This window comes from Microtus pennsylvanicus, chromosome 1 (assembly GCF_037038515.1).
Source record: "Microtus pennsylvanicus isolate mMicPen1 chromosome 1, mMicPen1.hap1, whole genome shotgun sequence".
In the NCBI taxonomy this organism is placed as follows: domain Eukaryota; kingdom Metazoa; phylum Chordata; class Mammalia; order Rodentia; family Cricetidae; genus Microtus; species Microtus pennsylvanicus.
The window spans coordinates 48,514,387-48,802,744 of NC_134579.1; the positions used below are offsets into that span (position 1 = coordinate 48,514,387).

The following is a 288,358-nucleotide window of genomic DNA, read 5'->3' on the forward strand; positions in this document are numbered from 1 at the left end:
GTTTGATCTGGAGTAGTAATAAAAATAACCGAGGAGAAAGAGTTAAAACTCACTTATGTCTAGTAGAAAGAAACAAGATAGTTAAAATATTTCTCTTTAAAAACACGTACAGATAATGTCATTCATTTCCTGAGTTATTTTGAAGATGTTCCCAAACATATCATATCAAAACTAACCAGAGGAATTACAATGCAATTGGAAAAATAATATAATTTTCCTGGGTTATTTATATCAGAGTCAAAACATAGTCCTTAAAATAAATTTGGTATTGAGGCTCAAAGGTCAGCATCAGGTAGGACACACTACCACAATAAAACACATGTTGTATAAAGGGATGTATGGGGGAAAGATTAATAACATTTTAAATGCTTTTGTTATGATACTAAATATGTTCAAAGCAAGGGAGAAATTATACATTGAGTATTATTAAAACTTAGGCAATATATATATATATATATATATATATATATATATATATATATATATATATGCAAAGACTGCAAAATGGATGCCAAAATGCTAGACAGGGTAGGCTTTGGGAGCAGCAGGCGATTGCCACTCTACAATTAGTATTTTTATTTTTTCAATGAAACAAAGAATATGGTCATACAGTGAGAAAAGCATTCTCGCATGACCAATAGAATAAGTATTTATAGAGATGTCAAACTATGATCAGGCTGCTGCCTGTTTTTTTACCATGAAGTAGTTGGGTGACCACTGTCACGTTGGAGACTCTTAGGTCAAATTCTGAGAATAAAATCCTAGGGGCATTTCACAGTGATCAAGTAGGATAATTTGAATCGGTGAAGAGATTTATTTTCCTTGAATGCTTCATACTTTGGTTGATGTAATTGTTTAAACATGTGTGACTTTAGATCAAGGTAGCCAAGTTTAGAGCACAAAGTTCAAACAACCACAAGCCATGGAGCTTGACCTTAAACAGAGTGTGGTGGTCATTTAGTGAGTATCCAGTTGTCACACAGCTCAAGTCACTCCTTCCACTAAGCATTTGCCAAATGCTACATGGTCCCCAGCACCTGGCACCAGACAACTGCAGGGGCAACTGGACCTTAGATATTTATGGCAATTGCTGTGATCTGAAAATACACTGATGTGGATTACTGACACACATCACAGGATTCTGTCTTCACCTTCCTCTTACTTCACCAGTTCAAATGCTGTATCGTGAGTAGTCTCGAGGCTCGATGGCTAACTCCATAAGGTCCCAGAACTTGCTTTATTGCTCTTATAATTAAGAGGTTCTACAAGGTAATTTTCTACTGTGCATGTTAGGAAACTTTTGGATTTCTTCATAGTCATCAAGCCAATAAACCAGTGCCTGTGGGCCCTGATTCCATGCTTCTAAGTTAATTAGACACCCGGGTTTTGGTTCTTTGGAACTGTGATCAACAAAAGAGATTTCCACACTCAATTATCTAAACTTTCAAAAGAGATAAAATAAATAAATTAAGAGATGAGTTTTTATTAAAATACTCAAAACGACCATATAAACACTTAAATATATTTATATCTACATAATTTTTATAAAGTACTACCAGAATATAAATAACACTGAGCCAATTAAATAGTTTACCCTGACTAAAAAAGCAAAAACCTGAGCTGTGACCTCACAGACATTCTTAAAATCCCCCGTCAGCAGAAGCTGAGAGAGCTAAGTCATCCACATGGGTGACACACTCACGGGTGTGTCCTGAGACTACAGTCTGTGATGAAGGAATAAGAGGATAAGTGGGACACCATGTCTTCCCAGAGCGTTAAGTACAAGCAGCCTGTTTCCATCAGATCAGTTCAAATGCTGCACCTCTCCGTCCTAGCATACCTAATACAAAGCCCCTTACACGCTGATGTGCCAGTGAGTGTACACACCCAGATCTCTGCAGGGAAAGTGCACACGGTCTGTATATGTGCAAACATTTATCGTGAATTTTACTGACGTGAGTGAATTGCATTGAGTAGTTAAAAATGGTAACTCTGTGTTCATTAGATATCAAATCAAACTCTTTTTGTATGTGCTTATGAAAGAGAGAGAGAGAGGGAGGGAGGGGAGAGAGAGATGGGGGGGAGAGAGAGAGAGAGAGAGAGAGAGAGAGAGAGAGAGAGAGAGAGAGAGAGAGAAGATTATTGCCTGGACTGACTGTTCAGGAAGCCCTAGAAACCTCCCAGTCTCTGTTTCCCCATACTAGGACTATAGATACATGCCTACAGACACTGGTCTAGTCTATGAATGCTGAGCGTCTGAACTCAGGTCTCCATTTTTGCAGAGCAAACACTTTACTGGCTAAGCATCTCCCCAAATCCACAGTAAACTCTTAATCATTGATTAGTTCCCAAAGAAGGTTTTTGCTGAATTTAAGTCTATTTTTGTAGCCATAGTCTGTTTGCAGTTGCAACTGAACAAGTATTGTTTGGACTTATAGATGTCATTGAGTGAGGAGCTGGAAAGAGATGTGCCTCAGCATGCCACCCTGTGGTATTTCTGTCCTGAAGGTGTAATCAGTGCCAGTATCCATAAGATCATGCTATAAAATGAAATGAGGTTTTATCATCTGTATCTATGTTTCCAATATGATCTATTTTAAATGTATTTGACTTAATTTTAAAATTATTTTCATGTGTGTTTATTTTGTGTGTGTATGTGGGTGCCTGTGCAACATGCCGCAATGCAGAACTAGTGCTCATAGGGCAACTTCCAAGAGTCAGTTACTGTCTTCTGCTAAGCAGGTCCCAGGGATTGAACTCAGGTCATCAGAGTCTTTTTCCCTGGATTTTTAAAAAACGGTTTTACTCAGCACCCAGCATCATAGATTTATTGACTGATTGATTATCTCTCCTATCAAAATGTTCTCTCTGTGAGTCCAGGCATTTTGTTCATGTTCCTCATTCCTGTTGCAGTAGACATGGGCACCTAAGACCAAAGTAAATCCTCTTGTCATTGTGTGTTCGAGAGCAGAGTATGGAGTGAAGGGCTTTGCTAAGAGGTGTTCTTTTCATTGGCCTCTGGAGAAGAGGGGAGAAGTGCTGGGAGGGGAAGATTTCAAAAACAACCGTAACCAAGACTATGGCTCACTCCATAGGGGTCCTGGAGCTGAATAGCCCTTTGCAGTTGCCCTAGGTTGACCAAAGTACAAACCTTTAAAGTGAGTCTCGCCTCAGCCATTAGGTCAGTGAGACTGACCCTCAGAGGTGTGACACTGAGTCCAACAACTCTCTTTAGCTAAGGCATTGCCTGCAGGGAGCCCCAAAATGTCTCGTAGCAGCTGAGGAACATGTCCCACACAGGGTTAGCTTCAGGGCTGAGTGCCAATGCCAGCAGGAATCTAAAGTGCAATTAGAAAATGAAGAATGGAGTCAGCCCCAGGGATGGCAGACAGGGAGCACAGCTGTTGAGGACTGGGAGGAAACCTGTAACTTGGAAGACTTTCAAGTTCCCAGGGCCTGCTCCAGGATTACTGGTTTCTAGTGTTGGGGAGCAACTGTAGAATAAGAAGGGGATTGCATTCCCCGCTTCTCTAATTCACCCAAGTACACTCCACAAACCCTCACAGAGACTCCAGCCCATTAGGATCCACCCAACATTTTACACAGCGCAGGCCAGTCAGCAATATTTATTGAATATCTATTACGTGTCAGATTCGGCTCTGTGTTCTGAAAACATGAAAGTGAATGAAACACGCGGCTCTTGTCCAAGAAGAGCATACATCAATTAGGTTCTTAACTCGTCAATAAGTTCAAATCACCTGCAGTGTTACTTTAGCGTGTTGGAAAGTCTCACACAATTGCCATCAAAGACTGTCCCAGAATCCATATTCCTAGGGGATTTCCACATTTTCTCAGGGCTGAGATTCCATGGATTAAGCCTCTGAATGAAAAGCTGTCAACAGGGACATATGGCTGATGCTAACTCCATGTTGAACTTACAAATGTATATCCTGGATATTAGAGAAATAAAAGACTAAACAATGACCCGATGGAAGTCAAAAACTTTAGTTTATCTTTCCCAAGTCAGTCTGAATCCACACTCATGACCAAATCATGTCGTTGACACCTTGTGTCAGAAATGGTGCTAAATCTTCACGCTGATCACCTGGGCTTACCCGCTGTATTCCTGTGTTCGGTTTGGTTGGTACCACTTTACCCACTGCGTTCCTGTGTTCTGTTTGGTGGTACCATTTTACCCGCTGCGTTCCTGTGTTCTGTTTGGTGGTACCACTTTACCCACTGCGTTCCTGTGTTCTGTTTGGTTGGTACCACTTTACCCGCTGCGTTCCTGTGTTCTGTTTGGTGGTACCATTTTACCCACTGCGTTCCTGTGTTCTGTTTGGTGGTACCATTTTACCCGCTGCGTTCCTGTGTTCTGTTTGGTGGTACCACTTTACCCGCTGCGTTCCTGTGTTCGGTTTGGTTGGTACCACTTTACCCACTGCGTTCCTGTGTTCTGTTTGGTGGTACCATTTTACCCGCTGCGTTCCTGTGTTCTGTTTGGTTGGTACCATTTTACCCGCTGCGTTTCTGTGTTCTGTTTGGTTGGTACCACTTTACCCACTGCGTTCCTGTGTTCTGTTTGGTGGCACCTCTAAAACAGCTTCACACATTAGTAGCTGTCAGGAAACCCCACACACTCTACATCCCCGAAGGCGAAAACTGGCAGAATTAGGGGCTTTCGGCTTCTGATAATGTTCCCTTCCTCTAAAAAGTCCCGACTGCCAGGTCCAGGCACAGCGTTTAATTACTGTTTCAATCATCATTTAAATATTTCCACATCAAGTTCAATAAAGATCAAGCAACTGAATTTTGGGACAAGTGATGGTATCATCAACAATGCCTCTAGAGACATCTTATTTGAAGGTTAACAATTCAAGCAGAGGGTCTTAGAAAGCTGTTAATTGCTGTAAATACTTCTGCAGCTGCGAAATCAGGCCTGTGAACAAGTGACTAGCTCCTTTGATCTTAATGAACTAAGACATTTCTCATGCACCACAGCAGCTGGCTGGGTCCTGAGCTGCAGTTAGCAGGAGCACAGAGGTCATCTCCTTCTAAACCATCTTTCACGCTGGCTAAGTTGTAATTACCCTGTACACAAATGGCTATAAACTCAACAATTAGAGCAGCTTCATGGCTTGGGATTTTTTTTTTAAAAAAATCATGCAAATAAAAAAAAAAAACCTGGGTGGAAATCTTATCGACCTTAATGTTACTCTCAAAAGATGCAGAAGACACTTGTGATCAACTTGCCTATGAATATTCACTCACTTCCTGCCTTTAATGGATAATCACACAGCCTCTGATCAATACAGAAGAAAAGGAAATGGGGGAAGGAGAAAAAAATTTAAAGACACACCTAACCCTAGAACTTCACCAAGATGCTAGGACATTAAATGCTATATAGACCAAGCACGTGTCAAGACATTAATGCATGTTGACTGAATGCAGCTGGATTTTCATTTAACTCTGAGTTCTCCTTCCAGACCATAATAGTTTTTATGGTTTGTTTTCAACTCAGGTTCTGTTTGGAGGAAGAGTCTTCAATAATCCATTACAAAATGAGGTGAAGGGTTTCAGAAAGCCCCACACCTCAGAACTAAGAACTATTACCAAGACATCTCTGAATGGAAGCTCTCTTGCTGTTTTGAAGAGCGTTGGGCTTTATCTTTCAAGTAGTCAGTTATTATGAAAGAGAAGAAACCATGTACAGTAAAGCATTTTAATCCTCATAGGTCTTTTCTGTTTTCATGTTGCTACAACATATAACATTTTAGAAATCTTTCCAGAACTAATCCAGGGCTCAAGTTGTTGCTGCTGGATCCCCCCCCCCTTCCCGCTAGAAGGAATTAGCTTGCTCTCTACTGTTGGCTTTCTGCAAGTTCGGGGATTTATCTTTAATCTTTTGTGCTGTGCCCCTATTCATACTCCACCACTCAACAGACAGAGCTCTAGAAGGTCTTGAAGTGGCAATCTTAACATTTTTCAAGGGGCTGAGGATGTAGCTCAGTGATAAAGTGCTCACTGAGCATGCGTAAGGTTGCTGCTTCCAATGTTTCCAAGCCTCAAAATCCTTTCAGTGGCGCTGAAGAGCCCTAGATTCAGAGCTCTCCACTCTGGCTTGATGGATCAGTACAAACACATGGTGGGAGGACCATGAGTTGCCTCTTTTTTCACATCTGTTAAAGTAGCAAGAAGAACAGCACTTTCCTGGAAATGTGATAGGGCCCAAAACGGTAACACATAGAAAGCATTTAACCAAATATCTTAGGCCATGATCTGCATAGCTTGGGAATGTGGCATTGAGAAATGGTATAAACCAGTCAATCATTTGTAAACACTTGTACTTGGACCAGTGGAAACATCATTTCCCTGATCCTGAACTAGGGAAGACTGCCATTCCTATGGGTCTGAGACATTTGGGTGTTAAAACACCTTGCCTCGGGACTTCATCTCTGTTCACACATTCACTCAGGGTTTCCTCCACTTTCCACAGTCTAACAAACTAACAACGAGTGTCAGAACCATGATGAGACCCAAAGATGGACTTTCAGTTCTGCATTTGTTCTGTTCTTTCTCAATGAACAGCTTTTTTCAGTTGTACAACTTCTTTATCATAAGGCCTTAATACTTTAGAAAGAAATACATTGTTTGTCATTGCTAGAACCTGGAAACAACCTAAATGCCCCTTGACTGAAAAATGGATAAGGAAAATGTGATACATTTACACAATGGAGTACTACAGAGCAGAAGAAATTACAACATCTTGAATTTTTCAGGAAAATGTATGGAACTAGAAAACATTATTTTGAGTGAGATAACCCAGACCCAGAAAGACAATTATCACATGTACCCACTCATAGGTGAGTTTTAAACATTAAGCAAAGAAAACCAGCCTACAAACCACAATCCCAGAGAATTTAGACAACAATGAGGACACTAAGAGAGACCTACATAGATCTAATCTACATGGGAAGTAGAAAAAGACAAGATCTCCTGAGTAAATTGGGAGCATGGGGAACTTAGGGGAGAGTGGAAGGGGAAGGGGAGAGGCAGGGAGGGGAGCAGAGAAAAATGTAGAGCTCAATAAAAAAAAAAGCTTTAAAAAATAAAAAAAAAGTAAATGACCATTCAAGGCAGTTTTTTGTCCCCAAATGTCTCAGCCAAAGCAAAGTGAAGTGGAGTGCCACGTTGGTGAAATGTTCCCCTCTGATTATTTGCCTAGATTCTTTCTCCCTACACAGAGCTCACATTTTATACCTCTGTCTCAGAAAGCATGTTTCACATCTTAATTATGTTCTTTGAAATGGCAACTGGTACCTAGGGTGAAGAATAGTAGAACATGAAGTAGAAGTGCAGGTCTTTCTGAGAAATGACATTGCCATTGCACAAGATTATTCTCAGGATCATTCATTTAGAAAATGCAACATCCTAATAATAAAGCAAGCAAAACGAATGCTAAGCCCACCACTAACCTTGATTATGTTGTTAGGAAGAATGCCTTTTGATGTGTGTCAAGCACAGAAAAGCAGTTGTGGTGAACATTTTCATTTTTCAACCCTGGTTTATTCCAAATGAGTTTTGTTTATTTCTTCCATATTGCTGTGACTGGGGTCTCACCTCCCAGTCACCAGTGTGATGGTGGGAAGGGGGTTCACAGACTGTCAGAGGCTCTGCTGTCACGAAGATGGCCAGGGACACCCAGTGGCTGTGTGACTAGGGAAAACTTCCCAGGAATCTGCTCCAACAGGGGATGCAGCAAAACCTCACAGCACACTATCAGTGCTCAAATACACAGACAGAAAATAAAAGAAAACTTACCTGGAAGGAAAAGGCAGTGCCATAAAATTTAGAGAATCATCACAATCTGAGGCCCTTTTTTTCTCATGATGTCCCCAATTTCCATTAAGTGAGTTTCCATGCTATAGCTTTTGAGGAGGATTCGAAATTAGCAGAAACTTTCCTGCGACGTAGACTCCACATGCTGTCTCCCACCTTGGGCTTCTCTCACAACGGTTCCCTCTTCTAGATGGTTATCCCATTCCTTCACCGTCTTTTTCCACATTCTTCAGATCTGTTGAATGTGGCTCTTACTTCTGCCACTGCTACCACAGGCACTAGTGTTGAACCTTCATACATTAGTTACTGGATGCTTGAATTTTTTGAAACCAGTTAGTCTAGGGCCCCAATCAGTTTGCACTGTGCTACAGGACTCACACATCCCTTGAATCAATGTTTCCATCATCTCCCTTGCTTCTGTAACTATGTAGTCATTCTTGTCCCTTTTGGGTTTTCATGCTTGGCTGACTTTGAATACACACAGGTCCAGATACATTGTCCAATCAAGTTTTCCTGACTTCCATTGGCCTCCTTCTTGTTTGTTCAGTTATCTGTAACTACTCAATAAAGTTTACTCTCCGTTCTCAGCTAATAGGATGCTTGCTTGAGGCCCTGGGTGCAGTCCCCAATACAGTATAAACGTGGGTGTGGTGGAGCAAACTGTAATTCAAGCAGTTGTGAAATGGATGTCACAGGATCAAGAATCCAAGGTCAACCTTAGTTGTATAGCATGTTCAAGGCCAGCCTAGGCTACATGAAACCGTCTCTCACATACAAACAAACAAAAATATTATAACTTTTCAAATACAATATTTCCTTTACGTCTAGATGTTCTTTCCATGGGAAATAAATTCAGATGTTTCAGTGTTCATCACTTCAGCCTTTTTCTTCACTTCTTAGAATGGTTTTCTTCCAAGGTTTTCATGTTTCTTCCATAGTTGTTAAACTGGGTGACACTATTCTTACTTCCAAAGACAGAATCCAAAGAGCCAAAGAGCTAGCATCCAAAAGAATGCATAGGCTGAAAAGTACAAAACATCATTACAGGGTAGAATTTCATTTATTTATATTTTACACATGAGTGTTCTGCATATATAGCTGTATGGCAGAAGAGGACATCAAATCCTATTATATATGGTTGTGAGCCAGCATGTTGTTGCTAGGAATTGAACTCAGGTCACCTGGGAGAGCAGCCAGTACTCCTAACCTCTGAGTCATCTCTCCAGCCATTTAAAATTATTTATCTATCTATTTATCTATCTATCTATTTATATTTTAAGGGTAGAATTTCAAAAAAAATTTCAATACAGAAATGGACAATGGGAATTTGTTGTCTAGGAAGGTCAAGCATCATTTGTTCTTTTCCTAGCTCAGAGATCTAGAACTCACTGCTCACATGTTCTGATATTCTTTAGAGGAAATTACCTGAACCCTAGGAATCAGAGAGTTCGGATCAGAGGTCACCCACATCTAGCCAGACCTCTAGGTAAAGGAAAAGTTGCCTTCACAGAGGGAAATGGTGAAGTACAAATTCAAATTGATACTAATAATAAAAACCCAGGATCAGATATTAGGTGGTAAAAGCTGAGAGATCCAAGAAGCAGTGCAGCCAGACACTAGAGAGAGACCTTTTCCCTTTACCAAATCCTCCGACCAAAGGGGCGATCCTGTCGTCAGACTGCCTCCTCAGACTGCCTCCTCAGACTGCATCCTCTGACTGCATCTGAGCTCCTGTCTCCTCCCAATTTATATTCTTCTCTCTTCCCAGTCATATTCCTTCCTGTCTCCACCTCCCTAGTGCTGGGATTAAAGATATGGAACCCCCAAGTATTAGAATTAAAAGTGTGAGCCATGACCACCTGGCTAGTGATTTTGCTCTGCAATCCTATCTTCAGGGAACAATGCACTCACTCATGAAGCATGAGAGTATGTGTGATAAGAGAAATATCAGAATTGAGAATTAGGTCTACAGACAATGAAGATACTCTGGCTATTATATACAGAATAGAATATGAATATGGTTGATTACATTTAAATACATCCATTTGAGGGTCTAGGCAGTTATGTGGCAACTGCATATTTGTAGTTCATATAAATATATGCATATTCATATACAGATGTGTATATACTTATTCTCTTTTTTCTTTTTAGGGGGTGTTTGGCTGTAGGTTTGTTTCTTCATTTTCTTATATGCATGAAAAGTGTCATTTCTTTTGTAGGACATGTAGGGGAAGCCCAATGGGGGGCATGTTTGCCTTGGACTAATGTTTATGTATAAATCTGGCGGGCGTGAGCTGTGCTGGTCCTTTTTTTTTTTATTTCCTGCCCATCGCTGGATCCCTGTTGTTGTAAGCTATCATTCCAGGTCTGTGTTTGTCGTAGGGTTCCTGTGGAGGATCTGTCCTTATTGAAATCAAGCTTTTCTGATGCTAGATACATAATTCTCTGCAGGATAATCTTAAAAATGCATTTTTATTTGAATAACATAAATGGCTTTATTTAAATTATAAGTGCTATTCATGGATTAAAATAGTAACCATTTTATTTTATTTTATTTTATTGGTTTTTCGAGACAGGGTTTCTCTGTGGTTTTGGAGCCTGTCCTGGAACTAGCTCTTGTAGACCAGGCTGGTCTCAAACTCACAGAGATCTGCAAATTTATGTATGAATTAATAGGTGCAGCAGTAGTCAGCATCTGATATGATTAGTCTGTGTTTCATGATATTGGGCACCTCATTTGAGAAAAATGCAAAGACTGGGTATCTTCAGGAATGGCTGGGTATGGAATATCCTAGAGACTCCTTCAAGAACACTTCTCAGGGGATGGCCAAGCTGAGTTCAGCTTTTTCTCTGCATGTGATTGGCCTTGCTCAGAGTATGGCAGCTCCAGAGACAACCCGGATCTCAGTGGTTGGAGGGTCAAAGAACTTAGCCAATTTTAAAATATACTATATTTCCCTGACTCTAAAATTCATTCCCCTCAACGTAGCCTATGCGAAATATTTATTTGCACTTTAATGATGTGTCTCTACTTAAGGTGTCTTCTCATTGGTTTAACAAAGAGCTAGCTGGCCAATAGCTAAGCAGGACTTAAAGGCAGAGAAAGAGAGAGAGACAGACACACACACACATACACACACACACACACACACAGAGAGAGAGAGAGAGATGGGAGGAGAAATTTAGGTGTGTGAAATTTTGCCAGCAGATTTGGAGCAAGTCAGAAGTGCTATACTAACAGACGTGGAAGAACATAAATTAAAAAATATAGGTTAATTAAGTTATAAGAGTTGGTTGGGATAAAGCCTATGCTTAAGTTCATGGTTAATAATAAGTCTCCATGTCATTGTTTGCAGGTTGACAGTCCAAAGATAGTCTGACAAGAAAACTTACAACATTTTGTGTGGCATGCAAATCCACATAGAGTCTAAAAAAGCTGAAAAAAATTGCAGGTAGGCCCAGTGCTTGCAGTGTATAGATTTGTGGCACTTTTTAAAAATTGATTTTTATTAAACTCTACATTTTTCTCTGTTCCCCTACCTGTATTTACTCTCCCTTCTTCAACTGTCCCCCAAGGTCCCCATGCTCCCAATTTACTCAGGAGATCTTGTCTTTTTCTATTTCCCATATAGATTAGATCTATGTAAGTCTCTCTTAGTGTCCTCATTGTTGCCTAAGTTATTTGGGGTTGTGATTTGTAGGCTGGTTTTCTTTGCTTTATGTTTAAAAAACACCTATGGTGGCGCATGCCTTTAATCCCAGCACTCGGGAGGCAGAGACAGGCGGATCTCTGTGAGTTCGAGACCAGCCTGGTCTACAGAGCTAGTTCCAGGACAGGCTCCAAAGCCACAGAGAAACCCTGTCTCGAAAAACCAAAAATAAATAAATAAATAAATAAAATAAAATAAAAAAACATCTATGAGTGAGTACATGTGATAATTGTCTTTCTGGGTCTGCTTTACCTCACTCAAAATAATGTTTTCTTGCTCCATCCATTTTCCTGCAAAATTCAAGATGTCGTCATTTTTTTCTGCTGTGTAGTTCTCCATTGTGTAAATGTACCACATTTTCCTAATCCATTCTTTGGTCGAGGGGCATTTAGGTTGTTTCCAGGTTCTGGCTATGACAAACAACGCTGCTATGAACATAGTTGAGCATATGTCCTTGTGGCACAATTGAGCATCCTTTGGATATATACCCAAAAGTGATATTACCGGGTCTTGAGGAAGGTTATTTCCTAGTTTTCTGAGAAATTGGGATGTGTGGCACTTTTAAGAGGCACTGCTACTGAGAACTTGAATAAGGTTTATGAGCAGCAGGTAGCATGCTATTCGGAGGTGGGAGACTAGAAAGAAGTGCCTACTGGAGCTGGGGCAGATACACCAGCCCCAGGTTGGGGCTCACAGGCATGAGGTTCTGTTCTTATCAGCCTTAATGATACAGAGCCAGCTGCCAGGCCATGTAAGAAGTGGAGCCACCTGGCGGAGGGCCTAGCCACCACTTACTCATTTAAAGTTTGGCTCTCTTAGTCAGAGAAGACCGCAAATGAGTAAAAAGTTAGGGTCAGACCAAGAAAACCTCTAAGCCAATATAGTATGCTTTAAAATGTGCTTAGATGCTGAAGAAAGAAAATCAGACAGGTATAGAGAATCATAAAAAAATAAATAGTTTAAAAATAGTGTAGTATTTAAAGAGAGTAAGGTAATATAAAAGGGAAAAGTCACATAAATATGGGGAAAACAGGGTATCTGGATCCTGTATGTGCTTTGTTGACTCAAATTTTTTAAATGCTAATGAACAAAAATAATAGCTTTTGAGAGACATTGAATTATGGAAACTGCTAAATTAAAAAGAAACTACAAGACAAGTATGCATATGCTGATCCTTCAACATGGGCACATCTCTGAGACTAGATAAGACATGATAAATCTTGTTGACCACAGAGTCCTCATGACTTGTTATTACATTCATCCTTTTATATGGCGTGGATAGAGATTCATATTACGGTTTTCTTAGACAGTCCAAACAGACTTATAAAGTTAACAGATTCCTTTCACCTGCTCAATCATAGAACAAAAATCATCCTTAGTTGAGTTTTGCATACCACACAATAAATACTTGTGTTAATACAGATATATATGTTACCTTCAAATTTTTTTGTTGTTTTCAGAAAAAAAAAAAAACGACCAGACATCAAAGTAGCCCAGATGATCCAACCTCTCAGAATTTTTTTTTTTTGCAGTTTCCTCAAAATTATGCATTTAGAAAAACTACAAAGCTGCTAGGTGAAATGGTCCAGCCTCACAGACTACTTCCGGCATGACTTCAGATAACACCTACACTTTTCCATTACACAGAAATCAAACAAACAATAAGACAGCTAGCTTTCCCAGGACTTGACCATTGTCCCAATTTTCTCAGGGTCCCTAGAGATGTTGTCAGCCCCAAATAATAGGAAGAAAACATGATGTCCACATCCCTGAGATGTCAGTTAGATTTTTTTTTCATTCAATGGATAATGAATATTTATCATCATTTTGGGTAGTTGATTACAAGTTGCTGTTAATCAGAGTCAAGGAAGAAACTAAGCAAAGGAGATTAGATTCAAGGATCTCATTCTGGAAAGAAAAGGTTGATAGGATGAAAGGGTAGATTACTCAATCTACCTTTAAACTAAAAGAGCAACTACTAGTCTTAAGTATTTGGAATTGGTATGGATTTTTTATATTAATACAAATTTAAGGTAATTTTTGTTATATTATATGGGATTGTACCTATGCAGCTCATTTAACAATGTAATATACATGAGGATGCCTATGCATTTGTCTTTGGATTCACCTTCTTATTTAGCTTCTCTAGGAACATGAATTATAAGCTCAATGTCCTTTATTTATGGCTAGAAACCAAATATGAGTGGGTACATCCCATGTTCCTCTTTTTGGGTCTGGCTTACCTCACTCAGGATAGTGTTTTCTATTTCCAACCATTTGCATGCAAAATTCAGGAAGTCCTTGTTTTTTACTGCTGAGTAATACTCTAATATGTATATATTCCATACTTTCTTCATCCATTCTTCCGTTGAAGGGCATCCAGGTTGTTTCCAGGTTCTGGCTATTACAAACAATGCTGCCATGAACATAGTTGAGCATATACTTTTGTTGTATGATAGGGCCTCTCTTGGGTATATTCCCAAGAGTGGTATTGCTGGATCCAGGGGTAGGTTGATCCCGAATTTCCTGAGAAACCGAAACACTGCTTTCCAGAGTGGTTGCACAAGTTTGCATTCCCACCAGCAATGGGTGAGTGTACCCCTTTCTCCACAACCTCTCCAGCAAAGGCTATCATTGGTGTTTTTTATTTTAGCCATTCTGACAGGTGTAAGATGGATATTAACCTTCATTAGGCAATGAAAGGAGACAGAGACAGAGACCCACATGGGAGCACCGGACAGAAATCTCAAGGTCCAAATCAGGAGCAGAATGAGACGGAGCACGAGCAAGAAACTCAGGACCACGAGGGGTGCACCCACACACTGAGACAATGAGGATGTTCTATCGGGAACTCACCAAGGCCAGCTGGCCTAGGTCTGAAAAAGCATGGGATAAACCCGGACTAGCTGAACATAGCAGACAATGAGGAATACTGAGATCTCAAGAACAATCGCAGTGGGTTTTTTGATCCTACTGCACGTACTGGCTTTGTGGGAGCCTAGGCAGTTTGGATGCTCACCTTAGGAGACCTGGATAGAGGTGGGCAGTCCTTGGGCTTCCCACAGGTCAGGGAACCCTGATTGCTCTTCGAGCAGATGAGGGAGGGGGACTTGATCGGGGGAGGGGGAGGGAAATGGGAAGCGGTTGCGGGGAGGAGGCAGAAATCCTTAATAAATAAATAAATTAAAAAAATAAAAATAAAATAAAATTCCGAAACTAAACAAAAAAAACAATGTAATATACATTTCCAGCTCTCAAAATCTATTATAAACTACTTAATATAATTAATAAATGCAGGTTAGTGATCATATAATTTGTAGTCAAACTTGTAATCATGTTAGGTATGATTTCAAGGTCAAACAGATATATTTTAGATAGATGGTCTTCAAACACTTCAGATATCTACAGAATATGTCATTTAAGATATCTTAATAACCTAAGGTTTTCCATGACATTGATACACACTTTTCTCTTGAGAGCACCAATTTACTTCAAAAAAGAATGGTAGACATTGAAACAACCATCATATAAAATTTGCTTTTATTGTGACAAAATTAGTCACTGGGTGAGAAACTGCCCCAGCCTTCACTGCTGACAGTATTCTGTCCAAATTGGACAAACAGGATACAAAAGAAGGAGGAGACTGTCAAACTTTGCTAATAGGTAGAACAGTCTTTCAGTCCTTCAAAATTCTTGCTTCATAGAAAAATCTGTTAGATATTCTAGGTCTGAAGGCTGAAGATGTATGCCTCAATATCCCACAGGAATCATCTGCTTCTGCCATCTCTGTAGTTTCAGATGTGTCTTGCTGTGCACTTCCTGTTTATTCGGGTAATATTGTATCTTCTTGGGTCTTTGATGGAACTAAGGACTAGATAGTTATAGTTATAGCTCTCCTTGTTATCAAAGAAACTAAGAAAAACTAAGAAAAGAAACTTAGACAAGAGATGTAAGATATATAAGGTTGAGAGATATAAAAGCTCGAGATGTTTATCTAATTAAACATCTATTTTTATGTCTAAAACATATTTTTAGGATTGTAATGCACGTTATAATAGAAAGTTGCTTAGGTATTAAATATTGGACTCAGTAGGATAGGATAGATAAAAGTAGTTTCTCTAACTTTGCCAAATGCAAATGGACTGGACACAATTAATGTAATTCTTACCAGATAATTGTTAATACTGTATATAACTTCACGATGTTAGAATTAAACCCCTTCCTTTTTATTTAGACAATACCTGATAATTTTTCTCACTGTATAAAGTTTCACTGTGTTAAAGTTAAAACATTTCCTTTTTTTATTAGACAAAAAGGGGAAACTTGTGGAAATTTATTTACACTGTGAAGATATGTCTCTGCCTAAAGTACTTTCTGATCATTTTAATAAAGAGCTGAATGGCCAATAGCTAGGCAAGAAAGAATAGCCAGGCCTTCCGAGCAGAGAGAGAAGCAGGGAGAAGGAATCAAGGCACACGATTTTGCCAGCAGGTGTGGAACAAGCCAGTTGTGCTGTCCTAAGAAGAGGTAACCAAGTCACAAGGCAGAATGTAGATTTAAAAAATATGGGTTAAGTTATAAGAGCAAGTTGGGGAAAAGCCTATGCTAAGGCCAAGCTTTCACAATTAGTAATAACTCTCCAGATCATTATTTGCAGGCTGGTGGTGGTCCAAAGGTAGTCTGACAAGAAAGCTTGCTACACTAAGTAAGCATGTAGTAGTAGGTTTATAAAAATAAAAGCAAAGCCTGTTTAGAGGTAGCTCTTCTTTTGTTTTGTTTGCATAATAAAGGCTAATCAATATCTGCAGTTTCCTTCATTCCTTCCTTCATATTCCCAGTATAGTATATTGTACGGTGCCATCCATATTTCACTGCCCTTGGGATATTCAACATGTGCTCCTATTTAGAAACAAGAAACTACAACATTGTGGTTGTAGTTCAAGATGCCTGCTCTAAACGAGTCCACACTTAGAGAGGCTTTGAATATAGTTCCTAATATCATATCTCAGCTATTCCACAGCAGCATCACTCCATGAATACATAGGAGAAAATGCAGGATCCCAAGCAGTGTGCTTTGTGTTATAATACAAAATTTTACTGACCCAACTCACCTCTGAGATGTTTGATTGGCATTATCTTGGGCAGAAGCAACAAGTGGGGCTGATGAAGACATAAAGCAAAAAGTCAGGTTGATAAAGATTTCATGGTAAATAAGTTCTAGTTAGTCTCCAAAGCAGGCATGAAGAGAGAATGAAGAAACAACTATGCTTACTTCTTGAACTGAGCCACTCAGCCCAGTTTTCCACAGTCTAAGAAGAGTTCTCTGGCTTTCAAGACGCTGAATGAGAGGAAAAAGTAGGCTGTTCAGAAAGACAAAGCTGAGTATAATGGACATTTCCATTAGAACTTTTCCTTAGAAGCTGAAGACTCGAGAAATAAATATAAATGGATGTAATTGGTCATGAATAATATACAAGTAAATCCTAAAACTGAAGGCAATTCACACTTTGACTTCTTAAGACTTTAAAAACTGCCAAAGGCTGGCTCCCCCTTTGTGGCTTCAAGGATGCTTTTAATCCTTTCTTCCAACTCCTTTGCATCTCCTCCCTCCCCACAAATGACTACCAAGTCCAGAATGTGGAAGATTTCTCACAGGGGCTCCTCCTCCCTGCTTTCACATCTCATTTCCATTTCTAATTCCCCAAGGCTTAAAAAAAAGAGATGCTGCAAGACAAGCTGAATTGAAAGAGTCAGAGAGGATAGTAATAAGAGGTTCAATTACAGCTCTTGCCTTTGCCTGTCTGGGTGACAAACACTCATATAATTTGAAGATCTTGCCCTCATTTTCTTGAAAGTGATTAGAAAACCACAGTCTGTTTTGAAAAAAACAACTTCCCAACTCTATTCTTCATAGATCTCATACTAAGCTACCCTAAATGGAGAGATTTTGTTTTAAAGGAAGATGGGAAAGAGCCTTTTTAAAAAGTCACCAAAGTTAAGACACAAAAGGTATAGGTGATAATCAGATATTTATAATACAGTCTTGCAGTTAGACGTTCTGTCCTATTCTTTTGTGCAAGTCATTTTCAGTGGATTGCAGTGAAAAGGAACACAGGTAATAAGGCCATTAAGTCTTCCTTTCTGAGACAGGAGTTCACTGGCAGAAGAGCATATGAGCTGTACTGTTCATCACGGGCTTCAAGTGAAGACAAGCAAAGTGACTGACTTGGGCAGCAGGCAGGTCAGCTCCTTCCAATGTTCTCAAAATTCTCAGCAAGCTACAGGAGTTAAGCCTTTCTGTTCCTGTATTTTGGGCTGCTTGACTTTGCATCAGGTCAAAGCAATGATCTGTATAATTGCAAACCTTTCTATTACCAAAGCTTGTCACTTCAGAAAGTGATATCTGGGCGTGAAGCCAGAATTTGCTTTCACCTTAGTTTCAGGATGCTCCATACTGATTAAAGGGAATACACTCTGTTGTGTAAAGGAAGATCAGAGGGAGCGGGTGGTGAGAGAGAGAAAAAACACAGGGGAGAAAGAAAGGGAGGGAGGGCAGAAGAGACGGAGGGACTGAAAGGGGAGGTTGAGTGAGATTGTAGGATCACTTTGGGAAACAACATACCCGTATTTACAGAATGGTTGCAACATGAGGAGGGATAGACAACGACTTCTTTTAAAGACTCACTATCTTACAGACAAACATGCTCGGTGTCTGACTTGGGATGAGATGCTACCTCAGCACAGGGAATTTCTAGGAAAAGCATGGGATTCTGGCTCTGGTGCTGACCCTACTGAAGGTAAAGGGACTTGGGGAAAAGGAGGTTCGTGAGGTAGTCCAATCACAAACCTGCTCCAGGCTCTTCAGAAGTCTATGAAGCATAAAAGATGTCTATATAGAACAGAGATAGAGATCAGCAAATATTGACTGAACACAGTAAGTTTAAAGAAAGTAAAACACATTCTTGGTGTAGTAATACATCATTTAATAATAAAACATTTGAATGAAACATAATTCTTTCTAGTTATTAGAATCAACTCTAGAGTTTCACACATGTTGGGCAAATGCTGTATTACTGAGCTATAGTCTCAGCTTGAAAATTAACTCATAATACAATAGCTTGTGGGGTTTTTCTAATTTCACAGAAACTCGTTTTAGGACCAAATCCCCTAACACACCTTTCTGAGTATCTATATTAAAAAATGTGTGTGAGAGAGAACGAGGGGGGGTTCCTGGATTATCATAGAACTTTCAGAGTTTATACCTTTGTGCAGTTCTTAAAGGTTAGCAATGAAGCAAAAGAGTTGAGATTCTGAGAACACAAAATAAAACACACCAACAAAGAAGCCGAGAGAAGGAAAATGGCATGAAAGGAACATCATTCTGCCAGTGTATTCCTGCTCTAGCTTTTCTTGTGGATAATTATCACCCTTATTCTTGAGATTTGCACTCAAAGAATAATTGTCATCATAAATCATGCAATCATGCATCATTCATTATTTAAGTCACAAAGCAAATGTGCAGAAAACATTGGAGCGTGGGAAGGTGCAATTCAACCTTAGTGGAGGGAGGGGACTTGAAATGAAAATGCGGTTGATGTGATCACAGATCTCCTAAGCCATTCTGTGAAATTTGGGGGGAGGGGAAGAAGTACTTATAAACCATGAAATAAAATCTTTGAAAAGTAGAAAAATAGTTTATTGTTCCTGGAAGTACAGATCTTCTCACCAGTTACTTCCTCCTTTTCCTTTTGTGGGATATTCACCTACCTTCCACTCTTCGGTCCCAAGGTACTAGTCAGTTCACAATGCAAGGTTGTCATAAAAGTTTAGGTGATCAATAGTAGATAATCATAAATAACAACAAATGTTCTCAAAAACATGGGACAAAGAGGAAGCAATAAGCCCAGCTGTTTTCTCACTAGCAAGTGGACCCTCAACAATCACTCACCAACACTCCTACCTTTTTTCCTCAGATGAGAACAGTACTGCACCTGGAGTAGACATGATCTCCCCTATAGCCTCTTCTAGATCTCCAGGTGCATGCCTTGAAGAGCTTAACAGTGATACCTTTTGTTCTTCATTAGCTCCTTTACATGACCCAACTGAACCCACGTACATACTTAACTGTCCTTCAAATCCTTTTGTTCAAGCGAAGAGAGCCTCAGATGAGAAGCAGCTCATGGAAGATGATGTGCTTAGTGTGGAGAGGAGATCTGGCCCACGAATCCAGTTTTGTTATTTTATATTTATGGCTAATGAGCCCCATTAGGCTGTTAGGAAAAAATCGGAGCAGCTGTTCTGGACAATGGGTGATGAAATACTAACTTCTTATCTAAGCAAAATAGGGAATGCAGCTGTGGAAAAGTCCCTTGTCTCTGGGTAGGAAGTCCAAACAGAGAATAGTGGGGGTGGGGGTTAGTATGAACATAAAAATTCTCTGCTTATTCAAAAGAACTCTGTGTTCTTATTTATAATTCAATGGAGGATACAGTTGATGTTGGGACACATTTCCTAATTTCCTAAATGAAATTAATTAGTGCATACTTTAGTGGAAGAGATTTCCTCAAAGCTGTAAATGATCTACTAGCATTTTGTACATTGTGCTCACACTAATTAAAGGTATGATTGTGAAATTTTCTTGATAAATGTGAAATAAGGCAACGATAACTTTGTAAGGTCTCTTCTAATGGACTGTGAAACTTAGGTAATGGATGGTTTTCAGTAAGAACAGATGAGCTCTTAATAGACTTAATCTTCCTATTCTCCTATAAAATAACCTCATCCCCATGCTGAACTTCCTACTCACTTGCTCTCACCTACTTCATCTTATTGCATATCATCCATGGTAATCCCATACCCCCTTTCATCACTGCTAATACTGTTTATTGAGAATGTGCCTAATCCCAAATGCATTAGACTCCAACAGTACCTTAGTAAGAGAAACATTGGAAGTCATTATTGTTGCCTCAAGGATGGGGAAAGATCTACATATTTTGCCTAACCTCTATTATTGAAAGTAGTGTACTGTTTTGTATTGTGTTTCATTATTTTCATCTGGAGGTGGCCATGCTTCTGGAACAAGAACAAAACAGATGGTGCTGTGACTCTGTCCATGGTGCTATTATAAATACCTACTGTTACTTCCAAGGCAGAAGAATTAATGCTCAAAGTTACAAATCTGGCTAGACTAAACACAAAGCAATCCTAGTTATACAGCATAAATACAACAGAGAGCCCAAGCCAGTTAGATATCATGCTGCAACTGAGGGGCCATTTCCTTCAGCAGGCACCTCAGCCATCTTGGCAGCATACCAAAACTTCCACTGTGTCCATAGATTTATTTTTTCTGGATGGTAAAGAAATGCATTAATTTGTTATCAGTGAAAATTCTAAGGATTATTAGATTTCTCTTCCAAGTTATATTCTCTCTGAAGTTTATTGCTGGTTACTTATTGTAGCACATTTAACACAGCAACAAAAGATGAGTCAGGGCAGAGACATGCTTCTATTTAAACACTAAGGCCTCTTTTGAATTTCTTAATGTGTTGACTGTTTGGTAGTCTGTGTTTGGGAGCTAATTCCTTCATTTCCACACTTTTTATTTCTTGAAGATTTGTCTCTGTCTGAAAGGAATGGTCTATGACCTATATGTGTATACATAAAGTTAAGATTTAAAAATGTCGGAAAGAAAGAAAAATTTTATCCAGAACCAAGATGAGACCACTATTTCACCAAGGTATTCCTTTTAGCTTGTAGCTGCCTACTGGCCCAGACACAAGTTAAACAAAACATTATAGAGTTGCTGCAAAGAATTCCATAATTTTACTTGCAGAATCATTTTAATTGTACCAAATTCCTGGACATTGTACCAAATTTGTGTGTGTATGTGTGTGTGTCTGAATTATGACAACCATGAGGGGTTTTCATCTAATATTTTGAGGGGTTTTCATTTAATATTTTTATTTATTCCTTGGGAATTTCATTAATGCGCACAACACATTTTAATTATATCCATTCCCAATTTCTGCCTCTAACTCCTCCTGGTTTCCCCCTCCCTATGTCTCCCTCCTAACTTCCTCTTTTTCTTTTCCTTCCTTTAATTTGTAACCCATTGAGTCCAATTAGGGATGCTTTGTGGGTCCAGGGCTCTCCACTACATCTCTCAGAATAATTGACAATCCTTCCCCTGTTGGAGGGAGACTGTTTGTTCATCCCAGTCACCCAGCTAGCTTAGCCCCGAAATAACCACACAGAAACTGTATTAATTAAATCACTGCTTAACCCATTAGCTCTAGTTTCTTATTGGCTAATTCTTACTTCTTTTTTTTTTAAATTATTTATTATGTATACATACATATATGCCAGAAGAGGGCACCAGACTTCATTACAGATGGTTATGAGCCATCATGTGGTTGCTGGGAATTGAACTCAGGACCTCTGAAAGAAAAGCCAGTGTTCTTAACCTCTGAGCCATCTCTCCAGCCCCTAATTCTTACTTCTTAATTTAACCCATTTCTATTAATCTGTGTATTGCCATGTGACAGTGGCTTACTGGGTAAAATTCCCAGTGTCTGATTCTGGCGGATCCATGGCGTCTCTCCCTAACTTTGCCTTCTTTCTCCCAGAATTCAGTTTTGTCTTCTCTACCTACCTAAGTTTTGCCCTATCAGGCCAAGGCAGTTTCTTTATTCATTAACCAATGAAAGCAACACAAAGACAGAAGGACCTCCTACACCATTCCCCCATGACAAACATTGCCATCAATAGCCTCAACAAGGTGTGGTGACCCATGTGTTAGCCTCCCGTCCATGATAGAATGTTGATTGACTGGATCTTGTTTGTTTCTTATGTATCCAGCACAGCTGCTGTAAGTAAATGGGCACAGTAGTTCCATCATGTTCAGAAAATACTTTCCCTCTCCAGTCGTCCCCCATCTTTGGCTTTTGCACTCTTCCTGTCCTCTCTTCTGTGATGTTCCTGAGCCTTGAGGGGAAGGGCTATGATATATTTGTTTCATTTATGGCTAAGCACTTCATAAACATGTGTTCTCTGTGCTTTGAGCAGTTGTGAATCTCTGCGTTAACCACCTTCCACTCTGCACGGAAGCTTTTCTGACGAGGGTGGAGAGCTGCAGTAACCTTCTGTCCTGCTGTATAATGTGCCTGTCTGGTTTTACCATTTTCACTTGAGTGGTGCAATCATATAATTATGGGGCTTTTCATAGCCTTTGTGCTTTTCTCCTACTCTTCTTGAGCTGTTACCTTTCTCTTGTGTTTTACAAGCCAGTTTCTAAAGAGTTAGTGTGATGCAAATCTGATTTCTCTTTCTTAAAAAATAAGATATCCTTGTTTGAAGAGAAGAGAATACATATACTAAGTTTTCAGATGGAGCATCTAAGTCACAAAATGAGATTCCAGGTGCCTTAAGGACACTGTTAGCCATAAACAACACTAGTAATTGAAATCCCCCAGCTGCGTTCCATTTTGTACAGACCAGTTTCCATAGCACACATATTTTAGATAGATATTTATAAGTACTGAGGACAAATAGTTGGTCTGAAGGGATTAGTCGAGACTCCAGGTAGCTTAGGCTAAAAAATATAAATACATACATAAAAAATAAGTGCACTCAGAGCATAAATCCTAACAAGAGGCTGGCCTGTGATTCAGGATAGGAAGCTGGTGTCATATGCTTGTTTTTCCTCATGTCAGAGTTTTTCTGAAAAATGAAAGAATGAAAATGATCTGAGAAATCCCTACTCTAAGAAAATTCGCAGAGGTCTGGGGGAGTTTGGAGATTGCCCATCAGACCACTCCTTCTTTCAGATGTGCTGGAATTATGGAAGGCTGATTGTGTTTATGTTGGAGGGACAGTGAAGGCCAATGAAGGGCAGAAAAAGTCATGATGGCTATGAGGGGAAGATATAAAAGGCATTTGAGAACCAGCGACCCAGAACAGGGCCTGTAATATTACTCAAAGGGGAGCTACTATTTCATAGCACACGATTTTATGCCATGAAATCCATATTCATTTTTAAGCTTCTCCTCCATTCCACTATGGTATTGCAATGTGTCAATCTGGACATATGTTGCCTTGTTTTGGACACGTATTATTCTGAAGACAATACATAATAAAGTGATCTCTCATTACTTTATATTCCTATTATACATTGGTAATTTAATTTTGCTTAAAATATTCATTTCGGGGATTGTAGACATATATTTTTGCCATCAAAGCCTCGAGGTACTCATGTATGAAATAAATTCATTAGAAAGCACAAATTTATCTCACAGATTTCTCCATACCTAAAGAAGATTTGTCTCATGGGAATTAGAGTAGGGAACAAGGATAGCAAAGACAGAAAACTCAGTTAAGTGATTTCTAGCAGGTACAGGAAAATTGGCATAAGTTACATTTAATTCAACCAAAGTGAAAAAGGCAGAGTGAAAAGAATTGTAGGAAGAATGGCTGTTCAGAATTTGGAAATTAAAATAACTGCTCCGTATAGAGCAGATATGATTCACAATTGAACAATGAGCCCGAATCCAGGAAGCTTTCAAAAATAAATAAAAAGTAATCACAGCGAAGGATAAAGATGAGTACAGCATCTCATTTACATGAGCGGACAGCAATTCTACAGCCTCTGGCTTATTAAAATGCATTGTTAACCAGACTGCAAAGGAGCACAATGAAATGGATCATAAAGTTGCTCATTTTAATGTTACTTCCTTTTGGTGAAAATACATTTTTAAATTGAGATATAATATACAAGCTGGAACCACAACATCTGAGAGAGCATAGAGCCAAAAAAGGTTTGAATCATCCAACAATCTATTGTTTGTGGCAATGTGAGCTTTTCTCCCAGTGGCCCCTCACTATAATTAATGGGTCTTCTAGAAGCTTCCTGTACATCTTTTCCTCATAGACAATCTCTAACTCTCTGTATGTTCTTAACTCTGTATGTTCCTACAGTCCCCATCACTGCAGAGTCTAGTCTGATCATCGGGTGTCTCATTTAGACACACAGGAGTCAAACACTGTCCTCAAGGAGTTTTCATATTTGTGAATCAAGTATCTTTTGTTATTTAACAAAATACTACAAAACTCAATGTGTTGAAATAACAACTTGGTGGCTCCTGATCTTCCAGTTAGGGTTGAACTCATTTGGGCACTTCTCTGATGGAGGTGGGTCTTGTATCTTATCTGTTGCTTTCATTGGTCAACTAATAAAGAAAACTGCTTGGTCTGATAGGACAGAAAATTAGGTAGGCAGAGTAAACAAAACAGAATGCTGGGAGAAAGAAGCCGATTCAGGCAGTTGCCATGATTCTCCCACTCCAGACAGAAGCAGGTTAAGATCTTTCCTGGTAAGCCACCTCGTGTGCTACACAGAATATTAGAAATGGGTTAGATTAATATGTAAGAGTTAGCCAATAAGAGGCTAGAACTAATGGGCCAAGCAGTGTTTAAAAGAATACAGTTTCCGTGCAATTATTTTGGGTAAAGCTAGCCGTGCGGGCGGCTGGGCGCCAGGAACGTAGCCTGCCGCTTCCATCACAACACTTCTCTTACTGATCTTGCCTGGAACAACTCATGGCAGATTGAGTAGAGAGTGAATGACCCAAGATACCTTACTTAACTAGATCTCCAATGGTGGGATGGGTGTGCCCTTCCACATGGCATTTCCGTGTTTCTTTTAGGTAGGCAGCAGATTCCCAGGGAAATGAAGCCAGGTACTTCAGAAAATATTAAGCTTCTGGTCATGTCATGGTTTCAGTTAGCAAGTGCCATATCAGAATAAGTGTAGGGGGAACCTGCTCAAGAACATGGACAACCAGAAGTCAAGACTCACTCAGGCCATTGCAGTGTCAATCAATAAAGAGTTCCTGAGTCAGACAAAAGACTAAAGCATAAGCTTCAATTCTGGCAACATAGTTCCGAAAGTGCGAGCACCAAGCTCCATCTCCTTTCCATGTCTCACTGAATCCTTCAGAACTCCCAGCAGAAGTCTACCATGTTTCACTTTAAAAATATTTCCCCTCTACTTCTTAAACTGTATTTTAAGTTAACACATAAAGTGAAGGATATTTTTGATATTTTCATACACATATGTGATTTTACTTTGTTCTTATTCATCCTCTCCCCCATCTCCTGTTTCCTACTGCTTGTCCCCTACTCACCCTCAAAGTCTCGGCTTATGTTTACGTTTCATATGTACCCCATTGTTTTTTATTTTTTCTTTCTGTGTCCCTTTGAGAACTCTTCTTCCTTTTCTTCCTTTTTTTTCTTCACAGCATATAAACACATACACACACACACACACACACACACTTGTATGCACACTTTATTCCAGACCAGCAGAGTTTTTTTCGGGGGGGGGGGATTGTCTGTTTGTTTTCTGTTTGTGTTTTGAGACAGGGTTTCTTTGTGTAGCTCTGGCTGTCCTGCAACTCTCTCTGTAGACCAGGCTTACTTTGAACTCATAGAGATAAACCTGCCTCTACATCCTGAGTGCTGGGATTAAAGGTGTGAGCCACAAATTCCCAGTTCAGGCCAGAGGTCACATAGGTCACAGAGGTCATATATCAGATATTTACACTGTGATTCATAACAGAAGCAAAACTACAGTTATGAAGTGGCAATGAAAATACGTTTGTGATGGGGGTTGCCATAACACGAGGAACTGTGTTAAAGGTTGCAGCATTGGGAATGTTGAGAACCACTGATCTCACATCTTGATTTAACCCATTTCTATTAATTTGTATATTTCCACGTGGCAGTGGCTTACTGGGAAAGATTCTTACTGATGGTGTTTGTCTCAGGCAGAAGATCCATGGCTTTTCTGACTCTGCGTTTCTTCCTCTCAACATTCAGTTCTGTTTTTCCCCTGCCTACCTAAGTTCTGCCTATCAAAAGGCCAAGGCAGTTTCTTTATTCATTAACCAATGAAAGCAACACATAAACAGAAGGACCTCCTACACCAGGTCCTGTGTCTATATATCCAGAAATTTTATAGTTCAATAGTATGGGAGTTTTAGATGCTGAGGGACCTTCCATTTTAAATATAATAGTGGCTGTGGCAGTTTGAAAAAGAGTGGTACCTTTAGGCTTGTATGTCTGAATACTTGAGCTGTTTGGGACAAATATAGAGGTATGACCGTGGAGGAGATGTGTCCCTGAGACTGGACTTTGAAGCTTCCAAAGCTCATGCCATTTCAATTTTCTCTCTTTGTCTTATTTTCATGGAAAGATGCAAGCTTTCAGAGACTGTTCTAGTGCCAGGTCTACCTGCCTGCTGCCATACGCCCCACCATTATGATCAATGGATTCATCTTCTGGAAACATAAGCCTTAAAGTTGCTTTCGTAGTGTTTTGGTCTTCACAGCAAAAGAAAAGTAACTAAGAGACATACATGAGAAAGGTCAGTTAGACTTGTAGATTCTTGACTTCCCTGTAACTTATGTTGGTGTTGATACTGTATTGGGTAGGTACCTGATGTCACGAGATGACCAATATTGGATGAGTACCTGACATCCGCCAGAGTTGTCTACTTTAGCAATTTCCATTTGTGTAGCAAGGGCCTTTGTGGCCATCTTAGCTTTGCAGTTTTGAGGTAGAATATCCCACACTCCCAAATTCCTTTATCATACCCCCTCCCCAAAGTGGCTAATGTTCTAGTTGGGGAAGAGTATTAGGAATGGGAGAAGCAACCACGGTACTGAGATTTGTACAGGTAAAGGACTGGTCTTCATAATTTCTACCTCCTGAAGTATTGATAAGCCTGTTCAAATGAGGCAGCTGCAAATGTCTATGGCACTTCGGTTTCTAGACCCTTCAATAGTGAACGACAGATGGTGACAATCCACTCACTGACTTGAGGCTCAATGCAATCCTACTGCAGGGTCAATAAGAATTGATGAGGTCTGTTTCCAGCCACCACGGGAGGATTTCCTTTCCCTGTGAAGGTCACTGTCCCAGATGAATATTTCAGCTTGCTAACTGCCGGCCCACTCACCTAGTCTCTGGTACTGCTTCCCACTGCTGTCTCTCATCTTGGGATTGTGGTAGGATAAAGTCATACTCGATGAGTTATGACCGTTTTCTGTTCTTGGATCACAAAGGTAACTTAACATCAAATAGCAGGTTCTCTCTCAAGGTGGTGCAAGGTTGCTGCCCTCCAAGCCACAAAGTGTGACAAGTTGGAATTCCTCCTCATTGCTGGTACTCCTGCCTGAGAAATGACCGTCCCATCGAAACCTGCAGCTTGATTTGAGTATGTGGGAGCTGTAGGCTTGTGCTGGTTCTGCTGGTCTGCTTGAATCAGGCTCACTTGGCTTACCTTTTCAATGAGGCTTCTGTTTCCCTTAGCTTCTTTTGAGAGACACGTGGCTTGAGGTATGTTTGTCTTAGTTCCTTTTGTGTGACCCCATTTTCTCCCTGAACTTTGCAGTGGCTCTGTCACTACCTTCATGACTTTTTTGAGTTCTTTTTTCATTTCTTTGGGGTTTGCAAAGGCAGCTTCTAGACTGTCATCTTGCCTTGGAGTCCTTGGAGGCAGATTTCCTCAAGATCAGTCTGAACATTTTTTTATTCCCTTTGGTTTGACCCCTACACTTGTAAGTATTATAGTTGTTTGTCAAAGTTTAGTTGCTTTTTTTTTTAATCATTGCCTTTCCAAGTACAACTAATGGAGTTTGTTTAGAAAAGAATTGTACCAGCAATCCTACAGAAAGGTTCTGGGGACATTTCAACATCTTTCTGAGAATATATCTTTTTCTAGCTAAAAGTTTTTTTTTTTTTAATTTCTCTCAAACGAGTTCAAAATCACTTTTCTCCTTAATAATTCTGGAGCAATATTGTTTCTCTGATTATATAAAAAGTTTGTTCACCTTGCTTTCTTTCTCCACAGCCTTTAGACAGACAATCTATGACAGTTCTCGTCTGTTCTCTATGGCACATTAAATAGAAAACAGTTTAGGCAGTCCTTTGAAAAATAACATTGGAACTGATACAGAAAGTCTTGGTTACATTTCTATTGTTATGATAGGACACGATGGCAAGGCAAGTTATAAAAGAAAGCATTTATTTGGTGCTTACAGTTCCAATGAGTTAGAATCCATGGGTGTTATGGTAGAGCATGGCAACAAGCTGGCAACATGGCACTGGAGTAGCTGCTGAGAATTTACATATGCATCCACAATCAGAAGGCAGAGAGGTCTGACTAGGAATGACCTGGGCTTTTCATACATCAAAGCCCATACCAAATAACACACCTCCTCTAACAAGCCCAGATATTCGAATCCTTCCCAAACAGTTCCACCAACTGGGGGGGGTGGGTGTCAAGTATTCAAATATACTTGAGGGGCAATGGGGACCCTTCCCACTCAAACCACTGCATAGAATCTTGAGTTAGCTCCTGATTAGACTATATTGTGCCAGCTGGGGGAAAAACAGTGATGAAGAGATGCAACAGATATTTTACCAGCATACATCGTTCTTTCTGGCGTTTCAGATGGATGCTATACATCTTAAGTCACTTCTAGAGTCCCCATGGAGGCACTGGTTTTCATAGTGTTTCTAAGTCTGTCATCTATGGAAGAAAGTGGGCCTGCACATTCTTATCACCACTTATGTGAAATCTGAAAAATGTTTATCTCATGTAGGCTTTCCCTACTGGCTGGCTTCTTCCACCCCAGCCTGTACTCTAAGAGTATTAGACAGGTGCTTTCTTATTTATCCTTTCAATCACCGTCTTTAGCCACCTGTTTAGTTTATGTTTCATTACATAAATTGTACATAAGTGGTCCAATAACATTTTCAACAAGAGTTGCTCTAAGAGTTAGGCATCCTTGGGCAAAAGTAAAAACAAAACTAAGAAAACCAAACAAATAAAATACTAAAAGTAGATAATAGACACAAATGCAGAAGATTAGTTCTAAGACCATTACAAAAACAATTTCAGGATGTAGCTTTTCCAAAGAGTGCTAACACTTTATATGAAAAGATTAAATAGACAAATGGAATCCCATCAAAACTGCAAACTTTTATTCAAAAAAGGCCTTGTAATGTTAAAAAAAGAAGCCCCAGATTGGTAGGAAGTATGTTCAAGCCATCTACTTAGAAAACAACTTATATCTGAAATATGTAAAGAACTCTCAGCACTCCATAGTAAAACGAACAATTCATTTAGAGTATTAGTATGAGATAGTGAGAGACACTTCACTGAAGGGAGTGTACATTTGCAAACACATGCACACACACGCACACACAATGTTAAACATCATAGACCAACAGGGAAATGTAAATATAAAAATGTAAAATAAAAATATGATATCCTTATCTATCACCAGAGTGACAAGAATGTAAAGAGTCACAAAGTGTAGTGTTTGCACTATTGGGAGCAGTAAAAAAGGTACATCAACTCTGGAAAAGAATTTGAGAATCTCTAAGGAAGCCAACCAAGCAATTATAATACAACAGTGCAATTGCACTCATGGGCACGTATTCCAGAGAAATAAAATTTATATTCACAAACACAAGAATAGCTGTAAATAAATATTCATAGCAGGATTGTTTTTACAGCTCTAAATCCAGAAACCTCCTAGATGTTCTTAAATGAGTAAATGGTTAAATCAACAATTATTACAGAAGTAGTAATAAAAAAATGGACAAATGAAAATCTGCACACTGAGCACAAAACCATCCTCTACAGATTACATATGGCATGGTTATATTTATGTAATGTTCTTGAAATGACAAAAATGAATAAATGTAAAAGAGGTTCATGTTTCTTAGACGTTAGAGAATGAGAGGGAGGAGTTTGGGTGGATATAAAAAGAAAGCCCTGGTTAAAGGAAGGATTCCCTTGTAACAGAATTGATGTTTATATCTTGATTTTGACATTATATTATGGTTTACAACATAACATATTAGTGTAGAATATGCACTAAGGAGATACAGAATTCCCTGCAATATTTCTTACAATTGCACATGAGTCTACCATTATTTTATTTATTTATTTTAAACTTTTTTATTTAAAATTCATACAATATGTTCAGATCATGGTTTTTCCTCCCCACATCTTTCAAAATCCTCCACACCTCCTCCTCTGTCCAATTCCATGCCTTCTTTACCTCTCTTTAGAAAACAAACAGGAAAATAAAGAGTAAACAAACCAAAATAAAAGTTATTTTAAGCTAAATTTTTAGTTTAAATATTTCTAGGGATGCAGGCACAGTAACTGAAAGTTATAATGGATTAAAAGCTTGCTTTTACCTCTGATTCAAATGTTTGAATGTTATTCCCAAAAAGATGACATTTAGAGATGGGGATTTGTAGAGGTGACACAGTCATGCCAATACTCTCATCAAGGGAATTAGTGACCATGTAAAGAGGACCCTGGAGAACTAATTTTTGCCTCATGGAGACAAAAGATAAAGATAGTGCCTGTGAACCAGGACTTGAGTCTTCACCAGACATTGAGTGTGCTGGTGCCTTGATCTTGGATGTCTCAGCATCCTGGCAGTATTTGTTAGAGTACCCAAACTGACTAAGACAGGAGCACAAAGAGTATGGAAATTTTCAAACAAAAGATCTGAATTCTGTTACTAATAGTTGTTTGATGTTAGACAGCCTCTCTGAACATTCAAGTGGAGTGAGGAATACATATATCCCATAGTAGTGGAGCAAGAACTCAGTGAATTAGGGCATAGGAAGCTCTATCATCTAATTACAGGTTTAGAGCAGCAGTCCTGATTCTGATTGCATATCTCTTCTCTCAGTGTGTTACCTTGTCAATAAACATCACTTTAGGGACACGTTGTAGGAATAGCAAGGTAGAAAAGTGGTATTGTTTGGTTTTATATTAAGGCTGTGCAAAGGTTTAGTGTGAACTATCTTAGATGCATAAGTTATAATGAGACACAAATGCTTTTATAATTAAACTAAGCAATTTTATGAAGTAGAAACAAAATCACTGCCCAGGTTTATGTACCTTTTTCCTAAGTGAAATAGAGAGCCAATTAAACAGCCGGAGCGGGAAGCCGAATGGGCACTAAATGGAAGCACAGGAGTGATAAAGATAATTCCTTGCTAGTTTTCCAAATTGTTAACAACAAGAAAATCAGTTAAAGTTCTCAGACCTAAGATGAACTTATCTCTTCTTTGGAAAGAAATTCCTGAAATGTTCACGTTTCTATGATTTCTAGGAGTTGTGCCTCCTTCTTCAAAGGAGAATTCTTTCTCAGACCAGAAGCTACTGTGAAGGCATATAAATTACCTTTTTCAGAATAGTCATAGGTGCTCTAACAGAGGCAATTGAAGTCCCCTGGAAACATAAACTTGCCTTAGCTATTATTTTTATCCCTTCCCCTTCCATGCGGCTAACTCACAGCTAAAGGGACTGTTGAGTGCCTTGCGTGTTTAATCCTCCCTGACCGTGGGTTGACAAAAAGAAGGAGAAACTATAGAGTAGAAAATCAGTGGAAACCATTGGTGGAATCTGAATTATCTTGCCAATATTGGTATTATGTGCCATTATGGGTTCAGTAATTTCACGAACAAAAGAAGTACAATATGAATCAGAGAATAAAAGAACCCTGACATAGAGAATATGATTTTCTTAATGAGATGTTATCACTTTTGAAAATTAATCTATTTTCCCTGTTAATACAGAAACAACATGGAAATTGAAATCAGACAAACTTGTTGTCACCTAAACTCCAGCACATCTTTGCCCTATGACTCCACAGCAGTTCTGAACTCCTTGGTCTTGACTGTCTTCCTTTTTAAAACAGAGGTTCAAGTAGCTGTCTTGGTGGTAGCTCTGTGATCAAATGACCACACGTAGACTGGGTGTGAGGGGCACTCAGTTAGATCTTTCCCTTCCCTGTTCGCATATGTTTTGTTTTCCTCATATTGTGAGGCAATGCTCAGCTTTAGTTTAGGACATGTTCCTCAAGGACTGAACCCTGAGTATACCTGGCAATGCTCACAGAACATATAATGTTGTCCACCTTAGCTTCTTCATTTCCCAGTTGTTAGCGACAAGTGAATCCTTCTGACTCAGTTGTGCACAGGCACCAAAACTGACGTGACATTACTTTTGGGGGGGTGTGGAAAGAGGAGAAATAGAGAGGGTGAAGTTGTAGAAAAGCTTATATCCACTGACAGTAGGTCATTCTTACATCCCACAATATTGTAAACCAAATGGTTTCATGTATAACCTTTAGCTGAGGAATATGACAAGTGAAGTTCTAATTTTAATCTATCTTACAGAATCAAAAATTTAGAATATTAATGGCACTGAAGAAGTTGTCTCTTTGACCAAGAGAAGGAAGGTGGATAAGACAGCCCAAGAATTACAAATTTGTGTTTAAGTCAAGGTCTTGAGACTCCCTATATACTAGCTTTTTAAAAAATTAAATTTTAAGTTAACATATAAAATGTTATATTATTTTTAAGCATCAACTTGCAACAACTTAAAGAAGAGAAGAGAGTCTCAAGTGAGTATTCCAATGGTGCTTATGCCTCCACGTGTCAGACTCTCTAGATCCAGAAGCAAACTGATCTTCCTGTTCTGATGCAGCTGGAGCTTGGGAAGAAGGAGGGAGGTCCCCAGAGGCCATTTACGAAGTCCTGAAGGGACAGCCACCTGAAGACTTTCTTTTTTTAATTTTAATTTTTTTAAAAAGAAAACAAACTGTCTGTTTTTCATTTTACATACCAATCCCAGTTCCCATTCCCTCCACTTTCCCCCCCTCCACCTACCATTCATTCCTCAGAGAGGTTAAGGCACATTGCTTTGAGGAAGGTCCAAGGCCCTCCCTACTATATCTAGGCTGAGCAAGATATTCATCCAAAGAGAACGGGTTCCAAAAAGCAGGTACATGCAGTAGGGATAAATCCTGGTGCCACTGCCAGAGGCACCACAGTCTGCTCCAGCCATACAGTTGTCACCCACATTCACAGGGACTAGCTTGGTCCTATGCTGGTTTATCCCTATCTAGCCAGAGTTGGTGAGCTCCTGTTAGCTCAGGTAGACTGTTTCAGTTGGTGTCCCCATCATGGTCTTGACCTCTTTGCCCCTATTTGATGTGGGAGTGTCATATATCAATCTGTTGATTTCATTGTTTAAGCAATAAAGAAACTGCTAGGCCCATTTGATAGGCCCACCCTTAGGTGGGTGGAGTAAACAGAAGGGAAGGCTGGGAGGAAGAGGAAGTGAGGTCAGACTCCACAGCTCCGCTCTCCGGAGCAGACGCAGGAGAGACGCCATGCTACCTGCTCCAGGGAAGACGCACACCATGCCCCAGCTCCGACCCAGGATAGACTTAGGCTAGAATCTTCCCGGTAAGCGCACCTAGGGGCGCTACACAGATGATTAGAAATGGGCTAGTCCAGGTGTGAGAATTAGCCTAGAAGAGAATGGGCCAAGCAGTGTTTAAATGAATACAGTTTGTGTGTAATTATTTCAGGGCATAAGCTAGCCGGGCAGAGCCGGCGGCTGTGGTGTTGGGGGACGCAGCCCCGTCGCTCCATATTACTACACCTATTCTCCTGCCTCTCATTCTTCGATTGGACTTTGGGAGCTCAACTTAGTGCTCTGCTGTGGGTCCCTGCCTCTGCTTCCATCAGCTGCTGGATGAAGGTTCTATGGTGACATTTAAGATAGGCATCAATCTGATTACAGGGCAAGGCCATTTTGGGCACCCTCTCTACTATTGCTCAGGGTCTTAACTGGGGTCATCCTTGTTCATTCTTGGGAATTTCTCTAGTGCCAGGTTTCTTGCTAGCCTCATAATGGCTATCTCAATCAAGATACCTTTTTCCTTGCTCTCCATGTGTCCTTTCCCCATCTCTACTATCGCGTTACTGAAGACATTCTATGAAGCTCTATAGTGGAGTGCAATTGTCTTTATCAGATCAATCTGTGGGAGAGTATCTTGATTTTTAATTGATGTAGGAAAACCCATTCCATGGAGACAGTACAACTCATTCCCTAGGCAGATGTTTCTGAATGATATAAGAGAGAAGAAACAGTGAACCTGTGTGCATTCTCTCTGTTCTTGACTGTGGATTTGAAGTGACTAGCTGCTTGAGTTCCTGCTTTGACTGTCCTGTAATAATGAACAGTAACTTAGAATTGTAACTTAAATAAATCCTTTCCTACCTTGTGTTGCTCTTTGTCAACGTGTTTTATCTCTTTTTTTCCTCCTCAAATATTTCTTCTTTCCTGTTTTCATGTCACATTTATTTTATTGCCATCCTCCCCATCGCTAGCACACATACAATAATTTTTTATGGTCCCCTTCCTAATCTTATTACACATACACACATACACACACACTTAAATACTTAAATATGTATTCCTCATATGAAATAAAATATGTGTGCCATAATCTGTGATTTGCACGGCAGGGAAATTAACCTAACTGGGGTGACAGGGAATGATATGTAATGACAGACACACATACAGATAAATAATGACAGACACACATACAGAAAAGTTGGGTTTGGGTGGTCCATGCACTCTAATGGAAATACACCAATAGCAACCTCGAATCTCAGTGTGTTTATATTTTTATATCTGAATTAAGGAGGTAGAGTTATTGTTTATAGCTAAATAAGGAGGTGGTTATTATATATATGCTGAAGAAGGCAGGTTTAGCTTGTCTTTGGAGGGGATGTCTATATGGGAACAGACTCAGGTATAAATATTTGAGGGGAGTAAGTTGGGATCCACATTTTCTGCACACAGAACAGGGAAAGGTCTTGTCATTCCTCTGAACCTGACCTGGGGAAGGCTTTGTATTTGTGTTTTAATAAATAAAGCTTGCTTGAAGAGCAGATGGCAAAGCTATGCCAATTAAGGCCAGGGAGTGGTGGCACACACATTTAATTCCAGGGTTTGGAAGACAGAAGCAGAGGAATCTCTGTTAGTTCAAGGCCACCCTGGGCTACGTGAATATGTCTGAAAGAAAAACAGAGCTCACACAAACATGTTCCCAGTTCTTGGGATCCTACGCCTTTAATTCTAGCACTAGGTAGGTGGAGACAGGAGTAATATGGCTGGGCATAGAGGGGAATATAAGGCAAGGGGAGACAGGAGCTCAATGCAGTCTGAGATTTGTTGGAGACAGTTACAGTAAGAGGATAACCGTTGTGGTCTGAGGATGCTGTCTGACGACAGGATCGCCCCTTCAGTCTGAGCGTTGGTAGAGGTGACAGGTCTCTGTAGTGGCTGGCCTACTGCTTCTCTCATCCTTCAGCTTTCATGCCTTCATATCTGACTCCAGGTTTTATTTGTTAAGACCAATTAGAATTTGTGCTACAGCTTTGCTATTCCCATGGGTCTGCAACATTGAAGTCCTTCACATGTCCACGCTCATGTCAACAACACACATTCACTAGCAGCTTCCTCCACTTCCCACACATGTGTTTTTGTCTGAGTCTGACTTACTTTATTTAACGTGATTGTGTTCAGCACCATGCATTGTCCTTCCTTGTCTGCCCTTGCTTTCGAATTGAAAATTTCTCCACTGAGTAGAATCTGTGGCGTTGCAGAAGGGCATATTTTGATATATGACCAAATTTTAATAATGTGGATGAAATGGTACAGACAGCTGAAATTTTTACAAATTTTTGATTGTCTTTGCTGGTACATACTAGAGACTTTTAAAATAATGGCTACCTGGGAATGGCCCTCCCCAGGTCCTTAAGTCTTTACAGTGCAATTTGTCACTCCCCCATCAAGAGGTAGAGTATTTTTCCATCAGTTGAATTTGGGATGACCTTATGACTTGCTTTGACAAAGAAAATGTGGTAAAATAATGTGAACAACTTCCAAATCTCAGTCTGAAACTGTGTGTGGCTTCTGCTTTTACCATTGGGAACATGTGTATCATCACAGAACAAAGCCAGGTCTGCTTTCTTAGAAGATGGGGGTCTCTTGGAAATAGGTATTGCTGGTAGATTTTGTTGAAGGAGGTAGGGGCATGAGACACCTTCTGGACCATAGACCTTTTGGGCCAGTCCCAGGAGGCATGGACACAGGCTCCACGTTGGGTGCCAGGTGTAAGTGACTATAATAAAGTAGTCCCACAATAGCTCGGAATGGAGTATAATAAAAGTCTCTTTATTTAAGGGTAGACTCACAGATCAGCAGTCCTCTGCATGAACAGGGAACAGGAACTGAATACAGCAGCCAAGGGACTTGCTTGTGATGTTACCTCTGCAAATCTAGTACCCAAGACCACACCTGAAGTGGGCCAGCATCTCAAAGGCCATTGGCTGGAGGAGTACCCACAACACCACCAGACATGTGAATGATCCGGGGCAAACCAGGTCAAAGCTGATCAATCAACTGTTTAGATCATGCAAACAAGCCCATCATCATCACTAAAACTCATAAATTTCATCAGTGAGACCAGCCCAATTATCCGACCTATAGGATTGTGTGTAACTACATAGTTTTAAGTCACTAAATTCTAGGATGGTTTCTTACCCAGCAGTAAACTACATACTGGGTAGAAGGACCTTGAAATATTTGACACAAAATAAAAGTGAAGCCTAGAAAATGTATGGTTCCCATCATACCATGGGTAGCTGCCTTGTTGACCATACCTTTTTTTCCTTAACATTTCTGCAAAACTGTGGCATTGTTTTACACTCTCTTTTTGCAACATTGCCCTTCATTTTTTTCACTGCTTCTTCCCATAATCCCTCTACTCGACAGTCTCCTTTTACTTGGTCACTTATTAGCTTATTTCCCCACTTTGCTTTCAGCGTACATGATCTCTATTTTTCTCTGCCTAAAGCCCTTTGTGGATTCTTTCACTCTTATGACTAGCTGAAGAATTTTCACCTTTATATAGATAACATAGAACTATTCACGTATAGCTTTGATCTCTATATATCACTGGTTTTCAGTAAATGAGTAGCTTTTTGGTTAAGAAATGAAATATGTGCACTGATTCATTCTCAGCATTGCTGACAAACTGAAAACATCTGGAAGTATTTTTTAACTTTCTTTTTATTATGTCTTTGAGTCCTTCATATCATACATTTCCATCCCATTTATTTTCCTGTCCCTTTGTAACCGCTCTCTGCTGCTGCAGCCTCCTCCCAAAATAAAATAAAAAAAAAAATTAAGAGAAGAAAAAAAAGAAGACAGAAACATAATGATAAAAAATTAATCTCGGAATCCCGAGGGCAACTTAGCAGGTGGGAGCTCCTTTGTTTCAATAGCCTGCCTGCAGCAAGCAAGGTAGGCGCTTTGTTTACGAACTACCCAACCAGCAAGGAGATCTGATCTCGGCATCAGGAGAAACATTACTGGAGCACCAGGAGAGCCATCACTGGGAAGGTACATCAGTAGGCAAGCAGACCTGATCCTGTAAAAGAAGATCCATAGGGAAGCATTCAGAGGAAGAGATGGGCAGGCGCCAATGCAAGAATTCACCCAACAATCTGAAAAACAACATGAAACCACCAGAACACAGCGACCTCACAACAGGAGGACATGAACACCTTAATGAAGAAGAAGTAGAAAAAATTGACTTTATGAAAATGATTGATGCCCTTAAACAGTATGTAAAAAATGCCCTTATACAAATGGATGAGAAGTATAACGGAAAGTTTGAAGAATTGAATAAATCAGTGAATGATACCCTAGGAAACCAAGGAAAAACAATCAAACAGATAATGGAAACAGTTCAAGACTTGAAAACTGAAATGGAGGCAAAGAAGAAAACATAAACAGAGGGCCGGCTGGACATGGAAAATCTAGGTAAACTAATAGAGACTACAGAAACAAGCATAACCAGCAGAATACAAGAGATAGAAGAAAGAATCTCAGATTCTGAAGAAAACATAGAGAAAATAAACGAACTGATCAAAGAAAACAGCAAGTCCAACAAACTCTCATCACAAAACATTCAGGAAATATGGGACACAATAAAAAGACCAAACCTAAGAATAATAGGAGCAGAAGAAGGAGAAGTGCAGCTCAATGGTCCAGAAAATATATTTACAAAATTATAGGAGAAAACTTTCCCAACCTAAAGAAAGATGTACCTATGAAGATTCAAGAAGCATACAGAAGACTGAATAGGCTGGATCAAAAAAAACAAAAACATCCCCTCGCCATATAATAATCAAAACACAAAGCATACAGAATAAAGAAAGAATATTAAGAGCTGCAAAGGAAAAAGGCCAAGTTACTTATAAAGGTAAACCTATCAGACTTACACATGACTTCTCTATGGAAACCATGAAAGCAAGAAGGTCCTGGATAGATGTACTGCAAAAACTAAGAGACCATGGATGCAAGCCCAGACTACTATACCCAGCCAAGCTTTCGTTCACTATAAATGGAGAAAACAAAATTTTCAAGGATAAAAACAAATTTAAACAATACGTAGCCACAAATTCTGCCTTACAGAAAGTAATAGAAGGAAAATCACTAACCAAGGAATCCAACAATGACCACAATAACTCAGACATCTAGAGACCCTTCACCAGCACAACTCAAAGAAGGAAAACACACAAACTCTACTACTAAAAAAGTGACCAGAGTTAACAACCACTGGCCATTAATATCACTTAATGTCAATGGACTCAACTCACTTATAAAAAGGCACAGGCTAAGAGATTGGATAAGAAAACAGGATCCAACATTCTGCTGTTTACAAGAAACACACCTCAACCACAAAGACAGGCACCTACTCAGAGTAAAGGGCTGGGAAAAGGCTTATCAAGCAAATGGACCTAAGAAATAAGCAGGTGTGGCCATACTAATTTCTAAGAAAGTTGACTTCAAACTTAAATCAATCAGAAGAGATGGAGAAGGACATTTTATACTCATAACAGGAACAATTCATCAGGATGAAGTCTCAATCCTGAATACCTATGCCCCTACTATAAAAGCACCCACGTACATAAAAGAAACATTACTAAAACTCAAGGCAGCCATCAAACCGCACACACTAATAGTAGGATACTTCAACATTCCTCTCTCACCAATGGACAGGTCAATCAGACAGAAACCTAACAGAGAAATTAGAGAATTAATGGAGGTAATGAATCAATTGGAATTAACAGACATCTATAGAATATTCCACCCAAATAGGAAAGAATATACCTTCTACTCTGCAGCTCATGCAACCTTCTCGAAAGTTGACCACATACTCGGTAACAAAGCAAACTTCCACAGTTACAAAAAAGTATTACTAACCACCTGTGTCTTATCAGATCACCATGGATTAAAGTTAGAATTCAACAACAATGCTACCCCCAGAAAGCCTACAAACTCATGGAAACTGAACAGCCAACTACTGAACCATACCTGGATTAAGGAAGAAATAAAGAAAGAAATTAAAGTCTTCCTTGAATTCAATGAAAATAAAGAAACAACATACTCAAACTTATGGAACACTATGAAATCAGTCCTAAGAGGAAAGTTCATAGCACTAAGTGACCACTTAAAGAAAACAGAGAAAGCACACATTGGAGACTAACAGCCCACCTGAAAGCTCTAGAAAAAAAAGAAGCAGACTCACCTAGGAGGAGTAGAAGACTGGAAATAATCAAACTGAGGGCTGAAATCAACAAAATAGAAGCACAGAAAACAATCCAAAGAATTAATAAAACAAAAAGCTGGTTCCTGGAGAAAATCAACAAGATTGACAAACCCCTATCCAAACTAATCAAACGGCAGAGAGAGAATATGCAAATTAATAAGATCAGAAATGAAAAGGGAGACATAACCACAGACACAGAGGAAATTCAGAGAATCATTAGATCTTACTACAAAAGCCTGTATGCCACAAAACTGGAAAATGTAAAATAAATGGACACTTTTTTAGATAAATACCATATACCAAAGTTAAACCAGGACCAGGTGAATAATCTAAATAGACCTGTTAGTCGCGAAGAATTAGAAGCTGTTATCAAAAACCTCCCTACCAAAAAAAATCCCAGGACCAGATGGTTTCAATGTGGAATTCTACCAGAAATTCCAAGAAGACCTAATACCTATACTCCTTAATGTATTTCACAATATAGAAACAGAAGAGTCATTGCCAAATTCCTTTTATGAAGCTACAGTTACTCTGATACCAAAACCACACAAAGACTCAACCAAGAAAGAGAATTACAGGCCAATCTCATTCGTGAACATCGACGCAAAAATCCTCAACAAAATACTGGCAAACCGAATCCAAGAACACATCCGAAAAATTATTCATTATGATCAAGTAGGCTTCATCCCAGAGATGCAGGGCTGGTTCAACATACGCAAATCTATCAAAGTAATCCATTATAAAAATAAACTGAAAGAAAAAAAACATATGATCATTTCATTAGATGCTGAAAGAGCATTTTCCAAAATTCAACATCCCTTTATGATAAAAGTATTGGAGAGATTAGGGATACAAGGGTCATACCTAAATATAATAAAAGCTATTTACAGCAAGCTGACAGCTAACATCAAATTAAATGGAGAAACTCAAAGCCATCCCACTAAAATCAGGAACACGACAAGGCTGTCCACTCTCTCCATACCTCTTCAATATAGTGCTTGAAGTTCTAGCAATAGCAATAAGACAATATAAGGGGATCACGGGGATTCGAATTGGGAAGGAAGAAGTTAAACTTTTGTTATTTGCAGATGATATGATAGTGTACATAAGCGACCCCCAAAACTCCACCAAAGAACTTTTACAGCTGATAAACAGCTTTAGTAATGTGGCAGGATACAAGATCAACTCCAAAAAATCAGTCACCCTCTTATACACAAAGGATATGGAAGCAGAGAGGAAAATCAGAGAAGCTTCACCTTTCATGATAGCCACAAACAGCATAAAATAACTTGGGGTAACTCTAACCAAGGAAGTGAAAGATCTATTTGACAAGAACTTTAAGGCATTGAAGAAAGAAACTGAAGAGGATACCAGAAAATGGAAGGACCTCTCTTGCTCTTGAATTGGGAGGATCAACATAGTAAAAATGGCAATTCTACCAAAGGCAATTTATAGATTCAATGCAATCCCCATCAAGGTCCCATCAAAATTCTTCACAGATCTTGAGAGGACAATAATCAACTTTATATGGAAAAACAAAAAAACCCAGGATAGCCAAAACAATCTTATACAATAAAGGATCTTCTGGAGGCATTACCATCCCTGACTTCAAACTCTATTACAGAGCTACCATAATGAAAACAGTGTGGTACTGGCATAAAAACAGAGAAGTCGACCAATGGAATCATACAGAAGACCAGGATTTTAACCCACAAATCTATGAACACCTCATTTTTGATAAAGGAGCTAAAAGTATACAATGGAAGAAAGAAAGCATCTTCAACAAATGGTGCTGGCACAACTGGATGTCAACCTGTAGAAGAATGAAAATAGACCCATATCTATCACCAAGCACAAAACTCAAGTCCAAATGAATCAAAGACCTCAATATCAGTCCGAACACACTGAACCTAATAGAAGAGAAAGTTGGAATTACCCTACAACAGATGGGCACAGGAGATCGCTTCCTATGTATAATCCCAGCAGCACAGACATTAAGGGCAACATTGAATAAATGGGACCTACTAAAACTGAGAAGCTTCTGTAAAGCAAAGGACACTGTCACTAAGACACAAAGGCAACCTACTGACTGGGAGAATATCTTCACCAACCCTGCAACAGATAAAGGTCTGGTCTCTAAAATATATAGAGAACTCAAGAAACTAGACTTTAAAATGCTAATTAACCCAATTAAAAAATAGGGCACTGAACTGAACAGAGAATTCTCAACAGAAGAAGTTCAAATGGCCAAAAGACACTTAAGGTCATGCTCAACCTCCTTAGCAATCAGGGAAATGCAAATCAAAACAACTTTGAGATATCATCTTACACCTGTCAGAATGGCTAAAATCAAAAACACCAATGATAGTCTTTGCTGGAGAGGTTGTGGAGGAAGGGGTACCCTCATCCATTGCTGGTGGGAATGCAAACTTGTGCAACCACTTTGGAAATCAGTTTCCTGGCAGTTTCTCAGGAAATTCGGGATCAACCTACCCCTCGACCCAGCAATACCACTCTTGGGAATATACCCAAGAGATGCCCTATCATATGACAAAATCATTTGTTCAACTATGTTCATAGCAGCATTTTTTGTAATAGCCAGAACCTGGAAACAACCTAGATGTCCTTCAATGGAAGAATGGATGAAGAAAGTGTGAAATATATACACATTAGAGTACTACGCTGTGGTAAAAAAACAATGACTTCTCGAATTTTGCATGCAAATGGATGGAAATAGAAAACACTATCCTGAGTGAGGTAACCCAGACCCAAATGATGAACATGGGATGTACTCACTCATAATTGGTTTCTAGCCATAAATAAAGGTCACGGAGTCTATATTTGGTGATCCTAAAGAAGCTAAATAAGAAGGTGAACCCAAAGAATAACATATAGTTATCCTCCTGGCTATGGGAAGTAGACAAAATTGCCGGGCAAAAAATTGGGATCTTGGGGGTGGGGTGGGCTGGGGGTAAGGGGAGATGGGGAGAGAAAAGTGAGAAGGGGAGGATGGGGGGAACTTGGGGAAACAGGATGATTGGGATAAAGGAAGGTTGGATAGGGGAGCAGGGAAGCACAAATCTTAGTTAAGGGAGCCACCTTAGGGTTGGCAAGAGACTTGAACCTTGAGTGGCTCCCAGGAGCCCAAGGCGATGTCCCCAGTTAGTTCCTTGGGCAGCTGAGGATAGGGAACCTGAAATGACCCTATCCTATAGCAATACTGACGAATATCTTGCATATCACCATAGAACCTTCATCTGGTGATGGATGGAGATAGAGACAGAGACCCACACTGGAGCACCAGACTGAGCACCCAAGGTCCCAATGAGGAGCAGAAGGAGGGAGAACATGAGCAAGGAAGTCAGGACCACGAGGGGTGCACCCACCCACGGAGACAGTGGGGCTGATCTATTGGGAGCTCACCAAGGCCAGCTGGACTGTGACTGAAAAAGCATGGGATAAAACCGGACTCTCTGAACATGGCAAACAATGAGGGCTGATTAGAAGCCAAGGACAATGGCAAGGGGTTTTGATCCTACTTCATGTTCTTGCTTTGTGGGAGCCTAGCCAGTTTGGATGTTCACCTTCCTAGACATAGACAGAGGGGGGAGGACCTTGGACTTTCCACAGGGGTGGGAACCCTGACTGCTCTTTGGACTGGAGAGGGGGGGGAGAGGAGTAGGAGGAGGGGGAGAAGGATGGGAGGAGGGGGAGGGAAATGGGAGGCTGGGAGGAGGCGGAAACTTTTTTTTCTTTTTCTCAATAAAAAATTTTAAAAAATTAATCTCATTCTGGAAGCTGTAATGCGACAGTGAGTCATGCAGTAACCCCCTTTGTCCATACATCTTTACTTGCAAGTGTTTCTTGCAGAGAGCCATTGGTCTGGATGGAGGCCTCTGATTTCTGCTACACTATTGGTGCTGGGCTGTCACTGGGACTCCTCTTGGATATTTTGTTATTGCCATGTGTCCTGGAGATCCTGCAGTTTTGGTTCTGCAGGATGTGTCCGTTCACATGCTCCAGGAGATCGCAGATTAGGTGGATGCTGGGATGAGCGCCGACTCTTAACCCTGGTTCTAGGCCTGGGTGGTTGCAGGTTTGGTCAGCTCTCCCTTGTCCTCATCGCCAGGGTGAGCTCTCCTGCATTGCCCTGGCTAGTTCATCCCTTGGCAGTGGTGAGCAAGGGGCAGAACTAGTTCTCCTGCTCTCAAGTCCTCAGGGTTGGTTCTCCCACACCTACACCTTCAGGGCCAGCTCTACTGGTGGCATGGGGGCCACCCTTCCAAGTGCTGCAGCTGATGAGGAGCAGGGTCAGATCTCCCCCTCTTATGAACTCAGCATCTGGTCTCCTACCTGCCTCAGGTTCTCTTACCTGCCTCAGGAATGTATGGGTGGTGGGTGGGGGTAGGGGGGCTGGGGAGTCGGTTGGTGTGGGGTGGACGGGACAAGGCATCTCTCTCCTGCCCATGTGGCCTCATGACAGATGAATAATGGGGACAGCAATGGGGACAGCTCTTTCGTGTATCCATGCTTACAACTTCGGGACTGGCTCATCAACAGGAATTGCTCTATTGTGCCTTCTAGACTAGGTACAGGGCCACTCTCCCGAGCTTTGCAGCCAAAGGGGCACAGAGGGAGCTCTCCTGCTCTTATGACTTTTGGGCCAGCTCTCCCACCTGCCTCAGGCGTTGATAGAAGGAGGGGGTAGGAAGGGGGGGAAAAGAGTCTCTTCTGGGCCCATGCCTCCATATGGCAGAGGAGGAGTGGGGTTAGGTCTCCCATGTTCAAGTTTACCTGCACCTCTATCAATAGGGGGAACTCTACTGCGCTGCCTGGAGAGGTTTAGGTTCCATTTTCCCCAGTGCTGCAGTTGGTGAAAGGTAACATCAGCTCCCCTCATCTACCGCAGGTGGCAGGGGTAACGGGTGGTGGGAGGGAGCATCTTTCCCTTGCCCTCCCCTCCACAGGGTAGACAAGGGGCGGTGAGGCCAGATAGCCCACTCTCACACCGCAGAGCTATCTTACCGCTCCTCTGCCAACAGGGTCAGCTCGGCTGTGCTGCCCAGGTGAGGAACAGAGCCCTCTTTCCTGCACAGCAGCTGGTAAAGGGAAGGACCAGCTCCCTCGTCTGTCACAGATGGTGATGAGGTGGGGGGAGGGAGGGCATCTCTTCCCCCACCTACACTGCCACATGAAAGTCTTGGCGGGGACAGTTCTACTCTCACAACTTTGGGGCTGCCTCACCCACAGCTTCCAAGGTGCACAACCTGCTCTCCTGAGTATTGCAGCTGGTGTGGTCAGGGGCAGCTCTCACAGTCTTGTGAACTCAGGGTCAGCTCTCCCACCTGTTTTAGGTGATGCTGGGGGGCATCTCTCCCCCCACCCATGCCACCATAATGCAAATGAGGGGTAATACCAGGTCTCCCCTGCTCACATTCCCAGGGCCGACTCACCCGTGCCCGGTCAACAGGGTCAGCTCTTTCTCCTGCCCAGATGAGGTGCAGGCCTGCTTTCGAAACCGAGTGTTGCTGCTGGTAGAGGGGAGGCAGTAGGAGCAAGGTGAGAGGGCATCTCTCCCTTGTCCCCACCACCACACCACAGACAAGGGAGGCGGTATCAGCTATACCTCTCTCACGCCCTCAGGGATAGCTCACCGAAGCCCCTGTCTACGGGGTCAGCTCTACAGTGCTGCCCAGGCGAGACACGGTCCTAGCTAGGTCCTACTAGGTAAGGCAAAGATTCTAGTTGCAGCTGGTGAGGGGCTGGATCGGATCTTCCACCTGCTGTAGGTGGCGAAGGGCGAGGAGAGGCATCTTTTCCTCACCACGTGACAGAATAGAGGGGTGTGACCTCTCCCATTTTCCTACCCTCAGAACCAGCTCACCCTTGCCCCTGTGAACAGGGTCAGCTCTATTGTGCTGCTGAGGTGTAGGACCCGCTCCTCTGAGTGCTTCAGCTGGCGAGGGGCAGGACCGGTTCTCCCTAATGTTGTAGCCAGTGAGGGGCAGGGCCAAGTCTGTACAGCCAGCCCTATTTTTCCAACCTTCAGTGACATCAGGAGCCTGGGACATCAAAACAGACCATGGCTGCATCAGGGCCATGAATCCAGACACGAGTCCCAGCCACAGCCCAGGCACAGACATCACCATGACCCTAAGTGGCAATCATGCCACCCACGTCAGCCTCCTCCCCTCGCCTCTTTCACAGGACATGGGCCATTCTCTCTCTCTGTCTCTGTCTCTGTCTCTGTCTCTGTCTCTCTCTCTCTCTCTCTCTCTCTCTCTCTCTCTCTCTCTCTCTCTCTCTTCTCCATCCCATTCTTTTCCTCTCTCTTCCTCCTCCACCTCCTCCCCATACTACACCATACCATTTGCTCACCCTAGTAGTGCCTGACTGCCTGGTGCCGAATGTGGGCTCACCTGCTTAGTCCTGCAGGGCGCTGAGCAGGACCCTGCCCACAAGAATTAATATGGTGCCCGACTGCCTGGACCCAGGGGCGCTCTGTGGGTTCCTGGGTGAACTTCCCAACTCCTGGGGAGGAGCTGTTAGAGGGACCTTGTTATCTAGAGATTCTTCCCCCCACCCTGACTGTGAAATTTGTGTACTAAATCCTGGTCACTGTATTTTAGTCCTTCACTGGGGAAAATGGGAAAAAAAGGAGTGTTGAATTCATTGGAAACCGAAAGACACAAGGTTAATAAAAGATTTGTGCATGAAATACTCATACTATTTAAAAACCTTTCGCAAGCTTCACTTAAGCATCCAAGAATGCCTCTGCCAGTTTCAAATACGAATCCACATGTAGCGCTGGGCTTCAAAGAATGAAATAAAACAATAATTTCAATTTTATAAGTCCTTGGAGTGAAAACGACTGAGACACAGCCTTTCTCTAGCAGTTGTGTATTCCAGTCCCTGCAGGCCAATTAAGTTCTTTCAAAGCCCCAGCAAGGGCTTGGAGGTTAATTAAAATGTGTGATTTAGGAAAAAAGAGAAAAAGCAAACTGAGGATAATATATAGTGCCCATATTCTACCAGCTGCCTTGGAATCAACATTTAATTAACCAGCAGCAGGCACAGCACTTGCTTTTTTCCTATTTCTGCACCAATACAGTGGATCCCCAGTGCCAAGACCCTGGTACTGGATGTTCTCAAAAACAGTGGATAAAATGGCTTTCTGTGCTCACTCCTACTCTATTCCCTGCCCATAGACAGGGCCCTGCTCCACTTTTGAGGATCTTTATTATCAGCCTATCCTAAACTTTCCAACCACAAGGAGTAGAGCCTCCTCTATCGACTTTTCTCTATAGCGCCAAAGAGAAAGTGTCCTCCAGTCTCTGAGCCCCTCCTCCCACATTCACCCAGCTTGCTCATCTGTTTCTGCTTTCCACAGCAGCAGCTACTTGGTTAATGATCGGTGACCTTTTAGTATGATAACCCTTTCCTGAAATATTTGCCTTTAACTGAGGGGCCCATGAGACAACTAGCTTCAAAGCCCTTCTGCCATTGGTCCTTCCCTTGTGGTATTTCCACTTTTGTAAAACCATTTCCTAGTTTGGGTGGGGTTGCTTCATCCCTGCAGCCAATAACCTACAACAGAAAGGATTGTATATTACTTCAGTCTCTGATTCTGTTTGGTTTTGTTGTTTCAATTCCATCTTGTTCTCACTGTGAGGAAAACTACTCTTAGAGGCCACATAGAGAACTGTCTACAGAGAGGGACTATGTTATCCAGTAAGTGACCTTGGAATTGTGTGCTGACCTAGAATTATTGAATTATTTCCACATTCCTAACCCACGGAAATGAGAAGATAAATACTTTGCTATTCCCAACCACTAAATCTGAGGCAATTCATTGTGCAAAAATAGATAACTAATCCAGAAAACCTAGGTCTTCTTTACATGACAGGATCATAATGACACACATTGGTGCCTTCCTCAGTAGAGTATGGTGGTCATACTCTTCTGGGTTATTCTAGACATAGAAAAGGAGAGTCAACACATACAGGAACTATGTGGAAGTGACCCTGGGTGGTCTTAGCTGGAGAAGGAACCAGTATCTATTAAAGAGCCTGGGGTTTTTCCTTGTTAGACTAGACTTTGAGGCCATCTTTCCTCCACTCTTTCTTTGTTGTTCAAGCCTTGGTAACTTGATGTGGGAGTGTCATATATCAATCTGTTGATTTCATTGGTTAAGCAATAAAGAAACTGCTTGGCCCTCATAGGTTAAAACATAGGTGGAAGGAGTAAACAGAACAGAATGCTGGGAGAAAGAAGCTGAGTCGAGGAGTCGCCATGATTCTCCCATTCCAGGCAGACGCAGGTTAAGATCATTCCTGGTAAGCCAGCTCGTGGGCTACAGCAGATTAATAGAAATGGGCTAGTCCAGGTGCGAGAGTTAGCCGAGAAAAGGCTAGATATAATGGGCCAAGCATTATTTAAAAGAATACAGTTTCTGTGTAATTATTTCGGGTAAAGCTAGCCGGGCGGGAGGCCGGGTGCCTGGGACACAGCCCGCTGCTCTTATTTCAACAGTAACTGATAGGCTCTAGACATGATACTGTCAGTCCATGAGACTGTTCATCATGTGTCATCTCTGTCGGGTATGGATCTTGTTTCTTTCTCTGAAGGTCTCCTGAAGAGATTAATAAGATAGTAAATAGTTGCTGTCCTTTTCTTGAACTTGGAGAAACCACAGTAAAGTCTTTGGTGTTTGTGATTGAGAAGCAATACGGCACAGTTGGAAAGGTGTGGTTTGGTACCTGATACCTCTAGGTTCCAATATAACCTCCGTTGCTTGTTGAGAATATTAGTAGGGATAGTTCTCCATGATATAAACCTCACTAGCATACCACGTCTATGAAGTGCGACACTATATATGTATTTCCACACACATTCCTGGCATCCAGAAAATACTCAGCAAATAATAGTCTGCTTTCTGTTCTCCCATCAGGGGTTTTCAGAACAGCTCCTGCAGCCCTGGTTCTTTAAAAAGAACCAATAATTTCTTGTGTGATTGAAAAGGGGGAAAACTATGGTATAATTCTGCTGACTGAGAAATTTCCTCCCCCCAAAAGACAAAGCAATTTGCATGCTATCTGATAGTATTCTAAATATACAAGATTCAAATAAAGCAATAAACCCAACCAAAGAATAACGAATCGGTAATTGTGTGTTGTTGTGAGGATGTACATGTGTGTATGGAAGCCAGAGATCAACCTCAGATATCATTCCTTGGGCCTTGTCCAACTGTTTATTTCCTTCCTGGGTTTCCCCTGGCCTGGAACTTGCAAACTAAAGCAGGCTGTTCTAGCCTGTGGAACCTTCTCACTGCTAAGATCACAAGCATGCCCCATCATGCCTGGCTCTTTTCAGGTGGGTTCTGTGCTGTGGAACAATCTTTTTGTACACTAAGAATATGTATTACCCTCATTTCTAATAAAAAAAGAAGGTAAGATTAGTCAATAGCTGGGCAGAAAGAGATTGAGTGTAAGAGCCAGAGTAGAAGAATTCTGAGAAGAGGAAGGGCAGAGTCAGAGAGTCGCCAGCAAACCCAGAGATGCAAGATTAGAATATTGTACTGAGAAAAGGTATCAAACCATGTGGCTAAACATAGATAAGAATCATGGGTTAAGTGTAAGAATTAGCTAGTAACAAGCCTGAGCTGTCAGCCGAGCAGTTAGAGGTATTATTCAGCCTCTGAGTTGGTTATTTGGGACTGGGCTGTTGGGAAAGATGCATCCATTTGCAGCTCTGAGATCAAACTCAGGTCCTCATGCCTGCCAGATGAGTACTTTCACAACTGAGCTATTTCCCCAGTGAAAATTAGTGAGTTTGTGGCTGTTCCTTATGTGATAAAGACTTAGACATGAAATGAGTTATAGTGAATCCAAGCTAAGTGCACCTCCCATGCTCTCACCCTGTCTTCCAGAGATAAGTGACACCAAAACAGCTGCATTCAAACCCCAGCTCTGCGCTAATTACCAGTATGACCCTGAGGAAAGTCTGGCTGAGCCTCATTCTCCTTATCTATAAAATGGGAATAATTACAGTATCTGCTTTAGGTAGTTGTAAGAATTAAATTTGAATGTTAAGTAAATGTTAATGTAAACCAGAGCCGGGAGATAACTGGATGAGTGGTTAACTCATTTTCCAACCTGCACTGGGCACCTACTCAAAGCTCCAGGTAACAAATTCAACGTCTTTAACAAAATAAGTCTTTCATTTTTAGACATTTTCATCTTTGTGCCCTGGGCAGAATAAAGCAAAGCAATGATATGTTTAGCCTGATATCCTGATTCTCAGGGAAGCTAGAGCCTCTCTGTGTACTGCTTCTATTGCCCAAGGGTTCTAACTCCTCCTTTACTTGGCTGTCCTGTCCTAACTGCTCCCAGTTTGTCAGTGGTTTGTCTTGTCTTAAGAGTGTCAAACATAGTGTTCCATATGGGAAGGAGTAATGTAGAGCTAGGATTTCCACCAATAAGTAAAACTCTGTATTGTGAGCAACAGAGCTTCTCATGTGTTGGATTTTAGGTGTGTTTGTGTGTATATGTATATATGTATGTGTTTATGTGTGTGTTTGAATGTGTGTGTGTGTGTGTGTGTGTGTGTGTGTGTGTGTGTGTGTGTGTATTAGAAGATCAAGTTTATTTCCTGGTATGGGACAGTTCTGTATTCTGTCAATTACATGTTAAAATAAAAACGCTGATTGGCCAGTAGCCAGGCAGGATGAATAGGTGGGACTAGACAGGAAGTAGAAGTAGGACAATGAGAACAGGAATATTCTGGGAAGAAGGAAGCTTTTTTCACAGTCCTTTCCAGACAGCAAAGAAGCAGGATGTGATCTGCCCCACTGAAAAAGGTACCAAGCCATGTGGCTAACATAGATAAGAATAATGGGTTAATGTAAGTTATAAGAGCTAATACAAAGCCTAATCTAATGGGCCAATCAGTTTATAACTTATGTAGACCTCTGTGTGATTTTCTTTGGGACTTGCCAGCTATGGGAACTAGGCAGGACAGAAACCCCAACAAAGTATGTTGTAACCTCATGCTACAATTTCCTACTAACTATAAGTCTTTATCTAATGGTCATTACTTATCAACTTCTAGCCTTCTGCAAGAAGACCTACTAATTACACTTTTAATTCAATTTTCTACACTTTTAAAAAGATTTATTCACTTTTATTTTATGTGTACAGATATGTATGTGGGTCTATTTCATGTGCATGAAATGCCCATAGAGGCCAGAAGAGGGCATTAGATCACCAAGGACTTGAGTTACAGATGCTGATTAGCTGCCTTGTAGAATGCTGGGAATTGAGCTGGAAGAGGAGGTAGTGTTCTTAATTGATGAACTGTCTTTTCAGTCCCATTTTCTCCACTTCTGTGTCAGCTACCAATCCAAGGCATATGGAAAGCAGCATTTTGTTAAATTGGCCAGATAGGAGGCATAGGTCTGTCTCAATACATTGAGAAAAATGGAGATGTTGGCTATCTTTGGAACCCCAACTGAACTATGAATGACATTAAGTCTTTACTGGTCTATGGTATAAATATTTATATTTTATAAACTTATTTAGTTCTCACGTGACACCATGAGCCAGATATTATAATTATTTCTATTTCAGAGGTAGAGACTGAGACACAGTTTGTTGTCCAAGATTGTAGTTGGAGTCTGCTAGTTTGTTCCCAGCTGCCCAGACTAATAAAGTTCCTGTGCATCTGTTTCTTTTGGTGGTAGCTATATGGCAGAGTGTCTCACTGACTCCACTCTCTTTCTCCCAGGATTCAATTTAGTTTTCCTGCCTAGCTCTAATCTGCCCTATCACAGTCCAAAGCAGCTTCTTTATTCACTAACCATTAAAAGCAACATATATACAGGAGGACTTCCCAAATCATCTCCCTTTTTCTGTCTAAAGAAAAAGTAAGGTTTTAACTTTAACATAGTAAAATTACATATAACAAACAGGTATCAAGCAAGAATGATAATTATAATATTTATATCTCCTTTATTTTTTATCATAACTAAGGAAAACTATGAGTATCTATTCTTCAACTCCATCAAAGACTCCAGAAGGATATAATATTACCTAAGTTAACAGGAAGTGAATTGTAAACAACTTCCAAAACTCTAGAATTGACAGAGACATCGTGTTGCCTAGACAGTCACTCAAAGTTCTTCTGTACCATTGGGGCATCCATCTTCAGCCTACAGGCCTATAGCTTCAGGCAGAGTTTTCCATGAAGCAGGAAATTTGAAAGACAGTTCTGTCTATATTGGCAGTTTATCAGTGTCTTTCTTCTGTGCCCTGCAGGATGCCTGGCAGACTCTTTCATGAAGCAGGAACCATGAAGGACTGTCTCACCTTTAGGTAAGTTCAGCAGTCATTTTTCTGTGGGTCCTACATGTTCAGTTCATATAGCATAACATCAAGAAGTCCAGGCAAGAGCAGTTTCTTCCCCCCTCCGTCCATGTCTAGGAAGGTGAACATCCAAACTGGCTAGGCTCCCACAAAGCCAGCACATTACGTAGGATCAAAACCCCGTGCCATTGTCCTTGGCTTCTCATCAGCCCTCATTGTTCACCATGTTCAGAGAGTCCGGTTTTATCCCATGCTTTTTCAGTCATAGTCCAGCTGGCCTTGGTGAGCTCCCAATAGATCAGCCCCACTGTCTCAGTGGGTGGGTGCACCCCTCGTGGTCCTGACTTCCTTGCTCATGTTCTCCCTCCTTCTGCTCCTCATTGGGACCTTGGGAGCTCAGTCCAGTGCTCCAGTGTGGGTCTCTGTCTCTATCTCCATCCATCACCAGATGAAGGTTCATAGGCAAGAGGATAACTATATGTTTTTCCTTGGGTTCACCTTCTTATTTAGCTTCTTTAGGTTCACCAATTGTAGACTCCGTGACCCTTATTTATGGCTAAAAACCAATTATGAGTGAGTACATCCCATGTTCATCTTTTTGGGTCTGGGGACTTTCCGTAGGGCAGGAAACCCTGACTGCTCTTTGGACTGGAGAGGGAGGGGGAGAGAAGTGGGGGGAGGGGGAGAAGGGTGGGAGGAGGGGGAGGAAAATGGAAGGCTGGGAGGAGGGGGAAACTTTTTTTTCCTTTTCTCAATAAAAAAAAATTTTAAAAAAAGATCATGATTGAGAAAAACACAGAGACAGCTGACCTGAGCTAGTGGTAGCTCATATACTCTGAACTGTCAGCTGGGGAACCTGCATGGGACCAAGCTAGGCTGCTGTGGGAACTACTTCAGTCAATAGCTTTTAAGTTACTGGCCCGCTTTGGGTGTGCTCTCATATACTATAAATGCAGACAAAAATCATGCAGGTATCTTGGCAGCTGGATTCGGTTCCAGTTTCTAATGCACACAGAGGTCTATGGATCTCTACCCTTTCTGTGAGTTTATCCACAAATAATAAACCTTTGCTATACTCCAAAAAAAAAAGAGCAGTTTCTTACCCAAATGGCTAACAAACTCCATAAGACTTCTCTTCAATGCCTATCTTCCTCTTGAAGTAGATGGGTGCTTCCAGGAGCCAATGTTTCTCATTGTCATGAAAAGTCCTAAATTTTTAAAACATTTTAAATGCATATTATGTAGGTCTTTGAAAGGTTTGAAGATTATCTGTCTAACTAAAATATATACCTACATATCTAGAAAACCTAACTAACATGACTACACCCTTGACTGTTATAGATGACTATCTATTAACCTGTATTTCTTAATTATACATTACATTTTTAAATGAGCTGCACAAACACAATGCCCTAATCAAGAGCAGAAAATACATATAACAAAATTAACCTTAAATTTGTATCAATAAACCAAGACCCATACCAATGCAAAGTATTCATCTCTATAGCATATCTCCCTTTAAATGTAAGCAAACATTTATAAGCAATATTTTTGGAAATTTGGACATAGTTTTCCCCAAACTACTTCCTGCTCCACAAACACAATGCCTTAATCATATAACATATATAACAAAATTAACCTTAAATTTGTATCAATAAACCATGATCCAAACCAATGCAAAGTATTCATCTCTATAGCATATCTCCCTTTAAATATAAGCAAACATTTACAAGCAATATTTTTGGAAATTTGGACATAGTTTTTTCCAAATTACTTCCTGCTCTTTATTAGGTAAAGAATTTCTAGGGTTTATGGAGACCTCTCAAGGGGTCTTGTTCCATCAAACCATGTTAGCCTGGAAGGAATTCACAGGTTCCCGTCTTCTGTGGAAACAAAAACAGAACTTCTTTTCCAAAGCAACATATCCTTAAACCCAAATTTTGAAGTCAAGACAACTTTAAAATATATATGTTGGTTTAGCTTAGCAGCCTGTACAATGAAATGTCTCTCCTTACTTAGCTCATTCATAGTCAAAAAATTCAAAGAAACCACAATAATATACATAATCCAGATTCTCTGTGTATATTCCATTTTTATGTGGCTTTTTTACCCCCTTAACATCTATGACTGTCTGTCTCTTTAAAGATTTTGCTTTATTTTTTAAAACTACTTACGTCCTTTTATAACTGTCTATATTCTCTATTTTTTCTCTCTCTCAAGCCTACTTACATTTATCCAACACTGTGACCCATTTAGAGGTCTTTTCCACAAATTTGTTTTTATTGCATATCTGTAATAATCTTCTGACCAGGACTGCTTCTTAAAATGATAGGACAAACTTTATGGTCCTGCCTGTTGGCTCTGCCCAGTCCAACATGGTGGAGGCATGTTCACTGCCTCTGAGACTGCCAGGTGGGAGCCATCCTCACCATCTCAACTCTGGTAACCAGTTGGCCAATGCTGCTACCAAGTAACTTTCAGCATGCTTCCCACAATCCCATTCAAGTTTTCAGCCTCCTGAAAGAGCCAGAGCTGTTTGTGAAACTAGCATGAATCAGGCAGCTGTCATTTTGAAACCACTTTTTTTTTTTTTTTTTTGCTGCTACTACTGAATGAGGAAGACTTAAAGGAGCCACGGGCAAATAGAACCCATCCCCCCACCCCACCCCCCAAAAATATATGGCTAAACTTTGTTTTTTTGTGTCGAGAATTCCTTTCCAACCTCTCTCAGGTTTTATGTGGATTTAGCTGGCACATGCTGCAACACCAATCTGTAGTTGGACTCTGCTTGTTCAATCCCAGCTGCTCAGACTGGTAAAGTTCCTGGGCATTGTCTCCTTTGGCTGTGGCAACATGGTGTCTCCCTAACTCTGTCCTCTTTCTCCCAGCATTCAGTTTAATTTTCCTACTTAGCTAATCTCTGCCCTATCACAGGCCAAAGAGGCTTCTTTATTCGTTAACCAATTAAAGCAACACATATACAGAAGGACTTTCCATATCAGAAGATCACAAAGGTAATCAGTGAATTAGCTGGGATTTGAATGTACATGCTCCAGTTCATTCCGTTTCTAAAAGATGTGCATTTAGCACACGATTATACTACTGCCTTCATCTCTAAACCAAGAAAAGCTGTTTGTCAATAACAAAATGAACCATGATTAAATTAAATTAAAAATAAATTTCCATGAAGATTCAATGAGAAATAACTTGCCAGGTGAAAATTCACAGAGAGCTAGAAAAACACAGTCAGATATATTAAAATGTGGAAATGTTTTATTGGAGGGAAAAAACCATATCCCTTAAAATGGTAAGAAAATGTCATGCAAAATAAAAAAAAACCTGAAAATATTCATTAGGAAACTCAGCTACTTACTGATTCATCAGGCTCTGTTGATACATGAAAGACTTCTTTTCTCAAAATTTTGGAGGAGCAAGGCTTTGGAAAAAAATCTCATCATACATAGAGACTTTTAGGTCACATGCCTTCCATACACAAAGACACCTGTGGCATATAAAATGAATAGATAATGTTCTTTCAGGAGTTTTTTGGTAATTAAAGAGAATTGAAGCATGGAAATAGAACGTAGAAAGATTAATAGCAGGAAGAGCTCTTGGAGACAAAAGGAAGGGGAAACAGGAAAGCAACTATTCAGCAGTGTGGAAAGTACCATCTCACTCATGATCAGTCTCCTTTGTCCCCTCCAAGATTCTCCAGTGTAAACCAACCATTTTTATACATGAGAAAAAGTGATATGAAATAAGTTTAACTCCGCAAAGCACACAGGTACAAAGCTGGATATGACTCATACCAAATGGTACATTTGTGTCCAAATCCTACCATCCCAACCCATTAGTGCAAAGCACTGTCTCCTGGGAAAAGTAGACACACAGAAATTGAATAGGAAAATTATCTCAGGAGGCACTTAACTGATAACACTGATTGCTATAACATGAATTATGGCAGTGGTTCTCAACCTGTGGGTCAAGACTCCTTTGGGAGTTGCATATCAGATTTCCTGCATATTAGATATTTATATTACAATTCATAACACTAGCAAAATGACAGTTTTGAAGTAGCAACAAAATAATTGTAGGGTTGGGGTCACAACAACACTGGGACCTGCACTAAAGAGTTACAGCATGAGGAAGGTTGAGAACCACTGGATTATGGCTAGAAAAACAAAGAAATCTAAAGCTATGAGAGAAGACAGCTTTTCAGAAAACCTGGTCATGGTTCCATCTTCCAAGAATGAGAATGCAGTTTAGGGGAGGGGAAAAGAAACCTGGGCCTGGTCTGGAGAGATGGCTCAGTGATTAAGAGCATTGCCTGCTGTTCCAAAGGCCCTGAGTTTAATTCCCAGCAACCACATGGTGGCTCACAACCATCTGTAGTAAGATCTGGTGCCCCCTTCTGGCCTGAAGAACAATGTATATCTAATGAATAAATAAATCTTTAAAAAAAAAGAAAGAAAGAAAAAGAAACCTGGGCCTGTATTAGGCTGGTAGAAGAACTATTTCACAAAGTTTGCTAAGATCTGATAGATTCATGCCACTGAGTGCAGAGGGCAGATAAGCAAATATGACAACTCCAGGCTGTAATGATGTCACCATGATAGATCAAGGAATAGAAAGAAAAGTTGGTTTTTTCTTTGTTTTTTTTTTTTTTTGGTGAAACATGGTAAATTATCTTTGGAATTGTTAATTCTAGAGCATGTTATGTAATCAAGAATTTTAGAAAAGGCAACACATAAAACCGATGAGAAAATAAAGCTTCTTAAGAGAGACCCTAGGGCCCTTCAAGACTAAGGTAGTAATCCAACTAAAGGATCTTATTGCTAAAGAGAATACAGCAAAACAGACAGTTACATCCAAGAATCTATAGTTTTTTCACTAGAAGATCCAGTGAAATGACACACACAAGTCTTGAAGGCTGAAGGATGGTTGGGTCTTGGGTATAGTGAACGAATGAATGCCTCAGGTCTCCACCACTTCCTGGGTCCACACTGCCACATGGTCTTATCAGTACTAGATATAGCTGTTTTGCCCCCAAATTTTAGGTTTATTCATGTGACTGGTTAGTTGGATATAAGGCATCACAGTGTGCCAGCTCAATGCTCAGGCTTTCCAAGGCTTTATGTATTTCAGTCTCTTCCATGTCCTTAATGGGAAGACTCTCCAACTTGCTTCCTGATAATCATAGAGAAGAGTCAGAGAGCTGTACTGAAGGAACTTCCAGACTAGCCTTAGAAACCTAACAAAATTGCCTCACCAATCACATCTTGAAGTAAAGAGTCAACCAGCAAATCTATCCTTTACCAGCAGAATTCCAAACACAAAAGGGGAAAGTGATAATGCAGATAAGATTTCCGCTTTATATCACTGGGTATTGGGTTGGTGTGTTAAGTAGTAGTTCCACTAAATATGAGAACAGCTGACTTCAGGAAGCATGTCAGAAAGAATGTGGAGAGAAGACTATTGAATTTAGACCATAGTCGCCACAGAGCTATAGAATAATGTTACTTCCAAAAAACAGCAAGTGTGAAAACTGGGTTTCAATGAATGAATCGTAACAAAAAGTTCCAAATATTCACAATAAGAGATCCCTAGAAGCCTGGGATTAGAGGAAGCAGGATAATGATACCATACCCATTGTAAACGACTTGGGCATATTTGGAAACACAGGGCAGGACTGACGGGTGGATGTGGAGGGCTTAGGAGGTAGATGACTGTATAGAGGGAAGGATTCTTAAAAGTTAGACAGGAATGAATACAGCACATAGCATAGATAATATTTTTTCAGTGAACAAAGAGACATAATAAATGAATTCCAAGTCAATGGGAGCCACTTCATGAATGAGGTTTTTTGTTTGCTTGTTTACAGTAATGTCCTAAGACCGAGTAGATCACAAGCAAGGAAATGTCAAAGGATACCATACGGTCTTCTCTGAACCTTTTTATCTCCTTATGTTTTGTAGGACTCTGAAGACTAATATTCTGAATTGATCGATGTATTTAAAAAGTGGTGGTATGGTTCTTGTGATAAAGGGAAGAATTAGAGAATCTCTGTAAACTTGAAGGGCATGTCTTTGACTGTTTCATGGTGTTTCTAGGTAAGAAATCACCATGCTGTGAGGAAGGTAATGGTTTCCCTATATGAAGTCTCATGCATTACTGCCTTACAGAAGCATAACACACTGATGTTATTTCCTATTGTGGGGTTACTCCAGATGAAGTAGAGGGGTGTTAGTTTACTGTGTCTGCTACCTAGAAGTTCATGAGTTTCCCCTTTTCTTAAATTGAATAACAATATTCAATCTAAGGTAAGTAGGTATCTAGCTGGAGAGGCTTTAAGGTGACTTAATCTGACTATGGGAAATGCTTAAAAGAAATCCATAGATGTGGCTGGCTTGATTTGTTTTGACACTGATTTGCTGTGATGCATTCCAATCTAGAAGAGATGAACACATCGGAAACACCTGAGCAAAATGGGCTAGTTGTCATCCTCCAAAGACGGTATCTTCACAGAGTTCCTCCTGTCCCACCAGGAGGCAGAGTGGGGCCAACACAGGCCATACCATCAACACAGTGTCTTTCTGACTCTGACCCCAGTGGAACACTACTCCTTCCTGCCCATGGATCTTATCCTGTATCTAAATTGTGAATGAGCAGCTAGACCCAGATGGATGGTGACATTAGCCCACTGGCTCCAGCATCACCTACAAGTCACTGAAGTTCTCTTGCTTCCCAGAGTATCTGTTAAAAAGGAACCACACTTATTATGAAGTGGGAAAAATCTCTTAGTTACCCAATGGGAGAAATAAAATGCATTATTTTATTCGAGGAGGCAATAATCCATCAGCCTCAAATTCGTCTAGGCATTCATTTCCATAAGGAAGATTCAAAGTACTATTTGAGGCAAGGATGAGAATTTAAGATGGATCACTGATATTCAAAAGGCTGTCACTATATCCCCTAGCTTGAAACTTAAGAATTCAACTTCATAGCATGCCAAGGTGTTAGTCAGTAGCGGATATGGACAGCATCAGTTCTAAAGTTATGGTAATCCCCACTTAATGGATGTGCAATCAGCATGTTACACTGTGTGTCACAAATGAGAACGTGTCCCTCTTTCTACCCTCTCCTCCGTCTTGAAGGATCGAGTCACTCACAGTTCCCACATTCCTTTCATGGCATCATTCATCAAGATCTAGCTAATGAGAAACACTTGTTTGAGATTTTTAGAACAGAAAAAAAGAGAGCCTTATTTCTCCACTAAGTGGCAGCTGTAGACCAGTGTGTACATATCAGCAGATGGCAGCCATGGCTGGCAGAAATTTCAATGGAAGCTTTCAGAGAGGCTGCTGAGAGTCACTCACTCTTTGCAGAAGTCAGCCAAGCCATTGGTGATGGCTTCCGACAGCCTGCTCTTCCAGGCTTCCTGGGAGCAGCCTTGCTTACCTTGGCTCCACGACCTTCCAACGTACACTCCAACGGTGCTAGACTCTGATTCCCTGCATTAAATCATTTCACACCCCAAATATCTAGACTAGCTCTTGTTTTACTGACCAAACTCTGTCTGACTGATGGACAATGAGTTGACTTCTGATTTTCAAATGTTTATAAATATTGAGATATTCTAGTTCCTGGCCCAGACTCAATGCCAGCAATCCAGTTCCCTATCTGGCTTGAAAAAGCAGAGTCTTTGCCAATGTGTACATAAACAATATGCCTGCCTCCATGCAAAGAAGATTCACCAAATCTTCTTAACGCCGGCACCGTATTCAAAGTGTCGGGAGGTTAAGTTGTAGTAAAGGATGCATCAGCCAGTAAAAGTGTGATGTATCCATGGCAATGGGTGCTGGGAATGGCAAACAGAGACCGTGTGCTATGAAGGATGTCTTTCACACACAGCTACGAAAAAAGGCTTTGTTAATCAGGGACGTCTGAGAAGGGAACTGTAAGATGTAAGGCTGTCTAAGAAGTATCCAGAAGAGGTTTCCCACCATGAACACTTGAAGCTGATATCTGAGCCTGTATAGGCTGAAAGAAGAGAAGTGACGGGGCTCCACATTATACACACAGTCTAGGGAGGCTGTGGGGAAGCTCCTGGCATTACTGAGTCAGATGGGCAACAGTTCTACTGGATTGTTGGAAGCACCTACTTCTTTTGTACAGAGGAGGAAAGAAAGAAAGCCTTATTTTGCTAGCAAGGTTTTTATTAATGCTTTGAGAATTTCATACAATGTAGTATTTAAAGGAGAAACTGAGAAAACGCAGACACTCCTTTCTACCTTCAAGTCCTGCCACATTTCCCACTGATCAACTAACCCTCATCAATGAGTGGGTTCCTTTTGTTGTTTATTCAAAAATTTCAGGTGTTGGCAATCTAACAGTTTGTCTCTTCCAATGATTGAAAAAAAAAGTCAACATTAGATCCTTTCCACAATTTTTCTGAAAATTGCAAAGCAAAAGCTGACATTTCTACATGATGTTACATTTAAAGAGATGCAAGAAACTAATAATGACAACAATCATAGGGATACCCACACTCTCTGCGATAACAGTATTCCAAAGAGACACATATGCCCCTCCCTTTGTCTATCATGCTATTAAAACAATAGATGCCAAGAAACTGGAATTTCCCCAGGAGTCTCAGGCTGGGAGAAAGACAAGACTGAGTTCCTTGTGCTGGTCACATTTGGGAGGTGTGGACTTGTTTCCAGGAAAGTGATTTCATATGGTACTGACTTTTCATACTACTCTTACAGCAGAGACTAGTGCCCAGTTATCAGTGATGGATGGGGTCACACTTTGACCATGGCTACTTAGCTAGTTTATTTTCTTTTTAAACCTAAACATCATGTTAGGACATCAAAGATGAATTTGGGATGTTACGGGTCTCTGTGTTCTCTTTCTCACCCAACATAACCATACTAAATACATCTCCTGTCTTTGCTTTTCACTGTTACTATCTAATGTGTCTATTGAATGGGTAGCTGTGATAATTTTGGTTGTCAGCTAGACACGCCTGGGGAAAGGCAACCTTAGTTAATGATTTGCCCCCATCACATTTGCCTGTGCACATGTCTGAGGGACATTTTCTCGGTTGCTGGATATGGGAGGGCCCAGCCCACTATGGGTGACAGTGTCAACCCTAGGTCAGTGGTCTTGAGCAATATAAAAAGCTATCAGAACATGAGTCTGTATGCAAGCCAGTAAGCAGCAGGGCTTTGTGGCCTCTGCTTCAGTTCCTGCTTCTAGCCACCTGCCTTAACTTACTGGCTTGGCTTCCTTCATGATGGACTGTGACCTGTGAGTCAAATGAATCATTTTCTCCCTCAAGCTGGATTTGCTCAGTGTATTATCAAAGCATCAAAAAGCAATAGGACAGTGATCGAGCTTAGGTTGTTAGGGTGCCTGGGCATGGACTCTGACTCTAACCGTTCCAGCGCGAAAGCGGCTCATAGAACTTGGCTGAGGTGGTTTCCCCCAGAAAGAAGGTCTACTTGATAGGAAACTACCAGAACTTAGAAAGCATTCCTTAATGTCCAGCATGGTGAACCAATGAGATTTCTCTTTTTGCATATGAACTGGGAGAGGGATTACTAGTAGAAGTGCCTAATAGAAACCACATCAGTACAACCTCAGCCTCTGGCATGCTCTAGCACCCTCCAAGACACCAGCTAGACCCAACTGCAGTCACGGTGGGGTCAGGGGAGATGTGGTAGCTACAGTCTCAGGTCTGATGACTCAGTCCCACAACAGACTGCTAATGGCCTGAGATTCACGTTCTAATAATCACAGATGACTGGAGGACAATTGGCAACTTTATTCAGATTGCCTTCATATAGGTATATATTTCAGGAAGCTTCTACTGTATTAAATTTCCATACTATCCCCCAAATGACCCCTCATTTTAGCTGTCTTTCCTCGTATTCTCTCCCTTGTTCCCCATACTATTCCCTTCCCCACTTGATCCTCCCGTTCCAGCCTTATCCATTCGTCCATAACTATTCTATTTCCCTTCCCTACAAAGATCTATCTGTAACCCCATCCTTACTCTACACCTAACACAGTCAGTCTTTCAAGTGTCACTATTATTCTTTGCTCTTTCCAGCTCAGAACGACAGTAAAGGTTTGCAGGGCTGGTCTGTGCTCTTGGATGTGATGCCTATGAATCCTTCCATGAAGAACACATGGAAGATAAGGAAGGGGCAAATCCAAATTAAAGAGGACCAAAGGGCTGGGATATATCTCAGTTGGTAAAGTGCTTGCCATGCAAGCAAGCGGACTTGGGTTCAACTCCTAGAGCTATGTAAAAAAGCTGGTATCATGGGATCATTTGAAATCTCAGCACTGGAGACAGAGAAAGGCGGACCCATGGGTTCCCCAGACAGCTACTGAATGAGAGACTGTCAAAAACAAGCAAGCGGCACAAGATAGATAGTTCCCAAGAAAAACAGTCAAAATTGTCTTTTAGCTTCTCCATTCATGTACGTGTGTGTACATGTGCATACATACATGTACACACACACAAAGAGTGTGGGTCAAGAAGAATCAGGTAAACAAGCTAGGCTATGACTTTCTCTCTAAGTTATTTTCCTTTGTAGACCCTGATTTCTCCATCCGGGAACTATGCAGCATCCTGGAATTGTTGCCTGTCTCGCAAGACAAAGTAGAGTCAGCAAATGTAGCTGGTTCTGGCCTGCAGTCTGCCCTGAGTAATGGTAGCTGTGTTTATCATCAGCGTGGTACTGTAGATGCCTGAGGCACCCTGTTAGGAGAGCCAGCAGACTGGCGCTGCTGCAGAACAGTCAGGCAGTGCATCTGGGAGGAAGTTGTTGGGAGGCTTGCAAAGAGAATGCCCCCCAGTGACTGCCAGCTATGCGGTGGCATTCTAGACACACTGTGTCTGAAGACTGGGAGGAGCGCTGCGCAGGCTGAGCAGTTTCTCCCAGCTTCACTGCCGTCCATGGGGCATCCCTCACCATCTGGGACTTCTGAAGGAGAAAAGTTTGGTTGACTGATTCAAACAGATACCTCTCGCCTTCCGAGATCACACCCTGAGTGCTCTGTGAGGCTGCGATGGCCATAATCTGAGTGAATTTTTGTGCATACTACTCTATCCTGATGGCCCTCAAATTGTGGGAAAGCCCCTGAGGTGGATGGTGGGAGAAGAAGTGGGAAGGCACAAAAGGAAACTGCAGAGACCGGACGGAGAGGGGTCATCTAGCAGGTGTAGAAAAATCCCATGAGAATTCACTGGGTAGAAGAAGGCTGGGAGACTACCCAGTCTGGTTTGCCCAGGGCTCAAGCGGTTTTCTGCAATGTCTAACTATTTAGAGTTTAGAGAAGTCCACAAGGTAGGTCTCACCGCCAAAAGAGTAGTGTAGTGATGCAGATAGATAGAAGACCCTACATCAGAGTAGGATACAGCAGTGCCTCTCAAATTTGAGTATGTGTATAGCTCCTCTACACAGAGCTTTATCTGTAGTGGGGACTTAAGATTCTGATGTTGAAGAAGCTACCAGGTGACATGGACACTGTCCAGTAGTAATGAGTCAAATTTGGAAAGACCTGGGCCAGTCTTCTGGCTGCACATTTACCTCATGTCCTTCTCATTTACCTCATTGGCTCTATCCCACTGTCCCTGGGGATAAAGCCTGTTAACCTGATTACTTAGAATCTGGCTGTTCACAGTTGTCTACATTGCTCATAATTCTGTCATCTGCTTGAATTTCCCGCTCCTTTTGTGGACTCGTTCTGTCAGCTCTGCCCCTTCTACATATTCAAATGTTGAGATTGTTCTGGGCCTGATCTAATTAATCTCATTAATTCCTTCTGCTTTTCAAAGGAAGGAAGGAAAAAAGGAAGGAAGGAAGGAAGGAAGGAAGGAAGGAAGGAAGGAAGGAAGGAAGGAAGGAAGGAAGGAAGGAAGGACTGGAGGGAGGGAGGTTAGTGCACTGTGTTTTTGCCTTGGGGCTTTTAAACATGCTTGTGCCTCTTCCTAAGCCACACCTCCTACAGATTGCTGGTGTGAGAGGTCCTTCTGTTTGTGTGTTGCTTTTCTTGGTTAATGAATAGAGAAACAACCTTGGCCTATTGATAGGGCAGAACTTAGGTAGGCGGGGAAGATGAAACTGAATTCTGGGAGGAAGAAGATGGAGTCAGAGAGATGCCAAGGATCCACCGCCAGAGATAGACATGCTGGAACTTTGCTGGTAGGCCATGACCTTGTGGTGATATACAGATTAATAGAAATGGGTTAAATTAAGATGTAAGAGTTAGCCAATAAGAAGCTAGAGCTCATGGGCCAAGCAGTGATTTAATTAATACGGTTTTTGTGTGATTATTTCGGGGTTAAGCTAGCTGGGCGGCCGGGATGAACAAGCGGCCCCTCCTCCTACAGATTGCTGCCTGGCTCTCTGAAATCCAAAACTCCTCCCACAAGGCACACATGATCACCCTTGCTTATAGCGTAGATCATATGCCTGTTTTGGCCAGGTCATTCTAACTACTCTTTGACAGCCACCCCTAGACTCTCCATTCTAAACTGACCCACATCTGTTAAAATAGCACCCTCTTGCACAGTTAGTCTCTTCCAGGTAGTTATTAGTGTCTAGCATAGTTAGTGGAAGGAGAAATACTGGTGGGGGTGACAGACATTTTGTTTACTGCTCTGGCTCCAAGACCAAATAGAGTATTTGACACACAGTAGGCCTGTAATACATAAGAGGAAAAAGACGAGTATTGCATGTCAGTACAGTACAGCCTTCCTTGTAAGAAGACAACCACAGAAAGCCACACTGATATTTATATTAATTATGAAAACAAAATGGAGTCTGACTTCTAGTCCCTTTGTAAATCCTTTCTATGATGCTTGAAAATGGTGTTTAAATGCTTATAAGTCTTCTATGCACACCTAAACACATACACAGAACTTAGAAAACGTTATACACACTGTGCCAACAGAGTATTTCTTGGGCACGACTGTATCTCTGTGAAGACTGACACATTGCCAGGAACCCTCTCTCCCTGAGCACAAAGTAGATCCTTATCTTGAAAGGGAACCATGCCTGCTTAAATGCCTGCCCAAGCGGTTCAGTTGAACTCACCCGTATAAATGGAGTCTCCCAGTAAAGAAAAAAGAACGCATTTGCGTCTAAAAGACTTCTCAACTGTTTCCTGATGGCCTTAATTTAGTGTTAATGGTTTAATTTCCAGGTTGCACACCCTCCCTCTTTAAATTGCACTTAGAGTAATTGATGCCAGGTTAATCACTGAGGCAGCCAAGAGGAGGCCACAGGGCAGGTGCCACATGCTGTTTTACCTGTGCTTAAGAAGGAAAATGTCACACATCTCAGAAGAAACAATACTGTTTGAAACACAGCCCAGAGCCTCAAGTGAGATCTTCCAGAAAAATAAAGCTGAAGGTACAAAATGGGGATCAGACATCTCACCAGCATCTTGGAATCAAAGTGAAGACTAAATTTGGTCCCTAATTTCTTTTTCTCATTTAAAAGGAGACACAATAAGAAGTGAAGGAACTGTGTGATTCTAAGGAGCCAGACTAATAGGTTAAAAGAGGGAATATTTCCAATGGTGGATTATTGCTGAATTCTCTCCTGTTTCAGTTCAGTCTGCTTTTCTCCTTCTCCCCCCTCCTTTTCTTCTTCTTCTTCTTCTTCTTCTTCTTCTTCTTCTTCTTCTTCTTCTTCTTCTTCTTCTTCTTCTTCTTCTTCTTCTTCTCCTTCTCCTTCTCCTCCTCCTCCTCCTCTTCCTCCTCCTCCTCCTCCTCCTTCTCCTCCTTCTTCTTCTTCTCCTCCTCCTCCTTCTTCTTCTCCTCTTTCTCCTCTCTCTCCCTCTTTCTCTTAATACTTAATACTGAGATTTTTTTGCAGAAATGACTTTTGAAAATTAAAATTGCTGGTTTTCTAAAACTCTCTACCTATATTTATAATAATTAAGCTTTGGGTTGTTTGCATTGGATTTATTTAAAAGAAGCTTCTCTTATTCCTGGCATCCTACTGACAAGGAAGAGATGTTTCTATTTGCGAGTAAGAAAGCAGTACTCCCTTTAAGTGTGCACTCTCCCTGTGAGCTCCCTGCTGCTGACTGAAGCAGGCCAGACACCCAGCTGCCTGGGCTGGACCTTGGAGAGCAGCCAGCACCACTGTCTTTGGCAGCAGAGGAAACAGTTCCAGAGAATAGAGTTTGTTCATGGGCAAACTGTGTTGATGGCATCTGAAGAAGCTCATTTTAGAATCCCAGCTAGAATCTGTGATTTTTCCTTCCCCTCTATTCTTGCTTCTTAGTCTTCTGACTCAGAAATAGAATTGCAAAGGAATTCCAGGCATTGCGCTTAGTTCAATAAATGAATGATGATACATTAACTTCAAAGTTTAAAATGCCAATCATTATTTTCTGTGGTGAAAAGGAAACTTGAGAAAAGAATATTGATTTCTTTTCTTCATCTTAATCAGAAATAAAGGAAAAGGAGAGACAAATCGATCTCAGAAGTAAGAGGGCTACCTAATGTAGCTGGTGTTGGCAGTTTCAAGGCCTGTCCCTAGAACGGCATCAATATGGCGGAGCATGGAAATGCATGACGCTCCTCTCTGCATATGTGTCCAAATAACTTGGATGAAATGTGAAGTGTCTCTGTCGACTCCTGGTGAGTGAAGACAGCCTGGTTCTGTGGCCACATGACATAGTAATTCAACAGCATAGTGCTCCATTTGGCAATATCCAGGGTAGAGAAGCACACACGAGCTCAGGAAGTGAGAGGAGCTGTTCTGTGATATTTTGTCTATGTTCTAACAAATAAAGCTTGCCTAAAATATCAGAGGGTGGGGCTAGCCACTAATTAACCATAGAGGTCTGGAAGCCTTTACAGACAGGACACAGGAAGTGATGAGGCTGGGTGGAGAGAGGAAATGATAATGAGGGGGCAGAGACAGGATTCAGAGGTCCTGGTGCTCTGGTTCTCTGATCTTTCAGCTTTTACCCCAATATTTGACTTTGGTTATTATTGATAAGACTAATTAGGATCACATTTCAAGGAGATTGAAAGGTACCTTGGAGAATGTAAAAGAACAGAACATTCATCTGACATCAGCAGTAGGAATGACATTAGAGAGAAGAGAATATTCCTGGATGCAGTGTGGTTCCTGTCAACAGTGTGCAGGGCTCCTGAGTGGCAGACTCAACATGATCTGCAGGCTTGCTTTTCTTTTTTTGCTCAATGGCTTCACTTTCTCTGAGAGGCACCATCATCCAGAGGACTTATTGGGTCACAGTTGGCTGAAGAGGTGCAATGATTCCTCCTCCAACAACGGGCTTCAAGGTCAGGCTTCCATTCTCCTACCCAGAGCCAACTTTTTCTAAAGAACTCAAGTTGTCCTTGTCAGACCACATTTCAACCTGTTTGTGACCCAGAGGAAATGTGGGGCAAACATGACAACCATGGTGCATCAGGCTTTCATTTATTGGGGTTTTTTTCAATACTAAGGTTAGGTCTTTAGTTTTCTTTAGTGGATGATGAAAAACAAGAGAATATTGTGTTTGTCAGTCCTGTGTACCATGCAGCAGGTGCAGTGGCCACGTGAGTTCAGTTCTCATGAATCCCCACATTACACATGCCTCTCTATTGGAAGATAGGAAGGTGCCTCTTTTTAGGCTGGGATTTCCCCCACTTATTTAATCCAGGAACTAGAGTTGTTCACTTAAAAAAAATGGCTCTCCATGCAGAGTCTCTAAGCTGAAAGCACAGGTTTTTCACTTTAAGGAAAAAGACTGAATGTGCCACAGAAATTGTTTACTATGCCCCTGCAAAATGCATAATAGTAGGCTCCCCAAAATGTCCATATCCAAATACATTAAAATTTGTGAGAATGTAATCAAGCAATGTAAAAATAAGGACCTTGCATATATGATTAAATTCAATGTGCAGTATGGAAATGGCCCCGTAAATTTTCTGGGTAAGTTTAGTGTCCATAAGGTCTTCACCAGTGGATGATGAAGGCAAGGCTGGAGTCAGGGAAGGTTTGGTTGTGTGATACTACTGGCCTGAAGTCAGAGAGCCAAGGTGTGCCAGAAGTAGGCAGAAGCCTGAAAGGGCAGAAAGTCTGATTTTACTAAAACCTGCAAACAAGTGTTTCCCTGCTGACATTCAAAATTTAGCTCAGTGAGACTCATTTCAGACTTGTGGCCTCTGGACCTGTAAAATTCTAAATCTGGGTTATTTTGAGCCAAGAAGTAAGAATTTGTTGCTCTGGGAATTGGAAGCGACTACACAACCCAACTAAAAAGAAATATTTAGTAATTACCTGATGAATTTATCCCTCAGTCTTTCCTTTAAGGAGATGATAAATAGATGGTAAAGCCAACCCCAAGACTCTATTTTGCCCTCTATTGTTGACTTCCAAGAAAACTGTGGCACAATGACCCCCAAGGGTGAGTGTACAGGTCCAAGCCACCCTCACTAGCCAACTTGCATTCCACCAAGCAACATGCAATCAGAACAATCATTTCCAAATCACAGAGCCTTTTCAATCTGAAAATTCGCTATTCAGCCTCTTTTTCTCCCTCGCCCTCCACCCCCCTGTTCCAGATTATAACAAATTCAAATACCTCAGTAGTGCATGAAACAATGACATGGCTTAGTATGTAATTTGGGAGGGAATTTAATGATACATCTGTCTGTTTTGACAAAGCATAGTCCTGAAGTGTCTATTTGAAATAAAATCAGCAGATTGGCAGCGATTAAAAAATGAAGGGCTATAAAAAGTTTGGAGGGGGGAGAAGGCATTAAAGTCTAATAGCTCTTGGTTTATGTGCCAGTGCTTGAGTAAATATTTCTAGCACCAAATTTCTTTCCTGAAATCTCAGCATCAGCTACTGCAAGAAAGTCTGCCATTAAACTCACACTAAATATCCATCTTTTATGAAGATTAAGCAGTGAGCCCGTATGGAGCCTGGTAAGACTAAGTGTCTATATTTCAGGCACTTATATTTTGCTGGACATTGCTGAGTATCCTCTTTCAAACCTTCAAGGTAGTCACCATATGCCATTACTTTGCTTAAATTGCCTTGAAACCTTTTTGATGCTATGTTAATGTTATTTTGCCTGAACAATTTATTAAAGGATTTGGGAAGATGGAGAGTTTAGAATGTTCGAAAGGATCTTTTGGAAAAATATTTTCCAGCCATATACTGTGCTTATATGCACTCTCAAAGCTCTGGTATAATTTATACCATAAGTACTTTGTAGAGAGGAAAGGCAGTTGCTACGGAGATGAGCTTTTAAGTAAAATTAGTGATGAAATGCGGCGATTGCCAGGAACTGACTAACACAGGTAGGTGTTTTAAGGCTTAAAGTATCTGTTGCTAATCCCACAGACTCATCCCTAATCCTCCTCCTTGTGCTAGTTTCAAAGACATAAATCATATCTCAGTGGTCACCTCAGGTCACCACCTAAGACTGATCTTTCTCTGCCTCTGGATCCAATCAGACTTTATGTCCCCATAGGTCCTCTGCTTTCTTCCCCAGGCTTAGCTTATTGAAGTTTTGTTTGTTTGTTTGCTTGTTTGTTTATTTTACTGGATGTGCACATGCTTATGTTTGTGAGTGTGGTCTAAGTATAATCCATATATATGTATATGGATTATATATATACATATATGTGTATATATATGATGTATCTCTACTAACAAAATCTTTTACATGAGTTTTCTAAAGCTTTTACTTAGTAAATCTCCTAAGAACTACTAATGCGGACTTTATGAGAGTCATATAGTTTTATAAAAATGATTTGTAGCATGGAAAATGTAGATCATCGGCATCTATAGAATCATAACTCCTCCAAATCTCCTTCCCAAGACAAAAAAAAAGTACAGAGAAAAAAATAAATAAGATGCATTTATACAGCATGCTGTACACTTGCTCCATGTCATGCATGTTCTGGGTGTTGGAAACATGGCCCTCTTCCTCATGGTCTGAAGTGACTGCTGGAGCATCACTCATTGTGATTTGTGCTTTCCAGACAACATTGTGCAGAGAAAAGTAAGAAAGGGATGTCTTTTGACTGAGGTTTCTTCCTGTCCGGTTCCCACAGTTGTTAAGTCCCAAAGAAATCACACAGCAGTCTTCATAACTGATTGGCCTAGTAACTCAGATTTCTTATTAATTCTTACAACTTATATTAGCCTATTATTCTTGTCTATGTTAGCCTCATGGCTCAGTACCTTATTTGGCAAGGCAGTCACATCTTGCCTCTTCTGTGGCTGGGTCACAACTTCAGACTAGGACTTCCTTCTTCCCAGAATTCTCCTGTGCTCATTGCCCTGCCTCTACTTCCTGTCCGGTTGTCCTGCCTATACTTCCTGCCTGGCTACTGGCCAATCAGTGTTTTATTAAAATACATTTAACAGGGTCCCAACCATTGTCCCACAGCAGATGTCTCTTCCTTTAAGGAGAGTAGTTGTCTTAACTGTTACTTAAAATAAAATTGTCCAAACTTATCACAGATTTACAATAAGTTGCAAGTGAGCAGGAAGAAATAGACTTTTAGCTGTGAAATCTGCATTCACTTCCAGCATGGTGTTATTGAGTGGATCTTGGAAATCAAATGGTATATTATGACACAGGGTGAGGTTGAAAACAAATGGCCCTCACAGGCTCATATATTTGAATGCATAGACATCAAGGAGTGGCACTATGTGAAAAGGATTAGGGGGTGTGGCCTGATGGAAGAAGGATATCACTGGGGGTGGGATTTGAGATTTCAGAAACCCAGACCCAGTGGCTTTTTCTCTCTTCTTGCAGATCCATTTGTAAAACTCTTTGCTGCTTCTCCAGCACCATGGCTGTCTGTGTGCTAACATGCTCCTTACCTTGCTGATAATGGACTAAACTTCTGGAGTTATAAGCAAGCCCCAGTTGCATGTTCTCTTTTATAAGTGTTATCATGGTCATGGTGCCTTTTCAGTGCAATTGAACACTAAGACACACAGTGTCTTTACTTGCCTTGTTTTCAATAGCATATAGCCTGTCCCCAAGCACAGAAAGCACTCTAGTTTGTATAATCATTGTGACAGTCTTTGGAACAGCTTTGTAATTTACAAATTGCTTCAGTAACATAAAGTATTGTTATTGAAAATTTGAAAATCTATTATATGGTAATTAAGAAAATTGGTACTTTCAGTAGAAGCTCTGGAAGGTGTACAGGAAAGGACCTCTCTGAATCCATAATGTCTTTTCTGCTAAATTACATTGTTTCCTTTTCTGATTTCTGTGGTTGTTAATTTTTGTGGAGTTATTTTTAACAGTAGATTATTTTCCTTTGTTAAGCATTGCTATTATAAAAAGCCTCTGACCTTGAGGATTTCTTTCTAGAATGTTTTTTATCTTATCATTAAAATGTGAATCACATATAAATTCATTCATGTATGTACTCAATACACATTCACTGAATGTCCATTGTATAAGAAGCTCTATTTTAAGATCCGTGATAATATAGCAATCAATATTTTACATGTGGAAGTATGTATTACATACTGCATTTGATATCTTCAGTATATAATGAAATATACACACATACACATTTAAAACAGTTTATAAAGCAGTCTTTCTCATTTTTAATTTGTATGTGTGATACAAAAACAAGGAAAGATACCACTAAGCAAAACACACTTAGTGGCTTTTACTTCTGAATCAATAATACAAGTATAATTTGATGGTAGCACAAAGACTTCACAGAAGGACTGTGAGTAAAAGTCCTTCAGTGCTCAAACCTGATGTCTTGAATTTCATCCTTAGATCCCATGCTGAAAGGAGAGCACCAGCTCTAGAATCAAAACTTTTCTCCACATCGTGCTGTGATGTGTAAAGACACACACACACACACACATACACACACACACACATACACACACACACACACACGTACACACACACACACTCACACACACACACACACATCATTTAAAAATGTACATCAAAAAAGAGAATAAGTTTTCAGAGCTGAATCAATTCACTGATAATAGGTGATCATAGGTGACATAAGGAAACAGTTCAAGAAGAAACAAGTTGATAAATACTAATGAAAGAAATAATAGCCAAGGGCTCCATCTCCCAGTGACAGTGTCGCATAGTGTTTTACTGATGTGGGTATGACACATAATGAAAGTGGCTCGAAGGATAGTGGCTTCTTTTGTCCTGTGATAACTTTTGATTGCAAAATCCATGAATCAAGTGAGCAGAGGTGAGGTTGCCCTACTGTGGAGAGATGCTGGCAACAACCACCATGATCAATGGAGTTCATTCATCCATCTCCTCACTGTGCTGCTAGAACCAGAAAGCAGTGACAGTCATCTCTTCCTCAGAGTTTTCAGTCTAGAAAGAGTGAACATGAACTGGAACAAAAGCACATTACACATGCAGAAGTCATACCTAGCGCTCAGAAAAATAGTAAAGATTGTGGTGAGTAGTTAGGTTTTGAGTTTCATTGAGGCAGAACAGGAACATTTGAGCACACATAAGAAAGATCAACAGTTTGCAGGCAAATGGATGGAGCTAAAAAATATCATTTTGAGTGAGGTAACCCAGACCCAGAACACAGAAAGACAATTATCACATGTACTCACTCATAAGTGATTTTTAAACATGAGGCAAAGAAAACTAGCCCACAAATCACAATCCCAGAGAACCTAGGCAACAATGAGGACCCTAAGAGAGACATACATGGATCTAATCTACATGGGAAACAGAAAAAGATAAGATCTCCTAAGTAAATTGGGAGTATGGGGACCTTGGGAGAGGGTTGAAGGGGAGCAGAGAAAAATGTAGTGTAATGGCGTAAATGAATTCAGACAAATTGTAATGATATATACAGCTTTAATGGGGGAAATAGGCTTACAGAACCACCAGTTCCCTCGGAGAACAGGGAAGCAGGGGCGGGGGGGGGGGGGCTCACACTTGCTAGATTTATAAATAAACATTAGCCCGAGGCGAACACGCCCCCTAATGGGCTGGGCTTATCCCTACAATGTAGAGCTCAATAAAAATCAATTAAAAATAGGCTTTTAAAAAAGAGTAAAAAAAAGATCAACAGGCATTAAGGGGCTAAAGAATCATTCACATCTGGACAAGCATTCAAGCATTTCAGCTTGTCAGTGAGAAGACAGATTTTTGGAGACAAGTCATTCAAAAACTCCCTGTGTCCATAAGCATATAATGACTTTTAATATTTCTATATTCTTTTTTTTAATTTATTTATTTATTAAAGATTTCTGTCTCTTCCCCGCCACCGCCTCCCATTTCCCTCCCCCTCCCCCAATTAAGTCTCCCCCCAGCCCGAAAAGCAATCAGGGTTCCCTGTCCTGTGGGAAGTCCAAGGAACCCCCACCTCCATCCAGGTCTAGTAAGTTGAGCATCCAACCTGCCTAGGCTCCCAACTTACCCTTGGACCCAGCAATACCACTCTTGGAATATACCCAAGAGAGGCCTTATCATACAACAAAAGTATATGCTCTACAATGTTCATAGCAGCATTGTTTGTGATAGCCAGAACCTGGAAACAACCTAGATGCCCTTCAATGGAAGAATGGATGAAGAAAGTATGGAATTTATACATATTAGAGTACTACTCAGCAATATATTCTTTTGAGCATTCTCTAGTATGTTGCAGGAGAGGGCCCACTTGTTTGTCCTTGCCGCCTAGCTAGCTTAGCCCTGAAATAACCACACAGAAACTGTATTAATTAAATCACTGCTTGGCCCATTAGCTCTAGTTTCTTATTGGGCTAATTCTTACATCTTAATTTAACCCATTTCTATTAATCTGTATATTGCCACATGGCATTGGCGTACCAGGTAAAATTCCCAGGGTCTGTTTCTGATGGATCCATGGCATCTCTCCACTCCACCCTTCTTTCTCCCAGCATTCAGTTAGGTCTCCCCACCTACCTAAGTTCAGCCCTATCAACAGGCCCAGAGCAGTTTCTTTATTAACCAATGAAAGCAACACAAAGATAGAAGGACCTCCTACACCAGCAGTACCTAAGCATTGGTTTGATTTTGTGCTGGGAACTGATTCCAGACCTACTAAACAGCATTACATAGTTCAGTACTCTATTCTCTGCCCACACAGGGGTTCATTGTGCCCTTAGAAGTAGTGTGCTGTAGCACTCGCTCATCTCAGCCCATTGTGGTCCCCCCCCAACTTTACATTCAAGTCACCCACATAGTTTCCAGGAGTCAGGGGTAATCAGAATATTTACATTAAGGAAACTGGCAAAGGCGACAAAGCAGGTTTTTAAACATTTACCAGCACGGTATCACTTTTATACCTACTAATGTGAAGATGGTTATGCAAGGTACATCTGGGACAAGGCAATTAAAAAAATTCTATTTAAATGTTGCCATAGTATTTTCGTTTTTTGCTGCTGGTTTAACGTATTTTATGGAGAAAACATTAAGGTTATTTTGAGAGCAAACCAGTACACAATATATAAGTATCTCAGGACTTAGGACATTTTTGAGTGAGTTGGAATGAGTTTTTACAAGAAATATTTAAATATTGAGAGTCTACCCACAAGAATAAATAAGTGGCTCTGAGAAGGGTAAACTTATATAAAAATGATGAGGGCAGAAAGACCTCACTGAGGACTTGAAGTAAGCTGAATTACGAAATGTGTACAGACTTATAAGTAGTATCTCATATTGCCAGAGGGCATGTAAAATTATGTACCACTCTGGGAAAGAGTACAGCAGTTAGCTACAGAATTAAATATGCACTTATTGGAAAATCCAGCAATTGTACTCTTGGGTCTTTATCCAAAAGAAAATTTGTGCTCAACTGTTCATGGAATCTTTATTAATAATAATCTTGGACTGGGAATAGGCCATGTCTTTTTAAACACACAGAGTGAAGAATTAGGTAAACTATAGGCCCGCAATTCTTTGGCACACAGCATAGATAGGTCTTCAGGGAATCATGCTCAATTAAAAAAAAGCTATAAAGATTATAGATTATATTCTCCATAATCACAGAGTACAAACTGCAACATGGTTCCATTTTTATAGCATTCTTGAAATAGTAAAAGATGGAGATGTAGAACAGATGAGAGGTTACCAAGGGTGCTGGGTGGGAGAGGAGGGCCATGGCTGTGGTTCTAAGGACAGCATGAGAAATCCTTCTGAGAAATTCTTTTGCACTTGACTGTGGTGGTAACGCAAATATATAAACATAGTAAAAATAATATCCCACTCAATGCAAATAAACTCAAATGAATGCAAATAAAACTCATCTTGACACGATGTACTGAAAGAGTTCATGAATCTTGTTGAGGTTAGCTTTTTGAAGTGACATCATATCACGTGCTTTTCAAGATGTCCCCAGTGGAGAATGTTAATGAAAGGCATGTGGGGAATCCTGTGTGTTGTTTTCTCTAATTGTAGGTCATTATCTCAAAATGAAATGTTTGCTAAAAATAATCATAACATGATGGTAAGCAAGAAAGTCGTCTCCATGAGGCCTGCCACTGTGCCACAACAATACTGTTCTTCCATTCCTACAGAAAATGGTTGGGTAAACCGGAGAGGTGGTTAGTAGAGGATTTTTTAAGAATATTTCAGGTAGTAACAAGTGTTTGGCTTTACTGAGATGGACATTTTAATCTTATCCTCTGAGAGAGTGAAATAGTGAAGTACAAGAAGACAATGCAGAGCTCTATGGTACTGATTTGGATTGCATTTTTATTCATCCTATTCCTGTTTTGATTAGTATTTGATCTTACCTGTATCATTCTTGCCTCCCCTGAGAAAAATAGTACTTATGTTGATAACTTCACCAGCAGTAACCACATAGAACAAATGCCTCTTTTCCTACCTCTTCTTAAGATTTATCCTTGAGCTGGAGAGATGGCTCAGAGGTTAAGAGCATTGCCTGCTCTTCCAAAGGTCCTGAGTTCAATTCCCAGCAACCACATGGTGGCTCACAACCATCTGTAATGAGGTCTGGTACCCTCTTCTGGCCTGCAGACATACACATAGACAGAATATTGTATACATAATAAATAAATAAATATTTAAAAAAGATTAAAAAAAAGATTTATCCTTAAGATCTATTGATGACCAGACATTTTAGAATAGAGCAAATTCCAAAGTACTGGTCTGTAGTGTTGGGTTTTTTTTTCCTAGGTGATATAAAAACCTGTTCATTAGTGAGTCTGGTTTGTTATAAATCAGAATTGTAAAGGTGGGCTTCACAAATAATAATGCCCCATGCAGATCCAAACCCTGTGTATCAGCAGTTTTTCTAATAACCAAATAAAGAAAAGTATGTAGACGTCACTGGTGAGATTGTGCCCTAAGTTTGACATTTGAATCCTCTCTCCAGGAGGGAGCCCCAGGTGACATCCAGAAGCCACAACTTAATTGGAGACCCAGAGTGAAGGCTTTATGGCCATGTTATTCAAACAAACACGTGTGCTGTGAAATATCATCCTGACCATGCCATCTGTCTATCTGGGAGATTTCATTCAGTTCACAGAGCCGATGGATAAGTCAGCTGGTTTTTGGCAGACCGGGCACCCACAGTGAAGCCAAAGTCTGCGATTCAGTTTTTTCTCATGGCAAGTGAAGCAACAAACCCCAATCAGAGGAATACCCAGTGACCTCAGGAGGCAGGCATCCCTGTCGGCTTCTGAAACCTCTTCTAAAGGCTCTTCAAGGTTGTACCGGATGCAAACCATTGTATTTGTGATGGCAGTGCTTAGAGTTACTTATAAAACCCAACTAGATATGTGGTTGAGGTGTTTCCTTAGCTATATCTTGCCATTTTCATGCCACCTTTTCAAAATGAAGTTGCTTGAAATTTCAGATCAAAAGGGAGTAGTGTTGACTAACCACTACCATGTTATTCCAAGACCATCTTCTACAATTATATTTCATAGGTTTTAAACAAAATCCAGAAAGAAACCCAATTCCGAGCTTTGTCACCTAAATGTCTTGATAGGGCAATGGGAAGAAAACAAATTTGAGGTCACAGAGACATCCTGAATCAGAGTTCTGTCCAAGAAAAAAATCCACACTCCTAGATGCCATGATTTCAAATGTTGATAAAGATAAAAACAAAACAAAACAAAAAACAAGAAACGAAACCTGAACTTTAAAATCCTTAAGTAGCAAATCTCAAAAAAATCACAAGCCTGAAAGATTAAAACCTTGAATATTGAAATTGGAAAGGCCAAAATCTCAGAAATCTTAATTCTGATTAAAAAGAAAGAAAAGTGAGGCTTTGCATGAAGGTCAGAAAACCCGTTTCTGGAGCAGGCATTAGCAATATTGGCAGGAACACAGATCAGCTACAAAATCCCCCACCACAGTAGAGTTTGTGCCTGCTTGCTCCGCATCCATTCATATCCGTCATATCCTGCTAAGTACATAGCAGGTTTTGAGCTCCTCAGTAACTTTGTTGGATTATTTAGACAAATATGACTTTAGTTTACAGAAAGCACATGGGATTTCATCTACTCTTAGGGGAAGATTAATGCATTCTTAGTATGTTAGAAGGTAAAAAAAAAACCTTCAAATGGGGGTGAAGCATATATATTGTTTTTCTTTATAGAAAACCCAACCCATGTATGCATTAATCAGTTTGGTTGGTTGTAAATCAGAATCATAAAGGATGGATGTTTATATAATGCTCTCTCCATATACATATTTCTAATATGTGTATACTCCACTGTCAATGGCTCATACTTGAATAGATACTCTTTTTATTGCTTTATGAAGTGACCAAGTTAATCATCTGAATCTTCCACCCAATGGACTTGACCAATAGGAACACTTTGTACTTCACTGATAGAAGTCTTGGCCTTACCTCATTACACATCTGCCATAGTTTGGGGATTCCAGTGAAATCTGTTTTGTTGTTGGTGGTGCTGTTTGATTTCTGTTGCTGTTGTGTTTTGTTCTTCCTGCAGCTCACCAGATCCTCAACGAAGCATTTATGCAATGTGTGCCATTTCCAGCTGTCACTACAAATGAGTGGGCAAGTTCTAGAATTTTCAAATCCCGTAGCTCACAAAACATACATATTTAACAGAGCAAAACAACAAGAGTCAGTGAAGACATATTTGAAAGTGTCATCCATCAGCTAAAGTGAAGTGTGTTGTTTTCTTTTGTCAGATTTAATAAAAAGAAGCCAATCTTGACAGCCTTGTGCCTATGCAAAGATGGCTTCCATTTCTCAGGGCTTCATAACAAGAGATGAGCCTCTGATGAGCAAGTGCCAGAAATCCCGAAGCCCCCAAGCTTCTGAGTCAGCAGACGTGTCTGAGATAGTAGAGTTCCTTTAATTATAGACTGGGTGTGCATCTGAAAGCAGGTATGGCAGCGTGTGTGAAGGGTGGAAGCTACAGAGGCCCTAGGGAGAAGAGAGCAAGGATCCTATGCCTGTTGAAATGTACTAATCCTTGTCCCAGACTTTGGCTTCCCCATTCTGAATAACCTTTAGGAATGGAAAGTAGGCTTTGGAGGATTTCACCCTTTGAGATTTTAATCTTCTGAGATTTGGATTTGAGTGGGGTTTTTTTTGGGGGGGGATTATGACCAAAGCCTTCAAACATCCCCCCATTCCTGTGTCTCTTTCCTCTTAGTTCTGTTTCTATAACTATATTTTGAAGTAAAATATAATTACATCCTGTATCCCCATTTTTGCTTCACTTTAACCCCTTCCGTATATACCTCCATTTCAAATTCATAGCTTCTTTTTCTTTGTTATTGAATATATATATATATATATGTATACATATACATATATACATGTGTAAATACAACCTTTTAAGTCCATTTAGTGTCAGTTGTGTGTATATGATTTCAGAGAAGACCACTTGGAATTGGACAGCCAATTAAGAGGCCTATTCCTAGGGAAGTCCAATTCTACTTCTCTCAGCAGTACTTAGCTGCCTGTAGTTCTTTGTTTTGGGATATTCAGTGAGATTTTCCCTTCCATAGACCCCACCTACTTACCATGTTTCTTGCTTGTTGTGAGAGTTTGTTTAGGCAGCTATACTTAACAAGTATCATGTGTGAAGCTACCCTGTCTTTTCTAGGAGACAAAATCTCACAGCAGACTTCCTGGTCCTTTGGTTCTGGGCTGGGCACTTCACGGTCAGTTAATCTCCACACTAAGACCAGATGAGTTGATAGGCATTTAAAGCTTCCAGAGCAGCACAAGATAAGGCAGCACTGACCAGGGTCAGCTCAGTATCATTATTGCTCTGTGTTACTTGAGGCCTTACTTATCACTGGGATACATCTATCACAAGTTGGTTACTTTGAAACATTGTATCTTCTTCATTTTCCCCACCAATCAGCTAACAAAATAACTTCTTTTTTTACTATCTACCTTTGATAACGCCTAGGTAATTCTGTGTCTCTCTTCTCGCTTCATCAGCTTCTTCCACTAACTGTTTTAGGTGAAGGGCACAGTGGGCTTGGTGTGTCCCTCCTAAGAAAGAGGAGCAGGCTGTCATGTGAGAGACATAAACAAATATCTAATCAGCACCAGACAGGGAACCAATGACAGAGCAAAAGTAAGGATGCTATGAAAGTCCAACTCAGAAAACCAATAAGTTTTATTGAAGTTATTTAAAGGAGTATAACATACAGGTAAACAGAAGCAGAAATACAGTCACATCACCAAAAGCCTACCCCAGCATGAACGTTTGTTCAGGAAAGCTGAAACCCAGAGCTTATGGCATAAGGTGCTGGCAGGCAAACAGACTGTAGAGTATCTTCTCTAGGTAGCTTAGGTGGCTCTACTTTTCTGAGAGTGGCTTCCAGCAGACCTTACGGCATGGATTTAAAATTTGAGGAGAGAAGGGCCTGGTAAATCCTATAAGTTTCAGAGACTTCCTGAAATTTGAGTTGCTTGCTTCCCCTGAACTTAACAAGCTTTTCTCCAGGATGGAATATTTTATTTCCGAGGAAATTGCTACATAGCACAGGCACAGAAGTTCCATGGGATGTCTGAAATACAGTTGTTCCTTTTTCCTGCTAAGGTCCTTCTTGTTCTCTAGGGGACTTTCTTCCTTGAAATTCTGTAGGGCAAGCTCTTCCCACTTCTGGAGCTGTAGAGCAGAAAAGAAACAGATTTATCTAGACCTTCCTGGGAAATGGAAGCAAGTGAAGATACTCCTACTTCTGTTTAATGATGAGTCCATTGCAATACTTTAAAGCAGTCTGTCTCAGTAGATCAAAAACACCAATCTTCCTTTTGAATTTCCATTTTATGAAACAGAACGTTTGATGATATTAAGGAGACACCTCTTAACCCCTGTGTGATCACAGTATCTGCCTTTGCAGAGGGGAAGGTAGCTTTGCTGCTTCCCCACACTGGGCTCAGTGCTCTTCCTAAGCCTTTCTAGGCAGAAAACACAAAATTTCTCACACTACCCAGGTCACATCATCACCCAGACACACACACACACACAAACACACATGAGCACACACACATGAGTGCAGACACACACACACACACACACAATTTACAGTGTCAAAGGCCGGACACATCATAGATGCCCAGTGATAACAAGTTACTTGAAAGGCCAGTCTGAAACGCCTTTCTCTCTAAGGAAAAGGCCTGCATTCTCACCCTGTTTAAGCTTTGGGGTCACACAAGAACATCCTCAAGGTATTTGAACTGAAGTGATATTCATGGTAAACAGAGATGAACTTCAGTCTGAGATCTCAGAGGTTACACTGTGATGGAGGAGGGTCATCTTTCTATCTGTTGTTTCATTGGTTAAATAAAGAAACTGCCTTGGCCCTTTAATAGGACATAAAATTAGGTAGGCGGAGTAAACAGAACAGAATGCTGGGAGAAAAAAGCTGAGTCAAGGAGTCGCCATGATTCTCCTACCGGACACAGACGCAAGTTAAGATCTTCCCTGGTAAGACACCTCATGGTGTTACAGGGATATTAGAAATGGGTTAGATCAATATGTAAGAGCTAGCCAATAAGAGGCTGGAACTAATGGGCCAGGCAGTGTTTAAAAGAATACAGTTTCCGTGTAATTATTTCGGGTATAAAGCTAGCCGTACAGGCGGCGGGGTGCCAAGAGTGTAGTCCGCCACTCCTATTACTACAACACTGATCTTACACTGAAAAGTGCCTGTCATACCCAGAGAGAGCATCTCAGACTGTGGGAAGACCCTCAAAGTTCCTCAGTCCCTGCTTACTCCTTGATTGGAACTGCTTCTGTCTTTGGCTGACCTTTGGAAAATATGAAACTTACACTGAAAACAGGAGAGAGAAGGCTGTACATTTTAAGTGCTCATCCAATACACAGAGTCTTTAAAAAGCTGAGATGACGAGGAGCAGCGTAGCACCCTTGGGAGGAGGCTCGGAGCTGGGAAGCTGCTGAGCTGTGGGCTCATAAGTGGCTAAGCGATTATGTGCTTGGTTCCCACTGGGAAGGAGCTGCAAAGGAAACATCTGCCAGGCAGGAAACGCTGCCAAGTTTAAGCTGGAATCACGAGAGTGGCTTGCAGGGGAATCCCAGGAAGCCCTGGCCGAATCTTCAGGGCATCGCAGGGATCTTCAGCCCAAGTACGGCGACCATGAAACCAGATGGACCACAAAGTCTTGACTTCACACAACTTTTCCCTTACTAAATATAACTAAATATGATCTAATTTTTAAATTGCAAAGACTTTTTGTTTTTGAGACAAATTGAGAGAAAGTGTCCTCCCACATGCTCTGGGGTTTGAGGTTAGGAAAATACAGCCTTAACAGTCAGGAATGCTTAAGTCAGAGCTAGGGCACTCGGTGCTGATGAGGAGGGAAGAGAAGCCAGCAAAGCCAGGCCAGAACATCCCTTGCCCACAAGGAGTCTATGGAAGGTTGGCAAGGACTAGGAAAGCTGTCCACACGCCTTCAGTGGGGAGGGTTCCTTGGAAGGGAGAATCCAGAGGCAATGGCTCACTGCACAGCTGCACTGCGGCTCTGAGAACCAAAACCACATGTGGTTCAGCCCAGGAAGGCGGCTGAGGTTTGCCTCTTTCTTTCTTGCCGGCCTGACTCCTTCACTCAGCCGTCATTCTCTCCCTCGCACAAAAGGCTTCGGGGCAACTTCTCTAGGAAGTTACTAAAAGCATGTAAAAACGATTTTGAAGCAGTCTGAAGACACTCCATGTTCTCAGAGTTCACAATTGCTCTGAAATTTCCGGCAAGCATTTCTAGTGTTCTTTGCAATCCCTCCAAAGAGAGGTGCCTCACTCTGCTCCCTTGAATGCACTTCTCAGGAGGCATGCGCAGTGGGCTTCACTGTTCACCTACCTATGGAACTACGACAGGAGGATGAGAGCTGGCCAGTCTGGTATTTCCGATAGTTTTGTTGTATGGGGTTTATCTCAACAAAGACGACTTACAGTATTATGATTGAGCATGAGGAAGTAAGACTGACGCTAACATGCCCGGAAGCCGGAAGGCGCTCTCTCCCAAGAGCGGGAGCCGTATAACAGGAAAGCTATGCGAAAGGCAGATATGCTTTTGTATTCAGTTCTCCCTCTCTTTCCTTCCCCCATCAGAGCCAGCATCTGAAAAACACTGAACTCCAGCCTATCTACTTTCAGGTTTTTAATGACATTTTTGAGACTATAAAAGCAATATATGCTTACCATGGAAAATATGAAAAAACACAGGAACAAAATACAATGAAAATCTATTATAGCTCCAAAATGCAGTTAGTGTTATTCATGTTTTAGCTGCTTTACCCTGCCCTTATTTACAAAGCACACACACACACACGGCAAACACATGAACACACCATGGCACAGGCACATAACATCACAGAATACAGTATTTTGAATTTTACTGTGTCCACTTAACAATGCATTATTTTCCCACATTAAAATATTTTTAAAAAGTATTTCAACCGCTCCCTGATGTGACACAGCAAATGTTATTATTATATATTAGCTTTCTGCTATTAGTGACATTTTGTCTTCCTGTGTTTGCTCTTTTAAATACAACTGGCCTTCCTCACTTATTGCTTACACACCACAGATTCAACCGACTACAGATCAAAACCATTTGGGGAAAACATATTTGTGCAGAACATGTCCAGACACTGTTTCCTTGTCATTATTCCATAGATTCTGCACCATAATAGCAATTGACCCAGCACTTATATTGTGTTAGATTTAAAATAATTCAGAGATGTTGGCAAGCATATGGGAAGATGTGATTGTATTATGCAAATGCAATTACAGGATATTTTACTGCCAGGGCTTGAGCATCTGGTAGATTTTGGTACCCACAGTTCTCAGGGAACCAGTCTCCCATAGTACAGAAGGGCACTGTAGAAAAGTTAAATATCTTCATCCATGTGTCCCTGTCTGATTATTTTACTATATCCATAAGGCATATTGTTAAATGGAACATTACTGGGTTACAAAGAATGAGCCTCCTTTAAACCTGGATGAGAATAAGTAGCTGGGAAGGTTATAGGCGCCAGCGGAGGAACTGCCACTATTTGTGTTAAATACATACACAATATCAAACTGTCTAATGAATACTTTCTTTAGATCCATAGACTAGCGTAGTTCTCAGCCTCTCCATAGAAGCTTCCTCCTGCAGCAGACAGTGGTTCACAGAGCCTCAAGACTGGTCTACGTGCAGAGAGTGGTGATGAGTACTCAGAACTGAACACTCAGGGGACATTACAGAAGATGGGGTGCAAAGAGTCTAAGAATCAGAAGCCAGAGAGGGCCGCTGCCAGCATGTGATCACTACTATGTCAGGGCGGTAACAGTCATAAGCGTCCAGCAGCTGTGGTGGCTGTCACAAGACCAGAATAAGATAAGCCTGCTAAAATTCCAGCATAACTGCAGAGAAGCTCAAGAGGCCTTAATTGAGGAGCTGTAGGAGATCAAAGATCTGTGAGGAGGAAGAGCCAGTTTTCTTCAGGAGTTTGGTCCACAGTAGGTTGCCCATACACATATGAGCAGTTCTAATTGGACTCCATGGGTTATTTTTAAAAAAATGAAGAAGACATAAATTTGAGAAGGGATGTGAGGGGCAGTCACAGGCAGTTAGGGAGGAATGAGGGGAGGGTATGAGCAAAATGTATCATATGAATATATGGAATTCTCAAGAACTAAATTAAAATTTTGTTGGAGGAGGCTACTTGTTGGTTCCTGGCTTCTTAGCCCCGAAATAATCACACAGAAATGATATTATTTAAATCACTGCTTGGCCCATTAGCTCTAACTTCTTATTGGCTAACTCTTATATCTTAATTTAACCCATATCCATTAATCTGTGTGTCACCACAAGGTTGTGGCCTACCAGCAAAGTTTCAACATGTCTGTCCTCTGTCTCCAGTGGTGGCTCCATGGCTTCTCTCTGACTCTGCTGTCCTTCTCCCAGCATTCAGTTTAGTTTTCCCCACCTACCTCTATTCCCCTATAGCTCTGCTATAGGCCCAATGTAGTTCCTTTATTAACCAATGGTATTCACAGCACACAGAGGGGAATCCCACATCAAAAATTAGCACAAAATTATGTTATGTACTTGCTTCCTACTTCTAAGAGCAGAATATGAAAGACTTGATTATCTTGTTTTTAAAGCTGAATATTGTAATTTAAAATGAAAAATCACTCTTAGTATTAAAATGATTGCTTTATTGCTCTTTAAAGATTCATATTTGCTAATGTTTATTTTTTGTAGAACAGACAGACAGTCTGTATACTGAGAGTATAGAATCTTCTAATCATCTCCAGAGGGTCTTTCTTATTATTTATTTATCTATTCGTTTTTCTAACATAATATTTTTATTGACTATTTGGTAATTCACATAATGACCATGATCATACTCAGTTCAGTTCTCAGCTCTCCCAGGTCCATCTGACTTCCCGTCCATAAAAAAAAAAAAAGGAGAAAAAAAGGCAAGTCCAATTTGTGTTGCTCATATACGTATTAAAGCTTGGTCACATTCCCAGTGGCCAGTCCCTTAAAGAAACCTGAGTCCTTCCCCACTCACAACCCTGCCAGAAGCCACCAGTTGTGGAGAGCTACACTTCAGCATCCTTATCACAATTTTTAAGAGTTCTCTTTGATGGCTTCCTGTCTAGACTGTTACTTCTTTTTGGGGAAGGGAGGGAGAGAAAGAGGTTGTCATGGAAGTCATCTATGTCTTTCTCAGCTGTGAGTCTGCAGTCAGTGAAACCACTTTAGAAGAAACGTCCTTGTCCTTTAGTGTCAGCTGGAGCACTGACCACAGGCATCTGTTGTGGAATATTAGCTTAACTATTTGAAGATGTGTTCCATGTGTTTAATTGTATAATGAGGTATTGCTGTTTTGCCTTGCCTGCCTAAGGTCTAATAGGGCACCTAAATGGCCAATAACTAGGCAGGAGGTATAGGTGGGACATCTGGACAGAAAGAGTAAGTAGGAAGAGGAATCTAGACACACAAAGAGAAAGGGGGATGCTGAGATAATGCCATGGACAGATAGACATAGAGGAAACAGGAAAGCAAGACATACAGGATGAAATAAAGGTAAAAAGCACTGAGACAAAACAGATTAATAGAAACAGGTTAAATTAAGTTATACAAATTAGTGGGACAAGTATAGGCTAAAAGCCAAGCTTTCATAATTAATAAGAAGTCTCCTTGTCATTATTTGGGAGATGGCTAGCAGGCCAGAGAAAGAGCTTGCCTACAGACATCCATATATCCTCTGGGGTCAGTACATGCCATGGACCTCAGCATGGTCTCTTGTAGCAATATAAACCATGGACATCAACACAGAAAGCTTTTCTTAACTCTCACGAACAGTGCCATATTATGGTAATAAAAATGGATGCAAGTTTCAGGAGAAATATAAGAAGCCTGGAGAGTGGCCTTTGCAGAATCAGCACACCAGAGTCCTGCTGCAAATAGGCAAAGAGGAAGGGGAGTTATCAAGACCAAACACCATGGCAGGAAACAGGCAAAGGTGAGAACAGTGTTTTGGCAGGGGGACTTGGGATACTGAGATGGCATTGACAGAACAGCATCTTAGGAGATGGATGAGATTCAGACAAACCCTATAACGTTTTGGTTTACTGAGGATGTTCTTTTCTTTTTTTTCGAGACAGGGTTTCTCTGTAGCTTTGGTGCCTGTCCCGGAACTAGCTCTTGTAGACAAGGCTGGCTTCGAACTCCCAGAGATCCGCCTAACTCTGCCTCCCTAGTGCTGGGATTAAAGGCGTGCGCCACCACCGCCCGGCTGAGGATGTTCTTAATGAAAGAAAGCAGGATAAATTGAACAGGAAAAAAAAAAGTAAAAGCCCTCCTATAACAGGTGTGTGAATGAGATGCTTGCTAGAAGAAAACAAGGTCAGACGCTCCATGGTGAGGCATCCTGTCGAGAAGCAGATGTGGACAGATGTTCAAGTAGGAAGGCAGAGTGAGCCATCCAGGGGACAGGGTGGCGCCACTTCTCCAAGTCTCCATTTGGCATGGAGAATTTCCTGGAGTGATCCTTGTTAGTTGTCTCTGGCCCTTAATTAGACACAAAGATCTAAGTACACTGTTGCACAAACACGAGGCTAGATCAGGGTCTCTATATGAAGAAGGTAGCCCTGAGCTCTTAGCTATGGACCAGGAAATAAATACACAACGGCAAAACTTGGAATATACTCAGGACTAGCACAAATTTTTGAATGAGGCCTTAGGCCCAAAGCATCTAAACATAAAGTCAGATACTGAAATTCATTTGTAGGGTCTAGGCTGGAAAATAATATTCTTAAGGCATGTGATGGTATGGGAGGTCCTTCTGTCTATGTGTTGCTTTTATTGGTTAATGAATAAAAAAAAAAAACCTGCCTTGGCCTGTTGATAGGGCAAAGCTTAGGTAGGTGGGGAAAACTGGACTGAATGCTGGGAGAAAGAAGGTGGAAAGAGAGATGTCATGGACCCACCACTGAAGATAGACATGCTGAAACTTTGCTAGTAGGCCATGACCATGTGGTGATACACAGATTAATAGAAATTGGTTAAATTAAGATTTAAGAGTGAGCCAATGAGAATTTAGAGCTAACGGGCCAAGCGGCAATTTAATTAATACAGTTTTTGTGTGGAGCTAAGCTAGCTGTGCGGCCGGGACAAACAAGCGGGCCCTCTTCCTACACTGTGACACCTCCCCCTCCACCAATGACACACATTCTTCTGGGAAGGCTTGTGATTGGTCATTGAACCTGCTCACAAGTGAGTGTGTGATAGTTAATCCATGGTACTGACCAATAAGGAGCCCAGAAAATTATCAGAGCAAACAGGAAGACAGATCTGAAGAACACCAACCCCAAATGAAATTCATAGCATTACATTTCCTTTTTCCTATTCAAGATCGTTAAGAACTAAACACTTGAAATGACAGATCACAAATTACATATAGATAAAGGTAAATTAAAAAATGTATGCCAAGAAGTCCAGTAGGAAATGAAAATAAATTGCATTCATTCAAGGAGGAAATGAAATGAGCCGCCAAATTTAAATGTGTTTTTGATATCATAAATAGACTAGGAAGCAGGGGAAAGGCTCGTAGGGACAGTTTCTTTTTAAGGCTGCTAGTAAAGCAAGAGCATGAGACTAAATATGGCTTTAAAATGGCTGAGGTACTGAAGTGATTTCCTTAATCTGTCTTTAATAAGAGAGATGGAACCAAGCAGTCATTTCAATTAGTTGGTAATGTAGAGCTTGCAAAAAGAAAAAAATGTCCACAGCCGGTAGGAAAAACCTAGAGCCTGTATAAATGTGCAGCTCAGAAAGTTTGAATGAGACCTGTCCTGAAAAGTGAGGATTGTAAATAATCCACAGAATGCAGGGGGAGGAGAAGAGGGCAGAGTGGGAGGGAGAGATGGTGGGTTGCATGAGAGATGGCAGCTGGTGCCTAAGGGGTGAATTTTGTGTGCTGGGGAAGATGGATTATATAGGTGAGGTGTGTGAGATACCATCATCACAGTTCTGGAAGCAGGCACACATGCTTGTGACCCCATCAGTAACTATGTTCCTGGGAGGGTAATCATGAATAAGGGGTTACAGATGTTGCTTGGCACCATCATGTTCACCAACCTGCCTTTTACCTGGTCAAGAGAGCTGGCCAGATCATCATGCAAAGACTAACTTAATGTATTAATTTTTATGTGAGCATACAAAATAGTTGGTTTTATCAAGGCATCTTCATGCATACTTGTAACACTATACTCTCATTTCCTTCATTTTCCCAAGTCAACCTTAAACACCCTTTTTAGACTCTGTCAGTCCAGCAAGTATTTGACAGACATACATTGTTTGCCTTCTCTGTGCTGGAGGGTTATAAGTTACAAAAGTAGGCTTTATTCCATCTGTCACTGTGGAGCTTATGGACTTAGTAACGCAGCAAAACATAAATTAGAAAATAAAACAAAATAGTGTAAAGTAACAAGTCAGTGGATGTGGTATGGGCTTTGAGAGAAAGGCAGAGGATAGTGGTGCTAAAATGAAAGTAAAGAAGAGAAAAGCATCAGTGAGGTGGAGCTTAATACAGACTGTAGGATGGGAAGGTCAGGCAGGGAGGAGAGTATGGACTCTTGTTGGAGAATGGGTGGCAGGTACTGTGTGTGCATCAAGGAAGATGGTCTCATAAACAGCTAGAATAAACAGCTTGGGCTGCAATCTCTCAGCTGGGATGATCATCGGCAACTAGACCCATCTGCGAGATCGGGAAGTAGGGATCCCTGAGAGGTCGCCCTCGGGAAGGCTGGCCAGCAGGTAAGAAATTGTGCGGCGAGGGTGTATTGGTTATGGGTGCAAGTTATTCTGTTCCTGTGTTAAAGGGCCGGTTAACAGGCCAGTTGTTAGGTCTTTTGGAAAATAAAGGCACCGGTATTAAAGTTGAGACAGCACAAGAGATCATTAAGACAGTTTTAGAGTTTAGTCCCTGGTTCCTACATGCAGGGGGTTTTAATATTACTGATTGGGAGCAGGTAAAGGCTGATCTTCAAAATGCACTGAAAGAGCGAGGGCCACAAGAATTCCCCGTGGCAATATTTTCACTATGGCGCTTGGTCAGAGATGCTCTTCTCAGTGATGATGTTAAAGTGAAAGAGCAATTAGAGAGTTTAAACAAAACCCTTGAGGAGATTCAGGAAATAGAGTCTGTGAGTTCTATTAAGAGTTTTGAGGAACAGGAAGTTTTAGAAACAGGAAGTAATAGAAAGGATATAGAAGAAGAAGAAGAAATTTTAGAAAAGGAGATCGCACTGATAAAAAAGAAGTTAGAAAAAGAGGAAAGGAAGGAAGCAAACGGAGATGTCTCCATGAGACCGCCTCCGCATAATCCTTGCACTACTGCTTCTGCCCCTATGGACTTAGAGGCAGAAATCCGAGAGATCCGGGACAGGTTAAATTATCTAAGTGGAGAGAAGCAGATTTATCCTGTTGTGAAAAAGATTGATCAACAGGGACAGAGGACCAGGCAACATAACCCTCTGGCTTTTAAGGATATTAAGCAGTTGAAAGAAGCAGTTGTAGACTATGGAGCTCATGCTCCTTTCACTGTAGCTTTATTGGAATCCCAGCAGAGCCTCCAATTGTAACACCCGATTTGGTGTTACACCCTCGGTACAGTTCGCGCGCCACTGTACCGAACGCGAGTCGGGCAAGGGCCTGGAGATTGAAAAGAAGACACAGAGAGACCAGGGTCATTCGAAAGGAGATCAGCCGAATGCCACTTTATTCAGCGTTGGGGGAGTTTTTATCTACCTGACTGCAGCACAAGGATCTCCGCCCAGGCAGGTAGGAAATTACCATATTATCAATGGAGTGAATGCCCTGCAGCTAACCACCAGGCGGGGCAGGCATAGCACAGAAACACACAGGAAGCTTAGTAAGTTGATCATAAACTGTCCCCACAAATGCACCACAGGAATAAGGGAGACCAGGGCCCTACAGGTTAGAGGACTGGAAAAAGAAAAAGACAAGGTTTAGTGAGGAGGGAGTGTTTATGATATGAGATTTCTCTCTGTGTTCTGTGAATACCATTGGTTAATAAAGAAGCTCATTTAGACCTATAGTAAGGCAGAACTTAGCTAGGCAGGGAAAACTAAACTGAATGCTGGGAGAAAGAGGGCAGAGTCAGGGAGAAGCCATGGAGCCACCACCGGAGACAAACATGCTGAAACTTCGCTGGTAGGCCATGACCTTGTGGTGGTGCACAGCTTAATGGAGATGAGTTAAATTTAGATGTAAGAGTTAGACAATAAGAAGTTAGAGCTAATGGGCCAAGCAGTGTTTTAATTAATATAATTTCTGTGTGATTATTTCAGAGCTGAGCAGTGGGAATCAACAAATGGCCCCTTACAACATGTTCACAAATTGAGTAAGAGAGTGGCCTAGGAGACCAGCTTTTGTCCAGTCACAAAGAACACAAACTGGATCAGAACATGGACAGTGTGCCTCTAAAATAATCTCAAATTTACCTGCTCTCACTATGATCTATAAGTTCTCAGGTAAATGTGTGAATTATTTCTCTCATTGGGTATTCTGCGGCTGTCTGTGACTCTGTGTGCCTTAAATTCCTTCTCAGGCATCATCTTTAACTGCTATATTCCTCACTCACGGCTACTCCTCAAATATGATTGGTACAGTCTTGACACAGGACTGCTAACCTATATACCTGCTTTTTGTGATTAGATAATTCTTCCCCTTAATGTGCGACCCTTTCTTTTTTCAGGTCTTCTTAAAGGTATTATTTTTTCAATGAGACTTACTATTCTTTTCTCACTACTGTGGCAAAATACCTGACAGAACGGATTCAAGGGGGCAAGGTTTATTTTGTCTCAAGGTCTTAGAGAGTATGGTTCAGTGGGGAAGGCAACTTGGAACAATTCCCGTGGCAGCAAAGCACAAGGCAGTGACTTGTTTACATCATAACCACAGACCAAGAAGCAGAGAGCAGAACGGGCAGCAGGTCCACTCCTAGTCTGCTGCTTCAGCCACCCAGGCAGGCCTCACGTCCTACATACTCACAGAGCTTGAAAGTCACAAGACACGCTGCAGACCAAAGACTCAAAATGGGAGCCTGTGGGGGACATCTCTGAGTCAAAACAAGGCATTCCACCCATGGATCCCAAAGGCCGGTGGCTAGTTCACAGGGAAAAATGCACCCGATCTAACTTCAGAAGTTCCCTTGGTCTAAAGACTCAGCATTGTTCAAAAGTTTAGACTCACTTATGAGGCCCAAGGCAAATTACTAGCTGTGAGCATGTAAAACACACACACACACACACACACACACACACACACACACACACACACACACAGCTAAGCTAAATAACTCCAATGCATAATTCCAGAATAAGCATTCCCATTCCAAAGGAAAGAATGAAGATACAGAAAGGGCAGATCAGACCAGATTATTTACAGTAGATCAGGGCCAAAATTTAAGTCTCAGAGATCCTTATCTGACATCCATCTCAGGAGGTAGCATGACGTGAGATCCAACAGGCTCAGGTTGGGGCAGCCCTGTCCCTATGGCTTTGCCTTTAGTAGTACATATACTTTCTTCTTTAGATTCGCTCCATTTGGCTCCTGATTTCCTTGGCGATGTGTTGTGGCCTCGCCAGCACCCTTGTGTCTCAACAGTAGCTTAGGTTTCAACTCCATCTCTTCAGACATTAAATTCTCACAGCTTCCCTGCAGCCAATGGGAGCCTATGAAGCACTGCTTGGCCTTACTGGCTTCTTCTGGAACCTAGGTGCAAGCATTCATGACCCTAAAGCTCTTGCATTCTGCATGGTTACAGAATCAGAATAACATGGATGATCTGTTGCTTGAAATGTGGCCAGGTTTCCTTGGCTACAGCATCTTCTGAGGACAAGGGTGACTGAATCCAGAAAATCATTTCCACAAACAGTCATTTTGGAGCAGAAAATCCCCTATGATTCTACCATTTTCATATACAATCTTTTTAAAGGAACATTTTCCATATAACTTAGTATTTTCACACCCTAGAGCATTCAGTGGGTCAGGGTCTTGCGTTCTAGACAGGTTTCCTGTTACCTCAGTGGAAAGTATACAGTAACGGGAATGCCTTTAGCAACTGCCATGGTTTTGTCTACAGTAGTTAACTTGTTAAAACTTTGAAGAAGTTTAAAGTTCCTTGACTCCCCACACTGCTTATTTCAGGCCACTGAGAGGGCTCAGCTGGTAAGAGTGCTTGCTTCCAAGGCTGCCGACTTAAGTTTGATTCCCAGGACCCAGTGGTAGAAGGAGAGAACTGCGTCTTCTAAGCAGTCCTCTGACTTCCACAAGCATGCTGTGTGCTGGGGTTTACATGCACCCACATGACATAGCCATCGCAGACACACACGCACACTAAAAGAAATAAAATGTTTAAAAACCATCCATTTCTCGTGTCATTCGGCTCAAAATTTTTCTCTGAATTTGCATTATAAACATGTTAAAATCAGCCAGATACAATCATGTCACAACCTGATTTCCTCTACCAAACCAATAGCAACTGCTTTTCTTCTCCCTGTCACGAAATAGCAGGCAGAAGTCAAGTAAGAGAGGAGCGGTTTATGCTGGCTTGGCATTTCAGTCAGTACCGTCGATCCTGAGCATGGGAAACATCCATGCAAGGGAGCCGAGAGGGGCTCTGACAGTAAGGCAATGGTTTGTTTACATCATGACCACAGGCCAGGCAGCAGAGCAGCACAGCAAAGGCAGAAGTGAGTATAACCTTCAAAGGCCCACCCAGTGGTCTACTTCAGCCAATCACAGATTTCAACCTGTGGGGCAAGATCCCTTTCACACAGGTCACTTGAGATTATCTGCACATCATATATTTACATTACATTTCATAACAACAGTGAATTATAGTTGTAAGGTAGCAAGATAATAATTTTATGGTTGGGGGTACCACAGCATGAGGAACGGAATTAAAGCAGTGATTCTTAACCTGTGGGTCATGAGTCCTTGGGATTGACCGTTTTGCAGTGGTTGCATCTTAGATAGCCTGCATATCAGATATTTATATTGCAATTCATAGAGTAGCAAAATTACTGTTATGAAATAGCAAAGAAAATAATTTGATGGTTGGGGGCCACCACAACTTGAGGAACTGTATTAAAGGGTCACAGCATTAGTAGTTGAGAATCACTGCTCTAAAGGCTTCGTAGACTTCAAAATCATACCACAAGTTGGAGGTCAAGCATTCAAACCATGAGTCTTTGGAAGACATTTCAGATTCAAGCCATAAGTTGCTTTTCCTGGTCACTTTTTTGAAGACATGAGTCTTCTACCCATCAACAATTTCTGCTCTCTTTCTTCTTCTTTTCCTTTGAAGTTCCTTGGAAAAATTCAATGAAATCTCATTTTTAATTGTTTTTTATTGCACTATATATTTTCTCCACTCCTCTCCAATTTTCCCCTTTCCCCTTCCACTCCCTCGTGTGACCCCCAAACTCCCAATTTATTCAGGATTTCTTGTCTTTTTCTTCTTCTTACGTAATAGATCCATGTATGTCTCTCTTAGGGTCCTCTTTGCTAGGTTCTCTGGGGTTGTGGACTATTGGCAAGTTTTTCTTTGCTTCATGTCTAAAAACTACTTAAAATGAGTACATATTATATTTGTCTTTCTTCCTGGGTTACCTCACTCAATATGTTTTTTTCTCGATCCATTTATTTTCTTGGATGTCATTATTTTTTACTACTGTGTAGTACTCCATTGTGAAAATGTACCTCATTTTCCTTATGTATTCTTTGGTTGAGGGGCATCTAGGTTGTTTCTAGGTTCTGGCTATTACGAATAATGGTGCTATGAACATAGTTGAACACATGTCCTTGTGGTATGATTGACATCCTTTGGGTATATACCCCAAAGTGGCATTGCTGGGTCTTGAGGTAGATTGTTTCCTAATTTTCTGAGAAATTGCCCTACTGACTTCCAAAGTGGCTGTGCAAGTTTGCACTCCTACCAGCAATGGAGGGTGTTCTCCTTACCCCAAATTCTCTCCAGCATAAGCTGTCATTGGTGGTTTTGATCTTGGCCATTCTGACAGATGGAATCTCAGGATTATTTTGATTTGTATTTCTCTGATGGCTAAGGATGCTGAGCATTTCATTCTTTCAGCCATTTGAGATTCCTCTGCTGAGAGTTCTCTGATTAAGTCTGTAACCCATATTTTTTATTGGATTTTCTTTTGATGTCAAGTTTCTTGAGTTCTTTATATATTTTGGAGATCAGTCCTCTGTCCAATATGGGGTTGGTAAAGATCTTTTCCCATTCTGCAGTTTTATCTTGTTGACTGTGCCCTTTGCTTTACAGAAGTTTCTCAGTTGGAGATCAAGGGATACAAATCAGAAAAGAAGTCAAACTCTCACTATTCTCTGATGATATGACAGTATACATAAGTGATCCCCAAAATTCTACAAGAGAACTCTTACAACACATAAACAGCTTTAGTAATGTAGCAGGATACAAGATAAACTAAAAAAAAATCAGTAGCCCTTCTCTTAATAGATGATGATAAATGGGCTGAGAAAGAAATCAGAGAAACATCACACTTCACAATAGCCACAAATAATATAAAATATCTTGGGGGTAACTCTAACCAAACAGGTGAAAGACCTGTATGACAAGAACTTTAAAACTCCGAAGAAAGAAACTGAAGAGGACACCAGAAAATGGAAAGATCTCCATGCTCTTGGGCAGGTTGAATTAGCAAAGTAAAAATAGCAACCTTTCTTCTTTTAGTGTTTATGCATTGGTATTATTCTAGCATACTAATACAATTATTTTAAATGTTCATTCTCATTTTCCCTCCAACTGTGCCCATGAGTGGGAACAATTATTTGCTCTATTTATTTGCATGTTCTCGAGAATCTGGAACAGAGCTTTGAAGAGAGTTCACTACATTCCTTCAACGACTGCATGGGTGAGCGAATATCACAAAAACATAGGAAGATGTGATAAAGACGACAGTGGAGAGAAGCTGGAAAGATGGAGAAAAGGGCAAAACCACAGAGAGATTGCTATTTACACTGGGACCTTTGGATGATTAGCTGGATGAACGGAAGAAAGTCAAAGCCTCTCAGCAAACCCCTGCAGTCATTTAACATGTCTTAAACACCAGCTGATGAGGTCATGGTTTTATGAAGAAGAATCATCTTGGAACTAAGTAAACATAAATCAGACTCATTAAATAGCCCTCTGCATGAATAAACCTCAACATCCTTTTCCTATTTATTTCCAATGAGGTTGAGAAATGCACGTTTTTCTCCTTCTATTTTTAATTATGTTTGATAATCACTGCAAGAGGGTTGTTTTAATTTAGCCAGAATTCTAACATCGGTATGCTACAGTCCTTCAAGAGCTCAGTTTTAAAGTGACATTTCGAAATTTATATGAGAAATACTGCAAACCATTGCTTTAAAGGAGAAATCCCAAGGAACTCATACAAAGCCATGTGAAGGAACACAATACAAGGCAAATGATGTGAAAGGAAAAGCAAATGAATGTGAGAAGAAAAGTCCTGTGGAGAAAGGAAAACAGTAATAGGGTGGGTTATTTTTCCTAAAGTGATGCTATAAATAACATGCTTGGAACAAGAAATGAGATCAGATTAATGAATGAAAAAGCAAACAGGATGGGTGTGGAGGAGGGTGTGCCTGCTCATGACCTCAGATGGATAACAAGGTGCAGGAAGACAGCTTTGAAGAAAATGCTTACCCTGCCATCAGCATCCATCTGGCGATAAGGGGTCCAGATGGCCTGAAGACACAAAAAGAAACAGTGTCCCTAGAGTTCCTGAGTGGGGAACGAAGGAGGTGCATGCTTTCAGACAAGCGACAGGTAGAACACACTTAGATATCAGCCCAGAGACGACATTAGAGCATCACTGTTGTCTTCCCATCTAAAGTCTTGCTGGGTTTCTTCCAGGTGAGCTAGATACCCACAGCTCTTCTTGAGCTGTCCTCTTCTGCTTACCTCTTTAATTTTAGAGTTGTGACAAAGGCGCAAAGTCTCACAAAGAACCAAGTGGGTATCATGTTCCTCAGACACCTGCAAAACCAGGCCCTGTGTTTCCACTTGTTCACCGCAGGGCTGCTTCAGGGATGGAAATATAAGGAACTTGGTAACTGCTCTATTACCTTCATGGTCTGTCTGTCTGTCTGTCTCTCTCTCTCTCTCTCTTTCTCTTCTTCCCTCTCTCTTTCTCTCTCTTTCCATATCTGTCTTATGACTTTTAAAAACTTTCATTCTGGGGTATCTTCTTTAGCTTGGACAGAATTCACTCCTATTCAAACTATTTTAGAACAACAGATTTAAATTCCAGGAAAAACTCCAGAAAGAAACAGAGCAAATTTCCCTTGAGATGAAGAAATATACATATGAGGTCTCTATCATTGAGTGGCAAAAATATATAGAGAAAACATAAATATTATGTTGTCATGTACAGAATGTTTTTAGCTTGTAAAGCAGTTGATAATCACAAGAATGCAAGCAACTCCAGATTCCTCCAGTTCCTATCTGGTTGTGGAAGATGAGAAAATACACTCCCATTCCCCTTTCAGGACAGGACCAACTTCCAGGTTCCATCCTCCCTGGCTGACCCATTGCAGAGAGTCACCTCTCCCAAGGATATGCCCTTCTCAGGGGTAGTATGCATGCAAAGACTGAGGGAAGCAGAGGTACGAAAGTCCAGCCGTGTCACTCCAATATTGGGATAGCTGAATGGACCAGACATTTTTTTTTTTAACTCCCCTTTTCCACAGATGTTCCACCCTGGTAGACATCATTCTAAATTCTACTCCACATGCTTTCTATAGAACCTATCTTGAAAGCTTGTTTAGGAATGATCCTAGAAAGCACCCAACTCATAAAAGATGGAACATTGAAAGTTGGGCATGGTAGCTCATGCCTGTGATTCTTGGCATTTGGGAAGCTGTGTAAGAGAACTGTTAGAAATTTAGGGACAGCTTGAGCTATTTAGGGAAATTGCAGGACAATCTGTATTACAGTAAAACCTATCTAAATCCCCAGCACCAAAGAGTTGATGGGACCAGGTACCTACTGGCACAAAGTGACGGTCTAATGATTGACATGGACTGTTGCAGCCATAGAAGGGAAGGAACCTGGTTAAGGTCAGGAACCCTGACAGAGACATCTGGAAAGACGTATCTGAAAAACCCAAATCTCAAATCTTTTTAATCCCAGAGTGTCTTGATAAACGTGTGTGGGCCTGTGTATGCATGTGCGTGCGTGCCCACACACACACACACACACACACACACACACACACACACGCATGCACACATGTATTCTAAAGACTAAATATATATCAAATTTACTCCACATGAATTTGTACTGTCCGACATTTTCTAAACAGGAAAGAATATAATACATGCTCAAATCAATAGTCACATGTACTATCCAGACCTGTAACCTAATTACCAGATCTAAAAGAGGTACCATCTTTAACAGTGACTGGAGTTGAGCCCATTACGTGGTTGAGTGTAAATCCTATTAGTTCTGGAAAATGTATGAAAGTCAATGAAGTCTTTCTCATGCCATGTCATCATACAACTCCATGTGCCAAGCCAAACCTGGTACTTCTGTTTTTCCTGGTGTGAGCCAGTATGTATTAGCTGGACTCACAAGTTCTTTGGCATAGAATTCTGCTACTCTCCTACCAAGATCAATATGTCTCTACTGATTATTCTTCAATCCTACCTATAGATCTAGAAGTCAGAATAAATGAGGGAAGTTATTAGTTATGTCTTTAGATAGAGATTTCAAGTTTTCAGACAAGAAGGAACTATGGGTTCTAATTAGGGAGAGGCGGGTCCCTGCTGCAGGCTCCTGGGTATTGCACAGTGGACAGTGGACTTGGTTTGTTACCAGGGTTTTAGTCCTGAAATATTAACATTCCAGGAAGCCCCATAGATGAATTCTATATGTATCCATGTGTGTATGTGTTTGTGAACATGTAGACCCAAAACATTTGGAACATGAACAGAGAATCGCATTTATCTAATATATCTTATGGAGCTGTCCAAGCAAGAAATGATTGGAAGTCTATAGACCTTGTCCAGTAATATGAATTCCAGAGATAAATTCTACAATAATTCAAAGAAGTGAAATTCCAAGCTCAGCCTGGTGTAGTAGCACAGCACACACCTTTAATCTCAGCACCCAGGAGGCAGAAGCGGACATATCTTTGTGAGTTCAAGGCCAGCCTGAGCTACATAGTGACTCTAGGACAGCCAGATGTACATAGAAAAATCCTGGCTTCCAAAACAAAAAAGAAGAAAGAAAAAGAAATTCCAAGTTTATTTTAAATGTCAGTAAATTGTTTAAAACTCTAGTTATTGAAAGTAGCTATATATCAGTTTTTTATTTATCTTCACCTTTTACCATGGAGAAATGGTAAAAGAAATGGTGAAGAAAAGGCCTGGGTCTTTTCTTCATGTTCTCCAGATAGAGTTTCCACACCTGGAGATGCTGCTGTGGTGCATATTTGTGCTCACAAGAAGGGTTTCATCTTCGAGTGAGAATCCTGGGAGGAAAATGATCTATATAACACACCCAGGCTAACCCCATGGTAGGAAAAATGCTTTGTGAACCTCACAGTAGGTTTAGTGTGGAAATCATAGCATAGGCACTGAAGGCCAGGACAAGGGTAAGACTTTTCCATTTATAACTACGACTTTAAAAAAGCTATTCCTAACATGCTACTTTGCTGGGTTCTCTGGCAGAAAGAGCAGGCATAGAGCCCGACCCGCCAGACTCTCCCTGGGGCTGAGTGGGATGGTGGGTGTCAAACAACCCAGCCCTCCCCTCTGGCCACTGGGGAGAAACACACCCACTGTGTTGGGAGTGTATTGAAACAGGATCTCGTTTAGTGGTATCAGGCAGGAACCCATACAGGGTTATAGTGCGGGTGGAGAAGCTTGGGATGGGCTGAGGTGGAGTAGGAATAAAAGACAATAATATTCTACCACCCTAGCAGTGGCTGGGTAGAGGCGGGTCTATGTCCTATAGCCAGAGGCAGGTCTTCAAGCTTGAGGCAGGCTTAGGAAGTTACACTAGGTCTCACCAAACTCAAGATAGGCTCAGGAAATTACACTGTGCCTCATGCCCAGGCCTCATGGTGCCCAACAGTACTTGGCTCTGCAGAGATGGCATAGCTCATCTGGGGACACCTGGCATAACAACCAGGCATTCTCATTGCATGCTCAGTCCTCTCAGAACTCACCAATGATGGCCAACAGGAGGCCATTTTCATGAGATAAGACATTGTGATCAAGGAGGAGCAGGACTTGAAGGCACACAGTCCATACTGCGCACAGCCCACACTTTTGTGCCACTGCTACACTTGTGCCTTTCTCTCAGATCAACGCTGTGGTCACATGGGGGGGGTTCTTTTACAACTGGTTACAACAGGAACTTAGTTTAGGGAGGTTCTATGAGCTGCACACCTGTCCCTCCATACCTCACACTGAAATTCAACGGGCAATGTAATAGTACGAAGAGGTGGGGCTGGACACGGTGAGTAGGTAGACTGTCTTACATAAAATTCCAGTCTGGCCCCTTCTAGCTCTCTCAAGCCATTGGTTTCATCTATAAGATGGTGCAATTGGCAGATGTTTGTCCTTTAGTCCTTGACTTTAGACTTCAGAATGTCTAACGAATAAATGACGGCTCTTTTTAACTTGCTCAGTCTCAGGTGTGTTACCACAGCATAAAATAGAGTCCAGCTTCAGGAGCTCTGCATGGTTAAATGCATAAATAGTGGTGCAATTGTACTTGTGCAAGAGAGGGGTAGGACTCATCGGAAGTAGTGAATGGCTGAAAGGGAAAAGAAATGGAACATTTAGGACAAGGGAGTCTCTCATGGGTGTATGTGAATGAGTCCAAAGGATGCGGATGTATTATCATGTAACATCCACTAGCAAGAACCCATCTAATTGAAGAAGCAGAATGCAATCACTTGGGTGGGATGATCGAGCAGGCTGAAGCACACCTGGTGGTCATTAACCAATTAGCCTTGAATAGGCACATGAAAGGATGGTCACAGGGGACAGGTGTCATGAATGTGGCTAGCAGTATGGACTCCTGCTTTCAGCACGACTTCCAAACTATTGCTGCCAGTCAATAGCCAACCTGCCAGCAGCAAAGCGCAAGTCTGCGTCACCAGCATGGCTTAAGAGATCAACTAGCTTTTTGGAGACACACAAAGCATCTTGGTACTGTCTATCTTCAATAGACACTTCCTGTGTATCGATTTAATTTTCCCTTTCGTAAGCCTTCAGCAAACACAACCTGAGTGCTGAGAGAGCATGTGGCCCTCTGGCATGGCCCCACGTGTGTCAGAATGTTGAGTCACACATAGGGGTTCTTTGATAGTGAAGAAAATGAAAGTAGGTCCAAAAGTACGAGATTCACTGGATATTTAACATAAGATGACATTTAGAAATTGTCTGAAAGCCAGCTGCAGAAATGTGGTCTCATCAAAACCATGAAGAAGCTGCCCTCAAGTAGATTCCCAAAATGAATGTCATTGTTAAGCACGTAAGGCAGACATGAAGCACCACAGGCCTCCTCCACCAAGGGAAGGCTTGCAAAGCTGGCCGCCAGCCTTGTGAGTGCTTCCGCAGTTGTAGACAACGGCTTTGCCTCTCAGAGTGACCCATATTCAATAGCTGATGGAGACAGAGACATATTGGACTATTTGGCTCAATTGTGATAAGCTATGCATGTTGCAGCTGCAGCAGTGATACATGCATTAGATTGGTTGCCTGATACTACTTCCTGTCTTAAGATGCACAGTTACAGATGCCTAATATTTACCCTACACCCCAGATCCTTTTATGTTGTTTGCAGTCTGCAAACACAACATGCATATTCTGAGAATATATAGAGAAGGTCTCCTGGAGCTGGCTTAGGAACCCCGCCTTTTCCTCCTCATATACTCCACTGCATACCACGTGCACTGGTGAGCAGCAGCCCAGCTGTTTCATTCCTGGCCTTTGATGAATGATATCTTGCTATCCTGTTCTGTAATCCTCTCTACACAGCAAAGCAGCACTGCCTTGCTCTCTTGATGACATCACACTGCCTTTTTAGAAATGGCAACTTCTTCTTCTCCTTCTTCCTCTTCTTCCTCTTCATATTTTGAGACAGGGTTTATCATCATCATCATCATCATCATCATCATCATCATCATCATCATCATCATCATCGTCATCACTGTTTTTTCTTCAAGACAGGGTTTCTCTGTAGTTTTGGAGCCTGTCCTGGAACTCACTCTGTAGACCAGGCTGGCCTTGAACTCAGATATTTGCCTGCATTTGCCTCCTGAGTGCTGGGATTAGAGATGTGCACCACCACTGCCTAGCAAGAGTGGGATGTTCTTTGTATTCACAGCAGAGAAGGGTACAGTGGCACCATTTCTCACATCTAACTGCAGCACACAGGAGATGCTGAAATGTGCGGAAGATGGGCTGACGCATGAGGCCATTTTCCTTCAGTCCCCATCTTCGCACTCCCATCTCAAGCCCTGATGGCTGGAGTAGGGCAGAGGGTGCAGACTCTGGGGGTTGAACCCACTGGAGTGGGGCCCGGTCTGAGAGGCTCCTATGGGGATAAGCAGCCTGATTTTGGAACAAAGGGCCATTCCTGGAAAATCCTGGAAGCCTGTTGGATCACAGCAGGGGACATCTGTGTCAGGACATTTTTTTGCATGTTAGTAAAGGCTCTGCTTTTCCTTTAGCCAGGAAAGAAGTCACAGAGCTGCTTCACAATTAGTCACAGCACGCTCAAGTCTCAGTCTCTATATGCCCGTGTGGGAAGTCTCCAATTGGTGATCTGGCAATGGGGAGCTGTCAATATCCATATGCCTTTCTGTAATTAAGAAGACCATCCGTGCCAACCTATACAAGGTAGGGAGGGAGCACAGCAGCATTGCTGCTTAGCAAAGCTGCTGCTTTCTTTGCTCTGCTTGGCGCAGACAGATGCATGGGCAAAGGAGGGAAACCCTCACTGAACTCTGGGCCTTACCACTAGCAGGAGGGAAAGGATTTCGAGAAGAGAGGCGCCCAGGACACCGTGGAGAAGAAAGCACAGATGTACTTAGATACACTACACAAAGCAACGCCAAGTGGGAAATGTTAGACCAGAATTGCAGAGGGCTATTTAAGGTTCAAGTTATGACTGCTTATTTTCTGGGTGATTCATCTAATTTCTCCAGAGCTTTTTCAAAAGATATAGAAGGGAATCCCCTGTCCCCTGACACAACCCCTTGTGTTTTGGTGGAAACAGAAATCTAAACTTGAGACTAAAATCCAGGCATTACTTGGAACCTCTAGAGTGAAGAAGAGAGAGGCCCAAACATTTGATCATGCATTGCATGCATGTCTAACCACTGAGACAGGTCATTTGAATTTTGTATTATCATTTCCTCTGCTTTAAATATGCACGAGTGATCCATGGGTGTGGAAAATGTCTGTGTCTTGGTTTGCATGGCTGTCTTTCACCCACGTAACCTCCAGCTAAATGCACTTTCAGGGAATTTTTCTGGGGTGGGTGTCAGAATGTGGTCCTCCTTGTTTTTTTTTTTTTTATTCTGAAGCACACTTTTGTTTGTTCTTACATTTTGAGCATTATAAATGTTCATGTGATTTAAAAAAAATATGTGACTACCTAGCTATGATTCTAAGGTACAAGAACTGACTGAGAAATAGTGAAAGACTGTCATGGTCTAGTGATACAATGAAAGGGGCAAACATTTGCCTTTCCTCTGGGCATTTGTAGAAGACCTAGAATAGCTGTGTAGATATTAGTTGTATTTACTGGCTACCATGGGTCATAGAGTGACATCAGGGATTTGTGGGAGGAGCTGGCTCCAGCTCAGAGAGTGCAGGGTGCAATCCTTCTAACGACCAGGCTCAGCAGTATCACCTCGGGAGCTTAAAATGGGCCGCAGTAACAGTACATACATGTGGGGCTCAGGCGGCAGTTATCATACATACATGAGGGAACCAGCAATTGACACAGACAAGTGTTTTGTTTTGTTTTTCCAGATAAGCCTATTTTTTTTTCTTTTTGAGCCAATGTCTTGTGTAGCCAAGGTTGGCCTTGAACTTGATATGTAGCTGATTATACCTTTGAAATCCTGATACTTCTGCCTCTATGGTCCAAGTGATAGGATTACAGGCGTGTACCACAAGCCCAGTATGTAGTGAGGTAACTTATTAACTCTCTTATATATTTTCTTTAATCTTCCACGTTGGTTAATGGCTCATGCTTTCCTCTGTGCTCTTCAGCATACGAAGGGTATGTGAGATGCTTGTTTCCATGCATTCGTCCCCTAAGTCTACACTTCCAGTGAGAAGTCTAATTCTGGCAGGCATATAGTCTGTAGACTTTCTATACTGTTCATGGACTAGGAATGGAATTTCTTCCTTAAAGAGTTGTAATAAATAAGGAAACATTGAGAGATAGCAGGAAAAGCCCTGCAACAAAAATACTAGGGTTCATATAATCACCAAGACTCAAAATAATTATAGTAGTGAGAATGGTACAACAGCACCGGAAAAGCCAACAATTAAACTACAGAGACCACGTGACCTGTAGGTCCACTCTTAGGTATGTATCCAAGGGAAGCCAAACCATTCCACATGGAAACTGTACACACATGTTCACAACAGTAGCATTCACAATTCATAATTACTTCCCAAAGGCAAATGCTCTAAATGTCCCATGCTAAAGAGTACAATCTGTTATGGTGACCCTGCTTTAGGAATGAGAGAAGTGTAGGAAGCAACAAGATTATCTTTGGAAGCATGAGGCAAATGAAAGATATGATCACCAAGGACCACCTATTGGATAATGCTGAACATATGTAATGCCCAGAATAAGCAGCTAACAGGGACAGGACAATGTGGTTTCCAAAAGGCCAAGTCAGGAGCTTCTTAGAAGGAAACTCTAATGTGTATAAGTTTACTCTGGAGAGCATGAACAAATTTGAAAATTTACTGTTGTAATGATGGTTCATAACCCTGTAAATATACTAAAGCCTATGGAAGTTATTACTTTTTATAAGGATGAATTATAGATCTCAATAAAAGGTTACTTTTAAAATGTGGTTCCTAGATTTTGAGATTTTGGAGACTAGCAAGGAAAATTCTAGAATTTACCATAGTTACCCACTTTGTTGATTTGTTTTTGATAAAGAGTACGCTAAATAATACCACTTAAGGACCACTAACAATGGCACTGATATAATTTACTAAGAAGAAAGTAATTTTAGTGATTAAAAGAATCAAGGAATGATGAACTATTTGCTAACTGGAATAAATGCCACTTCATTTAAAAAGTAATATGGAGCCTGAATGGATGGCTTAATGGTTAAAAGCACATAGTGCTTTTTCGGAGAACCTGAGTGTGGCGGATCTTAGCACTCCTATCAGGGCTGCTCCCAACTGCCTACAAGTCCAGGTCTAGGGGCATCTGGTGCCTCTTAGCCCCCAGGGTACCTGCACTCACATGCACATAACCACACTACATACATATACATATAAAATATCATGTGATTTTTTTATAAGTAACTACAACAATACTAAATTTTCCTTTTTATACTGTTTGAAGTATGCACCGCTCTTGTTATTACTTTGAAATTCTTCAAGGAAGGCCTCAAGCATAGAAATGTTTCAGATTGTTTGCAGTTTGTACATTCCATGGTCATGTTAGTGACTTCATATACATTTTGGTAATTTATTTATTGATAAATGAAAAAAATCTTAAATGATAAAAAAGACTTTATTTATATCTAAAAAGTCATATAATCCAAAACTACAAAAATAAAAGACAATTTCTGGAAACTTAAGGACTGTCTATAAACCACCACAGTAACACTTACTATGTAAAATATAATATCAAAGTCTAAGCAGATATTTATGCTTCTTTCTATATAGTTTACAACATCTGAGCTAGAATTTTCTTCCTGGAACTACACTGTTGACTTTCAGTTCTAATGCTTAAATTTACAACTTGGGTCTTTTCTCACAAGCAGGAACACATAGCATAAAACCCTTTCTACACAACGAAATAAAAATAATTAAAAAAGCAAGCAATGGATTTCTACTATAAGAAGACAGAAAGGTATGTTTCTTTCGCAAACACTGGGGGTAAAGGGATTCCAAATCCAGCTAGATCACACCGACTTGAGGGTTGTCTAGATTGCCCATTTGAAGAACAAGGTGTAAAATGCTTCCACCATTTATTAACCAGGAATCAATATCCAGATATGGGGAAGCAATACCTCAGTTTACATATGAGGAAGAGGGCTTGCTGTGAGGCCTAGACTGAGCCAAAGCGAGGCCTCACTGGCTTCCTGTAGGAAAAGCTAGAGATTTCTCTGCAGAAGACATCATTATTTTTTAATAGCAGTATAAGAGTTGGGGTTTCCACTGAGAGACTTAGTTTTGGGTCAGAGTGAGAAGTTCAGAGCACAGACAAGGTGGAGATTTCAGGGTGAGGGGGTTAACAGAGGGAAAGTTAAAACCAGGATAAAGCCTCTTTTCAGACAGAGATCACTTTGCAGAGGTAAAAATAGCAAAACAAGAATAGAAAAATATAATAGCTAGAGAGATTCTCATTTCTAAGCCCAGACGCTTTTGTAAAATCACTTTGAAAGAAGGCGCTCTCTTGAAGATAGTCCTTAGCCGTCTTATTCCCCGAGACCAGGGTCCAACCCCTGTGAGGTAGAGAGCACTGACTTGAAGGGACAAAGCTGAGAAGTAGGCATGGTGAGAGCGGAGGACCACGTGGAGGTGGTTTATTGCATAGCACTGGGTTAGAGGTAGAAACAGTGAAAAGGGGGGCAACAGGAACTTTTACTGATGGACAAGTGGAAAAGTCCAGGGATCTAGGAGCAACATCAGCTACTTATACTTTTACAGACAATTAGGGATTTCACGTATAAAGATGAGGGACACTGGTCTGGATACTGAAGCACTCAGGTCAAGGGCATCTTACAGTTGTATCGCAGGGGAGTGTGTGAGAGCCCAGGGGTACTGAGCAGTGGTGTGGGCTGGCATAAACTAGTGTGTGCACAACAGACTTGCTGCATGTAGTTAAAATATAGTGAACCCTGGGCTACGCATACCATTTCAGGGAGGAGTTTAGTTTGATCAATACACTAGGGTGGATTTAAAAATCCTGCCTGTTCTTGGAAAGGATATTGAAAACCAAAACAATGGTGTCCAGTCACTTGGAAAACTGTGTGCAACTCTGGGCTTCACAGATCTACTGTGTGTCATTAAGGGAAATTAACCTTGGAGGAAGACAAATAGCCCATCTCCTCATGGCTGTCAGACACATCTGTGGTAGGACAGGGCTCAGTTCTAAGTCACTGTAGCAAATATAATATTCTGGGTTTCCAGGGAGGATTTCCCTCTGGCTCGCCTCTAATCACCTTCCACAGCCAAATTCCATGTCGTGGAGATAAACCCAACCCAGGGTAGGTCACAAAACCGGCCATTGTGTTGAGCCTAGGAGATCTGATCCTAGAAACATTCTGGCAAAAGCCATAAAGGGGCAACTGGGTGGCCTCCCACCTTTAAAGTGGCAGAAGACTGAGCTAGCTCAGAAAGCCCCTTTGTTGACTCCGAATTGGTTAGAACGTTAAGACCAAGAGCAGCTCTTTTCCCATCCGAGTGACCTGCCTCCTATGAAACATTTTCTTGTAGCAACTGTGCCAAATCCACTGTAATTGGAAAGAGAGGACAGAAGCCTATCAGCTGCTGATCAATTTGCAGATAATTTGCTTTTTTCCATAAATCTTGATAGTGCTGACAGTCCATCCTAAAATACAGTTGTTACTATGGATAGATATCTGTACAACTCTCCAGCCCGTTCTTGACTTCAGTCAGTAAATAGTCCTATCCCATCCCAGGGTGAGGGCATGAAAACCTGAGAAATCTTACCTAATTCTGTTACACCAGACTTTAAATTTTTGAAGTTACTTTGAAGTATGCTGATTAGTTTTAGCTCTAGGGGTGGCTGGCTAATATCTGATACACCCTAACCAGGAGCACACGTCTTCCGTGTGCTGCCAGCAGCTCTGGTCCCTTCTAAGGCTGTTGCTACATGCTTTATTTTCAGTCTAACTTCAGACACTTTGTTAATCAAGCAAGTGAATATGTCTGTGGCCAACTTGGTGGTGATAATGAAAAGTGGATTGGCACACATTGTGTAGGGCTAGCCCTCCCATAGACAAGTCCGACAGACTGAGGAGAAGTCAAACACAACATGGTCTGGCTGACACAATTAGGAAGAATATTGCTGGATTTACTTCTGAAAGCTTTCAGATAGACACGAGATGGTGTTACATTGCCTGGAAGGGCAGACTATGGACTTTCTCAGCTTTATAGGAGACTGAGAAACTGTTCTGGAGCCTCCTGGCTTATTAACACACCTGACATAGTAGATTAAAGACTGATTTCAGTGTGAACCATTACCCGATGAGGTTGGGGAGGAGGCATATAGCCTTTACACATCTGTCTACCAAAGGCTACCAACATAGCCTAACAGCTGGCAAAGGCCAGATTATAATATTCTTGAATGGAAGAAATCCAGGAATTCATCAGCTATAAGAGGGTTACTGTTGTTGCACTCTATATTTGGCTAGGTTTGCAAACATTAGGTTTTGTTTTAACAAGGATAAAAGTCCTGGGTTCTTTTTAGAGTCTTCAGATGACCCAAGGAAGGAAAGGCCTTGCTGTTGAAGCACCAGAACAAGAAAAACACAAAGCCTAGAGGCACAGGTCATGACCCTGGCATCGTGATCTTTCACCTTTTTATGCTTCTCTGGCTTCGTTCCAGCTGTCCCCAGTATGAGTGTTAGAATCTAGGGAGTTGGATCTTGACTGGACAAAGACAACAAGAAGCATGTTAAATTAAGTCCAGGAAAGAATGTTAGACATTTGTGCCCAGTAAAGCCAAACCAACTGGATGGTCTGTGCTATTTGACTTGGCTTAGCCTTCGTAGCTTAACCTAATGTAAGTTAACCTAGTGGACAGAAGGGGAAAAAGTGAGCACATGTACTTGCTTTTACTTTAACGTTTCTTATAGTTTTATTCCATGTAGGCGCTTGGATTTCTGCTTTAGAAAGAAAACCAAGACAACTATACTGTCCAACAATCAAAGTGGGCATTAAAAAAGTAACAGCTGAATGATGATCTGCATAGCCTACAATGGTGTGATGGGAGAGGACACACCTTTCTGTTCCCATGCCAGCCCCTGAAAGAGGACACACCAGGGTGTGACCCTAGCAGGTGAGATGACTCATGTACAGTGCTGGCCCTAGAACTCGGTCCATACAATACACTCAGTAAAGCTCCTCATTCATAGTTACTTGAAAAAAAGAATCAATCATGGATTTGAAAGCATGCATTTTCAATCCTATCTAAAGCTGGACGGATGAGCCTTTATTTATTACTATCATTGCATGTGCATAAGGTGTGTGAGCTCAAGTGGTGGTGAGGGGACCAAGTTGTGGCCCTTACCGTTCCTTCTACTTTTTGTGAACTTCAAGGATTAAACTTAGGTCTCTAGGCTTGCATGGCCCAGATAGAAAACATTTATGGGATAAACTTTTATTATAATAGATGGAATGTCTGAACCTGCCATTGGTTATATTTAAATTAGATCAAATTGAAATTTTCACATGCTGAATGGTTCTCCTATGACATTCCAGTACTCTAAATACTGGCAAAGGCACTGGAGGTTGAAGTTCAATATGCAACAGTGGAGTCATAGGAAGTTCTGTTTGAGAGAACCCACCATTCCCTAGTGTAATTCTTACCACAGTTCTGAGAGGTTGACAGGGAAGGTCTCTATGTTATGGATGGGGACAGCTGATATGCTACATAGTTTCTTTTCCTTAGTTTTTAAAGTTACGGGTAAAGCTGAGTATTGACCTGTCCTGTTGACTCTGAAAACAACAGGGGATTCTCTAATTTCAAGGCAAGCTGTATATTATAGTAAGAATACCACCAGTGAATACAAGAAAAGAAGAGCAACAAACAAACTTTTTGAAATTTAGAATTCTACAAAAGACAACTTGGGGAGAAGGACTTGGTCTTCTTTCTCTGAGCAAATAGGACTTATAAAATAATAATGTTGAGAACTTGGTTACTTACTGGGGATTTATTTTGTCTCCTGTGTGTGTATGGGTGTGTGGGTGCACACATATTCATCTGTTATACAGATGGTTAGCATGGATAAGTTTCATATACTCCAAAGAGCATAGAAATGTCTTCAAATATAAAGCATAGAAAATGTCAGGCTGAAAGGAACTTTCATAAAAGACATAACAAATCACTGCTGTTTGCATTCTTACTTCATTAAGTCAGACTGTTCCTAGCTAGTATACATGCTTCACTGTGGTGCAAAAAATCTGGGTCTGCTACTGCAGCCACAATGCTGGCAGGTAAAATAGGCAATGGAGGCTGGGAGGAGAGTGAGCATGGACCCGTCTCCTTGGAATGCAGAGTGGCGGCAGTACATGGGAAATGCCATACAAATTTACTCCTGTTTCAGTGAACTTTGACAGAACAGTTATGGGCAGAGCATGAGCAGCTGTGAACTTGTCCCTCAACCTCACTTACTGACCTTTAGAGTCTAACTTCCAAATTTAAATGGTACCATCAAGTCTTCTAGGCTCCAAATTCAGAAGTTCAAAAATTAGCAGACTAATTTTGGGTGGCAATATTTGGTTGTTGAGGGGACTGGTTAATCAACCCCCTTTAAAGCTGTTCTGTATTTGGTTAACTTTTTAATAGCAGACAGGAGATACCAGAATAAGCTATTATGAAGCTTATGTGACTGTCTGGGGCCAACAACTATCAAACATAGCAGTATGCCTAAGAAATTTCATAGCTGACAGAAAGGCACAGATGATAGTGAACTAGCTGACTGCATGAGAATACCCACACCCTAAAATAGCCTTTTCATAACAATACTAAGATTCGTTGAAAGGGAGACGGTGGGTTCCTCGTGGGAGGATGCAAAGGAGAGGACAAGAGGCTTCCAGATCCTTTTCTCTGTCACAAAGGATGCCATCCCCTTCCCTCCCTCCGTGTCCACAACTAGCTTTTGTGAAGTGGACTCTATGACCTGCTTCCCAGCAGGACTCTAGCAACTCTCTCCTGTGTTAAGATATTTAAAGCCTTCTAAAGCAGGGGTGCTCCGCAATCTGGCCCCTAACATTGAGGTCTAATGAAATGTTCACTACCCAAGAAAACTATACCGTCTATCTAAGCAACCCCAAGGAATCTTGTAACTGGAGGTACACTGACTTAGTTAGTGAGTTAGTGGTGGCATCCTGAACAATGAAGTTGGCCATCGTCCTTGCCATAAAGGCAGTAAACTACACCCAGAACAGCACAGTGGTGGAGCAGAGAAGACCGGGGGGGAACTCAGGGTGCTTCGGAGCTGTCCCCGCTAAAGGCGCCAATCCTAAACAAAGAAGTAGGATGGAATTTGAGCATTCTTGCTCCTAGAACTGCTGATTAGGGGACGTGGTTTGGGTGGGTATACTACTACGGCAGAACCACCTTCATGGCTTATCTGAAAGCCTGACAAACAACAAAAAGAAACAAAGGGGAACCAAGGCCAGTGTGGCATGAATAAAGTATCTTTGGTATTTCACTATAAATCTGGGAATGTTCTTATTTCCTCTGTGGTTTAGGCTGGAAATGTATACTGTTTGTTCTGATGTTGATACCACTCTTTCTTGATATGTAACAAGTACATAGTGCTTTATTTTTAATTCCTGTGACATGCTCTGACCATCCAGGATACATAGTAAAGTGACATCCTCAAGATGTGCCCATGATCCTTTTGCCTTTAGGTTTCCTTCTGTGACCATTGTCAGTCTCAGTGATAGACAGTTGGCAGAGGGAGATGAGAGGATTCCAGGCAGACATGAGCAGGCATAACAGCATCACGGTGTAGCTGTTCACCCTGGCAGAGAGGCTACTGTATTATCCAATTTAGAGTATCTCTTTAGGCTTGTTGACCAGGTGATGTGGGGAGGAGGAATAGAGAACATGCAGACTGAGCAATATGTCATACTGAAGTAATATTACAAAAAATTGTTTTCAAATTTTTCTCCTGGCTTTTAAGAGTGGGAGTTATTTTATGGTGATTTCCAGTAGGCTTGCTGGTTTGTTTGTTGAGGTAGATAAGACAGGGAAGAAAAGTAAAGAATGCAGAAGAGTAGCTAGCTAAAGCCTGCGTGGAGGGAGACTGCCTTGAAATCAGTTTAAGAAGTGAAAGCTGAGCTTGACACGTTCAGAAAAAGAAGGGCAAAGCTAACGGGACTGCAGCCCATTTTGACAGGGATTTTAGGACTCAGTAAGTGGGAAAAAGGCTGACGCAACAAGGACAAAGTGGGAGACTTTACAGACACAGCTCGTCATGAGGGGACAGAGGGCATACGGCCCTGTGAAGAAGCCCTTGGAGCCTAATGGCCAGGAAGGACACTTAACATAAAACTGGTTCACAAGCACTCGGAGGCTTGAAGGTTCTCATTGCTTTTGTTGTTTGGAGAGAGGCAAGTCCCCCTCTTTCCTTGGCCTCTGTACAAAGGTATTGTAATCATACTGAAATGTTAGGGATATCTAAATCCCAGCTTAATAATTAGTGAACTGGATTTGGAGCTCCTTTTCCCACCTGTTTAAATTACAAACGAGCACTGCCTGAGACCCAAGCAGAGTGGCTGCCAGCAGCTGGGCCCTTTCCCTGCGGTCATCACAGGCAGCTGCCGTGATTTCAAATGAACATGCCATTGTAGGCCAATGTTAGTAGTTAAACACCAGAGTTACAGAGATGCAAAGCTACAGGCAAGTTCGCAAACACAGCTGGTGGCTAAGAAACCCTTAATGAAGTTAAGAAATCCACTAGTAGTTCAGAGCCATCTTCAAAGTTCCAACACATTCAGACTGAAACTGTTTAGATGCCTCAGTTTCTCTCTCAAGTCTAAGAATAGGCATTCGTTAAAACACACGTTACAACAAGAGGAAAATCACACATAATGTTCTCGTGGGTGGATGTAGGGTCTCTCAGGGCTGCTTGAGTGATGGTTGTGAGGGATCGGGTCTTGGTAGCACATCTGGTTGTAAAGGGGGTACATCTGCTGAGTTTCATCCTCTTGTACTGTGTTCTCATCTTCATAATCAAATCTGCTATTTAGTCCATTCTAAAAATTCAAACATTGCTTACATTAGCAGAGAAACTGTTTACATTCTTCTAGCACACTGACAAAAACAAGCAAAAGTTGAACTCATTAAAGTCCATGTCCCTGATTCACTATCCCACAAGGAGCTGGATGGCAAGGCAAAGTTCAACAGCTCATCATGTTCCAGGCATTTGGTGTCCACCATATTCGAATAAGAGGGTAACTACAAAGCTCCAACTAAGGGGACTGTGAGAAATTTTAGGTTTTGAAATTTGAAATTGGTACCAATCAGGGTCGGCTAGAGAAGGGCGTGGCTGTGACCTTCAGGAGCGTTTCAAACAGGGTCTCAGCTTGGAAGGAATATATGAGACAGTCAGAGAATTAAATCAAACAAAACAAAAACAAACATCAAGATTCAGCATTGGGGGATTAGGGAACGGACAGAGCAAAGTGAACTGCCATTTGACCATATGCTTGATCAAAGGGAGACTTAAAACTGCTGCCCCAACAGCTTCTCTCCACCTTCCTCTGACTGACCTAGAGCCGCAGCTCACACTTAGTCTCGAATGAACTCCCTCTCATGCTCTCTGGTATTTCTGAAATGGCCCCTTCTGCCTGGGCATTTCAATCATCTGCAGACGACTGAAATGCTTCTGGGATTACTTTGAAGTGTTCTTTAGATTACTTGCAAGAGTAAGAAAGTTCAAGGACTTTTTCAAGTCATGTACAGACATGTAAACAGGGAGCAATGGATAAAATTAACTCTTATGGATATCTGACCAGACTTTCAAATGCACTTTCAAATGCAACATGAGCTTTACTTACAGAGGACTGAAGACAACGAGCTCCCTTCTCTTTGAACTGAGTCTGCAACGGCAAGTGTTCAGCCTGGAAGACATTAAAAGATACACACTATAAAGTACCAACATATCAACCGATCAACACCTAGGAGACTCCTGTGTTAAAAAAGCTATCATGTCTTGTAAATGTTTACCAATGAAGCAAAATATTCTCAGGAGGATGAAAAAAAAAACACCTCAGCTACATATTCTCTTTTTTCCTCTCCCCTGGCTCCTGGCTTCTTCAGACAAAAATAACCAGAACATCTGACACACAACAGCTGGAGCAAACTGTATGACTTAAGAGTTTTAGGTATGCGGGTATTGTCTTTCCCCAGTTGAACAGTTTGGTATTTTGAATCAGGTAAGAAAGAGTGGGCTGAACTGGCAATGATAAGCCTTTATCTGTGGCCACCCATGTGGCCACTCTTTTCTCCCTGATTCCCATCTCATGGGTCATAAAGGGAGCCATCACTTTGAACATAACCTCAGCTGCAAAGGCTCTTCCTTGGCTCCCTCTGCCTGCTACATTAGGCCCCCATTCAAATGTCACAGCCTCTGTAAAGCCCTGTAACAACCCTCAGGTGGAGGCAGCCACCAGAGCATAGAATAGCAGGACCGTTTTCTCATCAGTCTCCTATCTGGGACTGAGAGTTCTGGAAGGAATCTTGTAAGCTTTCTCTTATCTAACCCTTATAAGTAATTCTATAAAGATGGTCCCATGGGAATTGAAGTTGTTGGGGTCAAGGAGATCACCACACTTATGTTAAAGTTACCATAAAGCCAACAACTGACTTCATGACCACAAGAGTTATCTTCGGCTTTCAGTCACGTTGGAAGCTATTCAGTGCTCACTCCTATTTGACTTAACATCCTGGTAGCTATAAAACCTGAAAAATGTATTCGTAGTTTCCCCTAACCCAGGGGCTAAGGACTGTCATCAAATAGTATCTGAAACCACATACATAGGGCACCCACCCAAACATCTGGCAAATACTTTGATCTACAACTTTCTTCTGTAACCAATAAAATCTCATGTTACTGCTTCCACATTAGAACACAGGGTCTGAACATAGAACACTATGTTCCCTCATGATCAGGCCATGATCACTCATAGTTGACTCCAGAACCAAGCATCTCTTATTCCCTTTGAAGCACAAACTATGTTTTTCAATCAATACTATTTTACATGTGACTAAATCTGGGGTCAGTGTGGTTAGGGTGCCTCATCTCACAGATGGTTAGTAGGCTGCTACTCAAGCATAATTTTGTCAGATTCTACAACATGATACTGAATTACTTCATTATTGGTTACTACCTCAATAAAAGAGGTTGCCTTTGGCTCACTGTCTTGTGAGTGTAAGAGAGGGGCTGCATGTAATGCTGGACTTCTCGCTGGCAGAGTCCTGAGGTAAACCAGGGAATCATATGGCAGGAGACAGGGAATGCACACAGGGGCATGTCTAGTTCCCCCTTCCTATGAAGCCACCTGTAAAGGATTTAGCTATGGGGATCATTTTTAATGGCCTTATCTAACCCTAATCACTTCTCAAAAGCCACCTCTTAACATGATAATTGCAGTAAGTTTCCACCCTCTTAATACAGTAAGGATTAAATTTCGACAAATAAAGCCTTAATAGATATTGAACATATATACAAAATACAAAAGAGACAAGACTTAGTCCTCCTTAGGGGTAAGGATAGGCTTCTAGAACAAACCCCCAAAATTGAACATAAGCCTCTGGAAGATGAAGTTGAGTTTTAAGTTACCTCTGACAGAAAATAACCCAATTCTTTCTAAGGAATGACATTAAAATTAAGTAAATTGATGAGACATTTACAATGTCCAGTGTCTAATATTTACTGACCATGAAAAAAGTAGAAAAAATAAGTCAACAGAAATTAACCTGAAAATGATAGATACAGTACAATTTGCTCGCCAATACTTTAATATATCTAACATAAGTCGGACATAGTAGCACACAGCTATAATTCCAGCACCTGAGATGCCAAAGCCAGAACAGTATTATTTCTATGGTAGCCATACTACATAGTGAAACTTATCTCAAAAATAAAACAAAATATGGCTATTATAAATATGTTTATGGCTACAAAGGAAATGGGATTATTAATAATGATGAAAAACAATTAAATAACTGTGAAAAAGTCTCCATGAGATTGTTGTGTAGGCAAACCTGTGGGATATTTTCTTAACTAGTGACTGATGTGGGAGGCCCCAGTCCATTGTGGACAGAGCCCATGGTGGTCCTGGGTGCTATAAGAAAGCAGGTTGAGCAAGCCATGAGGACCAAACCAGTGAGCAGCACCCCTCCATGGCCTGTGCTTCAGCTCCTGCCTCCAAGTTCCTGCTTATATTCCTGCTCCACCTTCCCTCTGTGGGTGTGACCTGAGAACAGTGAGCTGAAATATGCCTTTTCTGCCCCAAGTTGCTTTTAGTTACAGTGTTTATCACAGCAATAGACATCCTAACTAAAACAGTAAGTTAAAAATGAGTTTGCTGAGTGTTTGAGAAATCACATAAATAGTAAAAATAAAAAGTAATAATTCAACAGAGAAGTTAATACCAAAAGACTCACCTAGTTAGGGAGAAGGCAGGGAAAGGATGAGGGATAAAGAATAAAAGAATGAGAAACATAAGATGGTGAAGTTAGTCCTATTGTAGGTCTAAGAATGGAATACACATAGTAATAAAAGGCAGGAATTTATAGAGGGAGTACACTCAACAAACAGCACATGACTGATATAAAATTCATTCGAGGGACAAAGAGGTTAAAAACAAAAGGAAGCAGTGTGTGTGGGCTCATGCCTGCAATCCCAGCACTTGAGAAGCTAAGGTAGGATTGCTGCAAATTCAAGGCCAGCCTGGGGTACAAAGCAAGACCTTGCTTCAACCCTCTCTCACACCCACAAAATAAGAGGGGAGTCATACCAGGGAAACACAAGCCACTAGAAAAGCATTAGAAACGTTTAAAAACTGGAGTGATTATACTAATAGCAGGCCGAGTGATCTCAGGACAAGGAAGCTTACTAGCAATAAGAGAACTTCCATAGTTGCTGGCAGGATCAGCATTGCAGGGAATACTGCTTCTCTCAGAAGCTGTAGCATATTAAACAAGAAGCTGAGTGCCCATGTTACAATCTGTGAAGTCAGAGAGGCACAGAGTCCCTAAATCAATATGCATTATTGCCATTGCTGTTGGGTGTACATTAGAATTTGATGGTAGACCTTGCTGCTGAAGACACTACATACTTAGGTCACAGGATATAGGAAAATCAAGTTAGAACTGAGCTGGAAGCTTACTTTCCCCAGGGTTGCTTTCATAGTGGTAGAGGATTCCCTCCACAGCAGTGAATTCATACCTGGGACTGCAAACCTGGCTAAGAGCCTGGGGCTTGGGAGGTCACCCCCAAGAGAACCTTCTCTAAACTGTTTTGCAAGTGGACATAGTATCAAACTGCCTTCTAAATACTTTCTATTCTTAGATCAATACTTTCATCAGAGAAGTTTTTTGTTCTCTTTTGTTTCTGCAGTGGACAGTGGTTAATGAAAAACTCAAAGCCAGTCAAACAGCAGAGAACTTGTGACTGCAGTCATCAGCACTAAAGGGGACATTGGTGTCACGCCCGTCACCAGTCCCATGGCTCAAGGAACATCATGGAAAAGGGTGCAGAAAGAATCTAAGAGCCAGAGTTTGGGGAGATTGCTGCAAAACAATGTCTTCTGGAAAGGACATGGCTGATATGCATGAAACTTACTGTAGCTTTGGTTACCAGCCCAAGCTTAGGTGCCCTGCATTTCATATGGAAGCGGGGAAGACTCATGAGGCCTCACTCCCAGTAGAGGTAGGTAGGGTCTCCCTGAGTCCTATGACCTCCCCAGCCACAGGTTTACAGTACCAGGCAGGTATGAGTTCCCTCCTGTGGACTGAACCCTCTGGCAGTATAAAGGAAGCCAGTAAAGAGAAAAAGAGTAGCATTTATGAAGTCCCACTCCCTGTGGGACTATTGACAGGCAACAGTGTCTGGAGGATGGGGTGTCATTTTCTTAGTGGTTTAGTCAGTGATAAATTATGTGTGCCTCAGTAAAATACCTCCCACCCATGCTCAGGCAGGCAACCCTATTTAAACATAGTGAGTCACACAAACATCAAAGAGTCATGGAAGTAGGAGGAAGGCTTGTTGAGAAGTGTTTTAGCAGAAAAAGGAGTGAGGGTAAAAAGAGGGAGAGGGCGAAAGGACTGAAATTTATTATATGCATGTATGAAACTGTCAGGCAATATTAAAAAAGGAGCTTGGTAAAGAGAAGAGACAGCAAAGCAATGCTCAATGCATATGGACCCAACAGAAGAATTACAAAATACATGAATAACTGACAGAGCTAAAAGGAGACACAGGTAACACTTGCATACACAGCTGAGACAAATATTCCTTTCTTATCAACTGAGCATCTGTATGTGACTGAAAGACTTGACCAACTCTCCTAACTAAGTGACATTTGTAGACGACTACAGTCAACCACACATAATGATATCTGCTGGGTTTAAAGTCTCAACATTAAATTCAATAGTCATTTTGATAGCCATTAATTCTCACTGAATATATATGCATATATCTCTAGAAAAATAATGTCAGGCTAATAATAAAATACTTGAAAATTTTTATAATATCTATCGACTTAAAAACATACTTCTAGCCTGGTGGTGCATGTCTTTAATCCCAGAATTTGGGAAGTAGAGAAAGGTGAATTTCTGTGAGTCTGAGACCAGCCTGGTCTACAAAGTGAGTTCCAGGACAGCCAGCTAGTGCTATACAGAGAAACCCTGACTTGAAAAGCCAAAAAATAAAAAAAAACCAGAAAACAAAAACATAATTCATTGATTGAAGGATACAATAAGGGAGACCAGAAACTGCAATCTCTCTCTCTCTCCCTCTGTGTGTGCATTTACACACTTATTTGTTGAGGTGCATATTTGCAGGCTAGAAGACAACCTTGTGTATCATCCTTAGAGACACTGTCAACATTCTTTTTGACGAAGTTGCTACTGGGCTTGAAGTTCATCTATTAGGCCTGTGTGGCTGGTCAGGGAGTCTCAAGGAACCATCTGCCTCCCCATCCTCAGCACTGGGATTACAAGTGCATGCCAGTAGATGCAACATTTTTCTTTAGGAATCTGGAAATCAAACCTAGGTCTTCGCACTTGAAAAACTAATGACTGAACCAGTTCCCAGCCTCATACTCTGAATTTAATATAATAAAACTGTCAGTTTGAGATTTCAAAGAATTGCTAGTACTTTAAGTGTTTATACTAAAACATTTCTACTTTAAATGCTTATACTAGAAAACTCATATTAGAAAAAGAAAAACATCTTAATCATCTATAGTCTTTCTTTAAGGAAGAACAACAACAAAATATCAAATTAAGCCTAAGGAATGAAATAGTAAGAATGGAAAATTAGCAAGAATGAACAGAGAATTTATGAAACCATAAACTGCCTCTCTGAAAAATAAGAAAATCCTAGCAAACATAAAGAAATCTGGGAATGAAAACAAATGGTACTACTGCACTCATCCACATAAATTAATAGGATGAAAAGATACAAGACAGCAATTCTCAACCTGGAAGTGGCAAACCCCAAAGAGGTTGCATATCAGATATCCTGCATATCAGATATTTACAGTATGGTTCATAACAGCAGCAAAATTACAATTATGAAGTAGCAACAAAATAATTTTATAGTTGGGATCATAATAACATGAGGAATTGCATTAGAAGGTCATAGCATTAGGAAGGCTGAGAACCACTGTTATAAACAATTTGATGCCAATCAACAACCTAGATGAAACAGACAAATATCTTCAGTATACAAAATAAATCCTTTGCATAAGAAACTCCTATCTAGATGAACTCAATAATATCAGTCTGAACTACTTCAAGAAATGGGGAGAAAGAAGACACATCGAACCCTCTTGTGATATTGGCATCCTGTGGGTTCCATAGCCATCACAAGAAAATCAGCTAATGAACGTTATCCACAGTTATTCCCAAACCTTAAACTCCCAGATTTTAAAACAAAGCACTCCTCAACAATTAAGTAAATTTAGAAGTTTGTGAATCAGTAAGATATATAGTCATTCAATATGAACGAATCTTAAAAACATCATGTTGATCAAGAGTATCGAATATAAAAGAGCACAGACTCCTTTCATGTGTGGGTCTTGACAAAAGACATACCTAATGCACTGCAAGAGAAATCACATCAGCGCTTGTGGAGGGAGAAGGTGCATGTGTGAGAGGAGGTGGTGATGAAGGACACTATGTGAGAAATGCTTCAGGTCACTGAAATGGCCTTTGCTGGGGGAGGGGTACAAAATGCATACATCTGGCAATGTTTAGCAATGTTTACACTTAAAATGTAGCATTGCTATATAAGTTGTACTCAGTGAAGTTATTTATAAGCAAACTAGTCACCCACATGCAATTCTAAGATGCCCTCTACCCAGGAATCCTAACCATTTCTAGGGAACAAATCAAGAGGATTTGTGTGCCCAGAAACTAGTTCTGACAATCAATATACACCACACGTTTACATCAGAATGCTCTAAGATCTATGCTCTGAGTTGTTTTGCTCTTCATCCTCATATGCTAATCATATTCTTAATAAAGCATATGCCTCAAGCTATGTCAGAGATGGCTTATACAGAATGATGAAATTCTCTAACCTAAAATTAGAACTGACATCAGGTCCTCTCTGGAGATCATCAATTCATTAACATGAGCCTTACTAAACTTCACATATAACCTATGATCTAAGTGTGCATACCCATAGACCCGAGTCAACAAGCCGTACACTAAGACCAGATGTTGTTTCCTCATGGTTCCTGAGAGGAACCATGTGCTGGAAGTGAGCTCATGAGTTAACATGAGACGGCAGCAGTGACTTGCATGAGAATACATACAATGTGGTTCAGGAGAAAAGCGAATCAGGTGACACCAAGGAGAGGAATTCTAGGGGACATAAGCTGCTTAGTAACAACAGGAACAAGTCAAGCAGTTTTTCTTATCTTTGGCTCAACCTACAGCATTCATACTTGTTACATAGTGGCACTACTTTATTAGGTGTTATTATTGCTGAGGCAAGAAATCCTGCATGCCAAGAATAAATGACAGTTAAAAGCCTTTCCTTTTCATGCATACATAATTCATATGACCAAACAGTCAGAGTATTTCACTACTGGCTTCTAAGAGAGACTACACAGCAAATAAGATCATTCACTTAGTCTGAGACTAGTAAATGCCTTTGCAAGATGACACTCCATTACTTGAGAGGAAAGGACTCAGTCATTCTGTTAGGATATAAGCATTTCCATTATTTAACAGAGAACTTCTGAGCAACAAGTCAAGAATGCTTAGCAGAATACTCACCAGCAATTTAGTGCACCCCATTCCCTGCACAAACTAGAAAAGCCCTAGCCAGCAGATGACTCTTGGATAGTACTGACCACACCAGGAGGCCTCCTTTGACATTAGGGATCCTGAAGCAAAAATAGCCCAAACCTTAGTCCTATGCATATAGTACAAAAGACAAATGATGGGATGTTTATGGAATTGAGCTTGAGATAGGATATAAATGTTGGTTTTGTTATCTGTAAAATGAAAGCAATGAAAGGGAAGTAGCTTGAAAATTTATAGTTAATTGCCTACAAAGCCACACATTTGTAACACTCTACTAAGAGTGTTGAAAAGAACTCATGGGCCTGCGATCACCAGGAATTTATTAATCTGATTCATGTAGGTTTTTTTTTTAAATAGTTAACAAAGATATTGTGGAAGTAAGCAATATGCTATTGTTATGCTCCTTCTTTTCCTCATTTATCATAGTTCTCAGAACACAGTAAACCCATGATATCTAAAGCTATTAGGGCCAGATGTAATTGATAATTAGAAATATGTATATGTAACAATCGAATCAGTGCAATTAGTCTTTGTATTTAAATCTTCAAATGATTCAAACGTATAGTTATTTTTAGATATATACTACATTTTTACAAACTGTTGTTCCTCAGTTGTTCAGCAGGTGAGTAGAACTCATTCTTCTTACCAAACTTCATGTTGGGACTGTTCAACTTTTCTTTTCAACTACATTAACAGATCAACTGTTTTATAGACTACTTATGAGATTTTGTCTTTCTGTTCCTGGCTTATTTCTCTTAACACTGTATAAAATAATCCCTGAAGGAGGCTGACCAATATTAGCAAGGGCCCATTGGTGGGAGAGAGGAGCACTGGAAGCACTGGACTAGGTACAGTGGGCTCAGATCACACAGAGAAAGACTTTGAGACTCAAGCTCCCAGAATTACTCACATAGGGAGTTGGGGCAACAATCAGAGTAGGACCTGAGACTCTAGTCTGACTGATGTTGAAGATGATGGTGGTGCTAATGGTTGCAACAGAAATAATTAGGTTCCCATCATCCTTCACAATGCAAGATTTGATCACTAACAGCTGGGACTGGAGAAGGGAAATAAGAGTAAGGAAACAAAAAACACCAAAGAACCTCAACCAACCCATGCAAGCAGGAGCCAAAGGAATGCGGAAAAATACTCACAAATGCAAACCTTTTATTCTATTAAATAAAGGTTTGCAGGGTCAAAGTGTATATATCAGCGTATCAACATAACAGAACTAATACTACAGATAAACTTCAGAGTAAGCAGGGTCAAGTTCCATCAAGGAACACAAAGGGAGAATGCCAGGTCAGTTGGAAGAGGGCTTGTACTGTGGGGCACGGCTGCTGGGGAAATGACTAGTTCTCAGGAGGGGACAAAGGTGTGAAATCCCTGGGTTATGTTACAGGCACTGAAATAACTGTGAGGTTTAGAAGGAGGGGTAAAGGTCTAAGGCTGCCAGTCTCTGAAAGAAAGAGTCAAGGTTTTATGGGCCCCATAGGAAAATCCTAATGAGAAAGATCATGTATGATTATAAGTGAAAAAAAGATCCACAAGAGGTAAAAGCTGCCCACAGCCTGAAACATATCAGAATAGGTGAGGGACTATGTGTTATCACATGTGAAGAGTAGGGGCAGACACAGGTCCAGAAATAGACCTTCCTTGTTAATGGAGAAAGCATCGTGGACCAAAGAGTGATAGGTCTCTCCTTCCTAAGAGACCCACAGCGGGAAACACATCAAAGACAACATGCTCTACCTATGTACTGAGGGCATCAGCTCTGGCCAGTTGTTTCCCATTCTGCACCACTCACCACAGAATGTGGCATCTGTGGGCAAGCTGTTTGGAGCAGAGGAAGAAGAGGTCATATTCAATGTGAGAGGCTTTGAAAGCCACAAAAATTATCACCTTTCTCTCAAAATAGCTTTGAGCAGTTCACTGAAAACCAGCTTTGGGAGTTGGAGAACATATTACAAGGACTCAAAGAGTAGTATAGAATTTCACCCTGGAATGCAGAGAAAACAGGAAGCTACCAATGTGTACGCAGCAGGGCAGATCACCAGGACAGGAGAAAGTGAAAAACATCCCCGATGACTTGTGGGTGGAGAATTTTCTAATGAATATTATGGGACTATTCAGAATGAAGCCAAGTAATGTAAATAACTTTGTGTTAAATACAATTCAGGCTAACTTTCGACTCTTTTACTGTGTAAACATGAGAGGAAATAATTTTATTTTTGTACTTATTCTTCCTAATCCAAAATTTAAACATGTTCATGCTATCTCAATGTATTTTGATTTAGCAACATTTAAGATTCTGCATCACAGTAATGAGGAGCCTGATGTGGAAGTGCCCTCTGTGTGCTGTGATTACCATTAATGAATAAAGAAATTGCCTTTGCCTGTTGATAGGACAGAACTTAGGTAGGTGGGAAGACAGAACTGAATTCTGGGAGAAGAAAGCAGAGTCAGAGGGACGCCATGAGTCTGCTGCTGGAGATAGAGGGGCTGTAACTTTGCTGGTAGGCCACAACCTCGTGGTGATATACAGATTAATAAAGACAGATTAAATTAAGATGTAAGAGTTAGCCAATAAGAAGTTAGAGCTAATGGGCCAAGCAGTATTTTAATTAATACAGTTTCTTTGTGGTTATTTCAGGGCTAAACTAGCTGGGCGGCCACAGTTTAACACAGCTTCTTGCTGTTTGCTGGCAGCTTGCGGCAGTTCCTTTAAGAGAGATTTTCCTGATCCAGCCATAGCAGGAAAAAAGCTTGAGTCGTTTTAAAATTCTGGCTTTCTGACTATGCTGCCAGTGTGACCTCTGGAGCTTTTAGGAGACAGAGAATTTGAATGGGGTTTATGAGCAGAATGCTGCAGCTTGCTTAATGGCAGCATGTGCCTAGAGATGGGGCACTGTGCATGTCTCTCAGAGGCGGTGAGCAGCTCTGCCAGTCTGGACTGTGCTGAGCAAGCAGGCAGTACCTTATATATCATAGTAACAGTGCCGCTTAAGTTTTAGACTGGGCAGGCAAGCCAGAAATACTGTATATATCATAATAATGGTGCAGCTTAGGTTTTAAGAAGCACTTAGCATTTTAAAAGTGTTCCTAGACAGTAAATAATTACAGGTATGCAATAAAGACAAATCCAGATAAAAAAGGCCTATAAATGGGTCACAATGTTGGATAAATGTATGTAGGCTTGGTAGAGAGAATAAAATGAGTATAAAGAGTTATAAAAAGAAGTAAATGGTTTTAAAAAAGACAAAGTCTTTAAAGAGATAGACTACAGACAGTTATAGATTAAAAGGAGTAAAGAAAAATAAGCCATGTAAAAATGGAAAATTCAGAGTCTGGATTATGTATATTATTGTGTTGTCTTTGAATTTTTTGACTGTGAATAAGCTAAGTACAGAGACTTATGTCATCTTATGGGCTGCTAAGCTAAACCAGCATGTATATTATAAAGGTATCTTGATTCCAAAATTTGGAAAAGAGGTTCTTTTGTTTTTACAGAAGATGAGAACCTGTGGATTGCTTCCAGACCAACATAGTTTCATGGAAAAAGACCCCCTGAACAGTTGCTGTGAACCCCCAAAAGAATACCCTCAAAAATTACTTCACCCAATAAACAGCAGGAAGCAGTTTGGAGAGAAATAACTACGCCAATATTCCCAAGTATTGTCTATAAATGTTTGTTTACATTTAAAGGGTGATATGCTATAGAGATTTGCATTAGTATGGATCCTGGTTTACTGATACAAATATAAGGTCAATGTTTTGCTTAGCTATGATAAAAGAAAAAGTAGATATATAGTAACTGTAATTATTGCTTGACATCTGTTTTGTTATATGTAATTTTTCTATGTTAAAGTTATAACCTTCCTTTTTAATTAGACAAATAATGGGAGGTGATGTGGAAATCCCCTCTGTGTGCTCTAATTATTATTAATGAATAAAGAAACTGCCTTGGTCTGTTAATATGGCATAACCTAGGTAGGTGGGGATGATGGAACTGAATGCTGGGAGAAAGAAGGGTGGAGTCAGAGGATGCCATGGATTTGCATGGCAGATAGATGTGCTACAATTTTGCTGGTAGGCCACAACCTCGTGGTGATATACAGATTAACAGAGATGGGTTAAATTAAGATGTAAGAGTTAGCCAATAAGAAGTTAGAGCTACCCCAGAAGCACAGACATTAAGGGCAACATTGAATAAATAGGACCTCCTGAAACTGAGAAGCTTCTGTAAAGCAAAGGACACAGTCACTAAGACAAAAAGGCAACCTACTGACTGGGAGAAGATCTTCACCAACCCCGCAACAGACAAAGGTCTGATCTCCAAAATATATAGAGAACTCAAGAAACTAGACTTTAAAATGCTAATTAACCCAATTAAATAATGGGGCACTGAACTGAACAGAGAATTCTCAAAAGAAGAAGTTCAAATGGCCAAAAGACACTTAAGGTCATGCTCAACCTCCTTAGCAATCAGGGAAATGCAAATCAAAACAACTTTGAGATATCATCTTACACCTGTCAGAATGGCTAAAATCAAAAACACCAATGATAGCCTTTGCTTGAGAGGCTGTGGAGGAAGGGGTACCCTCATCCATTGCTGATGGGAATGCAATCTTGTGCAACCACTTTGGAAATCAGTGTTTCGGTTTCTCAAGAAATTCGGGATCAACCTACCCCTGGACCCAGCAATACCACTCCTGGGAATATACTCAAGAGATGCCCTATCACGTGACAAAAGCATTTGTTCAACTATGTTCATAGCAATATTATTTGTAATAGCCAGAACCTGGAAACAACCTAGATGCCCTTCAATGGAAGAATGGATGAAGAAAGTGTGGAATATATACACATTAGAGTACTATGCTGCGGTAAAAAACAATGACTTCTCGAATTTTGCATGCAAATGGATGGAAATAGAAAACACTATCCTGAGTGAGGTATCCCAGGCCCAAAAAGATGATCATGGGATGTACTCACTCATAATTGGTTTCTAGCCATAAATAAGGGTCACGGAGTCTACAACTGGTGAACCTAAAGAAGCTAAATAAGAAGGTGAACCCAAGGAAAAACATATAGCTATCCTCTTGGCTATGGGAAGTAGACAAAATTGCCGGGGAGAAAATTGGGATCTTGGGGGTGGGGTGGGATGGGGGTAAGGGGAGATGGGGAGAGAAAAGTGAGAAGGGGAGGATGGGGGAACTTAGGGAAACAGGATGATTGGGATAAATGAAGGTTGGATAGGAGAGCAGGGAAGCACAATTCTTAGTAAGGGAGCCACCTTAGGGTTGGCAAGAGACTTGAACTTTCCACAGGGCAGGGAACCCTGACTGCTCTTTGGACTGGAGAGGGAAGGGGAGAGGAATATTGGGAGGGGGAGAAGGTGGGAGGAGGGGGAGGGAAATGGGAGGCTGGGAGGAGGGGGAAACTTTTTTTCTTTTTTCTTCATTTTCTCAATAAAAAAAGAAAAAAAAAGAAGTTAGATCTAATGGGTCAAGCAGCGATTTAATTAATAAAGTTTCTGTGTGGTTATTTTGGGGCTAAGCTAGCTGGGTGGCTGGGAAGAACAAGCAGCTTCCTCCAACAGGAGCTTGCATGATGTTTAACATGTGTGTATGTGAGCAGCTCTGTGTGCTAAGCAGGAGGTCTAAGAGTAAGGGAGTATGGAGAGGAAGAAAGGAGATCATGGCAAGAAGCAGCTGCTATGTACACAAGGGAAAGAGTTTAGGATTTTTTTTTAATTTATTTATTAATTAAGGATTTCTGCCTCCTCCCCGCCACCGCCTTCCATTTCCCTCCCCCTCCTCCGATCAAGTCACCCTCCCTCACCAGCCCGAAGAGCAGTCCAGGTTCCCTGCCTTGTGGGAAGTCCAAGGGCCTCCCACCTCTATCCAGGTCTCGTAAGGTGAGCATCCAAATTGCCTAGGCTCCCCCAAAGCTAGTAAGTGTAGTAAGATCAAAAACCCACTGTGATTGTTCTTGAGTTCTCAGTATTCCTCATTGTCCGCTATGTTCAGCTAGTCCAAATTTATCCCATGCTTTTTCAGACCCAGGCCAGCTGGCCTTGGTGAGTTCCCGATAGAACATCCCCATTGTCTCAGTGTGTGGGTGCACCCCTCGCGGTCCTGAGTCCCTTGCTCGTGCTTTGTCTCCTTCTGCTCCTGATTTGGACCTTGAGATTTCTGTCCGGTGCTCGCTCGCTCCTTCTTTCTTTCTTTCTTTCTTTCTTTCTTTCTTTCTTTCTTTCTTTCTTTCTTTCTCTTTCTTTCTTTCTTTCTTCCTTCCTTCCTTCCTTCTTTCCTTCCTCCTCTTCCTCTTCCCCTCACCCCCTTCCTCCTCCTCCCCTCCTTCTCCTCCTCTTCCTCCTCCTCTTCTTCTTCTTCTCCTTCTCCAGATTTTAAATGCATGAGTATTCTGGTTCATGTATATATATATATGTATATACCATGCGTGAACATGCTTTGAGGACAGGAGAAACCACCTGGAACTGGAGCTACAGGCAACTGGAAGACTATGGATGTGGGTGCTAAAAATTCTTAATAGTTCAACCTTCCCTCCAGCTCTGTCATTTTAACTTTTAAATGTTATAGTTAACCTATATTCAATTCAAAGAGAAAGCATAAAACATTAAACGACTAAATCAGAAAATCCAGAAAAATGCCTAAATGTTTCCTAATTTTTTGAAATATATAAAAGAAATCACCTTAATTATTTCACTACAAATCTATATAACAGACCTTTACCAAGGCAAGGAGATGGCACAGACATGCATAGACACTTGCACTGAATGTGCATGTCCACATGCATACATGTCAGTGTTTTTTTAAGTTTTTTTTTTCCTTATGAGGGTCTATACATGCGAACATCCCTGAACAAAGAGCTTTCAGTGCCAACACACAGTTACATAGAGCTGTGTCCCACAAAGAAGCTAGCCATGTGATACACTGGGAAAGGACATGCATTAAGTTGCAGCAGTAGGATATATTCTGGGGAGAAACTCAGAAGGTGTGGATGCACAGCAGCAGAGGTTCACAGCATCCTCAGTTGATGAATCAGAAGGTGCTCTCTCACACTGACCTTTTCATCTTGGCAATTCTAAAATATCAGTGCGAGAACCGCAGGACTTGCCTAGAAATGCTCCCAAGAATTACCTAGAAACAAGCGCCCTTTCTTCTTGTACGAGGAAATGGAGTCCCTGAGAGATAAAAGCATTTTGCTCAGGGTTCACCTCTGCGAGACTAAACAATGAATCTAAATCCATATTCTTTGACTCCCAAGGCACTGGTTACAGCGTGGGCTCTCTCCAGGTGGCCGACACTGACGAGATGGTGTAACTCTAGGAGCTCACTCCTCTTACTAAAATGGTCTGTGCTACACAAGGTGGTTATGAGGATTATGAGTTAATACATTTAAAGCACTTAGAACAACGCCTTTCATTTTAAATTGCAACATAAGTAGATGCTATAATTAGGATTAACATATGTTCTCTCAGTTGGTAGGTAGTAAGGACAAAAAAACCTCAAGCTCAGGAACTATCTCTTAGAGATGACCTTGGAAAAACTAACCCAACAGATTTAGCTTGACTAACCTTAAGCCTACTTTCTGAATCTTAGCTTATGTTTCTTTGTACATGTCCAGTATAATCCAGTTCTTCCATCCTTGTTAAGATAATCAAGCAAAATTTCTCACCCACTAATGAAGTGGTCCTCAACCTGTGGGTCATGACCCTTTTGGCAAACTTCCATCTCCAGAAATATTCACATATGATTCATAACAGTATCAAAATTACAGTTATGAAGTTAAAACAAAATAATTTCATGGTCGGGGCCACCATAACATTAGGAACTGTATTAAAGGGTCGCAGCATTAGGAAGGTTGAGAACCACTGCTCTATTGTGTTAACTTGGATAGTCAGGTCCTCACCCTCCTTGTCTGGTTTTGTTTGATCCATCACCCATGCCTCACTTCAGCAAGAATCTCCTTGTGCCTGTTTTCTCACAGTAATTTCCCCCAGCCTCTTCTTTCCTGTTTCTCATCCTACTGTATTCATATTTATGCTAATTCTCTCCCCTGCACATCCAGTTGTAGTGGGACCTTCACATTCTGGTTGTGCTACCTAAACCTCTCTGTGCCACGCTTTAACATCTATTGCTGAATAGTTTTCTTTAACAATCCTCAGAGTCTCAATTTCCTTACTGATAGGAAGACAATAATTCTGAGCTGAGGATAAAATGAGACAGTTTATGTAAAACGCTAAAAAGGGTACCTGCTATCTAAGTAATACTAAGTAAACAATATTGCTTGCAATAAAGCAATTTGAGAAAAGCTTTTAGCTTTAAAATTTTTATTGCTTGAAAATTTTACCTAAATATATAATATGCTTTGGTCAGGTCTCTTCCCCCATTCTCTCTCCTCCGATTTCTCCCTTATCACCAACATCACTATTACATAACTTCAAGTGTTCTTAAAAAACAAAACATATTCTATTTCCATCCATTTGCATGCAAAATTCGAGAAGTCATTGTTTTTTACTGCTGAGTAGTACTCTAATATGTATATATTCCATACTTTCTTCATCCATTCTTCCATTGAAGGGCATCTAGGTTGTTTCCAGGTTCTGGCTATTACAAACAATGCTGCTATGAACATAGTAGAGCATATACTTTTGTTGTATGATAAGGCCTCTATTGGGTATATTCCCAAGAGTGGTATTGCTGGGTCCAGGGGTAGGTTGATCCCAAATTTCCTGAGAAACCGCCACAATGCTTTCCAAAGTGGTTGCACAGGTTTGCATTCCCACATAGCGGACAATGACGACTACTGAGAACTCAAGAACACTGACAATGGGTTTTTTGATCCTACTGCACGCACTGGCTTTGTGGGAGCCTAGGCAGTTTGGATGCTCACCTTACTAGACCTGGATGGTGGTGGGTGGTCCTTGGACTTCCCACAGGGCAGGGAACCCTGACTGCACTTTGGGCTGACAAGGGAGGGGGACTTGATTGGGGGAGAGGGAGGGAAATGGGAGGCGGCGGTGGGGAAGAGACAGAAATCTTTAATAAAAAAAAAACATATTGAGCCCATTAATGACACCAGTATGTGCATGAGTGTATAGGAGATGGAGGGAGGGTAGCAGAGTAATAACTAATGCTTTGTACTTTTTATCACCAATCCATCTTCAATCTACTTCCACCTTCCATTATTTCCCATGCCAAATAAAGAATATGATGTCTCGTGAGGCAGACGTTAATCTAGATGGGATCTCAGAAATTCTTAGATCACATAAGCATCAAGTAGTTACCAAAAACCCCAACAAGGTAGGCAATCACAAGGATGGCTCAGCGACTTTACTTGGTTTAGGTTATGCCTACATCTCTCTAAACAACAGAGCTGGCAACCCAGGGAACACACCTGCACCAAACTGCAGATGCATTCCACTTTAAATGATAGAATAAGTTACTTTTCCTGGCACCTTTGTAACTCCCATCTTGGTGGCCAGTTTCTACTCAAATGCATCCAGAACATATCAGGACACTGGAGGCAGGGAAGTGACCTGCTCTGAACTAGGTTTATATACATTCACAATAAGGCAAACTGTCCTCTGAGTGAATGTTTAAGAAAAAGCCCCATGCTAACCATCTTAAGCTTATGCACAATCAGGTATGCATATAATTAAAGTCAGATGCATCATGGGAAGGGACATGCTCAGTGAACAAAGTCTCACCTAATCAAGCCAGCCAATCAAAACAGATTCATCCACATACACTCCTTAGCAACTAACTCTTCCTGTTTCTGGATCCTTTAAAACAAAGCCCCAAATAACAACAGCTGAGGCCTTTGAGTGCATAGCTCATTTGTGGTATGTCTGACCTGAAATATCACTTGGCTTTTTAATAAACTTTACTTGCCAATTTGTAATGTGTGTGCTCCTTGGATAAAATATGAAAAACCTGAAAATTACCAACTCAGAGAGAAATCCCCAGCAATACAGGCACAATGTCAGCTGATTCCCTCAATTCCAGTTTTGGAAAGCAGCTGCAGTGAGTGGCCCAGTTCAAGCCAGATGAGATCTTTCTAAATTTTCTACAAAGAAAATGGGTTGATAACTTGTTTTGAGGTCAGTCTGGAGATAACTCGTTGGCGGGTTGTTCTTTTTGTTCTTCATGGGTCATATTATAAGAAAACGGGCAAGGATCAGAGAAGGAGCCCGACAGACATATATTCTTTGCTGATATGTGGGTCACTTCTTTTTCTGGGAACTTTTATTTCATTCTCTCATGTTCTTGAAGTTATGTGATAGGTATGCACCACACAAGCAGGTAAGGGGGAATGTACCTAAGGCTGCACTGAATCATGGGGCAAAGCTCCCTTCCAGCTCCTGGGTGGACTCCAGTGACTGCAGAATGTGTACTGTTGTGTAACGGAGCTGGTCAACAAACAGAGAAAGCTGCCTTGAGTCACCGCCAACAACTGCAGCAGACCCTGGGCACAGCAGGAAATGTTTGTCTTCTATCAGCTCCTAAAATCAGAGACTGCTGGTTCCCTGGAATAACCAAGCTTGTCCCTAATGCTGGAGGAGCCACATGCGGTAGCTCAGGAAGAGCTCCTTTGTAGGATGAGTTCAGGCTATGGTTTCTGAGTTACCAGTGGAATTCAATTAGCTGTATTTTATTGTCTTTTCACTATGGATAGCTAAGAGCTGGTTATTGTAGCAAGTGAATCAGGATCACTTATACAGTTTTATAACAATTATTTAAAAGTCTATATAAAATTATCTAATAATTATATTTTATTATAATATATACATTTGATATATGTAATTTTCTCTCAGAAGAGAGTTTAAAGTTAATTTAACACATTTGGCTGCAATTAAAACCTATTTCCCAATACTGTTCTAGAAAAATACAAAGTATCATTAATTTGTGATTCCATAACTAGAGTCTCCCATTATGCTTGTGCAAAGTAGCCTCATTAATTACCTCTCACACACGTAGAAAGCATCCAAGTTGACTTTAAGGGAGTTCCTTGACTCTCTGTGGCTGTCACATAAGAGAGGGTTAGGGATCACAGGAGACTGTTTTAAACATGGAGAGGCCAGTACAGATCCCGTTTGATAACGAGCCAACTAGGTCATATCGTCTCCTGTTTTTTGCTTTGAGTTGGTTTCATTGTATCTCATACTAGCAAAGGGTTTAAAATCAGGAAGAAATTTAGTCTTGAGTGTAAATGAAAACTTGGCAACATGCACTCATCTAAAATAAAGGTGACATTTGAGGGAGAAAAGATAATTAAATTAATAAAGTATGATGACAGAGTTTGAATGAAGAGATAAAATAAGGGTTGTAGCAGGTTGTAGCACACACACACACACACACACACACACACACACACACACACACACGTATACCCATACAAATGGAAGTAGGTCAATTAGCTAGAAGTACAGGGAGTAGGAAAGGGGAATATAACTAAGTTACTTTAGCTTTACCACACCATCCTTTTTTTTTTTCTTTTTGGTCTTTTGAGACAGGGTTTCTCTGTAGTTTTGGAGCCTGTCCTGAACTAGCTCTTGTAGACCAGGCTGGCCTCGAACTCACAGAGATCCACCTGCCTCCCGAGTGCTGGGATTAAAGGTGTGCACCACCACCACCTGGATCCACACCAATATTTTTCTAAACAAAATATAACATGACACATACGAAACCTATTTTGATAGTTGGTCCACAAAAGGAAGCTATGTTACATTATATAAGGAATGGGGAGGGTGGGGCAAAAGGAACATTTCAGGTTTTTTTTTTTTAAAAAAAAAAAACAACTGATAAAAGTCCACGTGGTGGTGGCACACACCTTTAGGCCCAGCACTAAGAGGTAGCAGCAGGCGGGTCTTTGTGAGTTTGAGGCCAGCCTAGTCTACAGAACAAGTTCAAAGACAGGCTTCAAAGCTAAGCTACAGAGAAATCCCATCTTGAAAAACCAATAAAATGCCAAAGGGAATATTATCACTTATAACAATGATAAGAGTGACTCCTGAAATTAGAAGGGGCTGGGAACGTAGCTCAGTTGGTAGAGCACTTGTCTAGCATGCAGGAAGCATTGAGTTTGGTCCCCAACACCAAAATCTAAATGTGGTGGTACAGGCCTTTAAGCCCAGCACTTGGAAGGTGGAGGCAGGAGGATCAGAAGTTCAAGGTCATCCTTAGGCTATTTAGACTCCATCTCAAAAAAATTAAAAAAAAAAACCTGAAAGAAAACTAGATTTCCAATTTTCTAGTAACTTTTATTCTATATGCATTGGTGTTCTGCCTTCATGTATGTCTTTGTACCATGAGGTTGCCTCATGCCTGCGGTAGTCAGGATAGGGTTTCAGATCCCTTGGAAGCCAAGTTATAGATAGCTGTGAAGCACCACATTGGTACTGAAAGAGCAGTCAGTGCTCTTAACCATTGAACTATCTCTCCACATTTTTGAGATGAATAATAGAACGGAAAGTCTTGGGAGGCAAAATATTACTTTGTGTTTTAATTAATGCATGATGACTAGCTTTTGAGATAGGGTAGTATTAGAGGAATTTTTACCTAGAGAGAAAAGACTGGGTTATGCAATCTCAAATGGTTTCTGACTTTAGAGCATGGTTCAGAATTGCCATGTTCTAAGTCCTTTGACAAACCTGCTAACAGTTCTATAACAGTTTTCGTTTTAAAAGAGTGGATTATCAGTAGCTAGCTAACTATAGGAAACTACCAGGAAGGACAGGTTTACTCAGTAATAAAGAATAGAGTCACTTTGTGAAGCCCCAAGCCTTGCCCATCTAGTTCTTTGGTGTAAGAACCATAATGGGAGAAGGGGTGAGGAAATCCCGTTTTAGTTACTTTACTCTATGACAATGGCAACCAAAGAAGTGTAGTGTCATTTGATTTGTATTTTAATAAATACAGCTTGCCTGACGATCAGAGAGTAAAACAGCCCCACTGGTCAGCCTTATAGACCAGAGAGTGGTAACACACACCTTTACCTCCAGTAACAACAATAGTTTGCCACCGAAACCATGTAGTGCATGCCTTAAATCCCAGACCCAGAGAGGATTATAAAATGGGAGGAGACAGCTCACAGTCACAGTCTGATTCTGAGATTCCTGGAGGCAGGACCACCATTTTGGACTGAGGTCGAGGTAAAAGCCAGTGGCTGGCTGCTTTGCGTTTTGAATCTTCAGGCTGAACCCCAATATCTGGCCCTGAACTTTTACTAATTGTGCTCCAAAGAAGCGTTTAGTTGGGCATGTGGTTTGAGGGGGATCAAGTCCTTAGTGGTGTGGAAACAGGAGCATGAGATGACATCAAGTTCACAGGAAAGAGACGTGGATGCTGGTGCTCACCGTTTTTATTCTGCCTGGGATGGTGCCAACCACATTCAGGGCAAGCTTGTCTATTCAGTTAAATCTTTCTGAAAATGTCTCACGGAAACATTAAGAGGTAAGGCTTCTAGATCAGTCTAAATCTAGCTAAGCTGATAACGAAAATTAGCCCCTATAAGCCCTAAGATCAATAATCTATGGCTTCCAAATATACGCAATTCTCTAAAATAGAATATAGAATAATGTACATACTTGCTTAATAATAATGGAGGAGATCAAGTATAAATTGTTTTATATAAACTAAATGAATAAAAGAGCAAACTTATAGCAAACTGAAAGCCCATGTGTTAGAGGACTGGTCCCTAGGATGGTGCTACAGAGAGGAGGCAGCCCAGTGGAAAGAAGTTAGCTAACTGGAGGTGTGATATGGAATTATGAGACCTCTCCCTCTCCTTTTCCCCTTTTGTTTCCTGTCCATGAGAAAAGAAATTCTCTTCTGCTACCCTCTCCATGCCACGGGAACCACCACCAATCAAGGATCCAAATCTCCACAGCAGTGAGACAAAATTCAGCTTTTGTCATTATACTTAATTTGGTTATTCAGGTACATGAGAAAATCTGTATTATTTCCTCATAGGAAACAAAGGTTCAAGTCAAGAAGGAGTCTTAAAAACTCAACTTTAGGGTTAGAGAGATGGCTTGGCAGTTGAGAACACTAGCTTCTCTTTCATATGACCTGATTTTGGTTCCCAGCAACCACATGAAGGCTAACAACTGTCTGTAACTCCAGTTCCAGGAGATCCACCAGCTTCTACTCACTTCTGCATGCATGTGACACAAATACCTTAAGGTAAAAAGATCTATATACAGACGTAAAAATAAGTGAATTAAAAATACTTTATTCTCATTAGAGAAGTGGCTTCTTTTACCTAGAGTTAGGGCTATAAACATTAACACCATCACCTCTTATGGGATCCACTTGCCCCTTCCTCTAATCACTAGAAAGTCTTCTTTAAAGCGTGTGCTCAAGGAATCTCTCCCTGCATCTTCACCTTCCGGTCTTAGCCCTGTGTTACGAGACAATACAACAATTATACTAAAAAAATCAAGAGAATACAAAACAAATGTCAGAGTTTGGCTCTATAGGATAAGACAGATAAGCAAGAATGTCATTCTTCCAAATGTTAAAAGACCCAAGCTGGGTTTCTTAGAAAGTTACAAAGTCGAGTTACAATGATTTCAGAGAAACTCTAAGTTATCGTTTCATTGCCATGGAAATCATTACAGGAGACGATTATGATGTAAATGTGTTACATATATATTTGATAATAACACAAAAGGAACAATGGTGGGTTATGACACTTTAAAAGACTTAACTCATCCAACAGTTTTGAAAATTATTTGTTAAGCAACACCAATGACTCAAACTAAAGAATCACTCTAGATCACTTTCCCCACCTCCAAGTAGTTGGTTTTATTAACTCATCAATGATAAAATGGTATTAGTCTGAATTATAAGATTAATTTTTAGGACCAGCAAGATAGCTCTGTGGGTGATACAATTTGCCATTAAGCCTGATGACGTAAGTTGGATCCCCAGATGGTGTTGAGAGCTAATTCCTCCAAGCTGGTCATGGCATATGACTCTTCATAAATAATAAAAATAAAATTAAAAAAGATTAATCCTTTAATCTGCCTGGTCACAGAAACACGTAAGTTACTTGTGGCCTAATCCTTAAAACAAGATTCAGAAGAAGAAAAATTGACTCACCGATAGGCTAACTGCTTGCTCGGAACATCTTCTGTTCAGCAAATGCTAGTAAGTCAGTAAACTACTGTGTGTGAGACTGGACTGTGTGTGTTTTGGTTTACCAATGACATAATGAAATAAATTTGGAACCATGTCACATTAAATGCAATCAGTGATGAGAAACACATTGCTGGGACCTAGTGTGATAACCTATGTCTACCACTATGCTTCAGAGCATGAAATTTGTACCATGCTAGCTTAGTAGCTATGGAAACTCATCTGACAGGTTGCCTAGGGGACAAGGTGGAAGACTCCCAAGCCCATATAAGAAAATAGAATAATCCAGTGTTTGTAGATGAATAACAAAGGACAATTTACCCACAGATACACTGGTCATGACCACTGTACCCTAAACAAATGTTTCCTAGTTTTTCTAGCTATTCGATTATCTTTAATTTTTCTTACATTTTGGTGTTTTAAAGATTTCTCAACCAATATATGTATTAAAATTAATTTAGTATAGCTAGTGTCCCTTTTCTGCAGACTCCACATTCACAGATTCAATCAACTAAGTCTGAAAATGTTAAAGTAATTTCAATAATACAAATTTTTATAAATGCCTACATACATTTATTTCTTCATATTGCTCCAAACACTACAGAATATTAGCTATTTATAAGCATTTATGTTGCACTAAGCAAACCAGAGATAGCTTTGTTTCTTAAATTAACTTTTTTACTTTTTTCTTCTCTCATATGTTACATCCTGACCACAGTTTCCCTTTTCTCCTCTCTTTCTAGTCCTTCCCTCCCAACTTCCTTCTGCCCCAGATCCACTCCTCTTCCATTTCCCTTCAGAAAAGAGCAGGCCACCAAAGGATATCAACCAAATATGGCATAACAAATCTAGGGACATATCAAGGTTCAACAAGGCAATCTAGCAGGAGGAAAAGGGTTCCCAAAGTAGTCAAAGGAGTCAGAGATAAACCCCACACTCACTGTTAGGAATCACACAAGGAAAACAAGCTACACAACCATAACAGATATGCAGAGGACATAGGTCAGATCTATACAGGCTCCCTGATTCTTGTTTCGGTGTCTATGAGCCCTGGTTAGTAGATTCTGTGGGCAATGTTCTTCTGGCTCTCCTCTGGCTCCTGCAATCCTTCCTTCCCCTCTTCCTAAGATTGCCTGAGCTCTCCCTTAATGTTTCGCTGTGGGTATCTGCATCTGCTTGCTCCCCTTGATATCTTAGCTGGTAAGGCAGAAGACTTTAGGGTTCATGTTTTGGCATTTAGACAGGATGCTGTTATCTAGAAATGTGTTGAGTGACAGACATCCAAAGCCATCCTAGCATGCACACAGTCTGTGGGTCACAGGTGAGACACAAATGAATTAAAGTATATGGAAGATCTGCAAAACCCTGTGTCTTAAATTTCATGTTAGGACTTTAAGCGTACCAGTATCTGTGAAGTCCTTGAATCAATCCTTTTCAGGCATTGACTGATATGTTGATTCTTATTTCTAACTTTTCCTTTGTTGATAATTATAGCCTTTGTTTTAACTGCTGGCATTTTTATACTTATTTATTTGTTGGGATGGGGCATGATAGTGTCATAGTATGTATGCAGAGGTCAGAGGACAACTTGTACTTGTCAGTTTACAAGAACCTCAATACAACAATTTGTCTACATTATACCAAGTCTAAATGACCACATTCAAGATAAAACTGATAATGTATGAACTTTCATTTATAATAAATCTATCTTTAAAAAGCAAGCAAAAAACATGAATCCCCCAAACTTAGTCACTCTTTCCTGAACATCTAAACCAGCCCAGCTCTGGGTTGGCAGGAAGGTTTAGTGGGTAAAAGTGTTGGTTGCCTAGCGCAGGGCCGGAGTTAGATCTTGGAGATCCATGTGAAAGAGAGCTGACTCCCTCATGCTGTCCTCTGTCCTCCACATACAGATTGCAGCACAGTCATGAGCTTGCAGGCACAACACACACACACACACACACACACACACACACACACACACACACACACACACACACACACACACACCAAATCAAAACAGTCCACTTCTGTGTTCAGATGTTTCTGAACCTGAAATAAAACTGTTCCCTTTAAAAAGGATCATGGGTGCTTCTTGGTAAGGAAAGGTGTTAGTCCTTTGATATCCAGGAAGAAATCTCAACTTACATAGCCTCCAGTATTTAACTTCAATCAGTTTCTTACTGCCTCTTACTTATGAGTCAACCAAGTCACCTCTAATTAAGACTTAAGTTCCCTAATGGTAGTGTTAACTTAACACAAGTCTAAAATACACCACAAGAATTTAATGCTCTGATTATATTTCAAGTAAAAATAATCTAAATTTAATTCTTTAAAAGTTAAAAACCACAGTCTTAGTAAATTATTGATTCAAATAATACCTTTCTATAAAAGTTTCTAAGTAGCATTGAGTCATTAAAATTTTTTTTTGCTTCCAAAGTTTTGGAATTGCATCTGTGTTAATTCAAGTTTTTACTATGGCTTATGCAATGTTTTAGAATATTTTTATGAGGCTGTGATGTGGCTTAGTTGATAGAATGCTTGCTTTTTATATATGGGCAGTGGGCTGGATACTATCTTTAGAATCTACCTGAGATGCATAAGACCAGGTGCTATGGTGCATATCTCTAACTCCAGCACTTTGAAGATAAAAGGCCTCAGATAAAAGGATCAGAAGATCAGGGTCTTCCTCAGTCATATAGCAATTATCAGATCAGTCTGGGATTCATGAGACACTGTCTTAAAAACATTCCCATCTTAAAAAAATTATTAGTAATATTAAAAAGCAGGTCAGTCTCTGCTTATTATGAGTTGACACTGTTAAAAGCTTTTAACTTGACATGACCTAGAAACTGGCACCTATTCCAAAAGTTACCACTTCTTTTTCAAAATCCATACACTATACAATTAAAAATCAGTTACACAGGGAGAAGTAAAAAGCGAAATGTAAATAGCTTTCCAAGCATCCCCTGCCTCCATCCCAAATCTTTATCACGTTCAGCTGGATTGGGTACTGATTTCTATGAAAAATGAACTTCACTATCACTGTAAGGCAGCACCTTTAGAGTAACCATGGTAAAGGGCAATTTAGTAGATATGAAAACACATGCTACAAATGAAGTAATAGTCACAGTTTCTTCTTGTAGAGCTGAATAAGAATACAGAGAACAAGGAAGGAAAATATCCAAATATAGGAGGACAAATAGTTAGCTTTTTTTTTTTTTTAAATCACCCTCTAACTCAGCTCTAAAACTCAAAAGGAAGGAGGAGGCTGGGGGATTATAATGTAGACAGAACCACATGGAGTTAGACTAAGGAATCTTAAGGAAAGGTAAATTAGATGTTCTCTTTGAGTTGTTCAGAACAGACATAAAAGGATGATTTCTATTGCTTTGCTTTTAACCATCTGCTTCATTCTGATATTGGATACTGGTGGCTAGAATGAAGTCAGTTTTTTTTCAATCATTAATTATACAAAAGTGTAATTTAACTATTGTTAGATATATTTCTGAAGGAATCATTACAAAGCCCAATGTTTACTTTACTTTCTTAAAATAGTGCTAATTAACCTCCCCCTTGGAAGCAATCCAGTTACAAGCCAGAAGTGATTATTGCAGTCAGATTTCAACTCCTGTACCTAGTGCTAAGGTATGTGCTCAGTCTACAAAAGGGTCCCTCGGTTAAAACTCCAGCACCAAACACAAAATCAAACTGATAAAAGCCACATATTTAGTGTGTCAATACTAACAATTTCCACATTACTAAGGATTCCACATTAATAAAATATTAAAAAATCAATGAATGTGGAATCTTTGCCTAGAAACCATCACTGTATAAATAAACTGAAAGAAAATAAACCATATGATCATCTCATAAGATGCTGAAAAAGTATTTGACAAAAATCCAACATTCCTTCATGATAAAGGTCTTGGAGAGATCAAGGATACAAGAAACATACCTAAACATAATAAAAGCAATAGACAGCAAGCCAACAGCCAACATCAAGTTAAATGGAGAAACGTAAAGCGATTCCACTAAAATCAGGAACAAGACAAGGCTGTCCACTCTTTCCATATCTATTCAACATAGTTCTTGAAATTCTAGCTAGAGCAATAAGACAACAAAAGGAGAGATCAAGGGGATATAAATTGGAAAGGAAGAAGTCAAACTTTTGTTATTCATAGATGATATGATAGTATACATAAGTGACCCCAAGAATTCTACCAGGGAACAACTACAACTGGTAAATACCTTCATTAATGTGGCAGGATACAAGATCAACTCAAAAAATCAGTAGCCCTCCTAAATACAAAAGATAAAGAAGCTGAGAAAGACATTAGAGAAACATCACCATTCACAATATCCACAAACAACAAAAAATATCTTGGGGTAACACTAACCAAACAAATGAAAAACATGTTCAACAAGAACTTTAAATTAATGAAGAAAGAGATTGAAGAAGATTCCAGAAAATGGAAAGATCTCCCATGTTCTTGGATAGGTAGGATCAATATAATAAAAAATGGCAGTCCTACCAAAAGCAATCTACAATGATTAAGGTAATCCAGACCCAGAAAGACAAATATAACAGGTATTCACTCATAAGTGGCTTTTAGACATAAAGCAAAGAAAAACCAGCCTACAATTCACAATCCTAGAGAACCTAGACAACAAAGAGGACCCTAAGAGAGACATACATGGACCTAATCTACATGGGAAGTATAAAAAGATAAGATCTTCTGAATAAATTGGGAGTGTGGGGATAATTGGAAAGAGCAGAAGGGGAGGGAGGAGGAAGGAAGGGGAACGGAGAAAAATATATAGCCCCATAAAAACAAGAGAAAAAAGAAAGAAAAACAAGAACAACAAAATCCCAAAACACCAAAAGACAAAAACCCAGTGGAAGGCAAAAAATAGTAAAAATAAAAGGAGAAATTAATGAAATAACAAAGAAGACTACACAAAGAATCAGTGAATCTAAGAGTTGTTTCTTTGAAAAGATAAACAAGATTGAAAGGACCAATTAATCAAAAGAAAGAGAGGACCACAAATTACAAGAATCAGAAATGAACAGAGAACTATCACAACAGACACCAGAGTATATTAAGGGAATACATTAAAAAACCTGTACTCCAGTATGCTGGAAAATCTAAAGGAAATGGATGAATTTTTTGATTCCTCCAAACTACCAAAGTTAAACTAAAGAGATTAACAACTGAAACAGACTCATAATAAAAGAGGGGATTTAAATAGCAATAATCATAGCAGAACTCTATTATATTTTCAAAGAATTACACCTAATACTTCTTAACTACTCAAAATTGTATATATATATGGATCATAGCCAAACCCGTCCTATGGACCCAGTCTCACTCTAATATCCAAAGCAGGTAATGACACATAAAAAACCAAAACTACAGCCAATGTCTCTGATGTTGTTCATAGATGCACAAATAGCCAATAAAACACTATCACAAAAACATAGGCACATACCAAGATCATCCACAATGAAAAAGTTGGCTTTATCACTAATATTCCAGGTTGGTTGATTCAATAAATGCAATAAACCATATATATGGATTTAAAGACAAAACTCACAAGATCATCTTAATATATGCAGAAAAAGTCTTGAACAAAATCCAACATGTTTTCATAATAAATGTCGTAAAGAAAGCTGGACTGAAGGGAACATACCACAACATAATAAAGGCTACATATAACAAACTCATTATCTTAACTGGTGAAAAATTGAAGCCATCTTATTATAATGAGGAATGATCCCAGGCTATCTGCCCACTATCCCCACCATTTTCAATATAGCACTAGAAATACTAGCCAGAGCAATAAAGAAAGAGAAATTAAAGGGATACAAACAGCAAAAAGAGAAGCCAAATCACACATAGTTGCAGATGAATATGATATTACATATAAATGACACCCAACAAGTTCAGCACAATAGCAATGTAGAAAATTAAGTTACAAAACACAATAGTTACATAAATGCTAGGTAGTTGTGAAGGTTCACCTGTAATTTGAGCCCTGAAAGGCAGAGACTAGATTCTGGAGTAAGATGACAGTGAAATCACCAAATTAGAGAGTTCCGAGCTTGACTAAGAAAGAATAATGTAGACGAGCCATTAGGAGAAGAGGATGCCCCACATTAATATTGGGCCTCTTCATCATGTGCACTCTCACACATGAAAACATCTACATATAAATGTGTGTGTGAACACATGAGTGAAAGAAAGAAAAAAATAATCAAGCCCAAAAAAGGACAACAAAATCAGGAAGAAAACTAGATATTCCTATTAGCTACAGTGTGTTTACTCTGTTGTAATATGCTCTTTAGTTGAAGAGCATGAAGGAAAATCAGTAGCACAGAGACATGCAGGGAAAGGAAAGCCTATTTCAATAATTACTTTAGGTAAACAGAAAAGCTCTGTAGTACTGCACCAAAACTGTGGATCTCGTTTCTTAAGGTTACTTGCTATACAGAATCTTTAGACTCATCAGTAAAATCCACATTCTGTTTCCTAAGTACAGAACATCTATACATATGCCCCTCCACACCCCAATCATAGAAAATGTTCTCTATAGTCAGTCTTACAATAGAAATACTACTCAAACATTATTTTCAGTACTGTTAAAAGTTTTGCATTTGCTAAAGTCATCTGACAGATGACAGCTTTACATGTATACTACAAGGACTAATATTAAAAAAAAATCCTATGTGGTTTTAGTATGAATCTTTGTACATGTTAGCAGCAACCCTCTAGAAGGAGCCATGGAGGTAGAGACAGGGAGCACCACTGGCGATCAAAATGCTTAATCTGTGTACAATAAACCTAAAGAGAAAACCAAACATGTGCTCCAGAGAGGAAATGTAATTTCTTTTCAGAAAGAAACACCAGCATGAAGGCCTCTGTGATTTCTTGAGTTGTGTTACCACACAGTTGTCAGTTCACATTAAAGTAATCCTTAACTTCAATACATGGTTTTATGAAGTCTGGGGAGTAACTTATAAAGTCAAAGGAAAAACTGACAAAGAAATTTGTTCCAGTAAATAGTAAATCATATCACCAACTCATGGTTTAGGAAGAGAACACAAAAATATAACATACTTAGACAAAATCTCAGAAATGTGAACGACTGCTCATCTCACTGGTTAGAACAGGTCTCTACTTGAAATCCCAAACACAAAATTTGCAGTTTTAAAGTAAAACATAAAACCCATCAGATATTTCTAAGATTTAAAAAATATACTCTGGCCAGGAGAGATAGAAAGGAAACTTGTTCAGACCAAAATACAACCTCCGAATAAATACAAGAAATTGATCTGGTTGCATAAATCCTACACAACACCATGAATTTAAAAAATAGGAAATGATGTAAGACAAAGGACCACATTTACATCAGAATTCCTAAAAAAAAAATCAATAAAAAACTCAAAACACAAAAATGGGGGGGGGGTGCAAATAGTAACTGGTAACTAGGTTCCACTTCACCCAAGAATCCACGGAATGTTTAGTTATAACGCCCACAGAACACCTCATGCTACAGGACAGAGAGGGAAACAGGTTTCATATGCTATATGTAAGAATATATACTGTGGCTGATAATATGACACCTTTTGTAAAAAATACAGTGATTCTACTTCATGGCATAATTCTCATGAATACACAAACACAACAAAATGCATAAAATATTTTCACTATAATTCTGTAACAAAAATAAGGATGTCATTGGATGAATTTTATGTATCAATGTAATGGAATATTTTGAAAGTCACCCTGAGTGGGACAGAGATATACAAACAGAACTTAGTCTTGAATTCCGTTAAAACACCTAGTTGGCACGGGCATGCTAACTGTTAACAATACAAAGTAATTGAAGCTGTGTTTGTGAATACTCATTGAATAACCCAGAGTATCTTGATAAAGCCAACTGCATTGGTCAGTCTGAAAAATACATTATCATGGAAGACATAATGAATAAGAGAAAGAAAATTTTCAAAGAAAATATGTACTTATAGCTCTACCTGTTTTAAAATAATCATTCACAGGTAAATATGAACATGTATGAAGTTAGGTTATGGAGACAAGTGTGGGAGAAGTTTAAATCTTCAGCAGCAGTGTTGTCTAAAGGAAAGGGACCGGGATCTTTGAGGATGGGGGGATGAAAAACAGATTTGCACAACTGATCTTTTAAATTTCTGTAAGATTGTAATTTATATTTTATATGATGAGTATCCTTGAGTATGGAATACAAGAAAAATAGACCATCATAAAATGGTAAGACACAGTTTAGTGTTGCAACCTTGTATGTTTCATAAATAAAGATCACTTCTGTCAGATGTTCATTTATGAAGGAGACAAGCTGGTATATTTAAGTGCTCTTTCCTTTCAGACAAAACATCTCTTCTGATTTCCTGAATATGTGCAAGGCCCCTCCAGACATCTTCTCTGTATGAGAACAGTTCCCACTCAAGAAAAGTGTCTCTTCACACTTCCATGGTTCATTTTCCTGAATAACTTATATCTGGAGGGAAAGCTCTCAGGGATTAATGCAGGCACTGCCACCGAAGTAACTACTACTCATCACAGCGAGCTAGCATACATGGGTAGGAATCATTTCTTTCCATAGTTTCTCAAGGAAAACCACCAATGAAAAGGTCAGCACAAACAAACTCTCAGAAAAAGTCGCACTCACTATAAAGATTCAACAACGCTGACTGATGGATCAGAATTTGATTGTTGGAACGCTCCAGATCTAAAGTCAATGGTTAATCCCCTTAACAGACATTCACTGCCACTTCAGTGATAGACCTAATGTTCTTGTGTTCACGCGGTCAAAGTTCTTATAACGCATTAACAGAACAGACAAGTAGCTTCCACCAACTGATCACATAGCACGGAGCGCCTACAGTAGTAGAGAAGCCTACACTCTGCTGGAGTCTATCTGCTTCATGATCCCACCAGTGTGTTTGAGATTGTGTCTCAATTTAAGATTTTCTTTTGTTCTAACCTCGTGTCTACACTGGCGCATGTCATTTGAGGCTACTCTGTTTCTGGGCTGTGGGCATCCATATTTGACTCAAGAATAAACTGTCTTTTATCTTCTTTGAGGAGAGAGTGGTTTTTAATGTTGACATCAGACTGTTCCTTAAAGTTAGGCTGGCCTTCAGGGAACATGAGACACATGTCATCAGGCTGGTTGTGAGAGCTAAGTAACGAATTCAAGTAGAAACTATTAAATTTAAAGTTGTTATTGTCTGAATAAGAGCATGGCCACCATAAACTCACAGATTCCATAGTAACCAAGAAACGTACATATGCTTTGCATTTCTTTTGTAAAATAAACTCAAACATATGCACACAAACAGTGGAAGACAGTATTTGTAATAGGAGTGTCACAATAATAAATTAATTTTTCCAGAGCTTTAACTCTATCTCTAGATGCACCTTTAAAAGAATATAGAATACGACTGATTTCATGTCCAACTCACGTTCTGATTCTCCTATATTTTATAGATTTGGCTTTAGATTTAGAAGAAAACATTGGTGACTAATGCTTTTCACGGCTCAATTTGAATGAGGAAAAAACTGCAATAATAACTGGTTGCTTACTTCCTAACAGCCGACACTGCTCATCTGTTTATAGGTGTTTTCCCATCAAGTTTGCTTTGACAAAAGGTATTGACTACATTTTAATGTCATCCTTCATCTGCTCAGGATTATTCCTGTTACTAAACTTACAACAATTGAATTAATTATTTTTTCCGAGTACTTTATCTTGTACCGTCCCAGCCGAGCCACCCTGGAAGCCCTCTGCTTCACTGTCAGTTCCAGTCATGCAAGATATTACACCTTCCTTTTGGTTTTATGCAGTGTCTTATAGTATACATGTAACAGTTATATTTTAACTAAAGCCCAATACATATGATCTGAACCAAATAATTTTTTTTTAACTCAAGCTTCTATAAAGTCATCTTGAAAATACAAATAGTAAGTTTCATACGAACTGATTTTCCTGACAACACTTAAATTATATTCAATTAAGCTTATTCTAAAGACTAATAATAATATCCTAAGAAAAATCAGCACAACAGACTCTGGACACGCACAGATTAACGTAGCATTTAGCAGTTCTGGTCAAGGTTTCCATAGGCATTTCATGCTATTTATCACTTTTATTTATTTGCTAAAGGCTGTACTTTGTGTGAAACAGAGCTCTGGAAAGATGACACATTCCATGTCCCGGAGGACGGCGAAGCAGGAGTCACCGCCACTGTTACATGGCAGGTGCTCCACACTCCTGCCTGCCTCACCATGCTGACAGCAGACTGACTGTATGGTGAGTGAGTGAAGAACAGAAGCAAAGATATCCTCACAGAACCATTTCTTTGCAGTTCCCCACCAAATTAAGTGCTGTGTGTATTCAGACAATATTCAGGGTGAAGATCCAGGGCATACCTTTTAAGGAAAACAGACTAATCGAGGCAAATCTCAGATACAAGGTGAGAACCCAATACACTGTCTAAACAACAGAGAAAATGGTAGCAAAATAAACTAAAACAGTAAACAAAGAACAAAAACACTGCAGTTGAGAATGAAAGAATTCAAGTATTTGTTTTAATCTTTCTAAAACATCAAGCAAAAATATTAGCCCAGGTGTTGACCCAAGATGACAAGTGTTGAACTTGCACATGGGCTACTGCACAGACTCCAGCAGAAATGCTGAAGTCACCACAAATGTAGCATGAGGATCCAATGCTCGTTTTCACTGTTTTAAACTGGAACATACACCACCTGTTTCTCAATGAGGGAATGCTAAAATTTAGACCTTTTCATATGAAAAGCAAGAGTAAACCGCGGGGCTCAAAGAAAAGCAGATGTCCACAACAATCTACCAAAGACACTCAGGGTCTTTACTTTTTATTCACATAAAAATGCCTATTGTTTACAATAGATCTGTGGGTCAATACACTGCATCCACAACCAGTCTCTTAACTGCAGCTTTTCGGAACGACCAGTACAGCAGTGACTTCCTGCCACATACTAGCTGTCTCGTTTCTCACTAACACACACACTAAGTCTGACTCATCGCTCACAGACTTCAGAGTACATGAACATGTTAAAAAGTATGCGCCATAACAAAATAGAAAATGATGCTTTGAAAAATTAATACAGATGGAATAGAGTTAAAAAAATTTATTCACTTCAATTTTCACAATGGGGTCTCCTGTAGGCCAGGCTGGCCTCGAACTCACTGTGTAGCCAAGGATGACTTTAACTTCCGGTCCTCTTGTTCCAGTCTCTCACGTGCATGGGTCACAGCTGTGCACTGCAACAGCAGGGCAGATTTTCAGAAGATAGTTCAGGTGATGTTAAGTGTCTTCACAAACACGTACCTGACACAGAAGGCCTTTTTGAGGCAGAGAAGAAACTCGTTCTTCATACACAGGGGGCGGCTTATGTGTAGGTGGAAGGTCAATTCTGTGTTCAAAATATTAAACAGAAGTGTGTGAGGGGGTTCCAGGGGGAAAAACAAAGAAAACAAGGTTCTCACAAATCTGAAGGATGTTTTTTTCTTCATACTATAATACATAACCATTCTACTCTGCATGCTGGGGGTTTTAAGTTATATTCTGTCAATGTGTCAGGAAATAAAAAGTTATCACTGCTTCCAATACTTCAACACCAAACTAACTTATTCACATTAAAGAAACAATTAAAATAGAAACACTGAAAATTTTATTATTAAACAAGTATCTTGTGCATGAGCCACCTGCTTAAGTTTGGTATATTTTCACCTCTGATTATAATGACAAACATTTTAAAGATAGTATTTTTTAAAGATCTTTATTTATGTACATGTGCATATGTCTATATATCTGTCACATGTATGTTGATGCCCACAGAGGACGAAAGAGGGGTCAGATCCATGCAGTCAAAATTACTGGTGGTTGTGAGCCTCCAGGAGTGGGTGCTTAGACCCAAAGTCAGAGCCTCTCCTGAAGCAACAACCACTCTTACATCATTAAGCCATCTCTCCAACCCCCAATGAGTGCATTATTATGTTTCTCCAAATGGTCATAGAAGTGACATGGAAAATTGACAAAAGCTTATAGTATGGAACTGCTTTCCAAGATAGATTTTCAAAAGAGCCACCTCGGGGCTGGAGAGACTACTCAGCACTTAGCACTGCTTGTTCTCCCAAAGAATCCATGATAAGTTTCCGGCACCCACATGATGATCACAATCACCTGAAAGCCTAGTTCCAAGGGATCTGATTTCTTGTCTGACCTCCATGTGCATCAGGGAGAGCATGGTATAGAGACATACATGTAGACAAAACAAACATGCACAGAAAACAAAAATCAATAAATCTTTTGAAAAGTTAAGTTTTTCAGGTACAATTCACAATAAATTATGCTATCTGAAATAGACAAAGGGCCATGGTTTGCTTAAAGAACATATTTTTGATGATCTTATCTGTAAAATTCCCTAATATTCACTCATTTGTTAAATGTCAGATATTTTAAAAACATTTATGAGTCTATAGATGTATGTTTCATAGAAAATAATTTGTCATATATTTCAATGATTTAAAGCCTAGAGCTGTGTTTCCAATACTTTTGATTAGCAAATAAAATAAAAAGTAATCTATATTAATAGATAAAATAAATGAAATCTTTAGATGCTAAATAATAAATGTGGCATATCAAATCATTTCTCAATATGGGAATAAAGTAGCATTTTCCATTGAAAATAATTCAATAAGTACATAAAACAGTTTACTATAAAAGAACTCCAATTTTATAATTATCAAATTAAAGCAGCATTTTACCATCTTTTACTCATAAGCAGTCACTTTTCTTTAATGAAATTGCAACAAACTTAGAGCAGCATTTCAGTAAGAAACCCAAAGCTATGCTCATGATGACTGTTAGCATTCAGGCATCATGCTGCCTGACCTGTCACCTGGCAGGATGCGCTTGCCAGTATTCAGGCAGGATTCTGACCTACACAGGCCGACAATGTCAGTAGCTACACTGCTACAGTTACATCATCTTTGACAGCAATGACTACATTATGACAGGGTCTATAGTCCCAAAAGACTAGCACAGCGACTGTCAGATTGAAGAAGTGGAGGTCTACCCCAAAGCACTTTAAAGGAATGTATAATTTGAACACCAGCCTCATGCCCTCACACAACAACAGATTGCACAGGAAGATCCATTACTCAGTTCAGGAAATAAAATCATTCTGTTCCCAACACAGCCATGTGAAATATGGAAAGTATCATACAGTTAGAGATAATGACAAGATTAAAATGAAAGGATATGTTAGTCATTACATTCTTCAACAAGATACAATACTTATAATCTAATTTCAGTGATTAGGCAAAAAAATTATTTAAATGAAAAGATGCTTATTTTATAACTAAATGAAACAAAACTTTTTTTCTTAAGAAAAAAGCTTTAAAATGAATGTCTTCAAAAATAATTCTTGGTAGCTTAGTTATATCTATATATAAGACAAACATATAATCAATTAAACCTAAGCTGTTTCTAATACTGAAATTAGCACTTAGTACAGGTCTGAATTCTATTCAGGTTGGACAACATAAGTTATCAATACAATGCATTTGGAAAGATGTCTAATGGTGTGGGACAATTCTGTATTCTGTCAATTATGTTTTAAATAAACACTGATTGGCCAGTAGCCAGGCAGAAAGTATAGGCAGGACAACCAGACAGGAAGTGTAGAGGCGGGGCAATGACAACAGAGAATTCTAGGAAGAAGGAAGCTCTTTCTCCAGTCCTGTCCAGACACCGAAGAAGCAGGATGTAACCTGCCCCACTGAAAAAGGTACTGAGTCATGTGGCAAATATAGATAAGAATAATGGGTTAATATACATTACAACAGTTAATAAGAAGCCTGAGCTAATGGGCCAATCAGTTTATAATTAATATAGACCTCTGTGTAATTTTCTTTGCTGCGGGAACTGAGAGGACAGAAACCCCAACAAGCAGGCCCTCATGTTACAGTCTAATGCCTGTGGAAGAGGAGCTGCCTAACACGTATGCTTTCAGCAGTCCTGTGACGACTCTCATTTACTAGGATACAGTGTAAGATGTTCTGATGAAATCAAGTCAACCTGGTCCAACACTATCCTTATTTCCATCTGTTGAACACTGAATATAAGTAACATAAATGTGGACATAAAGGCTAATGGATAATGGATGCTCACAGCTGAACACAAGTAAAAACTGCTACCTACACTTTGTCAAGATAGGAAGGTCTCTTCTTCCGCGGTGTTAGCAACACGGTCACAAAGACAGCGATGATGAAGAGGGCCAGGACAGCTCCAATCACAGCTCCAGCTACTGCTATGGATGAAGTCTGCTTAAGTGGGATGTCTGTTAAATAATAAAAAATTAGACTTTTCAAACAATTTTTAAAAGTTGCATGCTTTAACTTTTACAGTGCTCAATGGCCACTGGAACTATTTACCCAGCAATTAATTTAGAGGACCCCAAATTTTATCCATCCATTTTAGAAGCATCATGTTAATACCCTTATATTTTTCGTAAAGCTCCACAGCCTTGTTTAACTCAAACTATGGAAATAATATCTCCAATAAAGCATTACTGAATACATCTATTTTCTACAGTCAAATAATGTCTAAGGAAAAGATAAAAAAGATGAAGATAATGTTAAGTTCTCCTTCAAACAGGCAATAAAAAATCAGTTGACTAGTAATACACACACTTACCATTTTACTCTGTTAAAGTGAAAGAGAAACACTATTAAAAATAGGACTATATTCAATAACAAAAATCAAAAAATCATACCACAGATGTAGTATAAAAAGTTACAGTGCGAACTTTAAAAACTTTTAAAAATGTTTTAAAATAGAGAATTTCAAAAACAGTAAACATGCCAACAAAAGCAGTTCTTTCCTACGTGGTAAAGGCTACATTTCAATATATTTTTATACAACGTTTATATAAGTTCTGAGTACAAACTCATTTCTCAGGTTGAAGGACACATTTTGTTAAGAAGTTAATATAGCAGCATCTCATACAAAAATTTAAAAGACACTACCACTCATAAACTCACAAATGGAACCACTGCAATTCAAATGTAATGACTAATATTATGTTTAACTTTGTTAATTCTAGCCATATGAAATCCAACAGTCCAATTTTGTGAAGTGACTCATAAGTTATAAAGTTTTGTATTATTTTTTGTTTTGAGATTGTGTACCATGGCTTTTTTTTTTTCCAGGCTATTCTGGCAGTTGCTGTATAGCCAACGGTAACTATGAACTCATGATACTAAGTGTGAAGCCTTGTGAGTGGGGGTTGAAGGCATCTGCCATGATGCCCAGTTTGTGTTGCCAGGGAACCAAGCCAGTTTTGTGCCTGGTTAAGAATATACTCCACCAATGAACCACACCCTCAACCCATAAATTGATTTTGTTTCACTTTTCTAACCAATAATGTAGACAGTGGGAAATGCCACTTTGAAAATGATGACCAGACTCTAACTCAGCCTGCCCATAGTCACCCAGCTAATGAGCAGTAGAGGACAAAAGCCAAAGCCGGGGCAAAACCCAAGTCTCCAGCCAGTGCCTGTGCGCCGATCTGGGGGCTGGAGTGAGAGGCATCAGCTGATACAGCCTTGCCCTTTTGCTCCCTGTGGGAAATCAAAAACTGTTTTCATTTCAATGATTTAGTCGCATGTCTTATTCACAATTATTTCTCAGATCAGACCTAACAAACTGAAATGGAACTGAAGCACTAGAATGTTAAAATGTTTTACCTATCAAAGTATTTTTACATTTATTAAAATGTGGTTTGGAGCTGGGGGCAAGGTGGCATATACCTTTAATTTCAGCACTAGGGAGACAGAGGCAGATGTATGTCTATGAGTTCAATACAAATCAATACATAGGGTTTTACATGGCTGAAAAGGTTTTACTTTCTAAAGTTTTCTTTAGCAAATTATAATAAGACAGTTTATTAGTGGGTCATTTCATTAGCTTCATTTTAGACTCAAACTCTTACACTTTAGTGCAAGTCATTCACTTGAATAAACTGTCAACCAATAAATAAAATCTAGACAGTGTGGGCAAGTAATTACAGTCAAGCTACAACTTTCAATTTTAACACAACTGAGATTATCAGTCTAATAACTAGCACATTTGTCAGAGCAGTAAAGAGGATTTAGTGCTTGTAAATGTGAGAGAGAATAGAATCATTCCACAACCACTTTCTTCAACATATAAATTCTATTTTCAATCACTGCACCAAACTATGATGTGGTGGTTTAGTGCTAGGCCAACTGAAATTGGTCCTATTAATCAGGTCCATATTAAGGACCTGACCAAGCAAGGTCAACCACCTAACAACAGTGCCCAGTTGTCAAATTTGCTATTTATTACACAGTAGCTCTTTTAAATGTCTTTAACGCAATCTTTCATCTGATATGGATAAAATGTCCCTAGCATTCTGCCCAAGGACTTGGAATTTAAATTTGTGAGCTTTACAATGACGCTCACAGTATAGAGCAGTAGTACTTTTAAACTGTTTCTCAACAGCTCAGGTTACTCGAGTATGAATGCAAACTAAGATTTTCAACCCACAGAAACAGTTCACTTCACACAGGCAAGCTGATGCCACATGGGTATGTGATGTATCACATTTCCTTTCCTGATTCTTCTACCAATTATGGAAAAGAAAAGAACACAGCATATTTCAGGATAGTCCGGGGCTTTAAAGAGGTAAGTTGTTGAGTGTCAGAATGAAATACAAAGAAAGCTATAAAATCTTTTGCATTCAAATTGAAGTATTTTGATGGAAATTTGAAAATTTGCTCCAATAGTAATTCTGTTGTCTCAGACACACACACACACACACACACACACACACACACACACACACACACACACACACAAGCTACAAAAGCTCTTCATACTGCACAAGTACAAAAGTTCAGTGAGGAAGTGAAACCTGGCATTTAAAATCTAAGTCAGTGACTTGAAGGAAGATGAGATTACAGAGGGAGATGGTCTACAATGTTGAAAGTGACAGAGAGTAAGAAGCACTTTACCACGACAAGGTGGTATATGAATCTCTACGAACAACTGATTGCTGTCATCGCAGTACTTACGTCAATCACCTCACATACACTGGAAACTCACCCTCCCACCCAAAAAGAAAAATGACAATTCCCCATATGCCAAAAAATATCATCTGTAATTATAGATACCAAGTGTACATCTTCTAAGAAAAATACTCAAAAACAAGTTATCAGTCAACCAATGTATAAGGAACTTCCCAGCAAACATGCACATAGAAAATAGTATAGATAGCAAATACAATTAGTTTTGTTTTTATTACCAATACTTACTCTCATTCTACACAGAACAATCATTACCACTTTCCCTATAAATAATCCTTGCACATGACAAGCATGTGATCTACTTTGGAGCTACACTGCCACCCTTCTGTCTTCATTTTCAACAGCTCCTTTATGCTTTCAATTTGATACCTAAGCTTGTAGCCATGCAAAATTTATCTCACCTTTTTTTTCTCCTGTAAACACCATATTTAGCTCAGGTCATTTTCAGTTGTTCATTTAATAAATTACCAGGCATCTACGTGAACCACTTCACCACTGCTAGGAATACAAGGGTGAAACAGGCATAATCCTGATCCTCACAAGAAAGGGAAAGGGTCCCAATGTGAGGTTACAAATTCACACAATGCAAGCCAGCCACATTACAGAAATAGAACTTATATTTAAAATGTATTTAATAACTCAGCAGTAGAACTTATCTAGAATTATCAGCAAATTACCTTCTCCTCCAAGGAAAAGCTCAAATAAGCAACACCGGTTAAAAACAAATGGTAACTAGCATAAAATACATAAATTGCCACCGTCAGCCTATGATCCAAGAGTCCGCTGCTCACCCACCACTTGGGGCTGTACCTGGGAAGAACAGAGTGGAACACTCCCACAACAAATGTAAATTGAGGTACTTCTTCTAGTCCTTCGATTATGTGTTCCTTCTCATATAATCAACACCATGACACATGGAGTTTAGCCTACTGACCCAGTATTTATTTTTAACACTAATGGATCCTATATGTCAGGTGTGCACCCAACCAAATGAGGTTACCAAAACTCATGTGTGTACACACTAGATAAGCAATCATGCCTTGCATATGCTATCTTGCGAAAGAGGTGGCATCATGAAGGTATCACCCATTCATATAAAAGCAGTGCCAATATCTTACTCAACACGTGAACTTCCAACATTAGAGTATGAAAGTAAAACCATGATAACCTAGTGAGCTATGATATACATCAACCAAACATAATTCAAGTACATCAAGAGACCAATTAAAACACATTTATATTTTCTTAGTATCAATTACACTCATAATAAACCTACATAGGGTCAAAAGCAGAAAGTATGTGAATTTACTGCAATTTTGCAAGACACTGAAAAACAAACATCTTGTACATAAAGACAAGCTCTCAAACTAGAAGCTGTGACAAAGTTCTCAACAATGTTCTTTTCCAAGCCAATCAAGCTGTCTTTGAGAGCACCACATTAAGTACCAAAATATGTACTATAGAATGAATAAGGTCTTTTTAAATTATTGAATCAAAAAGTCTAAAAACCAAGATTTTTAAAATGAAGCACATTTAATCTTTTTTAAATACCAATTTGTGAGAAAAGAGATTAACTTTAAAAGTGAAGCACATTATGCATCCCAAATAGCGACAATGACATTGACATTTAAAAGCATTTATGTTATCAGAGTTAAAATGTCCACTTTGGACTAATTTAAAATACATACAATTGAGTTGCTCTAGTAGCACAAATATATACGGAATACACACTAATTTTTTTTTAGCTCATGTTACAATCAAGAGTTTTCACTGATCTACAAAAGACAGGCAAAAACAAGAATAAAATGTAAACATACAAGATGATAGAAAAGACCATGGTTGGCATTTTTTAATTCTGCTGAAGTATCATCAATCAGTCATTTCAGATACACTTACATGGACTGGCCTTCCAGTGTGGAAAAGGGGAAAAGGGGGAAGCATGGGTAGACTTATTCATGTTTCAGGCACACCACATATAAGCGCACATTTAATATATCTGGACATGAGTATGCCCTCTGTTACTGTGGCTCAGCATTGAGGACCAAATGGTTGCTAGTGTCAGAGCAGAAAAGCAAGTATTATGAACCTCATGGTGGAAGAATGCATCATTTTCTATGAAATAACCCTGTCACACAATGAAATTTGAATGAAGCAAGGCTTTAGACCTTACCAACAACTTATAAACATGCAGAAGATGCATTCGGGATGCAATGGGACAATCCACACAGGAAAACTGTAGGAAAGTGAAGTCATTTTTAGAAAACAAACAAAAGGAAGGAGGGAAGAAACTTCTGGCATGTGGGCCAGAACACATGAAAAGGTATTTCTAAAATTACAATATACAGATTATACTTGGCATCCTGATTAAACCTTCTAAAACATGAAGAAATGTGAATACTTACTGCTTGAAATTTGAGAAATATTTATTTTTGGTATAATAAACATACTATGAAAAGTTTTTAAAAAGATACCATAGCTGATTTTTAGAACTATTTTTATCTTTTAGAATGAATGACGATTTGCTGTCAATGAGGTAATGGCAGGAAGGCTGATGTGCTTAAATTGTGACATTAGTGACAATGAACAAGCAATAACCAAAGTAAGTGGATTCAAAATAAAAAATAAAAAAAAATTCTCCAAAGTAGGTTTTCCCTGAGACATTTCTGGTAATTGGAATGGTATAATTTCTGTACTAATGTATATCTATTGAAATAATATGCATGTAAAAATATGTCTTTGGATTGTTCTCAAGAGTTAAAGATTACTTCTGCTCTAATGTGACCACTCTCATGTGTGCAGCTAGTGAAATGCTACTCGCTTCCCACAAAGAAATATGCTTTCCTCTTCCAAAGTCAGACATAATCAGTACCAAGCTTCAATAAATGGCCCCTCCATAAAATAAATATAGTGTGATGTTTTGTAAAAGTAGCCTTAGTTTCACTACTCATCTTCATGTTCTAAAAATGTGGATGTAACATAACAGAAGAAAACAGCCATATGCAAACAGAGACGTTTAAAACTTTAGGGGTACTGTCGACATTATCTAAAGATGCTTTCATGAATCAATTTTTATTGGTATACCACGAGGTGAACAAAACAAATGCCACTTAAAGAAATGGCTACTTGTTCAAAAATAGTTTAGAAAAATATATGCCACTATTAGAAATAACAAGCAGTAAACAGGAAATTGATTATAAAGTGTGATTTCTACTCAAAACAGTTCATAAGCAGTAAGTAAACACCACTAAAAGACAAGTTAAGATTCTTTTAAAATGAGCTGATCTGAAAACAAAAACCAACTGGTATCTATACCAGGGTTCCAGGATCCCAAGATGCCAACATACAGCAATGTTCAGATCCCGAACATAATCTGTATAAATCCTCCTACGTACGACTCATCTTCAGATCCTTTAAAATGCCCACTAACTTGTAAATTCTGAGCAAGAGTTGTAAGGAGTGTTTAAGAAAAGGTGAGACAAACAGGCTGCACATGTTGGGTGAAGATGCAATTTTTTAAATATTCTGAATATCTTGATGATGAACACACAAGATAAACATGTTAAAAGCAAACTGTGTAATGGCTAGCTTGTCAATGTGGCTAACATGTCCACTTAGAGGCACTGTCAGAGTTTCCTTAACTCTATCTTTAACCTGATATTAGTAGTTTGGGAAGAGAAATAAAGTAGATCCTAATTCCTAAGATTATTAATTGCATTTTAATTGTTAATTGAAATGAAAATGGGTTATACATACATGAACATACAAACACAGTAGCCAATATGAAGAGCAAGAAAAAATACAGAATTTCATCTCACTTTAGAAATATACCACTGAAAAAGCTTCTTTTTTTGAAACTTTATGAGTTACTACATGGCAATGAGAGCTAACACCTAAAAACCTAACTTAATTTAAATAAGAAATGGGAGGGTTATTGATTAAAAACTAAAATTGGAAAGTGAAACCCAATCCCACAATGTCAAAACAAAAAAGCTGAGAAATAGAAATAAAATCTCACCCTTTTTTTCACAAGACATTTCCAATTAACAAGTGGGGGGATAAATCTCTACTTTAGACCCTGTAAGGTTAAAATCTCCCTCTGTGGACCATTCTTTCCTTTCCCGAATTGCATGTAAACTACTGCCATGTACAAATAACATGTTATATTTATATAGACTTTAACACTATCAAAATCACACTAACTTTTTTTCATATGAAATGACATTTTTGTCGAAGTTTGCACTTATTCTAATTCCTATAATAATGTAAAACGTGGAGCTTTAGCTTCTTTCTAGAACTTTCTCACATATGAATGACTATCAGAAGCAGTAGTTACTACTAAAAGAACCTTAACAATTTCTTTATATATAGCTTTGTATGTGTGTATGAGTGTGTGTGTGTGTGTGTGTGTGTGTGTGTGTGTGTGTGTGTGTGTGTGTGAAAGGGGATCGGCACAGCAACACACATCTCCTACCAGGCACATGGTTAAATACTAAATGTTCAAACACAGTCAAAAACTAGTCTATAGCTAACTTCTAGCTTATGGAAGCTTTTATATTTTAATAAAACTTACAGGAAAAAAACAATGTGTTATTGAAATATTTTAGCAGTAGAAAAGAAACCATGAGATAAATATAAAAATGGAAAAACAGTTCAAAACATATCTAAGTAACAAAAGTAAACATGGTCTCTATAGGGTAAAAATGATCTTTCAAATACTCCACAGAGATAGATTTATATATACCTGACAATCAGCTGTGCACATCACTAGTATTCACGTGAATACTCATGTTCACAGACAACTCCCTATGTACAGTGTACATACACAAAGCTTTATCAACAGTGCAATGCCCTCTAAAAGCCTTAAGCACCAGTCTAAGATTCCTAAAATCTGCCAAGCTCCCAGGATGCCATATAATCCAGATTATGAATACAGACTATATTAAATACGTCATAGATTTCCAGATTGCCTTATGCCCACAAAACCAAACTAAATGCCTAAAATTAGCCACATAATAGGCACAGCATGAGAGGGAGTTCATCATCAGTAGGTATCTGTACTTTAGAAACACAGTTCTTAAGCACTAATTTCTTTTAGGTTATATATTCAAGTCAAGACTTATATAGAATCCTAAATGTGATCACTCTGTTTGGAATCATACAGCATATCAAAAACTTCCTTCTCAAAATAAAATTTTGATCAAAAGAGCAATCAATTCTTATCTTTCATGGAAAGAAATCTTAGGCCTATCTTTCTTGTGGCTCATAGCACTACTCATACTTAAATGAACATCAAGTTAAGTTTGTCACAGTGTATTACTACTAAGGAAGTGACTTCCAATGACTCGAACTAATGCGTCTTACTATTTGTATATTAGATGATTAAATATATTAAAACATATTTTCAATGAGATATTGATGAACTAACCATCTTTCTTAATCTGATATTATTGCCTTATAATACATGTTAGGGTAGATTCTCTAATTTCTACAACAGTGCTAAAGAAAAATAGTATCTAATTATTCAGAATAAAGCTTTCACTACTTGTTATATTTTATGAGTATGCCACAATTCTGTCTTCTATATGAAATATATAGAATGGAATTTTATTATATATAATAAAATTCATGTATACATATACATATATATGTATATATGAATAAAAGATGATTGGGAGTAGGTGGCTGGTGAAGAGCACCTAATTTACATTTTTATTAAAAATAATTTATCTATTCTGATTCATTTCATAACATCTTCACTGTCCTTCCAAGACACTTGTTCTATACAGTCCTTTTTCATTATCAATAGAAAAACATTCTTTGGGCCTTAAAACATTTGCCATTATCACAATTTTCAGAACTCTACTGCAGCATTAAGTTACCATACAAAGATTAACATCTGAAGATTTATATAACATGTCTCAAAAGTTATATGATACTGGAAAGAATATAGTTAATGAGCTATGTGATACAAATGAACAAAATAAACCCAAAAATTCTTATGATATGTTTCCAGTTTTAATTTGAAAAAAAAAACAAAAATGAAAACAAAAAAGTTTGAAACATATACATACATTTAGGAGGACATGGAGAGAAAAGGGATGAATTACCAATAGTCATCGGCAAGTGTTATCAACAACTGGTTCTATAATTCAATTTCTCTAATTAAACCTCAAGCTTCAAAGTTTATTTTAATTGTTTTTTACAGTTACCCGTTTGAACAACACCAACATTAAATACTAGATCAAGATTATCTAGAAAATTCTTTGCGTAGATTCCTAGCTGAAACAGCTCATGTCTAAATCTGGCACACGAATATACTCAAATACTCTCTCTGTACTTATCTGTGTACCATACTTTCATCACTATTCATATACTTAGCAAATAAAGCATTAAAATAAGGCCAATGCTTCATATACCAAAACCATGTTCACAAAACAACTTAAGAACTTTCTTCCAGAGATGAAAAAAATTAATAATTATTGTGTTAGGAGGCATATATTTTATTACTCTTGCATGTATTGTGGACAAAAATATTGACCTGCTAATTATGCTCTTCCAAACATCATATTCACTGAGTTTATGGCCATGGTTTTAGTGCAACAAAATATCTTTGAAAAGCCACTCTACAGAAGTTATGGCAAGGCTCATTAAAATTCAGAGGTAAAGATTCTATTAATATAGAAACTTAGAAAACAATGTTTGAAAATGAAAGATACTCCATCAGAATGAATAATTTTAGTATACTAAAAATATATAAGCATTTCTGAATTAGATTTACTGTCAATTTTGATGGAGCACACCTAGGGGTGATACGCTCTGAGAGGTACCATGTTACATGACATTATACTTGAGATTCTAGTCTTAGGTAAACATTTAATACACAATGCCAAGGTAGTTTCATTTTTTTCTGTTTTTAATTTTTGTACCAAAAACGGCATACATTTAACGTTGACATCTCTTCTTACCTGTGTGCCTCAGCCCAATAAAGTACTCTGCATTAGAATTTAACTCTTGAGACAGTAGTACAGCAGTGAAAAACTGTAAAGCAGCTCAGATACATTGAACCCAGATCTTACATTTTCATTTGTCAGATCAGAATATAAAAAGTAAGCTTGAAATCAACTTGGAAAAGCTTATTCTTCCTCAAGAAAAAGTATGAACAATCTGAAAATGATCAACTAGTATGAATGAAACATTGTACATAGTGAAGTCACATTAGTGGTTGTTAAACATACCACTCCCTCCTGGAAATTACGGAACCATCTACATGGGAAACTAAATCATCTTCATTTTCATCGTAGCGTTCATCACTGACGAACTTCATTCCCAATTTTAGATCTTCGTAATAATCCATCGGTCTTTCAAACCTAGTGAGATTGTCTACATTATTCCACTGTGTTTTCTCAGGCTCCTCTAAGTAGTCTTTACGTATTAGATTGTTCACTGGATTCTTGTTCTCTTTTTTTACACTGTCTGGGTAAGAATCAAGCTCATCTTGTTGAAGAACATCGATTTGCGATTCTTTTTGCATGTCTGATGGTGGAATGTAGTTTTTGGCAAAGTAGTCTCCACGAAACGTCCGTCGTCTCCTATAGCAGAATATTCCAGCCAAAACACTCACAAGCACTATGAAGAGAGCCCCACCCACTACACTAGCAATGATGGTGCCAATAGTGTCATCCTTAATTGTTGCCAAAGTTGACAATGGAAAGGGTAATTTTTTAGGTTCTGTTGCTAGATCCTCGATGTCAGCAGTTGAGGGATGCCACTGAACTGTAGGCTGAAGGGTGGTGGTAGTAGGAGGATCTAATGGAAACAGTAAAGATAGACAAGACACAGAAAGGCAGAGAATGTCAATGAGGCTGATCCAAGAGCAGTGAACAGGCAGCACAGTTAATGAATACATATTCACAGTAACAATAGTTTTTCATTCTTAAGATTAGAAAGTAGTGTCACTTACAAATACTGAAAATCAAAACAAAACAAAAGAACTGACACTTAGTCAGCCGTCAATGAATGAGAAGAATGAAACCGACAGTGTAAGTCCAGGGTATTCAACCCACGTCTGAGTGAATACTGTGCTCTAAGAACGGCTATTGTCTCAATGTAGATGTAGATTATTACTTAAGGCATCTATACATGGCTGGCTTAAGAATGAACAGAAAAATTCAATTAAATTAAGTATTCTTAGCCAGTAGCAAAAGGAAATAAAAAGACAATAAAAATGAAATGTTTTCTTAATATGTATCTTTACTTAGTCTGTAAGATAAGAACTTATCTTTTAAAAGAATGAAAAACCATAGAATCTTGTTAAGTGAGCATACTATATAAGTCGTTGGTTTAATAATTCTCTCAAAAATATTTTAAAATAAAAGTACTATAACTTTTTATTAAATATATATAATAGTAAAGACTATTATTTGGTAATCTTAAAACTCAAAAAGCATATATTTAAAACTGTGTCAATCAAGTGAGCTACAATCAAATGAGACTAACACACAAATTTAATGTAATAATCGCCTCTAATAACCAATGAATAGTATATATGAACATTTGTAAAATGAAGGAATTTCAACTATATTTGCAAAATTCCATGCGATTGTTTTAAGATCGACTGTCAAAATGAAAATAGCTAATATTTTAGAGAGAACATCCTAATAATATTTAAATATTAGATGCAAATGGACTATTTATTGACATATTACAGAGTAGCCGTTAATATTAAGAAGCAACTAAACATAAATAGTAAAAATTAAAGAATGGTTAACTGCCCATTAAGTAGTATCTGTAGGCCAAGTTACATAAAGTTCTACATTTAAAAAAAAAAGATGAGTTTAAAAATGTTGAGTTTTTTCATAGATTAAAAAAAATGACCCAAATGGTAATCTCCTAAAATTAATTTTTATGTGAGTGGGTCTGACAGAGCTTTTTAAAATGATTGTTAGAAAAATACTAAATCTACATGGGGTAAGTTATTCTAACATCACAAGCTAAAGAAATGTACTTACTGAAACAGGTTTCATCACGGAATGCCATATGTATAGAATGTGGTAAAAATTTAGCAAGTACAATATTAAAAAAACAAAAAACAAACAAACAAAAACCCCAACAAACCACCAAATACCATAGAAGTCTTGTTCCTATGGTTTTAAGCTATTGCTGGGTGCTATCAAATGCTACATGTATGTGAATCTAGGTAGACTTTGTAAGAGTCTTCTCTAGCTGAGCAAGTTCATTCTGCAGAAAGCAATTGTAAGATTGATGGATTCTGTTCAGTGGAAAGCAGTAAAGCTTCATGTGGTCCAGCTTCGATGAGTTTAGATACTACAGAAGTAAGTCAAACATCTACACTCCTTTCTGAGACCAGTTATATGTTTAGGGGACTAACGGGTTGGCCAAATCACTGAATAGTACATAACACTGCAAAAAGAAATGTACCAGTACATTGAAATAAAAATATAAACTGCCTACATTAATTATTTAAATATATAATGTTAATATGTATTTATATAATATAATTACTTAAATATATATACATATATATATATTCGTCTGTATACATGGAGATTTCCAAGGCTTATGACAATTCCTGATGCCCTAGATTTCTCAGAGCAACGGATACATCTGTGCAACAACCAAGCAGAAAATATGAAACTAATGGTGTTACAATATATTGCTAAAAATTTGACATTTTTATTTCAACTTGCAAAGTTCTTTAAATGTACACAAATCTGTTTTTTTCTCATATTTAACAAAATAAAGATTTCAAAAAAACTAACAAAAATTTTTAAAACTTATTAGTGGCCTGAGAAAATTTTCAGTTTACTATTCTCAACTAGTGTTAAAGGTAACATAGCCATAATGTTATACACATAATGAGTTAACACTTCACTGTACATTTTAAGCAGTGAACATATGGAATATATATAGCAGACCTATCTTTTTATTTTAATCTAGAATGAATCAGAGTTCATGCATGGAGTCAAAGGTTCTAATAATCATCAACAGCTACTTATCAATAGTGATCAACATCCTTATTGTTTCAATCAGATATTTTTATATTCTTTGTTAAAAGTTGGACATATGAGAAGATGATAAAGATTTGCAGTTGATTCTGAGATTGCTACCAAAAGAAGGGCCTTTGAAGTCTGTTTCACCAACTAATTATAATTAGTTTTGCCAAGTAGTACAACATATAGTACATACAAGAATGTCCTTGTAGCCACAAGGTACAAGTCAGCCTAGTGGTAACAGTGTTAAAAATTACACATATTGTCTTTCATTTCTTTATACTATATATAGGTTGTTTAAATTTTAAAAAAAAAATCTTAAAGTCAGAAATTGTCATTTGTAGATCCTTGAATTTACGCCTGGATCCTAAAATCAGTAATATGACATTCACCTTTATAGAGGAGTAAGAATGCTAAGCATGGGGTGATGATCTGAAACGTCACAATGTGCGGTTCTACTTTCAGAGAAGTAATGAATCAGTTATGTGAAAGTACACACAAACAGCAACCCAGAAAAGTACCATTTCCAGCACTCGGCTAGCCTTACCCTAAGAAGTGCTTGAGAGCCAGGAGAGTGACACTATGCTAGAATACAGTGCAGCAACCTAAGCTGAGTACTGCAATCATGAGCCCATGGCCTTCTGTTCAAAACCTGATGGCCATTAATGTGAGAAAACATAAAGATATTAATAATAACTTCAAATTTTCAGAGTTGGTAACTCTATTTTTCTAAGCAAAACTTTGACTCTTGACATTAGATTACATATTTTTAGAAGTTCACTTAACGCTAAGATGAGATCTTACTACGTCACTTACAGCCTCTTATCCTGGTAAGAACCCAGGAGGCTAATGACAAAGCAGCTCTGTAAAAGCAGCAGCACATCTAGGATGCTAACACAGCACAAGCAACAACGGAGAAGGGAATGCGCCCGCACAGAAATCAGACCACAGACTCCGCAGAGAAAGGTAAAATCTAATTCTTGATTACTTGGTAAACATCAGCACTACTTTGAGGTAACTGAATTGACTTTTTATATTTACCTAAAGTTTTCACCCCAGTTTATAACACTTAATATATTTTAATTTTAAAACAGGATTCGTTATCAGTTCCCTAAACAACAAAAATAAGGTTGTTGTGTTACCAAATCTAATTTTTTTTCACTCATACAACAAAAATGTAATGAAAAGCTATTGTATGTCACAGATTATTGGGCATGGCAGCAATATAGTCATGATAAAAATGGATACAAGCCCATGCCCTCTTAAGAATTAACTTCTAGTGGGATAAAAAATAGATAAGCATATGGATAAAAATATACAGTACACCATACTAACAAGTACGAAAACAAGGATAAGGCAGAGGACAGGAGGTAGTAAAATGGTACGGAGAATCATAGAAAGAGGAGAGATTTTGTTGGGAAACATGACATTTTGGGAAAGCTGCAAAGATACCTGAGGGGAGCTACTCAGGCACAGAAATAGAAAAGGCCAACTCTCAGACAGAAGCATGCCTGTTATGTTCAGTGAAAATGGAGGCCCGTGTGATGAAACCATGAGCAAGGAACATAGATGATGACATGATGTCATAGAGTACACGCGGAGCCATTACTTACTGTGAAGATCTGGTTTTTTACCACAGGTAAGAAAAGTTGAGGCACGGTATTAAGGAGGAGTGATATAATATAAGGCACTCTTTAAAAGGATGACTGGCTGCTTATCTGATTAAGGGCTGAAGGGTGACCGGTCCAAAGAGGGAGATTAACAGCTTTCTAGGTAAAAAGTCCCGGTTGTTCTGGATCCTAACAGTAACAGCAGGAGAGATGTAGAATGGATAACACTACTTAGCTTCTAAGAGAGCTAAGACAGGTCTGTTGAGAGAACGAGTGAGCAAAGGACAAAGAGTGGAAAGAAGATTGTCAAAAGGGCTATTCTCTTGAGTGACCATGACAGAACTCACAAGCACTGAAAGGAGGGACAGACAAGATAAAAAGGTGTGGATTAAGGGACAGACCTTGGTTTTGAACAAGGTAAGTTATAAATGCCTGCTCAATTTCTGTATATATTTAATGATTCTAAAGAAGCAGCTGAAACAAAAGTGGAGAATTCTTAAATAAAAATAAATAAATAAATGAAGTCTAAGTTTAGCTATCACCAATGGACTCAGTATACATATGTAAAAGACCAATTTGAACCTGGTATGTAAAGAAGATAAAATGTAACATTTGGGCTAAGATCAAATGCCCCACAGAAAGCTGTGTAAAAGGAACAAAATGTAAATAAATACTCTCCAGGAAACTAAAATTTAAGTTTTTAATATAATTTAAATTTACACTGACTATGGCTTATCCTTGGGGGAAAAAGCAACTCATATACTTTAATTAACTTCCCACTGAAGTGCTGTTACTAAAGAGCTGTATGTGGATTTACACAGCATTATGTTCCTTGTGAGGATCATACAAAAAGAAAACGGGAGCCTGTTATATGCTAGAAACTAACCCATGTCCTGAGCACAGTTGAACATCGACAGAAGCATGCCACTAGCCTGCAGTGGTGCTGGGGACAAGCACAGGTTCATACTGTACTGAAAACATAAGCACAATGCTTTCTAAAATCCATAACTTATTCATACAGTTGGAGAGACTGAGCCATAACTATCCATTCCATAATACAAACCTTCATCTCAAAGTCCTCCTTTTGATCATCCTCATTTTCCATGTGTTAGATGTGAAGATTGCTATATCCTTCTGATCATTAAGAATTACTCAAATATTTAATGTATTTTTCCTACATTAATACTCCATGGGTAATTTATAGCTATTAATAAAAAATGTGGATTCTGTTCATATTCTGTGAATGCTCAAATTTATACTAAGCAAAATTAACAAAACTTTCATAGTGAAACAAATAGTATATGAAAAACAAATACTTTCAGGGCTGAAAATAATGACCAAAAATACCAAATTTTACATCATTAAAACACAGTAGCATTCTTACTTCACCTCTCATTAACCTAAAATGGCAGTCTCATTTCCAATGGCAAACAATGTTATTTCCGAAGCCAAACTAACAAAGTTAATATTCCATTTTATTTATTAGACAATTACATGCAGAGCAGCAAATAAAGAAAAAAAACAAAAATCAAAAACACTTTATTAATTAAACACCAAAGCATTTAGAAAGGCATGCCACCAGTCAAAGAAATGTGCAGAATTTGTTGTATACACATGTTGACATTTCTTTAAAAAACTGCTACTGTGTATACATATTTAAGATGCTATAACTTTCATGTGTCTTTTGTATTATCTTAAAACTATCAGTGAATCTAAGCTGTTGAGAATAAATGATTGCACAATATTACACTGTAATTATTATGATAGCACTACTTTAACTCATCTTGGAAGGAGGTAGGAGCTTACCTGAAATGTAGATGATCTTTTGATCACTTCTTTGACCAAGGGAATTTGTCACTTTACAGACATAAACACCAGAATAATTGAAATTCAGTGGATGGACAAAATGAAGAGTATTGTCAGAAGTCAATAAACCATCAGGCCACTGTCCATCCAACCTAGAAGTAAGAGGCATGATGTTATTTTAAATAGCTTAAAATAGCAAACACTGACAATTATTTAAATTGTCAAACTTTTAAGATGCCAATAAAACTACCTATGTGTTGGATATTAGTCATGGATGTATATAAATTTGATTCCAACTATTTCATCCTTAACTATCCAAGTCCATTAAGTATACCCACTTCTTTAGAAATTTATTCTATGTATGTTACGCAGGTCAACATAATGAGAAGATTTTCATAGCCTTTATTAAATTTCTTCCACAATTTCACCAATTAAATATATGTTGCACATATATTTGCTGGTAACTGTCATCCACAATATCTCTGAAGTTCCAAACCCCCTTTGCCTGACCCCTGAAGAGTTGTTTTTCCTATTCATGTCTTTTTGTGTCACACTGAGTTGACCAGGGTTATTGGTGTGACCATGGATTTAGAACTATTCCCTGGGACCTAGTGGGCTCATCTGTGGGTACCTAAATGAACACAACACATTTCATCCCTCTCCCCAGAACACAGGATATCCAACAGTTCAAAAAGCAGGGGTTGTGTCCTATGAGTCCCTTCATGAACAACGACTGGCTGGAGACAGGTCAAATCTAGTGCAGCGTCACTAGAGGCTGCCATAGCCTGCACTGATTGTGTCAGGGACAGAAGACAATACTTCGCAGCTCTTTCCCCATCTTCCTGCTTTTTGTTTCCTTCCCACTCTTCAAAATATTGCTCGAGCATTTGATGGGGTGGTATATGTCCCATCCAGGGTTGAGCACTCAACTATCATTTGATCTCAGAACCTTGAGCAGTCATGGAGCTCTGTATTCAACACCACTCATTGCAGAGGAAACTACATCTCTAGATGTCTCCTGGCACAAAAAACAACTCTAAATGGATGAAAGATCTCGGCATAAAACCATTATGTTAGAGCGAAAGGAAGCTGATGTGGTACAAGATGCAGCCATAGGCAAGGCCTTCTTAAACAGAATTTGAGTCTCTTAAAAAACAAAGCCAAGAACTAACAAATCAGACCTCATGAAATAGCTTGTGTACAGCAAAGAAAAGTCCATACAATGAATGAAAAAATCTTTGCCAGCTCCTTATCTACAGAGTTAATGTATACAATACACACACAAGAAAATAAAACATCAAGAAAAGAATCTAATTTAAAAATAGGCTATAGAGGGAGCTAAGTCCTAGTTTGCTTTAACTACCAGTCTGCTAAAGCGCCGAGTCCCATAAGAAAAGACTCACAACTGAAAGATTTCTCAGATCAGACTGGATTTATGGGCATGAATGGGGAGATGTTTTGGCATTTAATTGACTGTTAATTGATATAGGAAAACCCAGCCCACTGTGGGCACTACCATCCTTAGGTAGATGGACCTGGGCTGCACACAAAAGTTAGCTTTCTGCTTCAATTTCTGTCCCAACTTTTCTCAATGATGGACTGTGATCTATAGACGGGAATAAGCCATTTCTTCCCTTAATTTACTTTAGGTCAGTGTTTTACCATAGCAACAGAGATGACACTAACAATATAAACAGATAAATCTCAAAGGAAAAACAAAAGAAATACAAAGGGCTAAAAGACATTTTTAAAAGTTAGATATTGTTAGTGATTAGGGAAATTAAAACTACTTTGAAAGTCTATTTCACTGGAATGGTTATCATCAAGAAATCAAATGAAGGGCTCAGCAGTTAAAAGGATTTGTTGCTCTTGCAGAAGACTTGTGCTTGGTTCCTAGCACCCATATAGTCCCTCACAACTGTCTACTTGTCTATAGATCCAGAAGATTGTAATGCCCTTCACTGGCCTCCATGGGCTCCTATATGAAAATAATATACATATGCAAGCACACACACATAAAAACCAATAAATAAAATGTAAAAGAAATCAACTGACAACAAATATTGTCCAGGATGTCAGAAGAGGAGAGCACTTATTCACTGTAAGTGGAAGTGCAAAGCAATGAAGCCACTATGGAAATCAGTTCTTCAAAGGGCTAGGAGCAGAATTATCATATTACCCAGTTAGAAATATACTCAAAGGACTTATATCCTACTACAAAGATATCTATTCAACAATGTTAAATGATGTTCTATTCACAACAGCTAAGACAAGGAATATCGATAAATGGATAATAAAAATGTAGCAGACAGATACAATATAATTTTATTCAGCTGTGAAGGAAATAAGACTTACAAGTAAATGGAACTAGAAAAAATTATGAATGAGATAACCCAGGACCAGAAACAAAGAACTCCATGTTCTGTCTCATTTATAGACCCTAGTACTAAATCTTTAGATTTGTGTTTAATCTGGAGTATCTGCAGAAGCCAGTCAAAAAGGGCCACTGGGATGGGTGTGCCCAAGGGGTGTAGCAGAACATGAGTGATATGCAAGTAGACAGAAAGAATACTAGAGATGGAAAGTTGAAGGTTAGGGTAGAAGATGTAGGGAGGCAACAGGAAGGGAGTAATTTCAATGACAGGAATGGGTAATCTCAGTGAAGTATATATGAAAAGGCCATAGGGAGCCTCGCTAAATTTAAACGTAGGCCAGAAACAAGAGTGAGAGTTTGAAGGGTGCCATTCTGCAGGGCGTGGACAATGCTGCTCTTAAAAGCCAGGATCATTAAAAGCCACAATCCCAGCACGAGGTAGATGCCTCTTTATAAGCCACTACTTAGCTATGCACTAGAGGCCCCAAACTTCTTGCTAATTCCTGTTGCCTACCAGAATTAGATAAGACTAGATCTACTGCTGCAGATATCACATACCCTAATTATAGGGTACAGAGAAATCAAGTTAAAACTGGAGTAGAAGCTTCCTCTCTATGAGCTAGCTTTCATCAGATCTATGATAGCAAACAGAGGGAAAAAAGAAAAAAGTTAAGTCTCTAACATTGCTGCCAGTAAGGAACAGAAATGCTAGGACAGGGTGGTGAGAGATAGCAAGAGGGTAGAAAAAGACTGAGAAACCTTTTGCTTAATTTCTTCAGCTATTAATTTAATTACACAATACACTGATTAAAATTAATCTTAATGCATTCAAAATACCTTTCTCCTTTTAACAACTGGCTACTGTGCATTTAACTCTGTATTACCTGCTCCATACGGACTTGAAGGGTGGAGGATTTGCATCAGCATTACATTTGAGGTTAACACCTCTTCTTCCCACAAACCAATTTCCATCATATCCTGTAACTGAAACTTCAGGAGCATCTAGAAAATCAATGAATGCAAACATTATAATCCTTTGTTAGGAGTACATACACTATACAATGAAAAAACATTAATGCAAAGGTAAGCTTTAGAAGAATGGAATTTATTTTTCCTTATTTTCAACATAATCACCTGGGAAGACAATATCCAGTAAACAGTAGTTGACTAAGACAATGAATGGATAAATGAGTGGATGGATGGGTGGAATTCAATACCAGATAAAATCACCTATGGCTTTATTTAGCAAGAATGCTGAATGTAAGACTTCATAACTCCTATTATAAAAGAGTAGACTCATAAACAAAACAAACATTATATATTACTTAATTAAATATGGAGACGTGGCATGTAGGTACTGCCTTAGTACCAAGTTCCTTATATAACCATCTGGAAAAGGATGTTTAATCTGAGAGGAGTAAATTCATATTACAATTAAGTAATATTCATTGTAAATATAGAGGTGTGGCACATACTTTTTGAGACTATATACAAGTACAATAAATATCTAGAGCTTCAATGGCAACAAAACAAACTATTCACTACAGCCAAAAGGGTCTTTAGTATATGTACAGCATAATCAATTTTAATTGTAATGAGTAGTGTAATCTAAACCCCTAAGCATGGCATTTCACCAAAAAGTAAAAACAACAGAACTTCAAAACCCCAGCATAGATGACTTCAATCTGCATGTATGAAAATGATAGCAGACCTAAACACTTGCTGTTGTTATCTCCAATCTGCCTAATGTTAAGTCACTCTTGAAAGAAAGCAACAACCAATTTTAATCAAAAATTTAAAATTTCAAACAAATCACAATGCATCAAAACCAGAAACTAATGAAAAGTGAAATGTGGGTACGCATGAAAATATGAGAACTCCTCAGTACAAAGGAGGCAGCTAGGACTCTGGTATATAGTTTCTTACTATTCCAAATCATAGCTTTAAAATATTTTAACTACATAATAATTATAATATCAGTAAGATCAGCTTAGAACAATACTGAAGAAAGATTTTCAAACTAGCTAAAATGTACCTATAAAGTAAAAGATAATCCTTTGTTTTGTTTTTCAAGACCGGGTTTCTCTGTGTAGCCCTGGCTGTCCTGGAACTTGCTCTGTACATTGGGCTGACCTGGAACTCAGAGACCCCCTCCTGCCTCTGTTTACCCAGTTCTGGGATTAAAGGTATGCACCATTACTACCCAAGTAAAGGATTCTTACTGAAAACAGTAGGACCCAGGGGCAGGGTCAGCAGCCCAGTTATACACAATGTAGTTGTTGGTCTTTTAAGTAGTACACATCTGAGGTACAAGTTTCCATAGCTTCCTTAAGGTTAGCCTCCTTTAAAGCCTCAACTTTTAGTTGAGCATCACTGCATACTCAGTACTCAAACCAAAGGCGATTTGACGAAGAACTCTTGACTACAGGAGAAAATGCGGTGTGTAGCTTAAACTGAATGTAGACACTGGTGTAAACACCGGATGTCTAGTAAGCAGACCCTGGCGCGTACTTACATTGGATGTCTAGAATGAAAGAGTATCGGACATCCTTTTCTAAGGCTGGATGTTTGACAACACAAGTAATTCGCCTTCCTCTAGCAAATCTCGTGGGAAAGAGCTTGTACTGGCTGACAATCGTGGCTGTTTCATTGGGAAAGGAAGTTGTAGTAGATTCCATTTCACCAAGATCACCTTCCCAGTCAATACGTGCAACTGGTTTTCCAGTGGCTGCTATACAAATGGCTGCTACTGTTTCATTTCCTCCATCAATTAAAGAGTCTGGCCCTTTTATCAGGCTCACCGTAGGTTCAACTGTTAAAATGAAAAAAAATATGTACTTCAATTAATAAAGTATTTACAATTTGTTCTATCCACATCTAAAAATAATTATAGTCTTAGGGACAAATACAAATAAAATCATACAAGTATATTTTAAGTAATGCCAACATCAACTGGATACCTGGAATAAGAGGTTAAGTTTTATATTATCATCACAAAGATGGCTGTCCTGATAAAGTTTCACCTTTTGAGATGAGTGAAATATAATCAAATTAAAAGATTTCTATGACCTTGATCATAATTTTCTTTATATTAAAGTCATTACTTCTGAAATAAAAATAGCTTTATCATAGAACTTATTTACACAATAAGTCATTTATTTATACCAGAATTTATTACGGGTAGATGACACTAGGGTTTTTCTCTATTTTTATAACTCATTCATATACATATCTTGGTGTATTTATAAACAACTTCCTCTGATTTGTCCCCAAACTAAAACTGCTTGTATCCTGGTTATTTTCAATTTTACCCAAACTTACATGAGGTGCCAATTAACTTGCAATCTTCAAGATATGTATCCATATATTCACCAGCTAATGTTATTAAACTATTCAGTATTCCAACCTCACATATGTCACGATGCATCATTAAGATTTACATTTTTCAAGTTATGAATGATGGTGGAGGGTATCACATATGCTGTAGGGTCATTTTCAATTTCCTTTTCTGCCAAATGTATTTTGAGGTGAGGTGGGTTTTTTTTCCTTTTAACTGGTATGTAAAGGCTGGACATAAATCTTGGAAAATAGTTTCTTCTAAGTTAGATGTAGCACAGATTATTTTCTATCAGTCTCAAGCTTATCTTTCTTTTTTCTGCTTCGTGTCTTGTTTCGTTTGATATTGAAGTAATAAAAATGTTATAGCAGTTCAGTTTTTAAGAACAGGATTTCATTCTGTAGCCCCAGTTAACCTGGACTATATGGCAATAACCTGCCTGAGCCTCTCAAGAGCTGGAATTACTGGTGTGAGTCACCACGGCCAGCTGAAAATCACATCTGTTATTACAGTTCCACCTATTATGAAAAGAGCCAAAACTGTGTGGCATTACAGGCAGGTACACACAGGCTTTGCTTACATTAAGAGAGCCTAGAAACACAACATTAAGACAGAATTTGAGAATGTATATCTGAATGTTTTTAATTTAAATCATATTTATAGAAATCTTTATTTTATATGATTGAAAACATTCTCAATAGGATATCATAGTCTCAAACTCAACTCAAGCACACCTACCTAACACAGTCACAGTTGTAGAGGACTGGGCATTTCCAAGTGGGAACGTAACAGCTTTGCATATGTATTTTCCAGAGTCTGAGAAGCCTATGTTATGCAGAGTAATTGTTGCATCATTAAGTGAGTAGTTTTTAAACAAGACTCTTCCCTGATAATCTCCTTGAACAGAGAATCCATATTGAGGATGATGAACTGCAATAGTCTGTGTACTTTTGCCATGTATCTTCTCCCATGAAATCTGTGTTATAGTTTCATTCACTTCAATTAGACATTTCAACGAAACATTCTTTCCCCACACTGCTGTGACATGTGGCTCCACGATAATTGATCCAGCTAAGGCACCTATAAAGAAAACAAAAACATATATATATAATACAGTTTTGATAATGGAAAACGTATGCTAACATACAGTCACTCTCCCTCTTTCTTTACACACATACACATATCCAGCCACCCATCCCACGCGCGCACACACACACACACACACACACACACACACACACCTGATAAGAGCCTGAAAAGAGCTGGGATCCGGGCCAGCTGGAAGTCAGATACAAATGACCATCAAACCATTCAACAGTGAGCTCAGCAGAAAGGGAACTACACTGGAGGCAGATTCTCCCATATCAAGACTTCACATGAGATTTCAGACATAGCTGCCACCTTGACTGCAACTTTGTGAGAGTCTAAAGAAGGGTGCAGCTGAACCATGTCTAGATGCCCCTCCCCACTGAGCCAAAGAAGAGTAGATGTTATTTCATAGTTAACAATTTTTAGGTATTTTTAATGTAACAATAAATTCCTATGGAATGCTAAAATTCTCTATAAGAAAAACAATCTTTTGAGATAGACCAACTTCAAGAAAACACTGAAGAAATATTTACTATGAATACAAAATTGTCTTTTTTTCAGCAGAGTGAAAAACATTTCACAAGCAAGTTTAAAATGAAATGACACCAAACTTCTCCTAAATGCCAGAGAATCACGACTGTCCTGAAGGAGACCAATACTGATCACTGTATTGAAGACATTGCTCAGTAAATGCTTTAAAACATAAACAAACTGCCCTCAGAGAGCTCACCACACGTCACCTGACAAGGAAACAACAAAAACTATGAAGCCAAAGTAAGTCCTCAAAACATAAATTGCAAAAACATCTTTAAAATAATGTCATTTCTAACATTTTAAATGAATATACAAGTGCAGAAGGAATGAAAATAATTTTTAAATGCATTAAATTTTATTCAAACACTATTTTCTTTCTGTTTTGTTTTGACAAGGCCCGCTACATAGAAAAGCTGGCCTTTCGCCTGATGACTCATAGCCCACAGCTTTCTTCAATCAGGACTAGACAATGGTCTTAAACAATATTCTCTCTTTTCGGGGGGGGAAATATTGCAAAAAAGTCAATAAAATGGAAAAAGGACCTTCTAACAGATTACTATAGGAAGGGACTAATATTTATTATTTATAGGAGGAAACCGATCATTTATAACACTATCTTTAGCAACCACGAAAGAAAATGTTTTGGCGTTCTTTAAACCATTGCTCGTTATCAAGAACCCCTCAATTCATTATCACTCATTATTGACTCGAAATGTCGAAAATAACTAGCTCAAGATGTACAGTATTCTAAGGTATTTTAGTATGAAGTAGGGTAAAGTCAGGCACTAAGCCAGAAATTATGCAAACTCATGAAAAAGTATCATGAATATTGACTTGACTGGAAGACAGGAACAGGACTATCAAATGGGAAAGGAAGGGAACAAGTGGGTAAGGGAGGGACAGCTAAAACTAAGGGCCATTTGAGAAGTCATATGGAAGTCTAATATAGTAGAATCCTAAAATATATACATAATTGAAGGTCATCTAAATGGAATTGCTAACGGGGAGACAGAACCAACTGGATATCTCTCTCATTACCAAACGAAGCCTCCAGTTCTGGGAATGGGGTTACATCTAATCAGTTGTTGGCCAAACAACCCAAGCCACTCTTAGGGCTACTGGTTCCTATCCACAAACTGACAGTAAGGCTCCACAACTCTTCAAGAAAAAAGGAGAGCTGGCCCTTAATTTAGAGCCTTCACTCCTATGGACTAATGTTCACGGCACCAGAAGGGACCCTGTGTGCACAAAGGCAAAAAGGTAAACACCAACCCAATTACAAATCCTTCGATCTACAATGATGTTCCATCTGCAAGATTCTCAAATGTAATAGCGGAGCTAACCAACCAATAATATCTGATTGGACTTAAGGCCCACTCCATGAAATGGAACCCTTTCTTTCCCATCCTTTGGGTAGCCAAGCCAGGGACTAGGGGAATATCAAATACCACTGCTTTTCCAAGGAACATAGCAATAAAATGGTAGAACAAAATGTTCTACTATACTCATAGATCAGGGTTTTGCTCAGTCATCAGAAAGAGAGCCATCATCAGAAAAACCTCCTCCTGCAGGAAATGGAACACATACAGAGAGTCACACCTGGACAATAGAGAATACAGAGTAAGACACCTTGAATTAATCCTAAATGGATCTCCATCAATTCCTCCCCCTCCCCCCGGACTCAAGCAACCCTAAGAAAGAAGATGGAAAGATTCTGAGAGCCAGAGGAACATGAAGGACTCCAAGGTATCAAGCCCTCTAAATATGTATGTACATATGAACTCATAGAGACGGTGGCGGCATGCAAAGGGCCTTTATAAGTTTGGGTCTGATGGGGTCCCAACACTGAGAAGTGAATATAAACACTCATTCCTAATCCAGAAGCTAATTCCAATTGATAACCACTCACAAATGAAAAATATATATAGTTTTCTTCATTAGAGTCTCTCACTGAGGAAACAAACACTCTTAAGGCCAATCCCCATGCCCCATAGCACATGGCCAACACAGAACTAACTCAATGGCACCTTTGAAGGTTGTCTCATAATGTTTTGCCACTTATTTTTTCAATTGTTTTTGTTTTTTAACTTTTCTTTACAGGTCCTTTCCATACATATTACAGTTTTCAGTTTTGTATTTTTATGGAATACCTGTATGTGTACATGTGTCTCAGTGTCTACTGTGTTTCTTGAGCTTTTTGTTTGGCTCTTTTTCTTTGGAGTTTGTTTACTTTGTCCCATTCTGGTATGTTTTTAACCTAATTTCATTTTATTATTATTTGTTTTAAGATGATTGCTTGTATCTTAATTCTTAATGAGGGAAAGAAAGGGTAAGGATTTGAGTGGGTAGGTGGGTAGGTGGGGAGGAGCTAGGAGGAGCTGGGGAAGGTAAAATCATAATCAGAACTAAAATTTTTCAATAAAGGTTTTTTTTACAATAAATGCACATATCATGATACATTAAGCTCTATATTTTACACATAAAATATATGATATCCAGTTGAATTTTTCAAGAATATACTTTTTGACTAATAATAATGAAAGCTGACATAATTTTCTCATTTGATACCAAAAAAAGGAAATTTAGTAACAATGAACACTTATTGCCTGTCTTTTGTCAAAGAAAAAGCTAACTTCTAAGAAAACAAGACCTCTCAATAATAAAGTTCGCAAAACAGTCACCATCATCATTCGGGCTTGAGCACAGTATGGTGCATACACAAGTGTCTCCAAGCTGTGTAGAACCCTGCATAGCTAATTTAGCTTTTACTTATACAGACGGGGGAGGGGGGATTATGGCAAGCAGAAGAAGCATCCAAGGCCGCCACCACCTTGATCCTAGGCACACATGCTTAAGGTTCTAAAAGCTCTCCTGATTTAAAAAAAAAGAATTATAGACACACAATAAGAAGATATTCAGATATAAAAGAACTCTAAATTGGTCATACTGTATTTGATAAATGTACAGAGGCTTGGGAAAGAGAAAAGAAAGAGTACAGTCAAAGATTAATGGTTTTGTCAGGAGCCATTTTCCCCAAAAAATATTGCAGGGACCATTGTCCTCGGGAGTTTGCAGAGAGCCCCACACCCAACTATCTTGAGAACTAGGTGTGTCAACTCGTGACTTCCTGACCGAGGAATCATGACCTGACCGATGGTAACCTCCTGGCCGACGACCTCGTGACCGGCTCGAACCATTGCTGCAAGATTCCTTCCTGCCCATGCCCCTGCCCCCCATCCCAACCCAAATTCCTCATCCAGGGGCTATATAAGCTGCAACCATGACACTAATAAACAAAGGCTCTGACACACCTTGCTTGGCCTTCTTCCTCTCTCCCGCCCATGTCTTTTCAGATAGCGCCTCTCCGGGACCCTGGAATAACTGACCTGCCAGGCAGGTTACAACCCCTAGACTAACTGACCCACCAGGGTGGTCTACATGGTTTTAAAATCCTTAAAAAGGAATAGAATTTTATATGTATTAAGCCAGATAAAGATGGAAAATATACAGAGTCAGAATTAATATATATTATTGTATATTCTTAGAATTTTTTGACTGTTAATAAGTTAACTGCTTTGGTTATGGGAGGGCTACTGAGTTAAACCAACATATATATTTTAAAGGTATCTTGACTTCAAAATTTAAGTCTAAGGACATTTTGTTTCCACTAAAGATGAAAACCTGTGAATTCCTTCCAGGCTAGTATGGTTTGATTGAAAAAGAGACCCTGAAACACCTCTGTGAACCCTAAAGATACTTTATCCACAGACAGTAGGAGGAAGTTTGGAGAAAATAACATCTATATTCCCAAGAGTTGGGGGTGGGTGGGTATGGAGGGCCTTTGGTTATTTGGCAGATTAGGGGTGTTTGTTATATTTAGGGAAATATAAAAATAAGATAAAAAGAAAACCATTAATCTCAGATATTTTACAGTGACATGGACTTTTGGCACAATGATACAATTTAAAGTAATTTTGGTATACTGTATATATGTTTCTATTCTTGTTTATAAGATTTTTGTATATTGACACAAATTTAAGGTCAATTTTATTATACTACATGTATATTTCTACTCTTGTTTAAAGTATTATGCTTATGCAGTCCATTTAAAAATATACTAGTCATCTATAATAGTCAACCTTATAGACATGTTAGTTAGGTTTTCTAGATTTGCAGAGGTATATTTGAAATGGAAAGGTAAACTTCAAAACCTTCAAAGACCTACAGAATATGTCATTTAAGATATTTTAATAATTTAAATTTTTTTCAGTGTGAGACACTTGCTCCTGACAGTCCCTATTATTTCAAAGAGGATGATGAGCATTGAAGAAATTTGTTAGAGATTGCCTTCTGTGTGGCAAGGCTAGTCATTTGGGCAAGAGACTGCTCTTGCCTGGACAGCTTGACTATATGCTATATAAACTGGACATGCAGGACCCAGGGGAAAGTGACTGCTGAACTTGAAGATGGGACAGTCCTTCAGGATTCCTGCTTCATAGGAGATTCTTCCAGACATTCTATAGGACAGAGGAAAATAACTGACAAACTGTCAACATAGGCAAGACAGTTATAAATTTCCTGCCTCACTGTTGTAGGAGGCCTCTTGTTCATTCCCAGCCACTTAAGACCCAGAATAATCACAGAGAAACTATATTATTTAAATCACTACTTGGCACATCACTTAAGCTTATTTCTGGCTAATTATTATATCTTAAATTAACCTATCTGCATTAATCTGTACATCATCATGAGTTCATGGCCTCCTGGCAAAATTTCAGTAGGCATTTGTCTCTGGTGGGGCTACATGGTTCCCCTGACTCCACCTTCTTTCTCCCAGCATTCAGTTTAGTTTTCCCCACCTAGCTTTGTTCTGCCCTGCTATAGACCCAAAGCAGTTTCTTAATTAATCAACGGTAATCACAGCATACAGAGGGGAATCCTATATCACCTCATTGCAAAGTCTGCCAGACACTCTAGGCCTACAGGCTGAAAATGGATACCCCAACATTACAGAAAAACTTTGGGTGACTATCTAGACAGCAAGATAGCTCTGTCATTTCTAGAGGTTTAAAAGTTGCTTATAATACATGTCCAGTTTACTTAGGTAGTATTATATCCTTCTGTTGTCTTTGAAGAGCTGAAGACAAGATAGTTATAATTATAGGTTTCCTAGTTATGATAAAAGATAAATTAGATAGATATGAAACTTTAGGTTAATAATAAGATAGAGTATTTCCTTTAATTTTGTCAAATATAAACTAGGTATTCTACCTGTAATTCTTGCTTAATAACTGTTTTATTAAATGCAATATGTTAAAGTTAAAACTTTCTTTTAAATTAGATAAAAGAGGGAAGATGATATAGGATGTCCTTCTGTATGCTGTGAATATGTCTTTCTCACTGGTTGATGAATAAAGCTGCTTTAGCCAGTAACCAGGTAGAATAGAGCCAGGCAGAAAATCAACAAAAATATATGGAGAAAAAGAAGGCAAAATCAGGGAGACAACATGTAGGTGCCAAAGGAGTAACATGCCAGGGCATCACAGGTAAAACACAGCAATGTAGTGATGCAGACTAGTAGAAACGGGTTAATTTACAAGTGAGAGCTAGTCAGTAATATGCCTAGGATATTGGCCAAACAATTAAAATTAAGCTTAAGTCTTTGAGTGGTTATCTTATAAGTGGCTATGGGGACCAGCGGTGAGAGAAATCAGTCCAGTGGGTCTGGGTGAGATGGAGAAAAGTCTCCATTTACACAATAGTACTTAAAATAAAAACTCTCTGACAACAAAGATTAAAAAAGATCAAGAAAAAGTCTCATAGACTGATACACATGGTCAGAAAACGTAATCTCCAAGTACATGTAATGTTAAACTTCTACTTGTGTCTGTTCTATTAGTGGCTCGCTACCCCATATGGAGTCACAGGACAGACTAAATGCGGGAGAAAAAAATCATCTATCTTGATGAAATGGATAGCAGTACACATATAAAGATTAATTTTGGTGTTTCTTTGCTTAAAGTCTTAAACCTCTGAGCAGGCTCTGCACTACCCATCAAACAGTACCCTCTGGCTTTCCTTAAGGCTCTGTGAGGTTAAAAATTATAGTACTTTTGTTTGGGAATAGGGTTTTTGCTTCCTTCTAAGTAAGACTACTTTTAGACGTTTCCATTACTGGATTAAACCCACAGGTTATAAACTTCTGAATAAGATTTTCTCATTTGGAACCTAGAAACTGTAGAGGAACAGATTTTCTGTTCTAGTTCTTAAGCCAAACTCCTCTTTCCCCAGGAAAGAAGCACCCATTGCCACACAGTAAACCCACTCTCTGTCCCTGTTTTCTCACATGAAGCTAGATTTAACTAAAGAACAGAGGAGTCCTTGAAACACACAAAGGTTTATTAAGAAATACCTTAATTCTTAAAATTTATCATTATCTGTAAGTTTAGAATCTGAGTCTAAGGAACAGCAAACAATTTTCCTACCAAGAACGTAGGAGCAGATAATGAGAGAGCACAAGCAAGGAAAAAGCCTGGGATAAAACCAGACTCGCTGAACATAGAGGACAATGAAGACTACTGTGAACTCAAGAACAATGGCACTGGGTTTTTGATCCTACTGCAGTAGTACTGGCTTTGCGGGAGCCTAGGCAGTTTGGATGCTCACCTTACTAGACCTGGATGGAGGTGGGTGGTCCTTGGACTTCTCACAGGGCAGGGAACCCTGATTGCGCTTTGGGCTGATGAGGGAGGGGGACTTGACCTGGGGAGGGGGAGGGAAATGTGAGGCAGTGGTGGGGAGGAGGCAGAAATCATAGATAGATAGATAGATAGATAGATAGATAGATAGATAGATAGATAGATAGATAGATAGAAAAAAAAGAACGCTGGCTTGGTCATAGGTGTTTCTGGCAGGAAAACCATGCTAAAATACACGATTTCTGCTCTATAACTCTTCGTGATTTACAAGCTAAGCTGTGTACCATTAGCTAATTAATTAAGTTGAATGTACTATTATTTCAGACAGGAGAGTACCTGTTGACCCATGAAAGCACTACAACCACAAAAAAGTAACTTTTGTATATTTTTGTATGTTTGCAAAGTCAGTCAGTATTTCATGTCCAGATACAAGGCATCTGGAAACTTGCAGCTGAAGAGAAATTGAAATACCACATACCATAACTAGACTGGATTAGTTCTTCAAAAGCAAGCATCTGTGCATATGCACTGAGGATTATATTGCAGGGCCAGGGAAATATGAAGAAAGAAGTAGTGGTTCCTCACCAGCCTGCAGAAGTACAGAACTTCTCACAAATTTGGTCATATATTCTTTAATATTATCTGATATCACATCTCAATTTTTACCTCTCATCTATAACCAACTTACACATTTTAAGTCCCACTTTCTTTCAAATGTCAACATTTATAATGTAAGTATATGAAAATATTCATTAAATAAAAAGTTTATGGGGGGCTGGAGAGATGGCTCAGCAGTTAAGAGCATTGCCTGCTCTTCCAAAGTCCTGAGTTCAATTCCCAGCAACCACATGGTGGCTCACAACCATCTGTCTCAAAAAAAAACAAAAAAACAAAAAAAAACCAACCATCTGTAATGAGGTCTGGTGCCCTCTTCTGGCCTTCAGGCATACACACAGAAAGAATATTGTATACATAATAAATAAATATTTAAAAAGTTTATGTTCAAATTAAATAACTCTAAGGATCATTAAAGAAAAAAGTCTACCAAGAATGTCAAGAATTTAGAGTAATTTTAAGAGGTTTACTGAAAGAGGTTTGTGTATCTCATCAACTCCAGTAGGCTCCAAGAAACACATTCTGAATGAATAATCCAAATTATTTTAAAATGATATCATATCAATGTCAAACTTCTAATAAAAAAAAGGCTTCTCACAGAGATTCCCCCAATTACTTAAACAGAATATTGGAATAATAAAGTGAACTAAATCACTCTTTATATACTGCAAACTCAAATATTCTTCCAATGGGAAAAATGTCCTTTCCTCATTACTAGAAAAGATGAACTCTGAGGTTCTATTCTTAGGAGAAACTTGTGCCATATACAAACATTGAGAAAAACCAATCATTCTTGCATTCATCAATATGTATGAAACATATACTTTGGGCCTGGCACATTTCTAAGTACTGGGAACACTTCTGGAGCAGAGAAATCCTAGTTTTTAATGAGTTCTATATCCTGATTCAGAAGTAATATTAAGGAAGTAAAATCACACACATACATATGTTTTTTTTTTTTTGACAATGTGATTCACTCCACTTTATTCTGGATGCATATTACAAATAACAACTCACAACATTCCAGTGGACACGGAAAGCTAAGGCCATTCTGTGAGTTATTTTTAAAACTTGGTGTTCTCCACATAATGATCTTTTAAAAATGAGTTACCAAAACCAAGACTCTGAAATAAAAATTTAAAGTTCAAGACACCTGTAGAGTCATATTTAGTCTGAAGTTCATTGTATGGCCAAGCCATTTTCATCTTCTATCGTTAAGTTAGAACACTAGCCACTAGCTCAGCGTCCAGCTCTTTTCTCAAAGTTACAACATAGTGTTTTGTTTCTGTCAACCAATGACCAGTATTGAGACACCATTTTCTCCTCCTAATGAGTGACAAGGAGAGAAGTTAAGGACACGTTATAGAACTGTTAACTAGACCTTTGGAGGGAAATGAAGCATGGCAAGAAGGTTCACTTTAGGGCAGATGAGACAGAGGGTGATGGAAGACAGCTTTAAGATAACACTGTAGCAAAGCCTTTAAAAAGTGAGAGATGCAAAGAACAATTCATGTTAACTGAGTATAATGAGTCCAAGAAGTGCAATGAAGCCACCAAAGGAGCAGCGACCTGATCTGGATTATTTCTTGAGTGATATGGGAATTTCTAGGATGAATATACACAGTTCAAACTTAAATTTTATAACAAAGCAAAATTGAAACAAAGCAAACATCAGTCACACAAAAGTTAATACAGAAGGCGGGCTTAAACTACATTCTGATAAGCACTGTAGATAGCATGAGCAAGAGAGTTAAGAGGAAGCTGATATGGCAAAATTCCTCCATGGTTTCTAGTCAGCACATGTATAATGAGAGGAGATTACATCTATCAGACAGAACCAGAAGGTATAATTCTTTGAAGAACAAGAAGACAGTTCCAACGCACAGTTTTTAGACTTCTTGTATTTGTGATGTCTATTTTATAACTAGAGGGACACATTGGGAAAGCAGCTAGATCTATAACAGAATGCTGTTCTGGGTAAGTTGCCAGATTTCATGCAGATTCCTAGTATCAATTTACAAAGACCTAGGCTTATGAAGACATGAGAATGCTTAAAATCATTTAAAGTTAGTAAGAATAAAGAGGAAACATAAATGCCAGTATTGGTGGCCCAGTAAAGTCCAAGAAGATGTGAAAGAAGAGGAGAATTCTACAAAGATGATAGAAGAATTGACAGGGGAGATGGAAGAGTCAAACATTCTGTATATCAATTTAAAAGTAAGAACCAAAAATGAGTGCTAAATATTCAAATGCTGCTAATATATCAAAAGGAAGACCGAGAAGTAATTACTGTTTTAGCAACTGCGATGAGCATAAAACTCTCATTGGGATACCTTTAAAATAGAGTCGAAGACTTTTTTTTCATACAAAAAAAGTAACAATATTCACCCTCCTGTATGAAACCACCATTTCTGAGAGTAGTCAACAGTTAAAAGTATAATGGGCCTTTTGTCCACTTGTGGATTCTTTATCTGTGCAGAGAAATATTGAGAGAGGAAAAAAAATCCTTTAAAGGTCTCAAAAGCAAATATTGACCTTGTTGTGCACTGAACACCATGTTAAATCCATCAGTGAAGGATGTGTAGGATACTCTGTGCTATGGTTCTTCCTCCACTTCATAGGTTCTCACACACAATCTGTAGAGATAATCTGATTTTTAAAAAATATACTAAAACAAGCAAAACAGAGACTGTTTAACAAGGGCAATGGACATCTTTATGAAGAGTAAAGAACAGTGTACATAACTGACTGAATTTCTACAAAGTAACAATGAAAAGCCAAAAGATAAACATCTTAAATACTACTATCATTGGTAGCACCAAAAAAAGAAACGGTGATAAATATAGCCAAAAGCATCAAAAGCACTGCACCAGGTGAAACTAACAAGTATAAAGAGAAATGTAAAGATCTATGTAGAGCGATAGACTCTAGCCATGAGTCAGAAACTGTACAGTAAGATATATGTCTCTCTAAATTAATCTGTACACTCAAGCAATCAAAATCCCACTAGAATTTTAGAAAGAATTGACACGATGTTTGTAAAATTCACGTGGAAATATAAGAGTAATCTTGGTTAGGCAATAATCTCTCAGTTATGCAACTTGAAGAATATTGGTGAACACCATCAATAAAGTTCTGTTTGGTATGACACTCTTGGAGAAGCCTCCAAATAAAAGGTCTTACAAAAATATGTCTCTAAAAGAGATTATCTGAAAAGGGCCAAAATGCACAAAAGCGCAACAGTTACTCTCTAATTTGAAAGGCGACACTTTACAGGTGCAGATGGAGAGAAACAGCACCAAAGATAAATGCCAAGGTACAGAGTTGATTAGCATTACTAGAAAAATACAAGCTGAGGTCACAACAAGATGATCACTCTATACTCACTACTGTTACAAAAATTAAGAAGAATGACTACTTCAAATGCTGAAGAGACCGTGGACAAACAGAATCCCTCACACAATGCTGCCTGAGTATAGAATTATATGAACACACTGGAAGCATCAGATAGCTCCGTCCATGCACTATGGCTTCTACATAAATGTACACAGCAACTTAATCCAAACAGCCTCAAACTGGAAATAGCTCGTTGTTCAACAAATAAACAAGTTGTGATACATTACACAATGAAATATCACTCGGCAATGAAAGAGGAACCCCCAAATAAGAACAAGCAGCAGGAACTTCCTCAACTTGAGAAAGGACATCTACAAACCAAACAATATAAACTCAGAACCCACCAGTCAGAATCTGCAACACAACTTGGAGTGTTGCTCTGGAGTTTCACTGAAAATGTTATGTCGATTTGTGAAGAGTGAACACCCTGACACATCATGCCTTCCTATCCATGAACGTAGCGAATCCTTTCATTTACATAGTTCTTTACTTTTGATCAGGATTTTGATAGTTTTCCGCATTAGAGTTTTGTATATGAAACTTTGTTAGATTCTTATATGAACATTTTATTTTAGAGATGTTCATGTAAAAATATTTTCCCCAGTATATTCTAATTAGATTTCCCCTTCACCAATGCCAACTTCTCCCAGATCCTTTCCCCTCCTCCCATCCAATTCTATGCCTTATTTCTTTCTCTTCTTAGAAAACAGATTCCACATGTTCATTGTAATTCAGTTTTTAAAAAATGCAATTTTAACAAAAGCAGTTTGAAGGATAAAACTTCATGGCTTGATAATGCTACTCCTAGGAGCTGTGGGTTAATACTAAAAAATTCTAGTGCCAACTATAGCGTATCTCCAATATGACAACTGTGGATCAGAGAGGTCCTACGTACACCCAAAACAATGCACGATGGCATTTCCCTTGGTTTCCCACCAGAATTAGAGATAGGATCCTATTTCTGATGACACAACACACCTTGGATGAATGATACAAAGAAATTAACCAGGAACAGCATTGAATACTTCTTCCTTTCTGGCAGTTTTTATAATATTCAAGATGTTATACAGGCTGCTGGTGGGGAAGGAGCACCAATGATCATATCTGGCTATGAATCCAACAAATGTAATATGAACTACCCAGACTGGAGGAGCCTCCTTGTGCAGCAGTGGCATGACTAGGAATAGCCAACAACTCTGGATTTGACATCTGCTCCACAAAAGGAAATCCATGCATGGTACTATACACCTGGTCAAAAACTCATGAATGGGAAGTGAAAGGTACTTGGTGGGAACTTACTGCTATTGTTCATCTAAACTAGTACAACATCAAACTACCTTCTAAATGTTCATATCTACTACGACCCTTAAACAGATAGTCTCTCCGTCCAATGAATAGCAGAGAAAATCATGGATGCTCAATGTGTCAAAGTGAGTGGCAGCTGAGTATTCAGCCTTAATCAGAAAAATTGGCACTACTCCCTTGGATGTTTAGGTAACATTGATGAAAAGAGGGTGGAACAAGCCAAAACACAGTGAGAAGGGCTGAACGCTGCCATCTTCTGGGCAGTAACAGTCACTGTAACCCTAACTCCTGCATAAGAATTGGTCAGTGAACACTCAAGCATGAATAGGACCCTATTCACCTCACTGCTGAAAATTTGGTTCCTGACTGATGCTGGGAGAAGGAGTCATTGTCTTCAGTTGTGTGCCTAGCTGGATTGTTCTAGGCCCATGATCACACACAGACGCTAGTTAAACTCAACAACATGAATCTTGGAAAGAAACTAGTGTGGGTTTGATGAAAGGGATAAAAGGAAGGGAAGGGGGAAAGAGTAATCAAACTGCACTACTGTGTGTGTGTGTGTGTGTGTGTGTGTGTGTGTGTGTGTGTGTGTATGAAAGTGCCAGAGAACACATTTAATTAACAATAATAGAAAATTATTAATGACCACATAGAAAACTAAAATAGATGAAGGATAAAATAAATTCATAGCCTACTCATGAATATTACCAAAAGAAATAAAAAGATCACCAATGTGAAGGAGAAAGTTAAAACCACAGAAGAAAACTTCAGCACAGAAAGTGAGAGGCCGAGATAGAAAACAAATAATAAACAGTGAGTCATCAACATGCAAGATTAAGTATAAGAAAAAGAATGAAGCCAGACAGTATCAGTCATGTAAAAACAAAAATAATCTAGACCAAACCTAACAAGAGCCCAAACTTAAGAATATAAGAGTAGAAATGCTCATATAAAAAGTAGAGGGACAGAATCTATTCAATAAAATTACAGCAGAAAACTTTCCAAATCTGAAGAATTGACACCTCCCACAAGGTACTTAGAACCTCAAATAGACATGACCATAGAAGAACCACTCTATAACAGTGCAATGAAAATTTCCAAAAACATTTAAGAGAAAAATGTCAAATCACTTACAAAGGCAAATGGCCTTATTTTTTTTCTTTTTTTCTTTCTTTTTTCTTTTTTTTTTTTTTTTGGTTTTTTTCGAGACAGGGTTTCTCTGTGGCTTTGGAGCCTGTCCTGGAACTAGCTCTGTAGACCAGGCTGGTCTCGAACTCACAGAGATCCGCCTGCCTATGCCTCCCGAGTGCTGGGATTAAAGGCGTGCGCCACCACCGCCCGGCCAATGGCCTTATTAAAGATAGCTTCCAAACACATAAAATACCTAAAACATCTTAACAAAGGAATGAAGGATCTTCTACAATGAAATTTTCATAATATGGAATAAACTGGCTTAAAGATAGAAAGATTCCCATGAACATGGGTCAGCAGAATTAATATTGTAAAATGGCTATATTATAAAAAAAATCTTCAATGATATCTCTATTAAAATTCCAGGGATGGTCGTTATACACAACTACAAAAACAATCCTAAAATTCCCATGGAAAAACAAGAGACTCCAAAGAGGCAAAGAAATCCTAAGCAGTAAGAACAACTCTGGGGGCATCAGAATATCTGACATCCGACTCTCATAGACACACAGTAACAAAAACAGCATGAAGTGGGACAAAGGTAGACACTTAAACCAATGGGGTAAGACAAAATGACCTACAAATAAACTCAAACAGCTATAATCTTACACACACACTTGTGTGTGTGCACCAGGAAAGGATAAAGGAGACTGGAAGCTGACTGACTTATTGGAGAGGAAAAAACTCAAAGAGTCAGCAATGGGATACTTGTGAGATGAAAGAGAAGGGGGACAAACAGAGAAAGGACGAGGACCAGTCACACGGGAAAGGATGGCCAAAGAATGGAGCTGTATACAAATAAAATGTGAGATTTATGTATGAAATAATAAAATCAAATCTTTCCTATGCTAAATTTAAAAATAATTAGCAAAATAAAAGTATAAAGCCTTATTATTCACATACAATAAAACCTTGAGAGTTTGAATATCTTTAGCCATTATCTAACACTTAAAGCTTCCACTTCACTAATGCTAACAGGAAAATTGAAAAGTGATTCCAAATATATTTACAACTACTGAAATTAGTTTACCTTATTCCTCTGAACCACTGAACACTTTTTATTACCTCTGAGACCATTTCTGTATTTTCTTACTGCATAAATATTTGCTATCACAAAATTTGGACTAGACCATGAAAGGCCTAAATAAAATTCAGTTTCTAAAAAAAGTAAAATTTTCCAGAGAATATCATCTAACTTATTTTATAGGGTAGTAGGGTGTTCCTCCCATATGCCCAGTTCACAGCAACAACAGTCAGGAAGCAGCATTTTGGATCTGAAAAGACATTTTGCCACCCTCATCATGTTGTGCATAGTACGTATGAGAAAACTTGCAAAATTATGCAGAAAGAGAAACTCGATTACTTATCCAGTTTTCCCAAACTTTGATGACTTCCAAAACTAACGGCAGAGAAGGGTTGTGGCCCACAAGTAAGCGTTACTTCCACCACAGGCAAATGTGTAAGGATTTTCACAGTAATTACTAAGCCTCTGCCCTTCTGATTTCTAAGATGGTTAATAACTGTCAATTTGACAGGTCGTAGAATCACCATGGAATCAAGTCTATGGGCATAGATCATGTTAAGTGAAGGGGAAGAACCCACCCCTAAATGTCAGTGGTACCATTCCACTGAAGGGGCTGTGGGTCGAGACTGTGCATGAACTCTAGTTGAGAACATCATCTCTTCTGCTTCCTGACTCTGCAATGTGACCAGCTTCCCCAAGGTCCTGCTGCAACGACTTCCCTACCATGATAGGACTGACAGCCAAAATAATTTCTTTTTTCCTTAAATTGCTTGTGAAGATATTTTGTCTCAGTAATGTTATATTTTTAAATAATGAAATTAGTTATAACTTTCAAGTTTTACTCATAATAAAATGTATAACTCACAATACTTCACTGATCATAATTAACAACAGTAAACGATTTTCAACCAAATGAATTGTCTTTCAACCATACTTCAGAATTCACTTCTGACTTCTTTTGGTTCTGTATTTCTGATCTTAAATGTACGGCACGTTAAAGGAAAGCAGGAACTCATAAGCAGGCAACTGTCACCTCAGAGCACAAACACTATCTTTCAAGACACTAATCTACTCTCAAGTTTTATATATATCAATTAGCCTTCTATATAATTAAATGCAAAATTTTGTATACAAGTTAATACGAACAAATAATCTTAAAAACCTCACTTAGTGTTAAGGGCAGAATGCCCAAAGCAGTACTCAAAGCTTACAGCTCAGTGGTGTACTTTCCAGTTATCAAGCAGAGATATGAAACTACTGGTGCAGATCAGCAGGTAAGCCCGAATGGGAAACAGCACTTGCCACCAAGCCTAATGGCCTGAGCCGAACTTCTAGAGGCCACATGGTGGCGAAGAGAACCAACTCCCCAAATTGCACACGGGTGCCCTCACAATCCACACCCACATATAACACCCACTTTCTACATAAATAAATACAAAGATTTTAGAGTGTAGGCAAGTAAGAGGGTGGAAATAGAAAACCATAACTTTGAGCCAAACTTTGTATATTCAAGAACACAAAGATTCTCTAAATTATCACTAGTGACACTCAGGATATTTACGTTTACCTTGCTACTTAAAAGACGCCAAAGTTACCACCTAACTAGCAAAGTTTCAGCAAAATAAAAAACAAAAAGAGAACAGAACAAAACCAAAACCAAGCAAACAACAAGCAGAAGTACTAACTAAGCACTAGAAAGAATTAGCAGAAATTTTTTGAGGATCAGATTAAACTAGTTCGATTCTACAGTGCACCAACCCGTTTTCCTTCTGAACCTGGAATTTGGGCATCTCTGGTGCAAACAAGAGTCAATGGTTACTGACATTTTGTATTTGCCATCACAGCTTTTCCTGGGAGACTAGAGGAAAAAGTACTCTGGAAGTTTGTGCCTGGCTTTCCCCAGGCTGCCTTATGACTTGTTGCTTCTAATGCTTGTACTGTTTTGCTGTATGAAACTATGTTGAATCCCAAATTCCTGAGAAACTTTCTAACATAGAAAACAAACATCAGGGCTGGATGGCTCTGCAGTTAAGAGACTGGCTGCTCTTCCAAAGGTCCTGAGTTCAATTCCCAGCAACCACATGGTGGCTCACAACCACCCATAGTGGGAACACTTATAGTAAGATCTGATGCTTTTTTCTGGAATAAAGGTATACATACATAGAGCTCTCATTTATATAAAATAAGTCTTTCAAAAAAGAAAGCATCAGTTGGTGTGCTCTTCCCTGGGACCTGAAAACATATCCATACAAGTAACATTATACAGGCTGAACAGGTTGTATTTAGAAACATGCCCCCCCCCACACACACACCAAAAATGAAAAGGAAACCACGAATTTGAAAGACAGCAAGGAAAAAGGTACACAAGAGGTCATGGAGAGAGAAAAAGGGATAAGGGAAATGATGTAATTAAATTACATTATAATATCAAAACTAAGAAAAATTTAAAAACCATCAAGGAACTATTTAGAGCACTGAGATAAAAACATGATGTATAGAAACAAGTAACAAAAAAGATACAATGTGAAGAAGTATTAGGAAAACTTTAAACATTTCCAGCATGAACCTTGCTCTTCATAAATTCATAAGTTTTTACTTTCGTTATTCGCAGATGATATGATAGTGTACATAAGCGACCCCCAAAATTCCACCAAAGAACTTTTACAGCTGATAAACAGCTTTAGTAATGTGGCAGGATACAAGATCAACTCCAAAAAATCAGTCGCCCTCCTATACTCAAAGGATATGGAAGCAGAGAGGGAAATCAGAGAAGCTTCTCCATTCACGATAGCCACAAACAGCATAAAATATCTTGGGGTAAATCTAACCAAGGAAGTGAAAGATCTATTTGACAAGAACTTTAAGGCATTGAAGAAAGAAATTGAAGAGGATACCAAAAAATGGATGGACATCCCTTGCTCTTGGATTGGGAGGATCAACATAGTAAAAATGGCAATTCTACCAAAGGCAATTTATAGATTCAATGCAATCCCCATCAAGATCCCATCAAAATTCTTCACAGATCTGGAGAGGACAATAATCAACTTTATATGGAAAAACAAAAAACCCAGGATAGCCAAAACAATCCTATACAATAAAGGATCTTCTGGAGGCATTACCATCCCTGACTTCAAACTCTATTACCGAGCTACAGTAATGAAAACAGGGTGGTACTGGCATAAAAACAGAGAAGTCGACCAATGGAATCGTATAGAAGACCCGGACTTTATCTCACAAACCTATGAACACCTCATTTTCGATAAAGGAGCTAAAAGTTTACATTGGAAGAAAGAAAGCATCTTCAACAAATGGTGCTGGCACAACTGGATGTCAACCTGTAGAAGAATGAAAATAGACCCATATCTTTCACCGTGCACAAAACTCAAGTCCAAATGGATTAAAGACCTCAATATCAGCCCGAAAACACTGAATCTGATAGAAAAGAAAGTGGGCAATACCCTACAACAGATGGGCACAGGCGATCGCTTCTTAGGTATAACCCCAGAAGCACAGACATTAAGGGCAACATTGAATAAATGGGACCTACTAAAACTGAGAAGCTTCTGTAAAGCAAAGGACACTGTCACTAAGACACAAAGGCAACCTACTGACTGGGAGAAGATCTTCACCAACCCCGCAACAGACAAAGGTCTGATCTCCAAAATATATAGAGAACTCAAGAAACTAGACTTTAAAATGCTATTAACCCAATTAAAAAATGGGGCGCTGAACTGAACAGAGAATTCTCAACAGAAGAAGTTCAAATGGCCAAAAGACACTTAAGGTCATGCTCAACCTCCTTAGCGATCAGGGAAATGCAAATCAAAACAACTTTGAGATATCATCTTACACCTGTAAGATTGGCTAAAGTCAAAAACACCAAGGATAGCCTTTGCTGGAGAGGCTGTGGAGGAAGGGGTACCCTCATCCATTGCTGGTGGGAATGCAATCTTGTGCAACCACTGTGGAAGTCAGTGTTTCGGTTTCTCCGGAAATTCGGGATCAACCTACCCCTGGACCCAGCAATACCACCCTTGGGAATTTACCCAAGAGATGCTCTATCACATGTCATAAGTTTTTTAAGTATGTTTATGGGCAAGATATTCATAAATGTACAAGTCCACTAAGTTTAAGTCTGTCTGTCTGTCTGTATGTATGTATGCATGCATGCATGCACATTCTGTATGGTGTGTGTGTGTCAGATTCAGTGCAGATTTAGAGCTAACAAGAGCAAAATTGATGAGATCTTCACTTTAAGGTAACTAGCAGAAAAATATAAAGAATCTGGAAAAGTCTTATATGTCTGTTACATCAACTTCAGGAAGGTATTCGATAGCATTTGGAGGCAAAAACTTTGGGAAACAATGAGGTTCTACAGGTACTCAAAATCGTAAGAATTCTAGAAAATGCCTATAAAGATACCATTGCATCAGTTAAAGTCTGTGGAGAATTAAGTGTTCAGTTTAAGACAATTGTAGGATTATTACAGAGATGTATTCTCTCAATATATTCCTGGAATTAATAATAGCAACAACCCTGGAGGATGAGGAGATAGGCGTGCAGATAGGTGGTGTGTGAATCCATAACTTACATTTCACTGATGATCACAGCACTACTTGCTGAAAGTCCAAATGAGCTGCAGGCCATGGTAAACAGAGTGAAAACCTTGTTATGAAAGTAAACATCGAGAGACTGGGATACAATCATGGGAAGGGTGCACAAGGATTTTAACACTGTAGTATCGAATCAGAACCTCAAGCAAACAGTCAACTTCCATCTGAAAGGAAACCTCAGTTCAAAGGAGGAAACTATTTCAGGCATCAAGAGGTGGATAGGGAAAATGAAGGATGTATTTCAGGTTCTAGGAAAGGTTTGCTCAACAACAGACACAATGACAACAACAAAATTACTAGTATATGAGACACTTGTCTTGAGCTGCCTTTTTTACAACTCCGAAACCTGAAACACAAAACACTACTCAGACCAGCGGCTCAATGTGTTTGAAATGGCATGTCTCAGGAGGATTCTAGGCATCACAGAAAGATATAGAAATAGTCCGCACAATGATGACATTAAGAAACATTTCCACCTACAGAAGGAAGTAAACTATAGGATATGGCAACAGCGCTTAAGATACTTCGGTCATGTTATGAGAATTAATGATGACAGATACCCGAAGATAGCACTGCTTTGCAGAGTGCACTGGATAAGGTGAAGAGGAAGGCCCCCAAAACACTGGATAGACAGCATATAGGATAGACTTTGGAACCTTGGGTATGACAACAACACAAGCATCTCAGAGTGCACAGGATAGGAACAACTGGAGAACCGCCATAGACAGGCTGCCCAGGCACGCTGAAGCATTGCTAGCGCATAAATGATGATGATGATGTATGTATACTGATAATAAAATATTACCACTGTTTGTCTAATTAAATAAAGCAAAAAATAAGCTCCTACAGAGCAACTTGACTCTTCATACACAACAGGGCAATGGTGACAGTAGATAGTCAACAGAAAATAAAATATGGAAGCTAGTAAATATAACCGCAGAAGTAAATTCCATCTTTCTAAAGGCTAATCCTTTATGATACTATATCAATGAAAAACATTGATTTTGATGACCTGACCAAAAGTCAAAATTCCATTTGTGAAGACTTCATTAGTAGGTGAAAAGCACAGAAAACATTTGCAATACATAAAGCTAACAGAGAGTTCAAACCTAGCACACATAAAAGATTCCTACAATTCTAAACGAAGACAACCCAATATAATAAGAATAAAATGAACACATTTCACAAATAAGTATTCACATGGACCAAAATTCTGAGACCCAAGCCACTAGGGAAATATAAATTAAACTCATATTTTAATATTACACAACAATTAGAATAGCTAAAAGAAAACATGCTACTATAAAGGAAACTCTCATACTCTACTGGTAAAAGTATAAACTGTTAGAAGCCTTTTCAAAGCAAAGCATGCTTAAGTGTGCCCAGAAATTCTACTACCAAGACAGGTGATGCTAATGCTTATCGCGATACTATTCCTAAAAGTCTTAAAAGTGAAAACAACTCAAAGAAACATCAGAACCCTAATAACTTTTACACAGTCAGGACAAAGAAAAATACACAATGGTTTTAAAATAAACGGTACTATATAACAATGTGGGTCAACCCACTAGTAGCAGTAAAAAAGTATTTTGCAAGTTTAGATGCAATTTGGTGCTAACAGAATTGTGGTTGTCTAGAGACCTGCGACTGAAAACAAGTTAGAGGGACCTTTGGAATGCTGCCAATGCTTTATTTCTTGGCCAGAGTTGTACTTTTATGGCTACATTAACTCTATTATAGTCCATGCAAAGGCATGCTTCCATATTTAAGTTTTAACACCTCATTCATCTGTCTGAAAATTTGTCCAAGCCAACTCACATTTCGTATCTTCATAATATTGTGCTTATCTGGCACTTTGACTTGAATCAAACCCCAAATCTCAGTTCATAATACCCAACAAAAATCATCACACATTTGTTATGGATTCACCTGTGTCCTAGATAATGATATGCTGAAGACCTAAGCTCTAGTACCTGCAAATGTGACCTCATTTGGAAATAGAATTGTCTAAACATGTAACTTAAGATGTGGTCGTACTGAAGTAGGGTATATGCCTTTAGTATAACAGACTGTTGTCCAAAATTCCTATGACATATGTTCAGAGTTAAATGATCACAGAGGCAGTTATTCTAGTGGTGTAGTTGCAAACAACAAAGACTGATTGCAAGAAGGATTCTCCTTTGTCCTAGAACACGGCTTCTGACTTGCAGAGTCTAAAACCTAAGAGAATACATGCCTATGGTTCACATAACTGGGTTTGCAGTGCTTACTGTAGCATCCATAGGAAGCTAATGCACCGTCCCATATAATTTCTCATTCTCAGTTCAACCTCCCACTCACCAAATATCATACTACTCTATTATCCAATACAAAATCCAAGTCCACTTATTTCTTTGCATTTTTCATATCCTGAGATCATCAAGACATTTTTTTCTTCTAATAATCTCTTATTTTAAACCTTTCTCTTTCATTTCTCTTATTACCATCCTAATTCTAATATATTTCTAATATTTCCTTATATAAACCCTCTTTCTTAACTGTCAGAGATTGTTTTTTTTATATCATTTCTCTTGTCCTAAACTGTCAGACATTCCTTTCATAATAATCAAAGAACATGCAGTATTTGGGCACTATATCCTATTTCCTTCAAAAATAGAGTAAGCTCCACTGTGCCTATTTTTATTCCTTATTAGCTAGCTAATGTGTATATTTTCATAGTACCTAAAATAATCTCTGAGAGACTTGGTTAAATATTTGTATCTACCAAGATAAAACTATTATTACCACACCATCATTTATAATGTACAAGTTCAGGTTCTGTCAACTTGGGTCTTCAATGTTGATTCATAATTTATTCTTCATTATGTTTTACTCAAATTTCCTCCAGCTCTCACTAATACTGACTTATCCTCAAAATATATCATTAAAATCATTAAAGATCAATTTCTCCCTATAACTTTCCTCTCTCCCTGTGATTTATTCTTTTCTACTTAGAAGGTGCTTTCACTACTAAGGTCTCTTAAAGACTAGCCTTTCCCATTTTTCTTTTCCTGAACCTTGCTATACCCGATGTGCATCTCCCATGTCTTTCCTCCAAATTTATAAGTCATAAAAATTAACTGACGAGAAAGGGCTTTTCTTATCATTGTCTGTATACATGGACAACTGTGGGTAGTGTACTTTCCTGAGCTACAGCAAAAAACATCAAGGTCTGGGGACAGAGTTTAGTTGGTAGTAGCAACTGAACATACAGCCTTCTGCAGGCTACCCAAGTACTCTATGATCAAGTCCTATCTCTAGACTTTTTGTCGACTTTTTTCAAAGTCTAAGTTGTCCTAGAAGGCCTTGACATGAATGATCCTCCTGCCTTAGCCTCCCAAGTAGCTGGTTTTAAAGGTCTGCACCACTAAATATAACATCCAATTTCAACAAATTCAGTGTCAGAGGTAAAGCTAAATTTCAATGATTTTAAGAGGCAGCAAGTCTGAGGAGATTGTCTTCGTGATGGTATTGGCATATACTTCTAGATGCCCAAGTGGCCTCCTTCTGTTCTTCATTTCCATATCTGCACCACTCAGTATCCTTCCATCATTTACTTTAGCTAGAGTCATGTTCCTGGCAGTTCTTAACTGAGAATTCTTAATCTTAATGTCTTTGTCTTGGGCTGCTATCGCAAGGGTGCCAGCTTCATTCAGTCCTACTAACAGATGATTATTACTTTCCTGCCGTGCTACCCTTCCAACCTATCCAAACTCGACCATCTCCTGATGAACTCACCGCTAACAATATCACGGTGGGGATTAGAAGTCAACATGAGACACACATATATTCAGGTCCTAATGAAGTGACTCATTCTTTTTTCTCTCAATTTGATTTTTCCCAAAAGTGGGTCCTAGCCTACATCCTTACTAGATAATTCATTGGGATTTGGCATTTTCCCCCAACTGCTAGGGCTTAGAGAGAGGGCTCCAAGGTTAGGAGCACTCACTGCTCCTAAAGGTCCTGAGTTTGGTTCCTAGCACTCACGCTGAGCAGCTTATAGCCACCTGCAACTCCTGCTTCAGGATATCCGGGGGAGCCAATGCCCTTTCCTGCACTCCATGGCCATACGCATGCACACCTGCACACACACAAATAATCTATAAAATAAAATTGATTCTTTGATGCTTCAATGTCTTCTTCCTAATTAGTAAATCTACTTGTCTACTTTATTAAAAGCTTCTTTTATTCTTTCTTCCTCTCTGTCCACCAAGTCAGGATCTTACGTATTTCAAATTGGCCTCAAATAATGACTCTTGATCTTCTGATCCTCCTGCCTCCACCCTCCCATGTGCTAGGATTACAGGTGAGTCACAACATGGAGAGACTGCACAGGGTCCACGTATGCTGAGCAAGCATTCTAACAGCTGAACTATGTTTCCAGCTGTAGAAGAAAATGCAGGTAAGAGCAGGCAGTCAAGTCTCCCAGGCATACTGTGCTTCTAAAGAAGGGGCATGGCACACTATGCTCCTAAAGTCAGAACACTGAATTCTGAAGCAGTATATAGAACTGGGAGCTGGCTTGCTGAAGAGTCTGCATTCTCCACATCTCCTTTAATGTGCTTCTTCCTCATGGAGTCCCTGGTGGGAGTAGTGCTCACTATTCAATCTGAGGTGATATGCTGACAATCACAGCTGATGGGCTTCCACTATACAAGAGCTTGCTCACTTGCAACAAAACAGACACCGTTGCCTGAAACCATTTCCCAAGTGGTTTATCTCCACACCCTTTACTGTCCATGGGCACAGCTGTCCTGTCCTGTACGGGACATCCTAGTAAAGACAGCATATAGCCCCTCCCTATCATTGCAAGATGTCTCACTTCTTTGGCATCTCCAAAAACCCAGGCTTCACCTTCATAGCTTCCCAGGGCCTTCACTTGAGAAAATTAGCCCTGTCATACATTACTTGGACTCAATGGCTCTCTGAAACTGGAAGAATAATCCACTACCTTCTCTCAATCTTTAATCGTGCTTGTTTCTAAACACAGCAGGATGTGAAGACATGCCAAAGTCTGCTGCCAGCTTGGGATGGACCCTGCCCCACACGGATCACATTTACAGCAGTGTCTGTAAAATGAACAAAAATGTCCACAACATGCAAAGGTTTTCTAGGAACAAGAAACCCCTTGGATCTTTTTTTTTTTTTTTGAGAAAAAAAAATTTCCGCCTCCTCCCAGCCTCCCACTCCTCCCCCCCCCATCCTCTCTCCGTCCCCCCACTCCTCTCCCTCTCCCCCCACTCCTCTCCCCCTCCCTCTCAAGTCTGAAGAGCAGTCAGGGTTCCCTGCCCTATGGAAAGTCCAAAGTCCTCTCCCCTCCATCTTGGTATTTTGTATATCACCATAGAACCTTCATCTGGCGATGGATGGAGATAGAGACAGAGACCCACACTGGAGTACTGGACTGAGCTCCCAAAGTCCCAATGAGGAACAGAAGGAGGGAGAAGATGAGCAAGGAAGTCAGGACCAAGAGGGGTGCACCCACCCACGGAGACAGTGGGGCTGATCTATTGGGAGCTCACCAAGGCCAGCTGGACTGTGACTGAAAAAGCAGGGGATAAAACCGGACTCTCTGAATATGGCGGACAATGAGGGCTGCTGAGAAGCCAAGGACAATGGCACTGGGTTTTGATCCTACTTCATGTTCTGGCTTCGTGGGAGCCTAGCCAGTTTGGATGTTCACCTTGGATCTTTTTTTACACATTGGAGGCATAGCTGGGTGGGGTCCTGCCCCCAGGAAACCTTCTTATACAGAGAAGACTTCTCTTTCAGGCCCTACTCTCCTACAATTACTGCACTGTCTTTTTGGCCCACGACTCTACTGCAACCCTAAACTTCCCAGTGTTCTACTCTTTGTTTTTGTCCCACTTGCTTTTGTTGTCATTGCACAGTTGCCTAAGAGTAATAACCATGCCACAGACTCAACATCAAACATCAACTATCCTCAAATTTTCTCTGCCAATGAAATTAGTTTGTTACTTTTTTGATTTAGCTTCATACAAGTTCTCAGCATAAGGGTATAATGCAACCAGATTATTTGCCAAAATATCAAACAAATGGCCTACAGCCCAATTGCTAACAAGAGCCTCTATTCCTTCCCTGAAACCTCACAAGCCAGGCCTCCCCTGCCCACATTACTCCCAGCACTACTGCTTTGCAGATTCTCTTGAGCTCTGTTTTTGCCAGTCCAATTCCAGAGTTCTCTAAAGTCCTTCAAAAAACAATGTGGTCAATTTCTTCACACAACACTCATTTCCTTCTGGTACCAATCTTGTTAGTCATTTTTCTGTTGCTGTGAAAAAGTGCTGGCTAATTGCAATTTAAGGAAGAAATTCGTTTATTAGGGCTTATGGGTTCCAGGGGGATACAGTCCACACTGGCAGGGAAGAAAAAAGGTATGATGGCAGGAGCAGGAAGCAGACTGATGACGGCATCTCATCCATACACAGAAGGGAGGGACAGGAAACAGAAGGTGATGGATTTCCTCCAACAAGGCCATTAACGCCTAAAGTTGACATAACTTCCCCAAACATCTATTGGAGATCTGGTGTTCAAATACATGAGCCCATGGGGGACATTTCTAATTCAAACCACCATAGCTCCTAATTGTCTGCCACTCTAATCTCAGGCAAGACAAGAATCACTTGCCTTCATAAAGTTCATGTCTGAATGCCACAGTGATACTGATTCCTTCTGGGATCTTCACGCCAGTGGTCTTTTCAACCTACTATCTTCTGTCTTACTAGATTCCCATTACTAATAGTAAAAGGAAATGTAAATGTCTTTTTCACACTTCAGCTAAACTGTTAGGTCCTCCTCCAGTCTTCCTCTATCAGCAGTAAAAATATTCCTTCTATAACCCCACAAGCTTAACTTTCATTTATTTTTATGGCGCTGGAGACAGAAGCAGAAGCCGCCTGATAGTTACACATGTGCTCTACCACTGAGCGATATGCTCAAATCTCTTTTCACATTTTCCTTAGAGGCAAAGTCTCACTGTGCTGCTAGGTGGGTGGTCTTCAACTTGCCAACTGAAATCCTCCTGTCTCAGCCTCCTGAGTAGCTGAGATTGTAGACTGCACCACCAGGGCCTGTTGCACAGACTTTACACTGGTTTTGTGTAGACCTAGAGTGCGTTCTGACTTTCACAGCAATTGTGTGAATGAAGTATAATTTAGTCAATTTCGTAGATTTTAAAACAGGCATAAAGTAACTAGCACTCTCTCCTCTCTCTTCCCAGCCCCTCTGAAGATCTCCTGACACTTCAATTTCTTAGATGAAGGGTATACAGCTTAGTGGTTCACTGGGAGAATGTTTGTCTAGCATGTTCAAAGCCTAAAGTTTGAGCCCTAGCACTACACAAAGTAAAAAAACAAACTGTACATGTCTTAAGGGGAGTATTACAAAGGCATCTTCTATGTTCAACAAAAGGGAGGAAAAGTCTTTTTCCTATTTGAAATAACAGCTTTACCCTTTTAGACCTTACTGATCATATTTTAAGCTATAACTGGTATGTTTTTACAGATATCACATATTTGTGCATATATATGTATAAATTTTATTAGTCTTACTACTGAGCTTATAAGCCCAAGAGTAGCTATCATGAATCTACTATGGAACATGGATGATTTCTATTGTGGTTTGATTAATAGTCAGTGAACAGCCTACCTCCCACTCCTATTTCTAAGCTCTTCGAATTTTGCATAACAAGATCAAGTGTTATAATTACCTAAGCCTTATCAATAAAATATTTAATACATACATAATATTCAACCCACTCAAGAAACTTAAAGTTCACAAGTCAACAAGGATGTTCTCTAACCATGTCCCAGGAGAAACAGTTATGAATACAGACACAGTCACTGCTCCATAGGACGGTAGAGGGCAGCAGAGCAACAGGAGTGTCCTAAAGAAAATCTGCTTCTTAAAATACAACTTCAAAATTAAAGCTTCGGAGGACAAGAGACTGTTTGAATATTATTAAAAAAAATAGCAGATATTTATATATATATATAAACATTTCATATACATCCAGATCCATGTATGCGTGTTTATACATACACAATTACAATGCATGGCCTCAAAATAATTACAATAATAATTAATTACTTAGTTTTCTCATTAAAACTATGAAAATTATTTCTGAACTATCTTCTTAAATGCAGGAAAGAAACAGTTTAGCCAGACAGCTTTATTTTTCTAAGGAAGTTGTGTTCATTACGATAGCCAACCCTAGACTTGATAGACCTTTTAAATTTTAAAACCAGTCAACTACAGGGTCTACAGCAGTTTGACTAAAAAGGTGACCCTTTGACATCTACTAATGTACAACACACGGAAGAAAACTTGTGAGTGAACTGCAGCTCTACTGCCATTTCTATGTCAGATTTCCTTCCGTTTGAGTACTGCTTATGAGAATGGGGAAACTACTATGAAAATTGGTATCTAATACAAATGCATAACTCACATGTCTCTAGAGTCTTGTGCTTGGGATCTGTTTACCTCTTTCAGGTTTTACAAGAATTGCAGAGATCCAGAGTAGCTATGCCAGCCATTAACACATGTACAAGTTAGTGAAAAAATGCTGTTGAAGCATACTTGAACCAATGTTCAACTGTTCTGTGTGCATTATCCCCTACTCCACCCCTGAGACATAATCTCTTCAGAATTAAGCAAAAGGTATTAAGAAACATTTTTTTCTAAATAAGCATCCAACAGATTTCTAAACCAGCTGAACTCAGAACTATAAACAATCATCTCTAATTTAAATCAAATTGAACCACAATGGTAAGACCATTATGAAATGAATTTTTAACCTAACTCAGTGTAGCTATACCTAAGAAATGTTATTCTGCTTTCAATAACAATGGTCCAAAATATTTTTTAAAGATAGTCATTGCTATCACGCCCAGTTCACAGAAATAATTCATGTATAAAGTTGATCTTGTCACACTTTTCCAATACTGCATTCATTAATACTTTTTTTCTCTGAAGAATGAAGCTCATTCTTAATTGTAATTTTCTCAGTGACTGAGTTAAAGGGCTAGCTCCATAAACCTATTTTTATATTTTCACTTGATACTATCATGTCTTCTCAACAGCAGCTCTGGCATGATTCTATTGTAAGATAACATGCTTATCAACTATAAGTGCACTCACTTCAGGGCACATCATAAAAGTATGCCCCCACTGGAAGCTGCTTAAACTACATCCACACTAGCGAAATACACAGCTCATGTTACAATACCACTGAAGAAAATTTACATTTCTCCAAAAGGTTAATTTTGAACCTCTTCAAATTCAAAATAGGAATACCAATGAGAAATCAACACACAAAACAGAACAAACCACAACGCAAAAATCATCTCAATTAACAAAGCCAGGCCTATCAATCTTCCCTGTTTGTACCTCAAATTTAAAATACATCTCAACAGTTTCTTATCTCCCATAATGTGTTTTTATAGCATAACCTTTATAACATAATAATAAGCATTTCACAAAAAAAGAGTTATAATAGAATATCTCACAAAACAATTTCTTAGACCACTATAATTTAATGCACACTGTGACTTTTTGTGTGAGGAGTATTAATTATATAGTATAAACCGTTTCTCATTTCCAAATAGGTATTTTCTTCCAAAGAAGAATGTTCCATAGAGTACTCCTCTATCAACACTATTCTAAACATAAAACCTTTGGAAAAATGGATTTATACTCTCACTGTATGTGTAAGCAGTGGTGAGGGACACCTAAATGAGGAAAGCCATTCTTAGAGCAAGCACTTTAGGATTTAAGTTGGTAGAACAATATGATTCTAAACCCAAAGCACATAACCTACCCCAGAGACAGACAATTTATAGTTTAGGGCTTCACTGTCTGGAGTGGTGGCCATCAGCCACAATGCACCTAACTACTAAGTGCATCAAGTGTAGTATCCAAATTGAAATGCCCATGAGACTTCAAAAAACATAATATGTAGCAAAATACCAATAATTTTACTATCAATTATATGCTGAAATGGTATTTGGTTATGTTATGTCTACTTTTCAAACCCTCTAATGTAATATTAGGAAAACAAAATCATATGCTCACTTAAGACTAAACTTGATCTTGTTGCTAAACTTTTGAAGTTAAAAAAAAACAAAAAAAACCTTGAGTGTCCCTACATGACAAGCACACAAGAGTACAAAATAGTGAAGAAAACGGTAAGTGTATTTCTTTCACAAAGTATTCACATCCAGTCAAGTTGTAAACAAAGGCCGTAATGGTAAAAGTCGTCTGGGAGACAAATACGAAGATGTCTCTCAGAATACCTCAAGTTCTCCAAGCCTCCTGCAATCTGTTGACCTCATGTCCACAGCAGAGTCTAGTGCAGTGGGATTTACAGTTTCCCTGGTAACTGAGATTTGCAACCATCCATACACTCTACTCTCTGACCCTGACCATCTGAGGAATTATTCATACTGGCCTTCTCTCCTTAATTTAGCTATTCTATTTCTTCTGGGAAGAACCTAAATAGCTAATCTATTTAAAATGTTTTTTTTCCTGAAGCATTTTTTTTAGTTCCAAAATTTTTTTTATTAAAAATTTTTATTAAAAATTTCTGCCTCCTCCCCGCCTCCCTTTTCCCTCCCCCTCCCCCCACTCCCCACACCCCATTCTCCTCCCCCTCCCTCTCCAGTCCAAAGAACAGTCAGAGTTCCCTGCCCTGTGGGCAGTCCAAGGTCCTCCCCCCCTCCATCCAGGTCTAGGAAGGTGAACATCCAAACAGGCTAGGCTTCCACAAAGCCAGTACATGCAATAGGATCAAAACTCAGTGCCATTGTCCTTGGCTTCTCAGCAGCCCTCCATATTCACTGAGTCCGGTTTTATCCCATGCATTTTCAGTCACAGTCCAGCTGGCCTTGGTGAGCTCCCAATAGATCAGCCCCACTGTCTCAGTGAAGCATTTTTAAAGGAAACAAAACAACATTATAAAACTGCCATCTCTTTTTAATCTATAGAATCACATGCATAAATTATTTTAAGCCTACAGAATCACAAAATATTGAAACCTTTACTTCCATTTCTGAGCTATCCAATCCAATTACAAGCTGGTATATCTTGTACATGTCTCTTATTCCATTTTAGGATCTAATCACAACACAACAGCTCTTCCCTCATCCCCTGGTTAGTAGAATGATGGCAATCAATCAACAGGTATACAGGAAAAGTAACCTCCTTGCCACTATGCTAAACACATGAAATTCACAATATAAGCATAAATTATTATCCCTTCTAATGTGCAATACAGATGAACTAAGACAAATGTGAGGAACCTCTCACTAAAAGTTCAAGTTGATGGCTTCTAAGAGAGCCATTTAGGAAAAAACTTCAAATCCACCCTGAACAGGTTCCAAACAAACCTAAGTTTTTGTTTTTTTTTTATTTTATTAATTTATTTATTTATTAAAGATTTCTGTCTCTTCCCCGCCACCGCCTCCCATTTCCCTCCCCCTCCCCCAATTAATTCTCCCCCCAGCCCGAAAAGCAATCAGGGTTCCCTGTCCTGTGGGAAGTCCAAGGAACCCCCACCTCCATCCAGGTCTAGTAAGTTGAGCATCCAAACTGCCTAGGCTCCCACAAAGCCAGTGTGTGCAGTAGGAACAGAAACCCATTGCCATTGTTCTTGAGTTCTCAGTAGTCCTCATTGTCCGCTATGTTCAGCGAGTCCGGTTTTATCCCAGGCTTTTCCAGACCCAGGCCAGCTGGCCTTGCTGAGTTCCCAATAGAACATCCCCATTGTCTCAGTGTGTGGGTGCACCCCTCGCGGTCCTGAGTTCCATGCTCGTGCTCCGTCTCCTTCTGCTCCTGATTTGGACCTTGAGATTTCAGTCCTGTGCTCCAATTTGGGTCTCTGTCTCCTTTCATCGCTTGCTGAAGGTTAATATTCAGGAGGATGCCTATAATGTTTTTCTTTGGGTTCTCCTTATTTAGCTTCTCTAGGATCACTAATTATAAGCTCAATGTTCTTGGTTTATGGCTAGAAACCAAATATGAGTGAGTACATCCCATGTTCCTCTTTTTGGGTCTGGCTTACCTCACTCAGGATAGTGTTTTCTTAATGACTTAACTGTCAGAACGTACTAAAACTGAAAAATCATGCAGGGTTTGGGAGAAGGCTCAGTTGTTAAAGTGCTTGCATACAAGTAAGACAGAGAACTGGAGTTCAGATCCCCAGCACCCACATAAATGATGGGAGGAGAAGGCAAGCAGATCTCAGGCTAGCCAGACCTGGGCTCAAGTATGGGTTCAGGTGGGAGATCTCAATGAACAACAAACAACAGACCAAGACTGCCAATCTCTACCTCTGGCCTTCATATACACACCCATCTGAAATATCTCTGCATACACATGCATGCATACTGCATATACACAGACATGAAAAAATATACAAGCTGGGTGTGGTGACGTATGCCTTTAATCCCAGCACCTGTGAGGTAGAGGGGCATCGGAACTCTCTTGAGTTTGAGGCCAACCTGATCTATGCAATGAATTCCAAGTTCCTCACAGCTACACACTGAGACTGTGTCCAAAAACAAAGAAAATAAGTACTTTTAAAAAAGGAACATCACAAATTTAATGAAATTCAAGAAATTTTATGTGTTTAAAACTTAAAATTAAAAGGCAATTTTAAGCAAGTATATTTTAAAAAACCAAAAGTATGACAAATGGTGTTTGGACAGTTAATTTTCTGAATGCTTGGTATTAAGAATGTTTAAAATTCCATTATTGTCTTAATGTTACTTGATTTTACCCAATTTACATACTAATAATAATTATTAATTAAATGCCTTTTGAAAATTTATAGCCCTGTCAATTTTTAAGACATTAAAGTTAACACAACAATCTATAGAAATACACTTACTACTTTTAACAGATCAATTACAGAATGTCAAAATAATTTTTATTTAAAATAAGACTACCATAGATAGCTTCTCTTCAATTAGTTTTTAATGAATACCTGGAAAGTTTTAGTTCTCTAAGTATACAGATTAAAGATACATATCACAATTTGTAAGTTACTAATGCATGTGTATGTAAATGTATGAACCATTAGCTAAATCCATTAACCAAAAAGCTACAATTCAAATTGCTCCCCCAAAAAAGTTCTTTGCACATAATGCCTCAAGTCTAAATTCCCATACAATGCACAAACGACTGAAGACATATGAAGTTACTGTAAAGCCAAGGAGCATATGAAATTTGAGCACATTTCCCTTTTGGAAGCTCAGTCCCATCACGATGGTATCTACATCCACATCACCTACGGGTATAACCCAATACTGGACTCTCAGAGGCCAGAGAGACGGCTCAGTAGTGAAGAGCACGTGATGCTCCTGCAGGGGATCCAACATCAGTCCCCAGCACCCACAGGGAAGTTCACAGCTATCTTATCTCCAGTGCCGGGGGATGTGTCACCCTCTGCTGACCTCCATGAGCACCAGGCACACATGTGGTATTCATAAAGACAAGCAAGCAAATATTCATACACATGAGATAAAAACCTAATTTTCTTATCTTAAATCTGAAACATACCTGTTCTCAAGCATTTCAAGTAAGAGATCCTCCTAACATAAATACGGCATGCCAATAAATACACCTTATACTTGCACACGCATCCATCTCTATAGCTAGGCCCCTTTCTGACGCTATAGACAGAAGAGTTTAATTGATTTGCATCTAAAAGTGGTTAACACTCCAATAATTTATGTTTTATAATATAGACTCACATAGACCCTAACTTGATGGTATGGAGTCTACGGAAAGTAGAATCCAAATTGTGTCTCCCTTCCATTCTCGAGCCCTACATGTTCAACAGAATCACTGATTTTTCTAAGTTACATATGAAAAACTCCAAAATCTTAAGATATAGTCAACATTGCTGAGGAAGGATTTAAGTAGTTTCCACACTAATACACATTTAATTTGACTATATTCTAATATTTGGAACTAGCTACGTCTTTATAGAAAATATATCTAATAAATATTTCTGAACTACTGATTATATTACACAGTCATAAACATGCAATTGTCAATTAATTAGAAAATTCAACTATTCAGGATTAAGAGTCAACTAGGATTGACAGTTTATAATGTACAATGTAATAAAAGCTAGCATGCAGGAGCTAACCACACCCATGTACTCTAAGTGCTTTAGTTTATTCTTTCATTTAATATCGTAAGAACCCTATTAATAAGATGATATAAGTACACTACCAATGAGTGATTCACTTTTAGTAAGTGGCAGTCTTCATTCAGAATCAGACTGACTTTTTAGTGATTAAACCGTAAACTGCAGGAAAAGAGAAAAAATGAGAGACACAAATGTCTTAAATCACTAAACTGTCTAACCTCAAGAAGACTAACTCAATTGATTTTGAAGTTAATTTTAAAGTCAGGATTTTTAAAGTAAATCTATCTACTTGCTGAGAATATGCAACTCCCTGGATTTCATCCAGACAAATGTTCACACACCCGTAAACATATATCCATATACACAGACAACAGAACAATGAAGTGAATTTTTCCCTCATTTATGTCTTTTAACCTAATGAGTTGCATTCTCCTATCCCATATCATACACATTTCTACAGAAACACCAAACTGTCCTGGAATCATCTACTTCCTTTCTGTCTATCAGCACACTGCAAGCATGTTGCGGGCAAGACACTGCCAAGTGTGTTCCCAAGTGTTTATAAAGTACCTAAAAATAGTCAAACTGTTCTTACAGAATTGCATTATGTGATAGCTTATTTTCTACCATCTTCTAAACATTTATCAGAAGATAAAGTCTTGGTACAAAGGCACAGGCAGTGTGGCCGAATCCCAAAGACAAATGGGGCCCTAAAAGGGTCAAAATTTCTATCTTCTAATTCTTCAATATTCTCAACCTCTCAGGAAAATCGTAGGAAGAAAAAATGAGACACAATTGGCAATTATCGTCAAAAAGAATATGGAATTTCAAAATTAAATTATGCTTGCTGAGTCAAGTATCATATAAACTTGGTCCCTTTGACCTTCTAACTAGAAATGTCTTGGACTTTAAAAAAACTGGCAATTCTTAACCTCTGAAACTCTCATTCTAAAAACTCAGCTCTCAAATCAGAAATGGGTTTGCATCCTTAAAATTTAGGAGAGTGAAAGAATTAGATCAGGAATCTGAGGCCACTCTCAACTAGATTGTATGATCCTGGCTCCTCATCCTGGAGAGAAAAAGTTTAGTTCTTCAAATTCAAGTAAGATAGTACAGAGTCCCCAAAATAACAGTAACTCTGGTATACATATATATTCTAAAAAACAAGTTCTACCAGTAATGAGGGACATTTTTAACAGTCAAATTTACATGATGACATCAACCAAACTAGTTAATGCAATAATTTATAAAGAAAAAAACAAAACTACAAACGGGATAAAAACAAGCACCACACTATGATTAACAACCAGGTAGAGTCATTATCTTAAAGTCTAAAATCTTTTAACTCTAAAACTGAGTGTACTCAATCAAAGAGTGAGTATGAGCCAAGTCCTGTTAATACTATGGAATGCTAATATTACCATCATTCATAGATCAACAGGTTGGGGGGGGCACTTACATGAAGAAAATTCTGTTTCCTTACTCATTAGCATCCCTAAGTCAAGACAACTGTGCCCTATTCAAAGACTGTTTTCTAAAGTAGAGGCCGATTTTTTAAGAGTCATAAGGGTTCCTAAATTAGGATATTATAACACAAGTCCAAAAGGCAGCCCTTTAAATGAATAGCACATATTAACATAGCTACTGCCTATGTCTGTAACAGCAAGCAGAGCTGACTAAAAACTCCAATGTACACTTCCTCTAAATCACAGTACACTTCCCTACACTGCTTAGTTTACAGGGTTCTAAGATAAGCTATCATCCGCCTCCACTTGAACACTATACAAGCTCTCCTTCAAACCTATTTCCTTCTCCTATGTAAAAATTAATGTGTGTTCCTGAAACTAATCAACAACTCACTCTAATGCTACAATGAAATTCTCAAATGTAAACTATTTTGGAAATCGACGTTTACATAGCTTTCAGTCTCCTATTGGATTTGGTCTAGACAAAAAGCCCTCTAGACCTACAAATACTCCTTCGGTATTGAACATAAACTAAGTCATGGCAGTAAAATGCTACTATCACCCCCAGGATATCCAAGTATCCCGAAGTCATACGCACCACCCACCACCTACAATCCTCCTTAATGGCTTATAAGAACAACATACCAATTCAGTAGAGAATCTCCTATTAACAGAGGTAACCGGGCTAAGAACTGTCTTAGAACCAAATATTTGCAGAGTACGGATATGCAAACTATGGATTAGATAGCATAGCACCTATCACACTGCATTCCATGTAGATCAGAAACTTGCCTTCCAGCACTGGAAATGTACTGAAATTCTCAGTCTGTAAGTGGCACTCAATCTCAACATAATTTTGTCTCCCTCAGAACCAACTACCCTGACTCACCTACCAATTATAGGATTTTCTTTCTTCTGCATTACAGTACAGACATTTGAACGTATCTAAAGAAATTTGCACATATCTCTCCTTTTTAATAAATAATGGTAGAACATCAGCTTTATAAGAACCAGTGTCTGAGCAATCTAAGACTTATTCCTCAACCTTTCCCATCAGCAATCATTAAATGAACAACATCTTGCAGCATTTTGATATTACCCAGACATTTACTCTCCTAGACTGGTGGCTTTTCTTTTCTTTCTTTCCAAATCAGTGATTATCACGTCTGCTTCTCTTGCATGAAAAGTGAATTTATCATTTTTTTCATCCTCTTTAGAAAGTAGGAATCTAAACTAGTCTCATATCCAGGGAACAGAACTTACAAAGAAATTAGTAGCTCCTAAGCATGTCGTGAAAAAAGACACACTGGAGAAACCCGGGGCTACTTGTTTCAACAGCCAGGGGACAGCAGACGCAATACGTATTTCAAAGGTAAATCCTGGGTCCCGGAGAACAAGGTTTTCTAAAATAAGCAGGGGCAGCGTGAAGGACGTCCAACAACTGGAAGGCTGTGTGTGGATAGCATCTGGGCTCAACCCAAAGATCCAAAGGTTGTCTGGGCTCAAATGTGGCTGGAAGGGGATGCTGCCGCAGGGTGGGTTTTAAGATGGTGCCTTCTCCCGGAGGCCAGGAGGCGTGGACCCGAAGGCTTCAGGGCTCCAGGCTAGTGTCCGAAGGGTTTCCGGACTCGCGGCTCAAGTTTCAACGGAGAGAAAGGAGGAGGCGGCAACGTGCATCCCGGCATCCTAACCTCTCTCAGCCCACAAGTCCGCGCTCTCCGCTTCTTCGGCGCACCAGCTCGGAAGTAACGGTTCCCGGGGCGTGCGGGGCTCCGCGCACCGAGCTCCACCGCTGGCCCCGGGGGCCCAGCGCGAAGATCCGCGTGGCCTCGGGGGCGGGAAGCCAGCGGCCGGCGCCTCGTTCGCTCTCCCTGCCCTTCCCGGGCCTCGCCCGGGGCGCGGCGAAAAGTTTTCCAGGCAAAGTCCGCGGCGGCCGCTCGCGCAGTCAACCGCCCGCTACAACCGCCTCGCCTCGCCTGGCCGCCCGGATGAGCGGCCCGCGCCCGTCCGCCCCGCCGCGTCTCCCTCTGCCCCGCGCCCACCCGCTTCACTTACCACAGAGCCGGGAGAAGAGCAGCAGGGGGATGAGCAGCAGGAGCAGCGGCGGCGGCGTCGGGGCCGGCAGCAGCAGCAGCAGCCCGGCCGCGGAAGGAGAAGCCGAGGAAAGTTGTGTTTTGCCGCCTCCAGGACACAACGGGGCCGGGCCCGGGGTCCGCGCCATGCCCGCCCTGCCCCGGCCCACCCGCTCGCCCGCGCCCCGGCGCCTCTGGCTCTGGGTGGCGGCGGCGGCGGCGGCCGCGGCGTGGAAGGGCCAGCGCGCGTGTCCTCAACCCCCGGCTCCTGCGCCGTCGCCGCCCGCCGCCACTCGGCCGAGCGCTCGCGGCTGCCTCGACTCCGCCGTCGCCGACGCCACTGCCGAGGCTGAAGCGGGAGCCGCCCGCCGCCGCCGCCGCCACTCCCCTCCCCGCGGTCCCCGCCCGCCGCGAACTCCTGGGAACTCGGAACGCACCACCCCGCCCTGCGGGAGGGGGAGCCGCCGCCGACCCTCACCGCCCGGACGAGCCCGCCCTCCTTCCCTGCCGCCCGGCTGCCCGGACGCCCAGCCGCCCGCCGAGGCCCCTCCCACCGCCCTGCCCTCACGCTCCTCCCCTTTCAAAAAAAAAAGAAAAAAAAAAACTTCATCCACTTGGAAAACCGGGCTTTTCCCGAGGCAGAGCTATCTGGACCAGGGTAGGCGGCCCCGCCCCTCGGCCCCGCCTCGTCTCTCCCCTTCGCAGCGCTGGAGATGGTCTCTCCCACTCCGCCCCTCTCGGGGCCGTGGCGGCCGGGGCACACGGAGGCACAGCCGGGTGGAGGGCTGCGGGACTCCCAGTCGTGGCTCCCTCTTCTCCCGAGTGGTGCGGTTCCCCAGCCGGACCAGGGACGACAAGGGGTGGTGCGGGGAAGGCAGGATTCAGATACCCACTCTCCGGGGACCGGAGCGGGAGGTGCCTGTTTGGGAAGCTGGATGCCTGCCGCCCGCTGGACCAGCCAGCATTCTCCCTCTTCGCCCCGGCACGAGACTGAAGGGAGACACTCCAGTCCTTCCTCCTGCCCGGGGCATCCCGGCTCTCCGCTGTCCCGAGCCTGCGTTAGCCCAGGCATTTAGCCGGCTTCTTTCTCTGGGAGGGCGGTTTGGTGGAAGGGTCAGCGGAACTGGCGGAGGACACTAGGGGCCCCGAAAGGTTTGCTTTCTAGCTCTTGCTTCTCTCGGGCCGCCGGGTTGTCCACTTTCTGCGCCAGGCGACCGGCAACAGGAGGCCATGGATTTCTCCCTTCCGAAGGCTTCGAGTGCGGTCGTGTTTTTTCTTTGATCGTTTGCATGTTCGCACGTGTCATTTTATTTTCTTCTTTCTCTTTGAGCTATCCGCAGAAAAGTGAGCTCGGGAAGTATTAAACATTTACCCTTAAGAGGAGCTTTTTTGAGTCACCATAACCCTCCCTCAACCCCAAATGGTTGTCTGCCTGCCCTCATCTATCCACCACACACACACAGCCAGAGTGACTTGACCTTGAAGCCCCAGCCACCTTAGCGTCTTAGGAGGAAGGGGAAGGATGGAGGGTTTGTGCCCTCTGCGGGGGCAGTGGAAGCGGAGGACACCGTCCCAAGGCCTGACACCATTAATTTTCCTTAGGTCCTGAAATCTCCACCAGATGCGCTCTGATGAGAATAAGAGCAGCCACCAGAGATGAGCCTGTAGCAGCTAAACTAAAGCTTGCATTGTGCCCAAGAGAACACTGTGCTCAGACTTTGAATTACGGGATCTCTTCACCTTCACACACTGATTTATGATGTTTTACTCACCTCCAAGACCACACAGCATCCTACCCAGTCAGTCTCTCAGTCTCCCCTCCCCTTCCCCGCCCCCCCCCCCATCTTCCTCCTCACCTGTTTCCTATGTTGTCTCCCAGCACTGGGGCTACTTCTATTATTCATTATCACCACCCCTTCCCCCTTTTTCTCCTTCCATCAGCCCAGCCTTCCTGCAATCAGTCCTTTCTATCACCTATCCTCAAGGTTCGCTTATGAATAAACCTTACCCTGCATTGCTGGGGAGATCCCCTGATGATGCTCATAATTGACAAAATGTAGCTATTGTGACATTCCTCAGCTGTGCTGACACCACTGTTTCCCTTAAGAACATTTCTTTCCCCATTTTCACATTCCCTAAACCTAATTTCACTGCTAAATTTAGGCAGAGCCCACTGCTGCAACTACTAGCTAATTATCTGTTTAGATAGCACTTTAACACGTTGTTGCGATTCAGTTAAATGTTAAACAACCAAAATTTTAATATTGTTAGCCAATTTCATTTCCCCAGTCTTTCCCTGATGGGTCCAGATTCCAGGAAAAGTAATTTAGCTAACATTTTCAAAGGTGCCAAAGGCTTAATTCAGGGGCTATTGTGCAATTTGCTGCAAAAACCATAGGAAAGTAACAGGTTGAGGATATCTCAAAAGGATGATGTGGAACTTCTAAACCATTTCCTCCATATATGGAGACAGTGAATAGTTGCTTGCTGTGATCATATTCTCTCCCCTAAATTGAAACAAGAACATGAAAGAACAGTACTTATAGGTATGATATGAGTATAAAGAGCATTGTGCTGGTGTTTTGTGTGAATACATACTTTATGCTCTAATAATAATAATCTGTGTTGCTGTGGCATCTCCAGCCGGAGGTGTCAAAGCTCATGTTCATGTCACACGGAAGGTGGCAATTACTATTATCCCGACTTGACAGCTGGAAGAACCTAGGCGCAGAGGTTAAGTGTGCTCTGCAAACCTTGCCAGGCATGTGCCTGTTTTATTCTGCCAGACTGCCTCCCTGCCTTCCAGTGGTCAACCCTGAGCCCTCGGGATACTCTTTGAAGTAAAACTGTAATTAGGTGATATGATTTTCTGTCTTCTCGATGGCCAGTCTGAGGTGACATTCTCTTTACCAAGCTCTGTTTTTCCTGATGGAATTATTACTAGGCACACACACACAAAGATGCTACATTTCATAGTAAAACTTCCCCCCCCCAGACTAGAATTACTGATTTTTTAAAAACCTTTCACATGAGACCATTAATGGGCCTTATAAAAATTTTAGTTGTCTTTTCCAGGTAAAGTCACATTAAGAAAATGGTTGAAGAAATAAGCACAACTAATCCATTAAAGTTTTTGACACCATTGCATATTGAAATAAGTATCTGCATGTTAGGAAAATTATCTGAAGAAAAAGTAACCCTATTCTAATGCCAACAGCAGTTTCATTGTTTCACATTAAGTATTGATGGGGTTCAAGCCCACTTTTATTTTTAAAGACTGTTTGCCAAATATCAGAATTCATTCACTATTAACTTAAAATTAAAGACTGTTGTGTAAACAATGAAGTAATTCTGTGCAGTGCGGTAGATTTTAAATTGGTTCAGAAGTTTGAGACTAGTAAACTTCCGTGACAAAGTCAGCCATTTGTAGAGCAGGTTGGACAGCATATGCATTAATTGGCCCTATCATCCGCAAGCTTAACCCATGTAAAGAAGCATAACTTTTCCTTAATGGAGGAAATGAACAATGGTTAATGGAATGTTTGAATGTTAGTACCATATATGACACTGTAGGTGATGTTAGCCACTTGACTTCCAGGATTCTCAAAAAGAATTTTCAAGCTACAAACCCACAAAGGAGTCTACCTTTGAGAAGTCTTCTTTGAGAAGTTTCAACCTCATGTTATAGCAAATGCAATTCTTCTTATTAAAGAAATCGTTATTTTGTTTTCCCCCGCTTATTTCCTTTGGGTGTTTGCTCAGATTATCATTGAATTCTCCATGGACCACCTGTGTGAGAACTACCTCCATACCACTCTGTTTACTTAATTTACATTTATTTTCTCCAGACATGTCTATCGTCTTTCCCCCTTAGAGTGAAAGTTTATAAAGATGCACAGGTTCCTTCCTATTTTTTCACTACTAATAAGTTCTTAAAAGAGTACCATACAGATCCCAGATTGGATGGTTCGATGATCACTTTAACAACATGGCATAGTATGTTTCTGTGCACGCATTTCTTGCCCCTAACAGCGTCACCTTGGTGGGTATAGACTATCATTCTTGTCATTAGTATCCAGACTTTCAGTTTTATACTTTAAATATCAGACTTTTCATGACCTTCCAGAGATACCAGCTCTCGCCAAACTATTCCCATTCCTCAGAGGGCCAGTCCTGAGCTCCTCATTTCTCCTCTGGACTTCTGCGTTCTGATAACAACATTCCTCCTTGTTCCTAGAACTCTAAAGGTGATAATAACTTCCTTCCTAGCAGATAAGTACCCATCTTTAGGAGATTTCACACACACACACACACCTCTTTTTTTAATGTAGAGATTCCTTTAAACCCCTGTTCAATATTTTCCTCTATTAATTTATTGCATTTAAATAGTTTCTGCCTTCCTCATTAGACCTCAAGTGACTCAGGTTTTCTTGGATTATTTCTTTATATCTGAACTTATAACAGCTGTTTTTTCTCTACATAAAACTATTTGAATACTGCAGTGCCAACATTAATCCATCAATAAACCAATAGATGTAAATAAAAGTCACAAATCAAAAGGGTAAAACTGTTTTTACTTTCTTGGCAGTACACTACATTTTTCAGAGGTGGTCTTGAAAAGCATTATGTTGATACTATGATATACACGTAGGTCTTGGTTCTTTTTTTATTATCCAGATATGTTAAAAATCAAATACACACTTCTCAGCTCAGTAATTTATTTCCTTTATACATCTTGACTGCATTTATGATTCATTATTGAAATAATAAATTATTTGGAAAACATTTAGATTTATCAAGCCAACAATAACAGCGAACGTTCATTTCACACATCTGACTACTGGTAAACCATACTTATACTTTGCTACACTTCTGTAGTAATGCTAGCATTCCAAAAAATATAGCTGGAAAGGGGATATATTCGAGCAGAAAGAAGAGCTATGCCACAAGATTGATGTGTTAAATAATAAAGTAGGTTTGATTAACAGACATAGTTGAACTAGCCCTATTCTATTACTATTGATAGTTTTCACTTAAAGATGCATACTATAAAGAGAACAGAGAGGGAAGGCAAAGTTCTACCTTAAAAAGACTGGGAAAGCTTCACAGTAAAAATGTTTGTACAGTCTTAAAGCATGGTCAGGAGTTTGTCACAAAAAAATGAGAGAAAGAAGCTGGGTGGTGGTGGCTCATGCTTTTTATCCCAGCACTCAGGAGGCAGAGATGGGTGAATCTCTGTGAGTTCGAGCCTAGCCTGGTCTACAAGAGCTAGTTCCAGGACAGCTAGGACTGCTATACAAAGAAACCGGATCTCCAAAAACCAAGGGGGGGGGGTCTAGTAGTAGCAAAAAGATGGTTGACAGGGATGTTACAGACACATGGCATGTCATTACATGTTCTGAAAACACGAACATTTCTATGATGCTAGAGGGTGATGCATAAAGGATAGAAGACTGAAGATTAAAACGGACTGAGGTTGGCAGAGATTTCTGGTTGGGTTGGGCTCGGTTGGGATATTTGGATACCGAGTCTTATGCTGTAGCCCAGGCTGAACTCATAGTCTTGGCAATCCCGCCCAAAAGAGATGGCATGAGCCACCAGCCCTGACTAAGAGCTTTTAACTTCTGTAAAGAATATTGGATTTTGTATGAGCTCATGAAAACAATTTAAGAATTTTGAGTTGCCCTGTGGTGGTGGTGGACACCTTTAATCCCAGCACTCGGGAAGTGGAGGTAGGCAGATGTCTGTGAGTTGGAGGCCAGCCTGGTGTACAAGAGGTAGTTCCAGGACAGGCTCCAAAGCAACACAAAGAAACCCTGTCTTAAAAAACAAAAACAAAAAAAAATCTTTTTTAAGTAAGAGAATGACAAGATTTTATTTGCTAAGGAAGTGAGAGAAAAATGGGAAGGAGGTAAAGATGCATGGGGCATCAGGCCATCTGGGGGAAATTGCAGTTGGGAATTTGGCAAGGGAGATTTGAGGAGCAGCAAGAGAATACACTTCACCCAGATGAAGCAGAGCTGTTTAAATTAAGACAGGTGTGGATGAACAGGCCTTCAGTCCAACACTTTGGAGGCAGGTGGATCTCTGTAGATTTAAAGTTATCATGAGAGAGACAGAGAAAGAGAGAGAGACAGAGAGAGATAGACAGAGAGAGAGAGAACTGTCTCGAATAATTCAAGAAAACTTGAGTGTTGTAAAACAAAATTCTGGCTCTCCATAGAGGCTCGAGTAAGATATTAGTAGATAGGAAACAATACCATAGACGGTGGAGAGAAACAAGTGAAGGGACAAAGAAATGGGGTGGGGAGAACAAAAGGGAAAGCACTGAAAGCAAGTAAGAAAACGCGTGTAGAGGTGGGAGGTGGTTAATGATCAGAGAACCTGGAGAGGAAGAAACTACACAAACTAAAGCCACACAATGAATGGATGGTTTCATGCATTATTAGGCAGTTTTCGGGTAAATTTTATCACTTTTAAGTCTTAATTCGTTACCTTGCATATTGTACAATTTCTTCTCAATTGCCAATAGTCAATAGGTGTTTTCTCAACAGAATGGAAAAAGAGAGAGACTAGATCTGTTGGTGCTTTTGCAATTGTGTTTCAATCACACTGAACTAACAAAGCCCATGTCATATACATATAGGCTATGTAATGAAAAGTCACTTTGCTCTCCCTTAAGGTTTCACTAGTTCCTGCCTAAGCTCAAATATTGTTTCTAAATTGTCCTCTGATATCTAATTCATAATGATATTCATCAGTGACTCCATGTACACCAACCCCGAAAGATGCACATAAGGATATATAATTGTAATTGATGTTAAAAGCAATTGCTGCAAGGATTCAGTTCACAGTCTCCCAGTTTGTGATCTTTGGTAAGTTACCAATTCTCTAAGTTTCCTCAAGTAAAAGTAAGGAAAATGATTGTTCATTCCTCAGAGTAGTAAAGCTGCCTTAGTTTGTGTGGCACCTTAAGAACTGGTCTGACACAAAATCCAGGAGACATTAGTTCTGATTGAGGTTGAGTTGTTATTAGCCGCTGAGGTATTTCAAACATAAACTTGGGGATTTCTTGGTGATCCCAGCAAACTTAAAACAGTTCTTATCAGGTTCCTGTTCCCAGCAATGCCATTTGGATCTTGAAAACTGTTCTGATAAAGCTCTACCAGCTTTTATTAATAACAGTATGCATCTTTATCTTTACAATTTGCAAACCTCATCAGTTTACTTCAGGTAAAAATCTCCAATCACGTGACAATCTTCAAAACTTAGAAACACACCATCTTCTAAACCTAGAAACACAGAAGGTTACATGGCAAAGGTGAAAGATCTTTGGATGGAATTCAGGTTACCATTGGCTGACTTTACAAATGGTGAGGTGCCCCTGCGTTATCCAGGTGGGTACCGTGTAATCACATCGTCCTTAAAAGCCAAAGAAGACAGAAAACAAGAGACAGAATATCAAGCCTTAGAATGGTCAGAGAGAGGCTGTGTCGAAGATAGAGGAAAGAGAATATGCACCAAGAAATAGTGCACGACTAAAAAGTCAAAACAGGCATTACTCCTAGGGCCACCCCAAAGAAATCCAGCCCTACCACCTTGAGTTTAGCCACATAAGAACCACTGTTGAACTAACATGCAAAAGTATAATTTATTGTTAAAAGTTGTTGTATCAATGATAATGCTACTGGACCTTCCACCTTCTTTTATTCCTTTGAACAGCCTTCAAAGAGGCAGAAACTTCAGCTTGTTTCTAAGCACATCTACCTACCAGCATACTCGATGCCATCTTTGACTTTGATCCCTTTAGGACCATCACACCACTAGGAACAAACGTCCTCATGTCTTTGCCTTTACTATTCCTTCCTTTTAAAATGAAATGAAGCATGAATTAGTGTCTCAGAAATTTAAGAGATCCTCAAAGAAAGGTTCTGGTTTATTTTCCATTTCCTTCAACTCAGGCACCCTAGAATAGGGCTCAGTCTATTGAACAACCACACTGCTACTAGAATGCTGTGTAATTCTATTCTGCTTCTACGAAAACTACTTAGCTCTAGAGCTTCCATACCTTCTCACTGTGTGAACCTTTGGTCTTTAGTAAAAATTTCTGATTTAAGATCTAATTCCGACTTAGTTCTTCCTTTCTTGTCAGTCATCAATGCTGAATTGCTCTTTATCTTCTAGGGTTTGTCTTCTAATTTATCTCTATGTTCTTATCCACATTCTTGCTTGTCTGCTTGTTCATGGACATCATGGCAAATTTTTCAAAAATGCACTTAGCAATGTCTATATATTTCACTATCCCTCACTAATGGCATTCAGCATTCCTGACCTAGGTCAAGATGTTTGATAAAAATCTCAAGAGTATGCCAGGTTTAATTCCTGAGGTTTTGTGTTAGCAAACTTCCACTTCAGTTCGCAGAGCTATGCAATCTATTGTGAGCATAATTGAGACCTTTGCAGATCATCCCAGACTCTTTTTCTTCCTCCTCAACCCTGCATGTGCTATCCTGAGTTCATGTTTTTCCTCAAATTCCTTGGAAACATATCAAGATGCTTCTAGATGATCTAACTTTTGCCTTTTAATTTAACTTCAACCCTTTCTTCTCTGAAGTAACTGAAACACTCACTCCTGGGAACACCATTTCCCACCTCCCCTACAAGTCATAACCTATAGATAATCATTGCTTCTGCAGCTGAAGAGGGATGAAGAGTATCGGTGCAATTCACGTGTTAAAGACAGATTAACCATTTGAGTGCTAGAATTTTCAAAATATGTAAGAACCTGGAATCCAGACTCAAAGATAACAGATTGTTAGTAGTTTGGCTGCCCTAGGATCTTTCTCTTATAAAAATATAAAGCCCAAGTAGCTGGTTTCATGAATAGAACAAATTAGAGAGGTACCAGCCGGATTCTCAAAGCCATCACTGTTATTTGTTTCATGAACCAGTAACTTCATGTTTAACTGCTACCATTTTGTGGGGAAAATATTGTTTTGGCATGAAATATATGTAAATATTGCATGTATATGGATATATTTGTATATATGTAAATGAAAGATTTTGTCATTGCTGTGATCAATGGATATGTGGAAATCCCAGTGGTGTGGGAGGTCCTTCTGTCTATGTGTTGCTTTCATTAATGAATAAAGAAACTGCCTTGGCCTGTTGATAGGGCAGAACTTAGGTAGGAGGGGAAGATGGAACTGAATTCTGGGAGGAAGAAAGCAGAGAGAGCATGATGCCATGGATCCACAGCCAGAGTCAGACACAGAAACTTGCTGGTAAGCCACAACCATGTGGCAATACACAGATTACTAGAAATGGGTTAAATTAAGATGTAAGAGTTAGCCAACAAGAAGTTAGAGCTAAAGGGCCAAGCAGTGATTTAATGAATACAGTTTCTGTGTGGTTATTTCAGGGCTAAGCTACCTGGGTGGCCAGGAAGAACAAGCGACCCCCTTTCTACTACATCTCAGGATTTGTCTTTTGTTCTTGAATTTTCTTTGTTCCCTTTGGATGGGTCGCAGAAATGCTGTCTAACCCTTAAATTTGCCTCCACACTTCAATTCCATCTTCACAATGACTTAAATTATGGTGAAGCATATTAGGTTCTCAAAAAAATCCATAGATATTTTACTTTAAATTCACATACCCAGAAAAACTAAAAGTCCTTTCTGTCTCTGAATTAATAATGTGAGAGAAATCCTTGAGGACCTGACCTTTTTGCCTAATGAAGAGTAACTGTACTGAACTAATAAATGTTTTGCCCCTAGAAGAACCATTGACAATTAATGAGAGAACTACTCTTTCAAATTCTATGATAAAAGAGACACTTCATGTGTTTAACAATATTTAATATAGACTGAACATGCTTCATTTGGTAATCATGAATAAGACACATAGACCCTTCTCTTCAGTGACTTTCAGGTTAGCATGGGAGACAGATATTAAATGAATAATTATGTGATTCATTACTTGGCCTTAGTTTTCTTAAACTATAAAGAAAGACACAGGATGGCAGAGGGTATCTATTGATGAATCAAGATTAATGTGGGCCTAAAATGGCATTAATGATGAACTGTTATTTACCTTAACACCATTACAATACATTGGCGTTAACTCTTCATCAACAACATCTTGGTGTACATGTGCATATTATGAAAGGGTTGATGTAAAAGCCAGGAGTCTGACTAGTTTGAAAAGTTAAGAGTGGAAACATATGCCTGCCATCTCTGTTCCTGACTGTGCTCTCATCTCAATCGCATAGGCTGGAAGTCTGCAAATGGAAATTTGCAGATTCCTCTGTCAACACATTTTCTGTTGATATCTGACACTGGGCAGCACTGACAGAGGAATCAGAAAGTAAAAACACATTTAACCTTTCAGATTTCTAAGGAGCCTTTGGAGCTAAACAAGAAGTGTCGTGGTCAATAGAGGATTTTAGAAGCCTCTCTAGAAAGGCAACTCTGGGGAAGAGAGGGGAGAGCTATGAGTACCAGTCCAGGGAGAAAGTGGCTTTCTGGTCTGGATGGTGTCTTGGTTGGCCAAATATTTCTTTTATTGCTCTACAATGACAATACATCATAAAACAATGGCATAACTTATTATTTTTACTAATCTTTTCTTTGCAATTGTATACATGTATCTAAATCTACAATGGTGCACATTTTTGTTTGGGTCAGACTTCTTGCTCTCCTATCCTCCTCTTACCCCCACCAGTCTGCCCCTCCACAGTCCCTATCCTGTCTCATTATTTTACTTACTTGCTTTCACTTTGTGACTCACTGGGTTTAACCAGGGTCCCTCTCATGAGCATGAGCGTAAGAATCTGTTCAGTGGAGTATGAGTCACTCAACAGTGGCTCCATTAATGAAGAGCGTGACTTCCTTGGCTACAAAAGCCTTCCATTGCCATTTGCTCAGGAAGATGAAAGAGGGGGATGTGGATGGGGGTGGTTAATCACAGTATATTATATACAAGTATCATACTGCAGAGACAAAAAGTAATCAAAACAGTTTTTTAATGCAATGTTCTGAAAGACTAGCGAGGTAGAAAGGAACTAGGTAAACGAAATTCTTAAAGGTCAGGCTAAGCATTTTGGGTTTCAGCCATCAGTAATGGGAAGCAACCCTTAAAAGAACTCTCAGCTGAGAAAGAGCATCATCAATTTTCCATTATAACCTTTTATACCTGACTTCTATAGAGAGCATGAGCACCCAGGGTAGGAGTCCCCTCTGGGAATTGAATTAACTAGATCAGGGATCAGTTAAGTGAGTACATGAATTGAAGTAAGAAGTGATGGTAGATCACGTGATCACTCAGAAATTAGATCCAAAGTTACTCAAACAAATCTGAAAAGGATTGGTTGAACTTAGATGCTGGAAAGAAAGAAGTCCACTGCAGTTATTATAAAGTTCCAATCATATAAGTCTACGAGATCACTTATGAGCATGAGCATGCCACAGAAAGATAAAGTTTTACCTGCAGACATGGAAATATTTGAATTATTTGTGGAAAAAAAGCTTTATTAGTAAAAGAGACAAGGGTTTCCCCCCAAAAAATTAAATGTGGCATTATAAAATTTAAACATTTGAATGTTTTAAGAAAGAATGACCAATTAGAATGACTTGAAAACATTGGTAATCTCAAGAGCAACACCAAAAATGGCTTAATAAAAACAGACATTGAATGTAAAGAGTCACCCATGGGAGGAGTAACAAACCAGATTGCAGTCCAGCAGTCAAAGACAAGGCACCAAATCGAGCTGTGGAGGGAATCCAAAGGATACTATTCATGCAGACACTGGACATGAATTGCCACATCTGGCACGAAGAAAGCTTGGGCAGTACCTTAGTCATTGTCCCTTACACTGGTGCCACTGTGTCCTCTGCAACTTGGTCTCTTCCAGTGCAACTCATTTGCCAGTGGTGGGGCAAGAAGCTGGATGGAAAGCAACAGTGAATAGAAACAGAAAAGGAGAGTAGAGGAAGAAGAATAAGGTGGATAGCTTTGAGAGAGCAAGTAGTTGGGCTATGTATCTCAGAGCAGTAGATAGAAGATGTATGCTCCCTCAGAGGAGTAAATGATGGATATGTGCTCTCTCAGAGGAGTGGATGGAGGATGTGTGTTCTCAGAGGAGTGGATGGAGGATGTGTGCCATCTCAGAGGAGTAGATGGAGGATGTGTGTTATCTCAGAGGAGTGGATGGAAGATGTGTGTTCTCAGAGGAGTGGATGATGGAAGATGTGTGCTATCTCAAAGGGTTTTTGAAATTAGAAGGTGCTAGTGAATAGAAGGAAACTGATAATATTAAAAATTAGAAGACCACCTAAAATGTAAGACATCCCAAGTAAGAGGCATGAATGCCTACCAGTACATAATTGTCTAATTCTTTTCCCCTGAGGTCGTTAAATACAAAAGACAAAAAATAAAAAAGAATTTTCAGGTTTAAATATGAGTTAGGAAGAGGTTAAGTTGTTAGGACTTAGAGATAATACAATTGTACATGTGAAAATCCCAGGACAATTAATTAAGAACCCACCAGAGAATTCAGTGAATGACTTGAAGATTAATATACACAAATTAATAGATTTCACAAATTAAAGCAATAAGTTAATTGATCTAACAAAACAATATTCCCTTACAATACTAATAAAATGATAAAATATATAAAAACAATACAATAGGTAGTAATATATGTACATTCTGTATGTATAAATATGTATATTCTATATAAGCAAACTTTAAAACAAATTTTAAAAAAATGGAAAAAAAACATATGATTTTCTTTTATCATATTCATGTGGAATAAAGCAGAGTGAAAAAGTGGGTGCTTTCTAAATACATTACAAAAACCAGAATCCACAAACATGACACTTAATAAATCATACGAAAAGGTAATTTCTGCAGGGCCCACAAGTTGCAATACATATCACAGGAGCTATCCTTACATATGAAAGCTTCCAAAAATTAATCTTTAGAAACACACTAGTAGCATTTGGCAATGGTTGAAATCTGTGTAAAGAAAGAAAAGGAGAATATAAGAAAATAGGAGAAGCATAAGAACAAAGAGATCGCAGCAAAATCATCATAAACAATTCATAAATACTTGAGAATGTTCCATCTTGTAACAGGAATTACAAAGTTCTTGTTTTATAGACCATACAGGGGAGATGCAACATTAACTGACTGGGCTCAGGTTAAAGGCATTTTCTGTGAAAAGGGTTTTTTTGGGGGAGCATATGCTTTCTTCTGTTTTCTTTTCTTTCATTCATTCATTTATTCATTCATTTATTCATTCATTCATTCATTCATTCATTCATTTATTTATTTATTTATTTATTTATTTAAGATTTCTGTCTCCTCCCAGCCACAGCCTCCCATTTCCCTCTCCTTTCCCCAATCAACTCCCCCTCTCTCATCAGCCTGAAGAGCAGTAAGGTTCCCTGCCCTGTGGGGAGTCCAAGGACCTCCCACCTCCTTCCAGGTCTAGTAAGGTGAACATCCAAACTGCCTAGGCTCCCACAAAGCCAGTGCGTGCAGTAGGATCAAAACCCAGTGCCATTGTTCTTGAGTTCTCAGCAGTCCTCATTGTCCGCTATGTTCAGCGAGTTCGGTTTTATCCCATGCTTATTCAGACCCAGTCCAGCTGGCCTTGGTGAGTTGAAGAAAGTATGGAATATATACATATTAGAGTACTACTCAGCAGTAAAAAACAATGATTCCTTCTGTTTTCTTAAGGGAGGCTGCTATCAGAGGACTGCAGATAAACAGAGAATTTGGCTCTGGGAAGAACAGGTTGCAGAAATTGTGACTAAGGAAGAACTGATTGGTCTTAGGTACTTGATGTTGAGCAACCCTAACAGCTCAGCCCTCTTTCTCCATCAGCTCAGCTGGTTGGGATGAGACCAAACAATCAATGACAATGAAAGTCACGTGTTTAACCCGACTTTTTTTGTGTTATGAGGAAAACTGAGGACTAAATAAATGACCTCTATGAGTTATTAAAGATGATACCAAGGAAGGGGTGATTCAATCCCCCTGTGACAGGGGAAAGTGACCATTTCCTGGGTGGCCAACATCTGCCAGTGAGGAAAGAACAAGCCGATAGGGATTTGCTTCCACATAGGAAAGGCAAATCCTGGCTACTCTCTTAAGTTCTCTGAAGCTGTGTTTGCTACTCAGAGAAAGCTCAACTTCCATCTGAAAAGCTACAAACACAATGTCACCCTGGCCATATACTAAAACTCTTTTTAAAGTGTCACTTGTGGCAAATTTGACATACTACGTCTGTTTTAGGAGATCTTTAAAGAAACTTGGAAAAAACATAGTATACAAAATATTTTTTAATTAAGAATTCTACCATTTAAGCCAAATGTAAAAATAGACTATAACCCTTAATCATGCTATTTGCAATTATTAGAATATTCACAATAGAAAGATGATGTATATTGGTTATTCGTGATATATTTACTGTTAAAACTTGAAATATGGATATTAATGCATTCTCATTTTAAAGATTTTACATCAAGCATAATACTTACACTCTGCTCATTAGAAATACTTTATAAAATCCTAATTTTATTTTATTATTGTGATTATTTTGGTTATTTGAGACAGGATTTCTCTGTGAAGCAGTCCTGACTGTCCTGTGAATTCTAAATTTTAGGACTGAAAATGAAGGTGATTTCTGTGTCATTTAATATTTAAATATGGCTGTGGCCTTTCTAGTACTTTTAATGCAGAAAAGTGTATGTGAGGAGACACAGCAGATTATTTCTGTGATGACAACATAGACCCCTATTGAAAATGAAAGTAATAGTCATTTCCTAAAAGTCTGTTGCAAATCTACTTAAGAAGTGCTTTCAAAGGGCCCTGGTTCATGCTTATGACTTGGAAGTGGTGCATTGTCAGGGCCCAAGAATTGCTCCCCATAGGGATCTTTAAATAGTAACACTAAAGAGCTTTGTCTCAAGAATTGTCATTGGAAAGGTATTTTCCTCGTGCTTGGCTGAGAGTAAAGACTTGATTGACAGGTCTTTTGTAATTAAGTTTTAGTTCTCTTCAAATAGATATTCTTCAGTGATTGGACAATAGTTTTATATGCATTTTTATGGGAGAATTTAAGTCGTACATTGTTATAGAAAAAAAAATGACTTGGCTTTGTACAAAGGTAACAATGGAAAAAATCCCCATTGCATTGATGAGGGCTCACAACAAGGAACCGTGAAACACAAGTATTCTGTATTAAAAGTATATAACCATTTAAGTGATAAATAAATAAGAGCAAATATCTTTAAAATATATGTTGTTTTAGGTCCATGGACACTGCACAACTAACGATATTTATACAACTTAAAACACAAACTTGAAGCATGAAAGTGGCTTTCTTTCTTTCTGAATGCAATAAGAATCAGAGAATTTTTACATCTACAAGGGTTTAGTATTTTCCTACTGTATGCACAGAAAAATTCAGGTTTTTTTTTTTCACTCGTTGCTAAGTTTGTGGTTGAGGCTCTTACAACAAAAGACAGATTAAGAGAAAAATCTCATTAATGTATTTAGTATGAATTTTAGGTCACACAGGAGCCTTCATGGGAAATAAATACCGGAGAAATAGCTGATCTTGTGTGTGGTTGATGCTCAACTTGATGGAATGTGAAGAGTCATGCAGAAGAATGATTGGACAGAGGATATGATGAAATGGTAGCTAGCAGGGGAATTTGCAGAAATTGTCCAGATCATGATCTTTCCTAAGAATTTTGTCATTCTTAGACCCCTCCCAACCCACCCCACCACACCCCACCCCACCCCCGTTGTAAGTCTCATGACCAACCCTAGAGGAAGACCAGGTGCTCTTTTATGGCCTGCTTTGGGAAAAAAAGAGTGAAAGAAAGAGGGTTCTTCTTGGTTCTGCTCTTTTTGTAAATGCCAAGTTGTCACAATTTGGGGTGCTGTATCCTGAACCCTGTCACTTACAAGTTCTTACCTTCACAGGCCTCCTGTTTTCCTTTGCACTCTTCTTCCTGAAGGAGACTCACCACGGAAGTACTCTCCAAGAAGGCGAGCTCCCCTCAGACAAGTCTGCTGTTGCAGGAGCTAGTGACAAAGTGCAAGGAAACCTGGTTAAACATTAAGCTTTATCTTCCTTTTGACTCCAAAGGTGAGAATCTGTGCCTTCTTCAGAGTTTTAAAATCTGCTTTAGATTTTAAATCTGCAAGACAGTGTGGGCAAATCATACACCTGTGTTTTATGTCTCCCAAGCACTGCTTATAATAACAGCAGTGTGGTCAGAAGGTTTGAGCATGCTTACCAGAATATGCAGCTCCCCTCTCTCACTCACATTGCAATTTTCAATGTCTTTCCCAGAGCTAGGAGAAGATATATCTTCCTATTGATATCTTTTCTACTATGTCACTATAGTAAACCCTATTGACATCAAATAATAAAGTATTTACTTGGGTTCTTCTCTCATAATGCTAGCAGACATGAGTTTGCTGGATGACATTGGTTTTAACCCTAGAAATATTAAAATTTCTGTTGGCAAATGTTCACACTTATCTACTACAGTTATTTTGCATCTATGTAGATATATGCAGAGCTATTTTTAAAAAGAGAAAACTTGGCAGACCAGTGCACCCAGAATATTGTGACTAATATTCAATTTTTTTTAGATATTTATATTTTTTAATCCCTAGGAGAAGTCTTTCTGACCCTCATTTCTAAATTATGGAGTCTTGATTATTTCTTACCATAGCAACGTTTATTTGACTTAGAGGCTAATTCACAAGAGTATAGGTTTCCTTAAGAAATCTAATTTATTCTAACACATACAATATGTACACTATACAGTTACATACAGTACTTAGTAATACACAGTTGCATGCTGTGAATATTACTTAGATGAACAAACAGTAAGAAAAAACAGACATCTTGTCAATGAATATATTCTATATTTATTCATGTATTTTCCTCTTCCATGAAGCACAAGGGAGGAAAAGAGCAATTAAAGGCCAATTATGAAGGATTTCTACCCTAAGGTTTTCTTCTATTTTTCAAGTTTCAGATCCCAAACTTGAAAATCCAGCCTAGAGGAAGTGATGTAGCACTGTTCAAGAAAATCTGTTTTACCTGCCCAGTGTTTATGGGAAGATTGGAGGTGACTTTTTGGCCGATGGGTGCAAGATTCGCAGAGGGAAAAAAGGCAAAGAAGGCAAACCTGGAGGGGGTGCTGAAGCCAGCCAGGTCAAGTCTGCCCTCCTTTCCCTTCCCTCACAGATCAGGCCAGGCAATCTCAGCTTCTACTCTGCCCTGGTGAGGACAAGGGCACAATCTACCTCACATAAGTGCTCCCCAAAGAACACAGATGCTACTAACTGGGAAAATGATTGATACTTTTGTAGCTTCCTACTGCCTAGCCCTGTAGCCAGACTATTATCTTGAAATATGTGTGTATTTGAAGCACACTTCCTCTCTCTTCCTCTCTCTCTTCCCCCCCCCCCCCTCTCTCTCTCTCTCTCTCTCTCTCTCTCTCTCTCTCTCCACTTTTGCTTGTTTGTTGAGCATGGTGAATTAAAAAAGAATTCATATTTTTCAAAAGTTAGATATTTACTGATTAAAGCCATAACTTGGAGATACTCTTCTATGTTTTGTGAAATAAACAGTATCAGACATGTTGGTCATTAGTGGAATACTACTTAAAATGGTTTCTAAGTAGTCAAAGACTGCACCTCCAATTTTATTCTTCCATAGGCACTGGATTTTCTATTATACTCAGCAGTGCAAGCATTACTTTGGCATTTGAGAAATACCTTGTTAATAAGATTACTTTTTACGTTCTTTCCTGCAAAGAAAAACTAGAAATTAAATACATACAAAGACATTTTCATAGGGCCAGACAACCCACAGTGACTTACTCGGCCACTTTTTCCTTTGATTTAGAGGTACACAGAGAGGTTAGAACCAGATTCTAGAAATTGTCTGTGGGCCACAGGGCAGCAATTTGGCTACTGGCAGTTTGTTTTTGTCCAGATTGGAAATCTATTGAAAAGGAGTTTCTCTTAGATGATGAAGAATATAAGTCACAAAAGTTGAGGCAGGTACAAAAAAATAGATTACTAGACTTCTAAAACTTCTTTCCTACCAAAAGGAAGATGAGGTTCTATTATTCTAACTGAACAAGATAAGACAACTATAAAGCAGTGATTTCAACAGTACTAAGAAAATTACCCAAATTGCCTAAAAGCTACAGCCAAGCGAGGGAGTATCAGTCGAGATTCACGTACTACTGGAGTAAAACCACAAACAAGCAGAACTTGTAGACTGAGTATTCATAGCACATGTTTATTTGTGAACTGAAACGCCTGGAGAGTAGAGGGTGGGAGGTGGAAGAGTGAGCAGGTCTACCCGTAAGTCCTGAGACCCAATGACACACTGACATTCAGGCTGATTGTGAAAGTTTCCAGACAAGTGATAAACTGATTTCCATGGACAATTGAGGTCAGACAAATTCTGAGATTCTGTGAGAGCAGACTCAGAGGACCTGCAGGAGATTCGGATCATCCCCATCTTATATATAGCCTGTGTGAGTGTTTTGTTTTGTTCTAAACATGGGCCAAAGGTATATAGAACTACAACAGCTGGCCTAAGAAAGTAATATATGGCATGGAGGTTATATAGATTGGCAGAAGGGGATTCAAGTAAGTCTAGAACTTACCGTCAAAGACATTAAGCAAATCAACGAGAGTTAGTCTCTTTGGGGCTTTAATTTCTTCATCTTAAAATGAAGAGCTTTTATTGCTGCAGTGACTCTCCCAGATGGACTGAGTGGGTATGAGTTTCCCTGTTGATATGGTTAGAATGATGCTGAATCAACTCCTTGAAGTTCTAACTCTCCAGTATCCTAAAGGCATAGCGTACCAAGTCTATGTCTGAATCGTTCTCAGCCATGACCTTGTTATGCAGCAACACTGTTTCAAACAAAGACAAAGGAATGAGAGCAAGTGAGGAGGCTAAGTCCTAGAGTGTCAGGAAAGAGCAAAGACCAGGGACAAACAAATCTTCTTGTTTAGTGTGTGAAAATGTGATTACATTAAACTGAAAGGTCATTCTGCCCATGTTGATTGAATTACTCCTGCTCTAACAACCCAAGTAATCACTATCTAATCAGTATAGCGTTAGAGATCAGAATTTATTTCCCAAGAGCCTGGAACTTCTGGGTTGGTGATGATATGGCTGGTGTAAGTAGCCTTGCCACCAGAAGGCTCTGTAGGTTGGCTAAGTACTCTACTGTCAGCATGTTGAAATTCTTTGTAACTTATTAACAAAGAACTCCACATTTCTTCTGTAGGAGGACTCTGCCCATTACAGAGCTAACGTAATCTAAAACTACCTTTGTTTGCATGTGATTTTCTAGATGTTAAGTTGTTTATGTTTTATATAGGAATGCTGAACAAAATCAGGGCACATCTCATCCATTATTTCAAATTTACTCACTGTCATTGATTGCCTTTGGAAAAAAAAGAAAAAAATCCTTCAAAATTCTACCAGATCTAGTTCCACGACAGGCTCCAAAGCTACAGAGAAACCCTGTCTTGAACCAACCCCCTCCCCCCAAAAAAAAATTCTGGTTAGAAATGACTCCTTAATGTTGAATTCTAAACTTATACAAAGAATCAAACATGAGGGTAAAGAGAAGCAGTGGCTGCAAACCAGAGTAGACAGGAGTGGCCCAGGACAGCAGAGCAGCATCTGCAAAAGAATCGGAAACTTCCTGGGGTTGTGTGGAAGAGAGAGATGCGAATGTCTGATAGGAGTGACTTCAGCATAAAAAGTGGACTGGCTGGCTTTGTGTGTCAATTTGACACAAGCTAAAGTCATCAGAGAGGAAGGAGCCTCACTTGAGGAAATGCTTCCGTGAGATCCAGTTGTAAGGCATTTTCTCAATGATCACGGGGGGAGGGCCCAGTCCATTGTAGTGGTGCCATCCCTGGGCTGCTGGTCCAGGGTTCTATAAGAGAGAAGGCTATGCAACCCAGGGGATGCCAGCCAGTAAGCAGCATTCCTCATGCCCTCTACATCAGCTCTTGCCTTCAGATTCCAGCCCTGCTTAAGTTTCTGTTTTGAATTCTTGCAATGACTATGATCTGAAAGTATAAACCAAATAAACACTTTCCTCCTCAACTTGATTTTTGGTCATGTTGTTTCATTACAGCAATAGAATCCCTAACTAATATAATAAGTAATGATGATTAAATAAAGAAACTGGAAAAACGAAATAGTTAGAAAGTCTAAGAACAATACTATGCATATAAGAGAATCCATAGCCATAGAATAGCAATCTGATGAACTATTCAAACCACTTGACTCTTTTTTTTTAATTTTAGTACCATGGAGTTTATTGCTAAGATTTTTCAATTACTGTATTTTGTTTTTAATTGTTTTTGTTGAGCTATATATTTTTCTTCACTTCCCTCTCTTCCTTCCCCTTTTCTTCTACTCTTTTCCATGATCCCCATGCTCCCAATTTACTCAGGAGACCTTGTCTTTTTCTACTTCCAATGTAGAGTACATCCATGTATGTCTCTCTTAGAGTCCTCTTTGTTGTCTAGGTTCTCTGGGGTTGTAAATTGTAGCCTGGTTTTTCTTTGCTTTGTGTCTAAAAACCACTTATAAGTAAGTACATAAATATTTGTCTTTATGGGTCTGGATTACATCACATAATATGATGTTTTCCATATCCATCATTTTGCCCACAAATTTTAAGATGTCATTATTATTATTATTACTGCTGTGTAGTACTCCATTGTGTAAATGCCCCACATTTTCCTTATCCATTCTTTGAACAAGGGGCGTTTAGGTTGTTTCCAGGTTCTGGCTATGACAAACAATGCTGCTATGAACATAGTTAAATACATGTACTTGTGGTATGATTCAAATTCCTTAGGGTATATACCCAAAAGTGGTATTGCTATGCCTTGAGGTAGGTTGTTTCCTAATTTTCTGAGAAATAGCCATAGTATTATCCAAAGGGGTTGTATCAGCTTGCACTCCCGCCAGCAATGGAAAAGTGTCCCCTTACCCCACATCTTCTCTAGCATTGTTACCAGTGTTTTTGATCTTGGCCATTCTTGCAGGCATAAGATGAAATCTCAGAGTTGTTTTGATTTGCATTATTCTGATGGCTAAGGATGTTGAGCATTTCCTTAAGTGTCTTTCAGCCATTTTAGATTCCTCTGTTGAGAGTTCTTTAGGTCTGTACCCTATTTTTTTTTGGATTATTTGTTCTTTTGATGACCAATTTCTTGAGTTCTTTGTATATTTTGGAGATCAGTCCTATGTCTGATGTGGGTTTGGTGAAGGTCTTTCCCATTCTATAGGTTGCCATTTTTGTCTTGTTTACTATGTCCTTTGCTTTACAGAAACTTCTCAGTTTCAGGAGGTCCCGTGTTGTTGAAGACTGATCATTTGTTTCCCAGCCACTCATACCTGAAGTAAGTACACAGAAACTATATTATTTAAAATACTGCTTGGTCAATAGCTTAAGCATGTTTCTAGCTGGCTCTTATATCTTAAAGTAACCCATTTCCAATATTTTATATTCTACCACTAAGCTCATGGTTTACCAGTAAAGTTCCCAGGCATCTGTCTCCTTTGGTGGCGGCTACAAGGCATCCCATTTACTCTGCCTTCTTTTGCCCAGCATTCAGTTTAGTTTTCCCTACCTAGCTCTATTCTGCCGTACCACAGGCCAAAGCAGCTTCTTTATTAATAAACCAATAAAAGCCACACATATACAGAAGGACTTCCCACACCAGTCCCATTTATTAATTGTTTCTCTCAGTGTCTGTGTTGCTGGGTTTATATTTAGGAAGTAGTCTCTCTTGCCAATGTGTTTAAGTGTTTGTTCTTCCCACTTTCTCTTCTATGAGGTTCAGTGTGTTTGGTTTTATGTTGAGGTTTTTGATCCATTTGGACTTGAGTTTTGTGCATGCAATAGATATGGCTCTATTTTCATTCTTCATGTTGATATCCAGTTATGCCAGCACCATTTGTTGAATATGCTTTTTCTTTTCCATTTTATATTTTTTGCTTCTTGATCAAAAATCAGGCATTTGTAGGTATGTGGATTGATATCCAGGTCTTCAATTTGATTCCATTGGTCCTCCTGTCTGTTTTTATGCCAATACCAGGCTGTTTTTAGTATTGTATCTCAGTAATAGAGGCTAAAGTCAGGGATTGTAATGCCTCCAGAAGTTCCTCTGTAAATTGTTTTGGCTATCCTTGGTTTTTTGCTTTTTCCATATTAAGTTGAGTCTTGTTCTTCTGAGGTCTGTGAAGAATTTTGCTGGGCATTGCAGTGAATCTGTAAATTGCTTTTGGTAAGACTGCTATTTTTTTCTGTTAATTCTCCCTACCCTAGAGCATGGGAGATCTTTTCATTTTCTGGTGTCTTCTTCAATTTCTTTCCTCAGAGATTTAAAATACTTGTCATATAGGTCTTCCACTTGTTTGGTAAGAGTTACTCCAAGATATTTTATTTTATTTGTGACTATTGTGAAGGGTAATGTTTCTCTGATTTCTTTCTCAGACCATTTATCATCTGTGAAAAAAAGGGCTACTGATCTTTTTTGAGTTAATCTTGTATCCTACTACATTACTAAGGGTGTTTATGAGTTGTAGAAGTTCCTTGGTAGAATTTTTGTAGTCACTTATGTAAGCTATCATATCATCAGCAACTAAAGTTTGACTTCTTCTTTTCTGATTTGTATCTCCTTGATCTCCTTTTGTTGGCCTATTGTTGTAGCTAAAAGCTCAAGTACGATATTGAATAGATATGGAGAGAGTGGACAGCCTTGTCTTGTTCCTTATATTAAGTGGGATCACTTTGGGTTTCTCTCATTTAGCTTGATGTTGGCTTGCTGTATACTGTCTTTACTCTGTTTAGGTGTGTTCCTTGTATCCATCCCTGCTCTCTCCAAGACCTTTACCATGAAGAAATGTTGTATTTTGTTGAAGGCTTTTTCAGCATCTAATGAGTTGATCATGTAGTGTTTTTCTTTGTTTATGTGGTGGATTTCATTGACAGATTTTCATATGTTGAACCATCCCTGCATCTCTGGAATGAAGCCTACTTGATTATGTTGGATGATTTTTCTGATGTATTTTTGGATTCAGTTGCCAGTATTTATTGAGTATTTTTGTATCAATGTCCATGAGGGAAATTAGTCTTTAATTCTCTTTCTTGGAAATGACTTGTATAGTTTAGGTATCAGGGTAATTGTAGCCTTGTAAAAAGAGTTTGGCAATGTTCCTTCTGATTCTATTGTGTGAAACAATTTGAAGAGTATTGGTATTGATTCTTTTTCGAAAATCTTGTAGAATTCTGTGCTAAAACCATCTTGTCCTGGGATATTTTTAGTTGGGAGAATTTAATGAGAGTTTCTATTCCTTTAGCAGTTATAGATCTATTTAATTTGCTTATCTGGTCTTGATTTAATTTTGGTAAGTGATATTTATCCAGAAAATTGTCCATTTTCTTTAAGTTTTCCAGTTTTGTGGAGTACAGGTTTTCAAAGTATGATCTGATTATTCACTGGATTTCTTCCATGTCTGTCATATGTCCCCCCTTTTCATTTCTGATTTTATTAATTTAGATGTTCTCTCTCTGCCTTTTGGTTAGTTTGAATAAAGGTTTGTCTATTTTCTTGGTTTCCTCTAAGAGCCAAAACTTTGTCTCATTTATTCTTTTATTGTTTTCTTTGTTTCAATTTTGTTGATTTTAGCTCTCAGTTTGATTGTTTCCTGCCGTCTAGTGCTCCTCAGTGAGTTTGCTTCTTTTTGCTTTAGAGTTTTCAGGTGTTCTGTCTGTTAACTTACTAGTGTGGGATTATTCTAGCTTCTTTATGTAGGCATTTAATGTTATGAACTTTCTTCCTAACACTGTTTTCATCGTGTCCCATAAATTTGGGTGTGTTGTGTGGCCATTTTCATAGAAATTTAGAAAGTCTTTTATTACATCCTTTATTTCTTCCTCGACACACTGGTGATCAAGTGAGCATTGTTTAATTTCCATGTGTTTGTGTGCTTTCTGAAACTAGTGTTGCTGATGAATTCTAATTTTAAGCCATGGTGATCCGATGAGATACATGGGGTTATTTCATTTGTTTTGTATCTGTTGTGATTTGCTTTGTTACCTAGTATGTGGTCAGTTTTTGAGAAGGTTCCATGAGGTGCTGAGAAGAAGGCATATTCTTTTATGTTTGGATGGAATGTTCCATAGATATCTATTAAGTCCATTTGCATCATAATATCTGTTAGGAAGTCTCTGGCTGGGACCTGCTCTCTTGGTGGTCACTCTTTCCTCAAACCTGTTTCTGAGGAAGTCGTTTGCTTGGACCTACTCCCGTGAAGGTCACTGGACCACTTGACTCTTTAATAAATATATTGATCAATTTTTTTTTAAAAAATGTAGGTTATTTAACTAAAAATTATTTTTAACTACACTTTCAGGAACTAGAAAAGGATAGTTGTTTCTCTCAGTGTCTGTGCTGCAGGGGTTATATTTAGGAAGTGGTCAACTATGTTCATAGCAGCTTGTTGTCATAGCCAGAACCTGGAAACAACCTAAATGCCCCTCGACCCAAGAATGGATAAGGAAAATGTGGCACATTTACACAATGGAGTACTACACCGCAGAAAAAAATAACGACATCTTAAATTTTGCAGGAAAATGGATGGAGCTAGAAAACATTATTTTGAGTGAGGTAACCCAGACACAGAAAGACAATTATCACATGTACTCACTCATAGGTGGTTTTTAAACCAACCTATAAACCTACAATCCCAGAGAAATTAGACAACAATGTGGACACTAAGAGACACTTACATAGATGTAATCTACATGGGAAGTAGAAAGTAAAAAAAAGATAAGACCTCCTGAGTAAATTGGGAGCATGGGGACCTTGGGGGAAGGTTGAAGGTGGGAAGTGAAAGGCAGGGAGGGGAGCAGAGAAAAATGTAGAGCTCAATAAAATATCAATAAAAAAAGAAAAGAATAGTTGTTGTTTTGTAAATTAGATTTTTGTCTGATGACAAAAATAACACCAGGAAATGAAGACTACTCCTCTAACCTTATTACCTGTGTGTACTGGTTGGTTTGGTGTGTTATGGTGACACCAGTTAGTCATCAGAGTCCTGAGTCTCAGTTGAGGAAATGCCCCGAGCAGATCCAGCTGTAAGGCGGTTTCCTTTTTAGTGGTCAATGTGATCGGGCCCAGCACATGGTAGGTGATGCAGCAATAGAAAGTCTAACTAAGACCACTAAGGATGTCTTGTAATTAAAAGGAAGTCATCTATAGAGGACCGAATCTGAGGTTGAGAAGTATGGAGAAAATAGTTAATAGTCATATGCGCTTTAGTATTCTTTGGCTTAAATAAGAATATAAATATATTCCTTTTATGTAACGATCACTAATTTTTTTTAAAAAAAACCCTCCTTTCTAAGTTGGAGTTGCATATCACTTAGGATGACATAAACAAGCTACGCTGTAATTTGCTCGCCTTACTTGCATACAGCATGATCCCTTACTTCTTAAAGTAGCCTATGCAGTCTTAGTTCATGTACTTTTATCCTTACCTTCTTAATGGATACATTTTAAATGGTTTTAGGCGATGCCTGAAAAGGTATTTCAGATACTCTTAAAAAATTTAGTCCATCTTAAAGCTATTTTTTCCAATAAGAAAATTTAAGATTCATTTAGTTATGACTTCTGTTTGACATCAAATGGCAAGAAACCCGGAGAAGTATATTTTAGAACGGTCACTGTGGATTCTTTGTAGTCTGCTTTGTTTTTCAAAACTTTATTTTTAATGTCAAAGGAAAATTAGTATTGTTCATTTTCTAGAGGTCATCAAAATGAGAAAAATGCAGATAATAAAGTTAAATCAAACTTTAAATGTAACAAAAATACTCGGGAGAGACATATGCATGATAAAAAAACTTAAATGATTCTATTATATGTCATTTCTTCATATTCGATGGCTTCAAAGAAAGGGAATACTGTCATGACAATGCAGTGACTTTTGCTTGAGCATCTACTATATGCCAGGCATTTGTGTCAACATTTTCCAAATCCATCTTATTTTCATTGAGCATATAAGAAAACAAGTTTCAGAAATATTAAGTAACTTGTTCGAATTCACATAAGTAATTCGGTAATTTCATCGAATCTAATTTTAAGTCTGTTCCTGACTTAACATGCTATGTGTTTTTCAAAGCAAAGATGAAAATAATGAAGTATAACACGACAGTACAGTTGCAACTCTTTCAAAGGGCTACTAAATTGAGTTAAGGACCCTTGCAGTAAGCATGGACAAGTAGAAGCTAAGGCTGAAAAGCAGTTGGGTAGAGCTGCACTTAGGTTTTTGTTGAGTAACAGCAATAGTAGTTTCAGTGTCTGTACTGGGTGGTTCTCAGCTCTCTGGGCTGGTTACAGCAACCTGACTGGGAAACTTGATAGACATGCAAATTCCTGGGCTCAGGCTCAGACCTACATACAGATGCACATTCCTTAAGCTCTAGGTGAAATCACTTGCTCAGCAAGCTAGCCCAGGATGACTGTGGCTTCCCTCGTGGTCTCTGAGTCAGCTACTGTGTGGAAGGACCAGAGATTTATATTTCTAGCAACTCCTGCTTTTGTGACGCTGCTGTACCACAAACCATGTTAGAACTTGAATTTTGTAGAGCAAGTGGGTTATCAATTCATTTTTGTTTGAAGGGTAAGCAAATAGATGGATGGATGAGCTTTCCGTGAAGACAAGCAACTGAGGTAGGTCAGTGGGATAAGTAGAGAGGCTGATTAGAACTGAAGAGTCAGTGGGACAAGGGGAGAGTTGGAGCAAATGGACAAGAGTTCAAGCCCAGCAGTTGAGATTATCATTCGAGGGTTGGCTATGATGTGTTAGCCATCATCTAGCTTCTCCTTGGCAGCCCTAGCTTGGCTTTATTTATCCTGTGTTGACAAGGTATAAAAAATTCAGGAAAAGAGCCTTTAATATCAGGGTTGAGAATAATAGTATCCAACAGGCTATGAATTATTAAAGGAAAGAGGGAACAGCAGGTAGAAATTAATTTATTTTGAGCTTAATAGTTTTTTCTTCTAAAGCAATCCTCAAAGTGGAAGGACTGACCCAAGTCCCAGTGGGGATAGGACCCTCTTAGATCTCTCATCTATATTAGCAGTAATCAAATTTTAAAATAAAGATTTTAAACACAAAATTTTACCTATAAAATATATTTTACATTTAAATTCTCCTATCCACATGTAATTTTCATTACTTTTCCAGAATTTCCTATTTCTTGCTTAAATCTAGAAAACATATTGTCACAACCTTGGATTCATTTGAACACATTTGAACAAAGGATAAAAATACATAATGCATATGATTGAGGTTCACATCTAAGACTTCCATGCTAGAATTCAGAAATCCATAGAAAGTTGTGAGTTGTAGAAGTATTCACAGCATTATTTTCTGCTACTAGGACAACTGTTACTTTTCTTTCAGAAATTGGACATGAAAGTCAGAGGACTATAGTTTGGAAAAAGAATTCATTGGGCATTCAAACTTTCTTCATTTAGATTGAAGGAGAAAACAAATTCCAGGGGAAAACAGGGTGGTTATACATCTTAGCCTTTAAAGTACAAATAGAAATACAAAGTCTAAGCCTTTAAATTACAGAGGAGCCTATAGAGGAAGGGACTGTACTCTACTGAAGGTGTTCATTTTCTAGTCAGCCAAAGATATTGGAGATGCCTTTGAATTGCTGGCTTATGAATCTGTTCCTTCAGAAACAGTAAAGAGTTCAAACCCAGGGGATATACTTGTTGGTTATCTCAGAGAATGTCAGTCAGAAAGCAATGGACAAAGGAAAGAAAGATTTGATTGAAAGCTGTTACCAAACAGCCTACTATCAAGGATAGAGACATAAAAGGATTTAATTCTGCCACAGAACATTGGAGAACTCAGTGTTCTTACTGTTTCCAACAATAAGGCATCAATTCACTGTTCAGCAAGAAGGTCAGGGTCATTCCTTTGGTCCTGTCGGTCTGTTGTCTCTATGGACAGACAGAGTACTGTCCACTTCAACTTTATGAAGTCCAGAGCAAAGTCAAAGTGAGAGTGAAATGCTCTCTGGAAAATCATTCACACAGTTCCCTTTTCTTCCCTCCAGTTAGGACTTGTTTTGTTACCTACGGTCATCCTCTCTGGGACACAGCATTATCTCGTAGGCAAGAACAATTGGTCCTGAATACAGTTTGTGATTGGTTGATTCCTGCTCCATCCCATTCCACAGCTGGTCACATGTGATGTGCTAAACACACATGCCTGTCTCTGATTCTTGTTGCAACTGTGCTCAGCTCTCCTCTAGTAACAGAGAGCAGCAGAAGTCACCAGATTCAGGTTAGCGGAGAGGTGTGCAAGTAATCTGAAGGGGGGGCATTAATAACTGGGAATATCACACCTCTGGTACGTTCTTTTGTCCCGTTAGATCTCACAGAATGCTAATTCAAAGAATGGATTTCAGCACAACTCTGGTAGACAATTAAATCCCAAGCACAAGATATCTCTGATTGCACAGTAGCCAACTCTGGTTTTAACAACCAAATAAGCCTTTTAGCAAAGGAGAAGATGCTGCAGCTAGTGACTGGAATGGACAATAATGATAAAAATCTGGGGAATATGGTGGGACTTGTAACAGGTTTGGAGATGTAAATTTTTCGCACCATTCCCAGTAGTAATTTTACACTCCCAACAGAAACAGAGGAAGTTGTTTACTTACCTTGGAGAGAGTTCCTGTGAAGACAGTCACTGAAAAGAAACCCCACACTAGCTCAGAATTGAGAAATAGATGGTTATTTATTTAGGGGTAGACTCACAAATCAGAATCCTCTGCTGGAATGGAGATCAGAAACCGAAATCCACAACCGGAACAGAGAAGCCAGAAAAGAGAGGGGATGCATGCTCTACATAGGCTTACATGGTACAAAAGGCCATGCCCCAGGGTGTGGGCTACTGCTAGCCATAAGACTTCCTACAGCATTCCTGCAACACTTCCAAGTTTTTCTTCTTTTCTCACTCCCATGCACTGGGTGGATGACCATATATCTTACTAGCTGTGATCACACGTATGATTCTTCAAATAGAGTTCATCTTATATTGGGTGCATTTGTCAAGCTTCTAGTATGTGTTTTGGATGCCAGGACTATACCAGCACATGGACCCAACAAGGAATCTACTATAATGAAGATCACATTCCAAGTTTCACTCTGGGAATTTGGTACCTATACAACCCTGAAATTCTCACACATCTTGGAAGTCATCCTAGTACTTGGAAAGGAGGAACGTGATATCCTTATTGCATATCAGTTGCAGCCCTCGAGAGTTCTTCATGAAAATGCAATAGCTACTTTCATCTCCTCTTAAAATCCATCTCAAATCCTTGCTAAGCTACAAATTCAGGGGAAAGCCCTTGGGTTAATTACAGATTTTGTGAAAACAGTTCTTTCTATTCCTTCTCATAACGACAAACTCACTGGCATATCCAGAATGAACACATAAGCAGTTGTTTACAATGCACCTGATTCCTGATTGTCCTATGGCTCTGCTACAGGGGAAGGCATTGCAGTAAGTCACCCACACTCTCACCCATAACACACAGAGTTTACATTTTCTTGTCAAAGGGAATTGACATGGAGGCTCAGTCTTCCCTCTGTGTTATAAGCAGTTATAACTGCTCCTGAGCATTCAGTTACAATTATCTTCAGTTCTGTTTTACTATATTGAAAGTACAATGTTCTGCTCTATCTCTCTCCCTCCCCCCCCTCTCTCTCCCTGTCTCTGTGTATGCATCTGTCTCTCTGTGTATCTCTGTCTCTGTCTCCCTCCTCCCCCCCCTCTGTGTGTGTGTCTTTAACGCACAGATTTTAGGGAAAAAAATGTTCCACACCAACAAGGCTTTCAGAATTGTGAAAAAAAAAAGCAAAAAAACAACACATCCTAAAACAAAATAAGCTTCACTTTGTTCCTAGAAGAAAATGGTCTTTGTTTCTTATCTCTGATGTAGCTCTTGGTGTGGTGGTTGAAATGGTTTGAGTAATTGAGAAAGATAGCTGTTTGCGTCACAGAAACTGAAAAGTATCTTTTCTATTATGTAAATAAAGATCAGTTCTTACCATCAGTTGAGGCTACATATTCAGAGAAGAGTTGTTTATATTCTGAGATATGATATGAAAAACCTCTTATCTCCCTTTTACCTTATTCACAGTGATTTAAAATACCATTTGCAGAAGGCACTATATGTACTGCCTGAACGTAAGTGGAACGTATCTTGGGCCATACCTACACCAAACGAGGCTGTTGGGAGGCCATAATCCAATTCTAGAAGAAAACAAAAGGTTTGTATAAGAAATTTAAAACATTAAAATCAAACAGAAATCAATGTTTTTTAGTAGTGCTGAAATATATATTGATGGTATCTATATAATTTATTGATAGAATCATATGGGGAAAAGCTTTAGACATTTTAGACATTTTATTTTATTCCACCTTAGAACAAAATATTCTAATGAAAATGATAATAGCAGAAGCAATCCTCCACACACATAAAACCTCTGTAATCTGTGAGACATATGATCAATTCTCCTTGACCAATACCCCATTGAAATGAAATAAACATTAAATTAATTTTAACCTTTTTCTTAATTTTTTTTCCCCACAGAAATCCCTGGTCCCCTGCCAACTTTCCCATAATTATTTCTAAAGAATTCCTTTAGGGATGTTGTGTGTGTGTGTGTGTGTGTGTGTGTGTGTGTGTGTGTGTGCATGTTTGTGTGCTTGTGCGTGTGTGTGTGGTAAGCACATGTATGCGAGGCTGTGTATCCACACAACTGCATGCCTAGGCCAGAAGAGAACTTTGGGTGTCTTCCTTTATTCTCTGCCTTTTTCCTTAATGCAAGGTCTCTCGCTGAACCATATGCTTCCTGTTTTGGCTGGACTTGCTAGCTAGTGAGCTCAGAGGATCTGTCTTTCTTCACCTGCTGCCCATTCCACCACAGTGGTCTACAGCACACTGTGACCAACGCTTACGTAGGTGCTACAGATACAGACTCAGGTTCTCATGTTTGCAGAGAAACTGTTTTTAGCCATGGAGCCATGCCTCATCCATCCCCTTTTAAGTTAATTTTTAAGTCAGTGTACTAAATAATGGGTTTTATTATGACATTTCATGTGTGCGTGCACACACAAGTATTACTTTATTCACATTCTTCCCCCAGTTCTGTACTCCCTTCAGACATTTATATTGTCCCTTCATTCCCGCTTTATGCTTTCTTGTGACATATATATGTGTATTATGAGAGAAAAATGCAATATTTTGCCTTACGTTGTCCACATCACCTTTTCTTCTTCCCCTCTTTCCAGTGTTAAAAACTGTTGCTATATGGTGCTTTCTTCATCTCCTTTCTTTTTTTTTTAATCTCAAAGTCTAATTTGCATCTGGAGTTGTGTAATAGTGAGGTCTGTTGTCCACTAGGACATACGTACGTGTTCCTGCTGTTTGTCTCCCAAGGATGTCCTGTTTGCATATTGCTCTGACAGCTGCTATAACAACAATGGCGCTCACTGTTTGATTATTGTTTTGTCAACTGTTTTCCTCTATTAATATCTCAGGACACTGATGTGACAAAGTCCTCTAGTTAAAATATCCATTAATAATCAGTTGCTTTCTCTTGCTTTTGCCTTAGAAAGTATGATCTTTGCTCAATTTCAGTCTTCCAGTGTTCAACTCTTAAACCCCAAAACATCTGGGAGTCCCTCTGCTTCTTTAACACCTGTCACCTAACTCATAATTCATAAGCCCACTGGAATTAACCATTAAATATATTCAAAATACAACTCATTTCCACTTCATCTAACTATGTGACCTTATTCATCTCTTGCTCGGCTGCTGTTCCAATTTCTTAGTTGATGTCCTTGGTGCTGATATAGCATCCAGAATGGTTTTTTAGAAAACATTGTTACATTTGTGTGCTGAGAACTTCAGTGTTTTCTGTGTCACCCAGAGTCAACTCCAAAGATAATACCTGTATCACTTGGGCCCGACCCATCTGGTCCTGGCTCCCTACAGCTTTGTCTTCTTTAACTCCCCCTCACTCACACACCACTACAGTCAAACTTACATTTATATAGCTACTTCTCTCATTTTAGTTTGGGCCCTCCTAACCTAACCACCGAATGGAGGCATGTGACTTTACCTCTCCACTGTATCAGTCCTTTCTAGCCCCTTCATTATCATTTCTTTTTATTTCAGCACACCTTTTCCCTCTGTTGTACTAAATTAATATTTAATAAATTTGTGTATAGTTTGTTACACCAAGTATGATGTCAATTCCATGAAAGTAACAACGTTGATTGTTCATATTTTATACCTCTAGAATATGGCTAATAGTAAGATTTCAATATAATTATGGTCTAAACAAATGGATTTATGCCATTTCTGAGAAAATCAGCTAACAGGATAAAATTTCTATTTCTGGATCCTTTACAACAATATTATAATGACAGCCTCGTGTCTGTCATTTTGCAGGTTGATGTCCAACAGCAATGCCCCAATATAGAGACATCTACATTTTTATCCTAAGAAGACAGCTCAGCCAATTTATATCTTAAGAAAGGCAAAATTTCCATCCACCAAGGCTAGCTGGCCTGGGTCTGAAAAAGCATGGGATAAAACCGGACTCGCTGAACATAGCGGACAATGAGGACTACTGAGAACTCAAGAACAATGGCAATGGGTTTTTGATCCTACTGCACGTACTGGCTTTGTGGGAGCCTAGGCAGTTTGGATGCTCACCTTACTAGACCTGGATGGAGGTGGGTGGTCCTTGGACTTCCCACAGGGCAGGGAACCCTGATTGCTCTTTGGGCTGATGAGGAAGGGGGACTTGATTGGGGGAGAGGGAGGGAAATGGGAGGCGGCGGCGGGAAAGAGACAGAAATCTTTAATAAATAAATAAATTTAAAAAAAGAAAGGCAAGATTTAAATTGCATTAATAATATAATTCATATAGGGGAAAGTTTTGTCTGTTAGGTTTAATTTAGCAACACTTCAGATTTTTCTCAAAACTGTAATCCATATACTGTCCTTATAAAATTAAAAACTAGAAATACATATTGGAGAGAGATAAGTCTTATCAAAGAAAATGTATCATTCTATTTGTAATCCTTAAAAGATAATCTTCGTGAATAAATGATGGATAGAGAAAATCCACAAAGTGTTTCCTTCTCTTGGTAGTCTCAACAACAACACTCACTCAGAACTTTACTACAGTCACCAAATATGTGGAAATTCCTTCTGTGCCCATGTAGTCTCTAACTCCGGAGAGGTTACAATTCAAGTCAGTGTTGAAAGTCACCTAGGCTGGTGCTCAGATGCCCCAAAGTAGGAAGCAGGTACAAATGGTTTGTATCCAGATTGCACACAATTTCTTTTCAAGAGGTTCAGTGATCTTGATCATAAAGAGGAGGTTCCCACAACCTCTGCTTTGGTTTGGACATTTCCTAGAGCACAGGAAAACACTTTTTGTTACTTTTAATGCTTTATTATAAAAGGAAACACTCCAGCAATGGCCAGATGGAAGAGTTGTGTAGGGTTAGGTATGGTGAAGAAAGTGGGGAGTTGTTTTGCCCTTTGTGTCCACTATCTTCCCAGAAGCGCACATCTAGAAAGGAAACTCTCTGAACCCATCCATTGGGATGTAATGGCTTCATATACAGGCTTGATTAAATCATTAGCTAATTCTAACCAGCTCAACCTTCAGTTCTTCTCTCTGAGGCTGAGGGAGGGGCGAGGCTGCAAGTCCCAACTCACAACTCACATGGTTGGTTGCCCTGACAACCAGCCTGCATCTTGAGGCTAACCCAGAGACCAAGCCACCAGCCAACTCATTAGTATCACAAAGATACAACACTTCAATGATTCTAAGGGTTTTAAGAACTTTGTGCCAGAAAACTTGGCAGTGACTCTCTATGTACTTATATAGTCTATAAATATATCACAATAATATTTGTTGATGTATTGCAATCTCACAAACAGGACTAAGTTTTTTTTCTTTTTATATTGGATATACAGACAGACTTATGTTCAAAGGACTATGTCTCCCTGCCTTGATCTACAATATCTTTCTCCTTTCTAATCAAAGAAGTAATTTATTTTCTTTATAAATGACAGCATACTTAAAACCCTTTTTCAGAATAATGTAATTTAAATGAGCCTATTTTGAAAATGGGTCATTTGTCTGCAGGAAGCTTGATTAGGCCTACAACTATCTAAACACACGTTTTTTAAAGTCTTGTAAAAGTTTTGTTAATATCCTCAGTAATTCAAATTGGTTTCCTCTTCTATAATTGGCTTTATTAATTCCTGGACAATATTAATCTGTAAAGACTCAACGAGGGGGTCTGTGAAGCATGCAAAGACATATAGGTAAAGGAAATGGAGGAAAAGGCCATCAAACAGAGAGTAATTGATTTTTTTTTCATGTTAACAAGCATTTATCACATGCTGAAGTCCTCAGGAGTTCCAGCCTCAGGAAGAATAATGAGGTGAGAAAGATGAAGAACAAATGAAAGATAAATAACTGGATTATTCTATGATACACCAATTAGTACAGTTATTCCCCCTATCCATGGGGGACATTAGTAGATGCTGACACTCCGTATGGTAATTAACTCTACACATGCTGTGTCTTCCTTATACTTCCATGCCTATAGTAAAATTTAATTTGTAAATAGTTATGGTAGGAGGTAGCAATAAAACCAACTATAATATAGAACAACTAAGGTATTAAACTCCAATAAAAATATGAGTGTCATCTTTTTTTTTTTTTGCTTTCAAAGTATTTTGTAGTATTCTCACTCTTTTTGTGATGACAGAAGCTGCAGGAGTGCCTACATGGCGAGATGAATTCAGGTGAATTACATAGGTATGTGCAGTGTGTCTTGAAGTCAGTTGATTGGGGTCATAGTAACTGCCAGAGTGGATGTGATAAGGAGAGAGCTACCAAGTGATTCACAGGCAGGTGGCAACTATAGCATGAGTGTGCTGGACAATGGATGTTAAGAGAGTTTTACTATACTCATTAAGCAGATGTAAAAATTAAAACTTAAGACCTGCTTGCTTCTGGGATTTTCTGTTTAATATTTCAGTCATTGATTGGTCACAAGTTACCTAACCGTGGGAAGAGAAAGGGTTAGAGATGGGGGGGAGGACTAGTATGTAAGATTCTTTACATGAAGGGAAATCTTTCCCTAAAATTTCAATTTAAATTCTTCAATTAGATGACCTCATTAAATGCCTTCTCAGTCATTATCAGAGTATGATTTCTCAGTGCTGTGATTACAGATTGATTGCTATAATTAGAACATCCAATGACAGAAAAAAAATCATTCTAATACTATTGTAATACTTCACTTGCAAAATGGAAATTTGCCTTTTTTAAAATCAAAAATAATATAATGCTCAAGGGCTGCTGAATTGCAAGCATTCTGGTTAATTCTTACATCTCAGGCCAAATGATTAATCCATCAAGACTTATAAACACATATGCAGGTATATTAATGAGGAATTTTATCAATGTCTTAGATTCCTCCCCCCACCCCCTTTTAATACAGGTCATTTAAAGAGAGTGGTTTAAAGTTTGTTCTCATGGTTAGTATGCATGAGTCACCTGGAAAGTTTATTAATGTTGTAGGGCTCCAACTCCTAGAGTTCCCAGTTCAGCAGATATGTGGTAAGCCTAAAATTGTGTATTACAACAAGATCCAGAGCTGCACTTATTGTGCTTGTCTGGGCATTGTCTTTCAAGAGGCGGGATTAACTAGTTTAAACTTGGGCAAGTGGATAATACCTCATTAAATCATTTTGCTTGGATTTATGACATAGCATATCTTATTGGAAAAACACGGTTGATTACTCAAGGATGAATTTTAAAAACAGTTATTTAAGGCGTGCCTAGTAAAATGCACTGAACTTTCTGCTGTGTATTACCAAGTATCATTTCTGACTAAGATACATGTTTTCAAGGTTGGAAGTTAATGTAAAGCTTGAAGTCATAGCTAGAGAAGAAAAGCTAAGTATTTATAAAGGTCTGATGTGGAATTCCCCTCTGTATGCTGTGAATATCATTGGTTAATAAAGGACTGCTTTGGACCTATAGCAGGGCCAAACTTAACTAGGTGAGAAAAACTAAACTGAATGCTGAAAGAAAGGAGGTGGAGTCAGGAGAAGCCATGGAGCTCATGCCAGAGACAGACATGTTTAAACCTTGCTGGTAAGCAATAATCCTTGTGGTAAAATATAAAATAAAGGGGATGGGTTAATACTAGATATAAGAGCTAGCTAGCAATATGCTTAAGTAACTGGTTAAGCAGTAGTTTAAATAATATAGTTTCTGTGTGATTATTTTGGGAGTCTGGGCAGCCAGAAAAACAAGCAAGCAGCCCTCCTTACAACAAATTAGCACTTCAGTGTGTGCTAGCTAATCCACATAAAACCTGAGAGAGCTTAAATAGTAATTCTAGGCAAAAATGAACAGAGTTTAACACAATTTCTTGGTAGCCATATTCTTTTTCAAAGTGGGCTTGCAGTGAGCAAGGACACTGTGGCTACTTTAAGAGAGGTGCAGTAAAAACTGTGCAGCTTCTTTTTTTTAAAAAAAAGAGCCGCTTCCTGGCTTGCCACCACAAATGGCTCTAACTCTTTCTCAGGACATCTGGCCATCGAACAGTTAAATGGGGTTTGTGAACAGAATGGTACAACTTGCTTAACGACAACATAAACTGGCTGTGTGCCTAAAAATGGGGCTGTGAGCATGGCTCTCTGAGGCAGCAAACAAATCCATCATGTTGGACTGGGCAGGGCAGGCAGGCAGTGCCATATTTCTCCTAGGAATAGCTCTACTTAAGTTCATAAGAAGGGCTTAGCATTTCAAGAAGCACTTCTGGTCAGAAAAAGATTACAGATACACAATAAAGACAAATTCAGATGAAAAAGACCTCTAAATGAGGCATGGTGTGTTTTAAAAATGTATGTAGGCTTGGGAGAGATAAGAAAAAGAGTTTAGAGTGTTATAAAAAGAAGTAAATGGTTTATAAAAACATATAAAACAAAGTCTTTAAAGAGACAGAGTACAGACAGTCATAGATTAAAGAAGTAAAGATAATAAAATAAATATTAAAAAGTAATACAGTAAAAAATAAGCCACATAATGAAGGAGAATACACAGAGAGTTTGAATTAAGTGTATTATTGTGTTTTCTTTGAATTTTTTGACTGTGAAGGAGCTAAGTACAGAGAGACATTTCATTGTATCGGCTGCTAAGCTAAACCAGCATATATATCTTAAAGGTAACTTAATTTCAAAATATGAATCTAAGGATATGTTGCTTTGGAAAAGAGGTTCTTTTTTGTTTCACAGAGGATGAAAACCTGTGGAATCCTTCTAGACTACTTTAGTTTGATGGACCAAGACCCGCTGAAAGGTTGCTGAAAACACCCCCCCCCAAGTTATTTAATACAACAACAACAACAGCAAAAAACCAGGGAGCAGTATGGAGAGAACTATGCCCAAATTCCCAAATATTGTTTATAAATGTCTCTTTACATTTAAAGGGGGATATGCTATAGAGATGACTTTGCATTGGTTTGGATTTTGCTTTATTGATAACAAATTTTAGGTCAATTATGTTATATCTATATTTCTGCTCTTGATTAAGGCATTGTGTTTGTGTAGCTTGTTTAGAAATGTAATGTATTACTAAGAAATACAGGTTAATATATTGTAATTTATAATAGTCAAACTTCTTAGCCATGTTAGTTAGGTTTTCTAGATATATAGATATATATTTCAGTTAGGTATTCTTCAAATCTTTCAGAGATCTTCAGAATATGGCATTTAAAATGTTTAATAACTTAGGATTTTTCATGACAGTGAGATACATCTGTTCCTGGAAGCACCAAGCTACTTAAAGAGGATGATGGGCACCAGAGAGGCTCCTTATGGAGTTGGTTAGCCATTTGGGTAGGAAAGTGCTCTTGCTTGGACTTCTTGATGAACTGGACATGCATGACCCACAGAGAAATAACTGCTGAACTTGCCTAAAGGTGAAACAATCCTTCAGGGTTCCTGCTTCATAAAAGAGTCTGCTTTACATTCTGCAGGACACAGAAGAAAGTGACTGACAAATTGCCAATATAGATGGATCAGTCTTTGAAATTTCCTGCTTCATGGAAAAGCCTGCTGGATACTATGGACTTGTAGTCTGAAGATGGATGCTCCAATGGTACAGAATAACTTTACGTGACTGTTCAGGCTGCAAGATGTCTCTGTCAATTTTAGAGTTTTGGAAATTGCTTACAATGCACTCCTGTTTACTTAGGTAATATTATATCCTTCTGGAGTCTTTGATTGAGTTGAAGAATAGATACTTATAGTTTTCCTTAGTTATGATAAAAGATAAAGTAGAAATAAATGTTGTAACTGTAATTATTGCTTGATACATTTTTTTATATGTAACTTTACTATGTTAAATTTAAAACATTCCTTTTAATTTAAACAGAAGAGGAGGTGATGTGGGATTCCCTTCTGTATGCCATGAATACCACTGGTGAATAAAGAAACTGTCTTGGCCTGTTGATAGGGTAGAACTTATGTAACTGGGAAAAACTAAACTGAATGCTGGGAGAAAGGAGGCAGAGTCAGAGAGAAGCCATGGATCTGCTGCCGGACACACTGAAACTTTGCTGGTAGGCCATGATCTAGTGGTTATGCACAGATTAATGGAAATGGGTTAAATTAAGATTTAAGAATTAGCCAAGAAGAAGCTGAGCTAATGGGTCAAGCAGTGATTTAATTAATACAGTTTCTGTGTGATGTGGGAGTGTCATATATCAATCTGTTGATTTCATTGGCTAAGCAATAAAGAAACTGCTAGGCCCATTGGATAGGCCCACCCTTAGGTGGGTGGAGTAAACAGAACAGAATGCCGGGAGGAAGAGGAAGTGAGCTCAGACTCCACAGCTCTGCTCTCCGGAGCAGACGCAGGAGAGACGCCATGCTACCTGCTCCAGGGAAGACGCACACTATGAAGCTCCGACCCAGGATGGACTTAGGCTAGAATCTTCCTGGTAAGCGCACCTAGGGGCGCTACACAGATGATTAGAAATGGGCTAAATTAATATGTGAGAATTAGCCTAGAAGAGGCTAGATAGGAATGGGCCAAAGCAGTGTTTAAATTAATACAGTGTCCGTGTAATTATTTCGGGTAAAGCTAGCCGGGCAGGTGGCTGGGGTATTGGGGACGCAGCCCCGCCGCCGTCCCCCTATTACTACATCTGTGTAGTTGTTTTGGGAGTCTTGGAAGCTAGGAAATGAACAAATGGCCTTCTCCCACTACAAAAATCTTAGCCTATGATGTCTATATTCAAATACCAATGAAATTAACTCAAGAGAAGTATGGGGAATATTGAAATATAGCAAAAATAAATCATACAGTTTGGATTATAATGAAATATTGCCAATATATTTGAACATATATTATCTTCAGGACATAGGGAAGGGATAGTGCATTCCTAGAGATCTTACTTCAGGAGAGTATTAAAATGACCCAGGACCTTATATAGGGTATAACTTTATATATGTTGCATTTGTTTCTGGGACTCTTTATCAAAGAACATTGCAACTGGACACTTTGAAAGAGATGTTGATCTAGCCTGTACTTTCTTGTAGAAAGTGGAAGAAAACCTGAGTTAAGCCTTGAGTGAATGTCTATGCTGACATGTGTAGTAATAAGGAGCAGCGGTGCTGCGTCCCCAGCACCCCGGCTGCCTACATGGCTAGCTTATGCTCCGAAATAACAACACACAAATTGTATTCATTTAAACACTGCTTGGCCCTTTAGCTCTAGCCCTTACTGGCTAATTCTGATATCCTGATCAACCCATCTCTAATAATCTGTGAGCACCGGTCTTACAGGGAAGATTCTAGCCTATGTCCTTCCTGGGTCGGAGCTTCATCGCGTGCATCTGCCCAGGAGAGGGGAGCATGGCGTCTCTCTGAGGAGTCTGCCTCCGAGAGGAGAGCTGTCGAGTCTCTGAGCTCACTTCCTCTTCCTCCCAGCATTCTGTTCTGTTTACTCCACCCACCTATGTTCTAAGCTATTAGCCCAACAGTTTGTTTATTACTTAGCCAATGAAATCAACAGATTGATATATGACACTCCCACATCAGACATGGGCATGGCTATGCTGAGGACTCCAATGTCTCAGCCTCACTGGAATGGCAAACCCTTACCTGGGACATGCTTTAAGGGATTGAAAATCTTTCCTAGGGAGTCTGAGTATGAGTGAATGACCAGTGTGTGCAATGATGGGAAGCTGCAACTTCCTTCTCATCCTGGATGTTTATCACCTTTAGACTGGTTGCCATAGAGACCTTCTACAGAGATCAGCTAATTCCCCCAACCCATGTTGTATTTTATAACTTGATGAGGTTCCAGGTTGTTGATTTGATTTTGGTAGGTAACTTCCAACACAATAAACACAGCCCACCCAATCAAAATGCTCTTCATTTCTTTATTCCCTAGCTGCCTGTAGTCAGAGTTCTAAAACCAATGTCATGGCCAGCAGCACTATTGCAAATCTTTCATTGCCTGAGAAAAAATATTTCTATGACCCGATGTACAATGCCAGTCTATTAAGATACGATTCATGATAGAGTCACGTTGTGAATAAATACTATTGGTACCACAGTAATCTTTTGTCTAGTTAACTATCCAGTTTGAAAGCTAAGGCAGACAGATACTGCTGAAGAAACAAGAAACAAGCAGAAAACTCACTTTCAGGGTTATGGGAATAAAAGAGAAACCACACTTCTAACAGGTTTTACCTATTTTTCAATGATTTCTCTGTACATAATATTGCAGCTTTAAGGTTTTTTGTTCTTGTGGTTAGGAATCCTTTCTATTGTTTATTTTTCTGCACATTATCTTTACATGTTGTGCTTGGATTTCTGTTCTCTGCCTGCCTTTCATTATCACACACACACACACAGCCAGCTAACAGATGTCTCTTAGCATAGAGGAGACTGGCAGAATTTCTCTGGACATGCTGCCATCAGCGTAGCTAGAACTGACAACTTCACATCGTCTATCTTCTGCTTAGTCCCCGAGTGACTTTTCTGACAACCACAGGTTTTCAAACTAGCTTTCTCCCAGTTTTCTTGAGTTTGCTGAAATACTTTTTTTGCTTACATGGAAACTCCTCTCTTAAAAGAAAAAGTGTATCCCAGGGTTGAAGATACAGCTGAGCAGATAAGAGTGTTTATTGCTCTTGGAGAGGACCCCAGTTATATTTCCAGCACCCATGTTGGGTGACTCACAACCATCCCCCTGTCGCTTCAGTTTCAGGGCATGTAACACTGTCCTTTGTCCTTTGTACTAGGCAACCATACACACTTAGGAGCTAACATGTGTTCATATACCACACAAATAAAAATTAAAAAATGTTTTAAAATTATATTGGTTATATATTTTATATATTTGCATATGTTTATATTTTTAACTTAAATGTATTACTGTTGAATAATAATACTATGAAATAGACAGATAATATACCTAGATAAAAATCAAGTGCAATATCATTGAAAGCCATGCACAAATACTATCAATATATTTTATTAAGTTTTGTAGAACAAGGGTAGATAGAATATTTCAAAGAGTCGCCGGGCAGTGGTGGCACACGCCTTTAATCCCAGCACTCGGAGGCAGAGGCAGGCAGATCTCTGTGAGTTTGAGACCAGCCCGGTCTACAAGAGCTAGTTCCAGGACAGGCTCCAAAACCACAAACCACAGAGAAACCCTATCTCGAAAAACCAAAAAAAAAAAAAAATTTTTTTTTCAAAAAGTCACAGCCAAGTAGAAAGTACGAGTAAATTAGAACCCTTTAATAAAGACATTATTCTTTCTTTTATGTAAAGATATTACAAAAATTAGGTAACTCCTCTATTTTTCATTCTCAGAAATCTCATGAACTGGAAAAAAAATGAAAATAAATTCCATACTCTGGTAAAATTGAATAAAACCAGGATTTCTATTTGGGATGTCATATATGATTGTAAATATTAGGTAGCTTATCATAGGAGCTAGTTTTGGAAAATAATATATGTTCTGAAAGGGAGGACAATGCTATCATTTGGACCCCATTGGGAAGTATTTTTGCACTGGAAATCTGCTCCCAGTGTGAATGGAATCTTTAAAAGGTAGGGTATAGTGCCAGAGAATTAGGTTATGGGGATGTCATCGTCCAGAGAGACTAATGGCGCCCTGGCAGAGAAAGTTTTTTTTTAGAGAGAGTAGGTGCTTACACAACCATGCTTGTACTTTGGATTGGTCCCTTCTGCCTGTGGGTATTTCCCTTTACCTTCTTTACCATATTGTGCAACAGCGAGAGATGCTTTCCCAGATACATGTGCCATGTTAAACTTTCAGCCACTAGAATTGTGAGCCTGTAAATGTCTTCTTTTTTTAATAAAATACCCAGCTTTCAAGATTTTGTTACAGCAACACAAAACACCCAACTACAGACACCATCTTTTGTATCTAAAAAAATAAAATTATTTGCAAAGAAAAAGCAATGCAAATAAAGCACATAGGAGCAGGGAGAAGGCAGCACTTCGTTTAGTTTAGTGGGCTTCTGTTGGTGCTCTGCTTCCTGGCTATTCTGGACTTCCTGTTCTATGAAAAAGATTTATTTAAGCTAGCTAAACCATCAGTCTCTTTCAACTAAACAATGCTTTCTTGTGACAAAGCTTATGGATAAAAGGTTATTTGCAAATGCTGAGATACCAGGTTAATAGTGATAACAGGTTCAGTATCAGAACAATGATGCTAAGACAGAGAAGGAAAATCCATGGTGTGACTGGAGGTTTTCTTCTGGGCATGAGTGCTCCAAGAATTGCATAGTAGAAGTCTAGGCTAACCAAATATTGCAGTCTTGATATGACTGTTAATTCTGGAGGCTCTCTCTGTCCCTTTAGATGGGGCTCCAGATCCTGAGACCTGGATAGAGGTGGGCGGTCCTTGGGCTTCCCACAGGTCAGGGAACCCTGATTGCTCTTCGAGCAGATGAGGGAGGGTGACTTGATGGGGGAGGGGGAGGGAAATGGGAGGCGGTTGCGGGGAGGAGGCAGAAATCCTTAATAAATAAATAAATTAAAAAAATAAATGTCATATTTGTATTAAAAAAAAAAAGAGTGGATCTGAAGTCGCGTTGAGAAAACCTTTACTATTGTGCGGTCTGCTCTTTGGATTTCCTTCCCCAGCAAACACCAGCTCTGGCAGACTCATGCATGTTGCATAATGTTTTAGCTTTGGGGCTGTTTTGAGGCAGCAATGGGAACCAATATTGGTTTAATACTGGTTTTGGAACTGGATTGGTATCTGAAGGCTTAAATATACATCAGCAGTGAATGACCAGTAGGTTATAGGTTTATGCCCAGTAAAAATGGCGGAGATAGGCTAGTGATTTTAGTTTTCCACAAGAAAGAAATAGATTCTAGAAGCTAGCAGCAACACTTGGTATAATCATTGCATAAATCTTTGGGAGGAAACCAGAATCATACTGTAAATGTGCAGGGTATTAAGATATTGCCAGATGATCAGGCAGAAGTTGTCATTTATGTTGTTGAGCATTTTCCAAACAGTACCTCAAGAAGCATTTCAGCTACAATGTAACGTGCCCATTTCAAGCAAGCAAATATGAAAGCTTAAATGTAGCAGCTTGAGGCAAGGCTGTCTGTGAATAGAACAGAGCTGTCTCCTGCATTCAGCAAACCACTTAACAGGATCCTCCTACCCTACTAATTTTGTCATTTAGGAAAAGTCCAAGGTGAATAACCCTGGTTCCGAAAAATTAAGTCCTGTGTCCATGATGAATTTCAAAAAATTTTGAAGATTGAAGGTTCAAGACCAGATGGCAAATCAGCATAAACCTAAATTAAAATCTCGTATCTGAAGACAGCAATGAGTTACAAACAGATAACCGTGGCCGCAATCACACAATGCAAGACAAAACTCAAGGATCTCCCCAACAGAGCATTACAGGTTTGAATCAAATGAGAAAGTTAAAGAACTGCTGAGCTCTCCAGGCCAGGAAGCCCTTGTGCATTCTGCTAGGTTCAGTTCCGTGTGAACTAAATACGTTCAGTTCAGGGGCTGACTAAAGTGTCTCAATCAGATAGAGAATCATTTTGGAACAGTGAAATCTGAAGAAAGAGTACATAGATGTGTATCTATGGAGAGGAATCAAGCATAGTTTGAGACAAGAGGAAGGCTCTAGCCACTTGTTATTATCATAAAAAAGATATCTATAATAGAAACCCGGTGGAACCTGTGTCAGTGAAACCATTAATAGCAGGAGTCGCATCACCAGTCAGCAATTTACAAATTTGTTAGATAGGTTTGTAAAATGCATCATCTACCTGTATCAGGCTTTCTCTGAGATGACCACAGCAAGCAAACAAAGAGAAATTCCCACTCTGGCTGGGGATTTTGAGGTTATTGACAAATTTCTCTTTATTACATCTGAACTAATCTTGTCAGAGCTCTTCAAAGATAACCATTCAAAATTTCACCTCTAAAAGTTGTGTTTACTTTAAAAAGAAATATGAAAATATAACAGCATGAGCAGTGTTACGGCAAATTATACATCGCAGTGTTAGCGATTTGACAGCAGGCCCATGATAGCATGTCACTAAACTATTTTCCATTAAAACTTTTCCTAATAATTTATGTTGTAAAAAGAAATATAGTCCCAGTGTGAAAAAGTGCTCTATGAAAAATGAAAGATAAGCATGTTATGGCTCACTCTCCTCTGATGTTAGTTATCAGAAGTAAATCTGTGCTAACTGTTATTGCACATCCTTCTGAATATTTTGCATATGTATTTATCAAATTATGGTATTAATAGACACAGCTACCTATCCATCCATCCCATTTACTCTCTTGCTTATCCTTCTCCAGTCGTGTGAAACATCTGTCCCAACCTTTTCTATAGAGATATTTCAAGGTCTGAGGCCAGACACCAACTGCAGTTTTACCATTTCTCGGTTTTACAAGTTTATTGCTGTTAAATCCACTTAAATGTTTAAAAAAATATTTCCCACTATTTATGACACATGCAAATTTAGTCTATGAATGAAAAGCTCTAATCAAAATGCAAGATACCTCAGTATTATAATTGAATATGGATCATGTCTGCATCGAAGGCTCATCATCTGTGTAATGGGGGCATTGTCTCATTTTGTTTGACATTCAGCTGATTATTCTCAGATAATAGACGAGGCATGTGAAGGGAGATGGCATTTCTGTTGACTCGTTGCCTTTGGTTTAAATTTATGCACCTAGAAGTGCATGTTTCTTTTCTAAGAAGATGTGACTACACAAAGCCAAATTTGAATGGAGAAATAGATTTTTCTAGAGATGATCCCATCTCTCTAATTGCCATGACAATGGTGGTCACCTCAATTTTTCACTTAATATCAGAATATTAGTAAACCTAAGGAAATCTCTTTCTTAGAAAAATAATTTGCAAAGCATTTTATTTTATTTATTTCTGCCTCCTCCCCGCCATCGCCTCCTATTTCCCTCCCCCTCCCCCGATTAAGTCCCCCTCCCTCATCAGCTCGAAGAGCAATCAGGATTCCCTGACCTGTGGGAAGTCCAAGGACCACCCACCTCCATCCAGGTCTAGTAAGGTGAACATCCAAACTGCCTAGGCTTCCCCAAAGCCAGTACGTGCAGTAGGATCAGAAACCCATTGCCATTGTTCTTGAGTTCTCAGTAGTCCTCATTGTCCACTATGTTCAGCAAGTCCGGTTTTATCCCATGCTTTTTTAGACCCAGGCCAGCTGGCCTTAGTGGGTTCCCAATAGAACATCCCCATTGTCTCAGTGTGTGGGTGCACCCCTCGCGGTCCTGAGTTCCTTGCTCATGCTCTCTCTCCTTCTGCTCCTGATTTGGACCTTGAGGTTTATGTCCGGTGCTCCAATATGGGTCTCTGTCTCTGTCTCCTTTCATCGCCTGATGAAGGTTAATATTCAGGAGGATGCCTATATGTTTGTCTTATGGATTCACCTTCTTATTTAGCTTCTCTAGGATAGCGAATTATAAGCTCAATGTCCTTTATTTATGGCTAGAAACCAAATATGAGTGAGTACATCCCATGTTCCTCTTTTTGGGTCTGGCTTACCTCATTCAGGATAGTGTTTTCTATTTCCATCCATTTACATGCAAAATTCAAGAAGTCCTTGTTTTTTACTGCTGAGTAATACTCTAATATGTATATATTCCATACTTTCTTCATCCATTCTTCCATTGAAGGGCATCTAGGTTGTTTCCAGGTTCTGGCTATTACAAACAATGCTGCTATGAACATAGTTGAGCATATACTTTTATTGTATGATAGGGCCTCTCTTGGGTATATTCCCAAGAATGGTATTGCTGGTTCCAGGGGTAGGTTGATCCCGAATTTCCTAAGAAACCGAAACACTGACTTCCACAGTGGTTGCACAAGTTTGCATTCCCACCAGCAATGGATGAGTGTACCCCTTTCTCCACAACCTCTCCAGCAAAGGCTATCATTGGTGTTTTTTATTTTAGCCATTCTGACAGGTGTAAGATGGTATCTTAAAGTTGTCTTGATTTGCATTTCCCTGATCACTAAGGAAGTTGAGCATGACCTTAAGTGTCTTTTGGCCATTTGAAGTTCTTCTGTTGAGAATTCTCTGTTCAACTCAGTGCACCATTTTATAATTGGGTTGATTAGCCTTTTGCTGTCTAGTTTCTTGAGTTCTTTATATATTTTGGAGATCAGACCTTTGTCAGTTGCGGGTTTGGTGAAGATCTTCTCCCAGTAGGATGTCCACTCTCTCTATACCTCTTCAATATAGTGCTTGAAGTTCTAGCAATAGCAATAAGACAACATAAGGGGATCAAGGGGATTCGTATTGGAAAGGTAGAAGTTAAGCTTTCGTTATTTGAAGATGATATGATAGTATACATAAGTGACCCCAAAACTCTACCAAAGAACTCCTACAGCTGATAAACACCTTTAATAATGTGGCAGGATACAAGATCAACTCCAAAAAATCAGTTGCCTTCCTATACACTAAGGATATGGAAGCAGAGAGGGAAATCAGAGAAGCATCACCTTTCACGATAGCCACGAATTGCAAAGCATTTTAAAGACTATTTCTGGAATATTCAAATAGAAAATCTCTTAATGGATTATCTAATCATTAGTGTGTGTGTGTGTGTGTGTGTGTGATATTTCATGCATATGTATGATTATATGTGTGTACATGTATGTGCTGGTAATGTAGATTGTGATATCAAAAATATTTTTCTTATTGTATCTACTTTATTTTTTGAGGCAGAGTGTTTTTTTTTTTCTGAACCTGGATCCTATGCTTCAACTAGGCTGGCTGGTCAGCAAGCTTTGGGGATCTGCTTCTCTCTGTCCCCATGTGGTGGTGTGACAGATGCTCATGGATATACCTGATTGGTGTAGGAGGTCCTTAACACCTGATGTTTTACATAGGTGCTAGAAATTTCAGCTTGGGCTCATACATGCGTGATAAGCATTTTACTGAATGAATCATCACCCCAACCTGTCTTAGCTGGGTTTTCTATTACTGTGAATAAACACCAGAACCATGGAAACTCTTATAAAGGAAAACATTTAATTAGGGTGGCTTACAGTTCAGAGGTTTAGTTCATTGTCATCATGGTGAGACATGGCAGCATGTGAGAAGATATGGTGCTGGAGAAGGAGCTGAGAATTCTCCATCTTGATCCTCAGATAACAGGAAATGAATTATGACCCGGTGCTTAGCTTGAACATAGGAGAACTCAAACCCCACCCTACGGCCACATACTTTCTCCAACAACACCACATTTACTCCCACAAGAATGTACCTCCTATCTGGGTATAGTAGTCTGGGCTTGCATCCATGGTCTCTTAGCTTCTGCAGTACTTCTATCCAGGACCTTCTGGCTTTCATTGTTTCCTTCAGCAAGCGATGAAAGGAGACAGAGACAGAGACCCAAATTGGAGCACAGGACTGAAATCTCAAGGTCCAAATCAGGAACAGAAGGAGAGAGAGCACGAGCATGGAACTCAGGACCGCGAGGGGTGCACCCACACACTGAGACAATGGGGATGTTCTATTGGGAACTCACCAAGGCCAGCTGGCCTGGGTCTGGAAAAGCCTGGGGTAAATCCGGACTCTCTGAACATAGCGGACAATGAGGACTACTGAGAACTCAAGAACAATGGCAATGGGTTTCTGATCCTACTGCACGCACTGGCTTTGTGGGAGCCTAGGCAGTTTGGATGCTCAACTTACTAGACCTGGATGGAGGTGGGGGTTCCTTGGACTTCCCACAGGACAGGGAACCCTGATTGCTTTTCGGGCTGGGGGGAGACTTAATTGGGGGAGGGGGAGGGAAATGGGAGGTGGTGGCGGGGAAGAGACAGAAATCTTTAATAAATAAATAAATTAATAAAAAAAAATTAAAAAAAAAAGAATGTACCTCCTAAGAGAGCCACTCACTGCGAGGGCTATTTTCTTTCAAACCACCACAAACCTCTCCAATTATTTTTAAATTTATTTTTAATAAAATAGAACACACATATATATGAACTATAAACTTTATAAACTCGAGATAATAAATACTTCTCCTCTCATCTGGAGTCAAGAAACAATACATGATGGGACTTGAACATCTGCAGATTTGCATATATGCTAGGAGTCCAAGAAACAAACCTGCAGGGATTCTGGTAGTGGTTGCATGAATAAAATATTTGATACAGTTTTCTTTTAAAAGACACAGGACATGACCAGCACTTCAGAGGCACCTAGCCAAATGCATCCATTTACTCTCTTCTTAAACTGTACCTTTCTTGATCGTTTGGTTTGTTTTATCATTTTGTCAATGTAAGATCTGTCTTCAAGCATTATTATATTGTTTAATTTTCCCAAATTTTAATTTTTTTCTTTTTTTCTTTCTTTATTTTTTTCCATTCAAAAATTTACACTTCCTCACTTCCTCCCATTCCCCTCCTGCTCCCCACCCTCTTTCACCCTCCACCCTTCCCCTCCCTCCTTAAGAGAGGGCAGGGAATCCTGCCCTCTGGTAAGTCCAAGGCTCTCCCCCCTACATCCAGGCCTAAAAAGCTTTGCATCCAAATAGACTAGGGTCCTAAAAAAGCCAGTACATGCAGTAGAAACAAGTCCCAGTGCCTTTATCAATGGCTTCTCAGTCAGCCCCCATTGTCAGCCACATTCAGAGAGTCTGGTTTGATCGCATGCTCATTCAGTCCTGGTCCAGCTGGATTTGGTGAGCTCCCATTAGCCAAATTTTAAATTTTATATGAATTGAAATAGTGCTTTTTGTATTTGTCTGTGATTTCAGCAATGTGAGTTTTACAGTGCATTCATGTTGATTTGTTTAGGGTGAATTGGTTCCTTTTGTTGATGAAGAAATGTTTTATTACGTGAATGCCATAAAGTCTAATTATTCATTGTGCTGTCAAGGAACTTTTGGATTTACTCCAGTTTTGCCATTATTGATAACACTCAGGAAATCCTTAGGTATTTCCTCACCACAGGAATTGTTTTGTTCATCCAAGGACCTTTAATTTTTAATACAAATGAAATCTATACATAGCAGGCCCTGCCAAATGCTTGAGTGAATTAATTTCAACAGTTCGACAGGACCTCTAGAGTCTACTTGAATATTTCTTATAAAATATATACTCAACATCACATCTGAAGAATGTATTTGTGGATGTAGTGCAAGGTAAAGATTTAATGATTGTTTAATTTGATTTACCCATTCTTAAAGGAACGAATTCCTTCTCGAGGAAAATGTGACACAGCTGGAAAGAGCTAATTCACCGTCATTATGTGTGTCCTTGCTAGACCACCAAGCAAAAGTACATTTACCCAGATAAACCCTTAACAAACCTTCTGGGGCAAAGACAGACAGAGACAAGTACAATAAGTCAAATATTTGTTCAGCTGACTTTTCCTGTCAGGGTTGTCTCTCTCTATATGGGTGGAAGTCAATTTGCCTTCAAGTTTCTTTTTGACCCTTTTATTATCATCTATAGCATTCCGATTCCAGAACATCTGTTGCATGTTTATTATTTATGTTCAAATAGAATCAATGCTGCAAAGTGCATGGGTTAGTATCCTTCATTCCTGGAGAAGGCACCTTAGATCCATATCTTGTGTTATTGACAAATATCTTGATTTATAAAATGTGCAAAATCCTAGATGACAGGAGCATGTGAGTAACTATAGTAATATCCCTGCAGCCATTTGCAACTCCAAGGAAGAAGAATTTATTCACAATTTTTTTCCTGGTAGAAATGTTAAGAAGCCATGCTTCTTGCCTTGTGATGAGAGGCTCGTCTTGTTTCTCACGCATTCTTGTACACATTGGTGGGTTTTTTTGACAGCAGTGACATATCTGATTTCTCTCATTCCTCAGCAGGACTATTTCCAAAAGTTTTTTTGAATTAATAAAATTTATATTCTTTATGGCACAATACTCATTAAACATTGCATGTGTGGTATGAGTATTATGATTTATATGTTGAGTGTGAAAAGTACCCCCAGCAGTGAGCAATACTTCTAAATATTACATTGGACATCACCAATCTTTAATAGGGAGTCAGCAAGAAATCCAAATTTCCTGATGCTCACGTTCTTTCTTCTCGAGTTCTATAGGTCAGTTGTTTTGTTTCCACCTTGTTACTTGTTTTTTTTTTTTATCATTTTTGTGTTTCTGTTTAAAAGTTCATTAAAACAAACTTACTGTGACTGTCAGTATACAAGTTATAGCGCTTTTCTTGCTAGAACAGAGTCTGAGTGACCTGTTTTCTCCGTTATTTCCCGGTTCTTTCTATCTACCAGCTAAGACATTGGAAACATCATACTATCCAACAAAAATGTTTTCTTTATAATATTTTTCTCACTGGCATTTTATGGCTGAAAGTGTAGCTCAGTTTTAGAGCACTTGAGTAGCATATGGAGAGTTTGACCCCCTGCACTGAAAGTAAAATCTAGTAACATTCCAAGGTGCAAAAGAAGTAAATGAGACTGATCCTTGAAGGTGGAGAATTTGGACTCACTTCCGATAGTGGGACCAAGACAAATACAAGTTACTCAGTTAAATGTCAATTTCAGATGTCTAATAAGTATAATAGTTGTTAATGCAACTCTGTCATCATGTACCATTTGGGTTGTACTTAGGCTAAACAATTATTCACTGTTTATCTGACACTCACATCTAGCTGGCATGTCATAGAATAGTTTGCTAACTCTGGCTGTCTTTGTCCTTGAGATGAGGACTTTTGAGTGCCTGTAGACACAAGCTACTTCCTCCAGTACAATGTGGCTTTCATACTGCTACATTGAAGCTCTGTTCAAAGTGGATGATGATAGTCATTAAAGGTAGCTGGTGTCTGACCAAGCTTCTCTAGGCACATTTGTGTACTTTTTGGCAAACTCTGGTTCTAGCCCAAATACATCCTGAGTTAGTTTAGTAAGGACTCAATGAAGAAGTCGTCCTTGACTTGCCTGACTTCTTCATCCTCCCTCACATCCCTTGAGTGTTGATATATCTTCCAGGTCCATATTCAGCGCGAGTTCTTTTGTATCTACTTAGTCAGAATCCTGCTTTATCCCTGACACTTCCTTGTCATTTTTTACACCACGAAACCTACCCTTTTCTCCAGCTGTTCATTTTCTTTTAGCCTGAGACGTGTTCAAAGCGGAGCTCCATTTCTGTTCTCACGGCAAGACTCTGTGGCAGTGATCATGACAGCTACATGACGGCTTTGAATGAAATCTTCTTTTCCATGTTTTACCCCTGGAGAAGTTTTTTAACATTTTTGTACAGAAAAGGCTGATAATGGATTTTAGGCAGGTTTGTCTCAGTAGATTTTGTGCAGAACACGTGTCCAGTGATTATTCTGAGAGTTCAAAGGATTGCCCTTCTTTTCAGCACCCTGTTCAGTAGTCCATTAAACAGTAATATTCCATAGTAAAATTGTTTAAAGCTGAATATTCGGGCTCGTTAAGCTTATGTCCCATCTTTCAAGAAGATGTAAGACTGCCTATGGCAAGACAGATTAGGCTTGACTGGTCTCCCCAAAACAGAACCATGTTCTCCTCCACACCCACGCATGCTTTTTGCCTCTAGCCTTTGCTCGTCTCAGGACAACTTTATTTCTGTGGGTTTCAGTTTTGGTTGTTTTCACTTTCTTTGTCACTGGTCCTCCTTTGGCATTGCCCTCACTTCCCTGACAGGTTTCATTAATCTTGAGTCTGGGGGGAAAGCAGTTAAAAGTCTTTCACTGTTACCAAGAAGTTACCAAGTCATTCATGTTATGCACATGAGTTAACTGACGTGTTCTCGCAGATAGGAGCAACAGTAGAACTTTCTGTAGAAAGGAGAAAGAGGGAAGAAGAAGAAGAGGAGGAGGATGAAAGATAGAGCTTTGCTCATAAAATCAAAGGAAGGGAAAAGAAAAATACATTTGGTTGCCCCATTTCAATGGGAAATAATCAGCACTGTGCTCCAAATCCAGTCATAACCCCTATCAATAAAATGTCTCTAGCTGTCTGCAAATCTTTTTATGTATGCCTCATGTGACTGCTTTTTTTTTCCCTGTGGGAGCATGCATGTACTTACACATGCAAATAAATTCATAGATTTATGAAAACATTATTTTCAAATCAAGCTTTGATCACTTGGCAGCACATATATCTATATTACTGTACTTCTAAAATGTCACTTTAGTGATTATAGAATGTTTCTAACTTTAATGTTTAATTGTTACTTACATCATGCCTTTAAGTAACTTTCAATTGATATCTTGTAGTTAAATCTTTGCTATGTCTTTTTCCCCCCATAGGATAAATGATCAGTAACAGAATTTCTGTAAATTATATCATATATATGTTATATATATATGATTTTATATATGTTTGTTCAAATGTTCTTAGATTTAGAAAATTACAAAGGTAACACAATTTTTCCAACTTTAGTTTCTAATTTTTCTCTGATTTATCTTCATCTAATTTTCCCTGAGGTTAGCATCTTATCATAATATTGGTATATTTACTGGCATTAAGAAAATGTTAATATTGTTAATTGAGTTGCAGTACTAATTTTCTTTTACTGTTCCAGATCCAATTCATAACATATGTTGTATTTAATTCCCATGTATCTATCCTCAAGCTTTTTTAAATTTTGCTCGTGATTTGACACTTTTGACCACCACCAGTTTGTTACATGCTCCACAATTTGGATCTCCCTAGACCTTGTCCTTGATATGACTCAAAAAGTGATTGTGTATCTGAAACTCTTTTGGTATAAATACTGAAAGTCCTCTTGCCCAATATTAGTTACGAATTACATAAAAGAAAATTAAAACAAGATAGGTTTTCTTTGAAGGTTTCATATTTATTTTTAATTATGTTTGTGTATATGTGTCTACATGAATGCATGTTATATGTGTGCTGGTGATAATGGAGACCAAAAGGAAGTATTGGATCTCCTAGAGATGGGTGAAAGGCAACTATGCAGTGTGGATACTGGGACTGAACTTGGGTCTTTGGCAAGAAGAGTTTTAAGTGTTTTTAAAAGCTGAACCATCTCCCCATCCCTCAAACAGAATACCTTTAAAAATGATAAAACTTTTAAATCATACATATTTCATATTTTATTTGTTTTATAGGTCTTTACACACCAATATTTTAGTGTTGGTCAGAATTCTGTTCTCTGTAATCTTTTTTTGCTATTATAGAATTTTCCAGATGGGGGTTCTTTCGTAATGAGCACTATAGAGAATCGATCCTTTATAAGACTAGTGTCAATTTATTTAAAATAGAGACAGAACTTAGAGCACTTGAAAAACAACTTTTCAAAATGAAAATTTTGTTTTGAATTAGACTTACCTCATCTGATTTGTCAGCATCTTTCCTTTTTTATCTCTATAATCTAACACACACACACACACACACACACACACACACAGTCTTTTCATAGTATTTTGTTTCCATTGAGAAAAACACACTCACTTTTCATCCCATTAATTATATAACAATAACCAAAGAACTATTTCAAGAATGCTCACAAGTAGAGTTACTCAGTTTCCAAAAAGTAGAACTCATTTGGTAGATATAGCGTTTTGGTTTCTAACTATTAAGCTACTTAGCAGAGTCTGAGATAGGTCTCACAGCTTCAGAAGTCCATCATGCAGAGGGTCCAGTCTTTGTGCTTCCAGAGAAATATGAGTACTACTTTATCTAGAACAGTGGAGAAGATACTCATTAAGACACAGGTGGATGCTGCTAAATGTTTTCCCGTGGAATTGCTACTTGCATTCCCAGTGATGTAAAAGACAACGTCCATTACCACACGCTTGACCATGTTGACTGTTAAATTTTCAGTCTGACTATACCAAACAGAAATAATCTATGTAGACAGCACAAAATTATAGTTTGATGACTAGAAAGATTGAATTATTTTTTTGCTGTTAGCCATTTGTATTTCTCTCTTTTTAAAAGTAATCTTAATGCATTATTCACATTTAGTAACAAAACACTCTCTCCTGCCTATATTTGAAAGTTTCTATACCCTGACCTCCTTTAAAATATCTGGCAACAATTGTTGCATTAACAGCTTTATTAAAAGTCTGGGGTTGAACTTGCCTTCTTGGATCAATCCCTATGTGGTGACTCCTAACACGAACATTTCAAGCTCCTTTTTTATTTGAAAAGGCAGATACAGAAAGAAAAGGCCCATTGACAAGTAGATAGCAGCCTGGGAATAGAAGCAACTTGTACAAATAATCCATGCTATTTGTACTTATTTGACCTGTCACCTCTGTCCCTTGTTTCTGCATCCACTGCTGCTTTTCCTTTTGTTGGCCTTTGACTAATTCTTCCCTTTGTAGAAAACTTCTTCCCCCAGGTATCTGTGTGGTTAGCTCTGTTACCCTTCTCCGAGTCTTTTCTTAGACTACCCAGCTAAAATTGACACTGACTACCTTATCACAAATATTGTTTAACACTGACTCCTATTACACGAAAGAGAAATCCACACTGTATATAGGGTCTTTATCTGTTGTGTTCTGTGATAGCCAACATTCCACAACAGTTGTTAAGAGAATAAATCAATTTTCAAAGATCTATAGGCATGCAGATGATAGATGAAAAAGGGGAAATCACGACCAGGGTATCTGTCTGAGACAGTGAGAGTGTTCGAAGACATGGCTGCTCTCTTTTGGCCATCATACAGAAATGACTTTGGATCATCAGATCACACAGTTCCACCTTGGAGATCTCTTTAAATGCATGCTTTACCCATCTAAACATTCCATGGATTAGAGGCTCCCATCATCTATAGCTAAGTGTAGGTTTTAATTCCAAAAGGAATTTCTAAGATAAAATTCAATTCCTGGTATCCAGACCCTAAGTGTCTCAGCCCTGGGAATGTTCATCTTCATGGATTACTTCCCATGCCCTCTTTTAGAGCTTATTAACCTCATATTTGACCTTTGAAACACTTTGAGATGGTAAAAGACGCTACTGTAGGCACCGTTTCTTGCTCTTCATTTTCTTTCATTTCCCCGAGACTATTACAGTTTGACTGAAAGCATTTTTGTCTGGCAAGATGGCTCGGAGGCTAAATCCTCTTGTGTACAACCATGACCTTCACATTTTAATCTCTGAAACCTACATAAAAACACTATGGCTAGATGCAGTGGCTCAGTTTATAAACCCAGCCCCATTATTCATATAGCTAGACAGAAGATGGAGACAGAAGAATCAGCTGGAGGCACACATATGCAGTATAGGGGCAGACCCTTCTGAACAAGGAATGCGAAAGACAAACTATTTATCTTAGGTGGAATATAAGGGAAGAAACAAAAAAGCAGCCGATATTTCGACAAAGGTGTAAAGATCACATGCAGGCCAGCCTATCAGTTTAGAATATCTGAGCCCCCCATCACAATAAGTTCAGTGTCCTTTACAAAGTTTTCACCGTGGTATATGCTGGATCATCAGAAAAAAAAAAAGAAACTAAATGAGCCACAGAAACAAAGGAAGATTTGGTTGCCATGAGAATAGAGCCAGGAATGCCCAGAAGGCTTGGCCTCCAGGGCCCAGGCACACAGAATCAGCTAACTATTGGTTAGACTAGGAGGATAAAGAATTATACCAATGCCTGGTGGCATAAGCCTGGCACCAAATAATAAATGCTTAGTCTACTGACTGAGCGAAAAGGCAGAGCTTGAAGAGCTGGAACCTCTGAGGCATTGGCTTTTGGATGAAACCTGGGGGTGGATCACGGACACGTGAAGAACAGACTCATTTTTTTACATCTATTCTTTTATTGGGGGGCATTTAGGTTGTTTCCAGATTTTGGCTATTACAAACAGTGCTGTTATGAATATAGTTGAGCACATGTCCTTGTGGTATGATTGAGCATCCTTTGGGTATATACCCAAAAGTGGTATTGCTGTGTCTTGAGGTATGTAGGTTGTTTCCTAATTTCCTGAGAAATCATCATATTGATTTCCAAAGTGGCTGTACCAGTTTGCACTTCCACCATCCTCCCCAGCATAAACTGTCACCAGTGTTTTTGATCTTGGCCATTCTGACAGATTTACACAATGGAGTACTACACAGTCAAAAAAAATATGACATCTTGAAATTTTCAAGCAAATGGATGGATCTAGAAAACATCATGTTGTGTGATTGATGTAACCCAGACCCAGAAAGACAAATATATTATGTACTCACTTATAAGCGGCTTTTAGACATAAAGCAAAGAAAAAAAACAGCCTATAGTTTCCAACCCCAGAGAACCTAGACTACAAAGAGGACTCTAAGAGAGACATACATAGATGTAATCTACATGGGAAATAGAAAAAGACAAGATCTCCTGAGTAAATTGCGAGTGTGGGGATCATGGAAAAAGGTTGAAGAGGATGGGGGAGAAAGGGAAGGGAGTGGAGAAAAATACATAGCTCAAGAAAAGCAATGCAAATTTGTTTTAAGTAATAAAAAAAGAACAGACTCATCGCTAAAGAAATATGAAGATTGGTGTTCTGGGACAATAATAGCAACACCCAAACCCAAACAGGGCTTTATGGATTGACTGTGGAGTGGAGGAAGCATACGTGAGGAAGTACTGTTTCAGGCTTTCCTGTCTTATATCTTGATCAATTCTTTACAAAATGAGTGTTTCAATGTTTGCGATTTTGGAGACTCAACTGTGAAAAGCTAGGTTTTTAAGACAAACTGTGAATTTGATTTTGTTTTGTGTCTACAATGCCTACAGGAGGGAGGAATCTAATTTGGCGAATCCAATGGCTGTGTTGTGGTTTGATTTTGCATCTACCTCCTAGTTCTTGCACCAGTGTTCATGCTATTGCAGCCAGACTAAAGGTTATGGAAGGAGTGAATCATGAGAAAATTCATTTATCATTGTTTGCAGTGGGATCATTTTTTTCAAATATTATGTACTGGAAAACATGCACAGGCAATTTGGCTTTATGAAACTTCTCCTAAGAAATCAATATGACATAGGTGATGTTAAATGCTAAGGTTATTTTTAAAAACAACACTTTCCCTAGAAAATAGTGCATTTTCTATAAATTCTGTAAACATTCACAAGAGGCTAAGAAATAGTTGGAGTGGTGATTCATTTTTTTCAAGGTGAAATTTAGTTAGACTGCTTTCGTCTTACAAGGCTAACTACTTTATATTTGCATGCAAACATAAGAGCACAGTTAGGAAACACCAACTCAAAGATCTTGATTACAATATAATTTCCATATAAGAATTGCCCAAGATTTCAGCTCTAAATTGAAATGCAGCATATATTCAAAAGTGAAAGAGACAGTCAACATTTACTCAGACCGTTCTTCTGAACTTCATCTGGAAGTATGTTGCTTACTGAATTCAACATGGAGCTCAAGATTAGTCTGCCGGCACACAGATGCAAGTTTTCTTTTCAGAAAAAAAAAGCAGCAAGCCCCTCAAGCAACTGTTGCCTGAAGAAATTATGAGTTGCAAATAACTTACAATATAATTCATTTGCAAATTATAACATGTTATAGGAAAACAGAGACATTATCTCTATCTTAAATATCATTCACATTCAATATCAGTTGGCAAAGAGCATGAGCAAACTCATATTTTTGTAGGTAGTTGTTATCCTAAAAATAAACCCAGTTGCTACCTAGATTAGAGCTTTACTTCAAGAATCTGCTGATTTTCCTGATACTCAGTGTGTTGCAGGAAGAAAGAAAGCCCACAGCATTGTTCCCCCTAGCCTGACTCTCCATAGGAATGGGCTTCTACCAGGTAATAATTGAAAGAACCACATATCTTTTATGGCCTCCTTATGGTGTTATTTTTTAAATGTATATATACAGACATCACCTATGTGTCGGTGTGTGTGAGTGAATATCTACAAAGACAAGCAATCTAAATTTGAATAAATAAATATTTATATAAAGTATCAGATATTATGCAACATAAACACAATTACATGCTGTGTAAATAGTTCTATATTTAGAAAAGGGAGGAGGTACTTCTGCAGCCAAAGACTTTAGTAACTGTAAGAAATATGAGTGCGAAGAACAAAGAAGAGTTAGCAATATCTAGATTTAGAGACATAATTGTTTATACGTTTTTATTTTAGGATTAGAGGAAGTCTTTAACTGGTCCACTATGGAACCCATAGATACTTACAGAATCCTCCATCACACATGTGGGCTTTACAGATGACTCCCTTGACTAATTAAATTAATTGATGATACCTTAAGCGTCTTTGAATGGGACAAGTCTTTTCTCTTTTTTTCTTTTTTCTTTTCTTTTCTTTTCTTTTTTTTTTTTTTTGTTTTTCAAGACAGGATTTCTCTGTAGCTTTGGACCCTATTTTGGAACTAGCTCTTGTAGACCAGCCTGGACTCGAACTCACAGAGATCTGGCTGCCTCTGCCTCCTGAGTGATGGGATTAAAGACATGCTCCACCACTGCCTGGCCAGGACAAGTCTTTTCAAAGCTCGCCCATCCCTTTCAAATTGTAGGTACTATGGTTTCTCTCTAGTCTCAGCTGGGAGTGGATTGTTGTCCCTGTCTGAACCACAAGCTTTTTCTCATTCTTCCTTCTCAGTCTTTATGTAGACCCAGGATATTTGCCTGGTGTATGATAGATTAAAAAGTACATAAACTTTTGGTTCAAACAGACATGAATTTTAATCTAGTTAAGTCATTCACAAACTTTCTCACTAGGGAAAATTAGGTAACATCTGGAAACTTCTGTTTTCTCTTCTGTGAAAAAAGATGTGGTTATACTATCATGGAGGTGGTTTGAAAACCGTCATGACAATGTCTGGATATAGCATATAATATGTGTCTATTATACCATAAGATATAGCTTATTGTCTTTGGCTACTACCACTTACAAATCCCCAATTAGTTCAAAATTATAGGAAGCATTGGCAGCTGGTTCTCGGATCATTTTTCTGCTCAGCACTTGACACCGAGCATTCAAAGCAGTGCCATTGTTTCCTCACTGACAGTGCTTTATGTATCTTTGTACTTATTTCCAGCAGTTTTGTTAAATACTTTTGAGACTACATTTATGATGGATATGTAATTTTCTTTTTTAGAATCCAATGCCTTTTTCAGGTATTGAGATAATAATGGTCTTACAGATGAGTTGGGAAGTTTCCTGTATCCGTGATACGAAAGAATCTGAATGTTTGAAAAAATTCATTAGCTGAGCCACCTGGGATAGACATTTGATGTGTAGGAAGTTTTGAACTAAATTTCCTGTTTGTATATAAGCATTCAAATTTTCTTATCGGAGAGGGAGTGCTGAGTGGAAATGATCCAAATGCACTGTACACATTTATGAAATTCTCAAAGAAAAATACACATAACAAGAACATAATAATTTACATCTGCCACACAAAATGAAGTCCTGAAAACATCCTCCTTGCCATGCTGCAGTGTCCTCTGTTTAATGCCACGATCTTTGGACCATGCCCACTCTCCGAGAGTCAAAGCATCTGCGTGACCGGATGTTCTGCAGTAGGCTCCGAATGTCTCATTTTCCTGCTATCTCTTCTTCACACTTCCACCAGAGCCATCCTTTCAGAATGTGCACCTCATGGCATAAATTTTTTCGTAAAATTTCCCGTGACTTTCTTTATAAATGACAAACTCAGTCTTAACTCTGAGAATTCTTCACTATCAGATTTATAGCTAACTCTCCATTATTATTTCTCATAATTCTGTGAACTGTACCTCATTATAGTACCAATTAGAATTCCTGGAATACATACCTGGAATTCCAGCTATAATTATATTTTAGTTATTTGAGTATTTATCATTTTGCCAACACTGAAGGCAAATATTTTGCTACACTGGACAAAGGAAAATAAGAAAACAGAAGGTATCAAGAAAAAGTAAAAAATATTCTTCAGGCTATAGAACATCAGAGAACAGACTTTTCTCCCAAGGAAGGGACCAAAGTCTCTGTTTTTAATGCATTTTCTTCAAAACAGACAAGTCACATCTATTTGACTGTAGGCCACATATTTACCCATTTTTAACTCTTAGTTGTGTTGTGTAAGTAAACAATAGTCTCCAGGCTTTTTTTTTTTAATGATGTAGTGCCGTTGAATAAATGAACAAACTCCAAACTCAGGTCATATCAACTTGTTTGATGTTGGGAGTCAGGAAGACAACTCAGTACAAAAAGTGCTTGAACAAGGAAAGGAATTCTATTGCTAGAAGCATGTAAGAAATGCCTGGTAAGCTAGGAGGTAGTGGTGCACGCCTTTGATCCCAGTACTTGAGAGGCAGAAGCAGGCAGAACTGTGAGTTCAAGGCCAGCTCGGCCTACAAAGCCAGTTCTCAAACAGCCAGAGCTGTTACACAGGGACACCCTGTCTCAAAAACCAAAACAAACAAACAAACAAAAAGCCTCGTGTAGTGATACACTGTTTGCTATCCCAGTGTAGGCAAAGCCCTGGGATACCATACTTGGGCAGTTCCAGCCCAGTAAGAGGGTTAAAAAAGGTTTTAAAAAAAATGGATCTAATCTACATGGGAAGTAGAAAAAGACAAGATCTCCTGAGTAAATTGGGAGCATGGGACCTTGGGAAATGGTTGAAGGGGAGGAAAGAGGCAGGGAGGGGAGCAGAGAAAAATGTAGAGCTCAATAATAGTGAATAAAAAAGACAAATGGATGGTAGTACACGAGGAAAGACACTGGAGGAATTCCTTCGGTATCCACACACCTGCACCTGCACACGTGTATACCTGCACATGTGCTGCACACACACACACACACACATACACACACACATACACACACACAGACACACACACACACACACAGGCACACACACACAGAAGTGGTAGGTACTATTTAACCTCAAGCTTGTTTGATTACAAAACCTGTAAATATCCTATTCAACACACTAAAGTATATCAGAACATTTTTTTTCCTTGCAATAAACTGTTGTTTAACTAAACAGTTGTCAAAACTATTATATTTTTGTTGCTGACCATAAATCATAAATACAAAATCTAATATAATGCTGTTACTTGTTTTAGAGCAAGGTTTATTTGCTGGCAGTTATCCCCATCAATAGTCTATTTTTCTTATTTATGTAATTTCATTGATAATCTTTTGTTAAGGGAAAGAATAGAAATTCATTGTTTTAAAGGCAATGCCTCATATTTGTAAGTTCTTCTCAGTCATGTGTAATAAAAACAAGCATCTTGTAAGTTCCTTTGAGTTGACTGTAGAGATGTATAATCTAAGGGGACATTACTCGTGTTTCAAATGTGTTTTTCACAAACCCCACTAGTTGTTTTAGACACAATCTCACGGTAACAGTTTGTTCAGCCAAGAATACCACAAGTCCATATACACATTTGTAGAAAAATGCAACCCAACTACTTCAAGAAACAAGGACATATTTTTGGTTGAAATGCCAAGAAATCTAATTCTCTTAATAATTAGCTTCAAAAATGACATCTTTTAAGAGAAAAACTGTTATTAAAAACAACTCTCTGTCCTTATGGTAGAGCTATTATACCAGATCGTGAGTTGCATAAATGAAGAAAAAAAATAAGGAAATCATGTAACCTCAACAGTTATAGCACATATTTTTTCTTTGTTGACATATGGGGCCAGTTGCCTTAAAGGTCATTAGCCACGTGCTCTGGAACTAAATCTCCCAACTGTTGTTGTTTAACTTGGCAGTCCTGTAAAATGTTAGAAAGTTCTGCCTGGAACTCTCAGAATGTCTGTAAAGTCCTAAACTAAAACTTTAAAATTTAAACCTATGGAGGAGTGTGTGTGTGTGTGTGTGTGTGTGTGTGTGTGTGTGTGTGTGTATGTGTGTGTGTGTGTGTAGTGTGTGTACATGTGTTTGATTTTAATTTTCAAAAATTATAGAACTTTCTTGTTTTTCACCTTTTCAAACATAGTATGTCTGCTTTTTCGTTCAGAGGAACGTATCTATTCACATGTAACAGGTAAGAATTCAATATCTAGATGTGATTTTATTGGGTTTTTGGTTGCCTGAGTTGTACTAGATTATTTAGTCATTGCATTATTATATTTTACTCAGAGCATTAAGGAAAGAAAAAACTGAAAGAGCAGGTTTCAATAGAGCAGATTAGAAAGGAATACTAGGTGAAGCATAGTTTTAAAAACTGAAAATTTACTGTAATACCAGGCTCTGACTGCATGATGTTTGATTTTCAAATGCTGAAGATAATGCTAGGCAAGAACTCTGTGGCTGAACTTTATCCCAAACATCACTTGAAAAAAATTAAACTTAGGGCATTTTAAGTTATGTGTACAGAAGGAAAAGCAGGAAATTTTATAAATGGATCAAAGATCTATTTAAGCCATCAGCATAAAAGAGGTTAAAATTCTGTCCTCTTCTATCCTGATTTGGGTCAAGCTTTCAGAGACATAGCACTTTAAATTCTTAGGCCCACGTAGTATAGCTTACTTTCTAGCTAAGTTTTCTGAGTTCTTCAACACCAAGGTCACAAGCCATTCAATCCTTCATCTGCCAGCATTCTCATTTTTGCCTACACCATTTATCTATGCAGCCCTGTAGCTATTTCTACATTCTTGTCTCCTAAAGAGTAAATCAGTTCTTAATATTTTCAGGGCAAAACATCAATCCTTTGCCACTTATTATGCCTCCATATGTGTAGCGTGGATTAGTTACATTTAAAAACTCACTGAAATCTGTGGACAGACTGAATCCCCATGTTTACTACTCTCAGATTCCCACCAGAGTTACAGAAAGATATAGGAAAGAAGCACTGGTTTATACAGGAAACGGCAAGTAGAATGAATTAGGGTGTCTCCCAAGTATCTATTTGATTGGAGGTTGGGTCTATTTGAAGGGAGCACCATTCTGACGTTACAGAATGCTTTAAGAAGTGTGACTTTGCAGAAAGTTATTAGGTATTGAGGGTGTGTTTAACAGAAGGTGAATCTCTTGTGATGTCTTCAGTTCTCAAGAGAGGGGGGTGCTATAAAAAGAGTAAGCTGATCCCACAAAACTTACTCTGTCCCTAGGTCAGGATGGAATCACTTGCTTGTTCTCACAGTTGCTGTCTGTGTCAGAAGGTGATGCAGGAGAATGATCCTAAACACGGAGTTTGTGCTAGGCCCCCTGTAGTTCCAGGCTCCAAAACTGTGGGGCAAACATGCCGCTGCTCCTTCTCTTTCTATGGTAGCCTTTGTCAGTGTTCTGTTATGATGAGAATGAATGTTACTAATGTAGGAGAAAAGAGTGCAATAAGCAAGAATGACTAAATAATATTCAACGTATGGCCAGGAGATAGAGAAACAACACAGCAGAAGGAGATTCTTAAAAGGCAGGGGAAAGGATGCTAAGATCAAACCTATGCATTTGTCAAACCATTTGCCAAGGGACCAGTAATTAAGAAGTGGGGAGCTTAAGGTGAAGATTGAAACAAAATAATCATCTTAAAATATGCAAGTGATGTAAGGTAATGACTGGGGAAAAAAATCAATCATTAGTACTTTAGGCTTATAACTGGTGGACACAGAGATAGATAGGGTTAAATGGGCTCAATTAAGATGAAACATATTAAAAAGAAGTGCATATAGTGATGAGAACATGACCTTCTCAACACTCTTATTCTGTGAAAATCAGTAGTAAAAGAGACCCAGAGGACCCTTCTTTGAAAAAATTAAAGAATCAAAGGGAAAATAATTATAGATATTGTATTTTGTATACCCTCCCCAAAGGCTAGCTGGCCACTCAGCCCTCACAGCAAAGTGCATATATCTGAAAAACTCTCCATTTGATACAGATTGCCAAAAAGCTTTATAGTGTCTCGTTATCAAACATGAAAGCGTAATGTCAGGGGAATTTTCCTATGAGGACAAAATTAAAAAGAGCAATTTTACAAAAATAGAATGAATCCCGGTATCAGAAGACTATTTTAACAAAATTTGATTTACATTTCTTAAGAGATATAAAGTGATGCTATTATTCATTGGCAGATTATTCTTTGGGCTGCCAGCTTGCAAAAATAATGACACAGAGACTTATGAAAACTCAGCTTAAAGTATAGGCTTGTCCCACTAGCTCTTATAACAAATTCACTCATTTATATTAATCAACACTTTGTCTCATGGCTTTTTACCTCTCTCCCATCTTGCACCTCCTGCTTCCTCTTCATGTCCGCTGGCGTCTCCCCTGCACCTCCATTCATTTTCCCCACCTGCCTGGAAGGAAGTCCCTCCTAACCTCTTCCTTGGCCATGCAGCTCTTTATTAAACCAACCAGAAGGTGCCTTGGCAAAGACACATTTTCACAGTGTACAAAAAGATTATTCTACAACAATTATTGCAAAGTAATAATCAATGCTAAAAATTCAGTGAAAACTTATGAGAAGAGTTTTAGAAAATACGATCTTTGTGCCTGAAATTAAAGAGTCAGCACACTGGTTAGAATACTAAGCAAAAAAAAAATGTTTTGGAAAAAATAGAAGAAGAGGATAAAAAGAAACTAGACATAAAAACTGATCCTCAGTCATGATCATGGGCCAATCTGATGTAAGGAATTTCTCAGTTGAAATCTCTTTTTCCCAGGTATCTCTGGTTTGTGTCAATTGGATAAAACGAACACAGGAGCCTTCTGAGAAAGCAGGAAACCTAATTTAAAAAAAAAAAAGAAGATAAACTCACACTCAGGAATGCCTTGATGACATTCAGCTCACCAGAACAAAACGGAAATTTCAAATTCTCCCCAGAGCAAGGGCGGTCCCATGCAGAAAAATGGAATTAAGAATGATGTCAGAATTTTCAGCAACTGTAGAGCTGGCCTTTAAATTCTAATGTGAACTATTTCCCACTTTTTAGACTTTTCAAAAACGAGTTATGCACAAAGATGTGAAGCTAGCATAGTATCAACTTCAGATGTGCAAGAACTGACAGTCCGTACCCCTTCCCCAGTGTTGGAATATTTTGTTTTTTTTTTCTCCAAAATGAGAAATAAACCAAGAAACAGGAAGGTAGAGGATCTGGCACCAGGAGATCCCATATGAGAGAAGAGCAATAGTCCCGAAGGTGCCACACAGACAAGTGCCAGCTCAGCGCTATGCAGGGAAGTCTCGGGGAAAAGGCATTTGCCTTCAGGGAAGGCACAAAACTGATAGAAATTAAAAATATACATTACGGTGTATGAAAGTATAAAACAATGCCCCTGAAACATACAAGAAGAAATATCACAGACTAAAAAATCAAGGTTTAAAAAGTTTTTTAAAAATGAAATTTTTAATTACAGAGAAAAATGAAAGTTAACTAAAAAATATAACATGTGGCCCAGCAGAAAACAAAATACTGGCTACAGAATAATAATAATCCTCTTAATTTCATTAGACGGGGAAGAATCCTATGGTCTTCAGATATGAAGAAGTTGAATGACTGAATTGATAAAACCAGATGTAACAGATCAGGTATTTTAGTTTTCAACATTGAAGCTGTCTGAAAACAAACCACATTACTGAAGATGACTATCTCTGGTAACAAGGTGAGATGCAGGCAAGGGACTTAGGCTTCCCTTAAATTCTATACACAAATCACTTTGGTGAATACGAAAACAAATATGATTATCGGCTATCATTCTTTGCTGCTGGGAGAGTTCAGTCTATTTCACCTTGCCATGTAACATGTTCGACAGTCTTTGGTATCCCAAAGGAATTAGAAGATAAAGAAAGCATTCTTTTCCCCTTGACCATGGAATACTCCCTTGAGTAGAAACTGGAACTTTCTCCATGCATAATACAATCTCAAAGTTTACTCCCAAAAGGACATCTTCTTCTTCCACATTCCCTGAAAGGCAGCAATGATATTCCCAGAAACAAGACTCAGTATATCTTTAGTTCTTCCTTCTCTAACTTGATGCAAAACTTCTCTTCCAGTCTGTACCATTGTGTAGTGACTCTTTTACCTAATTTATCCAGTGCTGACAGGTCACAGTAAGGAAGCTCACTGTTGTCCAACACCTCCCTTGCAGCTTCCACTAGTCATACGTTAAGTCTACATACACACACACACATACACACATGCAAATACACACTTATATAATTGGAATAATTATATACTATTGGACTATAAGATACATATATATATGCATACATACTTATCATATATCTTATTAGTCAAATACTCCTTTGTACTTGTTACTAACAGTGCCAAATTCAACTTAGAGTCAACTCTGGCAAGCATCTGAGAATTGTGACTTCAGTTTGCTCAGTTCTCCATGGGATTTTTCTATAGTCAACTTGGTGCCAGTATAAATGCAACACTGTAATTTCTAAGTTTGAGGGCTTTTTAGAAAGTCATTCTTTGCATTTTGTTATTATAATAATTGAAATGTATAATGAGAAAAGTGGTAATATAAGTTAAAATGTCCTGTCTTTGCTTTCCAAGTGTTAAGATTATAGGTAGGTCACCACTAGGTCCCAATATTTTGTGGGTGTTTGAGATCTGAAGATAGATTCGTCACTCTTGTATAGCAAATGCTATTTACTAAGCCATATATTAAGCCTTTATTATTTACTTTTATATAGTTTGCATTTTAAAAATTAACTACCAGAGTAGAAAGTCTGTGGAAATAGGAAAACTGATATCTTTTGTCATATTCCCTTCTGACTAACCCTTAGAATGATTCTTGGTACACAATATTCAGTCAGTCAATATTGTGTAAATGCATTATTTTATTAGTACATGGTTTCACTATTATTAACAATACTTTATGAGATTTTATATTTCTGCATATTTACCATGATTTGTATACATTCTGTCATGGTTATTTTTTTTTTGTCAACTTAACATAAGCTAGAATCATTTGGAAAGAAGGAACATCAATTGAGGAAAAAGTTGCCCTAGATTGGCCTATAGGTAAGTCTGTGTGGATTTTCTTAATTTATAGTTAATGTTGAAGGTCTCACACCACAGCAAGTGGTGCCACTTTGCACAGGTGGTCTTGAGTTGTAGAGGAAAGAAAGTTGAGTAAACCATGAAGAGCAAGTCAGTAAGCAACATTCCTCTATGCTTTAGTTTCAGACTCCATGTTCCTGCCTTCAGTTTATGCCCTGAGTTCATTTAGTGATGGGGCTTGGCCTGCGAATTGTCATCGAAAATAAACCCCCTTTTTCCCCCTAAGTTGCTTTAGGTTGTGGTATTCATTATGAAAATGGAAGGGTTTCTAAAATGCCACACTACTGAAAAGTTCCTAAGAAGTCAAATTATGTAGTGTTTAAGGCTTGGAATACATTGCCTGATGTTCTTTTGAGGAATTGTACCAATATTTATTCTCACTGTGTATTAGTGTGTCTACTTTGGAAATCATTATCAAAATTATATTTTATAATTTAGGATATCCATTTAAATTTAGTGGATGGAAAATATAATTTTAATTTTTAATGTGAAATCCTTTGGTTATGTGGGAGTTTTGTATATAATTTATTCTTTCTCTATTTAAATTTTTTCTTCTAAATGAGAATATATCTTGTCTTGCTGAATATTCCACATAGTCTTCAAAAGTCATTCGTTTTACTTGGGTGAAGGGCAGCAGAAACAGTGAGGTCAGAGTAGTCTTAGGTCCCCTGAATCCTCATCGGTTCCATTTGTTCTTTCAACAAGAGCCAAGTTAAAATCCCCAACAGCCACGGTGAGTTCACCCATTGCTCTTTTGTTCCACATAGTATTTGTCTTCCATTTCTGATGTATTAATATTCAACTCACAAAATTTTGGATTATTATGTTTTCTCAGGTGATTGGCCTTTTATCTCTTTATTTGTAGCAATATTTCTTCTCAAATCTGCTTATAAGAGTATAAGAATTTAGACTTTTTATATTGCTATGGCAAGAGTTATCTCTTATACTTCTATTTTTATGTATATATGCAACAGGCTTTATATTTAAAGTAATTAACTTAAAAACAGAATTCATTTATATTCATTTTAATACAGTAATACTTTGCCTTTAAGATTGGTTTATTTGCTGTTTGCTATTTCCTTTTTCCCACTGTACTGTAGACTTCTGATTATTGTCTTCATCTTTATTCACTTGCTATTTATACTTTCTCATATTTTTAATAGTTGCGTTAGTATGGTCCATATTAACAGACAACTCATAATGTTACACTTTATACAATGAGACCTTTGTGGCAGTGTAGTTTTAATTCCTCTGTCTCACTGTGTATGCTTCATACTTTTGCAGCCTGCTTTAGTTTATCCAGTCCATCACCTTGTGAGATATCTTAAACCAGTGAATATTTATGTTTAAATTCTTACCCTGTTTCTACTAATTTTCATTTCTTTCCATAGATCCAACCTTCTGATAGGCAAAGTGTCTCCTGCCTAAATACGACTAATAGGCAATTTTGTATGACACATCACTGTTACTTTATTTGGAATAGTCTGTCTCTGCTGGCCACCATCTCTCCCTAAGATTACTTGTCTAAGAAAGTCTTCTTCTCCATTCTGTTTTTGATAGTTAATAATGCATATACTGTAATGTATATATTTAATGGTGTATAGAATTAGAGACTAATTTTTTGTTTGTTTGTATAAGATTTTGTCTTCTTGTTCTTATTCTTCTTGTTTTTCTTCTAATACTACTTTCTTCTTCTCATCTGCTTCCTCATCTTCTTTTTGCATTGTTTCTAGTGAGAAATCTATGGTAATACTTACTTTGTTCTCCCGTATTTCCCCTCTGAGCTATAATCAAAGATCTGTCATTCCCTCTGGTTTTCACTAATTAAAATATGGCACATTGGCTTTTTTCCCCTCCTTTTCATATTTAGCCTGGTAACTATTCTCTGAGCTTCCTATATCTATTATTGTTAATTCATCTATAATTTTGGAAAATTTTCAGCTCCTCTTTCTTTGAGAACACATTCCTGGGCCACCTTTCCTTTCTCTTCTCCTCTGACATTTCAAGTTTAGTTTGGTTTTGTCCCACAACTCTTGGATGTCCTGTTCATTTCTTATGTCACCTTTTTATTTTAAGTATCTTTTAAAAAATTTCATTAATTTATTACAAATATCGCATATTCTATTATCTCCCAAGCCATGTCTGTTATTTAGCTTAATCATTCTTATCTGTATTATATATTAATTTCTAACATTTACACTTGAATTTTGTGATACTTCTAAATTTATTACTGAAATTACCTATCTGGCTTTGCAAGTGTTCTCCCTTCCCCACTGGAACCTTTCGATATATTAATCATAGTTATCTTTAATTACTAGTTTGATATTTCTAACACCTGTCTCATTTCTGAGACTGAGAATATTTGATGCCTTTTTCCTGAACAATATATATACTATTCTTACTTTCATTCTGGGTGCCTTTGAACTTTTTTGTTGGCCATTGTGCATCTCATGTTGACAGTAAAGATGAGCCAATGCTTTGCTCAACATGGCTCAGTACTTCTGCTTCTACTGCACCTTCGGGGTGGAGAAATTGAGCAGTTGGGTGAGAAGCTAGTCACTCTTTACAGTATGCTCCACTATGGTAGCTCTCTGTGATACTGCTTTCAGTGTTTTAACATTACCTTGTGCATATGGCTGGGGCTAATTTCCTGAATGATGGCTTCACCAACAGCTTTATTTTTTGATCTGTCTCAAAGAAAGCTCCTCCCCTCATGGTCTGTTCTTTTCCTAAGAGTTTCTTGCTGCTCATTCAACTTCACTTGCATGATGATGATGATGATGATGATGAATGCATGTGTGTGTGTGTGTGTGTGTGTGTGAATGTGTCTGTGCTGTTGCTTCTTTATATTTTTTTTCTGATAAAACTTCAGATGCAGGTAGGCACTGTCTTCTGTATCATCGGAGTGAGAGTTTTCATGGTGTTACCAATCTCTCATTTAGCTGGAGAAGACTTGTGCTAAGCTACTATTCCTTTCCCCCCTTCTTCTGGTAGAGAAGACATATTTCTATTATTAATTTATTAGATGAAATTAATATTCAACAGTGCCCCAATGGAACACCGGATTTGTTTCCTTCCTGAGAAATTTAAGGTCTTTGGTCTTAGAGAAGAAGGAGCCAGGTGGAATTTTGCAGCTTTCCCAGCAGAGGTGGTCCTTTTCCAAGAGGAGACTCTTACGGGAAATTGTCTTAGTACCCTGTATACTGTTTTTGTCAACATTGGCTGGGGCTATAGAGGAAAACCTGTTAGAGGGTGCAAACGTCCCATCCGCAGCCCACAGAACTCTGGATTCTCAGGCTAGACAGTTTCGTAAGTTATCTTAGCCGAATCTTTTGATACGTGTCCAGCAGCAGCACTGCTTTTTCAGCAACATTTAAATTATCTTTAGATGTTCTTGTTTTTTTTTTTTTCCTGGACTGCAAGTTCTATTGTCACAACTCAATGGTGGGCTTAAGTATTTTCCTACAATTTACTGCTCGCCTTCAGTGTGAGGCTACATGGAACTTATTATTGATCTGCCATACCTTTCATATAGACTTGAGTCAAGGGCTAACGTCACAAGGACTTAAGCAGGATGGCCAGAGCAACTACCTTTTCTCTTCATATCATTCTTCAGCAGGAGCATCTGTGAAGCTGGAATTGTGTGGCTCTCCTATTGGAGAGGCTATAACTTGTAGGATATTACACTTGAGAAGTTCTGTCAAAAGAGAAATCCTTACTTCTTTCAAACTGAAAATACTGCGTATTTGCATGATTTCAAAAGCATAGCAACATATTCTGCATCTTACAATCCTTATTTTCGCTTGCTTTTGATAGTTGATTTTATTTTTCAAAGAGAAAGGACAGCTGAGCCGGGAGTAGGGCTACACTGTGCTGGAGAACCTCAGCCTCTCATGTCACAGGGTTCATTTTCCTGGGCTCTTCAAGGGTGGTTGATTAATTCAAGATTGTTCACATGTCGTGAGAGTATTGCCTTTTTGGCCTACAGATCCTTGTCATCTGGTTACACAAGAATGGAAACCTAATGATCAGAGCAGCTATTATTCATTGTGAGATTCATCCATCTCATTTTCTGTGAATGAAACAAACGCAAATTGATAGAGTACCAAATACAATAGGATTGTTAACTGCTTTTCTGTTCCTCCTGCTGAATACATACTAAAAACACACAATGCCCTTCAGGAACAGACTTTAAAGGACCCCAAAGTGAAAATTATTCAGTGGTCTCTGGTTTCGGCAGTAATAACACACAGTAGCAAGGCACTGGCAGAACAAACCAATCTTCAAGGTAACAGGATCCTCTTCAAGGCTCTTGAACTTTGTCTTTTGGATATGACAGTAGAAGACTGTTGTTGGAGAGGAGAGTCTAATACTGCCATTGGATCTTAAGTTGTTTTAAGACTTAAATTCATTGTATATTTTACTATTTAATAATGTAGTCCTTAAATCCTGACTTATGGTGTTTACCAACAGAATTCTGTTTCTATTGACTGCCACCATGATGTTGCTTAAATAGTGGTGTTCTTTGTTCTCCTGCTCCCTGCTCCCCAACTCCTTCCCAGTCACACCAAGGCATGTTCTTTGTGGCTTAAAAGTCTTCATAAAGTCCCCAGTTTTTATGGAGCTTTGCACAGATAGAAGGCCCCTGGGCAAGGTCTCTTGTTGGCAGAGCAGAATGCATGTCTGATTCTTTTTAGAGCTGAAACTAGCTGTGTGTTTCATCATGTGTTTTTGTATACTTATATGTTTCTGTTAACCCTGTCTGAGTATAGATGATATGCATTTTGAGTTCAGAAACTATATCTGCTTCCCTTACAGCTCTTTACAATATGTAGTACACTGCTCTGCTATCGTGCTTCTTTCTGAATTATAAACAGAACGAAAGTCAGATTACAAAGAATTGACATTTTGAAAAATCTCACTAGCCAATTATAATTGCAATTTGATTGGCTGGGAAATAATATGCAAAGGAAGGGTGCTAATTTTATGAAGAATTAGGTAATAAGACTCACTCAATATGTATTTATTTTAATTTTTCTGTATAAGTGCAGAGGTATGTGCATGTGTGTGTGTGTTAGGCTTAATTATGCTGAATTTTGTAGACAGAGGAAAAATGAACTAAGAATTTTGCTTCCAAGCTCACATTGGTTATGTCAAAAGAGATTTAAAAGCTAGGAGAATCTGCCGAAATAGACAAAGATTTAGAGCCTGCCCCTCCTAAGAAACTTATCAGTGACTACCTTTAAAAAATATTTTCTACTTCTTCTCTCCCTATGTTTCCCTCTTATCCTCTCTCAAATTCATGGCCTCTTTTTTATGTGTGACCATGCACCACTTGTATTTGTGTGTGCATAAATAACTACAACCTACTGAGTCCATTTAGTGTTGGTTGTATGTATATGATTTCAGTGTTAAATATTTGGCATTAGATAACTAATTAGGGAACTTATCCACGGGAAAGATGAATTTTCCAGGAGCCATGCTTTCACAGAAATCTTCCCAGTCCCAAAGCTCTTATAATCCTTCAATTTCCTTCTTTGAAATATTCCCTAGTCTTAGATGCAGGAATTGTATTATGGAAGTGTCTGCTGGGACTATGCATCTTGCAATCTGTCAAACTCTGCATTTTGACCATTTATGGTTTTCTGTAAGCTACAAAGAGAAACATCTTTGAGGAGGGCTGAGAGTTACCCTGAGCTGTGGGTATAAGGAACAATGTTTGGAATCTAGTTAGGAATTATGCGGGTTTAGTAAAGTGGTAGCTGTAGGTTCTCCTTCAAAATCTAGTACCTCATTAGCTGTGGGTAGGTGGCTAGTTTTCTATTACCAAACATGATTTCTTTTGACTAGAATAAGCCTAAAGTTAAATTAGAGAGCTGTTGGTTACTGTCATCTATGGATACCACTATTGTACCTTTTGAGATATTGAGACAGGGTTTCTATTTGTGACTTTGGAACCTGTCCTGGCATTCACTCTGTAGGCTCTGTAGACCAGGCTGGCTTCCAATTCACAGAGATCCACCTGCCTCTGCCTCCCGAGTGCTGGGATTAAAGGTGTGTACCACCACTGTCTGGAGTACATTTAGGGATATGTTGCCATGATGGTCATTATTTTGGCTCATAAGCATCACAGCTGAGTAAGATTTATTTTTTTCCCCTCCCTTGGTAGCTTCCATAGCACTTTCTGATACTATGGAAGCTAGCCTTCAGGAAGGAGCCCTTCAGGTCAAATACAGCTCAAATATTCTGAGTCCTTTGTCCTAAGTATGTCGTGTCTTTCACTTTCCTTCTATCGCTATAATCAAGGACATTTTCAAAGTCCACATTTTTTTTTAAAGTCCGTTGGAAGGAAGTTTCTTATTCCATCATCTTGAGAGGATGTTTTCATCCCTGGCACTGGGTTAAGAGGGGTATTGTCAGCCCAAGTAGCATAATCTTCATTTATGATTTTGTGTGTGTTGTAATTTTTGGTAAATATAAATAATACAATTCCTTAAGGCTTTTAAAAACAACCTCAGATATTCAGTGACTATCTTGATACAGACTTGAGACTCCTTCCCCCCCTTTTTTTTTATTAAACATCCCTCCAAGGTAAGATCTTGTAATCCATGTTTATATATTCATTTTGTAAGGAGCACATGCCATGATACTAATTATGAAGTAATCTCTTGGTATTTTTACCAAGACAAAAAAGTTTACCTGGATTTAGACTATCTGCCAGAGATGATACTTAAGGGGATTATCACACTGTATGGAACAAAAGTAGTAGCCAACAACAACTAACCTTTATTTCCTAAACAGTTGGTTTAAATATGCCATTTAAAGAAAGAGTCAGTTACAGAAGTTTTATCATGAAAGATATATTTTGGAGATGGTTTTAGGTCTGGAAATGGAAGAGATGACAGATATGACATCCTCATCTTTCCTGTATTCATGGTCTTAAAACGGAGATTTGGAAGCAACTAGAAAATTTTAAACAGAAAGCTAGTGTCTTGTGCTGGGAACCATGATGCTGGGATTTGTACATCTCCTTGGTTGATTCATTTTAGAGCCAGCTTAAGACCACTGGCCCAGAGCCAGTGTGTTGCTGGGTGCTTGTTAGATATATAGAGACTTAGGATCTACATTAGTGTTGTATCAAAAGTATATTTTATCAAGATCCTCAGTGGTTCTTACACACATTAATGTTCAAGAAATTAAAGTCTAACAAATCACCTGGAGAGCATTTAAAGCATCATGATAGTGTGGCCTCACTCTGTGATTCATTTGGGGGTTGAGTAGAGCCCAGACTTTACTGAAGTATTAATGCTTCCTGTGATGCTGAAGAAAAGCCATGATCACGAAATGTAGGGTAAAATGAGTGGTGGATAATTTACCATAAAAAGAAAAAAAAAAGAATATGTGTGGAAATTAGCAGATATTATAAAACAAAGTTGAAGGTTATGAATGGTGGATAATACATCAAATATGTTGGGAATCTGAGCTATGGGAGGAAAAGGTTTTCCAGCAAGAAACTTCCAAGGGGCACCAAAATGTCATGGTAGGAGAAGGATCCAGAGATATCAAAGAAGCTTGAAATCACAGGTGTATAATTGTTGGTTTGGGGGCCATTAGTGCTGTCACGAAGGAGAATAAGAAATGACCACAAGTTTGTTGATGGTAGGGATTCTAAAATTTCTTGTGAAAAGTGTAAAATTCCTCCCAAGATGGTAAGAGATGAAAGAATGGTCTATTTACATATACTAAAAGAAAGACTCAGGAATCCAGAAGAGTAGTGTTGAAGGCATCTTGTCATTAGTTCATTGGAAAACAAAGATAATTATGGGACAAACACTCAGATACATAAACATGATTCTCAAAAATATTAGAAAAAATTCATAGAGAAAAATGGGTTTATTTTTAGTTTTGCAAAAAATAAGGAGTTCAAGTTTCCCTAGTTTTTCTCCTTGCCTCTAGCAGCCTTACACTGTTATAGAAAAACATGATTGAGTAAAATCTGGGACGGACACACACAGACACAGTTTCAGGGCAGTTTGAATGTTATTTATTTTCCACTTAGGGAGTTTGGGATGATGTGATAGAGTTGGTGTGGAATCTCCTGAAATATGTCGGTGCCTGAAACATATCTCATAAACAAATACAATTAGGAGCCAACATCAAAAGATATTCAGTTAGTGTTAGTTGATGCACAAGAAATATCTCCTGATAAACTCTTCATCTTGGTTACTTTCAGAAGGACTGTCTCAATTTACTGCATTCAGCCCAGGCTGGCTCTGAACTCAGAATCCTCCTGTTCAGCCTCTACGATGCTGAGTGTTCACTGTGGATCCATCTTCCTCTGACAATACCCTTTCTTGTACCATTTCTCTGAAGCCACCGCTGATTAACTGTCTGGTTTGATTCCAACTGTTCCTTGAAGCGGGAACATCTATCCCAGTTTTCTGATCTCATACCAAGAAAATCTATGTGTTGGGGGAGGGTGGCAGAGTAAGTGACAGATGTCAAGGAATTTGTGCCAATAAAACCCTCCATGAGCAAATTCAAGCCACTGCAAACCAGAAGGAGTAGCTCCTGGTGGTGCCTACCTGGAGTCCTGCATCTGCACAGGTTCTGGGGCTCTGAAGCCCAGTCCTCTCACTTGTTCTGTCAACTTCTGAGCCGTCCTCCCAGCCCCTTCTATGCCAATTCTACCTGGAAATGTGTCTAAGAGCATAAGAATACTTTTAGGGATGCCTGGTTGGTTTAGACACTGAGAATTAGGTTTTACTTTAATCTGTGTATTAAATACTGACCTTAGAAAACTCACATTTTAAAACATTTTTTAAAAGTTCTTAAAGATAGCATAATGAAAATAAGTGTATGTCACATGTGGTTGGCCCATTTAACCAGTGCTATATTATGCTCGTTACATGATTTCAATCTAATTAGAAATGTCAGTCACAAAATGAAAAAAAAATGAACTACAGGAAAAATAAAACATTACATTTTTATCTTCTAAAGTTCATCTTTTTAAAAATTTTAAAGAAGACCATTATTTGAAAAAGTTCAAATTCTCTGAATTCAAAGCATTGAAAACCTTATTTTGGTTATAGCCACCTAATCACAAATATTTTTTTACAAGTTTTTAAAAGCCTTATATATATTTTAATATCTATTCTCCAGACAACTCTTAAATGTCATTTTTAGATGTAAACATTATATATTGCCTAAAAATCAACATATCTGTAAATCATTAAAAGTCAACAAAATTTAAATTTCTTCTAGAGTTTGTTTTGGAAGAAAATCTTTATACAATCCATATACACAACACAAAATTCTGTAACTTTACATTTTACTACTCAGTTAATACTTTTTTGCATAAAATCTATACTTTCAATAAAGTATTTCTGATATATATTGTTTCCCTAAAATACTTGCTTTGGGTGATCATATTCCTTAATACCATATTCGAACCACTTTAATATTTTGTGAGGCATATTTAATAGACTCAAACATGCTATTTCAATAAGCTTTCAGAGGCTGAGAGCACCTAAATTTCACAGTATAGATTTAACAGGTTTTTGAACAGTTGAACACATAGTTGATTCTAAACTATAATTAGAACAAATTAAGATTATCTCCTTTATTCTTTAGACTGGTTCTCACACAGCACAGTCTGTCCTGGCTTTCTTAGACTTTCTATATAAAAATGATGTTGAACTTCTGTGCCTCTTCCTTCATAGTGCTTGGATCCTTATAAGTACCACAATGCCTTTTTAAATCTTTAAGGTAATTTATCCTGTAATTTCTTTTGTTAACTCAT

The 288,358-nt window shown here is 39.2% G+C and overlaps 1 protein-coding gene across 2 annotated transcripts; it reads right to left on the reverse strand.

Moving 5' to 3' along the window:
- Nucleotides 1-105,338: 105,338 nt before the first annotated feature.
- Nucleotides 105,339-211,216, reverse strand: Nectin3 (nectin cell adhesion molecule 3). 2 transcript variants are annotated; one of them, XM_075963989.1, is made up of 9 exons: nt 210,800-211,216; nt 173,337-173,678; nt 171,777-172,073; nt 170,146-170,263; nt 166,888-167,039; nt 150,553-150,691; nt 147,676-147,760; nt 113,610-113,672; nt 105,339-112,805 (listed from the first exon to the last, which is right to left on the reverse strand). In XM_075963989.1, exons 1-9 carry the CDS (start codon nt 210,963-210,965, stop codon nt 112,632-112,634), a joined length of 1,536 nt encoding a protein of 511 aa, XP_075820104.1. In that variant the 5' UTR covers nt 210,966-211,216; the 3' UTR covers nt 105,339-112,631. The 2 variants fall into 2 exon arrangements, with proteins under 2 accessions (XP_075820104.1, XP_075820103.1); XM_075963988.1 differs by lacking the exons at nt 105,339-112,805; nt 113,610-113,672; nt 147,676-147,760; nt 150,553-150,691 and adding an exon at nt 159,455-161,267 and having other exon boundaries at nt 210,800-211,197.
- Between the last annotated feature and the right edge of the window lie 77,142 nt (nt 211,217-288,358).

Bases quoted from the DNA above. Each gene is read 5' to 3' on its own strand.
- Nectin3 (XM_075963988.1), bottom strand. From the start codon at position 210,965: ATGGCGCGGACCCCGGGCCCGGCCCCGTTGTGTCCTGGAGGCGGCAAA. The intron at 173,679-210,799 runs GTAAGTGAAGCG...TTTTCTTTATAG, and splicing joins GCTCTTCTCCCGGCTCTGTG to GTGCCTTAGCTGGATCAATT. The intron at 170,264-171,776 runs GTAAGTACGCGC...TTGATTTTCTAG, and splicing joins TTTCATTCTAGACATCCAAT to ATGCTCCTGAAGTTTCAGTT.